Source organism: Monodelphis domestica, chromosome 7, assembly GCF_027887165.1.
Source record: "Monodelphis domestica isolate mMonDom1 chromosome 7, mMonDom1.pri, whole genome shotgun sequence".
NCBI classification, from domain to species: domain Eukaryota; kingdom Metazoa; phylum Chordata; class Mammalia; order Didelphimorphia; family Didelphidae; genus Monodelphis; species Monodelphis domestica.
This window is the reverse complement of record NC_077233.1, coordinates 87,928,441-88,137,566: the sequence shown is the minus strand read 5'-3', so window position 1 is coordinate 88,137,566 and position 209,126 is coordinate 87,928,441. Positions and strand designations below refer to the sequence as shown.

The 209,126-nt window shown below is 37.7% G+C and overlaps 1 protein-coding gene across 8 annotated transcripts; it reads left to right on the top strand.

Annotated features, from left to right (window-relative positions):
- The first annotated feature begins 2,178 nt into the window (after positions 1-2,178).
- Positions 2,179-205,076, top strand: RAD54L2 (RAD54 like 2). Of its 8 annotated transcripts, none has more exons than XM_056804998.1 (24): positions 2,179-2,403; positions 39,306-39,545; positions 92,734-92,940; positions 160,935-161,133; positions 162,661-162,821; positions 164,796-164,930; positions 165,206-165,438; positions 166,996-167,178; positions 171,179-171,312; positions 173,655-173,851; positions 175,331-175,673; positions 177,009-177,186; positions 178,473-178,727; positions 179,375-179,493; positions 181,309-181,427; positions 183,243-183,342; positions 184,018-184,223; positions 184,540-184,715; positions 185,679-185,875; positions 189,688-189,884; positions 190,603-190,692; positions 198,274-198,366; positions 198,823-199,712; positions 199,973-205,076. In XM_056804998.1, the coding sequence occupies exons 3-24, from the start codon at positions 92,790-92,792 to the stop codon at positions 200,177-200,179; spliced, it is 4,563 nt and encodes a 1,520-aa protein (XP_056660976.1). In that variant the 5' UTR covers positions 2,179-2,403; positions 39,306-39,545; positions 92,734-92,789; the 3' UTR covers positions 200,180-205,076. The 8 variants fall into 8 exon arrangements, with proteins under 8 accessions (XP_056660976.1, XP_016280094.2, XP_007500594.2 ...); XM_016424612.2 differs by lacking the exons at positions 2,179-2,403; positions 39,306-39,545 and adding an exon at positions 19,916-20,187 and having other exon boundaries at positions 198,823-199,270; positions 199,973-200,121; positions 200,462-205,076; XM_016424609.2 differs by lacking the exons at positions 2,179-2,403; positions 39,306-39,545 and adding an exon at positions 19,916-20,187 and having other exon boundaries at positions 199,973-200,121; positions 200,462-205,076.
- Positions 205,077-209,126: the final 4,050 nt, after the last annotated feature.

Sequence of the window (209,126 nt, the reverse complement as noted above, 5' to 3'; positions counted from 1 at the left end):
GCTAAGAGCTATGTTTTCTAGGCAATACAGCTACTTCCTTTTAAAAATTTTTATTTAATTGATTAAGAAAATTTTTCCCATGGTTACATGATTCATGTTCTTTCCCTCCCCTCCTTCCACCCCACTCCTATAGCCAACAAGCAATTCCACTGGGTTTTACTTGTGTCATTGATCAATATCTATTTCCATATTATTGATATTTGCACTAGGGTGAGCATTTAGAGTCTACATCCCCAATCATATCCCCATCAACTCATGTGATCAAACAGTTGTTTTTCTTCTGTTTCTACTCCCACAGTTCTTTCTCTGTATGTGGATAGCATTCTTTCTCATAAATCTCTCAGAATTGTCCTGATTATTGCTGCTCATAGTCCATTACATTTGATTGTGCCACAGTGTAGCAGTCTCTGTTTACAATGTTTTCCTGGTTCTGCTCCTCTCACTCTGCATCAATTCCTGGAGGTCATTCCAGTTCACATGGAATTCCTCCAGTTCATCGTTCCTTTCAGCACAATAGTATTCCATCACCAACATATACCACAATTTGTTCAGCCATTCCCCAATTGAAGGGCATCCCCTCATTTTCCAATTTGTTGCCGCCACAAAGAGTGTGGCTATAAATATTTTTGTACAACTCTTTTCCTTTATTATTTCCTTGGGGTATAAACCCAGCAATGGTATGGCTAGATCAAAGGGAAGGCAGTGTTTTAGAGCCCTTTGGGCATAGTTCCAAATTGCCATTCAGAATGATTGGATCAATTTACAACTCCACCGGCAATGCATTAATGTCCCAATTTTGCCACATCCCCTCCAACATTTATTATTTTCCTTTGCTAATACAGTTGTTTCTTGCCTAAGGGCATCTCTTGGGGTTGGGTTGGTAGCTGCTGAAGTCCATGCTTCATAAAGACTTTAGGAAGGAGATATTACCCATGCCTAAATTTTGATAGGTCTCCATCCTTTTTTCTTTGTTTGTTTTTTGTTTGTTTGTTTGATGCAGAGTACTCCTGACTTTGTTCTTACCCTATCCCAAGTAGTTAGATAAGAAACTCTCCAGAGCCCAAGATGAGCAGTTCTTGCCTTTCTGCCATTATCCCTTGGCTGCTGCCCCTCTTAAGTCATCTTGGTCCTCTTGAGGAACTGCTTTACTATTGTCACTGCCTTTCCATATTTCTACATCTCTGTATCTGGGGTTGAATGTTTTCCTATGTGGCTATGCAGATTCAGAGACTTCCCAATCCACTTCACAGGTAGACAGACTCCTTCTCTTGACTCAAGTCCACTGTGGGTGGAGCTGCTCTCTTGGCTCTGACCTGGATGATTTGTAGACAGCTCCTTCCCTGTCAACTCTGACCCTCCTCTGGTCTCTTTTAAAGCCTAGGTCCAAGGATGCAGTGCACCCTTGCTAAGTGCATCCTAGCTAAGACTTAAACAATCATCCTTAGTGTTGAATTAATGAGTGGGCCAACTACCTGGTGCTGGGTACCCATTCTTTTCCCCTTAACTGGCTCAAAATCCCAAGTAAGACAAGAAAGATATCCATATACTTTTAGTGGAGAGAGACCTTCAAAGTCTGATTGAAGTCTTCATGCTTCCATTTATTATGTCTGTCAGGCCACCCATAGGCACATCCCCTAATAATGTTCCAAAATAGACTGAGGTCATCAGTTCAGGGAGGGGGGATGGAAAAGGGGAGGGGAAGAACATGAATCATGGAACCATGGAAAAATAATTCTAAATAAATAAATTAATTAGTTAATAAAAATAAAAAAGTAAAAAAAATAGACAGAAGTGAGTATAAAAAATAAAATCAAAACAAAATGCTTTGAGAAATCTGAGGTGAGAAAGATCACTTTCAAGCTAACAGATTGGGAAAAGCTTCATGGAGTCTGTGATATTCAAGTTAAGACTTGGAGAAAGGGACTAGACTAAGAAGGTCCCTAAGGACTCTTCTAACCCTCATATTCTAAGATTATACAATCCCTAAAGAAGCAACTATGGGTAAAGGAGAAGTCACAAAGGGCAAGAAACACCAGGAAGGGTATGCAAAGTAGGTAACGTTGTTGTTGCTAGGATGCTAGTCAGAGTTCTACCCCTGTTGCCTTGGAGAATGTAGAAGGAGGGGAATTCCATGCCCATTATATATATGAGTGTGTTTTAGCTCATAGGTGATGGCATTGCTTCATTCATTCTTCCCCAAGTCACTGTGAAGATTCTGGTCCCTGAAATAATGTTGAAAGGTCCAAGAGTTTGCACTATTGGCCTGTATCCTGAAGACAGTTCTGCCCATATTCTTTATTGTTGAATCCTTTGGTCATCTTTAGGGTGCTCTGACCCATCTGTTATCTCAAGAGTGCCTAGGAAAGGATCTTGAAGGGTGACAGAATCCTTCTTTCTCTGATGGTGAGTGAGAAAGTAAGGGTCAACATCCCAAACCTTCCAAAATCCCTGGAATGGGGTTTGAGTTTTTCATTCCCAAAGGAGGAGACTTAGAAATGCAAATAGTCCTGGGAGGGATAACCTAATGATTGAAACTCTTTTTAAGATCTAAATTTTTTTATCTCAAATTCCTTCAGAGATGATTTGGGCTAGGGAAAAGAATTAGAGATGTGAAATTTCTGGGCAGTTTGAGACCATGCAAAGAATGGGAAACTTTTTTTTTAAAACTGGAAGTAGATACATGGGCCCACAGGCCCATTCCACAAAGGGATTCTGCTCTTCTTGGGGGGGACCTGATGCCTGAATGAAAGGACTGTTAATTTAGAGCTGTAAGGGCCCTTAGAAAGCATCTCAACCAATCAATTCGTTTTGTAGATGAGTAAACTGAGGCACAAAGTCACATAGCTATTAAGTGTCAGAGGTGGGATTTGAACCAAGGTCTTCTTAGCATACTTCCATATCTACTACACCATGCTGCCTTGAAGTCTAATCCCTCAATTTTATAGAACAAGAAATTAAGATCCAGAGAAGAGAAGGGCCCCGATGTCCGGAGGCAAGATAGGAACCCAAAACATGACTAAAATAAAGCACCACACTTTTGATATCTCTTTAGGAGGGCAGAGGTCCAAGAGCACTTCATACAGGTTCCAGACTCACAAGGAAGTACAGGCTTATGGCCTGAGACTCTAGATTCAGGTGGACATTTGTGCTTAGAATTCCTAGGCAAGGGGGCATCAGAGGAAAGGGTGAAAGACCAGGCTGATAAAGGTTGTACTATTCTACCCCAGGGAAGCATTTGGGGTTATAGCTAAGCTACCTTCCAGTGGCACCAGGCCAAAGGTCTAGGATAGACTTGCTAAGACCCTTTGTGGGGCCAGTGAGTGGAAGGACAAGTGGCCATCTCTTAAACAAAATTTAGGTATGGTTAATATTTAAGGTCTCCTTTAAATAGGGTTAGTAAGGTTCCCTCTAGAAAAAATACAGTTTGGATATCAGGAATAGGATAGGTATTTTTTCCAAAGGAAAATCTTATAAGAGAATATTGACAAATAATTTAAATTGTTATTATTGAGTTGTATTTTGACTCTTTCTTTTTTTTTAAACCTTCTATCTTAGAATCAATACTGTATATCACTTCCAAGGCAGAAGAGCAGTAAGGGCTAGGCAATGGGGGTTAAGTGACTTGCCATGGGTCACACAGCTAGGAAGTGTCAGAGGCCAGATTTGAGCCCAGCACCTCCCTTCTCTAAGCCTGGCTCTTAATCCATTGAGCCACCCAATTGCCCCCATGTATCTTGACTCTTCATCACCCCATTTGGGATTTTTTTGGCAAAGATGCTGGAGTGGTTTGCCATTTCATTTTACAGCTGAGGAAACTGAGGCCAATGGGGTTAAGTGACTTGCCCAGGGATGCATAGCTAGTAAATGTCTCAGACCAGATTTGAATTCAGGAAGACAGAATCTTCCTATCTCTAGGCCTGGAATTCTATCTACTTTCTGAATAATTTAGGCATGGAACAGTAACACATCGATCCTCCTATGCTCTCTTGGATGGCAAATACAACTTTGTCTGACTTATAATCAGGTACTTCACATTTATCTGGGATCTATAATGTGTAAGCAACTGAAAAGTCCAGATATGCTGGCCAGCTAGGCATGGCCTGGCTTTCTTGGCCCTTTCATAATTGTAGTATCTTCTTAGTGATAATCAACTCCTCCAAGAAGTTATTCAATTCACTTCTGACAGGGCCACCAACTCTCAATCCCTTAAAGTCATAAGTCAGCTGCCAAGGCTAAGATTTCTCAGGTATTTCTCAGGTAAGCTGTTCTGTGACTTGTCCTAGGGAAAGAATCACCAAGGAAAAGTGACAATTAGGACTTGAGGTTCCACTGTAGTTTCATGGAGGCAAGCCTATTTTATGTGGTGGTGATTGGCTAAAGGTTCCAGGGCAAAAGAGTGGTAAGGAAACTAGGCAATAGGAATTAAATGACTTGCCCAGGGTCACATAGCTAGGAAGTGTCTGAGACCAGATTTGAACCCAGGACTTCCCATCTCTAAGCCTGACTCTCCATCAATTGAGACACCTAGTTGACCCCTTGACAGTCGTTTTTGACATGGTCTTAAGTTACTAGGATTCATGAGGATTAACCAAAGATGTTGATGGGTCACACACATCCTTTAGCAAGGAACCAGAACACAGTAGGCTCCACTGGGTGCCCTCTTCTAAATATGCCATATATGTGTGTGTGTATGTGTATATGTATATACACATATGAATACACACATACTATTTAGATATTTATAATCATAGTTGGCTCAAGAAACAAAAAAAGGAGTTATATATACCTATTGATTCATATGTAGGATAGAATGTTAGCATTATAAGGGACCTTAGAAATAATCCATTCCAATCCCTTAATTTTATAGATAGGGAAAATGAGACCCTAGTAGGAAGGGACTTGCCTAACAAGGAGCACTGCCATGATTGGGACAAATATCTTCTGATTCAAAATCCAGGGCTCTTTCTACCATATTCCATACATTTCTTTTGGGATGTTATATTTAGAGATGTGAAGATCACGCAGAAAACTGTGGAGGGTAAGAGATGGGGTGGGAATGTGTTTTTCTTTTTTTTCTTTTTAGGGAAAAATCAAAGAAATTCTCAGAATATGCAGATTTTCTTTCCAGGTCCTCTTTGGATCCCAACTTAATTTGGGACATTTTCTATTGGCTTATACTTGATAGTTAAAGATAAAAAGTTTGAACTAATTGCTTTAGCCTGGGAGAAATAGGAAATCAATGAATCAGGAGTCTCTTGTCACTTCAGTAACTGTGTTTTACTTTTGATGTGAATATGAGCATTTACATAGCACTTTAAGATCTTGGAACACTTTCTGAGGTCAATTTTTTTTGGATATGTGGTGCAAATATTGCCATGCTTTTCATTGATAAAGATATGGAAGCTCAGAGGGCATAAATGACTTGCCCCAAATCACCCAGCTGAGTGTCTGAGTCAGAAGTTAGAGCCTCATGAGACCTCTACTTCCAAGACCTATGTTCTCACCACTATATCACAAGTCCTTTCACATGTCTGCCTCCTTTTGACTATGCTCAACTCCTAGAAAAAGTCTATATCAGAGGTGTGAAACCCATAGCCAAGGAATGCATTGTGGCTGGTAAGACTCTCCAAGTAGGCTAAATGAAATTAAAATGTTATTGTAAAATGTTTAATAAATAAAAATACAGTAAAACATAGGTAATATTAATTTGTAGTTTTCTAAGTCAGAATCCTTAAGAATGCTTATGTATAGTTTAGTAGCCTTGGTTTCTGTTAGAATTTGACACCAGTGTCTACACCCAATGCTCCATTTCCTTACTAATTATTCCTCAGTCTCTGTCTTCTGTCTTCATCAATCTAATTGAAAATGAAACTACACTTTTAAAAAATGCCAGTCGCCTTTTAGTTGCTAAATCTGATGAACATTTCTTAGTCCTCATCATCTTTGATTTTTCTGCAACTTTTGAAACTATGGACCACCCTCCTATGATCTTCTTTCTGGTCATGCCCTTGATTTCATCTCTTGTCTCTTTTGAGAGATTGCCCCATTGATCATTCTCTAATGTTGGTTCCATTCATATCTACAAATATATTCAGGTCTCCTTTATCCTTAAATAGGTAATCCAGTGGATTGAGAGCCAGGATTAGAGAGAGGAGGTTTTAGGTTCAACTTTGACTTTAGAAACTTCCTAGTTGTGTGACTGTAGGCAAGTCACTTAACCCCCATTGCCTAATCCTTACTGTTATTCTGCCTTGAAGCCAATACACAGTATAGATTCTAAGACAGAAGGTAAGAGTTTTTAAAAACCTAAGCAAATTAAAAAAAAATTCCCTTGACAGTTATAGCCTCTCAAGTTTATCACAGGCTTTAGATTTAGAATTAGAATGGATCATTCAACTAATCCAACTATCTCATTTTAGGAAAGCAAAACTAAGGTCCTGAGAGAAACAGTGCCTTGGGCCACACAGTTAATAAATATAGCTGAGATAGGAACCTAGCTCCTGATTCCAATTTCAACATGATTTTTCCTGACATCAAAAGGAGGAATAATCTTAAATTGAATTTTGAAGTAAACTAGGGATTTTCTAGGTCAGCAAGGTGGTGGAATGGAAAGAATGTACAGCCTGAAGTTTAGGAAAACCTGAATTAAAACTTATTAGCTATCTGACCCTGGACAAGTCATTCAACTCTCTTTGCCTCAGTTTCCTCATCTGTAAAATGAGCTGGAGAAGGAAATGGAAAACCACTACAGTATCTTTACCAAGAAAATTCCAAATGGGGTCATAAAGGGTTGGACATTACTGAAATGAATGAACAACAAAAAGTGATTCCAAAGATGCAGGTGAGGTGAGACTCCAGACTTGGCATTCTTTCAGGACCCAAGATGGAATGAGCTTTATAGGGAACAACCACTATTATAATAGCTTCCTAATTGGTTTCACTATATTAAATCTTTCCTCTCCAATCTATTCTCCTCACAACTGTCATTATAACATTTTTAAGGCTCAGTACTGACCAGATTATTCCATTGCTCAAAAAAATTGGCTGGCTTGCTATTGCCACTAAGATAAAATATAGTCTCTTTAACTTGTCATTTAATGCTTCCCACAACATGGCTCCAACCTTCCCTTCCCTCTCCCACTCCCCCTCTCCTTTATTCCACATTCTGCCCTTTCCCTTTCTGTTACTTGACATTCCAGCCAACTTGTACTGTTAGCTGTTGACTAAACTTGACATGTTATCTCCTGCTGTCACTTGGGCCATTCCTTCATGTCTGGAATGCATCCTTTCCTTATCTCCACCTTTCTGGAATCTTGCCTTTCTTTCAAGAGTTGGTTTACTTGTGACCTAAATTGTGCAGAATTTCTTGAATCTCAGCTAATTTTTTTCTTTCCCTTCGCAGTTTTTCCTAGATCACTTTATCTAGATTTCTCATTTGATGCTCCCCCACCCATTACTCCTTCATTACATGATTACACATTTTAAACTTATTTGTTTATATATTGTATCATCCCTAATAGAATGTCAACTCCTTGAGGGAAGAAACTGTTATTTTGTATCTTTCTATATCCACCACACCTTACCTCATGTTTATTGAATTGAATTGGAAAGTCCCCAGCTTTTGCATTTGCATGTAAATCTTTACTTTCTCTTCTAAAAAGGAATGATTATGCAAACGTTGGTGGCTTATACAAATCAGCTTTTATTACTATTTGTTTGTTGTTACTATACTTTCAAATACATACTTCTTTAAACAAACTAAAACAAATAAAAACAAACTCTTGCTAAAATATTTTTTAAAGAAATAATGAAATCTAATGGAAGAGACTGTTAGCTAATTTTAATAGAGCACAAATCTGTTTAATAGAACACTTAAAGCATTGTCAGTGACAATTAAGGGATAGGTATCAGATGGACAGTAACCAAGGAAACTATGGCAAGTATATATTGATGAAGCAATATGACAGGACAAAAGATGTTCCCAAAAGTCTAAGTGCAGTTTTAAGATTGAACAACTACAGAACTATATAATGGGTAACTAGGTGGCCCAGTGGATAGATTATCAGACCTGGAGTCAGGAAGACTAGGTTCAAATTTAGCCTCAGACACATGTCTGAGCTGTGTAACCCTGGGCAAGTTCCTTAACCCCTTTTTACCTAGACCTTGCCTTAGTTACTGAGACAGAAGGTAAGGGTTATTGTTTTTTTTTTTAAACCAACTATATAAATGCAATATTTATAAAAAGCAACATTTAAAAGCTTAATTGTTTAAAATATTGATACATTCCTTTTTAAAGTATAAGAACTATTAATTTATGCCATACATTGCTCTAGTCATTTTTCAAACTTTTGTAAAATTATTAGTTGCTGCTTAGTGACTGAGATTGTATCTATAATCCTAGCCTTAAGATCATCCAAAGTATGAGGTATTTTTTAAACTCTTACTTTGTCTTAGAATCAATACTATGTATTGTTTCCAAGGCAGAAGAGCATTAAAGGCTAGATAATTAGGGTTAAGTGACTAACCCAGGGTCACACAGCTAGGAATTGTCTGATGTTAGATTTGAACCCAGGTCCTCATGACTCCAAGTCTGGCTTTCTTCACTGAATCACCTAGCTGCCTCCAAACAATGAGGACTTAATACATACATGACAGTTTTGATGTGACACCCTCCCCCCTCCCATCAAGAAAAAGTCTAATGGAGATAGGTCTAGATTGCATGACTGAGGTGGACACACAGAAGACCTCTTCCATCTATCTAGCAGTTTGAGAAACTGTCCTCCAAATACTGATGACACACAAGTATGTGTATATGTCAGGGGAGAAGGAGCACCCCACTCTGTTAAAATGAAAATGAAAAAATATTATTCAAAATATTCAGAGCCAAATAAATATAAACGAAATGCAAACAACTAAAGTTTCAAATGATGTTTTTTGGAAATTTGTGGCATTTGGATTTTTGAAGTTACTAAAGCTTAAAGTTGAACTAAGCCTTTTGGATGCATCATAGAAATACACATTAGCTTCTGCTGCTGCTATTTCATTCTAGAATGACTGTGATTATAAGAAATCCTGGTCTCTGTTATGTCCCTGGCTTTACTTCCATGATTAAAGACTCAAATTTCTTTATTCACTTAGAAGTGGGCTGGAACCAACTCAAAATGTTTTTTGAGAGCTGGTTGTTGACTTTTTATAGTGAGCATTTGCACCTCCAAAACTGGCAAATGCTGCAAATCCGGGCTTGATGTATTTTTTTTTCTTCATTATCTAGACTTAAGAAAGCAATAGAGAAAATGTTAATGATGTAGATTAAACTTGAAAGTATGTCATGGGTACTTTTTTTTTCCCCTGGGGAGCCAATTGCTAAATACTTACCAGCATACCCCTGCCTCTCTCCCTTGATAATTTCCTGTGCCATTATTTCTGCTCTGGTTTGACTTTCACCCCCTTGCAAGTCTTGATCCTTTATTTGCCCAGTTCAACTCTATATTATCCTCTACTCTTAAATCTATTATTCCCTTGTCTTGACACACTCCTTGCCAAACCTCAACCGTGGATTATAATCTCCCATCATCTTTCTCCTCCTGTGTTGCTGAACCCAGCTAGAGAAAGTCATATAACTACTGTCTGGGTATTCTCAAATTTATATTCTCTACCTTCAATTGCAAACTCATTGCAACAAGGTTATTTTACTTTTTTCTAATTCTCTACTACACTTTACAGAGAAGTTATTTAAACTTGTCTCTTGCCTTCAGATTCCCTTAATATCTTCAACCCCCATCCCCCCATAACGATTTCACCTCAGACTTTCCTGAGAAAACAGAGACCTTTTTCTATGAGTGTTCTTTCTCTTTTCATTTAACAACCCTTTGACATTGTCCTTCTTCTCTTTTTAAAATTAATTTATTTTTTAGTTACATGTAGAAACAATTTTTGACATTTATTTTCTGACATTTTAGGTTTTGGTTTTTCTCCTTCCCTTCCTTCCCTTGCCCCTTCCAGAGGTGGCAAATAGTCTGATATAATTTATATCAGTACTTTCATGCAATGCATATTACCACATTGTGACATAAGACACGAATCACATACAACAGAAATCTCATGAAGGAGTTAAAAATGGAAGATGGTAGGCTTTGATCTGTCTCAGACTCCAACAGTTCCTTATTTGGCTGTGAATAGCATTTTCTTTTTGTATATTGTTTATTAAAATATCTATAATTTAAAAAGCCCTTACCTTCTGTCTTAGAATCAATACCAAGTATTGGTTCCAAGGCAAAAGTTGTAAGGGCTAGGAAAATGGGATTAAGTGGCTTGCCCAGAGTCACAGACCTAGGAAGTATCTGAGGCCAGATATGAACCCAGGACCTCTCATCTCCAGGCAGGCTTTCTTTTGTGGATAGTATTTTCATCATGAGTCCCTTGTGAGTATCTTGAAAGCTTTATTGATAATGGTTTAGTTCTATGTCATTGATCATTTTATAATATTCCTGTTACTGTATACATCGTTCTGCTTACTTCACTTTGTATCAATTCATATAAATCTTTCCAGGTTTTTTTGAACTCATTCTGTTTGTCATTTCTTATGGCACAATAGTATTCCATTATGACCACATATTACAATTTGTTCATCCATTCTCCAGGCAATGAACAATCCCTTAGTTACCAATTCTTTGCCATTAAAAAAAGAGCTGCTAAAAATATTTTAGTAAAGATAGGCCCTTTCCCCTATCTCTTTGGGATACAGACCCAGTAGTGTTATTCCAGCATCAAAGAGTATGCACAGTTTTATGGGCCATTGATCCTGGTTCCTTATGTTCTCCAGAATGGTTGTATTAGTTTACAATGCTACCAATAGTGTATTAGTTTCCCAATTTTCCCATATCCCCTTCAACATTTGTCATTTCTAATCTGATAGGGGTGAGGTGGTATCTTAAAGCTGTTTTAATTTGCATTTCTCTAATCAATAGTAATTTGGAGCATTTTTTTCATATAATTATTGATACTTTTAATTTCTTCCTCTGAGAGCTATCTGTTCATGTCCTTCGGCCATTTTTATATTGGAGAATGCATTATATTCTTATAAATTTGACTGTTCTCTCTATTTGGAGAAATGAAGCTTTTGTCAGAGACACTTGCTATAAATTGCTTCCCCAAATTTGTTGATACCCTTCTTTTTTTTTTAACCTTTACCTTCTGTCTTGGAATCAATACTGTGTATTGGTTCCAACACAGAAATGGGGGTCAAGTGACTTGCCCAGGGTCACACAGGTGGGAAGTGTCTGAGGTCAGATTTGAACCTAGGACCTCCTGTCTCTAGGCCTGACTCTTAATCCATTGCCCCCTGTTGATAACCTTCTAATCTTGATTTGTACAAAATATTTTTAACATAACATAATCAAAATTATACATCCAATTTTTCATAATATTCTCTATGTATTCTTTGGTCATAAATTCTTCCCTTATCCATAAGTCTGAGAGGTGATTTTTTCCATGTTTCCCTAATTTGTTTATAGTGCTACCCTTTATTTCTAGATCAGGTATTCATCCTGACTTCATCCTGGTATATAGTGTGAGATGTTGGTTTCTGCCTGGTTTCTGCCATATTTTTCCCCCTCAGTTTTCCCAGCAGTTTTTGCCAAACACTGAGTTCATTTCCCCAAAGTTTGGATCTTTGGGTTTATTGAACACTAAATTACAATGGATGTTAAATGTCATGTTTTAATCTATTCCACTAATCCACTACTCTATTTCTTAGCCAGTACTAGATTGTTTTGATGATTACTCCTGTATAGTATAGTTTGGGGATCTGGTATGGCTAGGTCTCCTTCCTTCATATTAAAAAAAATTCTCTTGATATTTTTGACTTTTTGTTTATCCAGGTAATTTGGTTACTTGTAGTTTAATTGTTATGGAACTAAATAGGTAAATTAATTTAGGTAAGATTGTCCTTTTTATTATATTGACTCATCCTATCCATTAGCAATTAATTTTTTTCAATTGTTTATCTCATTTTATTTGTATTGTTGCATATTCTAAGCACAGGAATGCAAATAAGATAAACAAAGTCTTCAAGCCATAAAAAATAGGCTTATTGGGAGATGGTCAGTCTCACAATAAAGCTGGACTTTTGGTCAAGACCAAAAGACCCTAAGCCTTGTGAGAGGACTTTTTTTATGCCCCAGCAACCATTGGTAGAAGAAGTCACTTGATAGACAAGGGAGGAGTGGGGGAGCCTGAACCCTACTTTCTAAGCCTAATGATGTCAAGGATGATGTATACTAAGGTGACCAGGGTAAGGAGGAGGTGGCAGGCCACAAAGTGGGACAAAAGCCTCATGATGTATAAACTAGGCTGTATACAAATGTGAAGGGGGTGTCACTAAGTTTCTAACAGAGGCAAAAGCCTCTATGCTAATGAAGACCCAGTCACAAGTTCAAGACCCTAATTGCTAAGGGTGCATGATATAGCAATTTAAAGGCTAAGGCTGAAACTAAGGCCTATGCTAACAATGGTTAGCTATGTTAAAATTTTGAAACCTTAGAACTTATACTAAAATAATCACAAAAGGCCTACTAAAATCATTACTTATGCTAACATTTAACTATCCTAAAATTACAATTATGATAGACTCAATAGTACTGTTAACATTAAAATCTAATCCTCTTATAAAGGGGATAGGGGATTTTTCACTCACTATGAAGTGTTTTGTAATTGTGTTTATATAGTTGCTGGGTTTGTTTTGGTAGCTGTACTCTCAGGTATTTTAAACTGTCTTGAGGTTTTTTTTTTAACTTGTAAAGATCTTTTATTTTACTAATTATATGAAATTTAACAAATTTCTATAGAAGTTTTCTGAAGTTATATGATCCAAATTGTCTCCCCCATCGAGAGCAATTGGATCTGGGTTATACATATATTATCATGCAAAACACATTTCCTTGTTGCTCATTTTTTGTTAAGAGAAAAATCATATAAAACCAAAACCCCCAAATAAAAACTTAAACTGAAATGAAAAGTAGTATGCTTTGTCCTGTATTCTTATTCCAATGGTTCTGGACGGTATTCCTTGTCATAAGTCCCTTAGAACTGCCCTAGATCATTGTATTGATGAGAGTAGCTGTCTTGAGTTATTTCAAATGGAATTTCCTCTTCTGTCTCTTGCTATTGGACTTTGTTGGTGGTAAATAGAAATGCTGGTGATGTATCCTGTGACTTTGCTAATGTTGTTCATGATTTCTCATAGTTTTTTGATTGATTCTCTAGTTAAGCCATCATATCATCTGCAAGGAGTGATAACTTTTGTTTCTTCATTGCTTATTCTAATTTCTTTTTCTGTTAGTTCTCCCTTACTTCTGTAGAGGTGAGATTTTTTTTTTTATTTGATTCAGGAAAAAGTGTCTAGTTCTCAAGTTCCAGTTCTATATTACTGCCTAGTAGACATTTTGAACTGGCTATTAGGCATCTCAAACTCAATATATCCAGAACAGACATTATTTCTCCTCAAGGACATCATCATCCTTTTTTTTTTTAACCCTTATCTTCTGTCTTAGAACTGACAGTATTAGTTCCAAGGTAGAAGAAAGGTAAGAGCTAGGTAACTGGGTTTAAGTGATTTGTCCAATGTCACACAGCTAGACATGTCTGAGGTCAGATTTGATTCCAGGACCTCCTGACTCCAGACCTGGCACTCTAGCCATTGTGTTTACCTAACTGCCCTTGGGTACCATCATCCTTCCAATTAAGGAGGTATGTAACTTTGTGTTTCTTCTTAACTTCACTTATTCCACCCACACCATTCATTTGCCAAATCTTCTCACTTCTTTCTCAAGAACTTTTACATCTGTCATTTCATGACTTTCACTGCCCCTACTTTAATTTAGATCCTTATCATTGCATTGTTCAGTCATTTCAGACATGTCTGATTCTTCGTGACTTCTTTTGGGGTTTTCTGTTTATTTTATGAATGAGGGCTAAGTGACTTGCCTAGGGTCACTCAGTGAGTGTCAAAGGCCAGATATGATCTCAGGAAGATGGGGCTTCCTGACTCCAGGCCTAGTGGTCTATCTATTATTCCACCTTCTCATTTTTAGCCTAGACTACTAGAATATTCTAATTGGTTTCTCCATCTCTAGCCTCACCCCACTCTATCTTTCACCCAGTTGCTAAAATGATTTTCCTAAAGTTTAGATCTGACCATTTCACTCATCTACTCAATAAACAGTACTAGCTCACTATTATTTCTTCCTTCCTCCTTCCTCCTCCTTCTCAATTACTTTCTTTCTTAGTAACAATTCTAAGACTGAAGGGCAAGGGCTAAGCAAACATGGTTAAGTGACTTGCCCAGGGTCACACAGCAAGGAAGTATGTAAAGTGAGTTTTTAATCTGGGTTATCCTAACTCCAGGCCTGGTACTCTATCCATTGTGCCATTTGGCTGCCCAATTTAAGATTACTTTTAAGATTAAATACTTTGTTTGGCATTAAAAATCCTTGACTATCTGACTCTCACATACTTTGCAAATCTTATTACACAATACCCTTCTTCATGAATACTGTCCTCCAGTCAAAGTGACTTTGTTTTTCCTTAAACACAAGGAGCATTTCCAGCTGGGCAACAAGCACATGATTCAAGTATTTGAATCACATAGAGTTTGGGAATATCCATCTCTCAAGATTGCTTTTTGACTATCACCTGTGCCCAGGGAAAGAAGCAGAGCAGAAAAGGCATCCAGGGACTTGAGATCTGGTTTCATGATCACCTTAACAAACACATGTTCTCATTTTCATGTCTGGGTAGCTGTCATATCTGCTATGGGGAGATGAGACATCCCTTCTCCCTATTGGGAAATCCAAGAGAAAGCTGTTGGAGTCCCAGGCCACACATTCTTTAAGGAAGGAAGAAAGATAGAAACAGAGACTTTGACTTTTCCTGCTGAGTGGTGGCTTTTCTTGACCGGGTCACCAATCCTCTTTGTCATAACCCCATCTCACAGGGATCAAGTAACCAAGCTCTGGTAGAAAGTTGACTACATGTGTCAGCCTTATCACCCCTGTTACAGTTATTAACATGTATACCCCAGCTAGAAGCCTCAAGAGCAAGGAACTGGTTTTTGTTTTTGTCTTTGTATCTCTAACATCTAAAATAATGTAGAGGGCCTCAGAGTAGGTGCTTAGGAAATTATTTTTAATTGAATATATTTATTTATTTAATTAGAATCTAGAGGCCATGAAAGAGCTAGAAGAAATGCTGAGTCTAAATCTTATTTCAGTTCCTTTCAGGCCCCCTTTTCCCACTGGCGAATTCCTCCTGGAACCTCCCACTTTATTTATTTATTTTCTTTATTTTATTCCAGTAATAAGTTTCCACATAAGTTTTCCAAGGTTACATGACTCATGTTGTTTTACTCCCCTCTTTCCTTCTCCTTCCTGGAGTTGACAAGCAATTCCATATTATATATATAATATATTGTACATATGTTATCACTCAAAACCTATTTCCATATTATTCATTTTTATAAGAAAGCAATCTTATAAAACCCAAACCTAAATCATATATCCAAATAAACAAGTGATAAATCATGTTTTCTTCTGCATTTCTACTCCAACATGTGGATATATATAGATAGCATTCTTTTTCACATGTCCCTCAGAATTGTCCTGGATCATTGTATTGCTGTAGTAGTTAAGTCTAATACATTTGGTTGTCCCATAATGTTTCAGTTATTCTGTATAATGTTCTCCTAGTTCTGCTTATTTCACTCTCCATCAGTTCTTGCAGTTCTCTCCATTTTTTCCAAAATCATCCAGTTCCTCTTTCCTTATAGCACAATAGTATTCTACCACCCTCATATATCACAATTTCTTCAGCCATTCCCCAATCAAGGAATATCCCCTCATTTTCTAATTTTTTGTCACCACAAAAAGCTCAACTATAAATATTTTTGTACACACAGGTCCATTCCCATTTTTCTTTTTTCTTTTTTCCAATTTAAACATTATTTTATTTGGTCATTTTCAAACAATATTCCTTGGAAACAAAGATCCTTTTCTTTCCCTCCCCCCTTCTACCACCCCTCCCCTAGCCAAAGCACGATTCCACTGGGTATCACATGTGTCCTTGATTCAAACCCATTTCTATGTTTGGTATTTGTATTAGAGTCTCTCCTCATTCATGTCCCTTCTACCCCTGTAGTCAAGCAGTTGCTTATCTTCAGTGTTTTTACTCCCACCGTTTGTCCTTTGCTTGTGGATAGTGTTTTTTTTCTCCTGGATCCCTGCAAAATGTTCAGGGATGTTGTATTGACACTAATGGAGAAGTCCATTATGTTCGATTGTACCACAGTGTATCAGTCTCTGTGTACACCATTCCCATTTTTCAAAAATCTCTTTGGGATATAGATCTGGTAGTGGTATTTCTGGATCAAAAGATATGCATTTTAAAAGCCCTTTGTGCATAATTCCAAATTGCCTTCCAGAATGGTTGGATCAATTCACTACTCCACCAGCAATTTCAGCCTTCCAGTGAATTTCTAGTTTCCCCTACTTTTCTCTCACTGCAATCCAGAACAGAAAAGTTAAAAAAAAAATATGTGAGTGATTTCTTCACTTTCTTTTATAGACCATCATAGAAAGTCAGTTTCTTCAGTAAGGATCTGTCCTCTCCAGAGTTCTAGTCAATGTGCTCATCTTAGGCAACCCTAGTCTCTGAAACTTAAATAGGAGATTTCTTCTTATTTTCTCAACCAGGTTCCATGAGCATGCCTACACTCTTCACTAGGAAATGAACATAGGATGCCTCAGAGGCATACCACTTTGTAAGCTAATTAAATTGATTAGAGAACCCCCCAGGCTATTTGCGAAGACATAGTTGTGGGCAACTAGGTACCTCAGGAGATAGAGAGCCATGCCTGGAGATGAGAGGTCTTGGGTTCAAATATGACTTCAGACATGTCCTAGCTGTGTGACCTTGGGCAAGTCACTTAATCCCAATTGCCTGGCTCTTACTATTCTGTCTTGGAGCTGATTTCATATATTGATTCTAAGACAGAAAGTAAGGGATTTTTAAAAGAGAGAGAGAAAGGAAGAAGAAATATTTGAATGAAACCTTTAATCAGAATGGTGATGAAACATCAAAGCACTTTCATATAATAGCACTCAGTATAATATTCATTCAGTTCTTCCAGCTTTCAAGTTTATAAGTGACAGGCAGGGCAAATTTCCAGCAACTAGATGTTATTCTCAATCACTCTCTCTTGCTTAGTCCAATGGAGGAAGCTCAATCAATTGCCAAATCTTGTAATTTCTTTATAATGTCTCTTGCATGTATCCCCTTCTCTCTACTCACCTACGTACTACCCTAGTTAAAAACTTTTTTGGCAACTGCCTTCTCTGTCTCAAGCCTTCTCACCACTCCAATCCATCCTTCTACTCTGGAGGCAAAGTAATTTAGGCCTGACTTTATCAATTCAATTTAATCAACTGCAGCAGGTCCCTATTGTCCAGGATCAAATATAAAGTCCTTTGGCATCGAAAGCTCTTTTAGGACTGGTCCCTTTCTGTATTTCCATGTTTAGAAGTTCTTCCAAACACTCTATATTCCAGTCATATTAACTTGAAGCTGTTCATTCACATCATTTCAAACCCTGTGTGCCTGAAATACATCCCTGTATTCTTTTTAAAATTTGTTCAAGTACCATTTCCTCCAGGAGTTCTCCCTCCCTTTCTGAGGTTACTTACTATCTATCCTGTATGCTCTGATCTATACATGTTGCTTTTCCTATTAGAATGTAAACTCCTTAAGGAAGGGACAGTTCATACTTTTTCTTTTTATTCCCAGAATTTAGCACAGTGTCTTGCACAGTAAGCATCAAATCCATGCTTGGTGATTGGTTCATTTCCTGCGGTTCAATAATATGCCATTACATCCATGTATTACAATTTCTTCAGCCTTTCCTCCAACTGATAGACATCCACTTTGTTTCTAATTCTTTGCTACTTCAGTAATTTCTATTATTCATATTTTGGTATACAGGAGACCTTTTTTTCTCCACTAGGAATATACCTAATCGTGACATTTTTTTTTTCAGTCAAAAGATATTACCAGTTTAATGACTTTATTCCCAAAACTCCAAAAGTTTTCTGGAAAAGTTGGAGACATGTATACCTCCACCAAGAGAATATTAGAATAGCCATCTTCTCATAAGTCCTCCAATATATACTGTTTCCATTTTTCACTATATTTGCTAGTTCCCTGTGGAAGGGACCCCTGAGTGATATTTTAATTTGTATGTATCCTTAAATTGTGATTTGGAACTTATTTTCATGTAGTGGTTAATAGATTGCCATTATTCTCTTGAAAACTTCATATCCATTGATCATTTATTGGTGGAAAACTCTTGGTATATATTCACACACACACACACACACACACACACACACACACACATATATGGTTATATAAGTCCAAGAGTTTTTGCCAATAAGTGATTAGAGGTTATTATGGACAAACACTTGTGTACATATACACATAAAACACACATACACAACCATGCATGTGTGTATACATACACAAATATTTTGCTAAGTCTCTTTCCCTCTATGTGTACATATGTAAATATGTGTTGAGCCTTAGTTTCTCATTTGTATGCATGTGTTTGTGTGTATATACGCATATATACATAGCCTCAGTTTCCTGTGTGTATACATATACACACATATAAAAATACACTGCTGAGCCTGTTTTCTCTGTATATATATTTAATAAATATATATGAATTATGTATGTACAGTCTCAATTTCCTGTGTACATATATACAGATATGTGAATACATAAACATAGAGAGACACATGACTCAGTTTCTTGTGTGTATATTTATAACTGAGACTGTTTCCTCTCTCTGCATATATATGTGTATCAAGAAGAGTCTGTTACCTCTTTATATTTTGTGTATATATAGACATATATACAGAGATGGTTACCTCTTTGTGTACATACATATGAACACATAAACACATACACACATACATACCGTGCAGAGCTTCAGTTTCTTCTGTATGTATATACACACATGTATATGTGAATCCTGAATGGATATCTATATATACACAAACCACCTGTTTCCTGTGTGCATACACACATACATATGCCTATGTATGTATCCTTCATACATACACATACATACACGGGAACCTCCGTTTCCTCTGCATATATGCACATGTATAATCCACATGTACATAGATCTATGTGTGTATCCTATCTAGACACATTAATAGTTAAACCTGGAGCCTGTTTCCTCTGTGTGTGTGTGTATAATCTGTTTGAATCCTGTATAGACTATGCATATATACTCGGAACTTCCATTTCTTCTGCATAAATACACACATACATACATATATCTGTGTATAATGTATAGACATATACAGAATTATACGTGAAGCTTGTTTCCTCTGTGTGCATTTATTTTAATAAATATACATGTATAGACACACAAGAGCGGGGCCTCCGGAGGTTCCTGGGCGGTGAGGTGGGTCTGGGGGAGCCCCCGGGTCCCCCAAGTCCAGCAATGCGGGCTATTGTTAGTGCTGCCGCCTCCTCCACCGAGGCCAGCCCGAGCCTGGATCGCCGCGCTGGGCGCCGGGGAATAGGCTCGAGGCGCCGCTCTGAGGCCCGCGTGGGGAGGCCGCCCCCCGGAGCCGGACTACGCTGCTGCGCCTCCCCGGCCTGGCTGCTCCCTGAAGCCCTTGGAGCCCCCTCCTCCTCCCGTTCTCTGTGGGCCTCCCCCTCCCTTTCCTCCCCTTTTCTCCCCTGGCGGGGGAACGTTGAGTTTTCTCAGCGGAACCTTCCTGTCGGAGGTTCCTGTTTCCCGCCCGGGGGGCCCTGGCGGTCACGCCGGCCGGGAGGGGGAAGCTTTCTGGCGCGGACCCCGAGCGGAGGCTGTGAGTGCCGCCGACTGAGGAGAGGCGCCGCGCGGCCGGAGGGAGCTAGCCAGCAGCGCCCGGGCCCGGCGGGCCTCCTCCTGCCGCTGCCGCCGTCCGTAGCCGCCCTCCTCGGCCTGAGCAGCTCCGCGCGGTGCGGCCCGGCTCGGCCCCGCTAGACCCGGCCCGGCCCAGCCAAGCCCGGCTTACCCGTCCCGGCCTGGTCCTTCGCGGCCCAGCCTGGCCGGGGACAGCTCAGCCCCGGCGCGGGGAGGTGAGATGGGGTCCGGACCACCCGGGCGAGGGGCGGGGGGCTCCGCTGCGAGTCACCAGAGGCTGCAGACGCCGGACACCTCAGGGGTTCTACCCTGGGCGGGGGTTCTTCCCGGGGCTGGGGTCCTCGGGACGCCTCCGGATCCCGGGGTCCAGGCGGGGAAATCAGGGGAGTGGGAGCTGTGTCTGGGCTGCGCTGGCGGGTGGAGATTGGAGAGATATGGCCAGGGCGCGGGGACCCCAGCGAGAAGGGGGCTTGGTTTCCTGGGACCCTGTGGACTTGAGACCTGGGGGTGGAGGGAAACGGAGAGGCAGGAATGAAGGCCACCGTGAATCCGTTATGGAGAGAAAGGACTGAGCTGGAACCCAGAGAATGGTGGGTCCCAGAGCAAAGTTCTTGGGGGCTCCCCTGGGTCAAAGGAAAGTCAAGTTGGCTTGAAGTGGTTCGGAGAGCGGGTAGGTATGGAAGCTGTGAAGGGAGACCATAGCCATCCTGCCAGGGAAAATAGGAATGGGGGAATAGTGAAGTTGTTTTTGTTTTGGGAGGTAGGGTGGGGAGGGCCATGCTAAGGCAGGTTGTGGAGGTTGGGGGTAGTCTGGGCGATGGCCCAAGACCTAAACAGGAGGAAATTTGCAGAATTGGCAACTTGATATACTGAACTGACCTCAAAGTGAAGTAGATAATTCCAAACCTGTTGGAGTCACCGAAGCTCCGAAAACCACTTGGAGAGAAATCTATTGATGGATTGTTAGGGAAATGAATACTGAGGAACTGTAGATTGAAGTGTTACAGTCTTGACGAGATATAAAAGTAGAATAAATTGCTTATCATAAATTGGAGGATGAACTTGGGCTGAAAACAGGATGCTCTCCATTTAACTTTATGCCTCAAATTAAAGGTATTGATATGTGTTTTCGGAACTCATTTCTCTCACGGATTCGAAAGCCTCTTTCTGAGGATGGTATTTGGCTGTTTTCTTTCCTCCTTTGTTCTGGAGTTGAATGACTCATAATTTCTGTTCACTGATGCAGCCATTGTTTGTTATTGAAGGATGACGATCAAAACTGGCCACTGTGTATCCATGAATTCCAGGGAGTTCAGTCTCTATATGAATTTGTTTGATTCTTAAGAATCTAAACTTTAATTTTAAATCCTATCTTCACATAGCTGGGTGTCATTGTTAAGTTTTTCTAGTCCTAGACTGGAGACAATCATTGTAAAAAAATTCTTTGCAGGCAGAAGTACATGAAACTTCATTTTCCCATCAGTCATCTCTGAGATGGCAACTTTGAATCATACTGATGATCATTTTATTTCCACAGGGTAACTCTTTCACAGTAGGTTGTCAACACCAGAAATATTAGATGTTTTTATATAATACAGTTGGTTTGTCTGATACTTTGTCCTTTTAGAGAATATTTCACAAGAAATAGTTTGCAAATTCCAAATTTGATTTTTCTACATTTGTTCCAAAGTAGCTGTACTACTTACTCTGAGACACTATCTCATCAGAATTTCTGGCCTAAGCAATTTAAAGTGTAGTTCTATGTGTGGATTTGTACTCAAAGGGAAACTCCTGAAGAAAGGGGAAGGGAAGTAGAAAGGAATAAGCATTCACAGAGTTCCTGCTGTATGTCATACAGTGTATTAAGAACTTTATAAATGTTATTTCACTTGATCCTCACAACAGTGTGAGGTAGGTACTCTTTTATCTGTTCTACTTTTGATGAAACTAAGTTGGAGAGGGGTTAAGTCACTTGCCCAGGTGAGACAGCCAGTAAATGTCTTGAGGCTGGATTTAAACTCAGATCTTCCTGAAAAAAGTAATGTTTTATGAGTTCAGTTGGCTTCTTTGTATCTTCTAAATTAATTCTGGGTCAGTATTACCTAGAATGTGGGTTATTGTTTAATGGGAATTGTGAATATATTATCATCTGAAATAAGATCATTTCTGGTCATTTAGGGGGACAACAGATCTGTTGAGGTACTGAGAAAAAAACATTTAGTAAGCACCTATTGTTGCTGGGCACTATGCTAAGCTTTTTACAAATTATCATTTCATTTGATTATGCCTACAATCCTGGGATGTAGATGCTTTTTTAAAATTCCCCCTTTGTAAGATACAGTTAAGGAAACTGAGACAGTTTAATTACTTGTTCAGAGTTATTCAGCTAGCTGATTGCAACTCAGATCTCAACTTTAGTCTCAGTGTTCTATACTTTTTTGATATATAAACTGCCTCTGTTGATCTAATGCTTTGATATAAGTACAACTATTTTAGCTATGTTATTTTTCCTGACTTCAAAAAGCAGTTCTCATCTTATTTCACTTTTTTTTTTAAAACCCTTAATTTCTGTCTTGGAATCAATACTGTATATTGGTTTCAAGGCAGAAGAGTGCTAAGAGCTAGGCAATGGGGAGGGGGGGGGGACCAAGTGACTTGCCCAGGGTCACACAGTTATGAAGTGTCTTAGGCCAGATTTGAACATAGAACCTCCCATCTCTAGGCCTGGTTTTCAATCCAGTGAGCCACCCAGCTGCCTCCTTATTTCACTTTTCTAAATTGCTGGTCATTGATCAGTGAAGTGATTCTGGTAGTGGACTTTTTTAAAGAAATAGATTTTGAAATCTATTGAAAGTAGGAAATTTTGTCATTGTAGTAGACTATTAGTTTGATTAGTTAAAATTGTTTATCCATTTAAAATCATCTGTGTATGAAATATGTAGTCAACTCCCTGCTTATGTGAACACATTATTGTCTTTGCACTGTTGTAATTCACACTATTTGTTTTAATATATAATCTCATATGCATACTAATACCTTAAAAGACACTAATTGCAGTTTGTATACATGTCTCTGAGCAGTGGTTTACAGTGTTCACAGGCTCTGTTAGTAAATTTTAATGCTATCTTTTCCTTAAGATTTTGAAGGTACAACTGTTGCCTTTGTTGCTTTCTTTTACCAATGTGACTCCAAAATACTCTTGGTCACTTTGAATAGTTATTTTTAAATGATGGGGAGTAAAACTAGATTTTTTAAAGATCATTTGCCTTTTAATTCATTGTATTATATATAATGTAAACCGGAATCTTTTGTAGTTGTATCAACTGACCAATATTCTGATAGAGTACAATGAAATTCTAATTTTTTTTATTTTAGAAATTTTATTTAGTCAATTTAGAACATTTTTTTTCCTTGGATACAAGAATCATATTCTTTCCCTTCCTCCCCTCCCCCCACCCCTTCCCATAGCCGATGCAATCCCACTAGGTTTTTACATGTGTCCTTGATCAGAACCTATTTCCATGTTGTTGATGTTTGCACTAGGATGATCATTTAGAGTCTACATCCCCAGTCATATCTCCCTTGACCCATGTAATCAAGCAGTTGTTTTTCTTCTGTGTTTCTACTCCCACAGTTTTTCCTCTGAATGTGGATAGTGTTCTTTCTCTAAATCCCTCCTTGTTCAGGATCACTGCATTACCACTAATAGAGAAGTCCATTACGTTAGATTGTGCCACAGTGTATCAGTATCTGTGTACAATGTTCTCCTGGTTCTGCTCCTTTCACTTTGCATCAATTCCTGGAGGTCATTCCAGTTCGAATGGAATTCCTCCAGTTTATTATTCCTTTGAGCACAATAGTATTCCATCATCAACAGATACCACAAATTGTTCAGCCATTCCCCAATTGAAGGGTATCCCTGAAATTCTACTTTTTGACTGTATATAGTTATTACAATTGAAGAAATTGAAAAATCTCTGTTTGCGGGCCATAAGTTGTTTAAAACATCTTTCATTTTCCATCTGGAATGTTCATTCTCTCTGAAAAGTTCCAAATGTTGGTTCATTTGTTGCATTATTATCTGGGAAAATTGCCTTGCTGAAAGAAAGGCTTTGGTGGAATGGATTAAAAAGCTTCAATATCCTTGTTAGAAAAAATGTTTGTGCTTTTAAAATTGTGTTGAAATTAATAAAAAAAATAATGGTATAATATTTATGATTTAATGGTAATCAAATATGCAAGTATGAGGAGGTAACTGATTAAAACATATTTTTTATAGTAGAGCTGCCTAATTCTGGATTATTGTTAATGTTCAATTATATCTGGCTTTGGGGTTTTCTTGGAAAAAATACCATTTCCTTCCTCAGCTCATTTTCCAGATGAGGAAACTGAGGCAAATAGGGCTAAGTGACACGCCCAGGGTAAACCCAACTATTTAGTGTCTGTGGCCAGGCTTGAACTCAGGAAGATGAATCCTCCTGACTCCAGGCCTGCCACTCTATCCACAGTGCCACTTAAGCTGCCTTAATTCTGGAGTAGGGCACATAAAAAATATCAACCATCTGATTGGCAAGAGGATTATTTTTAGTGCCGCCTTCCAATTCTTATACAGCAAGGTGGGTAGTGGAGAGCACTGGTCCTGGAGTCATGAAGAACCTGAGTTTAAATTTGGCCTCAGATACTTACTAGTTGCATGATCCTGGGCAAGTCACTTAACCCTGTTTGTTTCAATTCCTCATCCGGAAAATGAGCTAGAGAAGGAAATGGCAAACCATTGCATTATTTTTGCCAAGAAATACCAAATAGGGTCACAGAGTCTGAAAATGACTGAATAACAATCTAATTCTTGGTGGGCAATAATCCACCTGGAAATATCTTTTTTCATTCTTGGTACTTGTAGATCTTTTATTGATAGTTTTTGTGGATAAGTCAGCAATTGAATGCCATGTAGATTCTGTTTAGGAGAAGTGGGCATCCCTACTGGCAGATCATCACTTAAGTGTCATGCAGCAGCATGTTCCGTATAGCCCTTTTTTCTAAAACTTCTACAACTTAGCTCTGTTGGTAAATGTTCTAATTTTCATCTTGTTTGGAAAAGCTCAGTATTGGGCAGATTTTCCATCCTCCTTATGTGCTAATTTGATTCTTCACCTTGTTCTTTGATGGATAGATAGTACATGTATGGAGAACAACATGCACATACTTTATCAGAGAATTAATACTTTCATAAAATAAAGAATTGTCCACACTAGGGATATCAGTAGCATTAGAAATGAAAATGTTACATGAGTAAGATCTGAGATGGTTCTCAAGGAATCATCCTAATTCTTAGATCTAAATCAGAGTTGCTCTCTGATGAACTTTAATATGTGAAATGAATAACTCATTTATATAATGCTTTAAGTTTTATAAATAACATTGTGAAAAAGTAGTATAAACATTATCTCCATTTTGCAGATTAGAAAGCTGAATCTCAGATGAAGTAATTTGCTCACATTTACACAGCTTGTAAATGTTGGACCTAGGATTTGAATTTATGTCTCCTGATTTCAAGCCTAGTACTCTTTCCACTAAACCACAATGCCTTAAAACATGAAAGGAAACTTACATTTAAGATATTATGACATAAAAATAGGTCATTCTTGAAATTATTGCCATTTCTGGAATCCCAATTTAGTCACAAATGGCATTCGTGCCCTTTTTTTCCCAGGTGGGTTAGACTACTACATCCTTATTGTCACAGTGAAAATGCTATTATCATGGTTGACTCACATGTTCTTAGTGTCAGTGAGGTCAGGAAAGTTGGGTGGGTTTATAGAGGGTTGTAAATGCCAAATTGAGGATTTTGTGTTTCATACTAAAGACATTAAGGAGCCACCGAAAATTTTGAAGAGGGTAATGACATGGACTGACTTATGACTTAAGATTGTTTCATTTTAAACATCTTAACAGTACTTTAAAAAAAATCACATTTCCCTGTTTCTGCCCCTGCCCTGTCTTGTACAAACAAAACAAATGAATGCATTGGCTATATCTAAAAATATAAGCTTCATTCTGTATCTACAAAACTCTCCAACCTTTTTTTCTTTCTTAGTTTTTTTTTTAAACTTTGATGATTCTCTTTTAGAATCATATATTTTTATAACCCTTTCTTTCTTTCTTTCTTTCTTTCTTTCTTTCTTTCTTTCTTTCTTTCTTTCTTTCTTTCTTTCTTTCTTTCTTTCTTTCTTTCTTTCTTTCTTTCTTTCTTTCTTTCTTTCTTTCTTTCTTTCTTTCTTTCTTTCTTTCTTTCTTTCTTTCTTTCTTTCTTTCTTTCTTTCTTTCTTTCTTTCTTTCTTTTCTTCCTTCAATCAATACTGTGTATTTGTTCCAAGAATATTAAGAGCTAGGCAATGAGAATTGAGTGTGACTTGCCCAGGGTCATACTGGTAGGAAGTCTTTGAGGTCAAATTTGAACCCAGGACCTCCCATTTCCAGGCCTGGCTCTTTATCCACTGAGCCACCTAGTTGCTCCTTGTTTGTGCATTTATGGCCTATCACAGTGACAAACACTTGGTAGGCACTAAAAATGTTTGTCAGTTGATTATGCTTCATTATTTTCATAGGTTTGTGGAGGGTAGATTAGAGAGTAAGAGAGACTAGCTGGTATTTTAGACTATAAGCAAAGACCAGTTGCATTGTTCTGTCATTTCAGTCATGTCTGACTCTATGACCCCATTTGCTTTCTTGGCAAAGGCAAAAAAAAAATCACTGGGGTGATTTGCAATTTCCTTCTACAGCTCATTTTTCAGATGAGGAAACTGAGGTAAATAGGGTTAAGCCACTTGTCTGTAGTAACATAGCTGCCAAGTGTCTAAAGCTAGATTTGAACTCAGGAAGATGAGTTTTCCTGAGTCCAGACCCAGTGCTCTATCCACTAAGCCACCTAGCTGCCCAAAGACTAATTAGGATTCTTAAGGGTTCATTATCATCTCCCTCAATCAGATTCTACCTAGCCCTTCCACTGTGTCCTCCGGAATGCCTATTCCATAGGTAACAAACATCCCTTCATTTTAAATGTTTGTCTTCCACTCCTTCCATTTGCTAGCTCTTATAGAAACCTCACTTCCCCCTGATAGTCTGCTTGGCTACTCTTCCTAGCATGGGCTGGACCTTCACTCATTTTCCTCATTTCATTGAACAAAGTAGGAGGAGTTGGAATAAACTTTGTTTCCCATTGCCATTTCTTGGTTCTTCTTCCTCCATCACTAGGTAACCCTTTTTTCTTTTTGAAGTTTATGGTATTCATATCTACCACCTAGTCAAAATCCTGATAGCTATTGTCTTCAGACCTTCAGGTAATTTCTTTTCTTCTCAAATAAGATTGATACCTGGCTTATAATTTTTTTTGTCTCCCCAACTTTTGTTTTCATAGAAGGCTTCAAGCTACATCTCCTTCAAATAGCCTTAACTACTCAGTTCCTTAATCTACTCTGATGAGCTACTCATACTCTCAGTCTTGCCATTATCTACAAAAGTACCACTTCCACAGTCAAGAACTCTGAAATCCCTTTATCTGACTTTACTATATTGGCTTTTGCCTCTCCCTCTGCCTTCCCTTTAAATAGAATAATAGAAATGTTATTTATTTATTATATTATTATAAAATAGAATAATAGAAATGGTAGAATAATAGAAATTGGTATGAGTTTAAGAGAAGTTGAAAGTTGGCTTGCAGAGGCTAGCATGAACACATACTAGGAACTTAGAAGAGAGGATTCTGGAATTCAGGAGAGAGAGGAGGGAGAGTTCTGAAGGTGCAACAGTCAACTTCACTCTCTTCCTGTCCTGAAGCCTGAGAGGAAGGAGCTGCTGCTCACTGCTGAGCTTTTTTATCCAAGCCTGTTTTTGAGTTCATCTTTAGTCAATTTGGAGAAAACTAGTAACAACCAGATATACCAACAAGGGAGGATCCTAGCATCAGGTAGCATAGAGAGGGTTTGGGCATACTAATCCAAAAGCAGGGAGTGAAAGGGAGCATCAAGATCTTGAAGACTCTATCTTGTGATGGACTTAGAGGAAAGAGGGAAGTAATAGAATGTAGATACCAGGGCATCCTTGTTTCTAAATCATCCCTCCATTTTTTTTAATTTGGAAATTTTTATTTAATTAATTAATTCAGAATATTTTTCTGTGGTTACAGGATTCATGTCTTTTCCTCCCCTTCCCCTCCTTCCTCCAGCTAATGTGCAATTCCACATGAGTTTTACATGTTTTACTTTTTTTAACTAATAAATCTGTTACTGTTACACCAAGAAGTTTTAGAAGACTGGTTTGTGCTCTACCCCTAGTGTGGTAAGGCCCAATCTGCCTTACTTTACTAAAGAGGGACTGTGGTATTTATAACCAGTTCCCTTGGTGCATAACAACATCCATCCACCCCAATACTTCACCTTACAAAACTACTCAATCTGAACTATGACCTTGAATCCCTTGACTCCAAAGTTCTCTCCCAGGTCATCTCTCCTTTATGATGCACTTTTCTTCTTCTCCCTGTCTTGTCTCCTTGATGAACTGTCCTTTCTTCAATCTCTGTCTCTCTTTTAATCATATTTCTTAGCCAAGCCTTAGCCTTGGATCACTGCAACCATTCATCACCTTTGCTCTTAGAAATATGCTGCTGAATGAAGGTAGAGAAAATCACACAACTGTTCTAACAGGGTCAACTACAAATTTATGCTGTACAACCTCAATCGGACCCTTAATGCTGCTAGGCAATTCTACTCTAGTTCCCTTGTTAATTCAGTATTCCCATTTTCCAGAGCTCCTCTAAACCACATAATCCCCTAAAAGAAAAAAAATATATATATACATATATATATATATTTCCCTATTATATGTAGAAACAACTTTTGACAATTGTTTTCTGATATTTTAGGATTCAGATTTTCTCCCTTTTTCCTCCCTCCCCCTCCTTGCTCAGGTGGTAAATAGTCTAATATAGGTTATACCAGTGCTTTCATGCAATACATATTTCCATATTGCTTATGTTGTGATAGAAAGCATCACACATACAATACAAAACTCATGAAAGAAACAAAGTGGAAGATGATATGCTTTGATCTGTAATCAGACTCCAACAGATTCTTCTTTGGCTGTGGATAGCATTTTTCATCATGGGTCATTTGTGGACATCTCGGGAACTTAACTCTGCTGATAATAGTTTAGTCCACAGTTGATCATTCTATAATATTTTTATTATTCTATACATTATTCTCCTGGTTCTGCTCACTTCACTCTGCATCAGTTCATATAAGTTTTTCCAGGTTTTTCTGAACTCTTCCTGTTCATTTTTTATGGCATAGTATTCTGACATTATACAAAATGTATTCATCCATTCTTCAAGTGATGAACAGCCTCTCAGTTTTCAATTCTTTGCCATTACAAAAAGAGCTGTTAAAAATATTTTTGTAGAGGTAGGTCATTTTCTCTTATTTCTGATTTCTTTGAGATACAGATCTAGTAGTGGTTTTGCTGGGTTAAAGAGTAGGCATAGTTTTATGTCCATTTGGACATAGTTCCATGTACTCCAAAATGGTTGTCAGTTCACAGTTCCACCAACCATATATTAGTTTCCCAATTTGTATTCTTATAAATTTGATTCAGTTCTCTGGCTCACCTTCCCTCCACTTTCTTAGCAGAGAACTTTGCCTCATATTACAGAAAAAAATTGTGGCCATTTGTGTAAACATCTTCTCCTCCCCTTTTCTTCATCTCCTATCATTTTAGTGCCCTTCTGCCATTCTCTCTTCAACCCATCTCATGATGAAATGATCTTATGCCAAGGCTAACAAACTCCTCTACTTATATAGCAAAGTAGAGTCAAGCTATTTGTTTAAGTGATCCCATTCTATCTGGTCTTCTTTAACCAATGGTCTCTTTTGCCATCCCTTCTTTATCACTTGTTTTTTAAACTCTTCCCATTATTTGACTCCTTTTCTTCCTGGAAATATGCATATGTGTCTCTTCATCCTGAAAAAACACTCAATTGAACCTTCTCCCCTTGCTAATCATCCTGTACATCTTTGGACCTTTTTAGCTAAACTCAAAAAGACTTACAATAGGTGCTTCCACTTTCTCTTCTTCCACTCTTTGCATCTTCTTACAGTTTAGCTTATTATTCCAATGAAACTGCTCTCTTCAAAGTTACTAATAACTCCTTAGGTGGAGAATCCATGGCCTTTTTCACTCATTCTTTTTGACTTCTCTGTATCCTTTGACACTGTTTATTACTCTCTCTTCCTTGATACTCCCTTCTTTTTGGGGAATAGAGGAATATGTGGAGGGTTTTGTTTTTCATTTTTTCTTTATAACCTCCTCCTCCCCTCTTAGAACCTTCCATTGTAACAAAGTATAGTTAAGCAAACTAGTCAACACATTGGGTACGTCTGAAAATGCATACTTCATTTTTAGTAGTTGATAGAATGATAGTCTGTCAGTCCTGAAGTCATGATTTTATCAATAGGTGTTTTTTTTCACAGCCACACTTTTTATTTATTTTTTATTTTTTCACACTTTTTATTTTTATTATTTTTTTCTCAGAGTTTCAGCCTCGGGAAATTCTTCTCTTTTTTTGTTAATAGTTTAAATTTAAATTTAAAAATTTATTCCATGGTTATATGATTCTTGTCTCCCTCCCCTCTTGCCTCCCCCCTCCTGGAGTTGACAAGCAATTTCACTGGGCTATTTATATATATATATATATGTGTATATATATATATATATATATTCACTCAAATCCTATTTCATTATTATTCATTTTTGTAATAGAATAATCTTTTGAAATCAAAACCTCAAATCATATATCCATACAAACAAGTGATAAAATCATATGTTTTTCTTCTGCATTTCTGCTCCCACAGTTCTTTCTCTTGATAAGGATAGTTCTTTCTCATAAGTCCCTCAGATTTATTCTGCATCATTGCATTGCTTTTAGTAGCAAAATCAATTACATTTGATTGTCCCACAATATTTCAGTTACTGTGTATAATGTTCTCCTGGTTCTGCATATTTCACTCCACATCAGTTCATGTAGGTCTTAGAAATTAGAAATTAAGCAGTTTATCATTCCTTATAGCACAATATATTCCATCACTGTCATATACCACAATTTGTCCAGCCATCTCCAGTTGAGGGACATCCCTCATTTTCCAATTTTTTGCCACCATGAAAAGCTCAGCTATAAATATTTTTTGCAAATAGAACCTTCCCCATTAAAAAAAAAATCTCTTTGGGATACAAACAGTAGTGGTAATGTTGGATCAAAGGACATGCATGGCATTCTTTTAAAGCCCTTTGGGCATAATTCCAAATTACCTTCAGAATGATTTGATCAATTCACAACTCCACCAGCAATGCATCAGTGTCCCAATTTTCTCAATAGGTTTTGATGTAATTCACACTAGGATACTTATAGTTTGAGATATTTGGATATGACATTGATTGTTTTCAGAGGCCAAACTGAGTAACATTCTGCCACCTTCTGAAGGGCCTTTTTTTGGTCCAAGCTCATACTAGAAATCCCAACTCAGTGAATGGTTCAGAAAATATAATTCTAGTATAGTACTTCTCAACCAGATATTGAATAAAATAATACACTTGTCTTTAGTATCTGAAAATGATACTTTCTATAAGACATGCTTTTTGAACCTAATATTTTTAGAAGAATTAATAGTATTACACTAATTTACTCATATGCTTTTATCCAGTCCTCCTTTGAGGTTAGGCAACTTGAGAGAATATCTTCCCTATAATAATCATGTTGGAAGTCAGTAAATTGATAATTATTAAATTGAATTAAGAAACATAGAATGGGTTGGATAATTATAATGATAACAAATATAGTGATTTAAAGTTTGTAAAGTGCTTTACATATTTTACCTCATTAAATCTACACAACCACACTTTGAGATAGGTATTCTTACCCATGAAGAAACAGAGGCAGAAAGAGGTTAAGTGATTTGCCCAGAGCTACACGGCTGGTGTTTGAAGCAAAATTTGAACTTGAGTCCTCCTTTCTTATCTACTATGACACCTACCTGCCCTCCAAAATGAAAAGATTGCTATGTGCCAAGTACATAGATAAACTTTTGGAATTTAAATAAAAATGTCAGATGGTACTTGCTGACTAAGAATTCATATTCTAGTTGGGAGAATCAACACATACAGGAAGGTTCAGCTTTAGGGCAGTTAGAAAGGCCCAGTGGCTTTTATTGATAGGGTCCATGGTATGGCCTTGGTGATCTTCCATATTACTGGAAAGACTAATTGGAAATCTTTTTCTCATTGAAGTGCTTTGATTAGAGGGGTTCCGACCAAATGAAAGGGGAGATCATAGTGTAGGGATCTGAATCAGTAGGGGTTGTCCTGAGGCTCTTGGGGAATGGTGTTAAACAGATCATATGGCCATCATCATATTTTAGCAGATTTTGGTATTTCAGGAAATTAGGCTATTATTATTGGAGATAAGAACCCTGTCCTTTATACAACATATTTAATGCAAATGGGATGAGTATGGGTAAAAAAAAGCAGGGGAGAGTAATATTGTATATATTAACATTTTTCTACATAAGAAAAGAAAAGGAAAACCTGACTAGAGATTTGAGGTTGATTTTGCTTCACAGTTACAGCCGTGAAGACCCTCTCTTCATCAGATTTGAGAAGCAGTGAAAACATGTTAAATTTTAGTAGAAGCAGATATACTGTATACTTAATAGTACACTATAGTGTACAGTAATGGTTTTACTATGAACATATATATATATATATATATAAATGTTGATAAATTATGAATAATGAATATAAATGGGGAGGGTGAAATTTGAGGAAGCATTTGGAAGTTTTGTTATTTTAGTCTGAAGGAATTCTCAACATACTATATAGGAAATATACTCTTGATGAGTTAGATCTATATCGTGGAATTTGACTTATTTGCCTCAATAAAACTAGTAGTTTTGTGAAGAGTGTAGCCTTAAAATCTGAAGTTCTTAGTCACATTGCTGAACTGATTCTTAGTTCTTGATTGGATTTCTTTGACTTTTTCTCATTCTTATCAATCAATTAACAAGTATTTAGCACTTGCTAAGTGCTAGTCATATATATATGTATACGTATATATACATATATATGTATATATACTAAGAATGAAACAATCTACTCTGTCAAGGAACTTATATCTTAATGGGTGATGCAACAAATATAAAAATATTTACAGCATAATTATTTAATCAAACACAAGGCATTTATAAGCTTTTGCTATGTGCTAGACACTTTGTTCAATGCTGAGAATAGAAATAAAAAGCAAAAACAGATCCTACCATCAAGAAGCTTACATTCTAATGAAGGAAATAACACATAAATCAAAATATGCAAGATGAACAGAGAATCAATGAATGGTATCCTTAAAATGAATGGTACTAGCATCATGAGGGGACCAGGAAAGGCTCTCTAGAGGAAGTGACTTGTAAGTTTAGTAGTAAGCAGAGGTAGGGATTAGGAGACTATATTAGGACTATACAAAAGTGAAAGTTGGTAGATGTGTAAGTATAAATCTTTTTTTGTTTGTTTTTAAACCCTCACCTTCTGTCTTTGAATCAATACTGTGTATTGGTTCTAAGGCAGAAGAGTGGTAAGGGCTAGACAAGGGGGGTTAAGTGACTTGCCCAGGGTCACAGAGCTGGGAAGTGACTAAGGCCAAATTTGAACCTAGGACCTCCTGTCTCTAGACCTGGGTCTCACTCCACTGAGCTATCCAGCTGCCCCCTTAAGTATAAATCTTATGAAAACTCAGAGCTGTTTTAGAAGACAGAAAAAAATTCTGAACTCACCTGCCTGCAATAATCCTTTTGTTTCCCAAGCCTAAATTATATATATATATATACATATATATATATATATATATATATATATAATGTGTGTGTGTGTGTGTGTGTGTGTACATTTAAAGAAACAAAGGTTTGACTTCTAACTACATGGTTCATCATAGTTTCCTCTTCAGTAGGAATGTTTGGTGTTGAGTGTAATAGTTGTCCTGGCAGAAGGCTTATCACTCATTTCACTCAGATGGTGAATTCTCTGGTATTGCTTAAACTGTGCATTCACACAGAGAATGCCTTCCTGTGTTCTTTACATTCACAAAGTCTTCCCAGTATAAATACTTTGATACCAAGCAAGCATGCCTTTCTGTTAGGAGGCCCTCATACTTTTGTTGCATTCATAGTTTTTTGAATATGAATTCTGTGATGTCAGATAAGCTGTGCACATATATGGAAAGGCTTTCAAATATATACAAAGTTGTTAATTACAAGGTAGTTTGGGAGGGGAGGGCATTAAGCAATTGTAAGGATTATGTCTTAATGGAAGAGATGTACACTATGAGGTAGAATCAAGAAGAGAGTGAATTCCAAGCATATAAGATAGCAGGAGCAAAAAGCATGGAGATGAGAGATAGAGATATTTGAGGAACAGAGAGAAAGCCAGTTTGGCTAGTGAAAGACAGGGAGTAATGTTCACTGAGGCTAGAAAGATAGGTTAAGGTCGGGTTATGGAGTACTTTAAAAAGATAAACAGTTGGGGGCAGCTGGGTAGCTCAGTGGATTGAGAGCCAAGCATAGAGATGGGAGGTCCTAGGTTCAAATCTGACCTCAGACACTTCCCAGCTATGTGACCCTGGGCAAATCACTTAACCCCCATTGCCTAGCCCTTATCACTCTTCTGCCTTGGAACCAATACACAGTATTGATTCCAAGATGGAAGGTAAAGGTTAAAAAAAAAAAAGCTAAACAGGAATTTTTTTTTTTATCCCAAATTCAGTAGGAAGGCACAGGAATTGATTAAGTGGTGGAGTCACATTGTCACATCTTAACTTACCTTAACATGGGTTTAACACTTAAACATGTATTTAAGGTAAATTACTTTGGTGCAGGGTTTAAGATGGTGACTTTTAATATTAAATCATAATAAAATAACTTAATATAATGTTGTTTTGTAATATTTACACTTAAGTTAATTTCAACACAAAATGTTATAGCAACTATTAGATCATTCTTAGTCTTAAGTCTTTAGATCAGTCTTAAGTCATTCTCATTCTTTTTTCCTTTTATGATTGTAGTTACTGTATATTCTGTCCTTAATACTGAAGAGGGAAATATGATGAACCATGTAGTTAGAAGTTGAACCTATCCTTAAACACTTAATCCTTGTTTTCTTCTTTTTTTTTGTCCACCAATGCTTACCTTTTAAATTTTTCTCTTCATTCATATATTTGTACTTTAAAGTTTCTCCACAACTCTATTTGTTTTGTCAGGAATACTTAGAAATTCTCTATTTCATTACAAATCCACCTTTTCCCCTGTAGTATTATTATATTCAGTTTTGCTGGATAAGTTATTTTTGATTGCAAGTCATATCCTTTGCCTTCTGGAATGTCATTCCAAGTTCAACACTCCTTTATAGTAATGGTGGCTGTGAAATTTTGTTTGATATTGATAGCTCCTTGGTATGTGAATTTAATTCTTTCTGGCTTCTTGCACTATTTTGCTTTGACAGAAGCTCTGCTATTTGTTTTGATATTGCTAGGATTTTTCATTTGGGGACTTCTTTAGGGAGTGATTTAGGGAGATTATTTCTCTGTTGCCTCTGGTTCTAAGAGATCTGTGAAGTTTCATTCTATAATTTCTTGAAATATAATGTCTCAGCCAGCATTGGTGAACCCTTTCGAGATCTCATGTCCAAGCAGCGTGTTCATGTTCCCTGTGAGCTCCCTGTGTTACCCCAAAGAGTGGAGGGAGGAAGTGCTTGCATTGGTCTGCTGGGAAGAGGGATGGGGCATGCAAAAAATGTCCCCAGGTGCGGTGGAGAAGGGGCACTGTGCCATGCCTTTGCCAACATGCATCTAGGATGTTTATTGTGATTTTCCAATGATACTTAACATTTTTTCCCCCTGATCTGTTTTCCTGGTCAGTTATTTTTGCTATGCTTACATTTCCCTTCCTTCCTTCCTTCCTTCCTTCCTTCCTTCCTTCCTTCCTTCCTTCCTTCCTTCCTTCCTTCCTTCCTTCCTTCCTTCCTTCCTTCCTTCCTTCCTTCCTTCCTTCCTTCCTTCCTTCCTTCCTTCCTTCCTTCCTTCCTTCCTTCCTTCCTTCCTTCCTTCCTTCCTTCCTTCCTTCCTTCCTTCCTTCCTTCCTTCCTTCCTTCCTTCCTTCCTTCCTTCCTTCCTTCCTTCCTTCCTTCCTTATTTTTGACTTTTAAAAAATATTTCTTGATGTATTTGGAGCCATTGACCTCTCTTTGGTCCATTTGAATTTTCAGGGAGCATATTGTTTAGGCAAGGTTTTGTACTTCTGTCAAGCTATTGCTTTCCTTTCCAGTTGTTTCTTCCAGAATTCTCATTTCTTTTCATTTTTTTTCCCTTGAGGTTTATCATTTCACTTGAAAAACATTGTTTAACTCTTTTTTAAAACTCTTGCTTCATTTCTTCCAGAAATTCTAGTTAAGTTTGTGCCCAAGTTGTTTTTTTTTTCCTGTGAGGCAATGCTTGTAGGTGTTTTGGAGTCATTTTAATGTTTGTGTGTTGAGTTTCCTTGTCACTGTTATATCTTATTATAGGAGGATTTTGTTTGCTTATTGTCCCATCCTGCTTCCTGACTTTGAACTTGATGTTAGGGCTGAGTTCTGCAGCATTTCTGATGGAAAGGTCTGAGTTGGTTCTGTTGCTGCTTTATAGGGGTATTGAGTGTTGTTATTTCAGGATCTAAGGAACAGACTGGGTTCTTGTTAATTTTTAGTGCTTCTATAGCAGTCTGATCCATTGCTGGGCACTATACAACTTCACATACCCTCTCTCCCCCAATGTCCTTTCCTGTGCTCTGCAAATTTCTGATTAGAGTTTAGTTCTGAGCAGCAATAGACAGCTGCTGGACTTACTTCATCAGGTAAAACTTCAAACTTCTTTTGGTTCAAAGAAGCAGAATTTCAGACTCATTTGGGCTGGGATTCTGGCCCTGGTTATTCGTCTGTGGGCTAGGCTAGACTTTGGAAATAAGGCCATGCTTTGCACCTAGCATTTGAACTACATCTATTTATTTATATTTGTTATCTTTAAGTTTATTATATTTCTTTTTTTTTAACCCTTACCTACCTTCCTTAGAATCAATGCTGTGTATTGGTTCCAAGGTAGAAGAGTGTGGTAAAGGTTAGGCAGCGGAGGTTAAACAGCTTGCCCAGGGTCATACAGTTAGGAAGTATCTGTGTCTAAGTTTGAACCTAGAGCCTTCTGCCTCTAGGCCTGTATATCAGCTGAGCCTCCTAGCTGTCCCCTATTACAGTTCTTTTTTATGTCTATAGCTGCTGTGATCATGACTGTGACCTTTAGTGGCCAAAGTCCACTGTAAGGAGCATAGTTGCCTATATCCTATTGTCTTCCTTTTCCTACCACGTCCTTTTTTTTAGGACTTTGCAGGGAGAGAAACTGGAGATTTTAGGAATTCTCCCTTCTACACTTGATGTTTGGCTGATCATTGTGATTTATTTCTTGCTATTCATTTGTTGGGGGAAAACTACAAACTGAATTAATTTTCTTGAGTCCTCCTGATCTGTATTAACTTTTTGTTTGGGCACAGGCATGGGAATAGTAGAAAGTGAGTAACACATGAAGACTTTCTGGCAACATGAAGTGGAAAACAAAGAAATGCTTAAAGACACTAAGACTTTTCCTTTCCCATTTGCTGATGAGCTTCTTGCTATTTTTCCTATCACAAAATATGCCCCCTCCCTCTCCAATTCCCCCCCTTCCTCTGAGAGCAATAATCCAGACATTACTATCTATCATTACTTCTGGAAAGAAGAGGTCATATAACTTCTCAGACCAAAACAACTTTCCCTGGCCACCATTCTTCTTAAGTATCCTCTTCTCAATATAGAATATAAAACTCTCTGAGGTCTACAAAAGTTGTTTAGTTTTTTTGCATTTGTAGCTCCAATGCTTGACACATAGTAAAACATTTAATAAATACTTAATTCATTTATTGAACTAGAATTTCTTTAGGTATGTGGCACAAGAAAACCCTTTGATATTGCATTAAATGAAAGGAAGCATAGCGTAGTGCAGAGATAAAAAAAAAATTAATTTAGAATATTTTTCTGTGCGTACATGATTTATGTTCTTTCCCTCCCCTCTTCCCCCTCCCAGAGCTGACAAGCAATTCCACTGAATTATACATGTATTATTGTTCAAAACCTCTTTTCACATTATTAATATTTTCAGTAGATTGATTATTGAAAGCCAAAATCCCCAATCATGTACCCATTGAACCATGTGATCAATCATGTTTTTCTTCTGCATTTCTACTCCCATAGTCCTTTCTCTGGATGTGAATAGAGTTCTTTCTCCTAGGTCTCTTGGGATTGTCCAGGATCATTGTATTGATACTAGTAAAGAAGTCCATTACATTTGATCTTGCCATAATATTTCACTTTCTGTGTACAATGTTCTCCTTTTCTAGTGCAGAGGTTCTTCACTTTTTCTATAACCCATTTGTTGACTTAGGGAAGTTTATGGATGGCCTCTCACATTAATGTACTTTTAAGAAAATTCATAATTGAAGGAAATGCTAATTTTTTGTTAGCAGTAAGTGAAAATAAAGTGTAATTTTTTTCTCATCAAAATTCACAGAACCCCCTGAAATTTATCCATGGGTCTCTTAGGCATTAGTAGACTCACATTAATAATACCTGGCATAGTAGATAACTAGATTTAAGCCAGAAAGACTTAGGTCCAAGTCCTACCTCTGATGTATATCAGCTATCTAAAAACCCTGAGCAAGTCACTTAACCATATAGTGCTCTAGACTACTCAGTCAACCATCAACAAACATTAAATATCCCCAAAATGTTAACTGGGTAAATTCCAGGATGATTTGCTGATGCTTGAGCAGAATTTCAGAGCAATCATTTATTAAACTTTTATGAGTGTTAGGCAATGTACTAAGAGCTAAAGGATAGATACAAAGAAAGAAAGGCACAGTCCTTGACCTCTGTTTTGTTTTTCAGTCATTTTCAGTTGTGTCTGTCTCTTTATGACCTTTGATGGTTTCTTGGCTAAGATATTGGAGTGGCTTTCTACTTCTTTTTTCAGCTCATTTTCCAGATGAGGAAACTGAGACAAACAGGGTTAGGTGACTTAACGAAGGTCATACAAACTGATAAGTAAATGAGGTCAGATTTGAACTAAGGTCTTATTGACTCCAGGACTGACACTGACCACTGTATCACCTAACTTCCCCTCCTTGACCTCTAGGAACTCACATTTTAATGGAGGAGACAGTATGGGAATAACTAGCTTCATAAGATATATACAGAATAGATGGAAGACAATCTGAAAGAAGACATTAGCATTTAGGATGAGTTGCATTGGGAAAGGCCTCCTGAAGAAGATGGAATTTGAGTTGAGTCTTAAAAGAAGAGAAGAAAATCAAGAGATAGAGATGAGAAGATGGAGTAATCCAGGTGTGGTGAACAACCAGAACAAAGGGTCAAGGTCTGTAGATAATCTGTAGAGTATCTTGTTTGAGATAATGCATATAGGCTATTATTACTATATCATAGATTGTGTAGAAGGGAATAAAGTATAAAAAGACTAGAAAGTAAAAAGGGACCAATACATGATGAGTTTTACATGTCAAATGAAGTTTATTTTTTAATATTTGATTTTTTTGGAAAATTTTATTTAATTCGTCAATTTAGAACATTATTCCTTGGTTACAAGAATCATATTCTTTCCCTCCCTACTCCCACCCCTTCCTGTAGCCGATGGGCAGTTTCCCTGGGTTTTACATATGCCCTTGATCAAAACCTATTTTCATGTTGTTGATGTTTGCACTAGGGTGATTGTTTAGAGTCTACATCCCCAATCATATCCCCATTGACCCATGTGATCAAGCAGTTGTTTTTCTTCTGTGTTTCTACTCCCACAGTTTTTCCTCTGAATGTAGATAGTGTTCTTTCTCATTTAAAGAGTTGTTCAGGATCACTGCATTGCTACTAATGGAGAAAGAAGTCCATTACATTCAATTGTACCACAGTGTATCAGCCTCTGTATGTAATGTTCTCCTGGTTTTGCTTCTCTCATTCTGTATCAATTCCTGGAGGTCATTCCAGTTCACATGGAATTCCTCCAGTCAAATGAAGAGTTTATATTTGGTTCTGGAGGTAATAAAGAACCACTGGAACTCTTGGAAGAAGGGGGTAGGGTTATGATTAGACCTATATTTTAGAAACATCACTTTGGCAGCTGAAGGGAAGGTAGATTGAAATGGGGGAAGAGGCAGGAACATTGACTAGAAGGTTATTGCAATAATCTAGGTGGCTATGTGGGTGAAGAGAAGGGAACCATGAGAGAATTGGCAAGATTTGGTATTGGACTGGATATCCTGTTGAGTAAGAGTTACATAGAGGATGTGATCCTGAGTGACTGGGAAGGATGGTGGGGGCAGAGATTGTAGGGAAAAATAAATTTTGTTTAGGACATGTTAAGTTTTTGAGATGTCCCTCTAATATCTAGTTTGAGAAGTCATGAGAATAGAACTAGACTTTGATGCTTATGAGATGTGTGACCCTGGGCAAGTCACTTACTATCTTTTAACCTCAGTTTCCTCATCTGTAAAACATTATGATTATATTAGCATTTACCTCACAGGGTTGTGAATAACAAGTGAGTAGCATGTAAAATGCTTTACAAATCTTTAAGCATTTATATTGTGTGTATTTCTATTATTATTCACCAGACTGCCAAAAGAATCCATGACATAAAAAAAGTTTAGATCTGGTATAGAGAGAAGACAAGGCCAGCCTTGGGTCCTCCATGATGGTTATGTAATGCTTACAGATAGGCTAAGGGCTAAGTCAATATGGTAAAAATGACTACTTCAAAAATTAAATCATATAGGTGTGTGTATGAATATATATACATATGCATATACATATGTGTATATAAAATGCAGTTAGGGATAGAGACCAGACCTGTGATTTTGGTGGTAAATAGAACTCCTGGGTGAAGAAACTCTTTCCAGTGCAGCTTATTATACCAGTTTTGAATATAAACATTTATAAAATGTTTCCATAAAATCTTATGGAAAAGGGTACTACTGTTACATCATAAAACATGTAGAAGCAATGGAGGTAGGAAAAGGCTAAAGAAAGCTTGGCAAGAGACTCAATTAGTCAACCTAAGGGTAATTAGGGGTGAAATTGGAAGGACAGTAAACTAATAAAAAAAAATTGAAAACATCCATAACGATTTTGATACTCTTTTCACCACAGAGACTGTGGAGCAATCACATTTGTATTCTAGTAACAGAGTCTTGCTTTCACTGTATGAGAAAGTGGAAATGATACTGAAGAAAACAAGAATAAGAAAAACAACTGGACCAGTCCAAGTAGACACAGAGTAGGTCCATGCTGGAGGTCACATGATTTGAATGTTTTGAGGGGTTGATACTCAAGGCAATTGAAAGAGAAGATACCAAAGGTATGGGGAAAAAATCTTAGACTTTGTTATTTAAAAAAGATAATTGAAAGAATGTCAATAACCATTTAATTTAGTTAAATTCAGTAATTTATTAAGTGCCTACTATGTATAAAGCTCTTTGGTAGGTGTTAGGGATACAAAGATAAAAATTAAGCAGTGACCTCAGGGACCTTAAATTTAAATTTTGATACATGGGGGAAAATATGTACACTGATAAATACAAATTATATTTAATATGATAGTAATTTTCAGAGGCTAAATTACTAGTAATTGGGAGGTTAGGAAAGACTGTGTAAGAGGGGGCACTTGAGCTGTGCTTTGAATAACACTGGAGGCTCTAGGCGGCAGAGGTGAGGAGGGAGCACATTCTAGACAAGGAGACCATTTATGCAGTGCCACAGAGGGTAGGAGATGAAATGTTGTGTTGGGAACAGCTGGCCAACCAGATTGACTGAAATGGAGAATGTGTGAAGGGGAGCAATTTGAGATGAATCTGAAAAGGAAGGTGGAAGCTTTAAATGCCATGGTGAAAATTTTGTATTTTAGTCTAGAGATAGTAGAGAAACATAGAGGACTTTAGATATGAAAAGGTCTCAACTGTGTTCTAGGAATATGTTTGGCAGCTTTGTCCTTAGGAAGGATTGAAATTGAGAAGCCACTGGAGGCAGGGAGACTACTTGTTATTTATTTCAGTAATTCAGAGATACGGATCAGGATCATGAAGACCTTGACTAATTTACTGCGAGGAATAAGAGAAGGAATGTGTGAGATACATTTTGAAGGAAACTCTGATAAGGCTTGCTGACTGATCTTGTAAAAGGAAAAGTAAAAACTAGGAATGACTACAGGGTTTCAAGCTTGACAGCTAGGAGAATAAAGGGATTATTTCCAGAGTCATAGAAAGGTGAAGGAAAATCTTTTTTCAGTGTTGGCCTGTATGAAGGGGGGGAGGTATAGTGAGCCTTATATATGATAGAGACGTACGTGTAGGAAAAGAACAATGAGAAGAAATTGTGTATTTATGAGAGAGCAATATAAAGCTAGAGACTTTAGGAGAAAGTTGCCAAGTTTGCCTTGAGGAAGCTAAGACCTGATGCCTTAAAACAGAACCTGAACAGTTTCCTAATTTTGTGGACATAGAAAATTTCTTAAAATTGGTGAAGTTTTTGGAACCATGATAGCATCATCTCCATAAAACAAGACCTTTCTTTTTAACTGCCAACATAATCAATTCTTTAGTTCAATCTAAGTTTTTAAAAAAATTTCCTAAACTATACACATGATATTGTACAAGATAGAAATTATATAATAAATGGTCCTTGCTTTCCACGAGCTTCCCTAAGTAGGAAGAGATAAGAGATAATCAGAAATATATACTGTTAAAGAACATGGGTGATTAGTGCATATGGAACTAAAGTTCTATATGCCCAAAGGGCTTTAAAAGACTGCCTGCTCTTTGATCCAGTCATACCATTGCTGGGTTTATACCCCAAAGGAAAAAAAAACTTACACAAAAATATTTATAGCCACACACTTTATGATGGCAGAAAATTGAGGGGGATGCTCTTCAATTAGGGAATGGCTGAACAAATTGTGGTATCTATTTGTAATGGAATACTATTGTGCTCAAAGGAACAACGAACTGAAGGAATTCCATGTGAACTGGACCTCCAGGAAGTGATGCAAAGTGAAAAGAGCAGAACCAGGAGAACATTGTATACAGAGGCGGATGTATAGTGGCACAATCGAATGTAATGAACTTCTCTACTAGCAAGAATCCAGGACAATTCTGAGGGATTCTTTCAATTCTTTCAATCCTCATATCATAGGAGTTTATCAAGTCTTGTCTGGCCTACACAGCATCTCTTTAATACATCCCCATCTCTCTACTCACATAACCTCTAACTTAGATTTAGCCTTTCTTGCCTCTCACTTGCACTCCTTTTAATTCACCTTCCTGCTTCTTGTTTCATCCCCTTCTGTTTCCTATTTGTGGCTTAAAAAATTTCAGTGGCCTACTACTGAATATAGGACAAAATTTCATTTGGCCTGGCATTTAGATTATTCTTGTAACCTTTCATTCCTACATGCATCCTCTCTTTTAGCCAAACTAGTCTGTTTGTTGTTCTGTCTAGGCCGTATATAACCTTACCTCTTCTAGTTTGCTCAAGTCCAAGGTGTTCTTGTCTAGAACCTACATTGTATTCTTTGCTTGTCCAAGCTCTTCTCTTCTTTCAAGATAGGCTGAAGTCCCAGTTCCTTCATGAAGCCTTCTCTGCCTCAGCCAAACTCTGATCCTCCCTCATCTGTTGCTGCTTCCTCTGAACTCTAACACTTAGTCTTTGTACAACTGCAGCCTGTAAAGTGCTGTTCCAACCAGTATTTGATATCACATAACCAAACTCCACCATAAGAATACCTGTGTCCTGAGCTTTGCTTTGACAAATTTAGGTTAATCATCTGACAACTGTTCTACTTCAATTTCTTTCAGACTCCCCCATTTCCCACTCATGGCTTTCACTTGCTCTGTCCCAAATTGGAAACTTTAAATTATCTCTGCCACAATCCCATGGAACCATTTCTACTCCCTTCCATATGCAAACTGTGTTGTTTCATCTTGGGCAGCTGGCAGCATAGTAAAATGCTGAGTCTAGAATTAGGAAGACAAGTTCAATCTTGCCCCTGTGGTGGGACCCTGGGCAAGTTGCTTAACTAACTTGTTTATCCTGGTTTCCTTAACTGTAAAATGGGATAATAACAACACCTACCTTCCAAGGTTGTTTTGAGGATCAAATGAGGTATTTTTAAAAGTGCTTAAAGACACAGTGCCTGGCACATAGTAGGTAAGGCTTAGTCCTTTCCTCTTGTTCTCTGACTGTCAGGCAAACTATATCTTTTTCTCCTCCTCCTCCCCCTCCCCCTCGTCCCCCTTTTCCCCCCCCTCCTCCGACTGGGAATCAGGAGACTAGAATTTGAATCCTGATTCCCTCTGACAAGTTATGTGACTGTAATTTCTTTGAAGTCATCCATAAATTAGGGCTTCAAATGTTACATATTCCAGGTTGTTGAGAGTATCAAATAAGGAAATATATGGGAAAGATTGTGTTAAATACTATAATAAAGTTCAGATGTTATTTAATATTGATAGTATTAGTGTTACAACCACCCTTGTGCTGTTTATCATTTTTATATATAACTTAAATGCTTAGCCAGATTGTCTGAGTCCCTTTGGGGCGTGAACTCTCTACATTTCTTTGATTGTCATATCATTTTGAGTTCCTAGGGTCTGGAAGAGTGCCTTACCTGTAGTAAATATTCAAGAAATATTTGTTGACAATGACCCTCCTCTTGAATGAGATTGGAGGGAAAACTGCTGAATAGTTTGCCCTTGAACCTGCTCACTATGCTGTCTACCCCCTTGGACATCTCTCTTAGTACCTGCTCCCTGTCCCATTTTCTTAACTTTGGACTCTATTCTTGGAACAATGGCTTTTGATAGGTGAATTTTCACCTCATGTTGCTGGGACCCGGGCTTTCTGTGTCCTACTTCCTGGCCATCTATCTCCACATCATGCATCCTGGGGTACAAGTCTCCTTTCCCATTTTCCAGTTTCTTTTTATTGCAATGTAAGCTCCTTTGGGGCATGGTCTCTCTTGCTTGTATTTGTTATTGTTATATACTGTACTGTGTCTGGCACATAATAATCACTTAATAAGTGCGCTCTCTCTCTCTCTCTCTCTCTCTCTCTCTCTCTCTTTCTCACACACACACACACACAAACACATTCTCTTTTTCTCTCTCTCACACACACACTCTCACTCACTGCTTAACTTGAATTATGTATCTAGGTTTTACTGCAAGTAAGAGCAATCACTCTTTGAAAAATGTATTCTGAAAGGAAAGTTGAATCTGGATAGATGGTCATGCTTACTGATGACTTGACATTTTAGCTGTCTTTTTAATGAACAACTTGAATAGTAGAAAATTGTCTTTAAAATCCTAGGGTTTCTGACAGTATCTATCTTATGCTGTTGGCAACGTTACTTTTCTAAAAGGACAAAGGATTCTTTGGCAATGTTTGAAATACTGGTAGATTTTGCTAGAAGCACCATAGATCAGGCTAGCAATACCTGGTTTGGGTAAGACAGAGTTCACAAACTAAATAACACTGTTAGCATCAATTAATCCTCTAGAAACATTGGGGCTTGATGACATCTGTCAGAAGACAGAAGACATGTCTTGTTTTTGAACAATTGATTATGTTTCAGATTTCTCTGAAATAGTTGTTTAATTTGGATGTTTGCAAGGAGTTTTGATTGTTTTTCTATGATAACCATGTGCCTTTGGCAGCATCTTAAAGAGCAGCCAGTTACTCTTTAAGGGCATCTTGGCAGCTTTTCCTGTCTAGGAGTATTGTCTCATTTTACTGTGACTATAATCAGAGGTTACAAAAAAGTGTCAAGTACATTCTTTATAAATAATGAAACTAACCTAACTACTGGAACAAAAATTTTGAAACTAAGTTGTTGAAAGTAGTAAGAACGAGGCACTATGTTTCAGGGGGTTACACAGATTTCCTTATTTTTCCAAATATAGTAATTCCTAGGACCCTAGTTTCTCATTTGAGAGTGCTTTAGAACTCATTGCTTTTGTTTGAGAAGCACTGGAAAAATAGGGGTAATATGGTCTCAGTGAGGCAAGATAGAGCATGTTTTTTAAAACCTTACCTGTCGTCTTAGAATCATACCGAAAAACAAATGTACCTCTAAAAGGAGATACTTTTAGAGGTAGAATAGGGAATAGGGAATAGAATAGGGAAGAACCTAGATTTATTGGTGATGAATAGGGAATAGAATAGGGAAGAACCTAGATTGATTGGTGATGAAAAACCCACGTAGGGACCTTACCAGGGCCAGTGAAGTGCAAACCTCTTGAGACTATATGAAAACACAAGTTTATTTTGCTTATTAAAGTTAGAGATAGGTAAGATCCAAAGGGTCCCTGTCTCTACAAAGCTCAATCTCCACCCACTTCCTACCTTCCTCTCGCAAGGAAGCCCTTCTGATCTTCTTAAGCCCTTCTTATCAGCTCCCTGATCTTTCTAAACCCCAAAACCATCTGACTATTCTAGGAATTCTAGATTTTTAATCAACTAACCTTAATTGTCTCTAAAGGGTCTAGTGAGAATGGACTTACAAAATGGATTGAGTCTTTTCCTAAGCCTGGAGTTGGCTTTTTAGGTAAAAAACCCAAAGTCCCAGATGTTAAACCCTTTGGTTTACCTTAGCCAAATTGTCCACAGCACTGCAGGGAAACTGCCTATGTATCTTCCAAGCCCAAACCCTCAAAGTTTCCTCATGAAACTAGTCAGGTTACAGGAGTTATTGGATCATCCATTCTTCCTGCTAGCTCAGAGACAGGACAGTTGTATAATGGCAGTTAACTCTGCAATGCCTTCTCCTTCTAGAATCTTTTCCCAGGTTCATGGCTAAATTCTCCTCTTTCCTTTTTAGAGACAACTTTTGCATTTTCCCTTATCCCTCTATCCTATATTAAAAGATTCTATGGCAAGATAGAGCAAGTTTTTAAAAAACTTACCAGTTATCTTAGAATCAGTACTATGGATTGCTTCCAAAGCAGAAGAACAATAAAGTGTAGGCAGTTGAGATTAAATGACTTACCCAGAGTCACACAGGTAGGGAGTGTCAGAGACTGGACTTGAACCCAGGATCTCCCATCTCTAGGCTTAGTTCTTAATCCACAGAGCCTTCTAGCTGCTCCCCAATAGAGCATTTTTTGGAGACTCTATTATGTACCAAGTACCATACTAAGCCCTGGGAATAGTAGTACAAGCAAAAAGATAGTTATGCATAGTGTGGAGATGACCAGGAATGGACTTAGAATGGGTCCTAGAAGCATCATCTATCAGAGACAGGTGTTCTGGAGTAGAATTCAAGGTTGAGTTCTATTGTCAAACGAATTTGTAGCAGATTTAATTCCTGTGCTCAAACTATAGTTCCAGCAGCCTGCATCTGAATGAGAGAGAGTCGAAGCCTAGATGGGTAGCACCTACTCTCCCTTCAACTCCCCTGAGAGAGACTTTTGTCAATTGCTGTACTGATATATTGAGGTTCCCTGAGGGAAAGGGGGTGGTGGAGAGTTGATGATAGGTTTCCTCTACCAAATAAACTCAAGGACAACCTCAGTTTCTCTGGCACAGAGAGGATTTGGAGACAAGCTTCTGAGACTGAGGCTTTGCCTCAGTGAGGGATGGTCTTGGTGCCTCTCTGTTGAAGTTGATTCAGATATCTCCTCAAATAGAAACCAAAAGCTGGACAAATCTGACTATGGTTTGTAAAGTTTAATAATGATACTGTATATCAAATTGGGAGATGGAAAATGGGGATTGGTTACCCCAATGTTTCCTAATCGGTTTTTCACCTGGGCAGCCTAATTTTGCAGACTGAGGTTTCTCTGTCCTATACCCCAACTAAATAACCCCACAATTTAATATGTATTATATCTCTTTCTATCTGGCCTAGAGAATCTATAAATAGATAGGTGCAAGAGGGATGGAAGGGCAAGGGAGCTGGGCTTTCTCTTCCATGAGTCCACAGCCCCCCTTGGGGATTTGAGGGATCTTTCCCTCAGTTGAGAGGTAGTCGAAGATATAGGCATGTATCTATGGAAGAACTCTTGTGGCTCTCAGTGAAATCCTCCAACTAGGAAACACATCCTGCCAGGTCAAGGACTCAGCTGAAACGCCAAGAATTCCATCTAGATCTTTCTCAGGTCAGTATCCTTTCCCAGCATGCCTCACTCTCCAACTGACTCTTTCTGTCACTCACTCACCCCTGATGCCAAGATTCCAAAATCCTCTCTTGTACTGATCATTACAGTTTAATGCAATTTATGTAGTGGAATTAAATATTTTTTTGTTTTTGTTTTTATTGTTGTATCTATTGTTTTTTTTAAACATTATTTTATTTGGTCATTTCCAAACATTATTCATTGGAAACAAAAATAATTTTCTTCTCCTCCTCCACCTCTCCCACCCTCTCCCCCTCTCACCACCTCTCCCATAGCTGGCGCATGATTCTAGTGGAATTAAATATTAATGAGTATTACCAGATTTCCAGCAGTAGGAAGGGAAGAAAATGGGTTGCAGATCTCCAAATCAGGGGTAAAACTTTAATATTAATGATAGTAATAATATTATCTTCTTTGTAAAACTGGAAAGCAGGAGGGCTGAGTAAGTTCTCTAATTTTTGACTTAAAATACTTCACTGTAGTTTATGAATTACTCACAGATCATGTTTATGAGTTTCCTCTCGGACATAAGTTTTTAATATCTCAGGATGAGGATACCAGTGACTCTCTGAACATAGTCCAGTTACATGTTTATGTATTTTGTATTTAAAACATTTACAATTTTTATTACTAAAAGTCTGTAAACACATAAAAACTTATGCATTGCTGAGGAGCCAAAGGGATGTGCCAGAAAGTTCTAGGAAGTATAAAAGGTCTAATTATTATCCATTTGATAATTATTGAAAAGCCCCATTATGTTTATACTGTCTTGGTTGATTAGCATGAAGCCTTTGATTCAGTTCAGCACTTAATGAGTTATTTATATTATATATAATATAAATATCTATCTATCTATCTATCTATCTATCTATCTATCTATCTATCTATCTATCTATCTATCTATCATCTATCTATCTATGCCCAAAGTATAGTGAGAACACTAGGGTATTTAATGTTTACATTGTTGAAAAAAATTGATATACTGTACATCTTAATCAAGAAACAATATTTACTTAAATCATCACAAATTGAGCATCAAGACATTTTTAATGGGGAGAGAGAAAGAGAGATACAAATTGACATCATTCTCTCATTCTCGCTGACATATCTCTAACCTAAGAATTGAGGTTAACATTTATAGAAAATTTGAATAGGGAAAAGATAATATATTAAAATAAAGTTAAATTTCTTTTAAAATTCCAAAATATTTTTTTTCTAATTACATATTCAGTTTTTGAATATATTTTTTAAAGTTTTGAGTTCTAAATTTTCTCCCTCCCAGGGGCAGCTGGGTGGCTCAGTGGATTGAGAGCCAGGCCTAGAGACAGGAAGTCCTAAGTTCAAATCTGGCCTCAGATACTTCCCAGCTTTGTGACCCTGGGCAAGTCATTTGACCCCCATTGCCTAGCCCATACCACTCTTCTGCCAATACACAATATTGACTCTCAGATGGAAGGTAAGGTTTTTCATAAAAATAAGTAAACAAATAAATAAATAAATTTTCTCCCTCCCCTCCTTGAGACGGCAAGCACTTTGATGTAGATTATACATGTGCAGTCATACAAAACATATTTCCATATTAGTTATGCAGTGAAAGAAAACATCCTCTTTTCAAAAAAACCCTCAAGAAAAATAAAGTAAAAAATAGAAGGCTCAATACACATTCAGCCTCCATCTGTTCTTCCTCTGGAGGTGGATAGCATTTTTTTTTATAAGTCCCTCAGAATTGTCATAGATCATTGTATTGTTGAGAATAGTTAAGTTATTCACAGTAGATCATCATGAAGTTCATGTAGGTCTTTTCAGTTTTGTTTTGTTTTTTAATTCTTACCTTCTGTTTTAGAATTGATACTTTGTATTCCAAAGCAGAAGAATGGCAAGGGCTAGGCAATGGGGGTAAGTTACTTGCCCAGGGTCACTCAGCTAGAAAGTATATGAGGTCAGATTTGAACCCAGGACCTCCCATCTCTGGGCTTGACTCAATCCACTGAGCCACTCAGCTTCCCATCTTTTCAGTTTTTTCTGAAACCATCCTGTTCATCATTTTATATCGCACAATAGTATTCCATCACAATCATATAGCCAATTTGTCCCTAATTGATGGATATCTCTTCAATTTCCAGTTCTTTCTCACCACAAACAGATGCTATAAATATTTTTATACATAGGTCTTTTTCCTTTTCCTTGGAAGGGTAGTAGGGGTATAATTGCTGGGTCAAAGGGTATGGGCAGTTTTACAGCCTTTTGAGTTCTTTACATTGCTCTTCAGAATGGTTGGGTCAGTTTATAACTCAACCAACAGTGGATTAGTGTCCCAGTTTTTCCATATTCCCTCCAATATTCGTTAATTTTGTTTTTAGTCATTTTAACCAATATTATAGGCATGAAGTAGTATTTCAGAGTTGCCTTAATTTAGTGATTTAGAACTTTTTTCCTTATGAATCTAAATAGCTTTGATTTCTTCTGAAAACTGACTGTTTATATCCTTTGACCATTTATGAATCAGGGAATGACTGTTTTTTTATAACTATATTTGATAAATAGGCCTTTATCAGAGAAATTTTCTATAAATATTTCCCCCTAGTTTTCTAGGAGGATTTCCTTCTGTATAGGTTTTGTTTTTACAAAAAATTTGTAATTTAGTGTAATCAAAATTATCCATTTCATATCCTACAATGTTCTCTCTCTCTCTTGTTTGGTCATAAATTCTTCCCTCATCCATAGATCAAAATCAGATAAACTATTCAATGCTTCCCTAATTTGGTTATGATATCATCCTTCATTTCTAAGTATGTTCCCATTTTTATCATGATATATAGTAAGATGTTGATTTATACCTAATTTCTGCCAAATTGCTTTCCAGGTTTCCCTAGCTATTTTTGTCATATGGTGAATTCTCTCAAAACTTGGGTCTTTGTGTTTATCAAACAATAGATTACTATTGTTATTTACTGCTGGGTATTATGTACTTAGTCTATTCCACTGACCCACCACTCTATTTCTTAGCAGTACCAGGTTGTTTTGATGATTACTGCTTTGCAGCACAGTTTGAGATATAGTACTGCTAGACCATTTTTCTTTAAAGTTTTTTTTAATTGATCCCTTGATATTCGTTTCCTTTTGTTCTTCAAGATGAGTTTTGTTAGTTTTTTTTTTTTCTAGCTCTATAAAACAATTTTCTGGGTAGTTTGGTTGGTATAGGCACTGAATGAGTCAATTTAGATAGAATTGTCATTTTTATTACATTCATTTGGCATACCCATGAGCAATTAATATTATTCCATTTGTATAGACCTGACTTTATTTGTGTGAAAAATGTTTTGTAATTGTGTTCATATAGTTCCTGGATCTGTTTTGACAGGTGAGACTGAAGTATTTCATTTTTTCTATAGTTATTTTAAAAACAATTTCTCTTTCTCTTCTTGCTGGATTTTGTTAGGAGTATATCGAAATCCTGATTATTTTTGTAGGATTATTTTATGTCTTGTAACTTTGTTGAAATTATTTAATTCAACTAATTTTTTAGTTGATTCTCTAGGAGTCTTAAGTATTGTTTTCAGAGTGATAATTTTATTTCTTAGTTGCCTATTCTTTCAATTTCATTTTTTCTCTTATTACTACAGCTAACTTTTTAGTATAATATTGAGTAATTATGGTGATAATGGGCCTTTTTGCTTCACCCTTGATTTTATTAGGAAGGCTTCTAGCTTATCCCCATTACAGTTAATGATTGCTGATGGTTTATTTAGATATGACATCATTTTAAGCTTTCTAAGTGTTTTAGAATGAATGTTGCAGTTTGTCAAAAGCTTTTTCCTGTTTCTACTGAGATAATCATATGATTTTTGTTGTTTTTGTTATTAAGATGGCCATTTATGCTGATAGTTTTCTTCATATTAGACCTTTCTTCCATTCCTGGTGTAAATTCCACCTGGTCATTATGTATGATCCTTGTGATTAGTTAGTAGTAGTCTCTCGGTAACCGAGGATGACGATTGTCTTTGTGCATTTTTGTGCACAAAGACACTTGTGTGTGAAGATATAAGTGGAAAAGTCGATGCACAGAGACAGTCCCACTCTCTCGGCATTGGAAGCCTGGGTCCATTGGCACAAAAAGTCTTTACACCTGGAGACTTCCTCAGCTGCGTTGGATGGCCGTGTTGTCTTTTGTGCTCCAACATGCCCTGAGCACTCCACAATGCTTTGCTGTGTTGCCATCTCAGCCATTGAACCTTCTTGTTGGTTTCTTCAGTGTGTTTGGCCGAAGCAGTCTTCACATGCTGGTGAGCAAAGCCCTAGTTCACCAGGGGTCTATGACCCGATGGCTACCCTCTCAAGGTTTGGCCAGCCTGTCGAAGCCGTTGCCCGGGGTGTGGCCTCTGCGGCATGCTAGCAGCTACTGGGAGCTACAAGTGAGAGCTGGGTGTCAGGTGGGGGTCAGAGGCTGACACATAGTAGATACTATATAAATACCTTTTCTCTTCCTTTCCTTATGTCAGTGACTCCTATGTCTGCTGGATTCCTATCTTTCCCCCAAAACACACTCCTCTCCTGGACTTCTCTATTTCTGTAAAAGGTACCACTATTTTTCCACAATCTCAGGTTTGTAACCTTGATGTTATCCTCAACTCCTCACTCTCCCTCATCTCACATAGTCATTTAGTTGCCAAAACTTGTCATTTGCACCCCTATAATATCCCTGGCATCTATCCCCTTCTCTAAACTCACATGGCTACAGTCCTAGTTCGACCCCTTACTATCTCTTGTCCAGAATACTACAACAGCCTCCTTACTGAACATCTTGCCTCAAGTTTCTCCCAATAGTAGTCCATCTTCCACAAGGTGATTTTCCTCAAGCTCAGGTCAGTCCAGGTCTTTTCCCTATTCAATTAATTCTGGTGGCTTCCCTAAGGCCTCTAGCCTACAATATAAACTCCTGTTTGGCATACAAGCCCTTCACAACCTGACCCCAACCTCCTTTGTCAGCCTTACTGTCCATTACTTGCCTTCACACTCCCCTTGCTCCAGCTGAGTTGGCCTTCTTACTGTTCCTCATTCCTAGCCCTGCATTTCTCATCTCTGGCCCCTAGAATGCGCCCTCCTCTTCACCTTTATCTCTTAGAATTCATTTCTCCTTCAAGATCTAACTCAAATGTCACCTTCTACATGAGGCCTCTCATGAGCCCCCACCAACCAATTAATCTTATCTATATTTATAAGAATATGCATATACACACAAATGAATATGTTGTTCCCCTCCATACAGGAAAGTTATTTTTGTATTCCCTAACATCCAGGAGAGTACCTGGCATACAGTAAGCATTTAACAAGTGCTGGTTGGCTTTTTTCATTGGTTCATCTTCCTCTATCTTTCTCTATACCTCAAAATTGTTAGTATTCCTCAAGCTTATTCTTAAGCTTCTCTTACCACACTCTAGAAGAATTCATTCCCATGTGTTAAATTATCATTTCTATGCAGATGACTCTCAAATTTTCATCTCCTGTCCCTGTGCCATATCTCAAGTTTTTGTATATATCTATCTCAAATTCAACATTTCTAAAACTCAATTTGTCATCTTTCTTTCTAAAGTTTTTTTATAGGAGAAAAACATTCATCAATTATTTCAGGCTTATTAAGATCATGGGATCTCTGTATTATATTCAAGACTTCTGATTGTCATTCCATTCATTAGGATTATAAGAGCAAGGATTTGGAAGCTGGAAGGATCCTTACAGGTTGAATCCAAACCCTTCATTTTACAGATGAGGAAACAAGGCCTAAAGAGAGTAAAGTGACTTGCCCAGAGTCACAGCAAACAAGGATCTGAAGAAGGATCTGAATCCACATTTTCCTGATTCTGCATCCAGGAATCTATGCTGCTCAGTCAAATACAGATCATATCCACATATAAGCTTTTTTTTTTCCACTTATAGAATATTTATTTCCATACTCCAAAACAGATATTTAGTTTTCCTATATCTTCATCTACCCAGATGCTAATCTTCTCTCTCTTTTTTTTTAAACATTATTTATTTGGTCGTTTTCATACATTATTCACTGGAAACAAAGATCGTTTTCTTCCCCCCCCCCCCCCACCCCCCCGCCGCCTTTCCCTCTCCCATAGCCAACGCATGATTCCACTGGTTATCTCATGTGTTCTTGACTCGAACCCATTTCCCTGTTGTTGGAATTTGCATTATAGTGTTCATTTAGAGTCTCTCCTCAGTCTTATCTCCTCCAACCCTGTAGTCAAGCAGTTGCTTTTCATCGGTGTTTTTACTCCCACAGTTTATCCTCTGCTTGTGGGTAGTATTTTTTTTTAAGATCCCTGCAGATTGTTCAGGGAAATTGCATTGATACTAATGGAGAAGCCCATCACCTTCGATTGTACCACAATGTATCAGTCTCTGTGTATAATGTTTTCCTGGTTCTGCTCCTTTCGCTCTGCATCACTTCCTGGAGGTTGTTCCAGTCTCCATGGAATTCCTCCACTTTATTATTCCTTTTAGCACAATAGTATTCCATCACCAACATATACCACAATTTGTTCAGCCATTCCCCAATTGAAGGGCATCCCCTCATTTTCCAATTTTTGGCTACCACAAAGAGCGCAGCTATGAATATTCTTGTACAAGTCTTTTTGTCCATTATCTCTTTGGGGTACAAGCCCAGCAGTGCTATGGCTGGATCAAAGGGCCCACATATACTCTTAAAAACCATGACACAGAGAAATGCTACAACCAACATTCTGCAACAACATGCCAAGAAACAACACCTCCTTTGTTTTTCTTCTCATCTATCTATAGGCTGAAACTTTTGGACTTTAGTAGGAAGGGCAAAATAATCATGAAAATAAAAATTGAATTAATAATGCCCCATCTGTAAGGGAGCATTAAATAAAATTATTTCTGTCATCAGGATATGGCCTAGCTCCAACTTAACCACTATATCCTAATCTGTCTACCCTTCCCATTTTAACAATATAGGATCTTGGAGTCAGGAGAATTCTTAGCTATTTATCATGGCAGAGTAAGTGGAGTATGGGACCTGAAGTCAAGAAGACCGAAATTCAAATCTAGCCTTGAACACTTAATAACAAGTCATAACCTCTCTCTGTCTCAATTTCTTCATCTGTAGAATGGGAATATCATCTACCTCCCAGATCCTTGTGATATATTGCTGTAAACTCTTTATTGGTACTTAAAAAATTTTTTTTTGCATCAATATTCATCAGTGAAATTGGTTTATAGTTTCCTATCTCTGTTTTTGCCCTTCTTGGATTAGTTTTGTGTTATAAAAGGAATTTGATAAGATTCTTTCTTTGCCCATTTTCCCAAATAATTTATATAGTATTGGAATTAATTGTTCATTAAGTGTTTGATAGAGGCAACTGGGTGGCTCAGTGGGTTGAGTGCCAGGCCTAGAGACAGGAGGTCCTAGGTCTGTGATGGTGAATCCATGGCACGGGTGAATCTAAGGCACACAGAGCACTCTCTATGGGCACATCCCACCTTCAGTCTCATGAGTTCATTACTAGAAAGGAAGGGGGATACAAGGGGAGTTGTTCTGTTCCCTCTCTCCACAGTGCATTTTTCATATCATCTGCCCAGCAGCCCAGTGGGAGGGCACAGGGGATAAGGTGGGCAATTTACAGGTGGCAGAGCTGGAGGGGAGCTGAGCACTTGGGCCATTCCCCTCCCCCTCTCCACACATGCTGAGGATATTCCTCATTTCACCCACCCCTCTTCCTAGCAGTACAGTGGGAGAGCTTTCTCTCAACCCTGTGTGGGACAAGGGAGTGGGATAGGGTGCATGCCACTAGGTCTCGAGACCGGGAGATCAGGGCATAGCACTTGGTCTGGGGGGGGGGGGGTGGGGGGGGAGCAGGGGGGAAAGGGGATAAGGCACCTCACAATGTTTCTAAAAGTTTCATCATCACTGCTAGGTTCAAATCTAGCCTCAGATACTTCCTTGCTATGTTACCCTGGGCAAGTCACTTAACCCCTATTGCTTAGCCCTTACCACTCTTCTGCCTTGGAACAAATACACAGTATTGCTTCTAAGATGGAAGGTAAGAGTTAAAAAAAAAAGTGTTTGATAGAATTTACTTAGGAATCTGTATTGTTTTGGTGATTTTTTCTTAGGGAATTCCTTGATGGCTCATTCAATTTAATTATCAAAGATATAATTATTCAAATATTCTATTTCCTCTTCTGTTAATCTGGAAAATTTATATTTTTATAAATATTCATCTATTTCATTTAGATTGTTAGATTTATTAGCAGATAATTGTATAAAAGAGCGCATGATGGTTTTTAAATTTTCTTTTCCTTGGTGGTAAATTCATCCTATTCATTTTTTATATTGGCAATTTGATTTTTTTTTCTTTTTTGTTTTTCTAAACCTAATGTCTGAAAGAAGTATCACTTCTAAGGTAAAAGTGCAGTAAGGGCTAGGTATTGGGATTAATTGACTTCCCCGGTGTCCCATAGATAGGATGTGTTTGAGGTCAGATTGGAACCAGGTCCTCTATTCTCCAGGCCTGGCTCTGTATCCAGTGTATCACCTAGATGTCTGAAAGGGAATTTTTGTTGTTCATGGTCCTGTCCTTGAGATTTTTTTGGCAAAGATACTAAAGTGGTTTGCCATTTTCTTTTCCGGTGGCAAATGGGTTAAGTAACTTACCCACAATCACAACAGCAAGGAAGTTTTTGAAACTGGATTTAAATTCAGGTCTTCCTGAGTCCATGCCTAGCATATTCTATCCATTGTGATCCCTTAGCTGCCCTGGAAAGAACTTTACTTGACTGTTATCCAGACCAGTGGTGTCAAACTCACAGCTCAAGGCAGAACAATTACATATTAAAATATAATTGGAAAATGTTTGAAAAACTACAAATACAACATAAAAATAGAAATTTGTGGTTTTCTGAGACAATATATTGACTTCAGGGATCCTTTTCTATTTGAGTTGGATACCAATGATCAAGACCAGCTTTGGTCCAGTAACTTGCATATGGTATATACAGAGCTGGCACTAGAACCCAGTAGCTTTCATTCTGGTGCCGTGTTCTTTACTATCCATAGATAAATATCTAGAGTAGCATGGAATGCCCAGAGTTGCTGTCTTGGTCTGTTTTATTGAGCTAAATTTGGTGTTGGAGAAATTTCTTTTGTCCTTTACAAATTAGGGATAGAATATTATTCATTGAGCCCCAGTGAGTAGTGCAAAGATTAGTGGCCTAGGACAATGTGATGGAGACTTAAGCCCTTTTAGATAAAGAACTCAAATTCAAGGGTAAAGTAGAGATGTGACCACATTATTGGAAATCAGCTGTGCTACAGAAAAATTATGTTTAAAAGATTGATATTGTGTGCATTAGACTGGGAAAAAAAGCCTAGTACTTTGCTTTTCCTTCTGTATACAGGGTATTAAGTTAATTCTTCTTATTCTGAGTTTGAAGAAAAGGCCTAATGTAAATATATAGCAATTAGAGACTTTGCTAACTAGTCTGAAACCAATCATGATTCCTTTCTATTCACTTAGTGTGAGATGCTCCCAGATGATTTCTCGAACTCAGTATTATTTCCAGATTATTGTAAAGTCATCTATTTCCTGTCATGCACATATAGTCCTGAGTGGTTTGACTTTTGGAAAATGAAATAATTGAATCAAAAACTAGTTTTATGGTGCCGTTTATAAGTCTGATATCTCCAACTGTCATACTCCTTATTTTCCTATCACAGATTTCTCCAGGTGTAAATTATGAAGATAAATCCATGTGAGGTATTTGAGGTTGCTGAGAAGTGCCAGGGTATTAATGTCTGGTTTTAGAAGTCCTACAAGTCTGTGGACAAGAATAGCTTCAAAAGTATTTAAACCATTTCAGCATTACATAAGGAAATAGTTAACACAGCACTTTGTTTTCATGTAGATAGAGTTTATTAGTATTAAATTTCTTGGTTAGATGTAACGAAAAATTGAAGATTTGTTACCCTTGATTATTTTTTTTTGGAAATTTTATTTAGTCAATTTGAAACATTTTTCCTTGGTTACAAGAATCATATTCTTTCCCTCTCCTCCCCCTACCCCTTCCTGTAGCCAACAGGCAATTCCACTGGGTTTTACATGTATCTTTGATCAAAACCCATTTCCTTGTTGTTAATGTTTGCACTAGGATGATCAATTAGAGTCTACATCCTCAATCATATCCACATCGACTCATGTAATCAAGCAGTTGTTTTTCTTCTGTGTTTCTACTGCCACAGTTTTTCCTCTGAATGTGGATAGTGTTCTTCCTCATAAATCCCTCTTGAGTTGTTCTGGATCACTGCATTGCCACTAATGGAGAAGTCCATTACATTCCATTTCTGTATGTAATGTTCTCCTGGTTCTGCTCCTCTCACTCTGCATCAATTCCTGGAGGTCATTCCAGTTCACATGGAATTCCTTCAGTTCATTATTCCTTTGAGCACAGTAGTATTCCATCACCAACAGATAGCACAATACCATTCCCCAATTGGAGGGTATCCCCTCATTTCCCAACTTTTTGCCACCACAAAGAGCGTAGCTATGAATATTCTTTTACATGTCTTTTTTCCTTATTATCTTTTTGGTATACAAACCCAGCAGTGCTATGGCTGGATCAAAGGGCAGTCTTTTATCACTCTTTGGACATAGTTCCAAATTGTCCTCCAGAATGATTGGATCAATTCACAGCTCCACCAGCAATACATTAATGTCCTAACTTTGCCACATCCCCTCCAGCATTCATTACTCTTCCTTTGCTGTCATGTTAGCCAATCTGCTAGGTGTCAGGTGGTACCTCAGAGTTGTTTTGATTGGCATCTCTCTAATTATAAGAGATTTAGAACACTTTTTCATGTGCTTATTAATATTTTGATTTCTTTATCTGAAAATTGCCTATTTATGTCCCTTGCCCATTTATCAATTGGAGAATGACTTGATTTTTTTGTACAATTGATTTAGCTCTTTGTAAATTTGAGTAATTAGACTTTTGACAGAGGTTTTTGTCATGAAGATTTTTTCCCCCAATTTGTTGCTTCCCTTCTAATTTTGGTTGCATTGGTTTTGTTTGTACAAAACTTTTTTAATTTAATGTAATCAAAATGATTTATTTTACATCTTGTAATTTTTTTCTAACTCTTGCTTGGTCTTAAAATCTTTCTTTTCCCAAAGATATAAGAAGTATACTATTCTGTGTTCACCTAATTTACTTATAGTTTCCTTCTTTATATTCAAGTCATTCACCCATTCTGAGTTTATCTTGGTGTAGGGTGTGAGATGTTGATCCAAACCTAATCTCTCCCATACTGTCTTCCAACTTTCCCAGCAGTTTTTATCAAATAGTTGATTTTTATCCCCAAAGCTGGGATCCTTGGGTTTATCATAGATTCTCTTGCTGAAGTCACTTACCCAAGTCTATTCCACTGATCCTCCTTTCTGTCTCTTAGCCAGTATCATATTGTTTTCATGACCACTGATTTATAGTATAGTTTGAGATCTGGTACTGGTAGGCCCTTTCCTTCCCATTTTTTTTTCATTATTTCCCTGAATATCCTTGATCTTTTGTTTTTCCAAATGAACTTTGTTATTTTTTTTCCTAATTCAGTAATTTGGTAGTTCGATGGGTATGGCACTAAATAAGTAAATTAGCTTGGGTAGGATTGTCATTTTTATTATGTTAGCTTGTTCTACCCATGAGGAATTAATGTTTTTCCAATTATTTAGATCTAGTTTTAATTGTGGGGAAAGTGTTTTGTAGTTGTGCTCATAATAGTTCTGTGTTTGTCTTGGCAGATAGATTCCTAAGTATTTTATATTGTCTAGGGTGATTTTAAATGGAATTTCTCTTTCTAATTCTTTTTCTTTTCTTTTCTTTTTTTAACCTTTACTTTCTATCTTGGAATCTGTCTTGGAATCAATACTTAGTGCAGAAGAATGGTAAGGGCAAGACAATGGGGGTTAAGTAACTTGCCCAGGGTCACACAGTTGGGAAGTGTCTGAAGCCAAGTTTGAACCTAGGACCTCACATCTCTAGGCCTGGCTCTCAATCCACTGAGGTATCCAGCTGCCCCCTCTCTTTCTAATTCTTGCTGCTAAGATGTGTTGGAAATACATAGAAATGCTGATGACTTATGTGGGTTTATTTTGTATTCTGCAACTTTGCTAAAGTTGTTCGTTATTTCTACTAGCTTTTTAGTTGATTCTCTAGATTTCTTTAAGTAGACCATCATATCATCTTCAAAGAGTGATAGCTTGGTCTCCTCATTGCCTATTTTAACACCTTCAATTTTTTCTTCTTCTCTAATTGCTATTGTTAGTATTTCTAGTACAATGTAAAATAATAGAGGTGATAATGGGCATCCTTGTTTCACTCCTGATCTTACTGGGAAGGCTTCTAGTTTATCCCCTTTGCAGATGATGTTTGCTGATGGTTTTAGATACATACTGTTTATTATTTTTAGGAAAGGTCCTTATCTTCCTATAATTTCTAGTGTTTTCAGTAGAAATGAGTGTTATATTTTGTCAAAGGCTTTTTCTGCATCTATTGAGATAATCGTGTGATTTTTGTTGGTTTGCTTGTTGATATGGTCAATTATGTTGATGGTTTTCTTAATATTGAACCATGCTTGCATTTCTGGTATAAATCCCTCCTGATCATAATGAATAACCCTTGTGATTACTTGCTGTAGTCTTTTTTGTTTTCTATTTAAGGTTCTTGCATCTGTTTATTGAGGAGATTGGTCTTCCCCTGATTTTTTAATCCAAAAATAAATACCTTTCTAGAGGATTAAACAGTAGGACCCCAAGTTAAGATTCAGGCATAGAGGGAATGTAGAACTAATGTTATATGTGAAACTTTTCTGATGTGACTCAGCTTTTCTCACTCTTTTTTGGGGGGGTCTATGAAGAAAAGGCAGTTTGATCACCATAGCATTATGGGGGCACCCTGAAACACTAAATTTATTGAATAAAACAGAATGTAGTGAGCTAAAAATAATAGCCAGGTTTTATCTTAATAGAAAAGAAGATAAATGAGGCAATTACTAGCTTACTTTGAGTTTCTGTGTTGTGATATTGATTTACATTTACTTTTCACATCAAGCTAGGCAGCTAAGGTAACAGAGTTGATGGAGTACTGGAACTGAAGCCAAGAAGACACAAATTTAAGTTCAGCTTTAGATACTAGCTTACATGACCCTGGGTAAGTTATTTAACCTCTGACTCAGTTTTACCTCTATAAAATAGGGGAAAATAATAGTATCCATCTCCTTGGTTTATTAGTGAGTATAAATTGGGGATAATATTTGTAAAGTGCCTGTTAGTCCTTAAAATTAGATGATTTCTTTGGGAAAATATAAATGATTTCTTTCGGAATGGTATTCTCCCTGCAGCCATATGGAACAGGCAGTCCCTGCGTCTCATCCTCCTCACTCTCTACCATTTACTCTTGCCAAGGCATTCAAAGACACTGGAAGGGACCTATGAAGTCTGAAGTGGCCATTCACCAGATTTGAATTACCCTCACTCGCCAGAACATTAAATCCCTCAAAAAGATGTGTGCTGACCCAATTAGAGGAACCTAAGAAAAGAATTTAAAATGTAGGGACCTATTCTAATGACCACTAAGATACTTCAGATCACAACTAAGAAAACTCCTTGCAATGAAGGTTCAAAGACTTGGGAATGGTTTCAAATGAGAATCCACAAATGCCTCATTGATTTTGCATAGTCCTTCTGAAATTGTTAAGCAGATTAATTCTATCAGCATTGATCCAGGTGTAGAAGTTGAAGTCAACATTGCAGATGCCTAATTAGTCATCTCCCAATCTCTGAGATAGGTTTAAATAATTTCTAGCCATGTGAATAAGTAGAAGTCAATCAAGGATCAAGCTAAGAATATAGAACCAAAGTAACCTTTGCATTTTCATTCTCCTATCTTCATCTTGTTACCAAGCCTGCAGGTGCTTTGCAGAACATAGTATGAGTCATCAGGATTTCTTGCTTAATGAAGATATGTATTTTTAAAGAACAGCATTCATTTTTCTTAGTGAAAGGTAGTTTGTTTTGAATAGTTTTTAATCACAAAAGAATCCTGTTCATATTCTCTCCTTTTGTTTTTTGGTAGTTATTGGCATATTTTGTGTTGATTTCTTCAGTCTTTCTATATCTGGTTTAAGAAAGATAGGTTTTGAATAATTTAATAAATGCTGATAACTTTCCCCTCCCCTCAGAATTTAACCTGGTTTGCCATGTAGCGTAATTACTATGAAGCAATTCCTACTGTTCTTCATTTAGCCCCTCAGCCAGTTTCCTTAGTGAGTCTAGATGACTTCCTAAGTTTCTTAAAGCTCTAAATTTATGAATCTAAACCTTCCATACTTCAAAGTCTCTCTATAAATATATTTATATACCTATATATGTAATACAGGAGTTCATTCGGTGTAGATGCCTTTCCTTTTGTTAGAAGGAAACTTGTTTTGTTAGAAGGTTGGGTTTTCCTCTAAGCCTTGTTCTTTTTGGTGGAAGCCTATACTATGATCCCATACCTATCACAGGGGTTATGTTCCAGAGACTCCCACAATAGGTGAAAATCCAGAAGTAGCAGCATTATATTTATTTTACTATATATATATATTTTAAGACTTTATAAACCCTTCTCTCTCTCCTATAAACCTTTTCCAAACTCTTACTAACCTACAGTAACTGAGCAAATCAGTGCCCAGGATACAGAACATAGCACTGTGGTTGTTTGACTTTCATTTCATCAGCCTACTGGCTGTGTGTGCTGTGATAAGTGTAACTCCTCAATACAGAATTAGATATATATTTAAAATTCACTGCAATAAGTGAACCAGGATACAGCAAGGGGACCCTATGTGTGAAGGTGATATGGGAATTCTTTCTGTTGGCCTCCTTTTCTTATGACTATCATTAAGTTTAGAATTACTTTTGTAAGTATAGATTTCAAAGCCTTTCATTATAATTGTAGAAGCAGTGGGAAAATCCTTAATGATAACATAACAAATCCTTGTGCACACTAGTGCTTTTTATTATAAATGTATTTTAAGTGGTACTAGTAGCTATGGGGGGAATTACGAATTTGTGTGACTAATTCTTATCTTATGTGAGTTGCATATTCTCAAAGCACATACAATTTTCAAAATGCAATTCTTTCAATGATTCATGTATCTGGGGGCAGCTGGGTGGATTAGTGGATTGAGAGCCAGGCCCAGAGATGGGAGGTCCTGGGCTCAAATCTGGCCTCTGACACTTCTTAGCTGTGTGACCCTGGGCAAGTCATTTAACCCCCATTGCCTACCCCTTAGAACCAATTGATTCAAAGATGGAAGGTAAGGGTTTAAAAGAAAATAATGCATGCATCTGATTAATTGTAAAAATAAAGCTTTATCATACCCTTAATTAGATTTCAGCTTTTTTGTTATATGCCATCTAAATAAGAGTCAAATAATATCTGCATGAACTCAACTAAAAGTTGACACTTAAAAATCTGTGGTAGTGAATGTTGCTAGAACCTATTGGAATTGTTTGTCATGGGTTTTCTTTTGTCCCTAAGCCTTTGTTAAACGGTGATGTGAGGAAGTAGACTAAATATTGAATAAGTGCTATGGAGTGTTCAGATGTTGAGGAATTAATAAGGATGAGCTCTTGCTGCCAGTCCTTGATGCATAATTATCTGCAGGTGTTTCCACTATGCAAGTTTCTTTTGTTCATCTTCGCAGTGTGAGAGTGGATTCTTAACCATTGAATTGAGCTCACCTTTTCTGTATTGTCTAGTTAGCATAAGAATTACCCCCCCCTTTTTTTTTTCTATCACTTATCTCTTTCTTTTTTTTTGGATAGATATATTGTGTATTTAGCCCTAGGGAAAATATTTGCTTGAGAATGGGTCAAGGTGCTTAATAAATATTTATTGACTGATCAAAATATTTGAATCTTATTTATTCTCCTATAAATGCCTGTCCAGATTTGAATTTTCTTTGAGATTGTTATTTATATTGGGATGTTCTAGTTTATGCTATTCATTTTCATAACTCTTAGTAAACAAAGCTGTCTTGGCAGCATAGTCAGAAACACTGTAAGTTGACTTATCTTGCAAGGTAATCTTTAGAATCTCCTAATGAAGGGTTAAATGGAAGTGGTTCAGTTTCCTGGCATGGGATTGGTAGATTGTACAGTTTCATAGGCATATGACAATGAAATCTGCACAATAGCTATGTAAACCTTTAGTCTGAGAGGCAGTCTACTCTTCTCTCCCACTTTCCTTTGGAGATTCCCAAACACTGAGCTAGCTCTGACAACGTGTGCTTCAGTCTCATCCTCTGTGTTCATCCTTGGAAAGAATAATGCCAAGATAAATGAACTTTCCACTCATAGAACTGAAAATTTCTCCATTTGCTGTAATTGATTTTTTTAAATGTATGGATTGTGTGATGCTGGTTGGTGGTGAACTTCTGTTTTTGTTTTTTGTATATTAATTGTCAGGCTAAAATTAGCCTAAGTGACAGAGAATCAATCCATGCTCTTAGTCTCAGAGACTGCATTGAGTGCACAATTACCTTTAAACAAAAAGTTACACACTAATTCTCCTTCCGCTTTAATATTGGTTTATAGCCTTTTAAAATTAAATGATTAACTGTTAGTACAATAGTTGACCTTGATGCCATTTTCATTCTTGTTCAAGGCATCTAAAAACATGAGAGCAATCACATAGCCCTGCTTCACTCCTATGGTGATTGGGAAAACTCGGGATCATCATCCATTATCCAGGACCCATACAAAACAGTGTCATGGAGATGTTGTACAATACTGATGAACTTCTCCAGTTAGCGAAATTTTACCAGGATCTTCCACAAGTCCTCTTGACTAATGGTAGCAAAGGCCTCGGTCAGATTGACAAATGTTGTATAAAGACCTTTATTCTGCTCCTGGGAGTTATCCTGGAGTTGTCAGGCAGTAAACACCATATCAACTATTCTTCAACCTTTTCTGAAGCAACATTAGCTCTCAGGTGAAGTTTAAAGAGGAATTGGGCAAGAATCTTGTTGACAGTGTTTAAGAGAAAACCCTCTCTTTCCCTCATCTCCCATGATTGTCACAGGACAACCTATTTCCTTTTCCTTTATAGAGATGGACAACAGAAGCATCTCTGACCTCCTGGAGGATAACCTCTTTTTGTCATGTAATCTGGAAGATATCAGTCAACTTTTGTATGAGCAATGGACCCTGTGCCTTATAAATCTCTGTTGGAATGGAATTAGCACCAGATACTTTGCTACACAAGAAGAGCTTATTGGCATTCAAAACCTCTTCTTCAGTTGGAAGTTAGACTAGAGAAGTATATACTTCAATATGAGGTATATGGTCAGTGGCTTTAGCACTGGTTAATATTAGTCTGTTGAAAACACTATGCTAGTTAACTCTAGAAACCTGCTCACTCCCATGTGGCAGAAAGAGTGACTGAAGCAGTAGATTCCAGAGCAGGGGACCTGCCCAGCTCAAGACACTTGGCAGTGGCAGGGAAGCAACAGAGTAGGGATCAGCCCAGCTTAAGAAACAAGAGGGGAACTGGCAAACAGATACATACCTATTCAGAGAAAGTCATCCCCTTGACAGGCACATTGGAAACAAAGGCAGCTGGGCCTACCCCAAGTACCAGCTCTGTAAGCTTGGAGTAGTGTTTCCTCTTCTGCAGGAACAAAGAAGAACCTCAGAAACTAACTGGGATGGGGTGGGAGTGGGGGAGAAATAACCTAGAAAAATGAGCAAGAGACCAAAAAAGCTCAACCTAAGAAAGTTACTTTAATGTCAGGGACCACAAAATATGAACTTAAAAGAAGACAACAATACCAAATAGGAGACATGTGAAACCTCAAAGGAAAGTGTGAAAGGATGTCAGGCCACAAAAGAACCTTTGCAATAACCTAAAATGAAAACCAAATAAGAGAATTGACAGAAAAACTCAACACCTGTGGAAAATTCACTGAAGAAATTAACCTCCTAAAGACTAGCATAGGACAAAAGGAACTGGAGGAATAAAAATACAATGATGAAAACAACTTCCTAAAGAAAAGAATGTATCAAGTGGAAATGGAAGCCAAAAAACAAACAAACAAACAAACAAACAAACCCAAAACAAAAAAACAAAACAAACCCCCCAAAAATCCACTGAAGAAAACAACCCTTTAAAGAGTGGGATTGGCTAAATGGAAAGGGAAACACAAAAACTTAATGAAGGAAATAAATTCCTAAAAATTAAAATTGTTCAAATAAAAACACCAGGAAATAATAAGACAAAATTTAAAAAATAAAAAAAAATAGAAGAAAATCTAACTCACTGGATAAATAATTGACCCAGAAAATAGAACTAGGAGAGATAATCTGAAAGCCATGATAAAATAAAAAAAGAGCCTGGACATTTTCAAGGAAGATTGCCCGGATATCCTTGAACTAGAAGGGAAAATAGACATTGAGACAATCCTCCAACCACCTCCTGAAAAAGACTCCAAAATAAAAGACCCCAAAATAAAATAGCCAAATTCCTAAACTCCCAGGCCTAGGAAAAAGTACTACAAGCATTCAGAAGAAAATAATTCAAATATTGTGGAGCCACAGTCAAGATTATGCAGAACTAGCAGCTTCTACATTAAAGGACCAGAAGGCATGGAATATGATATTCTGAAAGGCAATAATCCAGGACCGCAACTAAGAATTACATACAGGAAAACTGAGTAAAATCTTCTGGAGGTGGGGAGGATTGCTGTTTAATGAATTAGGGAAATTTTAGATTTTACTGAACAAAAAAAATCAGAGCTGAAAATAAAATTTGTTGAGCAAATTTGGCACTCAAGAAGCATAAGAAGGTAAAATGAAAACTCAAGGAAGATGATAATTGAAATAATTAAGATATCTATTATACTTTACATTTAAAGTATTTACTATATGCAAGAAACTTAAGAATTTTATCATAGAGTAGTGAAGAGAAGCATACAGAGAAAGAAGGAAGGAAGCTAAATAAGATGGGCTTATATCCACCCTTTCCATCCTCATCCCCTACCAAATACAAAGTATGAGAAAGAACACATGGGGAGAAGAGAAAAAGAGAGCTAGAAGGAAGTAATCTATCTCTCATAAAGAGGCACATAAGAGGGAAATACAGTGGAGGAGAAGATTAGGGGTGGGTGGGATATGCTTGAATCTTACTCTCATCAGAATTAGCTCAAAAAGAATGGATAAAAATGGGTGAATTGGGGGGGATGGCCATCAAAAACAAAACATCTGTGAACAGGGAAGGGCTAAAAGGAGAAAGAGTAAGTGGGGAGGATAAGGTTGAGGGAAAACACAATTCGTAATCATAACTATGAATGTGAATGGGATGAACTCACCTATAAAACAGAAAAGGAGACTGCAGAATGAATTAAAATCTTGAATCCCGTAATATGATGTCTAACAAGAAACACATTTAAAGGGGGCAGCTGGGTAGCTCAGTGGATTGAGAGCCAGGCCTAGAGACGGGAGGTCCTAGGTTCAAATCTGGCCTCAGCCACTTCCTAGCTGTGTGACCCTGGGCAAGTCACTTGACCCCCATTGCCTAGCCCTTACCACTCTTCTGCCTTGGAGCCAATACACAGTATTGACTCCAAGACGGAAGGTAAGGGTTTAAAAAAAAAAAAAGAAACACATTTAAAGCAGGAGGACACATACAGAGGAAAAGTAAGGGGCTGAAGCAGAATCTACTATGCCTTAGCTAAAATTAAAAAGAGCAAGGGTAGAAATCATGATCTCAGATGAATCAAAAGTAAAAATCAATCTAATTAAATGAGACAAGGATAGAAATTTCATCAGGATAAAAGGTACCAGAGACAGTGAAACAATATTAATACAAACATATATGTACCAAATGGATTTATAGAAGGAAATAGATAGTAAAATATTACTAGTGGGTGACTTTATTTTCCCTCTCAGAAGTAGATAAATCCAAACAAGAAATAAAAAAGAAGTCAAGGAGATAAATAGAATTTTTGAAATTTGATATGATTAGACCTCTGGAGAAAACTGAATGGGAATAGAAGGAAATATACCTTTCTCTCAATAGTATATAGCACCTTCACAAAAGTTGACCATTTAATAGGGCATAAAACCCTCACAACTGAGTATAGAAAAGCAGAAATATTAAATGCATGCTTTTCAGACCATAGTGCCATAAAAATTACACTCACCAAAAGGCAGCAGAAAGACTAAAAAGTTAATTGGAAACTAAATAATCTTATCCTAAAGAACAAAGTGGTCAAAGAACAAATCAAAAAAGTGATTAACAATTTCATTAAAGAAAATGATAATGAGACAACATCAAAATTTATGGGATCCAGCCAAACTGGTACATAGGGGGAAATTTATATCTATAAATGATTACATCAGTAAAATAGAGAGATAGCATGCAACTAAAAAACAAATAGAAAAAGGACAAACTTAAAATTGTCAATTAAATACCAAATTGGAAATCCTGAAGATAAAGGAAGAAATTAATAATTGAAAGAAAATCATTGAACTAATAAGACAGGGAGTTGGTTTTGTGACAAAATAAAATAAGTACACTATTGGTTAACTTAATTAAAAATAAGAAAACCAAATTACCAGTATCACAAATCAAAAAAGGCAAAATCACAACTGATGAAGAAAATAAAGCAATTATTGGATGTTATTTTGCCTAATTATATGCCAATAAATGTAATGCTATGTGAAATACATGAATACTTACAAAAATAGGAACTACTTAAATTAACAAAAGGAAATAAAATACTTAGACAACTTCTTCACAGAAAAAGAAATTGAACAGCATCAAAGAATTCCCTAAGAAAAAGGCCCAGAGACAGATGGAATCATAAGTGAATTCTACCAAACATTCCAAATATAATGAACTCCCTAACTACATAAATTTTTTTGAGAAATAGAAGAGGGAACCCTTCCAAACTCTTTATGATACAAATATGATGCTGCTATCTAAACCAAGAATTGTTTAAGCAGAGAAAGAAACCTTCCTAATCAACATTGATACAGAAATTTTAAATAAAATATTAAGAAGAGATTAAAACATTATATCACAAGATGCATACACCAAAAGAGGCAGCTGGGTGGCTCCCTGGATTAAGAGCCAGGCCTAGAGAAGGAAGGTCCTAGGTTCAAATATGGCCTCAGACACCTCCCAGCTATGTGACCTTGAGTAAGTAACTTAACCCCCATTGCCTAGCCCTTACCACTTCTCTGCCTTGAAACCAATATACATCTTGATTTTAAGATGGAAGGTAAGGGTTTAAAAAATATCATACACCATTATCAGGAAGGTTTGAAGCCAGAAATACAGAGGTGGTTGATTATTAGGACAACTGTCAGCACAGTTAACCATTATCAATAACAAAACCAACAGAAACTATGATTATTTCAATAGATGCAGAAAAAGCATTTGACAGATCACAATACGCATTCCTTATAAAAATGTTAAAGAATATTGGAATAAATAGAACCTTCCTTAAAGTGATAAATAACATCTCTCTAAAACCAGCAGCAAACTTTTTCTCTAATGGGATAAAGTAAAACCCTTCCCAATAAGATCAGCAGTAAAGCAAGGATGCCCATAATCACCACTATTATTTCATATTGTACTAGAAATGCTAGCTATAGCAATAAAAGTAGGAAAAAAATCAAATGAATTAAGAAGCATTTGATACTATGGTTGTAGTAGTCTCTCGGTAACCGAGGATGATGATTGTGCGTTTTTGTGCACAAAGACACTTGTGCCTGAAGATATAAGTGGAAAAGTTGATGCACAAAGGCAGTCCCACTCTCTCAGCATTGGAAGCCTGGGTCCAGAGGCACGAAATGTCGTTACACCTGGAGGCTTCCTCAGCTGCATTGGATGGCCGTGTTGTCTTTTGTGCTCCAACACGCCCTGAGCACTCCACAGTGCTTTGCTGTGTTGCCATCTCAGCCATTGAACCTTCTTGTTGGTTTCTTCAGTGTGTTTGGCCGAAGCAGTCTTCACATGCTGGTGAGCAAAGCCCTAGTTCACCAGGGGTCGATGACCCGATGGCTACCCTCTCAAGGTTTAGCCGGCCTGTCGAAGCCGTTGCCCGGGGTGTGGCCTCTGCCGCCTGCTAGCAGCTACTGGGAGCCACAAGTGAGAGCTGGGTGTCAGGTGGGGGTAAGAGGCTGGAGAGCTGCCCTAGGAGGGCACGACAAGCCCTCCAAAGCAGAGATACTACCCCACCCTGAGCACCCCATACACCCATACACAGTTCAGAGTACAGGGACTGATAAAGATCTAGGTTATCTGACTCATCTGGGTTTCTGATAGTAGGGATATAGCCACATTTATCCACATTTCCCAGCTATGATTAAGATCAATTCTTATCACATTGGAATCTTAGAAAATTAACCAAAAAAACTGATAGAAATAATGAACAATCTTAACAAAGTCACCAGATAAAATAAAGCCACATAAATCATCATTTCATTTACAACCACCAAAGTTCAACATCAAGAGACTGAAGAGGAAATTCTGTTCAAAAATTACTCGACATAAAATACCTGGGAGTATACCTACTAAAACAAAGCCAGCAAATTATATGAACACAATAATAAAATACTTCACAGAAAGTCAGGTCTAAGCAACTGGGAAAAAATTCATTTGTCAAGGACAGGCTGAGCCAATATAATAAAAATGACAATCCTAACTAAATTAATTTACTCATTCAGCACCAAATCAATCAAAACAGGCCAAAAATTATTTCGTAGAACTAGAAAAAAAATTCATCTGGAAAGATGAAAGGCCAAGAATATAAAAAGAATTAATGAAAACAAAATGTGAAAGAAAGAGAATTAACCAAGCCAGACCTCAAACTGTGTTCTAAAGCAACAAACATCAAAACAATCTGGTTGTGGCTAAGAAATAGAGTATTGGGATTAATGGAATAGATTAGATAATCAACACTAGCAGTTAATGTCCTTAGCAATTTCATGTTTGATAAATCCAAGATCCAAGTTTTTTGGGAAAAAACTCACTATTTAAGAACACTACCTAAGTGTTCAGCACATCTTTTCAAATAATTTCCTTACCATTGATCAGTGTGTCTGCATCAGAATTTGAGGTGTTGAGATGCACCACAGCCCTTTGGCCTGTAAGTAGCCTTCAGGGCATTATAGAAGTGTAAAATTGAAATTCATCTGCCTTCTTACTGCTCCAAGAATCTGGCATCTCTCTAAGCTTTGTCTCTAAGCTTTGCTTATTTACTTTTTTGATGGGGTTAAACACTGCCTTCTGAGAGATAGATGAACTGTCTTGCTGGTAAATGCCATTGAGTTCTCATTTTTCTTTTAGTAGCTTCAAAATTTTCTTATCATTTTCATCAAACCAATCCTGATGTTTTCGAGTGTTCTGGCCCAGATAAGTAAATATGATACTGTACACCAAATCTCTGAAAGCTGCTTATTCCTTTTCTATCCATTTAGAATATTGCTAACTGTCTGTTGGTTTGGCTTTCCCTTCAAGTCAACAACAATCTATTAATGCATGGTAAAGTCCTCTAATCTATTGACATTAATTCTTCAGGGAGTTGTCTTGCCTGTCCCTTCCCTCCCTTTTGTTGTATATAAATTTACACGAAGGATAAGTCTATGATTGATCCTACACCCAGCACCACACATCTGTCACATCTTGTATATCTCTTTTACTTACAATATCATTCATCTATTAACATCCAGTGTTTGCTGCCTCTGCACAATTTTTTAATTTTTTTTCATCTAGGTAAGCGGAAGACAGTGTTAATGATAAGATGGTTATGAGACAACAGGTCTTCATTAGTAAGTGACCATTGCCGTTTCTGACTCCATTCCTCCCAAGGACTCCCCGTTATGTCTGATACTCTGCCTACTCTGGCATTCAAGTCACCCATGATTTTTTAGCTTATCCTTTTTTGTCATATTGATGATGAGGTTTTCCAAGTCTTCTGTTGTGAGCATAAGCACATGGTGGTGACATGATACTTTCCTGCAAGTGGTAATCCCATTGTCATGAACCTGTTGTTCACTCCTTTTAGGAGACATTTGTCCGTCCGTCCCTCCCTCCCTCCCTCCCTCCCTCCCTCCCTCCCTCCCTCCCTCCCTCCCTCCCTCCCTTCCTTCCTTCCTTCCTTCCTTCCTTCCTTCCTTCCTTCCTTCCTTCCTTCCTTCCTTCCTTCCTTCCTTCCTTCCTTCCTTCCTTCCTTCCTTCCTTCCTTCCTTCCTTCCTTCCTTCCTTCCTTCCTTCCTTCCTTCCTTCCTTCCTTCTTTCCTTCGTAAGGGGTAGGCAATTGTAGTTAAATAACACGGCAATTGTAGTTAAATTACACAACTAGGACATATCCGAGGCTAGGTTTGAACCCAGGTCCTTCCAACTCCCAATTCTGATGCTCAATTCTCTGTGCTACCTACTGCCCCTTATGAAAACTTTTTAAAAATTCTTATTTTAAACTCTTGTTTTGTCTCTTCCAGGAATTCAAGTTTAGTTTTTACCCATACTATTTTTCTCTGAATTTTTGCTTGTATTTGTTTTGGTGTCATACTTTTCTTTTGGATTTGTGTGTTGAAATTCCCTCAACAATGGTAGGGTTATTTATTATTTGTTCATTCTTTCAGTCTTATTCTTAACTTGGGAATTGATATTAACTCCAGGCTCTGTGCACTTCTGTAGGGAAGATCTAGGCTGGGCCTATTGTTATTTTCTTGGGACCATGAGTGATGTGTTATTCCAGAATTTCAGGGTAGGGACCTACAAGCTTTTAATGATCCCCATGCTTCAGGGCAAAGTCTGATTGCTGTTCCCTTTGTCTGAGCTCTGCAATTTCCTGACCTGGGTTTGGGTATGAGCTACAGCTAGACTCAGCTGTTATTAGTGAGGTAGGAAGTTCTGGTGGTTCTGAATGACAACTTCAACTTCTCATTGTTCTGAGATTCTCGTCCTGATTATTCCTCTCTAGGCTTCAGGCTTGGTTAATAGGTAGAACTTAGACCCTATTCTTATTTTGGGATCTGAGCCATACCACACTGATGATTGCTTCTAAAACTTCTGCTCCTGTGAGATGAAACAAAATGAGTGAGTGGGGGTTTTCTTAAAAGTCCACCCTTGACCTCAGTAGTGGACCATAATGGACTTTTGAGTTTTCACCTATCCTGATCATAGTTCTTCTTTATGGGTCTTGAGGTGCCCCGGTATAGGTCTGGACCTTCTGTCCTGCTACACAGCTTCTCCTTGCACAAGATGTACTCATTGCCTTCCTATATTCCAACTATCCTTAGACCTCTCTTATCTGTATTTCTGTACTGAATGAGGCTGGCAGAATGCCTCATTGTATCTTTTTATAAATGAAACTGCTTTCTCTGTGGTTATCAAAGATTTCTTAATTGTCAGATCTGATGGCCTTTTTCCAGTCCTCTTTCTTCATGATTTCTCTGCAAGTTAATCATCCTCTTCTTTGATTATTCTCTCCTATAAGCTTTTGTGACTTTTGGCTCACCTCCTTCTCAGAGTTCTCCCCCCTATATAAACACATTCACACACTCACATTTTTCCTTTACTGCCAATGAATGTAATGATCTCTGTCCTGTTGACTATCAGATTTCTAGATCTATCTCTAATCGCTACCTCAAGCTGTAGGCCAGTATCACTAAGTGGCTTTTTGGATATCTTGAATTGCATCTCAAATTAAAGATGACAAGGAAAAAATCCTCCTCCATTCTTTTCCTCTCTTCTGAACTTCCCTGTTTCCATTGCAAGCGCCACATTTCCAGTCTCACACAGGTTAGCAACCTTGGAATTATCCTTGACTTTTGACCCTCCTTTAACCCTTCACATAATCAGTTAATTGCCACATTATGTCAATTCTTCCACAGAATTCCGCATGTCACCCTTTCCCTTCACTCAACCCCATTTTATCGCTTCTTGACTGGATTATTGAAACAATCTCTATACAGGTCTTCTTTCCTCTGGTCTCTCTCCTTTCCACATAGCTGTCAAAGTGATCTTTCCTAAAGCACAGATTGCCTCTCATTTCTCTACTCAGTAAATTCTGTTGGCTTCCTATTAATTCTAGGATCAAATATAAATTCTGCTTGCCTCTCAGAGCTCTTTTCAACCTAGCCTCAAACTGCCTTACCAACTTGATTATCCATATATTACTCTATGTATCACATTCTGTGATCTAGCCAAATTGGCCCTCTAGCAGATACAGATGACACTGTTTCCTGTCTTTTTGCTTTTGTGCTGCCTGACCCTAATTCCTAGAATGTACTCTGTTCTTATCTCTACCTCTAGAATCCTTAGAGCTTCTGCACCAGTTTTTACATAGATGCTTTCTTGACCCCTCCAACTGCTAGTACCTTCATTCCACTAAATTACCTTGCATTTATTTTGCATATATTATCCCACATATATAGACTTTCTTACTCTAGAATGTCCTTGAAAGCACAGATTGTTCACTTTTTTTTCTTTCTATCTTCATTGCCTAGCATAGTGCCTGGCTTATAGTAGATGCTGAGAAGCACATGCTGATTGATTGAATTTTAGAGCTTTTACAAATGAAAGGAACCTTAGTGATAATCACCCAGCCACCCTATTTTATCATTTTAGTTCATACTTTACTGTGTTGACTTTTAGTAAATTCTCATTCTCTTTCCTAGTTCTATTAGTTTATATTCATGCCACTTTTATAAAATAAATAATTGAGATGTGTTCAGCTTGAGTCTCATATACAGTCTCTGTAGGGTGGTTGTATGTTTTTATAGATATGGCTTGGATAGTTTATATAACTTCCCTTGATAGAATGTTTAAATTTGGGTTAGAGCTCCATGAGGAAGCTGAGCAGGCTAGTTCATGTGTCTTTATTTTCTGTCATTGATCTCAGCCTCACCAATGAGATATGAATCCCATCCAGTAGGAGCACAAATGAAACTTAGTCAACAAAGACTATTCTAGGAAACTCCAGGGAAGGGAAAGAAAACCAGCTATAACCCCAATTACAGAATTGTATTATGCATCATTTCTCTGTATGTAGTCCTAGGGGCTCAATCAACCCTCTTCATGGTTTAACTTTATGCTATTGTTTCTAACTGAATGCAGAGGTTACGAAATTATTTGCTACTAATTAACTGTGGAGCTATTTAGTAATTACTTTTTTTTGATATAAAACTTCTTATTCATTCTTTGAGATGCTTTTTGTTGGGGATTTATTCTTGGTATATTGATGGCCAGGAGGGTTTGTTGTCATACCCTTCAACCATAACTATTTTACAATTTTGACCTAAGCCTAGACCTCATAAGTGCTGACATTTTCCTTTTCTCTTCTGTTGACCTCTTTGAGGCAGCTAGGAGGCATCACAGTCACAGTGCACAGAACTCTGAAGACCTGAGTTTAAATCCAGCTTTAGACACTTACTCTGGGCAATTCATTTTACCGTTCCCTACCTTGGTTTTTTAATCTGAAATGGGGATCATATATTCTAGAGCTGTTGGGAGGATCAAGTGAGATATTTAAAAAGCTTTTAGCAAAATACCTGGCATATAACAATAAATGCCTATTTCCTTCCCTTTCTCCCTGCTCCTTTGACTTCTTAATTTGTCTGTGGGTGATCAATAGAATCCCTTAATTATAGTTCTTTCCAGTTAATAGCAGCTGTTAATAGAATATGTAACCTGAGGAATTGAGTCAAAGGAGAAGCAGGTATAGGTGTTTAACATAAGTTATTTTTATGAGGTCAGAATCAATGCTTATTTTGAGGTGCTTAGCCCACTAATAATCATCACTGGTCCTGTTTGTTTGTTTTTTGCAATTCATATTATCAGCAGCTACTAAGATGTAGCCCTTCCCCACTTCAAAATCCTAATATCTAAAATAAGTTCTGAAAACCTGAGATTCTTTTTTTTGTGTGAATAAAAAAATGCTACATGGCTCTCTGTTTTGAGCCTTCAAAGCATAATCAATTGCAAAAGTGCATTTAATTGTTTAAAGATTGGTTTAAGCTGTTGCTTTAAAGTAAATAGCAGGCACTCTTTGTGGTGGCAAAAATTTGGAAAATGAGGGGATGCCCTTCAATTGGGGAATGGCTGAACAAATAGTGGTGTATGTTGGTGATGGAATACTATTGTGCTAAAAGGAATAATAAAGTGGAGGAATTCCATGTGAACTGGAGTGACCTCCAGGAAGTGATGCAGAGGCAAAGGAGCAGAACCAGAACATTGTGCACAGAAACTGATACACTGTGGCACAATTGAATGCAATGGATTTCTCTATTAGCAGCAATGCAATGATCCTGGACAATTCATGCACATACAGGTGGCCTACGTATTTTACAGTTATGTACTGATTTGAGAACACTTAATGTAGGAATATCCAAATTTATAGATCAGAAAATTAAGAGTTACTTAATTGTATTGTAAAACATTTATATGTTATAAAAAGAAAGTGTCCTCTTTACTGGAAAACTGTTCTTAATGAGAGTGGTATAAAACTTTAGGGGTGGGTTGAGGAGAAACCACTAATTTCATAGATTGCAGGCTGTGATGATTTGGAATATTTATGTTTTTAAGTATGAGTTTTCAAAAATACATTTTTTATCAAGAGGTATACATATATCAACTCTAGGTAGTTCACTATCATTGTTTTTGTTCATGCTAATGGGGCTACTGTAATACTTCTATGTATATATGATTCACTGGTTTCTGTACTCCCTCTATAGAAGGGATTCTTAATCTCTTTTGTGTCATAGACCCCCTCTGCAATGTGGTAAAACTTATGGACCCCTTCCAAGAATGTTTTCAAATGCACAAAATACATATTATAAAAGAAACATGATTAAAATACAGTTATCAAAATATTAAAAAGAAAAAGTAAATGGAGCTTAGGTTAAAAACCTCAGTGTTACAAGGTCAAATCACAAACCTATCTTATCTCATTATGCTCTGCAGTTATTGTTCAGGTCTTTTTGAAAATATTTTTATTACAAACTTTTGTCTCAAAAAAGTATAGGTAGACATCATAATTGTTTTCATTTTGATAAAAATAAGTTAATTTGAACAAATTAAAAGTAATGCCTATATTTCTTCTAATCTCATTTATGTATACTATAACATTTTGCTATTATTGTTTTTACATAATTATAACTAGTGTTTTCTGTTTTAATTTTCTTTGCATCATTTCATATAAACCATTTCATATTTCTTTGTGCTCTATTTTTTCACAGTTCAATAATATCTTATTATATTTGATATACCATAATTTATTCAGTCTTTTCCCTATTATTGGACCTATTGACTGAGGTCAGGTTTTCTGATTAGAAATAAAACTACTTTTTTAGTGGTTACAAAGAACTGGAAACAAAGTATATGCCTATTGATTTGAAGAATGGTTTTAACAAAATGTGATACATGAATATAAAGGAATATTACTGTCTTAAAAGGAAAGAAAACATGAATAATGAATTCAGAGGAGCAAGGAAAACTTTTATGAACTGATGTGAACTGATATGAACACAATGATGACAAAAATTAAATGGAAGTACCTATAACTCAAAGACAATTGAAAATGAATGTTGTAAAATTAGAAAGAACAAGCATGACTTCAAAGTAGAGATGCAAGATAACCTTTTATTCCTGTGCAGAGGTCTACTGGTGTGGAATATTGAAAATGTTTGCTGATTTTACTCTCTTTTTCTCTTTAAAAAATCCTTCATTATATGGTATAGCTTTGGGAAGTGGGATGTGAGAGTATAGAAGGCAATTAAAGTAATGTAAACAAAGGCTACTGATAAAAAATTTAAAAATTATAAAGAAGCTTTGTATAATTTTGCCTATTTTAGGATTATAGATTTGTGCCCTCTTCTCTTCTCCCTTTACACTGTCTTGCTTTGGGATCTCATTAGCTCCCATGAGTTCTATGTAGATGAGTTTTATGTCCTTTTTTCTGGCCCTAAGCTCTCTTCAGTCTTCCATCATTAACTGCCTATTGAATACTTAGAACTGAAAATTACTTTAAAAACCCATGGAACTCAGTGTACTATAGACATCTCAAATTCATTATTTGTAACCCCAAACCTGTTCCCTTGTTCTAAACTTTACTATTTTTTTCAAGGGCATAACAATCCTTCCAATTGCCCAAGTTTAAAATCTGTCTCCTTGGCTTTTTAGAATTCAAACCATGCATAATTCTGTTGCCAAATTTTTCCCTTTTCTGTCTTTACAACATTTGTCATATGCCCCATTTTCCACTCACACAATTGCCATTCTGGTTTAAGACAGTGATCACCTCACCTCTTTATTTAATGCAATTGACTGCCATTTGGTTTTTTGTTTTTGGTCCCAACCCTCTCCCCATTCTAATCTATACTTCATTCAGCCACCAAAACCCAACTTTGAACATGTTCCACCTTTTCCCCTCCCTATCCACCCATACAATCAACAAATTCTAATGGTTCCTTATTATCCCTGGGGTTAAATATAAAAAATCTTTTTTAGCATTTACAATCCTTCAGAATCTACTATGATTATTTTGGTGTATTTGTGATCTTTCTTTTTTTCTTTGACCTCTTTAGGGTATGTCTGGGAGTAAAGCCTTTCCATCAAAAGATATGGACATTTTTATAACTTTTTCTAAAGCACAATTCTAAATTGCTTTCCTGGATGGTTGAACCAGTTTGCAACTGTTTCATCTGTATATTGGCATACCTTTTTGCAGTTCTTCCAACATTTATTTTTCCATTTTTTGTCTTTGATAATTTTCAAGGTGTGAGGTAAAACCTTATATAACTTTTAATTTTTATTTATCTAATCAAAGATTCAAAAAATATTTCATAGTAACTTACAGTTCTTTTGAGAATTATTTTTTCATATCCTTGTACCACTCAACCATTAGAAAATAGCTCTTAGTTTTAATATATTTTACCCTTATACATACATATCTTGACTATCACACCCTCAGTGATATTGATGCAAATATTTTTTTGAAGGTAGGGAACATGAATAAATAAGCAAATAAATAAATAAAAGAAAGTAGAGTATATCACTTTATCTTATGTTGATTTTGTTCTTTCAAAAAACCTTGTTCATTTTATGTAGGAAATAATCTTTCATGATCTCTTATATCCATTATTTTTATTAAGAATAAACACTGTACAGAGTTATAGTTGTTGAAGATACTTGATCTCACTCCCTTCTAATTTTTTTTTTATGGCTTTACCTAATATTTTTAGGTAAAATATCCATTTTAGAATTTTTTATTATTTTGAATTTGAAAAACAAGCAAGTGGAAAAATTTTTATACATAGAATAGGAAAAGAATATGTGTATGATACCATTACATATATATACATATATAAGAGTACTGTACATGAAATTTACATATATAATTTTTAAGGATATTTTAATTTCATTGGGTAGAATCAATATTGCTCAACTTATCTAGGTTCCCTTCTGAACTTTTCTGTATTCTTTATATATTAACCTGTTTCTTTAATAGTTTTCCCGCCTATGTATCATTACCCCACTGCATCTTTTGCATTTCATACTGCAGAATAATCCCTTATATCTTTATGCCATGATGTATCCAGTTATTTATCCCTTGTTAATATATTCTTTTTTTTTTTAACCCTTACCTTCCATCTTAGAACCAATGGTACACAGGTATTGGTACCAAGGCAGGAAAATGGTAAGGGCTAGGCAATGGGGGTTAAGTGACTTACCCGGTCACACAATTAGGAAGTGTCTGAGGCTAGATATTTACCTAGGAACTTCTATCTCTAGGCCTAGTTCTCAATCCACTGAGCTACCCAGCTACCCCAATATTCATTAAATCTTTTTTTTAAATTGATGGGTTTTTTTCTTGTAACATCCCAAATTTCTTCAAGTTCTCTCCTGCCTCCAGAGAGCCACCCTATATAACAAATTGGATTTTTTTAAAGACAAAGAAGAAAAATAGGTAAAACTGATTAATATATGCAAATATAGATTGAAGTACATTGAATTACATTTGTGACCATTCCATTTCTGCAAAGAGGTGGATAGGGTGTCCTCTCATATTTCTTCTTTGGAGCCATGTTTGTTCTTCATCATTTTTCATTGTTCACTTCTGATTTTTTTTCTGTTGGTTTTTTCCATTTGTATTGTAGTCAATTTACTTTTATCCTTTGTAAATGGAATAGTATTATCCATAAGAGGCAATAATTTTTAGGAAATTCACAGAAATAAAGGAAGGCTAGTATGAACTGATTCAGTCAAACAGAACCCAGTAAACACACTCTTAACTACAGCAGTATAAATGAAACAAAAAATAAAGCTAAATGGAATGTTGCATTACTATAATGATCAATCTAGGTTCCTTGAAAAGAGCTAAAGAAATGTACTTGATTTCCTTGGAGAGGTAGGGAATTATAGGTGTAGAATGATGCATGTTTTATCTATTGATTGATTTATATGATTTTTTTTTGTTCATTCTATTACAAAAGATTATATTTAAAGGAATCAATAAAATGTTAACATTTGGGAAATTGAGAAAAAATTAATTTCAGCTTACACAATGTTCATAATAGATTTTGGTAAAAGATAATGGGGAACAACTAGATTGGACAGTAGATAAAGTGGTAGGCCTAGGGTCAGGATCACCTGGGTTCTAATCTGGCCTTGCATGTCCAAACCATGTGACCCCGGGCGAGTCACTTAACCTCAGTTGCCTAATTTTTATCATTCTTCTGCCTTAGAATTGAAAGTATCTATTCTAAGAGAAAAGATAAGAGTTTAAAAATAAAAAAAAAGTAATTGTGGTCCTTATACATTTTTCAAAAAGATTTGACTTAAGCTTTCTTTAAATGATAGGGAAGTCAGAACCAAGATAGTGGATTAGAGGCAGCAGTCCAACTGAATTCACTCAACATTTTTCTCCAAACATATTTTTACTGCTGAAATCAGATTTTGACTTGCAGAGTCAATAAAAGGTCAGAGTGAAACATTTTTCTGACCTAAGTAAATTCAGTAGATTGTCAAGAGAGGCCTGTCCAGAGTATACACACATGGGTGGCAGCAGCAACAGAGCTTCAGGAACTCTCGGCCTAAAGACTGTAAGGGTTGGATAATTGGTTAGAAAGAGATTTCAGGGCAGATACATAGCACAATCCTAACTATTTTTCCCTGGGCAAGTCACTTAATTCCAATTTGTCTAGCCCTTATTGCTCTTCTGCCTTAGAAGTGATATCTATTCTACGACAAAAGTTAAGAATATAAAAAGAGAATAAGGAAGAAAGAAAAAGAGAGAGAGATATCAGGGGACCCTTTGCTGGCACTGGGTATAGCTGATGCTGCTTTGCAACTTAATTGCCTATACATAGTTCTGGGTGGCAGTTCCAGGGCAATAAGGAGTACTAATGATCTGTCATAAGGAAGCAGAGTCTCAGTTCAAGACAGAGAGGAATACAGGAAAGCAGATGTAAGAATTTAAATTTAAGTTTTTATGCAAATATGAAAGTTCTAAAGTAATATTGTGGTCATTGATTTAAAAAAGTAACTCTTAAGTCATGAGTCTATTAGCCACTCTTAACAGTTTAGTTTAATATTGATATAGTAAAAGAGAATTGTAGGAAGGAAATAGAAAGTGTTTCCTAGCTAGATATCTTATAATTTCTGTCCAGCTCAACACCCGGAAAGGGCTCTTATGTCTTGTTTTCCGCGTGGAGTTGTGGTAGTCTCTTAAACCAGGAGGCTCAGTGTTATCAGCAAGGGTTCCACCATCACAGCTTCTGCCAGGAAAGGAAGGCCAACTACTCATCCAGGAAGCCAACTCAGGATCCAGGGAAAGAGTCTCCTCCTTCAGTCTAGCTCCGATGCAGAATCTCTAAAGATGAACTCTAAAGGAGAAGAAGTTCCAAGGAGAAGTCCAAAGAAGTCTTCTGGACAGGAAGTTCAGGACTTTTAATAGCCCATTTCCCATGTCACTTCCTGTCTCTTCCCCACTTTACAGGAACCAATCATAGTCTTTCAATTTACCTAGCACTGCCCAAGTGGGGGTGGCAATAGCCTTTTGAAGTGTGTGCTTACTCTAGTAAGTAACTATTGAATTCTCTTACTTATTGTTAAGTACTTTAAGTTCTTGAATTGATTAGCTAAAAATAGGCAAGTGGAGAATTAATCCTATCTTCACACAGGGGACCTGGTCACAAATATACGGCCAAGAAGAGTTATAGGTGCTCTTGGATGCAGGGAAGCAAAGGCCTTTCCCGGGTAAAAACCAAAGCACCGACCAGGAAAGCAATGACTACATCTTTCTCCATAGCAGTCATTATTTTGGAGGCAATGAAAACTTGCAGACTCCCAGAACTAGCTCTGAAAAATAGAAGAAATTGCAAAACTTGAGACAGTAGAGCTCAACTTTCACATAAAGTTCAAAGTGAAGAAATAAAGTGTAAAAATGAGCAGAAAACAAAGTTAATGAGCAGAGAACAAATCAAGAACTTGGCTATCAAAAGCTATTACCATGTTCCTTGCCATGGTAAAAAGTCCAAGACATTAAACCTAGAACAAGATTATAATATGGAATGGTAGAAGAACAATTGGTAACAGAAAAGAGTGATGGAAGAAAATTATGAAAAGAGAATTAACAGCTTTATAAAAGACATACAAAAAATACTGAAGTAAATAACACTAAAAAACAGAATTGACCTAGTGGTAAGAGAACCACAAAAATTCACTGAAGAAAAGAATTATTTACAAAGTAAATTTGGGTAAATGAGAATAGAGGTACAGAAACTCACTGAAGAAATAATTTCTTAAAAATTGAAATTGTCAAGTGGAAACTAATGACTCCATGATATAGAAAAAAACAATAAAACACAAAAGATTTTTTTTTAAATAGCAGAAAATGTGATTTCATTGGGGAAAAAAAAACTGACCTGGAAAATAGATGAAGGAGAAATAATTTGAGAATTGTTAGGTTACCAGAAAGCCTAGATATTTTTCAAGAAATTGTCAAAACTGTCCTGATATCTTAGATCCAGAGAAGTAGAATAGAAATTGAAAGAATCCACTAATCATTTCCTCAGTGGGACCCCAAAATAAAAACTTCCAGCAATATTATAGCTGGATTCCAATTTTCTGATCAAGGAGAAAACATTACAAATTGCCAGAAAGAAAGAATTCAAATATGGTGCCACAATCAAGATGACATAAAATTTAGTGGCTTCCACATTAAAGGATCAGATGACTTAGAATATAATTATTTTGGAAGGAAAAAGCTACAATTACAACCAAGAATAAACTACCCAGAGTTTCCTTAAGGGCTGAAAGTAGATATTTCATGAAATAGAGGACTTTCAGACATTTTAGTTGAAAAGAGCTGAATGGAAAATTTGACATTCAAACACAAGACTCAAGAGAAGCATAAAATGGTAAATTCAAAGAGGAATTTCAAGGGACTCAATAAAGTTAAGCTATGTAATTCCTGTGAATATCATTATTAGGGCAGTGTAAAGCAGTGTAAATAGAGAGCAATAGTATGAGACAATTACGCTGGAATTATGTAAAAATGGGTGTGAAGGATGAATGTATGCATTGGGAAAATTGAAATATGATGGTTAGGCTTTTTAAAAAAATTATCATGGTTTCTGGTAAAAGTAGAATGGGGAAATCTCACTAAGAGAGTTGTGCTAGGAAGAACTTTTAAAGTGGAGGGGAACATAGGTAGGTAGGCAATGATTGGAACTGTCACTTTCATTGGAATTAGTTTAAAAGAGGGAAGAATTCTCTGTCTCCCTCTTCCTCCTTCCCCATCCCCTTCTCATTTATAGAAATCTTTCTTACCCAATAGAAAAATAAGAGGAGAAAGAGATAAGAGAAAAAGAGAAAATAGGGGGTTAGGGGTGATAAAAGGAAAGGGAGATTAAAAAAAAAAGGCAGTGGTCAGAAACAAAACAGATTTTGAGGACAGGGATATGATAAAAAAGATCATGAGAAGAAGAAATAGAAGAAAATACACAGTAATCATAACTTTCTGGCTGAATAGCATAAGCTCATCCACAAAAGAGAAGCAGATACCAGAATGGATTAGCAACTAGAATCCAGGAATATATTGTCCAAAAAGGTCTGGAGTACAATCTGATATGCTTCAGCTGAAGTAAAAAAGACAAGGGTAGCAATCATGATCTCAGATAAAGCAAATGCAAAAATAAACCTAATTAAAAGAGATAATCAGGGAAACTAGATTTTGCTAAAAGGTACTATAGAAAATGTAGTAGAATCAGAGTTTTGCATGTCAAGTTTCTCAGGTTAGTAGCCTTATTTCTTAAGTATATAGGGAAATAAGTCAAATTTATAAAATGAGAGCCATTCCCTAAATGATAAATGGTCAAAAGAATATGAACAGGCACTTTTCAAAAGAAGAATTCAAGTAGTCAAATGAAAATGCTCTAGATCACTTTTAATTAAAAAATGCAAGTAAAAATAATTCTGAGGTACCATCTTACACCTATCAGAAATGACACATGTTGTTGGAGATGAGGGAAAATAGGAACATTATTCAACTGTTGGTGTAGTAGTGAAATAGTCCAGTCTTTTTTTTTTTTAAAGACCCTCACCTTCTGTCTAAGAATCAATATTGTATATTGGTTCTAAGATAGAAATGCTGCAAAGGCAAACCACTGCCGATTAAGTGACTTACCCAGGGTCACATAACCAGGATGATTCTGAGGGTCCATTTCAACTCAGGACCTCCCATCTTTAGGCCTGAACCACTGATTTGCCCTCAAGTCCAACCATTTTTGAGAACAATTTGGAACTGTTCCCAAAGGACTATCGAGAACAGTGCATACTCTTTGCTGCAGAAATACCAACAGATGCCAAAGAGCTCAAAGGGAAAGGAAAAGGAAAACTGTTACATACAAAAATATTTCTAGCAGCTCTCATTGTGGTGGCAAAGAATTGGAAATTGAGATGCTCATCAATTGAAGGATAGCTGAACAAACTGTGGCATATGATTGTGATGGAATACAATTGTGCTGGAAGAAATGATGAAGGGGTTGTTGTTTCAGAAAAAAAAAAACCATCGCAAGACCTATGTGAACTGATAAAAATTGATGTAAGAAGTACAGTAACAGGAATATTGCAATGATGAACTGTTAAAGAGTTGGCTAATTTGATTGATACAGTGATCCAAGACAATTCCAAAGGACTCATGATGAATAAATGCTATCCACCTTCAGAAAGAGAACTGTGAATCGAAGTGTAACCTTTCTCACTTTATTTTTCTAGCTTTGTTTATTTATTGCAATATAGCTAATGTGGAGATATACCTTGCATGATGATTTCATATCTATAATTGATAGTATATCATTGCTTTTTCAGGAGAAAAGAAGTTGGAACTCAATTTTAAAAGAAAGGAATGTTAAAAATAAGTGAAAAATAAAATGAAGGAATCTAAAAATAAAAACATCAAACAGTACAATATTTATAAAGCACTTTACACAGTGTGACATATATTAGATGCTTAATAGTTGGTTATTTCCATCCTTCCGAAACAAAATCCCAAGAAACCCAGACATTAACAGGACAGAAGATTGGAATGCTCGGCTAAAATAAAGCTATGGATTATCATCTCTAAATCAATCAATTGATTAATTAGTTTGTTTGTCATCGATCAAGACCTATTTCCATATTATTAGTATTTGTTTCTATTCCCACAATTCTTTCTCTGGATGTAGATAGGGTTTTTTCTCATAAGAGAAAGTCCCTCAGAATTGTCCTGGGTCATTGTATTGCTGCTAGTAGAGAAGACTATTATATTTGATTGTGCCACAGTGTATCAGTCTCTATGTACAGAGTCCTTCTGGTTCTGCTCCTTTTGCCCTGCATCAGTTCCTGGAGGTTGTTCCAGTTCCCATGGAATTCCTCCAGATCATTATTCCTTTCAGCATAATAGTATTCTATCACCAACAGATACAAGTAGTTCAGCCATTCTCCAATCGAAGGGCATTCCCTCATCTTCCAATTTTTTGCCACCACAAAGCATAACTTTAAATATTTTAGTACAAGTCTTTTTCCTCATTATCTCTGAGGTTTAAGCCCAGCAGTGGTATGACTGGATCAAAGGACAGGCAGTCTTTTAATGCTCTTTGGGCATAGTTCCAAATAAACTGCTTTCCAGAATACCTGAAATAATTTTTTTTTTTAAATGAGAGGCAACATGGTGTAGTGAAACAAAGATCCAGCCTCAGAGCCAAGAACCCTTATGTTTAAGTTCTTCTCCTGACAAATACTTGTTATATAACTCTGGTCAAGTGACTTCACTCTTTAGTTCTCTTAAATTGCAGAGAAGAGACCATTCTATACTAGTAGAAGTTCCTCACCAGAAGCTGTGCATATGAATGGAATTACAGGTTTAGTCCCTATTTCCTTTCTTAATTTTAAAAAACTAAGTTTTATTTTAAAATTTTTAGTTTTTCCATTTTCCCCTACAGATTGAGATATGTTTAACTAGCAACCTCTCATAGTGCATTTGATCTTATGAATTCACATAATTTTGTTGAGAAACAAGTGGGGTTTTTTTTAGCATATATTTTTAAAGTGAGGTTTATCCATGATCACTTTTACAATTTTTTAAGTTGAAGGGATATCTCTAAAAGAGAGTTGGATCTATTTGGCATGTGCTAGTGGAAATTTAATTTTTTTTGCCATGTGAGAGTTAGAGGAGGAATAGTTCTGCCTTTTTGGATATAATTGGCTAGATCTAAGGAACCAGGCTCTAATTTTTTAAAACTTTTTTTTTAATGGAGGTGGTACTAAATGGTATTTTGTTTATATTATTATTAATTTAAAGAGGCATCTAGAGGTAGAACTCTGGGTCTGAAGTAAAGGAAGACCACAGTCAAATATGACCTCAGATATTTAGTAAATATATGTCTGGGCAAGTTACTTAACCTCCATTTGGTTTGGTTTCTTTAGGAATAAAATGGGGTTAATAATAGCACCTTGAAAATGAAAACGAGGATCAAATGAGACATTTTTAAAATGTGCTTCGTATCATATTTGGCATATACTAGTCTTTATATAAATGCTTCTTTCCTTTCCCCTTTTCCATAAATCCCATTTTCATATTTTTTAGGTATCTTGGAGAGCAGCATCTACAAACTCCAGCTTTTCTAACATGTGATCTAGGGAGAACAATTTTAGTTGAATGTAAAAGTAGTAAGGTACAGAAGGAAATGATGGAATGAATTTAAAGGTCCTAATGGTTTGGATATTTCCACTGTTTTCAGAAAAAAACTAGCTTTCTCTTTGTGAGTATTGATAGCTGAAAAGCTGTGAGTCATTTTGTTTTTTAGGCTGTGTCATATGTTCTAGATAATCAAATGTTTACTAATGTGAAAAAATTATTTGCATCTGTCTAAAAGGGGTCTTGGGCTTGGAGTTTTGAAACACATTTTGTCATTTGTGGAGTATGTAGAAATCTTGGTCTTCTTGGTTCATAAGATTTAAAGCTGGTAGGGATCTGCAACATTATCTAATTCAAGTATAAGGGGTAAATTTAGGGTTTTTTTTTTTTTTTTACTAATATATTATCCTTATGGTCACCAGGGATTCATTCAAATCCCAATAAAAATACTCAAGTCAGTTTGAGAATTTTATGGTGGTTTAATTAATATAGAGGGAAGGAATTAAGAAGAAGAGAGAGGGAAATGGGTATAAGATTTCTCTGGCCTAGCCTGAGCTAAGAGGAGTTCAGATACCTTCCAGCCACGAGGCCTCCTCTGAGATGAGGGGCCTCCTAGGAGGATGGCATTTTTAGGAAAGATAAAGGAAAAAAAGGAATCAGCCTAAACTCCAAGAGAGCTCAAGGAAGACGCCTCACCTGACCCATGATATTGAGCTTCTCCCAGTCACCACACTAAGGATGCTCACTGCCAATTTGAGACAATAGCTGCAACCACGCCAAGATGCCTCCGCCCCTCAACGAGAGCCAGAGCCATCTCTCCGTGAAAAGGGGTCGGAGAGAGGAAGGGTTGTGAAATATATAGACCGATTTTTACATTACTTCCTGTGTTTCAAATGTATCAATGGTAGCTTAAGCTTGACTTAAGAAAGCCCAGAGGGTCTGTCAGTTGCTTCTGATTTGTCATTTGTTAGCACATGTCTGTCATAGGCCATCCTTCTCAACACTTAGTCCTTAAGTAGAGGTGTAGACATTTCTGTTTGTTAGACTAAGCAGGGTGGAGTAAACCTAAAATTCACACAAATTTCCTTTCTCTTTCATGCTTTTCTGCATTTGTTTAGAATGTTTTTATGACCTAGTGCATGGCCAATCTTTGTGAATATACCATGTGCTTCTGAAAAGAAGGTATATTCCTTTTGTCTCTATTTTTCTCCATATATCTATTAACTCTAATTTTTCTAGGATTTCATTCACATCTCATCTCTTTCTTATTTATTTTTTTATTTGATTTATCTAAATTTGATAGTGGTAGGTTCAGGTCTCCCACTAGTATAGTTTTACTATCTATTTCCTCTTTCAATTCAACTTCAATGATTCTCCTTTAGAAATTTGGATGCTATACCATTTGGTGCATACATGTTGATTACTGATATTTCCTCATTGTCTATACTCCCTTTTATCAGGATGTATTTACCTTCCTATCCCTTTTAATCAGAACTATTTTTACTTTCACTTTGTCAGATATCATGATTGCAACTCCTGCCTCTTTCTATCAGTTGAGGCCCAATAGGTTTTGCTCCAACCTTTAATTCTAACCTTGTGAATATCTACCTGCCTCAGGTATGTTTCTTGTAGAAAACATATGGTAAGGTTTTGGATTCTAAACCACTCTCCTATTTGTTTTCATTTTATGGGTCCCCTTAATCCCCTCCCTTAATATGCTTCCCTTTCTGGCCCCTCCCTTTTTGTTCCCTTCTTGTATTTTTTAGGGTCTGTTAAGTTCCCTCTGCCCTCTCTTTCCCTCCCTTTTGGTATTCCCTACCCCCCCCCTTAGTTTTCTCTTTTCCCTTACCCTGTAGGATAAGATAGAATTCAAGACCCCAGTGGATCTAGATGCTCTTCCCTCTCAGAATTGATTTCACTGAGAGTAAGGTTTAAGTATTATGTATTAGCACTCTCTTCCTCTCCTTCTTATAAGAGTATTCTTCCCTTCCCCTTCCCATGGGTATCTTTGTGTGATAAAGATTATCCAATTTATTTTATTTCTTCAAGTATCTCTTGGTGCCATCTTCGATCCCCCCTTCCCTTTTCTTTTTTTTTTTTTAAATATCATCTTATAGCCCTTAATGCCCCAATCTCTTCCTGTGAATGATTCTTCTAATTACTATAATGGTGAATATAATTTTTGAGAGTTACAAATAACATTTAACCTATATATTACTATATATAATTTGATTTAATTGTAGCCCTTAAAGAAGAGACTTTGAATAAAATACATTTTTTCCCTTTTCCCTCTCTTGATCTTTGTGTTTGGTTATCAAAATTTCCACTTAGTTCTGGTCTTTTCTTTACAAATACTTGGAAATCTTCTATTTTGTTGAATGCCCATACTTTCCCCTGGAAGTATTTAGTCAGTTTTGATGGATAGATGATCTTTGTTTGAAGACCCAATTCTCTTGCCTTGCTGAATATCATGTTCCAGGCCTTTCAGTCTCTTAGTGTGGAAGCTGGCAGGTCTTCTGTGATCCTGATTGGTGCTACTTGGTATCTAAATTGTCTCTTTTTGGCTTCTTGTCGAATTTTCTCCTTAGCTTGAAAGCTCTGGAATTTGGCAATTACATACCTGGAAGTTGTCTTTTTAAGATTTAGTGTAGAGAGTGTTCTATGAACTCTTTCAATGTCTATTTTGCCCCCTTGTTCAAGAACATCAGGGCAGTTTTCTTGGATGATTTCTTGTAGTATGATGTTAAGATTTCTGTTTTATTTCTAGCTTTTCAGGTAGACCAATGATTCTCAAATTGTCTCTGTGCTCTGTTTTCCTGATCTGTCAACTTCTCAGTGAGGTATTTTATGTTTTATTCTATTTTGTCAGTGTTTTGACTTTGCTTTATTAATTCTTGCTGTTTTGCAAGATCATTGTCTTCCAGTTGCCTAATTCTGGTCTTTAAAGACTGCTTTTCCTTTTCAGTTTGGTCTATCCTGCTTTTTATGTCTTTCAGCTGTTTCTCCAATTGGAGTTCTTGTCCTTTAAACTGTTATTTTCTCTTTGAACTATTTCCCACTTTTTTTTTGCCAGAAGGCTTCCATCTTTTTGATAAGCTCCAATTTAAATTAAATACTTCCAGAGCTTGTGGACAATTTCCATTTTGGAGGGAAGGTTTTGGTCCATTTATTTGAATTTCCTCTGTAGCCTGGGTTTTTCCTTTGTAAAAATTTTCCAGGGTCAGCCCTTTCTTCTTGTTTTTCTTGCCAGAGGGAGGTTGTTGTTCCTAGGCACTATTTGCCATCACTGTGGAGGCTTTTCCTTCCCTTTTTAGTCAGAAATATGAGTGAGATGGGCAGACTCTCTGTGTATGGAGTTAAGGAGGAAGGATTTTGCCTGAGGCAAGCTCTTGAATCTCCGCAGCTTCTGCTGTGTGTTGCTCTTCTCTGTGCTATCTTCCTGCGAGCACTCATAGTCTGTGCTCTTCAGCTTGCTGGGGTTTCAGGTGTAGCTGCTCTCAGGGGTAGGTCTTTGGTTGTCTTAGTTGGCTGCCAAGGACAGAGATGTGCCCCTCACTCACTCTAGAGGTGCCCCTCGCTCACTCACTGATTCTTGCACGTGCTGGCTCTGACTCTGGGCTCCGTAGGTGGGGTGGGGGAATGTAGATCAGCTCGTGTTTTGGTAGGAGCTTTTTCTCCCCCTTATAATGTGGCAATGCCCAGATCTCATGTACCTTCAATGCTAAGCCCTACTGTAGAGTCCCTTCGTTCATATGAATTTGGGGTTTTTGGTCTTTTAAGGTAGCCTATATCGGTAGGTGCTGAGGAGAGGAAGAGTCCCACGTCTAGATTGCTGCCATGTTTACCTGGAAGTCTCCTTTCTCTTTCAAATGAAACCGAGACCCAGGAAAAGAGAAGCTAAAGGATATAGCCCTTTCAGGGCAACAAAATGTCTCCTTCAATTTTATCATTATTTAGATTATGTGTATATAAAGGCTAATTAAAATTTTACCTAAAATATAGCCCACAATCATCTGTTCCACAATTAACCAACTCAGTCATTCTGAAAGCAAAATATTTATTCTTTCTTGGAGCAATTGCTGATAAAACATAGCAATTCATTTTGTTCCAAACACGCATCAGTTTATAGAAAATTCTTATCATACAAATATTGTAGAAGCTAATTCCTTATCCAAATTGGTTAATATTTAATTGATATTTTCTTTTCAGAACAGCCACAAATGCATCTAAAAACACATGATAGAATCCATGCCAAGAGGCTTAAAATCTGTTTTTTAGCTCTGGAAATAATGGGACATTAATTTATATTTATGGATGAGTCTTTCATCTCTTTGACTAAATGCGTTTTACAGATGTTTTATGGAAGTAATTATTATTATATTTTATTACCAAATCTTCACAGATGTTCTTTGCCTACTCCTCTTTAAAAAGTAAATAAGTGATCTTTCTGGCCAAACAATTCAATCTTATAATTGTAATTATTATGTTATTTTTATCTTTATCTTAGAGGTCTTAAACTTATCTTTATTTTTCCTAAAGTAATTATGTAACTCAAAAGTGATGCATCTAATTTCTCCATTTTTTCCTAAGGAAACCCAAAAGCTCTGTTTCAAATTTAATCTGAGCCTGAAATATTTGTTGTGATAGGAAGTGATACCCTAATAAAAGATTGCATACCTCAGCAGCTTTTTGCCTGGAAAAAATAACTTCAATAAAAGTAAAGGGTAATAAAATAGGGGGAAGAAAAAGGAAAGGAAGTCTGTATAATTAGGCAACTAGCTGTGATTTGAATACCAAGTAATTTTAGTATGTTTTTAATTTCCTGGCTTACCATAGTAATTTTTGTAGGCTTCTTTGAAGATGCTAGAAAACTGTAGATCATTTTTTTTAAACCCTTACCCTCTGTCTTAGAATAAATACTATGTATTAGGTCAAAGGTAGAAGACTGGTAAAGGCTAGGCAGTGGGGGTTAAGTGACTTGCCCAGGGTCCCACAGCTGAGAAGTGTCTGAGACCAGATTTGAACCTAGGACCTTCCATCTCTGAGCCTGGCTCTCAATCCCCTGAGCTACCCAGTTGCCCCATGGAATGGGAATTCTGAGCTCTTTCTTGCTTTCTTTTCTTCCCCCATAGGTCTGTCCCACTGTATACCATGAGTAGGTAATGCACAGTGACAACTATTGGGAGCCATGTCAGACGAGTCAATCTCAGGGAGTGATCCAGACTTGGACCCAGACTTGGAGCAGGAGGATATGGAAGAGGAGGAGGAGGAGGAGGAGGAGGAGGCAATGGAGGAGGGCAATGATGGAGATGATGAGGAAGATTTGCTTGATGAGAATGGTAAGTAGTTGGGATTTCTGATACTATTCGATCCATCGGTGTTCTTTCAAAAATGATTTTGTGAGAGTAGAGGAGTTCCCTTATTGAATTTTTAAAAAGTAATCTATTCCCAGATAGTTCTTGATATTTTATTTCTTGTTCTTTTTCTTTTAAAAGTCACAATGAGGGATCACAACAAAATATTTTAATTATACAAATACAGGGGTACAATTAAAGAGGCCTTATGCTGCCAGAGCCTCCTGATCAAATGATACGTAGTGATATAGTCAGAAAATACTATCATCACTTCAGTAACCATAAAGGCATTGTTGGAAGAGAATTTCTCTCTCCTTTATGATGCTTTGTTAACGTCATCTCTCAATGACCTGTAGGTCAAAGACCACTGAGTAATTCAGGTATTGACAGTACCTCACAGAAAGGAAGTTAAAGAACCAAGTAACCAAGGAGACAGGAAACTGATTCCACAGGCACTGCCTCTTGGGGGAGGTCCACGTAAATTAAGAAACTATGGTTGGTTCCTGAGATGTTATGAGTGAGAGCTAATGAGTGGATAAAACTGGTTATAAGAAAAGACCCAGTAGCCTGCCAGGGGTCTTCTGGCTAGAGTGTGGAACCTGGAGGGATTCTTATTGGTGCTCAGCTTTGAGGCTAATAGATTAAGGAGCTAAGTATTTCTTTACCTCTTCTCTAACTTTCCCTCTCTGTACTACTACTACTTTGATTTAATAAAGTTATTAAAGGTACTAGCAGCCTCATAATTTAATTTTAATTATTACAGCTTCCTGGTGTAATGGTAAGAACTCCTATTTTATTAGGAATTAGAAGATTTAGTTATTAATCTTAGTTTTGCTACTAACTTGATTTGTGGCCCTGGACAAATCCCTTCCCCACCTTGGGCTTCAGTTTCCTCATCTATTAAATGAAGTGCTTAGATTAAATATTTTCCCAAGGTATCTTCTACCTTCAGAAGTCTGATTTCTCTAGATCTTAACCAGTTGGACCTCATTTGGGCATTTTTTTCTTGTAATTTTACTCTCATTGTTTCAATTCTTGAAGCTCATCTATGAGGGGACTAGTCCAAGTGACCTTTTATTTATCTCCATTTCCTTCATTACCCTTTCTGATGATCTTAATATTTGATGTTCAGCTGTTTAGAATCTTTTTTTCAGCCTAGCGATAGACCTTGAATTCTATCTTTTCATAAAGTCATTGATTGTAGGCGATGACTAATAGGATTGCATAGCAATCATGTCTTCAAAGAGTCCTGGAACTCACTCTACATCTTAGAAGCATTCTATGAGTGGAAGTTGCAGAGAAGCTAATTTCAGAAAAGGATTTCTCACTATCACTTGAGACAATTGATTCTATTTTTGAACAAATTCTTTAGGAAATGTTTATTCTCACTAGAGGTCTTCAATCAGAGGAAGGATGACTGCTTATAAGAATGTTGAAAAATTAATTCCTATTCAGGTATAGGTTGGACTTGATGACGATAATATTTAGACTCTTTCTAAATATTGCGATTTTGTGACTTTTTCAATTCATCCATGTATTTATTGCAATTTCAAGCAAAACATTTTCACTCAGTCATAATGGAACATTCTAGTAGGCCTGGATATTTTTTTACTCTATACTTCAGGTGTTGGTTAGAGCAGTGCCCATGAAAAAAACCTTGAGGTTAGAGGAACATCTCTTCACTCTTCAAATTAGCGGGGACAATGAAGTCTTTTGAAAAGTGAAAAAAGTACTTCAGCTGTAAAAATGAATAAGCTGAAAGATCAAAGAAGCAGTACGGGCATTATAATCTGTGTGGAAGAATATCACCTAGAGAAAGGAAAGAAGGACCATTGGACATTTGGTACTCAAAAGTCACCTTTTACATAAAAGTTAAAGATTTCTGGATCCTCCTTTCCTTGCCTTCTCCACTCTTTATCATTTGGTATATTCCTTCTGAAAATTACTTCCTATTTGTTTTGTATATAGTCTGTTTGTATATTATTTAATTTCTTCCTCCCAAAATCTTGCAAGGGAATTTATTGGCCTTGGAATTGATACTTGGTGTCAATTCTGAGACAGAAAGCAAGGGTTTAAAACAATGATGAAAGCCTAGTCTTGGAGGGATGTGGTATTAAGTAGAGAGAAGGGGATGAGTGGTATGATATTTGGAGGTGGAATTAATAAGACTATCTGATTCAATGTGGTGGGCAAGGGAAATAAAAGAATTATGGATGACTCCTCATTTATCAACCTGGGTGACTGGTAAGATGGTCAGTTTTTGACAGAATTTTCAATAGAATTTCAACAGAAATAAAAACATTGGAAGGATTGTTTAGGTTTAGGAAGAAAGATGAGTTCTGTTTTGGGCATGTTGAGTTTGAAATGTCCTTTAGGAGCTCAGGAGAATTATGAAGTCTGTATATATAGCTTTGTGAGTCATCTACATAGATTTGATGAATTAATAAGACCTGAAGAGATCACCAAAAGAGAGAGGAATTGGTCAATAAGAATTTACTTATTATTATGTACCAGGCACTGTGTTAAATACTGGGATTCAAAGAAAGTCAAAAGCAATGCTTACTCTCATGGAGCTTACATTCCAATAGGGAAAATATCATGTAAATCACTGTGTGCAGAGAAGATAGAAACCTTCTTGGAAATAATCTCAGAGGGAAGGCATTAACATTAAGGAGAATTAAGAATAATTTTATGTAAAAGATAGACTCTTAACAGAAACTTGACAGAAGCCAGTGAAGCCAAGAGACAAAGGTAAGGAGGAAGAGAAGTCCAAACATGGATGACAGCCAGTAAAAATACATGGAGAGAAAGTGGATTTTCTTGTGGGAGAAATCTCAAGGAGGCTAGTTTTATGAGATCTTGAAATTCATAGAGCTTAATTATAGGATTGGAAGAGGTGAAATCAAATGATGAGGAGCTTTCAACACCAAACAATAGATTTTCTATTTGATCCTGGGGCAGTAGAAAGCCACTGGAATTTATTGAAAAAAGGAAAAGTGGTGGGATATATGTGGAGAATGGGCAAAATGGGAGAGACATGAGGCAGGGAGAAAAACCAGAAGACTCTTTCAATAGCCCTGAGTTACGAGCATTAGCATTTGATGGGTCTTAGATGATGGACAGGCACAAAAATAGGAAAAGAATAGTCATATAGATAGGAAAGGTGCCTAAAAAGCAGTCTTCAAAACCTAGGGAAGGAGCCATTAACAGTATCAAATGTTTCAGAAGGATCAAGAAAAATGAGAACTGAGAAAAAAGGCCATTGGATCTAGTAATAAATCTTTGATGACCTTGGAGTGGGCTGTTTTTGTGGGGGTGAGGGGGAGACATGGAGGATATGTAGCAGTTTTCTGTGAAAGGGAGTAGCAATGTAGGATGATACATCGAAGGGATGTTAGAGTCAAGGGAATTTTTTTTTTTTAAGGATTGGGGAGATCTGGGCATGTTCTTAAATAACAGTGAAGAAGCCAGTTGATAAGGAAAGTTGAAAAATTTGGAGGGGAAGGATGGAATGAATAGTCTACTAGTGTAAGTGGGGGAGTATGACATCAAAAGTACCAGCAGTGGAGTTGTTATGGGCAAGGAGAAAAAACCACCTCATCTTCCTAGACTAAAACAAAGAAAGAGAGTTTAAGGAATGGTTCGGGATTAAGTTAAAATATGATTTGGGGGTACAGAAGAAACTCTTGACAGATGGCCTAAATTTTGAGAAGTAAGAATTATTCTATAGAAGTTTGAGAATAAGTAAGTTTGAAACTGTTTGGGAATGGAATAGTTGATTAGAAGATGGTATATAAGAAGGGGATTTAAATTTCTTGATCAGAGTCCATCTATAGTAATGACTGACTCCTGGTTATAGATAAACTTATACCTAACAAAGACAAGTAAAAATGTATTTGGAGTATTGCGGATATAATCAAAAGGACTTTTAACTGAGAAGGAAGGAGTTGTATGTATACATCCAGTTTAGGAAAATAAGACCCCCCAAAATACACAAGATGTAAAATGCAAAAAAGGCAACAATAATAAAACCACTTGCTTCATTTGTCTATATGCAAAAACATATAGGATGAGTTAACAAGCAAGATGAATTGGAGTCTGTAAGTCAAAGAAGGAAATTCTAACTCCTAAATATTACTGCTATGGTGGGATGAAATCCATGGCTGGAATATGTCTTTGAAAGGTTATACTTCATTCAGAAGAAGCAGGATAAATAAAAGGTAGAAAATGTTAATAAGTTATACTTAGATGAGGCAATCCAGGAATCTGAGCAGGGAAACATGGCACAGAACATTTGGGAAAAGATCATTAAAGGCAGAAATATGTTTTATTGTCATCAAAAGTTATACTAATGACTACCTAAGTAGAAGAAAGAAATAGGTTATGGAGTTCAGGAAAAAGGTCTTGCAATCAGGTACTGAGGCATATGGTTTTGACAGGAAACTTAAATTATTTAGACATCTGGAGCTCTCTCAAATAATCTGCTAATAGCTATTTAATATCTACTATGTGCCAGGCAATGAGCTAAGTATGGGGCATACAACATCACTCCTTGGCCCCAAACCTTATAATCTAATGGAAAAGATAATATGCAAATAAATATATACAAAGGAAATTATATACAAGGATAATAAAATAATAGAATTAGATTTGGGAAAGTTTTCATGTAAAAGATAAGATTTTAGTTCAGACTAAAATCTAGAATGCTAAGATGAGAGCTTTCTAGCCATAGCGGAAGGTCAAGAAAATGCCAGGGCCAGGAAATGGAATCTCTTGTTTATGAAACAATTCATTTCCTTTGGACAACTGTTCATTTAGTTATCATGCCATCTTCTTGATACTACAGAGATCTTGTAAAGTATGGGTTTATGGTGTATGAACAAGACTACTCAGGTGCTCTTAGAGACAAACTGAAAAAATGCTCACCCAATCTGTTACTGACTCATAAGTATTTGATCTCACTGGCTCAATAGACATTCTAGTGCTGTGATAGTGAACCTATGGCTTGTGTGCCAAAGATGGCTCACAGAGGCCTTTCTCTCTGGCTAGGTCCCTGGCTTGGCTTGCTGGGAGGCTGGCCCCACCCCCAGATGCAGGGTTTGGGGCATTCTAGCCTCTTGCTACTGTTGCAGGAGCTGAGTTCAGTCCCAGGTATGGCCCCTCCCCTCTGCCCCATTCCCTACCCCACTCCCCAGGTTCTTGGGAGCTGAACAGTAGAGGTGGCTACTCCCCTTAAGTTGGCCTATCATCCTGAAAAAGTTACTAAGTCTTTGTGTACCCTTACTTGGTGAATAGAACTAGTAACAGTCCTGCTTTTGTAAGCAGAGACTTGATTGGGTCCAGTCCCTCCTGATTGCACTGACCCCAATTAAAATAACTCCCTGAATAAATCTAGGGCTAAGCCCCATTCACCAATCCCTAAGGGAATATGCTAATCAGATCCTCCCTAATCCTTCAATCACACAACTAGCCTAAAGGATTAGAAACACCTGTCACCTTGATGGGAGGGTCTCCATCAAGACATCCTATCCACCCCCACTACTATAAAACTGGAAAGACAGAATACATGGACTCATGTCTCTCCCAATAAACCCTTTATATTTTGAATTATGTACACCCAGGGCAGAGAATTCCTGAATTCAATTAGCAGTAGCTAAAGTGGGTCCTTCAAAGTGAAAAAAATTCCAATCCCAGGTCTCCATGCCTTCAAGGTCTACCAAATGTGTGAGGCTTCCAGGATATTTTCATCTACTCCAGTTCTAGTGGCAGTCTTTCACTTTGACTATCTCCACACCCATCAGAATAAGTGCTTTGATAAGGGTTCATCACTCATCCTTTTCCTTTTAATATGATTTTGTAGAAATTGCCCTGGGGGGGGGGTAGCTGGGTAGTTCAGTGGATTGAGAGCTAGGCCTAGAGACGGGAGGTCCTAGGTTCAAATCTGGCCTCAGACACTTCCCAGCTGTGTGACCCTGGGCAAGTCACTTGACCCCCCCCTCCCCCCCCTTTACCACTCTTCTGCATTGGAGCCAATATACAGTATTGACTCCAAGATGGAAGGTAAGGGTTTTTAAAAAATAAAAAGAAAAGAAATTGCCCTGGGAACCCTGTTACCTCCAGAAATGATGATGTATTCCTCTAATTGTACATACTAGTGTCCTCAGGGGCCATACCTCCCCTTCACTGAGTCAGGGGGTGGGGCATGTCAAGAAATGTGGGGCAGGCACTAGCATGCAATCTGGGGTTGGTGCGTGGGGCATGGCATGGGGTTCCTAAAAGGATCTCAAAAGTTCTCAAAGATTCCCCATCACTGTTCTAATGGATGTGTTTTTGAATTACTCAGTAAAGGCCTAGTCATAAAAATTAGTCTCTAATAGGTTTTAGCTTTCCCCTTTATATATAAAATTGGGGTAACCTCAAACTATTTTCTCAGTCTCAGACCCTAAAATTTTGGACTTAGCCAGACATCACCATCACTAACCATACAGTTTGTTAATAGTAACAAATAATAAGGAAACATAAACATTAAACTGTATCAGTTCTAATGAGGCATGCTGTCAAAATCACCTCTATCAAAGGAGAAAGAAGGTGCTAATTGGCTTTCTTATCAACTGGTTTCTACACTAATGATTTCAGTCACAGTGACTGTTTCTAGGCAAAATCTATTCCTTCCAAAAAGCTCTCTCATTTCTTCTTACGATATTGTTTTGTCCAATTCCAATGGACTCATGATAAAAATACCACTTCCAGAGAGAGAATTACTGAACTTTGAGTACAGATTAAAGCATTCTTTTTATTTCAATTTCCTTATTTTTCTTTCTTTTTAAATGTGACTAATTTGGAACTATCTTATACATGAGTTCACATATGTAATTGATATCATATTTCTTGCCTTCTCAATAGACAAGGAGGGAGAATTTGGAACTAAAATTTAAAAAAAAATCCAAAATAAATAAATAATGAGAATAATATTGTTCTCTCAGAGTACCTTGTAGACTGATTCACCAATGGTAGTTAACTTTATTTTCCACAATTATCCCTCCTCTCTAATGAAAGTCCTTTAAGTTCTCTTTGAGGAGATAAAGGGCACCATTCGATCATGCCATTCTGATCTCCTGCCTGACATCCAACTCCTGGTTAAGAAGAGAAGCAGATACCATTCCATTGTGCTATATATTTTATCTGGTCTCTGGCCTCCTATAAGAAGAGAAATGCTATTCCAATGAATCAGAAGAGGAACCATTCCATCAGATCTATACTGGTTTCCTGCTTTTGGGGAAAGGAAAGCAACACAGTGTCCTTGGTTTAAATTACTTGCTCCCTTGCATGAGTTGCCTAAGTTCTGAAAAGATGCCACCCTGATGTCAAAACCTGTGCACATTGAAAATCTATCTAAAGTAAACTGCTAGGTGATGTCAGCAACAACATAGCAGACTAGACATTTTCTCCAATTCCCATGACCTTTGAAACCTCTCCAGAACAGAAATGATGTGCCAAATACAAAGCAACTTTAGCTGTTGAACACCTAGAGCCCAAAAGAAGGTTTAAAAAAATCCAGGAACTGACACTCACTGACCCTGTGTTAGGGTTAATTATTTATTAATTAATTTGTATAGCAATAATTAGACTACAGAGAGATAGATACCAGAGAAAGAATTCTTTCCTTGTCCCCTGTTATGAGTGGTCTGAGAAAAATCATGGTGATCATTTTAAGGACAATTAGCATGCTGGGAAGACTGTTGGGGAATTCCGGGCACTCTCTGGAAACTGACTGTCTGGAGAGGTTAGGGCTAACTTTTCTCTAATTAATATCAGTTAGAGACTTTGGCTAAATGTAACTTTGGAACCTTACAAAAATATCTGAAGGTGGGAAGAGTTTTTGTTGACTGTCAGCTGCCAAGTAGAGGGCTCTATTTACTCTCACTGGAGGTGGAGTCAAGATGGCTGCTTAGAGGCAGTGAAAATTCAGGCCTCTGAAAACCCTTCCTTACCGATTAAAAACCAAATGCTCCTAGGGGACTGAAAACCAAGCCTAACAACAGGACAGAGGTAAGGAACCCTCCTGCTGGACTCCACTTAAAAGGCACCCCCCCCCCCCCAAAAGCCTGAATTCTAGAACACTCAGGATTAAGGGGAAGGAAGAAGGAAGGTCCCAGGATCCCTTCCCTACCTACTGTACTGAGCCTCCATCAGTGGCTGTAATCTCTCGGTGTGCAAGGGTGCTAGTCTGGAGGGAGTACCTTGTGGGCAAAGCTGTGCCCAACACAGGGCTTTGAACACAGGCGGTGGGGAAGCAGTTGGAGAAGAAGCACAGAGTAGGCAGCCTTGTCACAATATGGAGTGGAGACACTCCATATTCTCACCCACCCCTTCCCGAAGTTTTGGCCTCAGGCACATCCAGCTCTGCAAGTTCTACTCTGCTGGGCTTAATCTTATCAATCCTTCAGAGGGAAGGGAAGCTGAAGCTTCAACACCCCTTCTCACAGACTGCTCTGAGAGCCTTCACCTCCAACGGTGAAGGTTGACAGAAAAGCCCAAACCCACAGATCCAACACATAATGAGAGGAACAAGACTGCAGGCAACTAAGGGGGGATGGGGGCGAATATGAGCAAAGAACAGAAAAAGAAAAAAATTACAATTGACAGCTTCTATTCATGCAATGAACAAAGAACAAATTGAGCAGAGGAGGATCAAGGAACACCAAGCAAAAACACAGAAACTCCAGTGAATTGGACACAGGCTTTGGAAGAACTCAAAATACAATTCAAAACACAATTAAGAGATGCTGAAGACAACTGGGAAAAGGAACTAAAAAAAGCAAGATAAGTCATTTGAAACCAGAAAATAGTGTCTTGAAAGCCAAAATTAATCAGCTTGAAAATGAGGCAAAGTAGATGAAAGAGGAGTCAAAGAAGATGAAAGATGACTTCCAAAGAAAATCAGACCAGAAGGAGAAGGAAGACCAAGAACCCAAGGATGAAATTCAACCTTTGAAAACCAGAATACAACTAGAATTAAGTGACCTCACAAGGCAGCATGACTCTATTAAAAAAAACCAAAAGAATGAAAAAATTGAGGAAAATATGAAGCATCTCATTCACAAAAAAAAAGATTTAGAAAAATGTTCCAGGAGAGACAACTTAAGAATCATTGGTCTACCACAAGATCATGACAAAATAAAAAGCCTGGACATCATCCTACAAGAAATTATCCAAGAAAACTGCCCCAACATTCTAGAACAAGAGGGAAAAGTGGAGATTGAAAGTATGTACAGGACACCTCCTGTACTTAATCCCCAACTGACAACACCCAGGAATGTTATAGCCAAATTCAAGAAATATCTATTCAATCTCACTGACTCAGCATGAATTCTGTCTCTAAGCTGAGAAGAGTCAGAGGAAGGCATTTTGATTTCTAACTGTCACATTAGTTATTTTTGGAAGATAATTTGTCACTTTTGTTTTAGATTCTAAGGAGGATAAGAATATTGAATTTTACATATCGGAATATGGTTAAATAGATAGATTTGGGTTTTAGGAACTGTTGAAACAGAGACTGAAAAATGTGAAGTACAGATTTTAATGAGTGAAGTAAAAGCTAAATAATTTATATTTTCTGAACCAGAATTAATAACTCCTATTATTCTGGTTCACTGTCCTCCAAATAGTACAGAACCTTATGTCACACTAATGATTGGCAGTGCAACATATGACTGTTTGTTAGACACTGGGACATCTAGATCAGTATTAATTCATTCACCAGATGCAGAATGCATTTCTTTTTTTTTTTTTTTAAATTTTAATATTATTTTATTTGGTCGTTTTCATACATTATTCACTGGAAACAAAGATCGTTTTCTTTTCCTCCCCTCCCCCCCCCCCCCCCCCCCGCCTTTCCCTCTCCCATAGCCGACGCATGATTCCACTGGTTATCACATGTGTTCTTGACTCGAACCCATTTCCCTGTTGTTGGAGTTTGCATTATAGTGTTCATTTAGAGTCTCTCCTCAGTCTTATCTCCTCCAACCCTGTGGTCGAGCAGTTGCTTTTCAGCGGTGTTTTTACTCCCACAGTTTATCCTCTGCTTGTGGGTAGTATTTTTTTTTAGATCCCTGCAGATTGTTCAGGGAAATTGCATTGATACTTATGGAGAAGTCCATCACCTTCGATTGTACCACAATGTATCAGTCTCTGTGTATAATGTTTTCCTGGTTCTGCTCCTTTCGCTCTGCATCACTTCCTGGAGGTTGTTCCAGTTCACATGGAATTCCTCCACTTTATTATTCCTTTTAGCACAATAATATTCCATCACCAACATATACCACAATTTGTTTAGCCATTCCCCAATTGAGGGGCATCCCCTCATTTTCCAATTTTTGGCCACCACAAAGAGCGCAGCTATGAATATTTTTGTACAAGTCTTTTTGTCCATTATCTCTTTGGGGTACAAGCCCAGCAGTGCTATGGCTGGATCAAAGGGCAGACAGTCTTTTATCGCCCTTTGGGCATAGTTCCAAATTGCCCTCCAGAATGGTTGGATCAATTCACAACTCCACCAGCAATGAATTAATGTCCCCACTTTGCCACATCCCCTCCAGCAATCATTACTTTGCATAGCTGTCATGTTAGCCAATCTGCTAGGTGTGAGATGATACCTCAGAGTTGTTTTGATTTGCATCTCTCTGATTATAAGAGATGTAGAGCACTTTTTCATGTGCTTATTAATAGTTTTGATTTCTTTGGCTGAGAATTGCCTGTTCATGTCCCTTGCCCATTTGTCAATTGGAGAATGGCTTGATTTTTTGTACAATTGATTTAGTTCTTTATAAATTTTAGTAATTAAACCCTTGTCAGAGGTTTTTATGAAGATTGTTTCCCAATTTGTTGCTACCCTTCTGATTTTGGTTACATTGGTTTTGTTTGTACAAAAACTTTTTAATTTGATGTAATCCAGATTATTTATTTTGCATTTTGTAATTCTTTCTAATTCTTGCTTGGTTTTGAAGTATTTCCCTTCCCAAAGGTCTGACATGTATACTATTCTGTGTTCGCCTAATTTTCTTATAGTTTCCTTCTTTATGTTCAAGTCATTCATCCATTTTGAATTTATCTTGGTGTAGGGTGTGAGGTGTTGATCTAAGCCTAATCTTTCCCACACTGTCCTCCAATTTTCCCAACAGTTTTTATGAAATAGTGGATTTTTGTCCCAAAAGCTGGGATCTTTGGGTTTGTCATATACTGTCTTGCTGAGGTTGCTTGCCCCCAGTCTATTCCACTGATCCTCCTTTCTGTCTCTTAGCCAGTACCAAATTGTTTTGATGACCGCTGCTTTATAATATAGTCTGAGATCTGGGACTGCAAGACCCCCTTCCTTTGTATTTTTTTTCATTAATTCCCTGGGTATCCTTGATCTTTTGTTTTTCCAAATGAACTTTGTTATGTTTTTTTCTAAATCAGTAAAAAAAATTTTTGGGAGTTCCATGGGTATGGCACTAAATAGATAGATGAGTTTGGGTAGGATGGTCATTTTTATTATATTGGCTCGTCCTACCCATGAGCAGTTAATGTTTTTCCAATTGTTCAAGTCTAGTTTTAGTTGTGTGGAAAGTGTTTTGTAGTTGTGTTCATATAGATCCTGTGTTTGTCTCGGGAGATAGATTCCTAAGTATTTTATTTTGTCTTGGGTAATTTTGAATGGGATTTCTCTTTCTAGTTCTTGCTGCTGAGCTGTGTTGGAATTATATAGAAATGCTGATGACTTATGTGGGTTTATTTTGTATCCTGCAACTTTGCTAAAGTTGTTGATTATTTCAATTAGCTTTTTGGTTGAATCTCTAGGATTCTTTAAGTAGACCATCATGTCATCTGCAAAGAGTGATAATTTGGTCTCCTCCTTGCCTATTTTGATGCCTTCAATTTCTTTTTCTTCTCTAATTGCTACTGCTAGTGTTTCTAATACAATGTCAAATAATAGAGGTGATAATGGGCATCCTTGTTTCACTCCTGATCTTAATGGGAATGGATTTAGTTTATCCCCATTGCAGATGATATTAGCTGATGGTTTTAGATATATACTGTTTATTATTTTTAGGAATGACCCTTCTATTCCTATGCTTTCTATTGTTTTTAGTAGGAATGGGTGTTGTATTTTATCAAAGGCTTTTTCTGCATCTATTGAGATAATCATGTGATTCTTGTTGGTTTGCTTGTTGATGTGGTCAATTATGTGGATAGTTTTCCTAATGTTGAACCAGCCCTGCATCCCTGGTATGAATCCTACTTGATCATGGTGGATGACCCTTCTAATCACTTGCTGGAGTCTTTTTGCTAGTATCCTATTTAAGATTTTTGCATCTATATTCATTAGGGAGATTGGCCTATAGTTTTCTTTCTCTGTTTTTGGCCTGCCTGGCTTTGGAATTAGTACCATGCTTGTGTCATAAAAGGAGTTTGGTAGGACTCCCTCTTTGCTTATTATGTCGAATAGTTTGTATAATATTGGGGTTAACTGTTCTCTGAATGTTTGATAGAATTCACTGGTGAATCCATCAGGCCCTGGGGATTTTTTCTTAGGCAGTTCTTTGATGGCTTGATGGATTTCAATTTCTGATATGGGATTATTTAAGAAAACTATTTCTTCTTCTGTTAGTCTAGGCAATTTATATTTTTGTAAATATTCATCCATATCACCTAGATTGGTAAATTTATTGCCATATAGTTGGGCAAAGTAGTTTTTAATGATTGCCTTAATTTCCTCTTCATTTGAGGTGAGATCCCCCTTTTCATCCTTGATGCTATTAATTTGCCTTTCTTCTTTCCTTTTTTTAATTAAATTAACCAGTACTTTGTCTATTTTGTCTGTTTTTTCAAAGTACCAGCTTCTAGTCTTGTTTATTAGCTCAATAGTTCTGTCACTTTCTATTTTATTAATTTCTCCCTTAATTTTTAGGATCTCTAGTATGGTTTTCTTCTGGGGGTTTTTAATTTGTTCATTCTCAAGTTTTTTGATTTGCATTTCCAATTCCTTGGTCTCTGTCCTCCCTAATTTGTTAATATATGCACTCAGGGATATGAATTTTCCTCTAAGTACTGCCTTGGCTGCATCCCATAAGGTTTGAAAGGATGTTTCGCCGTTGTCATTTTCTTCAACGAAATTGTTAATTGTTTCTATGATTTCTTCTCTAACTATCCGATTTTGGAGTATCATGTTATTTAATTTCCAATTAATTTTTGATTTGGGTCTCCATGTACCCTTGCCGATCAATATTTTAATTGCCTTGTGATCTGAAAAGGCTGCAGTTAATATTTCTGCTTTTCTGCATTTAAGTGCCATGTTTCTATGACCTAGTGTATGATCTATTTTTGTGAATGTGCCATGTGGTGCTGAAAAGAAGGTGTATTCTTTTTTGTCCCTATTTATTTTTCTCCATATGTCTATTAATTCTAATTTTTCTAAGATTTCATTCACCTCTTTTACCTCTTTCTTATTTATTTTTTGATTTGATTTATCTAAATTTGATAGTGGTTGGTTCAAGTCTCCCACTAATATGGTTTTACTGTCTAATTCCTCCTTCAATTCTCCTAGTTTTTCTATTAAAAATTTGGATGCTATACCATTTGGTGCATACATGTTGATTAGTGATATTTCCTCATTGTCTATACTTCCTTTTAGCAGAATATATTTACCTTCCCTGTCCCTTTTGATCAGGTCTATTTGTACTTTGGCTTTGTCAGATATCATGATTGCAACTCCTGCCTTCTTTCTATCGGTTGAGGCCCAAAAGGTCTTACTCCAACCTTTAATTCTAACCTTGTGAGTGTCAACCCGTCTCATATATGTTTCTTGAAGACAACATATGGTAGGGTTTTGTGTTCTAATCCAATCTGCTATTTGTCTGCGTTTTATGGGTGAGTTCATCCCATTCACGTTCAAAGTTATGATTGTTATTTGTGGATTCGCTGGCATTTTGATGTCTTCCCCTAGTTCTGACCTTTCTTCTTTAGCTTTCTCCTTTTGAACCAGTGATTTACTTTAGGTCAGTCCCCCTAGTCCCCTCCCTTGAGATGCTTCCCTTTCTAGCCCCTCCCTTTTTATGCTCCCTTCCCCTCCCCCCTCTCCTTCCCTCCCTTTTTGTGCTCCCTCCCCCCTCCCCCTCCTTAATTTTCCTTTCTTTCTTGCCCTAATGGATAAGATAGAATTCAGGATCCCACTGGATCTAGATGTTCTTCCCTCTCAGATTTGATTTCACTGAGAGTAAGGTTTAAGTACTTCCACTTCACGCTCTCTTCCTCTCCTTCTCATATGAGAGTTCTTCCCCTCCCCTTCCCATGTGTATCTTTATATGGGAAAGTTTATTCTATTGATTCCCCCCCTATTTCTTGAAGTTAATCTTAGTATTATCACGGTTCCCCCCTCCCTTTTCCTTTTTTTGCCCCAACTTTCCCCAAATCTTCTTGATTCCCCAATCTTTCCCTATGCATGTTTCTTCTAACTACTCTTATGATGATACAATTTATGAGAGTTGCACAAAACATTTTCCCCACATATTAATATATATAATTAGATGTAAATGTAGTCCTTATAGAAGAGAGTTTGACTTAAAGAGAAAGATAAGATTTATCTCCTTTTCCCTTTCTTTCATATTTACCTTTTCATGTTTCTCTTGCTTTCTGTGCTTGGATATCGAACTTTCCACAGAGCTCTGGTCTTTTCTTAGCAAATGCTTGGAAATCTTCTATTTTGCTGAATGCCCATACTTTCCCCTGGAAGTATATAGTCAGTTTTGCTGGGTAGTTGATTCTTGGTTGGAGACCCAGCTCTCTTGCCTTTCTAAATATCGTGTTCCATGCTTTGCGGTCTCTTAGTGTGTTAGCCGCTAAGTCATGTGTGATCCTTATGGGAGCCCCCTTATATCTGAAGCTCTTCTTCTTGGCTTCTTGTAGGATTTTCTCCTTTACTTGGAAGCTCTTGAATTTGGCAATTACATTCCTAGGCGTTGTCTTTTGGGGATTTAGTATAGAAGGTGTTCTATGAATCCTTTCTATTTCTATTTTGCCCCCTTGCTCCAGAACGTGGGGGCAATTTTCTTTTATAATCTCCTCTAGAATAAAATCCAATTTGTTGTTTACCTCTGGTTTTTCTGGGAGACCGATGATACGGAGATTTTCTCGTCTTCCTCTGTTCTCCAGGTCCGTGACCTTCTCAGTGAGGTATTTTCTGTTTTCTTCCAATTCATTAATTGTTTGGGTTTGCTTTATTGATTCTTGCTGTTTTATCATCTCACTTTCTTCGAGGTCCTTAATTCTGGTCATTAGGGACTGGATTTGCTTTTCAGCCTTGTCTGCCCTTGTATTGGCTGCTTCGAGTTCTTTTTCCAATTGAGCAGTCTTATCTGTCAGACAGCTGAACTCTTTCTCCCATTTTTCTTTCCAGAAGGTTTCCATCTTTTGGATAAGTTCCAGTTTGAGATCTTCCAGAGCTTGTTGATAGTTTCCATTTTGGGAGGCGTGTTCTGAATTTTTTTGGATTTCCTCTTCATTCTCCTCTTTCCCTTGGGTACTTCCACCATAAAAGTTTTCAATAGTCACTTTTTTCCCTTTCTTCCTGGAGGCTTGATTTTGGGCCATGTGAGCCATCCCTTTGGTGGTTTTATTTCCCTTTCCTTTTTGGTCTGGGGTCTGGGTTATAAGAGTGGTTTTTCTGTGAATTTAGGTTGCTTCAGACTAGTTCTTCCCAGCCTCCGAGCCCAGGTATTCAGCTCCGCCCAGATAATCCGTGCGCCTTGTTCAGCGCAGCCCGCCCGAAGTCCGCTGGCTTCTCCAGTGAAAGCGCCCTGAGACGTTTTTTCCTGGCAGTCCCCAGATCCCAAGGACCCTGGAGTGCCCCCCCAGACAGAGACGCTCCCCACTCACTCGCTGTCCCGGTGAGCGCTCAGGTAGCTCACTCTGGTTTAGTGGGGGAGGTGGGGTGGGGGAAGGGCGGCTCAGTTCACTTTTCTGTGCAAGCTTTTCCTTCTTATTTTAGTGTGGAAATGTTCAAGCCCCACGTACCTTTGCCTCTGTGGGGTACTGGGGAGTCCTTCTGTTCCTCCAAAGGTGATTTTATGCTCCTTTGATGTAGTCTATTTCGTTCGGTGCTGGGGAGAGGAAACGTGCCGCGTCTAGATTGCAGCCATGATTACCCGGAAGTCCAGAATGCATTTCTTAGGATCTATGAAAGTAGTTGGAATTTCAGGGACTCCTTTTCAAGTGAAAAAACTGCCATCTAGAATGGTTTCAGTGGGGCATTATCTGTAGAGCACTTATTTTTATTAATGCCAAACTCCACTATGAATCTACTAGGGACAGATTTGTTGTGTAACTTAATGGCAACTATAGCATGTACCCTTGATGGTCAGATTTCTCTGGAGCTGCCAGAAGAATCCTTAAATTTATTCCCAATGCTATTTTTAGAAAGTGAAGATGTAAAAAAGACTCAAATCTACACTATTCCTAGAGACATCCCAGATGATATTTAGGCAGCATCTTCCACAGCTGTGGGTTTACTAAAATCAGCAGTCTTTGTCAAGATTACAACTGGATGTCATTCAGCTCCATTTATACAACAATATCCACTATAAAAAGATGTGATCGAAGGAATTACCCCAGTGGTAGAGTCCTTGTTAAAGCAAAAGATTATTATCCCTTGCAAGTCTGGATATGATACACCAAAAGTAAAAAAAAAGCCAAAATTAGATGAAAATGGAAAACCATTATACAAGTTTATCCAAGATTTAAGAACATTTAACAACTATGTAATCAAGAGACATCCTGTAGTCCCTTCCTTGTCCCTCTACGATAATTTCTTCTATCCCAAGTAATTCCAAATATTTCACTATTGTATATCTCTGCTCTGCATTCTTTTCTATCACCATACATAAACTCAGAAAAGACCTTTCATTTATATGGAAAAGAATAAAATACACATGGTGCTATTTGCTACAAGGCTTTATAGAAAGTCCTACGTTGTTCTCCCAAGTTTTGACAGAATACCTAGCAAATATTGAATTTAGGAAGAGCTGACTGATCCACTTTGGTGATTACTTGCTGTTAGCATCACCCATGGCTGAAGATAGATACCAAGCACCTTCTGATGGAATTATTTAAAAGAGGACAGAAAATCTCTTAATTTAAAAGTATAATGGTGTCTTCCTAAAGTAGAATATCTCAGATTTGTGCTAGCAGAAGGGTCATGTTACATCTCTCAGAAACAAATTGCAAATATCCAAAAATTTGGATCAATCAATCAATCAAAAACAAAGAAGTAACTCAGGGCAGTTTTAGACAACTGGGTTCTATAGGCAAACCATGCCCATGTTATGGGGAAATCACCAACCCCCTGACAGAGTTAGCTAAAGATATAGTTAAGGAACCTTTGAAACTCAGTAAAGAATATTTAGCAGCCATTGTAAAGTTGAAACAGGCAATCCTGTCAGCTGCTGCATTAGGAATCCCTAATTACAAGCCTTTCACATTACATATACATGTGAGGAAAGGCTTAGCTTCTGGAGTACTTACTCAAGCTTTAGGTTCACTGCAAAGACCAATTGCCTATTTTTCTGCACATCTAGATGCAATTGTTGCAGGTGCTCCTCCATGGTTCCGGGGAATAGCTGCAACAGCACTGTTACAAAAGCTGCAGATTTGGTGTTGTGATGTCCACTGACTATATTGTGCCCACATGAACTAGAAGCTTTGCTTTTAAGACATAGAACACAAGCATTCTCAGATCAAAGACTGACTAGATATGAAATTACTTTGCTAAGCAAAGAGAATATCACATTGAAGAGATGCAATATGCTTAATTCAGCTATACATTTACCTGATCTACCAACCAATGGAGAACCTCTAAATGACCAACCTCTACATGATTGTGAAAAAAGTTGTGAACATTACAGAAAAGCCCTGTGACAATTTGTTTGATACTACATTGGAGAATGCTGTTATGGTACTGTTTATGAGTGGGTCATCTTATATGAGTAATGGAATTAGGTACACTAGTGCTGCTGTGAGGACAAAATTTGAAACTTTGTTCTGCATCACTTCAATCAAACCTGAGTGCTCAAGCTGCTGAGTTAATAGCATTGAAGCAAGCATGTCTTATAGAAAGGGATAAAAAAAAAAACCCCAACCTATCATCTATATAGATTCTAAATATGCTTTGGGCTTTTGCCATGCTGTAGGAAGTCTGTGGTTACAGCGTTGGTTTTTAACATCATCTGGGAAGACAATAGCAAATGCAAGGATTTTAAATGAACTCTTAATTGCTCTACAGTTGCCAAAAATGTTAGCAGTAGTTCACTGTTCGGCTCACACTGGTGGCAATGATTTTGTATCAGAGAAAATCACAGAGTAGATATAACAGCAAGAAGAGCAGCTATGGAAGGTCCTGAGTTAATTTTAAATCTATCAATCGTATATCAAACTGATTTGACAAAGGCATATAATGAAAACAAAGTCAAGAAATGGATACAGAATTTTAAAGCACAGGTAATGTATGGTGTTTGGATTGTATCTCACAAAAAGCCAATATTCCCCAGAACTTTTTACAACCTAAGTTGTCAAACTATACACAGGAATGGTGACTTTGGCACATAAGGCATAGTTGATTCAGTAAAGAAAACATGGATAACCCCATGGATTATAAACATAGCATTTAAAGTTTTTGTAGCTTGTGGAACATGTCAGTCATACAACTGACATGTGTTCAAATAAAAGGCATTCAGTGGGAGACCTCTTGCTTACATCCTGTCAGAAAACTTGCAAATAGATTTTATTTCAATGCCAAAATCTGGGAGCTATTTATTTTGCTTAGTGATTGTAGATCAACTGATTAGATGTCCATAAGTATTTCCATCAAACAAGAATACAGTAAATTTTGTGGCAAAACTATTGTTAAGAGAGATCATATCCAGATTTGGTTTACCATCAAGGATAGATTAAAATCGATCCTCACATTTCACCAATACACTATTGTAACAAATATATATATGTAACCCTTACATTTCATGTGCTTTACCATTCACAAAGTTCTGGGTAAGTGGAATGATTGTATAGAGAGATCAAGATCATAATTGGGAAACTGTGTACAAAGACACACCTAAAATGTCCTGATATGTTGCCACTCACTTTGTTTTACATAAGAACCAGCCAGACCAAGAGGAGACCTACATATATCTCCATATGAAATGTTATTTGGACATCCACCTTTACAATCAAAGACATTTAACCCTGTGTGTTGTTCTATGTTAGCTGGAGATACCACAACTGCTGAGTATATTAGAGACTTACAAACAAGAATCAAAGAACTTCAATAATTAGGAGCAATCATACAGGCAGGACCTATGGACTTACATATCAAGTGCTGCTGACTATACCAATAGCAATGAAAATAGCAGCGAAGACAGCATGGATTCCTTGCTCCCATGTGAAGTAGGTACCATCAGTTGAAGATGATAATCAAGACTAAGAAGACAAACATCAATGCAACAACAGCAGTACTACAACAAGGAAGACTACAAAATGAGAACAGGACAAGGACAACCACAATGACAATGTGATAATGACTACTACGGAACAATAGGAAGAAAGACAACATAATTGCTATGGACGGGTTTCAAAGGACAATGAAGGGGGCAGCTGGGTACCTCAGTGGATTGAGAGTCTGGCCCAGAGATGGGAGGTCCTAGGTTCAAATCTAACCTCAGACACTTCCCCTGCTGTGTGACCCTGGGCAAGTCAATTAACCTCCATTGCCTTGCCCTTATTACTCTTCTGCCTTGGAACCAATACACAATATTAATTCCATGACAGAAGGTAAGGGTTTAAAAAAAATTTTTTTTAAAGACAGTGGACTCTTTTAAGGACACAGTGAAGTATAAAGATTTTTCCATGGACACTGAAACTATTATCAAAAGATGATTTGTAAAGACACTACAAGAAACTATACTTATGAAGACAGTCAACTGGATTTCTAAAGATCCTGAACTTAGAATTGAATGACAGGTTTGGATTTTTGTACAATAGAGATTTATGGTAAGTATAAAATTTAGGGTTTAAAATAGTTCTTATTAATATAATACATTGTATATTAAATATATTAACAATTGTATAACTAGTTACTAAATATAATTACTATATAAATAATATATAACTTAAATTTAAATATTAAAATATTGATAAAAACTTGTTAAATAAATTTTAATAAAATATATTAGAATATAAAAATTAAATATTATAGTGAATACCTTATTTCAGAGGGATTTTATATCCTCCTTAAAGAGAATCTTAAAGAGGGGATTCTGCCTACCTCAGGGGGGATTTTATATCTTCCTAAAAGGTAACTTCAAGGGAAATTGTTATGAATATTTTGTATAATAATTTTTTTTACAACATTTTGTTTTCATAGTGTTGTAAGTTGCTTTTGAATTTTCATCTTTAGGCAGATTTTTTTTCTGTTATATTATAGGTTAATGTGTGTTATTTTGTTATTGGAAATGTTTGCATTTGAATTATCTGTAACTGTAATGTTCCTTTTGCATTTTGCAAGATTTTTCTTTACTTTCTCTTATTCTTTCTTTGACTCTCTCTGTCTTAGTTTTAGAATAAGATTAGTTAGGTGCATTGCTTAATTTTAGAAAGGATAATCTTTTCAATGAAGCAGAGGGGAGAATTGTTAGGTTTATTTGGTTATTAATTAAGTTATATTGCAGTAATTAGAATACAGAGAGATAGATTCCAAAGAAAGGATTCTTTCCCTGTCCCCTGTTATGCATGGCCAGAGAGAAATCACAGTGGTCATTTTAAGGACCATTAAAGACCAATAAGGATTATTAGCATACTGGGAAGACTGTTGGGGAATTCTGGGCACTGACTGTCTGGAGAGGTGGTGGCTAACTTTTCTCTGATTAATATCAATTAGAGACTTTTGCTAAACATAACTTTGAAACCTTACAAAAACATCTGTGACAGTGGGAAGAGTTTTTATTGGCAGTCAGCTGCCAAGGAGAGGGCTCTATTTGCTCTCACTGAATCAGCATGAGCTCTGACTCTAAGCTGAGAAGAGTCAGAGGAAGGCATTTCTCTTTCTGTCACATTGGTCAGTTAGAGAAGACAATTTGTTACTTTTGTTTTAGATTTTAAGGAGGATAAGAATATTGAAGCTTACATATTGGAATAAGGTTGGATAGATAGATTTGGGTTTTAGGTAGAAAGTGGTAGAATGGGTTTTAAGGAGGTTCACCTTTGGTGAATAAGAAGAAAATCCTTGTGGATTATTTGGTGGGATATATTTAGTAAATCTTAAATTTAGATTAAGAGTTTTCCTATTTTATCTTTACCTACTTTTCCTTCCCCTGCCTCTCCTGATAGTAAATAATAAATAGGTGTTGTTCAGCAGCTTTATACACCATCTACCACCAAGTGACTAAGCTCAAGTCTCTAATCAGCTGTCTATCATTAATAACAAATAACAAGATCAAAATCATCTACAACACCTGAATAATATCTCCATCTCCCACACTATCAGCAATGAGGCCACACTAGCAGAACCAAGACCACAACATAGGCTTTCATCAAAATTCACTTCATACCCTGTTTTCTCCCATTTTTCTTTCCATTGCTTTAGAGATTCTGGCTCCAAGTTGTGAAATTTTGTGTTAAGTTTTGACAGTCAGCTTGAGCACAGCCTTTTAAGAACAAAAGTTTACCAAGTACTACAACCTGGAAGTACCAGTGCTGCAACACTCTGAATTTCCAGTATTGGAGTATTAGCTACTTAATAGTAGAGGAAATAACTCCTGAATTCCTGTTGCCAGCAAACTCTAAATTGCTGATACCAGGTCACAGAACTGAAGAACAGATGTGTAGGTCACCCGGACAGAAGAGGTTGTTTTAGGACCTGTGCAGCATTCCACCTAGCTTGAGGGAAAGAGCACAAATCCTAGCTGGGGCCAAAGTAAGTTAGGGCAGGGACCTAAGCTGGTGAACTCTGAATTTCTCAGTGTGAGAGGGACTGAGAAACTTTTAGATCCATTCCCTCAAGTAAACCACAATCAGAGGGGAGACAGTAAGGAAGTAGATGATAAGGAAAAGAAGAGGAGTTGGAAAATAAAAGTATCAAAGATTTCAGGAAGATGAAATCTCAAAAGATTTTGAACAGATAAATCAGTTGGAAAAACAGTAACAGAAGGAAATCTAATAAACAGTAAAATCTGATAAATCTAAATCTAATAAAAAGATTCATGCACTATGTAGTGTAAAATGAAGGAAAATAATCCAACACTTGAAGAGACAGGAGAAAACCTTTGGGGATATGAAAACAAGGTTTTAAAGAGAATTTAGAAATAGAAGAACAAAATTTATGTCCTCCTCAGCAAAAATAATGAGCAGAATAGAAAAACTTGAATCTGCAATGGTAAACTTCACCAGAGAAACAAAACAGAGCAATAGTTTGGGAGTGCAAATACTAAGAAATGAAGGGCAACCTAAAAGGAGAGGCCCAAAATAGGAAAATTAAAAGAAAATATGGTTACTCTATAAGCACAACATTGTGGATCTTGAAGATAGGGGGCATATAAACAATTGAAGGATCATAGGTCTCCTAGAAGAACTGGACAGGACAAAAAACCCTAAAACCACTGAAAGTATTAATAGAGAAATGCTCAGAACTTCTCAGTTTTTTTTTTTTTACTGTGTATTGGCTCCAAGGCAGAAGACTGGTAAGGGCTAAGCAATGGGGGTCAAGTGACTTGCCCAGGGTCACACAACTAAGAAGTGTCTAAGGTCAGATTTGAACTCAGGACCTCCCATCTCTAGGCCTGGTCCGCTACCCAGCTGCCCCCAAGAACTTCTCAGTTTAGAAAATGAAAATGGAAAGAATTCACAAATTGCTACCAGGTTAAAAAACAACAACAAACAAACCAACCAATCTAAGGCTACAAACTCTTAAGACTTATAGTGGTTAAATTTACAATTCAGCTCAGAAACCACAGTTCAGCAAGCCTTCATGGGGGAGGGGGGGATTATATTCAAATAAATCAAGGCTGTTCTGCACTCACAAGGTAAAGGGTGTGGGTGGGGAAGGGAATGGAATAATGGAATATTGTGTTCCAAAGAGTATTGGAGTTCCCCATGAAGCTCAAGGTGGCCCATCCTGCAAATCTGAGCTTAAGCATATAGGGAAAAAAAGATGGATGTTCCATAATAAAGAAGAGTTTGAAGCATTTTAGAAAGAAATAGAACAGAAGGGAATATTTGCTTCTGGAACACCCCAAACAAGAGAATTTCAAGAGAAATAAATGTAGACAACAATAGCAACAGGGTAAAAATAGGACCAGAAAGAGACTTCTTTCTAAAGGTACAAAAAGAGACAGAAGTGAAGGGAATAATAGTGAAGATACACACAGAGGACAACATTATGGATAGACTCTGCCTATGGGTAAAAGCTTCTTTTGTAGGTGTATATTACAACATTATAGGGTAAAGGAAGGAGGCCAAGTGATTTAGAAAGGAGTGAGTCATCTGCCAGTGTCAAATCAAAAGCAATGAGGAGAAATTAATTTCTTTGGCTTTCAAAAAAGAAGAGCCTGCAAGAGAGTCTATGAGGAGGAAGAAAGATTTTTAAGACAGGGAAAGGAAGAAGGCCTTATGAATGAAGGGAATGGCAAACTTATATTAGATGAGATTTGCTGGGTAGGTTCCTGAAAAGTCAACTTGTTATGGGACGTAGGGAGGTAAAACCCTTCAGGGAAACCAATCACTAGAGGAATGGTCATGGATGTAGTGAAAAATATACAGAGGGAGAGGGTGTGGGTGGGTGGGGGGTGTTTGTGGGTCTGTGTCTGTGTGGTTGTAACTGTCAATAAAAGAGTTTGCAGATCAGTGATTGGTGAAGGGAGAGGAATTACTCTTGGCTAGTTTTTTTTTACCCACAATAATTGGCATCAAGAGTGAAGCAGAAAAGAAAAGGGGAATTCATGGGATAAATAAATCCTATAGGGCTATGGTAGAAAGTACTCAGAAGGGGCAGCTAGGTTGTTCAGTGGATAGAGCTCTAGTCCTGGAATTAGGAGGACCTGAGTTCAAATATGGCCTCAGTCACTTCCTAGCTTTGTGACTTTGGGCAAGTCATTTAACTCCAGTTGCCTAGCCCTTGGGGAGAAGAGAGAAGTTGGAATGAAGGGGGGTGAGGGAATGAGGGAATGAACAAATGAGTACACCTAGAGGGCAAAGCCTAGAATGCATACCTTGGAAACTTTCCTTGTATAAAGAATACAGAGAAGAAAGACAAGAAGATTATTTAGGTCATGAATCAGAATGAGAGTCTATAGTAAACTGAAAGAGAAGAAGGAAAGTGAAGAGAGTGAGAGAAATCCTTTTTGGACAGAAGCAGAAAAATATGAAATTTAAAACTTATGAATAGTGCTAATTGAAGGGAGGGAAGAGGGAATCCAGGTGAGAGGAGAAAAAACGGGGAAGAAATATGTAACCAAGTAAAAGCAGGAAAAAGGAACAAATAAACAAAACCATAAATGGAAATGGGTAAAAAATGAGAAGAGAGAATCAGGGTAGAGGGGAAAAGAGCCAGTTGGAACAAGTCCACTTTAAAAAAAGATTTAAGTAAAATATTTGAAGAAATGCTGTGTTTACATCAGAAAAGGAGGAAAGTCATAACTTAAAAAATTTTTAGAGGCAGATGGAGGAAAATATAAACCTCATAACTTTAAATGTGAATGGGTTAAATAATCCAATAAAGCAAAAAAGAATTAACTTGGATAATGAAACAAAACCTTATAAAACCCTGCTGCTTAAAGACATGCACAAAATAAAACTAAGAGGATAGAAAAGACATCTATTCAATTGAATCCCACCTCCATCCCCAATGAGGAATTTCAATCATGTTGCCAGACCAAAAAAACCAACAAAACATTCAAAAAATAAAAAGGGACAAACAAGAAAACTATATTAAGCTGAAAGAAACAAAGACAACAAACCAAAATCAATAATAAATGTATATGATTCAAATGTCTTCGCATCTAGATTCATGAAGAAAACTTTCTGAGTTTCAAGAAGACAGGTAATAATAACACAATAGTTAGTGGAGTCTTCAACATAACTCTAACAGAAAGATAATGAAATGGAAAAAATATGTGGAGCAGCTAGGTGGCTCAGTGAATTGAGAGCCAGGCCTAGCGATGGGAAGTCCTAGGTTAAAATCTAGCCTCATACACTTCATAGCTGTGCAACACTGGGGAAGTCACTTAACCCCCATTGCCTAGCTTTTACCACACTTCTGCCTCGGAACCAATACATAGTATTGATTCTAAGGCAGAAGGTAAGAATTAAAAAAACAAAAATATGAACAAAAATCTGGAGTAACTAGATTAAAAACTAATAGAGGACAGCTAGTTAGCACAATAGAGTATGAGGCCTGGAGTTAGGAGGATCTGGGTTCAAATTTAGCCTTAGATACTTAATTCCTACATTTATCTGAGCAAATCACTTAACCCTGATTACCTAGCTTTTGCTGCTTTTCTGTCTTAGAATTGATACTAAGACAAAAAATAAAAGTTTGAAAAACAACAAGCCTAAATGAGACAGCAAAGTAAATATTCATGTTTCTCTGTACCACATGGGACTTTTACAAAAAAACAAATTTTTTTTTTTTACAAAAACCACATAGAGATATTGCAAATGTGTTAAAATGCAGGAATAGCCTTTGCGTGAGTGATAATACATGTATAACCCAGTGGAATTGCTTTTCAGTTCTGAGAGTAGAGAGGGAAAAGGGGAGGGAGAGAACATGAATCATGTTATAGATCATAATACAATAAAATAAAAATTGGATGAGGTTCTACAAACTAAAGACAGAACCAATTGGAGGATTAATAATGAAAGATTAAATAGTTGGTTGGTTGTTGTTCTTTATACTTGAAGACTAAAATGACATAATTGGTGATGTCTTTTGACTTGCACATAAATTGTTTTAAATAATCCAGAGTTGCACAAAGTCATCAGCTTCACATTCTCTTCCAGAGGCATCAAAATCCAGCAAAAAGACAAAAGTCAAGAAAACTGGTTATGCCTCAGGATTCAATGAATGATCTTGGGTTCTTTGATGTCTAAACAAGCTCTAAGTACTCCACAGTGCCTACTTCTGCCACCTTTATGTCCTTTGGAACAAATTGTTCTCATTTGCCTCTTCCAGGGAAAGTCTTCATGTGCCTAGGGTAGATACTGCTCTGATGGGTTGGAGGCCTATTGATTACACTCAACCTGGTTTAGCCTACCTGCCAAAACAGTTTACTATTTGTATGGCAGCTGCACACGCTATAGCTTCTTGGATCCACTAGCGAGAGCTGAGTATGAAGTGGACCCCAAAGGAGGAAGGTGACCTAAAAGCCCTATGCAAGACCCCATTACAGAGATACTAGTCTTCCCTGAACACTCTGAACATTTTGTACCCATTTCATCCATTTGGAGTAAAATCTTAAATAATCAGTAAAGAACAAATCACATAAACAATAACTTATGTAAAAGCGAATGAGAATGATATATACCAAACTTTCTGTGATGCAACTAAAGCAGTCCTTAGCAGGAAAATCATATCCTTATCATCATATATTAACAGAATTATTAAATAGAGCATTAATGAACTCTATGGATTTTTAAAAATTAGAAAATCACTGTTAAACCCAAAATAAGCACAAAAGAGATATTAAAAATAAGAAGGGGAATAGATACATTGGATACCAAAAACTATAGACAATGATAAAACTAAAACTTGGTTCTTTGAAAAGACTAATAAAATTAATAAGCCCATAGCTAATTTGATTTAAAAAGAAGAGAACATAAAATCAATAAAACAGCAAATGTGCAAGGAGAAGTCACAGCAAAACTAGAAGAAATTAAAAAAAAATTTAACATTATACACAATTATATGCTAACAAAACTGAAAGCACAAAAGAAATAGAGAAATCTTCAAAGACTTCTGGACCTGATTAAGTCAGAGAAGAATTCTATCAGACTTTTAAAGAACAGTTAGTACTCATACTTTACAAATTATTTTCAGAAAATTGAGAAAGAAAATACCCTACAGGAATCCTTTTATGAGACAAATGAGACAATTTAATATAAACTGAAGTAAGATAAAGAATGGAAGCAAAACTACAGGTCAATATCATTACTGAACATTGATTCAAAATTTTTTTATTTAAACCCTTACAATACTGTGTATTGGTTCCAAGGCAGAAGAATGGTAAGGGCTAGGCAATGGGGGTTAAGTGACTTGCCCAGGGTCACACAGCTGGGAAATGTCTGAGGCCAGATTTGAACCTAGAATCTTCCATCTCTAGGCCTGGCTCTTAATGCACTGAGCTACCCACCTGCCCCCGATTCAAAATTTTTAAACAAAATTCTATCAAGTGGCATACAGTGATTTATTCAAGAAAGCATTCATCATGATCAAGTGGGATTCCTGCCATAGATGAAAGAATGGTTTAACATTTAAAAAACTATGAACATAGTCCTATTAAAAACAAATATATCCTGATATCATATGATTATCTTAATAGATAAGGGGAAAGCCTTTGACAAAGTTCAGTACTTGTTTATACAGAAAATTCTAGAAAATATTGCAGAGAGGGAATTTTTTAAATATAAAAAGCATCTGTAATACAAGACAAGAAACACTATATGTAATGAAGATGCACTACAACCTATTTCAGCAAATATGGGAGGGAATCACTTTCTCAATTATATTTTGTTATAGTTGTGGAAATGCTAACAATATGAATATGACAAGAGAATGGAATTAAATGAATAATGATAGAGAAGATAAAACTCCTTCACTGATGGTGTGATGGTTTTTATGGGAAATCCTACATAATCAGCAAAGATACTAATTGAAACATTAGTTTCAAAAATTGCATGCTATAAAATAAATGCTCAAAACCCAACAATATTTCTAAATTACAATACAAAAATACAAGAAGCAGTAATAAGAAAACCCCATTACAAATAATTACAAAATACATAAAATTTATGTAGAATTTTTCTCCTGAAGCACACAAAAGACTTATATAGATTAAATCATGAAGTGCTCCTTAAAAAAATAAAGGACAATTTAAATAGCTTGAGGAGTATTCATTGCTTATGACTAGGCTATGCCAATATAATAAAAATGACCAACCCTTAAAAACTTACACTTTTAATGCTATGACAGTCAAATTACCAAAGGGCTACTTGATAACTTGAGCTTGATAAAATTATAATAATTCATTTGGAAAAACAACAGACTTAGAATACCAAGGGAAAGAAATATGAAAAAAATTAAGGACAAAGAGAGAACAGTACTTTCATCTCTCAAGACGATATTACAAAGCAGCAGCCAGCAAAACCACCTAGTTGGTGTTCGTTAAAGAATAAATTCATGGAACCACCTAGTCTAAGAAGATTCAGAAACAATAACCCAGGGGAAAACTCCATATTTGATACAAACTGCTCTAAACTTCATGAGAAAACTTCAAAACAATCTGATAGGAATTAAGCTTACACCAATACCTCACACTACACACAAAAAGATAGTCTAAATGGACCTTAAAATTAAAGATCATACAGTAAAAACGATAGAAGAGAAACAGATGTTTTACCTTTCAGCTATACATGAGATGTATTCTTAACCAAATAAAAGATAGAGGCAATTACTAAAGATAAAATAGGTAACTTAGTTCATTTGAAACTGAAAAGCTTCCGCACAAACAACATAAATGCATGTAGGATAAGAAAAAAAGTATTCTATTGGGGTAAAAATATATGTATTAAATTTTTCTGATAAGGGTTTGGTATCTAAGACAGGCACGCAGGCACGTAACACACACATTCCTGAATTTCTAATGGTCAAAGGATATAAACAGACAGTTCTTAAAAGAACTGCAAAGTGTTTACAATCACATGAAAGAATGTTCCAAGTCATTAATTATAAATGAATGCAGGGTCAGAGTCAAGATGGAGGTGTAGAGGCAGCAAAAGTTCAGATCTCTGAAAACCTTTTCTTCCTTACCAATTACAAACTAAATGCTCCTAGGGGACTGAAAATCAAACCTAACAACAAGACAGAGCCAAGGAACCCTCCTGCTGGACTCAATTCAAAAAGTATGCCCCCAAAAGCCAGAATTTGAGAACACTCGGGTTTAATCGGAAGGAAGAAGAAAGGTCCCAGGGACCTTAGAATTAAGAAATAAAGAAATACAAAATAAGAAAAGCACGTGTAACCTACTCAGTACATTTTGCCTGACTGGTAGAGAGACACATGAGCCTAGAAGAAGAAGCAGACAGAGCAAGTAGGCGGTACGGTCAGTTTAAATACCCATTTTGTTCTTAATCCAAGTGGGTATCTCTGGTGACATTTTAGGGAATTCTGGGAACTGCCAAGGACTTCTGGTGATTGTTGGGTTCTAATTTCCATTTTTACAAGCGGGAACCTCTGGGCGGGCAAAGGCACTGGTCTGGAGGGAGTACCTTGCGGGCAAGGAACTAAGATAAGTCATCTGGAAACAAAAAATAGTGTCTTGAAAGCCAAAATCAACCAGCTTGAAAATGAGGCAAAGGAAATGAAACATGAGGTGGAGATGAAAGATGAGGCAAAGGAGATGAAAGATGAGGTAAAGAGGATGAAAGATGAGGCAAAGGAGATGAGAGATGAGGTAAAGAGAATGAAAGATGACCTCCAAAGAAAATCAGACCAGAAGTAGAAGGATGACCAAAAAGCCAGGGGTGGGATTCAGTCTTCTAGAACCAGAATACAACAAATAGAATTAATTGACCTCAGAAGGCAGCAGGACACTATAAAATAAAACCGAAAAATTTGAGGGAAATGTGGAACATCTCATTCACAAAATCAAAGATTTAGAAAAACGTTCCAGGAGAGAAAACTTAAGAATCATTGGTCTACCAGAAGATCATGACAAAAGAAAAATCCTGGACGTCATCCTACAGGAAGTTATCCAAGAAAACTGCCCCAATATTCTAGAACAAGAGGAAAAAGTGGAGATTGACAGATCACCTCCTGTACTTAATCCCCAACTGACAACACCCAGGAATGTTATAGCTAGATTCAAGAATTATCAGGCCAAGGAAAAAATATTACAAGCTGCCAAGAAGTCATTCAGATACCATGGAACCACAGTGAGGATAACACAGGATCTGACTGCATCTACACTGAAGGAACAAAAGGCATTTAATATGATATTCTGGAAAACAAGGGAACTAGGTCTACAACCAAGAATCAACTACCCAGCAAAACTGACTATATTATTACAGGGGAAAGTATGGACATTCAACAAAATAGAAGAATTCCAAGCATTTGTAAAGAAAAGACCACACCTGAACAAGCACAGAACTCAAGAGAATCATCAAATGGTAATTTTAAAAGAGGGAAAAACAAAACAAAACAAAACAAAAAAAATCCTTTTTTAAAAGAGACCCAGTAAGTTAAAATGATATGTATCCCTATAAGAAAAGAGGTCATTTGTAACTCTTAACAATTATTATTATTACTTGGGCAGCTAGAAGAATTACACTTAGAGGGAACAGTGACAAACTATAGGATGAAATGACAAGCCATAAATATGTATATAGATATATGTATGCATAAATGCATATACATGTATATATATATATATATATATATACACACACACACAACTAGAGCTAAAAAAAAGTAATACTAAAAGAAATGGGAAAAGAAAGAAAAGGGGGTAAATTTATGTCACAAAGAAGCTCATGGCAGGAAGGGGGAGAACATCAATACACTGGAAGGGTAAAGAGATTGGAGATAGGAAATACTCAACTCTTCCGTGCATTTAAAAGACTTCAAAGAAAATAAGGGGGGGGGGATAAGAAGGGATAGGGGTAGAAAGGGAAGTAAAATAAGGGTGGGAACTAGGGGAACTGATTAAAAACAAACATTGGTGTAGAAGGAAATAGTGAAAGAAGAAAAGGTAGGACTAGGAGTAGAAATCAAAATGCTGGGAAATACACAACTTGTAATCATAACTCTGAATGTGAATAGGAGAGTGGATTAGAATCCAAAACCGTACCATATGCTGTCTACAAGAAAAACACATGAGGAAGGTAGACAAGCATAGGGTGAAAGTAAGAGGATGGAGCCAAGTCTATTGGGCATCAGCTGATAAAAAGAAGGCAGGAGTTGGAATCATGATATCTGACAAAGCCAGAGTAAAAATAAATCTAGTTAAAAGAGATTGTAATATTTATTGGGAAAGGAAATAGGATTGGGAAAAATGGGGATAAATGGGGGTTAATGGGAGGTTTGTATAGGGGTAAGGAGGAGTTAAAGGGAGAGAGGGAATATTGCTTGGTGAGGCAAGGGAGGGAGATGCCCCCTGCTGAGAGGAAACAGCAGGGGTCCAATAAGGAAGGTTTGTCTTTGAATGACTGAAACTGAAGTTCAGCTCCCTCTATGACCAGAAAAGATAGTCCACTTATCTGAATGCGAATTCAAATAACATAAAGTTTAACAACTAGTTGGGATTGGAGTTTTTCTCAGTTTCAGACCTGAGGCCAGGCCCCAGAGGCTGGCGGAGAGTTTGTCCCACTCCCGTCTACTCTTGTTGTTCTAATTCAGAATCTTAGCAGTACACAGAAAGCAAACAAGAACAAATCTGACCTTCAGAGGCCTGTGTCTTCCAGCTGAACCAAGAAGAGCATGCCACTACAGACTGGGCTGACCACACTCCTCTCTCCTCCAACCCCCGGAAGCCCATCCCACCTGGCAGGACACAAGTGCTAGTCACAAGACCCAATTGCCACTCCCAGTTGGGCCCTTCCCCCACAAACTGTCAGTCTTGTTTCCTTTCCACAAGATAGGGAAGGTAATTACATCCTGATAAAAGGCAGTATAGACAGTGAGGAAATATCAGTACCAATATGTATGTACCAAATGGCATAGCATCCAAATTTCTAAAGGAGAAACTAGTGAAGCTTAAGAATGAAATAGATAGAAAAAACTATACTAGTGGGAGACCTGAACCTTCCTCTATCCAAACTAGATAAATCAAACCAAAAAATAAATAAGAAAGAGGTAATAGAATTGAATGAAATCTTAGAAAAATTAGAGTTAATAGATATGTGGAGAAAAATAAATAGGGACAAAAGGGAATATACCTTCTTTTCAGTATCACATGGTACATTCACAAAAATTGACCATGTATTAGGGCATAAAATCATTGCAAAAAAGTGCAAAAGGACAGAAATAATAAATTCAACCTTCTCAGATCACAATGTAGTGAAAATAATAATTAGTAAGGGTACATGGAGAGGTTAATCAAAAATTAATTGGAAATTAAACAATATGATTCTCCAGAAACGGTTAGTTAAAGAACAAATTATAGAAATAATTAATAATTACATTGAAGAAAATTACAATGATGAGACATCCTTTCAAAACCTTTGGGATGCAAGCAAAGCAGTACTCGGGGAAATTTATATCCTTGAGTTCATATATTAACAAACTAGAGAGGGCAGAGATCAATGAATTGGGCATGCAACTTAAAAAACTAGAAAGTGAACAAATTAAAAATCCTCAGATGAAGACTAAATTAGAGATCCTAAAACTCAAAGGAGAAATTAATACAATTGAAAGTCAAAGAACTATTGATTTAATAAATAAGACTAGAAGCTGGTACTTTGAAAAAACAAATAAAATAGACAAAGTACTGGTCAATCGAATTAAAAAAAGGAAAGAAGAAAACCAAATTGACAGTATTCAATATGAAAAGGGAGACCTCACCTCTAATGAAGAGGAAATTAAGGCAATCATTAAAAACTATTATGCCCAACTATATGGCAACAAATATGGAAATCTAGGTGATATGGATGAATATTTACAAAAATATAAATTGCCTAGACTAACAGAGGAAGAAGTAGATTACCTAAACAACTGTATATCAGAAAAAGAACTCCCTAAGAAAAATCCACAGGTCCAGATGGATTCACAAATGAATTCTATCAAACATTCAAAGAACAACTAATTCCAATATTAGAATAACCAAAGGAGTTCTACCAAATTCCTTTTAAGACACAAATATGGTACTGATTCCAAAGCCAGGCAGGTCAAAAACAGATTTGCAGATGATATGATGGTCCACTTAAACTAGAGAATCAACCAAAAAGCTAGTTGAAATAACAACTTTAGCAAAGTTGCAGGATACAAAATAAACCCACATAAGTCATCAGCATTTCTATATATCTCTAACTTATCTCAGCAGCAAGAATTAGAAAAAGAAATTCCATTTAAAATCACCCTAGGCAATATAAAATACTTAGGAATCTTTCTTCCAAGACAAACACAGGAACTATATGAACATAACTATAAAACACTCCCCACACAATTAAAACTAGATCTAAACAATTGGAAAAACATTGCTCATGGTTAGGATGAGCTAATATAAAAATGACAATCCTACCCAAATCCATTTACCAATTCAGTGCCGTACCCATTGAACTACCAAAAAACTTTTACTGAATTAGAAAAAACCATAACAAAGTTCATTTGGAAGAACAAAAGAGAAATCATGACAAAAAATGTGAAGGAAGGAGGCCTTGCAGTCCCAGAACTCAAAACTATACTATAAAGCAGGGGTCATCAAAACAATTTGGTACTGGCTAAGAGACAGAAAGGATGATCAGTGGAATAGACTTGGAGTAAATGATCTCAGCAAGACAGTCTATGATAAGCCCAAGGATCCCAGCTTTGGGCACCAAAACCCACTATTTGATAAACTGCTGGGAAAATTGCAAGACAATATGGGAGAGACTAGGTTTGAATCAACATCTCACACCCTACACCAAGATAAACTCAGAATGGGTGAATGACTTGAATATAAAGAAGGAAACTATAAGCAAATTAGGTGAACACAGAATGGTATAAATGTCAGATCTTTGGGAAAGGAAAGACTTTAAAACCAATCAAGAGCTAGAAAAAAAAATCACAAAATGTAAAATCAATAGTTGTGATTACATCAAATTCAAAAGTTTTTGTACAAAGAAAACTAATGCTTCCAAAATTAGAAGGGAAGCAACAAATTGGGAAACAATCTTCATAATAAAAACCTCTGACAAAGGTCTAATTACTCAAACTTTATAAAGAACTAATCTAATTGTACAAAAAATCAAGCCATCCAATTGATAAATGGGCAAGGGACATGAATAGGCAATTTTCAGTTAAGGAAATGAAAACTATGAATAAGCACATGAAAAAGTGTTCTAAATCTCTTATAATCAGAGGAATGCAAATCAAAACAACTCTGAGGTATCACCTCACACCTAGCAGATTGGCTAACATGACAACAAAGGAAAGTAATGAATGCTGGAGGGGATTTGACAAAGTCAGGACATTAATGCATTGCTGGTGGAGTTGTGAATTGATCCAACCATTCTGGAGGACAATTTGGAACTATGCCCAAAGGGAGCTAAAAGACTGTCTGCCCTTGGATCCAGCCATAGCACTCCTAGATTTGTCCCCCCAAAGAAATAATAAGGAAGAAGACATGTACAAAAATATTTATAGCTGCGTTCTTTGTGGTGGCAAAAAATTGGAAAATGAGGGGATGCCCCGCAATTGAGGAAAGGCTGAACAAATTGTGGCATATGTTGGTGATGGAATACTATTGTGCTCAAAGGAATAATAAAGTGTAGGAATTCCATGGGAACTGGAACAACCTCCAGGAATTGATGCAGAGTGAGAGGAGCAGAACCAGGAGAACATTATACACAGAGACTGATACATTGTGGTACTATCAAGTGTAATGGACTTTTCCATTAATGGCAATGCAGTGATCCTGAAGAACTTGGAGAAATCTATGAGAAAAAGCACTATCCACATTCAGAGGAAAAACTGTGGTGTAGTAAAAACACCAAAGAAAAACAACTGCTTGAATACATGGGTCGAGGGGATATGGTTGTGGATTTAGACTCTAAATGAGCATCCTAATTGCAAACACCAGGAACATGGAAATAGATTCTGATCAAGGACACAAGTAATAGCATAGGCTGTGGGTAGGGTAGGTGGAGGGGAGGGAGGGAAATAATGTGATTCTTGTAACCAAGGAATAATGTTCTAAATTGACTAAATAAATTCAAATAAAAAAAAATAAATGAATGCAAATTAAACCCCTGAAATTTTACCTGAAATCCTGCAAATTTGCAAAAATGCCAAAAATAGAAATAGTCAATGTTATAGAGGTTTTAGAGGAATACTGATTCATTGTTGGTGGAGGTATGAAGTGATGCAACCATTTTGGAAAGCAATTTGGAATTATGCAAATACAATGACTAAACTGTTTATATCCTTTGAACAGGAGATTTCATTACTGGTCTATACCTGAAGGAAGCCATTGATATGAAAACTCCATATACGCTAATGCATGGATGAGAACAATTTGTTCCAAAGGCCACAAAAACTACTGAAGCAGGTCTAGGCAGGTGCTTAGAAATTTGTCAGTCATCAAAGGTCATCCACTGTATCCTAGGCCATCTCCAGATGTCCTGACTTTTGTCCTCAACTGGATTTTGATGACTCTGAAAGAGTGAAGATAACTTTGTGCAGTTCTGCTTCAGTTAAATCTAATAAGTCAAGACATCATTCTGTGATGTCATTAGTCCTCTTCAAAACAAAGGACAAACTACACCCGTTTAACTATAATAGGATTCTCTTAACTTTGGATTCATATAACGCACATTTTCTCTGTCTTATTCACAAGGACATTTAAAAAAAATTTTTCCCCCCAAATAAATTGTTGTTTAGAAGTCTTCCCAACAATTTTCTTTGGATTACAAGTTAGTTAAAAGACTGCTAATTGATATCAACTCATAAATAGACTTCATGCTTCAAAGGGAACAAATGGCAGATAATCATCAGGCAGGAATAGAGCAAAGAAAGGCTGGGGCAGTGTTCAGGGAATTGTGGAACTTCAATTGTGATGACAGGTATCAGTGCCCTAGCATGTGTGAGGGCATGACATAAGGATCAAGGTATCTTGGGTAAGGAAAGGGATAGATATTAGACTGGGTAGAATTTTACAGAAAGAGTATAATGGCGATATAAAAGGATTAACAAGCCAGAGAGTCATAGAGAACCAGAGAAACTCCAAAGTGGCTATATTAAGGAAGGATCCAGACTGGCAGAGTATTTCACTATGTGAATCATATATTTTCGTGAGAATTCAGCTAACCATGTTCAGGGTTTCATTCTTAGCCTAGAGTAAGGATAGAATTTCATACTTTCTCTGGAGCTTTTTAATCTTCTAGCAACTTCCCTCCCACCTCACCTCCTTCCACTCCCACAACAAATTGCATAGAACCTTGCTCTTTAGCCTATGGTACATAAACTACTTTCTTCCCAATTGTTCTCAGTCAACACAAATTAGAATTTATGGTATTGACTTCCTTTTTAGGATTGAATTAGGAAGTCTGGTGCAAGTTGCAAGTCTGGATCATGGCTCTTTTAGTGATGATGTTCAGAAAATGCAAAAATAGGAAGAAGTTTGGTTATGTGAAGGAACAGTATTATTTTGTTTAGGAAAGGTAAGTTGTCTTACAAATCTTCATTAGGCAGGCATAAGAAAACTGATTTAATCTTTCCAAAATCGTTTTTGTTATTATTCCATTGTTGCCTTTTGATTTTGCACCAAACATTTCCAGATATACCACCCCCACACCTATCCCCAACCTCCAGCCCAGTGAGCTTTTCCTACTAATTGTTTAGAAAAACCTTTGAACATAGTTCTTATCAGAAAATACTTTTAGGGGCAGCTGGGTGACTCAGTGGATTGAGAGCTAGGCCCAGAGAAGGGAGATCCTGGGTTCAAATATGACCTCAGACACTTCTCAACTGTGTGACTCTGGGAAAGTCACTTTACTCCCATTGCCTAGCCCTTACCACTCTTCTGCCTTAGAACCTATATATAATATTGATTCTAAGACGGAAGGTAAGGGTGAATTTTAGAAAGAAAGAAAGAAAGAAAGAAAGAAAGAAAGAAAGAAAGAAAGAAAGAAAGAAAGAAAGAAAGAAAGAAAGAAAGAAAGAAAGAAAGAAGGAAGGAAGGAAGGAAGGAAGGAAGGAAGGAAGGAAGGAAGGAAGGAAGGAAGGAAGGAAGGAAGGAAGGAAGGAAGGAAGGAAGGAAGAAAATACTTGCAACATTCTGTAGTATCCTTTTCCCAAAAAAAAGGTGGAAAGTACATTTTCTCATTTTTTTTTCTCTTGGGCCAAGAAGGGTCATTTTATTTGCCCACAAATTGAATACAATAAATAAATGCTAATAATTGAATGGAATGGAATGAAAAGGCCCCAGGATGAAAAAGTATAAATCAGAACCCCATACTTAACATATTTTCCCAATAAATAGAAACCTTCTCAATAAACACATTAGAGCAAGCCTTCCTTCCCTTCATTATTAGTTGACAAATTTTTTAAAAAATGTTAGTGTTTAAAATAAGAGAAAAAAAGCTTAAATATTGAGAAAGAACTGATAACATTCTGCCTCTTTGCCAATGACATGATTGCTTACTTTAAAATGCCAAACAATCATCAAATAAACCAATTGAAATTATTAATAGCTTCAGTAAAGCAGCAAGATACAAAATAAATGCATAAAATTTGTCAGTATTTTCATGTGAAAATAACAAAACTTCCAGACAGTAGTGAAATCCCATTTAAAATAGGGCAAAAAGGCATAAAATATTTGGTATTCAACATACTGACACACTCAAGGCATAATATCAATTAATTTTAAAAGAATTCTTTGTAGCAGGATTTTTGTGTCATGTATCCCTTTGGTTGTTTTGTGAAGCTTCTAGACTTTTTCTCAGAATAATGTTTTAAAATAAAATTAGTAGTAGTCTCTCGGTAACCGAAGATGAGTGTGCACAAAAACACTTGTGCGTGAAGGAGATTTAAGTGGAAAAGTCGATGCACAGAGACAGTCCCACTCTCTGGGCGTTGGAAGCCTGGGTCCAGTGGCACAAAAAGTCGTTACACCTGGAGGCTTCCTCAACTGCATTGGATGGCCGTTTTGTCTTTTGTGCTCCAACACGCCCTGAGCACTCCACAGTGCTTTGCTGTGTCGCCCTCTCAGCCATTGAACCTTCTTATTGGTTTCTTCAGTGTGTTCAGCCGAAGCAGTCTTCATGTGCTGGGTGAGCAAAGCCCTGGTTCACCAGGGGTCGATGACCCGATGGCTACCCTCACAAGGTTTGGCCGGCCTGTCGCCTTTGCCCGGAGTGTGGCTGCTGTCGCATGCTAGCAGCTACTGGGAGCCACAAGTGAGAGCTGGGTGTCAGGTGAGGGTCAGAGGCTGGAGAGCTGCCCTAGGAGGGCACGACAAGCCCTCCATACCAGAGATACTACTCCTCCCTGAGCACCCCATATACCTAGAATTATAATGAAAATGTATGATTTTAAAATAAGTTGTTAAAGCGTTCTTTAAAGTTTACTGGTTAAGATCTTCTACTTTATAAAAATGAATGATAATTTAAATAATTGAAAGAATATTCATTATTCATGCTTGGGCTATGCCAATATAATAAAAAGTGATCCTACAATAGAAATTACAGATTTGCTATCTTACCAATCAAAGTATCCAGGAATTACTTCGTAGAAGTTGGGAAAACAATAATAATTCATCTTGAGTAAGAACAGTTAAGAATCTTGCAGATAATGAAAAAAGCAGGAATTAAATGTTCTAGTGCCAGATCTCAATAGCTACAAACCTCTAATCATCAAAACTATAGCAAAAAGGGGGGCAGCTGGGTAGCTCAGTGGATTGAGAGCCAGGCCTAGAGATGGGAGGTCCTAGGATCAAATTTGGCCTCAGACACTTCCCAGTTGTGTGACCCTGGGCAAGTCACTTGACCCCCATTGCCTAGCCCTTACCACTCTTGTGCCTTAGAACCAATACACAGTATTGATTCCAAGATGGAAGGTAAGGGTTTACTAAAAAAAAAAACTGTAGCAAAAAAATTAAGTTATGAGGGGAACAGTTGGTGGAAAAAAACCTTAACACCAGATTTCTCTGATAAAGGCCTAATACCTAAGTTATGTGAAGAATTAATGAGTATATAAAGCATGATCCTTTCCTTGATAAATAAATGGTTACAAGATGTGAATGAAAAGATAGTTTTCAAATTAATAAATACAAGCTATCATATAACCATATAAAATGTTCTAAAACACTAATTACAGAAATTAAAACTAAAGCAACTCTGAAGTTCTACCTAACACCCATTAGATTGGGAAAGATGACAACACGTGAAGAAAATAGGTGTTGTAAGGTTTATTTGAAAACAGCCACATGAATGAACTTGATGAAGCTATGCATTGGTTCAACTATTTGGGGTTTTATTCAAAAAGCTACTAAATTTTATATACTTTTTGACCCCTTTGCCAGCTATCAGGTATATACTATCATGAGATAAAGGACAAAAGAAAAGGACCTGTGTATATAAAAATATTTCTCACTGCCCTTCTTTTTTGGTAGCAAATAACTGGAAACAAAATAGATGGTTGTCAGTTGGTGAATAGATGAATAAACTATATGAATGTAATTACATCCTAAGAAATGAGAAATATGATGCATGCAAAGAAACATGGGAAGAATTGATGCAGACTGAAGTGAATAGAACCAGAACAATTATACAATTATTACTAATGATGTGAGGGAAAACAACTTTGAAAGACTTTAGAATTCTAATCAAAAGTAGGAACCAATTGTAATTTGAAAACACTGTTTAGCATATCTCCCACTTTCTGACTGATTAATGATCATCTAGAGGTGCTGGATGAGACATGAATTCTCAGTTATGGTCAATGTATTTATTTGCTTTGATTATATTTGTCAGAAAAGAAGACTTATCAGGGTAGAGGGAACAACTAAGAGTCTTTAGATATGCAAAAAAGAGCATCTATATACACATATATTTAATGCCAAAAAAATTGAGCACTAAAAGCTTTTAAAAAAATACATACAAATAACCAGAGCATGATATCATTAAGTCACAAGAGACTAACTCTCTCCATATATAAAATTAAGTAGATTTGCTAAACTGATAGGCCAGTACCAGTAATTTAGCAAAGCAATTTGTTAAGATTCTCATTCCATTTTTATGGAATAGTTGGAGAAGCAGGAAGATAATAAGCATTTGTAATCACAACTCAGCTCTTCATGACTTGCGGTCCTAAGCTCTGTCCATTGCACTTTGCACTATCTCATAGCTACCTAGTGATTAAATGATGTGGGATAGATTAATGGATTTTAAATGAGTTGAATGACCAGTCCCAAAAAATAGTTGTTAATGATTCCATGTCTATTTGGAAGGTCTATATTATGGTGCCTAGGAAATGTATACTGGATCTTGTTGTTTTTCTTTATTTTATTCCAATAACAAATTTACACATATGTTTTCCAAGATTACATGATTTGTGTTGTCTCCCTTCCTTCTTCTCTCCCCCTTCCTGGAGCTGACAAGCAATTCCACTGGATTATACATGTATTTTGATCCTATCATTTTGACCAATGGTTTACATCTCTGTGGCTTATCAAATTTGCAGATGATGAAAAGTTGAGCCTATAGCTTCTATACTTAGAGATGATGGTCAGGATTCAAAATGTCTTGACAGAATAGAATAAAATAGAATTTAATAAAAATATGTAAAGTTTTAACACTTGGATTCATATAATCAACTTAAATGAATACGGAATTAGGAGACATGACTAGAGAACAGGTTTTTCAAGAAAAGATTTGTAGGTTTTAGTGAATTACAAACTCAATACCAGACATTTGTGTAATATGGTAGAAAGAAATGTAATGCATTTAGTCTTTGGCTGCTTTGAGAGACTTAGCAACTGGGACTAGGGAAGCGATTGTCTTTCTTTGCCTTATCAGACCACTTCTGGAGTATTTTATTCAGTCCCAAGCATTGAATGCTAGGGAGGACATTGATAATCAAGTAACATTTCTAGCATTATGCATTTCTGATGTGTAGGGAACCAGACTAGATGCTAATATAGACACAGACACAAGAGAGCTTCTATGCTATAGGAGAGGTAATATGTACATTGATTTCCTAAAAATCCATTTAAATAATTAATTCAGAATGCTTTTCCATGGTTGCATGATTCATGTTCTTTCTCTCCCTTCCTCCCTCCCCTGCCTGTAGCCCATGCACAATTCCATTGGATTTTACATGTGTCATTGATCAAGACCTATTTTCATATGATTAATGTTTGCATTGGGGTGATCGCTTAGAGTCTACATCCCTAATCATATCCTCATTGACCCATGTGATCAAACATTTGTAATGGACTTCTCTACTAGCAGTAGGATCCAGGACAATTCTGAGGTAATTATGAGAAAGAACACTCCACATCCAGAGAAAGAACTGTGGGAGTAGAAACACAATATGTATATTAAATATGCAAGTAAATAATTATAAAATTAATGAAGCAATTTGAAGGAGGAGGCACTAGGCCCTGGCAGAAGTAGGATTTAAGCTGACCATTGAAGGAAACTAAGGATTCTAAAAGGTGGTGGAAAGGATGGAGTGTATTTCAAACATTAAGAATAAGCAGTCATTAATATACAGAGATAGAAAATGGAGTGTTGCATGTGAACAAGCACAAGGCTAGTCAGCCAACAAGCATTTATTATGTGTCTATCAACCAAGCACTGTGCTAAGTGCTGGGGATACAAAGAAAGTCAAAAGACAGTCCCTGCCCTCAAAGATCTCAGTTTAATGGGGGAGACATTATGCATACAATTCTGTGCAAAACAGGCTATATACAAGATAAATTGAAGATAAGCAACAGAAGGAAGTGATTAGCATTAAGAGGGTAGGGAAAGGCTTCTTATAAAAGGTAGGATTTGGGGATTTTAGCTGAGTCATGAAGTAAAATAGGGAAGTCTTGAGACAGATGAAGGAGATAATTCGAGGCATAAGAGGAAGCAGTGAAAGTGCAGAATTGGGACATGGCATATTTTGTGAGAGAAATAGTGAGGATGCTAATATTACTCATAGTACATGACAGTGGGTTGGGAATAGAGTGTAATGACTGATAAGGATGAAGGGGGCTAGGCTATGAAGTGATTTAAATTCCAAACAAAGAATATTATATTTGATCTTGGAAGTAATAGGGAGTCACTTGAAATTATTGAATAAGGTAATTATAATGTCAGATCTGGGTTTAGAAGATCAGTAGAAGTAAGTTTGGAACATGGATGGGTTTGAGGGGAAAGGCAATGAGTTCCATTGTATATATGTTAGGTTTGACACTGTGGGAGTAAAAACACCTGCTTGAATACATGGGTCAAAGGGATATGGTTGGGGATGTAGACTCTAAATGAACATTCTAGTGCAAAAATCAACATGGAAATAGGTTCTGATCAAGGACACAAGTAATACCCAATGAAATTGTGCCTTGGCTTCGGGAAGGGTGGGAAGGGTGAGTGGAGGGGAGGGAGGGAAATAATGTGATTATTGTAACCAAGGAATAATGTTCTAAATTGACTAAATAAACTAATTCAAATGGGGGGGAAAAGATATGTTAGGTTTGAGATGCCTTTAGGACATCTAGTTTTCTGTGTATATTTGACATTCAATGATGTGTGAAATTGGAACCCAGGAGAGAAATTAGTGCAGGATATGAGTTCTTAGAGTCATCTATAGAAAAATTATAATTAGGATAACAATGTATAATAAAGTGAGGAAAGTAAGGTGGAGCTAGGCTATGAAATACTTTAGAAGCCAAATAGAACAGTTTGTATTTAATTCTCAAGGTATTAGAGAACCCCAAGAGTTCAAGTCGAAGGTCATATAGTCTTGTAGTCTTGTCATATAGACTTGTGCCTTAAGAATATTAATTTGACAACTGAGTAGAGGATGTTTTTGAAAAAGAAAGGGACATATCAATTAGATTCTTTCAGTAGCTGAGTTGATGAGTGAAGATGGGTTGAACCATATTAGTTGAGAGTAAAAGTTATATAAATATCAGCATCCCAAAAAATAATAGAGAGCCTCAAAATTCATACCATAAGAAGATTAGATGAGGACAATGAGTTTAACCTGGTGAAAAGAAGACTGAGGGAACACCTGATCCTTGTCTTGAAGTATTTGAAGATCTGTCATGTAGAAGGGGGTCAAGACTTGGTCGTCCCAAAAGCTATGGCTTGAATTCTTGAAGAGGGCAGATTTAGACTTGATGATAAGAAAAACTTCCATTAAATTCCTAATAATTCCAAAAGAATCCAAAGAAATGAACTTCCAGGGAAAATGTGAGCTCCCTCTCACACTGGCTATTTTGAAGCAAAGACAGGTTAGATTTGTTGTAGGAGGGATTCTTATTCAAGCATGGATTCAATTCTATTGGTCCCTCCCACCTGATTTTTCTGTCTGTTTAGTCATAATTTACATTTCTTTTCTTTGTGGTAGAAGATGCAATAAAGGTACTTTATAGAATGTTCACCTCAGAGGATAAGGTAGGAGAAATAATAGTTATTTTCAACTCTTTTTGCTTCCACATTTTCCTCTACCACTGTAACAGTAGGCCTGTGTCTCTCTTCTTGTAGCTTCCCCTGGCATGGGTCTCAATAGAGTTTGAGTAGTTTTCTGTTATATTCTAGATCTCGACCACTAAGTGAATTGGATTGCAGGCTGGGTAAATGGGATCTGATCTGAATGCCATTCTGCTACTTAAACTTAAGCAATGAGAAAAAGTGAGATGATGGATCTTTCCCCATCATCCACATGTTCATTACTTTGCCTTTTAAATTAATTCCTTCTGCTGGGGGACCCTTGACATTATCCCGCTTATGGGACCATCAGTTAACAAGTATAAACAGGGCTGCTTTGGTTTCCCCAGGTGTCTTACACTGTACTGCTTACTTGAGCCTATAAGCAGGGCAGGGAAAGTGAGAGCAGACTGACACCATTATTTTTAAGTCTTCTAGCTGAGAACCACGCAGATGAATTTAACCAGTTACATAACAGTGATCCTGCTCTTGACAGAATGGAGCAAGTTCTGGTATAGCTTTATTCCTCTTGGTATTGAATACCAGGTGGGGAAAATACAATCTCAACTAGCATTTCTGAACCTTTCCAGGAATATTTGACATTTGGATTTAGTGCCAGTTTTGTTTTTCCTCTTCTACTGAACAACCATAGAGAAAAATTGCCAATAAGTTATTTCTTTTTCTCCTAGAAATACCTACCTACAGCTGATCCCAGTCTTTAGCTTTGTTTACAGAATCAACATATCTTGACTGTAAGTTTGAAAGTAATCCAGGAGGATTGCTCCTGTGAAAAGAGATGTGGAACTCAGTTTAACCCTTTCTGTCAGAGTATATAGATAGTTTCTTCTCTGTGTCAGATAGAACTAGTTTCAATGAGTTATGTGCTCCAGTATGTTACTTTGGATGCTTTGTAGAGGTTTACAGACAGGACTTAGCCTTCTTGGGTCTTAAAGATGATGTTTTTAGCAAATGGGGAGAAGGTGAAAGTAGGAACAATGTCATTTAGATGGGGGTAGGTAAGAATAGTTATTTAGCATTCAAGTTCAATATCAGAAGTTTGGAAACTATGGTTGTCTACAAATTAACTTGGACAAAATAAAATAATTTAATTTTTTGACATAAAATAAACCTGCAGTTACTTATTTTATACAGTTTTGCATTGAGTTCACAGTATTTTTACATTATCATATTATATATTTTAATAGATTTTATTGATATCTTTTATTGTTACATATTGCCTGAATTCCCTGTTTATCCTTTCCTCTGTCCTCTCTCAGAGAGCTATTGCACTGGACACTAAGCATACCTTTGATGAATAGCCAATTTAAAAAATCTTAGCCTTGATTATTGCCCATAGGATTTCAATGGGATTTAGATTGTGTAAGTACCCAGACCATTGAAGCATATGGTTTTTTCCCCATTTTTTGGATAAATTCCCCAACCTTTTATAAAGTTTGACATATGAATACAAGGCTATATTGAAGTTTTCTATCTTTAGGAATTACTTTAATCCTATGACAACTTGATTTCTCTATTCCTTTAATAGAGATAAGAATTCCAGGCTCACTGTAAGTACAAAATGACTCAGTCATTTTTGAGGGTGAATGTTGTAGAGTCTGATGAAGTTATCCAGATTTCAAAGACTCATCTGGACTTTCAGCAACTAGCTTCATCTAGTTTCTTTTGGTCAGGGTCAGATATGTTAGGCTAGTAAGGCAATAGGAGCGCATATGCATAACCATTACTGTTCCCAACTGAAACCAAACCAGAATTATTGTTTGTCCAAAGTAATTCTCACACCATGTTGCAGAAGTCAATGAATCCTTTCTCATTAGTTGTGCAATTCTGAAGCTTGGTGTCACATGAGCCTCTAGTGGTTTTGCAGTGAGAAGGCAAACAAATTGTTTAATGTGATTTTCACTGTTATTTTTTGGTTTTGAGACTTGATCTTTATTTGTACTTTGGAATACAAAGAATTCTGAGATGCTGCTGCTATCTATAAGGGACTTAAAAAGTCAGGGATTAACTTGAGAAATTTTGTTACTTTTCAAATATCCAATTTCTGTTTAACTCTTGGTAATCATCATCCATTATTTAAATATATTATCATAACTGGAGATAGGCAAGACCAAGATAATAATCTCAATTATTATCCTCATTTTGCAGGCCTAAGGAGGGAAATTTACTTTCCTGGCTTCAGTTTAAGAGGATGACTTTTTGTACTGATTCTAAAACAAATAATTCTTATCAAAATGAGGATGAAAAATGAAGCTGTTTTTCAGTTTTCTCATATAAATCATAGAGTGGAAAAATTATTTGAATGTTTGAATTATACAGTATACATTTTACATCTATAATTCCTTTTCATTTAAATGAATATCTTCTCAAGTAACAAAATGAAATCATAGTACTTGGTTTAGCAGCCTAGCCAGTATACCCTTCTGTTAAAGAGAAGCTACTTGGATTTTTTTTTCCCCAATGGGGTTCCTTACTTGAGCATTTTATTCTGTTTTGATATTCTTGCATATTGTGAAGATTGGATTTAGCTATCTCCTGATTTTACAATCAGGAGATTGTACAATTGTACAATTATACAAAGAATTTTAAAAATTTCGCCTCTTGGAGATGGAGAAAAGCTTTGGTATTCAAAAATAATTCTCTCTTGTACCTACCAACTATTTTTTATAAAGTTAGAAATGAGTGTTAAAGGAAGACTCCCTTCATTATCCCTTAATCTACTGTTGAAATACTTTGTTTTAAATTCTCTTTTTCAAGAAATTGTGCCTTTCCCATAGTCAAATGCTGCACTGTTCATTTTTAACCAATATGACAGCTAACTGTTCAGAGAAGTTCCTTTGTCTGACATAGTAGTTTCCTTGTAAGCTGATCCCCCAAATAAAATTAGACTTTTTTTTTTTTTGCAAAAAAACAAACAAACAAACAATGAAGATACTTAGTCAAACAAAATCAGGCATGTCTATACCCATACTTAAGGATTAAGTATTTAAGAGGATGGCCTTAAACAGACATGTGCAGAAACAGCTGGCAGACCCCTGGGCTGTCCTAAGTCAAGCTTAAGCTACCATTGGTACAGATGAGACTCAAGAGAGGGATGTAAAACCGTCTATATAGGGTGCGTCACTTCCTCTCTTTGGGCTCTTTCTATGGAGAAGTGGCTCTGGCTGGTCATTTCCTGCAGGCCTGGGCGCCAATTCGATCCTGGAGCTCAAGCCTGGAGGAGCTCCCTCAGAGAGCTTCCTTGAGATGGTCACATGGTGACTGACTCCCTTTTCCCTTGGCTCTCCAAGGCCTTTGTTTCCCTTGGCTCTCAGGGGAGGCCCCCTTGCCCAAGGCCTTGAACTCCTGCCTGGCTCAGCCTGAGCTGGAGCAGTTTAAATTAACTCTTTCCTCTCTCTCTCTCTCTCTCTCTCTCTCTCTCTCTCTCTCTCTCTCTCTCTCTTTCTCTCTCTCTCTCTTAATTTCTTTCCTCTATATTAATTATAATCACCATAAATTTCCAGCTGACTTGGGTATTTTATTTGGGATATCCCCTGGCAACCAATAATTAATTTAGTTTAGGTCACAATCCTAAAATTATCCTTACAATATTAAACTTTTTTTTTAAGCATAGGCATTTTTTATGCATACTATCCAAAGTGGAGAAGGCCAGCAAAGTCAGGAGATAGCTGTTCTCTTAGGAGGGGCAGTAGGGTACAGGGGAAAGCAACTGCACTTGAAGTCAGGGAACCTGGGTTCATATCCTGGTTCTACTGCTTGACATCATATGGTCTTGATCAAGCCACTTCTTGTTACTTTGCTGGGACTCAGGTTCTTCACTTTTTTTTCCTTAAACCCATACTTCCCTCTTAGAATCAATACTATGTATTGGTTCCAAGGCAGAAAAGAAGCAAGGCCAGGCAATGGATGTTAAATGTGTGAAGAGTGAATGAAACTCTTTTTGTCTATCAATCAGTGACTTTTAAGTTAATAAAAAACTTAAGTACCCCTACTTAGTACCTTACCAGTCACTAAGTATGAGAGTTCACAAGTCACTTGCTAGAATGGGTGACAACTCCAGAGGCAAATTGAAAGACTGCAGTTTGTTCCCATAAAGTGGAGGAGAGACAGGAAATGGTGTCAAGAAACTGCTTTAAAAAGGCCAACCTGAAAACTGATGGAGTCTCTCTGGGTCGTGAGCGGGCCTGGAGGAGGAGATGCTTCCCTTGCATCCTGTGGTGGTGAGTGGAGTGATTCCTTCCTTGGTTCTTCAGTGAGGAGACCCGTTCTGCTCACTGGCCCTCCTGTGGGACACTCCCTTCAGCGTGACTTCTGATGATATTCAGTCTTTGCCTCCTGTGAACTGAAGGTTCTCAGAGGATTCCTTAGCTCTCCTGGCTCTTTGGATTTCTTTGAATTAAATACCACCACAATAATGATGTTTATGGCAGTAGAAATGTATATTTTTATAATGTTTTTTTTTTAAACCCCTTACCTTCCGTCTTGGAGTCAATATAGTGTATTGGCTCCAAGGCAGAAGAGTGGTAGGGGCTAGGCAATGGGGGTCAAGTGACTTGCCCAGGGTCACACAGCTAGGAAGTGGCTGAGGCTGGATTTGAACCTAGGACCTCCCATCTCTAGGCCTGGTTCTCAATCCACTGAGCTGCCCCCTTTTATAATGTTTTTAAGATTTACTAGGCATATATCTCATAGCAACCATGGGAAATAGGTAATACAGGTAGTATCTTCCTAATCAGATCAGGAAAATATAGACTCAAGGAAATTTAATAATTAATCTAAAGTCATCAGCCAGTAAGTATCAGAAATAAAACTTAAATTTACATCTAATGACTCCAAATCCAGTGCTCTTAATTCTACACAGATTTATTTTTCTTTTACTCACTTAAATGCTTGCTTTCATTCACATTTAATTCCCTCAATTTTTACTGAAGTTTTAATTACTCTCACTACTAAAATACTTTCAATTTATCTGCTTCTAGGAACTATGTTAAGCTATTCGGTTATACTGCTGTTTGGTTAAAATTAAGTGGAACAAGATAAGCTATGTTTGTATTGCTGAAAACTGTATTGGTCCTTTTTGTTATTAGATTATGTTACAAAGTCATTTACATTTCACTATCCTGCTTTGGTATTCCTGCTTTCTAAGTTTCATTTTCCCTGTTTGAATTAACAATTAGGAGTTTTTATTTCTCCAAATAGATCATTATGTATTTTTGAAGCTGAGTCTTATTTAATTGTTGTTTGTTTTTAGCTTTCACTAATTTTCTAGCCCATCAGATTTGTTGCTATTATTTCTGGATCTTGAAATGTTGATTACATCAAGAAAAACCTTGTTTGCTGTTTGGTTAATATGCTCTGGAGGATGTTTAATAAATGTGTTAATTAAGAACCATTTATTAAGTATCTACAGTATGTTAGGATGTTAGATAAAAAAAAAAATGAAGCATTCCTTACTCTCAAAGTCAGATTTAACACCAGATTTTATAGTATCATTTTATGTTATTCTCTATCTCTCCTGCTAATCATCATTACTGATGTTTTGGCTAAATAGATTTGCCTGTACCTTTTTACATTTGTTTATGCTTTTAATACAAACTTATTTCAACAAGTTTCAAAAGTTTTGATAGAGCCCTTCAGGAATTCCCTACATTTGGCAGCCATCAAAGGTAGCTATTAAATTGATCATTTACCTAAATCCTCAGTTTTGAATGGGCCGTTGGTTTCAATTAGTCATTTAGCTCCCATTTAATTTTTTTTAAAAAAAGGTTGACCTTTTATTATACCAATGTAACTTCCTAATGTAACTATTTCAGCAATAATAACCAAAAAAGTAAGCAAAATGAGGTTTTTTAAAAGCCCATTACATCAACAGCATTCTAATTTTGTGGTACCCTTCCTCTTTATTGAGAATATTGAGGAATGAATTTCATCATCTATTTTCAAGAACCAAGAATTGTTATTGAAATTGATCTGAGTTTGCCTGCCATTTAATATTTTTACATTATTGTAACCATTTTGTTGCTGCTTACATAACTCTTCCCAATATACTATATTTCTCCAAAATCCTCATTATCAAAAAAATAATATTTTGTCACATTAATATATCACAATCCTCCTTTCCCCAACTTCTTAATTGATAACTACCCACTTCATTTTTTTTTTGTCCTAACAAAAAAGTGCTACCATAAATAAGCAATTTAGTATATATAAGGTATTTCTTTCTATCTTTGACCTCTTTGAGATATATACTGAATAGAAGAATTTCTGAATCAAAGGTAGGAAAAATTTAGTGGCTTACATAATGACAAATTATTTTCTAGACTAATTAGGCCACTTTATTGTTTCACCAAGAGTATATTAGTGTGCCCTGAGTACTTTTGCTCCTACTTTTCCCAAGTGTCTGATATCATTAGAGATATAGAATGTTTTACAAGACTCGTGGCCAAGTTAATCCTAGTAATATTAAGGCTGGATCATTGTCACATTTTCTTGTTTTTCATGTGTCAGATATTTCCCACATTTAAAAGTTTTTTCTTTCTCATTGTGAATCACTTTCATTTCCTACTTCTGAGAAAACATTTCCATTTTAATCACTTTAAAAAACCTTTCCTAAAGTCATTACTTTATGGATCCGAATGTGATAATATACAATAAATACTTTAAAATCTTTAAAACATCATATTGAGTCATTGCAACTATTGTTATAATCATTTTTTAATTAGCAGGAGTTGTTTGTGGATCATATTATTTAGAGTTAGATGAGGCTTTTAGAAGTTATTCATTCTAACCTCTCTCATTTTATAAAAGAAGATACTCTATGTAGTCCAAAAATAGAAAGTAACTTGCCTGTATTTCATTCTCTTTAATGCTTAATAATAACTAATCTATTCCTTTTTACTAATAATTTTGCTTGGTACTAAATGTGTTATTGTCATGTACAGCTGTTTTGTATATTTGGCAAGTCCTTTTTGACTTAGAATCATCATATTCTCTAGCATCTAATTAGGATATCAACAATAAGACCAACAAAAATCTCATTATCTCAATAGATGCAGAAAAAGCCTTTGACAAAATGCAACACCTATTCCTATTGAAAACACTAGAAAGCACAGGAATAGAAGGGCCTTTCCTAAAAATAATAAACCATCAGTCAACATCATCTGCAATGGGGATAAACTAGAGGCTTTCCCAATAAGATCAGGAGTGAAACAAGGATGCCCATTATCACTTCTATTATTTAACATTGTACTAGAATAATCAGAGAGATGCAAATCAAAACAACTCTGAGGTATCACCTCACACCTAGCAGATTGGCTAACATAACAGCAAAGGAAAGTAATGAATGCTGGAGGGGATGTGGCAAAGTAGGGACATTATTTCATTGCTGGTGGAGCTGTGAACTGATCCAACCATTCTGGAGGGCAATTTGGAACTATGCCCAAAGGGCAACAAAAGAATATCTACCCTTTGACCCAGCCATAGCACTGCTGGGTCTGTACCCCAAAGAGATAATGGACACAAAGACTTGTACAAGAATATTCATAGCAGCACTCTTTGTGGTGGCCCAAAACTGGAAAACGAGGGGATGCCCATCAGTTGGGGAATGGCTGAACAAACTGTGGTATATGTTGGTGATGGAATACTATTGTGCTAAAAGGAATAATAAAGTGGAGAAGTTCCATGGAGACTGGAACAACCTCCAGGAAGTGATGCAGAGCGAGAGGAGCAGAACTAGGAGAACATTGTACACAGAGACTAATACACTGTGGTATAATCGAACGTAATGGACTTCTCCATTAGTGGCGGTGTTATGTCCCTGAACAACTTGCAGTGATCCAGGAGAAAAAAACACCATTCATAAGCAAAGGATAAACTATGGGAGTGGAAACACCGAGAAAAAGCAACTGCCTGAATAAAGTGGTTGAGGGGACATGACAGAGGATAGACTCTAAATGCACACTCTAATGCAAATACTATCAACAAAGCAATGGGTTCAAATCAAGAAAACATCTAATGCCCAGTGGACTTACGCGTCGGCTATGGGGGGTGGGGGTGGGGAGGAAAAGAAAATGATCTATGTCTTTAACGAATAATGCTTGGAAATGATCAAATAAAATATATGCACTAGCATAAACACTAGCAGTAGCAATTAGAGAAGAAAAAGAAATTGAAGGTATTAAAATTGGCAATGAGGAGACCAAGCTATCACTCATTGCAGATGATATGATGGGCTACTTAAAGAATCCTAGAGAATCAACTAAAAAGCTAATAGAAATAATCAACAACTTTAGCAGAATTACAGGATACAAAATAAACCCATATAAGTCATCAGCATTTCTATATATTTCCAACACATCTCAGCAGCAAGAATTAGAAAGAGAAATTCCATTTAAAATCACCCTGGACAATATAAAATACTTAGGAATCTATCTGCCAAGACAAACACAGGAACTATATGAACACAACTACAAAACACTCTCCACACAAATAAAACTAAATCTAAACAATTGGAAAAACATCAATTGCTCATGGGTAGGATGAGCTAACATAATTAAAAATGATAATACCACCCAAATTAATTTACTTATTTAGTGCCATACCCATTGAACTACCAAAAAACTTTTTTAGTTATTTAGGATAGGAGGCAGATGTTATTGTTAGTAGTATACTGCATAAAATCATTATTTTTTAAGAGCTAGAAAGGCCTTGAGGTCATTTTGCCCAACTTCTCTTTTAGATGAGGAAAGTGAGAAGTGAGGTGACTTGCCAGTGACCTATCCAGAACTGGATCAAGAATGAAAATATATTGACTCTTCTAGGGATCTTTCTACTACTCCAATAGGTAAAATAAATGTAGATGATTATTAAGAAATCCAAGGAGAAACTAGAAAAGGGGGCTCATCAGAGAAGCAAGTGTTTATACTCAGGAAAACAAGCCGAAGTCTTCAAATGAGACTAGAGATGAGCCATATTTGCTTGTAGCCAGCAAGTCTTCATATCTGGAATCAACAATAATAGAGGGCTGCCCCCAGAAAGCGCTAGGATGGGTCTGAGACTCACAGCAGGAACCTTAATGTCCCGGAATAGAAGAAAAGAAGAAACCAGTATAGTTGCAGCATTGCACTACATTCACACCACCTAAGGCCCACAAGCTTTCTGAGGTTCCCAGCCCTCTGTCCTGAGATGCCATATAGGGCCCTGACAATCCAACATTATGAACTTCAGAAGGCCGGAGGAGAGGATCCTTAGAAACAGTTAAGAAATCTACCTAAGGTACCTAAGACCAAGACCTAGTAGGGCTAACCATCTCAGAGCAGCAAGAGGCATAGCCTAGTCCTGGAATAAATTGTCATTTAAAGAAATTAAGACTGGAGTGATGAGTAAACACAAGGTGATTCAGGCTGTTATAAAGAACAATAATAATAGATCCAGAGATACTCCAAAATCCAGCTTACAAGAAAAGAGTAATAACTATTAAAACTACAAGCAGAAGAAATCTAAGGGAAAAGTGGTTTTCCCATAAGGACTACATAAATAATTAGAAAAAATGAGTTAAGATTTTAAAAATAATTTTTAAAAACCCTAGAGGAAAGAATAAATAGCTATAAAGATTAAAATTTAGGGGAGACTGAGGCATCTGAAATTAGTTTCTCTCTGTAAGGAGTATTATATTTTTAGAGGTTTATTGAAGATTAAGGATTAAAGAAAAGGATAAGGAAAACGTGCCTAGGCCAGAGAGGCCTAGACAAGACCTCACCTACATTATGGAAAGAGTCACGTCTGCCCCAAAATGGAAGTCCAAAAAAGAGACACAAAAGCCTTTGCAATCAGCTTAAATCCCTTCTTGATCTCCCCCACCTCAGAATTCCGTGAGATTACAAAGCATTCTGGGGAAGTGGAGCAAAGGCTTGTGGGGATTGAAGTCCAGAGTTTGAGTCTTATTTTTTACATAGCTTAGAACATAAAAGTGGTTACCTAAGTAAATAGACTCCTGAAAATTAGACTAGACCAAAGAGAAAACAATTGACTTCATGAGAAAGCAAGAAATTATAAAACAAAAAGATTTTTAAAAGGAAGATAAATAAGATCTGGTATGAAGAATAACTGACCTGGAAAATAGCTCAAAGGAAGATAATGTAAGAATCATTTGGTGACTTTTTAAAAAGCTGTATTTAAAAGAATCACTAGTGGGGGCAGCTGGGTGGCTCAGTGGATTGAGTCAGGCCTAGAAACGGGAGGTCCTGGGTTCAAATATGACCTCAGACACTTCCCAGCTGTGTGACCCTGGACAAGTCACTTGACTTGCCTAGCCCTTACCACTCTTCTGCTTTGGAGCCAATACACAGTATTGATTCCAAGACAGAAGATAAGGGTTTTAATAGAAAAAAAAATTGGAACATGAGTTCTTCTCTTGTGTCCTCCATAAGATAGACATCAGCTGTGGTAAGAACTTAAAAAAAAAAAAGAATCACTAGTAAAAATTCTGCTTAGCACCAAGTGAAAGTATCCCCTTACCACTTTCTGGAGAAAGTCCAAAACGAAAAGTTCCAAGAATGTCATAGGCAATATTCAGAGCTTCCAGGTCAAAGAAACAGTATCAGCACAGAACCAAACAAAAATTCAAGTATTAAGAAACCATGGTCTTCTCTCTACTCTTTCTAGATCATGCAAAACTTGTCAGTTTCTACTTTGAATGAGAAGTTATCTTGGAATATATTATTCTAAGAAGCAAAAGATAAAGGCTTGCAACTAAGAATAACTTACCTTGGACACTTGAACTATCCTCCAACCAGAAAAAATATACCTTTAGTAGAATAGAGTACTTTCTAGTATTCCTGATAAAAGGTTAGAACTTACAAACTATGAAATGTAGGTAAAGTTATTGGTGCAATTGGAAGGGGTTATATGATAATGAAGGTTTCATGTCTTAATAGGGGAGAAAAAACAATTATCCTTTCAGAACCTTAATATCTTCAAAGGATATTGAGTTAACTAAAAAAACAAAACAAAAAAATGAACTCGGGGATAGATTGCTACTTTGCTATGGGTTTTAAGAGATGAAAGTGGTAGAGGGAGGCAAGATAAATATTTGGAAGGGAATAGCCACAAGTAAAATAAGCTTCATACCATAATAGAGATTTTTTTTTAAAGGATGAAAACTAAAAGGGTGCTCATCATTTGATAAATTATAACTAATAGGGAATAAATATGTAATAGATTGCTATTGCATTGTAGGAAATGATGAAAGAGATGCTTTCAAGGGGTCCTAGAAAGTATGAATTGATATGGAGTGAAGTGAGAAGATCCCCAGAACAATTTATATGACAACATTATTTAAAAGTTTTATATGATAACATTTATTTTTAAATTTTAAATTTAAATTTATTTTTTAAAAAAAGCCTGCGGTTTTAGGCTACTAGAGGATATTCTAATTCTCATTGACTTGCCCAGAGATGAAGAATCTCTTTTGGGGGCAGCTGGGTAGCTCAGTGGATTGAGAACCAGGCCTAGAGATGGGAGATCCTAGATTCAAATGTGGCCTCAGCCACGTCCTAGCTGTGTGACCTTAGGCCAAGTCACTGGACCCCCATTGCCTAGCCCTTATCACTCTTCTGCCTTGGAGCCAATACACAGTATTTACTCCACGACTGAAGGTAAGGGTTTAAAAAAAAAATCTCTTTTTTTTTGTACTCTAGAATTCAATCAAAAATGTATCCTCTCTGTCTCCACATCCATCTTAGCATTCATGCCCTAATCATGGTTTCATAGTGGCTTAATGTGTGTTAAAGAGCACAGGACTCTTGGTTTATACTTTCATTCCTTCTCTGATGTTGGCGATTTTAAAAATACCTATTTGTATTTGTAAATGAATCATGACTGTAAAATCTTTTTTCCATTCAAGAAACACTGCTAAAATCTTTAATTATGATCTTCTGTCACATACACTTTCATCAGAAATACAAATCTCTATGCCTCTGTAACAAGACAAAAAGTAACACATCAATTTTTTTAAAAAGCCAACTTTTTGTAATGTTTTCCTCTCTAAAAACATGACAGAAGGAATTGCCTGACAGAATTACAAGGTCCCAGTTCTTTATTACTGTACATAGATGTCTGATAGTATTGGAAGCCAAATGATTTTGCTACCATGAATCTTGTGTCCTAACAGATGAGGGGATGATAAGACCATCATTCTATTGAATTGTGGGATTTCTCTGGTTCCGATTTGAACCTCTTTTGTGGTGGTTGTGGTTTTTGTGGGGTTGGGGTGGGGGTGGGGTTGCTTGTTGTTTGGGTTTGGTTTTTTCTCTTTTTTTGGTTGTGGTTAATTGTTTGCTTGTTCTCAAAATCATGAAACATGAACCACCCATTTGCTGAGACTTGATAATGATTGCTGCGGCGTTGTCCCCTAACCATGCCGAAGCAATTGCTGAAATCACAAGAAGACAATGTGTGCTCCAAAACTGACTGACTGTAAATGCTAACTGAAGAGTTTGTTATCTCTAGTAACTATACTGTGTAAAGTACGTGCTTATTTCCTATAGACACTTCTAGTTAAGCAGAAGGTAAAAAGAACATTAGGCAGGAATAAAACAACTAAGAATTGATTAGTTCTAAGTTATGATGCTGTTAGCCCTTTGTAACTGTAATGAATCATAGCAGTAGTCAGCAGACAATGAGGTGTTAACTGTTCCAATAATGTTTCCTCAACTGCTATCAACAGAATGGATGCTTGGACTTTTTTTTTTTTTCTGCAGAATTATATCGCTGTAGTGCTTGTCTGTGCAAATGTGCATAACAAAACCCATTTTAATATGTTACTTCTATATTGTGGTTTATTTTTTGACCTTTTAATAAAGTATACAAAATTCTGGGAAAAAACTAAACTAAAAAATTCTTAAAGACAACTGTAATCAAAAAAGTGACCAGAGTGATGAATCATGATGAAGTATGTTATCCATCTCGTGACAGAGAATTTGATAGACCCAAAGTGCAGAAAGAGATATATTTTCAGATGTGGCCAGTATATGAATTTGTTTTGCTTGACCATTAATATTTGTTATGATGGTCTTGTTTTTTTTCCTTTCAAGTTGGGGAAGAGTGGAAGTGGGAGAGAGTAGGGCTAGCTAAGGGGTTGCCATTAAAAAGGAGAAGAAAGATTTTTTTAAATGCACAGATGAAAACAAAAGGAAACACAGCCAAGCAGGACAATTTTTGAAAATAACAGGCTGGATTTATCGTGTACTTTAAAAAAAAAAAAAAGCAGTATGGAATAGAGGTTCACACTTTCATATATAGTCTTCTTTTAGGTTCTATCTTGTACATGGAAATGCACTTTTAAGTTCAGAATGAAAAAAAATTATGCTCAAAAGATCTTTTAAAAATCAAAAAGTGTATGGGCACTAGAAATCTTTCCACCTTGTAACCAAAATAAATGGCCTGGAGTTCCCTTTCTGCTATAGCAGACAACTGTTTGCCTCTTGGAGTTTGAGGTATTGGTGTTCATAAGTGCATTCCTGCAGAGGCTTATGTAAGTGCTCTTTAAAGTGTTTATGTAACATGGGTCTCATTAGTCACTAACATGTGTAGCAGTGGGGCCTGGCCAGAGTTAAAGCACATGAGTATTTGGGACCTAAAAGATAATTTTTTGTCTAATCATTGACTTGGAAGAAATATCGTCAGTTACAGCTAACCAAGGATACTCTGATTTTTTTTAAATTATTTTCATTTTTTTTCTTTTCCATGATCAAATCCCCCCCTGCCCCCATTATATTTTAATTTTACCATCTAGAGAAAATATTCTATTTTATCTTTTTGGTTTATTAGCTTTATATAAGCATTTTTGATGACTGAGAAAATAAAAAGCATTAGAATGTTGGGTTTGAGTTTCATATTTGTATTTGTTGGGATGATTTTAGGTATTAGCATTGTAGTAAGTAAAGTGTTGTAAATAACTATTTTGCAATATTTAGCATGTCTAGTTTCACTTGGTGAAAAGTCTGAATTGTAGTATTGTGGTATGCAATATTTTTTAAAAATAGTAATTTTGTAAAGTATGATATAAGTGGTTATTAATAAATGATATAAAGTAATAAAAATTATAAATCACAAGGCCTATATGACTATATCATAAATATATAATCTTCATAAATAAAAAATAAACCCTTTAAAATACATATCTCAAATACTGATAGATTGACAGCGTGTGGAATTATTTCTGTTTCTGTAATCACAGAATTCATCCCTGAAGATTTAGACACTGGAAAAATATATGTCCTTCAATTAAAATTTTTTTAATAAAGGAATTCCCCTTGTTTTCCCAGTAGTAATCTAAGGGAGAATTATTTTGAGCATTTTATGTATTAAGAATTTCAGATACTGTATCCAAATTGTTACAAATTCCAAATGAAGTGAGTTTTTAAAACTATATTTCCCATTGATCAGCATTATTTAGCTGAACAAAATGAGATCTTTTCTTAAATTAGGGACAAACTCTAAAACTTTGAATTCAGGAGAAAGGAAATGTTAGAGAACTCTTACTGCTACCAATGAGCTAAACTCATCAGGCCTAGACAATATACAACACAGAATTCTGGAAGATATGATTACTGAACTGTTTTCAAAGATCTTTGAAATATCCTGGAGTAGAAGAGAGGTGCCTTTGGATCAGAGATGCATATATTGGTCCCAATTTGGGGGAAAAAACAAAGATGAAATATAGTGAACTCCCCACCAAAGGCCCTTCCCCCCCCTCAAAAAAAAAAAAAGCCTGTTCTAAACATATATAGAAAATGCACCAGACCAAATCCTGATAGGGGAATACAAGAAAAAACCAGAGCAAGTCATTTGTCCAGCTCAGTTCAGGATAGAGAGACAAATAAAGAGATCTGTGGCTGGTAGGGAAAGGGTCTCACAATAGTACATCCAAACAGTGCTTTGGGGAAGCTGTGCACAAGACCAAGAAGAGGTCCCAGATTCTTGATGGAACATTGTCATGTACAAGGACAAGGAATTGGTACCATCTGGTACTTTTGTCAGCCACTACTCAGTTCAGAGTCACAGATCAAGGGTGGACTGAGTAACTTATTCCAATGTACCATATTCCATGCTTGGGAACAGTCTTAGGTTGTGAGCAAGTTTAGAAGCAATTGGTAGTGTTGTGGCTCATATCCCAGGAGCAGAGCAAGAGCTAAAACTCTTTGCACAGTCTGAAACTTGCAGAGAAACAATAAGGGCAGGGGTACCAGACCACTGAGGAGCCAAAAATTCTGTCACTCAAAACTTCCCAGCTAACTAATCATGGCTGAATCTAGTAGCAGTATACTCTTGCTCAGATCCCAATTCAGGTCAGGATCTCAGACCAAGCAGCAATAAAACTTTGCCCTGAAATCAGACCACCTGGGGAACACTGTAAGTTTGGAGGTCCTCAGCCTGATTCATTTCTTAGATTCTAGAATTACACATCACTTACTATCCCAAGAAAGTAACATGACCAGCCCAGACCTGCCCTCCAGGGGTGTTGGAAATCCTGCCTCTAATATCAGTTCTAAAGTCAAGAAGATAGCTAGAAGAATGAGCAAATAAACAAACGAACAAAAAATCACATCATTAAGAACTGTTATGGTGATGGGAACACACAAGACACAACCACAGAAAATAATAACTCCAAAATATTTTCAATCAAGAGCCTGATAGAAAAATACAGGTTGGGCATAAGTTTAAGTAGAATTCCAGCAGATATTAATGAAGCAATAGTTTATTGAAGTAAGAGTTTTTTTTTTTTTAATAAATGAATGAGAGCAACAGAGGAAAAAGACCTGAGAAAAGACACGAGAGTTGAAAGACTTGAAAAGGGAATTAATAGCTTGGTATAAGAAGCACAACTCTTGCCTAAGGAACAAACTCCCTAAAAATCAGAAAGAGTCAAATAGAGGCCAATGAAGCCAGGAGCCACAAGAAATATTAAAACTAAGTCAAAAGACTGAAGAAAAAAAAAACCCAGTAGGAAATTTAAGGTATCTCATGGAAAAAACACCTGATCTAGAAAATAGATCAAGGAGAAAAATATTTAGGAATCATTATACTTCTAAAAACTATAATTTTTTTAAAGCCTAGACAACAAATTTCAAGAAATTAAAAAAAAACAACAACTGCCCACAGCTCTTCGAACCAGAGGGTGAAGTGGAAATAAAAAGAATCTACTGGTAACCTCCTAAAAGAAGTCCCCAAATGAAAATTTTCTGAAATGTGTAATATTTATAGGTAAAATGAGTGGATTGAAGAACAGGGGATATGGAAGGTTTTGTAGCAGGGAATGGAGGAGTTGAAGGGAGAGAATACTATGGCTGCCGGTGAGGTAAAAGGAGAAAGATGCTCCCTACCAATAAGCAATTTTTGAAAAATGGGGTCTCTGAGAAATGAGCCACTTATGATAGCCTGAGGGGCTTCTCTATAGAATGATGTTGCAGATACCCCAGAGCAGGTAAGCACGGACCTTCCTGAGGGACAAGCCTCCCCCCGACCAAGGTTACCCAGCAGGGGTCCAATAAGGACAGTTTATAGTTGAATTGCTCTTCTGAGGTTCAACTCCCTCTTTGTCCCCAAAGTGTTAGTCCTCTTATCTGACTGTGGCATTCAAATAAAGATAAAATTTTAATAACAAGTTTGGATTGTGGAAGTATCAGGGAAGAGGGAAGAGGGATGTCCCTAGATGAGTTTTGAGTCTCTCTCAGCTGTTTCTCTCACAGGCTAGTGGAGGGTTTCTGTTATTCCTGTTTATGCTAATCTGTACTCGTTTTCTTAAGTTTAAAGTCTTAGCAGTAGACAACAAGAGGAAGAAAATTCTGACTTTCAGAGCTGGTGGGCCTGTCTCTTCAGGCTGATGCCCCTAAAGACTGACCTTTGTGAATTTTAAAACTCTTCCACCCTAATCAGACCATTCTTTAGAAGATCTGATTTAGCTATTTCCTGATCAATAACAATGGAGATACTTAGAATAACAGAATCAGTTCTTGGAAACTCTACATTCTCCACCCTACTCAGTTTAACAAGATTTTGAAGGTCTACATCAAACTCAAGATTTAATTATCTGAGGAGATGGCCTTCAACAGACATGTGCAAAAAAAAGGACAGACTTCTGGGCTGTCCTAAGTCAAGCTAAGTCCTCATTGGTACAGATGAGATGCAGAAAAGTGATGTAAAAACTTCCATATAAGGCACATCACTTCCTGCCTCTTTCTCTTTCCCTGGAGAGGCAACTCTGGCTGGCAGCGTGCTAGGCGTTCTGACATTTTGAGAATGGTAGACAGTAACTGTATTGTCTGGGTTTTGGCAGTGTGTTTTGTCCTTGACCTGATTCAGGTTCAGGCATCTCAGCTGAGCTCCTTATTGAGTTCAGGTTGATTCCTTCCTCCTTCACACTCCAAACCCATACTTTCTAGACTTCTAATCTTCCTGTCCAGTACCAGCTGGGGGGGGGGGGGAGATAGGGAGGGAGAATTCCTTCTCCCTTCTTCTTAATTTTCTCTGCTATATCAATTAAATCACCATAAAATTTGGCAGCTGACTTGGGTATTTTATTATTAGGGTTTTTCATTAGGATTTTACCTTGGCGATCTAAATTAATTATACATTCAGTCTCAGCCATAATTTCACCTGTTACACGTTACAGTCCAAACTACTTCCCTTAAGTCCTTTTGTCCGATGAACACGATACAGGGATCCAGGTAAGAGCACACAGTTGGAAAAGAAGGAATTAGGGCCACTTCTATCCAGAGACCAGGAGAGAGGCTACTACCAGTTCCAGGGCCAGGAAGGAAGTGTTAGTCATAAGACCAACTGCCCCTCCCAGTTGCCCCTTCCCCCACCAACTGTCATTCTTGTCAATATCTTCTCTCTAACATTCCACCTGCTGTTGGTTCCAACTCAGTGGCAGAAAGTCCAGAACTTGCTTTAGCTTTCCTTTCCACAATCGTCCCCCTTTTTTTTGTTGTGACCTTCCCAAGGTCACTTATTTTTATTATAGTTACCCATCTACTAAATCTAATTTCTAACTACTTCCCCCAAAATAATAAACTTCCCTCAATTACTCAATCACTATTCTATGTTAACTTTATATACTCTAAGGAATTCTATGCAGGAAGGTTTGGGTAAGGGTAGTTTTAGGGTTTTACAATAAATTCAGTACAATAAATGTTTGAACAAAACCATTACAAAGAAATTTGAATCTTACTGCTAATACTACCTATGCTTGCTAAGTTAAAGTAAAACAAACACTTTTCCTATTTTATATATCTATTATTATTTGCATTCTATTTTATCTATATATATTTCCATTGAACTAATTTCAGCGTCAGCTTTACAATAAACAATTAAAAGTTTACTATCTGCAAATGCAGCTTAAGTCTATTCCTAAGTATAACCAACTATCTATGCTATGCTTAACTTAAATTACTCCTAATCTATTACTTATTATAACTATTATCTAAGTCTCTAGTCTAATCTATAACCTAATCTTATGTACAACATATATACATGCTATGCTAAATATTTACAGACTCTATCACTATGTTACTAATCTAATTATAGTATATACATTATTTATAGATTATTTACATATAATACAATTATATACATTGTTCCCTATCCTGATGTTGGTCAAATAGAAATATCTCTTGATCTTTCTATTTGCCTAAGACCTTATGGAACTAACTATATACATATTTACATTTTGCATAAGTACAATTTCAGAGACTTGTTTATTTAAACAAGGTCTCCCAATATGTCACTTTGTGATTTTGTGTTTTGTGTCTAATAGTGCTGTGTTGAATTAATACTTATCAAGTTTCTTCAGATTTCCCCTTCTCATCTTGACTGATGGATCTCTTCTTTCTTCCAAGTTATGTAGTGATGCATGCTATTTCCCTAATATGTGAAATTAATTTTGTTTTATTTTTTCAACACAGTCTTACATATAAGTCTCATTTTCCATCTGTCCTTTTCTTATATAAACAAATTTACAAAGTTCAAAGTCTTAGCTGTCCATTTTTACTTTTCCTCTTTGTTTCTTCTCTCTAGCAGCTTTTCTTGATGCTTTTCCTCTGGGCTGGTTTAAAATCTTTTCCTCTGGGCTGGTTCAAAATCTTTTCCTCTGGGCTGGTTCAAAATCTTTTCCTCAGGGATGCTTTTCCTTTGGGTTGGAAAGTTATCTTCTCACTGTGGGATGCTTGACTACTGAGATCTTGTTGTCTCACACATTATGTGTCACTATTATTTCTTTGTGGTGTACTTTTTGATGTTAATCAGTTTTTGTTTTCATTTCTCAGCACTATCTTTTGTCTAATTATCTCCTATGTCTGTTACAGTGATGTTGAATTTTTCTGGTTTTACATGGGAACAGTGGAACCATGAGTCTTTCCCTGTGGTTTTTATAGGTGTTGGGGTGGTAAGCAATACTTCTTGTGGTCCAGTCCATTTTATGTCTGTAGCCAATTTTCTATTGAAATTTTTTAAGTATACTATATCTCCTGGTTTGATTTTGTACAAATCGTAATCCAGGAGTACTATTTGTTGTATCAAGCCCATTTCATGCAACTCTGTTATTCTTGTTTGTAAAGCTTGTATATATTTTGTTAATTAACAATCTTGTTTGTGAGAAGTTCTAAGCCAGAGAAAGGAAGGTGTAATAGGATCATTATGTTGTTTGCTTCTTCTTCTGTTTGTTTTCTATCAGGTATATAATTTTGTTCTACTTCTAATTCAGTGTCTTCTTCTTCAAACTCATACTTTTCATATGGTTCTTGATAATTCTTGACTCCCAATGCAGCCAGCATTTCTTCTAATGAGTTTGTGTATTCTATGTTCTGAAATAACTCTTCTGACAGGATCTTTTGTTCTTGATTTGAGTTGTTAATGTAATCATCTGTCTCCCACTCTTGTAAAGCTTTGTGATCTTGATTGTAAAATTAGATATATTCATAAGGTTCATGATCTTCCTCACTTTCTGAGTCAAATATCAAACAAATGTTAGAATTAAAATTCAGAGCTTCCAAATCAAAGGAGAATCCTAAAAGCAACCAGAAAGAAAGACTTCAAGGGCGCAGCTGGGTGACTCAGTGGATTGAGAGCCAAGTGTAGGGACGGGAGGTCCTAGGTTCAAATCTGGTCTCAGACACTTCCCAGTTGTGTGACCCTGGGCAAGTCACTTAACTCCCATTACCTAGCCCTTACTGCTCTTCTACCTTGGAACCAATAGGTAAGGGTTTAAAAAAAAAAGAAAAGAAAGACTTCAAGTACCAAGGAACCATAGTTAGGAATCAGTTCAGTAAATAGGAATTTATTCACTACCTTCTATATGTGCCAAGCATTGTGCTAAGTGCTGAGTATATTAATTTTAAAAAATAGTCCTTTCCCTTAATCACACATGATTTAGTAGCCATGGATATGAAGGAACATAATACAATATTCCAGAGGACAAAGGATATTGACCTACAGCCAAGAATAACTTAGCCCAACAAAATTGAATATAATACTTTAGGGGGAGAAATGAAATAGAGGATTTATAACTTCCTGATGAAAAGACCAGAGCTGTAAAGATACTTTGCAGTTAAAATATAGGAGTGAGGAAAAACATAAAAAAAGTAAACAGGAATAAATGAAAAGAGACTAAAGAATAAACTACTCATGTTCATATTTGGAAATGATCCTTATGTGGCCTATGAACCCTGTCATCATAAGGGTTCATAGAGTGGTTCTAATTAGACTGTCAAGCCTTGATGGTGTTCTTTCATGTCTTGATAATCTTTAGAAAAAAATGGGAAGATAATATAATGTAAGTCAGGGGGGGAGTAAAAGAAAGATTAGACAAAATAATCTCATTTATTCAGGGTTCCCAAATATACATTTATACAAATGAGGATGGAATGAGAGAAGTAATTGGTACTCTTCTAAATTAGTAAAAAGGAAGGAAGAACACATATACACAGAATCGTGTACACATATTTAGCTCAATAAGAAAATAGAGAAAGGGGAAATTAGAAGAAGGAGAAATTTAAAGTAGGGATTATTTGTAAGTAAAACATTCTCAAAGAATGTTTCTAGTCCTTTTTGTGGTGTCAATGCATGGAAATTTGAGGGGAGTGTCCTTTAACTGGGGAATAGTTGAACAAATTTTGGAATGTGATAAAATTTTATTGTTTCTAAAGAAATGATGAAAGTATAGCTTTAAATAAGCCTGGGAAGACAGATTGAAGTGAACAGGAAAAGGAGAATAATTTCTACAAAGACGATAGTATGGAAAAATACAAAAACTTTGAATTAGGAACTCTGATAAGTGTAATTGCCAACAAGGATTCCGGACAGGTAATGCTAAAACAAGCTATCACCTCCTCATAGAAAGGTTAAGGATTATATACTGAATGAGATACAAAGTACAGAATAAGACTTTTTAAAAAAATGGCCAGTGTGGAAGTTTGTTTTGCTAGACTATACATTATTTGGAACAGTGACTTTTTCTTTTGTTCTGGCTGGGGAAAGGAACCTTCCCTAAGGTAAGAGAAAGTTCTTAAACAAAGATTAGAGGTAATCAGAAAAAGAGAAAATCGTTTTGATTACATACAATCAAAAGACTATTATGTGAATATGTTTTTCAACTAGGATTAGAAGGCAAGCTTTAAATGGGGAAATAAATCTTGTCATCAAGATCATTTCTGATAATGTTCTAAAGCATATAGGTCCAGTAATCATGCGAATTATGTTACTAATAGCAGGAAAGATTTCTCAATCATTAATGGCAAGAAATATGTAAATTAAAACAACTAAGGTTTTGCCTTACACCTATCAAATTGACAAAAATGACAGAAGGATTTTTAGTGTTGAGGATTCTTTAGCCACTTAACTCTTTTTGCCTAGCCCCTACCACTCTTCTGATTTGGAAATAATGTTGATATATTGATTCTAAAATGAAGGGTAAGGGTTTTCTTTTTCTTTTCTTTTTTTTTTTTTAAGAAAGAAAGGTATAATGGTGGATACAGTTCTGCTCTTGTCAGATGACATGTAGAGTATGATATTGAGTTCTGGGCACCACATTTTATGAAGAACATTGCCAACCTAGCAAAGATGATGAGTGCTCTGGAGACTGTGATGCATGAGTCATTAGAAGAAACTGGAGAGATTTCACTTGGAGAAAATACAATTTTCATGGGATATAATAACTTTCAAGGATTTAAAGAGTCCTCTAGCAGAAAAGGGAGACTTGTTACTTTTGGCCCAATGGAAATTACAGGGTTATGACCAAGCAAGAGGTGGAGGGGGTTCACAATAAGTAAAATGGAAAATTTTATATGAAATTAAGAAGTTTGTATTCAGATAAAACCATGCAGGTAAAAATTAGAAGAAAAGCAGAAAACAGGAAATCTTAGCAGCAAGTTTCACTAATAAAAGGTTTTATTTCTAAACTATAGGGAACTGAGTCAAATTTATGAGAATTTAAAGTTATTCCCCAATTATTCAAAGAATATGAGGCAGTAGGTCAAAGGATATGAATAGGCAGTTTTCTGAGCAAATATTCCAAACTATCAATACCCATATATATAATCTAAATTAGAAATAACTGGAGAAATGCAATTTTGAGGTTAGGATGACAAAATTGGAAAATGACAACTGATGGAGGGAATGGGGGAAAACATGTACACTAACTAATACACTGTTGGTGGAACTTTGAACTAGTCCAACCATTCTGGAAAGCAATTTGGAGCTATGCCCCAAAAGCTGTTAAATGTTAAATGTTAACCTTTTTTTTTTTACTGTTAACCTTTTGACTTAGCAATACAGCTGCTGGGTCTATATCCCAGAGATATCAGAGAAAAAGGGAAAGGACCTATATGTTAAAAAATATTTATTACAGCTCTTTTGTGGTAGCAAAGAATTAGAAATGGAGGCCCATTGATTGGGGAATGATCAAATAAGTTATGGTATGTGAATGTGATGGGATATCATTGTGCTATAAGAAGTGAAGGGAATCGTTTCAGGAAAAAACCTAGGAATATCCGTATGGACTAATCCAAAGTGAAATGGACAGGACTAAGAAAACAATTCATACAATTACAATAGTATCGAAAAGACAATCCACTTAAAAAACTTGGTAACTAATCAATACAGTGACCAACCACAATTCCAAAAGATTCATAATGAAATATGCTATTCACTTCCTAATAGAGAACTGATTAACTTAGTGCATTTTGAAGCATATTTTCTTGTCTTTTTCTTGGGGGGGTGGCATGATTAATGCTAAAATTTGTTTTGCATGACTATATATTTATAATGGATCTTAGTTTTCTTGCCTTCTAAATGAGTGGGAAGTGGAAAATTTGGACCTGGAAATAAAATTGAATTTTAAAACTAAATAGGAATAATCATATTTGGACTACTAACAGGGTTATTGTGAAGATTGAAGATAATACAAAACTTAAAGCAGTCTATCAATTTAAGTTTTTTGAGTACATGATCAAATATTGGATCAATATTGAATGAATAAAAAAGTCATTTATTAAATACTTGCTTTGTGCCAGACAAATAGTGTGGTGAGCACTGGAGATATAAATGTAAAAGCAAAACTATTGAGTTTACATTCAAACAGGGGAAGCATCACATTTGTGTATATAGGGAAATAGTATCTAGGAAAGAATGTTTTGGACGGGGAAGTTACAATGATGAGTAGAGTCCTGTGGAGTCCTGTGGCATATGATTTGGTCTTTCTAGGAATGGTAATATTGATTTGATTACTGTTCCCAAAGCTTGTGGTGGAAAGTGCTGGGGAAGGGGCCTGGAAACCACTATTGTGATGGATTGGTATTGACTAGTTATAGAGAACTCTGACCAGTCCAGATTTTGGTTCAAAGAATGGGAACTGGAGCACCCGGTTGTGGGTATAAGGTAGCATGGCATGAAGATAGTTTCTGAATACCTCCTTCTTGCAAAACACTAAGTGTCTGTGTGTCTTAAGTGCCATTTGAGGTTTAAGACCAAGTATGGATGTGGTTGTGTGAACTTGGGTACATTGAACATATTTTGGTGTTCTAATTCACATATTCTGCCAAATAGAAAAACTTCATTGTCAGAGTTTGAAATAAACTTGTTTTATTTGAATGGTGCTTATCTCTCAGGAGAAACTCCAAGTTCAATGATGATTCTTACAATCTGTTTAGGTATAGAGGGTTTGGAACTACACAGAGACTTCTACGCCAGAACTGTACCCTCTAGCTTCCACTACCTTCCTGAACTAGAATAGCCTAAGAGACGTTATAATTGGTCCAAAACATCTGTTCTCTTTGCTCTCTTTTTAGACCAGTCCAGAGAAGGCGTGTATGGCACTGAACATACCCAGTCTGAAGAAGATGGGGAATGGCAGCACTCTACTTCAACTACCTCATCTCAGAGCAAAAGGGCAGAGCGCCTTGGTCAGAACCAGCGCAAGAACCTGACCTCTGAGGACACCAAAAAAAAGAGGGCTCAGAAACCTTACCACATGAGGAGAAACATAAGGTGAGTAATATAAGATATTAGGGAGCATTATACAATAAACACCTGTTCTTCCTTCACCCAGACTTCCCTATCCCCAGCACAAGTAGGAAATTCATTTCTATGACTGATGATGCTGGTAATATTAATATTGAGTTTATTAGCAGGGCAAATATTTCCCAAACTGCTGAAAAAGAAGATTCTGGACAGTATTTTCAATCTGGATCCTAGTTGATAGTTCAAGTGATTCCCAGGACATGTGTTCAATCCTTGGGTCTTGATGGCCAACAGATTCCAATGTGATAAGAATTGATCTTAATCATTGCTGGGAAATGTGGATAAATGTGGCTATATCCCTACTATCAGAAACCCAGATACCTAGATCTTTATCAGTCCCTGTACTTTGAACTGTGTATGGGTGTATGGGGTGCTCAGGGAGGGGTAGTATCTCTGCTTTGGAGGGCTTGTCGTGCCCTCCTAGGGCAGCTCTCCAGCCTCTTACCCCCACCTGACACCCAGCTCTCACTTGTGGCTCCCAGTAGCTGCTAGCATGCAGCAGAGGCCACACCCCGGGCAACGGCTTCGACAGGCCGGCTAAACCTTGTGAGGGTAGCCATTAGATCGTCGACCCCTGGTGAACCAGGGCTTTGCTCACCCAGCATGTGAAGACTGCTTCGGCCGAACACACTGAAGAAACCAATAAGAAGGTTCAGTGGCTGAGATGGCAACGCAGCAAAGCACTGTGGAGTGCTCAGGGCATGTTGGAGCACAAAAGACAACACGGCCATCCAATGCAACTGAGGAAGTCTCCAGGTGTAATGACTTTTCGTGCCACTGGACCCAGGCTTCCAACGCCGAGAGTGGGACTGTCTCTGCATCGACTTTTCCACTTATATCTTCATGCACAAGTATCTTTGTGCACAAAAACGCACAAAGACAGTCGTCATCCTCGGTTACTGAGAGACTACTACTACTACTACTACTACTACTACTACTACTACTACTACTACTACTACGAACCCTTTACAGTTGAGCAAGGCATACCAGAATTTAGACTGTGTTTACCTGGATTTTAGAACAGGATTATTAACCTCCATACATTGATTGGGGCTTTAAGAACAGATGGCAAGACTTTTTATTTTTTTGCACTGAGCCTCAAAAAAAAAAAATTCTAGAACTCTAAGAGGGCCATTCTGTTAGACCTCCAAAGTGATCAAAATGATAGCCTTGACCATTATGAAGTATGTTGTCTTTCTTGTCTGATGAGGCTTGAGGTTTGGGCTTCTCTAGTGACTATGAAATAAAACAACAAGTACAGCGAGCTAAGGGTTTCCCTAAGATTACTAAGTTTTATTTCTTGACCTCCTAATTACAGGTTAAGTGGGAAAAATACATGCTTTCTTTAAACTAAAATGAATGCAATTAATCTCTTCTTTTCCTTGCTTTTCACTTACCTGGTCATTTCCTACTTTGGATTTTGCCATAAAGTCATTTTAGTTGGATTCCACCAGTATAACCGAAATGATTTCCTTTCTTTATCTGAATGCTTAGAAAGCTGCTACGAGAGGATCAATTGGAGGCAGTCACCAAAGCAGCTCAACAAGAAGAGTTGGAAAGAAGAAAACGGCTGGAACAGCAGAGGAAGGACTATCCTGCCCCTATCCCTACTGTACCACTAGAGTACCTCCCAGGTAAAAAGATATGGCATGGTGGTAAGTATGTCTAAACCAAGGGTTCTTTACCTTTTTGTGTCATGGAAGTCTTTGGCAAACTAGTGAAGCTGATGTTCTCCTTCTTAGAATCCTGTTTTTAAATGCTAAAAATAAGATATATAGGATTATGTAGGAAACCAGTTATAGTGAAATACATTTATGAAAGCATTCTTTAAAAAGTTTATTTAGGGGGTGTCCATCAATTGGGGAATGACTGAACAAGTTGTGGTATATGGCTGTAACGGAATACTATTGTGCCATAAGGAAGGATGAATTCAGAATAATCTGGAAAAAATTATATGAAGTGATGCAAAGTGAAGTGAGCAGAACCAAAAGAACAGTACATATAGTAACAGAAATATTGTATGAAGGATTAAACTATTATCAGCAAAACAGAGTTTCAAGATAACCCCATGGAACTCATGATGAAAAATGTTATCCACAGCCAAAGAAGGAAGTTGGAGTCTGATTACAGATCAAAGCACACCATCTTTCATTTTATTTCCTTCATGAGTTTTTTATTGCATGTGTGATATGTGTCTTCAGTCACAGAGTGAAGACTATGAAAATATGTACTGCATGAAAGCATTGATATAACCTTTATCAGACTATTTTACTGCCTTGGGAAGGGATGGAGAAAATGTGAATCACAAAATGTCAGAAAATAATTGCCAAAAATTTTTCCTACCTGTAATTGTAAAAAATGTTAAAAAAACAAAACAAGCTAAGTTTATGGATCCAGGTTAGGAGCCCCTGGTCTAAACTCAAAATCTAAGGCGCCAATTTGATGGTAGAGATCTGAGATAAGCTTATATTCTTAGAGGGAGATTATATGTGGTCACAGGTGCTGTTGTCCACCTGAGTTCTTTACTAAAAAGGCAGAGGGACTTGGGCAGTGCTGCTCCCCTCCCCCTCTCCACCACCCTAATGACATTTTTTCACATCACCCACCCCTCTGCCCAATAGCCCAATGGGAGAGCTTCCTCCCTCCCCTGTCTGGGGTAAGGGACCAGGCCAGTAGATGAAGTGGGGCAGGTGGGGCGTGACATTCATTATCTGGGGTGGGAGCAGGCATTCCATCTCTAAAAGGTACGCCATCACTGTTGTAGGATAAACATAAGGATAGACAGATCATTTACTTACTTATAAACCCTTCCCTTCTATCTTAGAATCGTTTGACAGTAGAACATTAAGAGCTAGGGAGTGGGGGTTAAGTGACTTGCCTAGGATCACACCACTTAAAAAGTATCTGAGGCCAGGTTTTAACCCAGATCCTCCTGACTCCTGGCCTGTTACTCTGTCCACTGTGCTGCCTCTAGACAAACCATTTATTAAATACTTACTATGTGCCAGGCACTGTGCTTGCTCAAAATAGTGGGGATACAGATATAAGTGAACAAATCAATTCCTACTCTCAAGGCATTTATATTTTATTGAGGGAAGATGACAACCCTTAAAAGAGTGTTGGAAGGAGAAGGCGAGGAAGAGGTCTAAGTCAAAGAAGAGGGGATTATGTAGTTTATAGTAATCTAGAGAATAAGATTCAGATATAAAAGAGACTTCAAAGCACTTCATGATGAATCAATTTTTAAAAAAAATTATTTGAAATTGTAACCTTTAGAATTTTAGCTAGGAAGACAATTTGAAATATATCTTCCCAGTTGAGGTTTTCCTTAATTTTCCCTCTACTTTTGGGTCCTAAGACCTGATTTCTCCCATGGGAATATTATTACCAGTTCTCCTGGGGAGCTGAATATCAACAATCATGAACCTATTCAGAGATAGAGATTAAAAATAGAATGAAAATATCTGACCAAGTTATTGCTATTAGGTGATGATAACTTCCTGACATGATAGGAATGAAACTATAGTAGAAGGGAACAAAAACAAGGTCATTGTGTCTCAGGGAAATATTTTTTAATTGACCTGTGTCTATGACAATCCTCCCCAACTACTGATCTGTTTTTTCCACAGAAGAAATTGTTTTACGAGCAGGCGATGCTTCCCAGCTCCCCCCTCAGGTTTTAGCCCAAGAAGTTATTTGTTTGGATAGCACCAGCAGTGGGAGTGAGGAGGAAACAAAGGGAATACTGCATGGCATTAAAGATGGTAAGAAGCGTTTTGTTCTTAGTCTTGTATTACTGTGCGTCCTTAGCAGCATCTATAAATAAAAAAGCTTCCTATCTCCCTCTCCTACAATTTGGGGCTTACTATATAATAAATATATATATGTATATATATATTTTTTTCATTACTTCCACTTGAAGTTCGAAAAGGGAAATGCTTAAACTTCCAGGGATGATAACAAATAGAGTAAAATTTGCACTCTGTTGTGTTTTGAAAATGACCAGTGAAATCCCCTTGAATCTTTCCTGATATCTCAGAAGTGATCGAACTTAGCTCCGGAGAGGATGAGGCCCTTCAAATTGTGGACAGTAGCGATTCTGCCAATGAAGGGGATGGTGATGCCACAGAGGAGAGCAGTGGCTCCCATGTGAATGATGCCTTAAATCAGTCAGATGCTCTGGGGCAAGTCATTGTCAACATCAACCACCCACCTAATGAGGAAAATATCTTCCTAGCCCCACAGTTGGCACGTGCAGTGAAACCTCATCAGGTATTAGAAGTCTTGAGACTCTTCTTCTTTCCTTCCATTGCTCATTACTTATTATTGTCTTAATAAATTGTGATTTTCCTAAGCATTTGTGAGTTGTATAGAAAATTTGATCTTTAATTCCTTAGCTACTGGTTTTCCAAGATTTCATCTGATCATGAGTTGAGAAGTATTAGGAACAAATAGGGGAAAGGGAGGAAGGGGACTGTATTTCAGCCATTCCTTAGTTGTTTTCCTAATTTTATTGCTAAACAGATTTGAGTGAGATTACTACAAGATACAAAAGCTTGAATTTAAGTTCTTCCCTGAGAAAAGTAGAAAATTTGCTTTGCATTAATGGTTCCTTAAAGTAACACAACTAAGTCTTTAAAAATACTTAAAGTTGGGCAGCTAAGTTGTTCAGTGGATAGAGCATCAGGCCTGGAGATGAGAGGTTCTGGGTTCAAATCTTGCCTCAGACACTTCCTAATTATGTGATTCTCGGCAAATCACATAATCCCAGTTGCCTAGCCTTCTGCCTGGGAACTGATACTTCTAAGACAGAAAATAAAAGGTTGTTTTTTTTTTTTTTAAATACTTAATAGGCTCACCTTTATAGGAAAGAGTAGACTTTTTTTTTTTTAATGTCTCTCCACTAGAATCAGAATGTAAGAATTATGGGAAGGCAGGCTTTGGTTAAAAAGAGGAAAAGAGCTTCTAACTGGAACTGTCTTGACAATGAATGGGGTTACCCAGTGAATTAGTGAAGTACTATGTTACTGGAAATACTGATAATTGAATTTTTAAATTGAATTAATAACCATGCTAGGAATTCTTTAGAAGGGGTTCCTCCTTTGGGTTGGAGGGTGAAATTTGTGACCTCAATGGTCCCTTCCAACACTTAGGATGTCATATTTAGGATTAGGAGATACAGAGTATAGAATAGGAAGAGACATTGAAAATCATTTAATCCAACCTCCTTATTTCACAGATAAGGAAACCCAGATGACTAATGAAGAGTCACAAGGGGTAGTTAGTATTCAGCAGAGCCAGGGTTCAAACCAGATCATTTGACTCCAAATTAAGTTATTCAGTTCCACCACACCTTCTGGTGTAATATATTAGTGAATGTTGCCCTCTCACATATACAGTCACTGAGAACTCCATTCTGGTGTTATTCTCAGAGACCTCACCTGTAAACCATTATCAGCAATAATAAAAACTTATACTTTTTGTACCCACATTTTCTCCTTGGATTCTCACAATAACCTTGTGGTATTTAGCAGAACTGTTATTATCCCCATTTTACAGAGGAGGAGATTGAGACCTGCAGAGGTCAATGATATGGCCAGTGTCAGACAACTAATAAAGGTCTGACCTAGAACTTGAACTTAAGTCTCTCCCTTTCTGTTGTTCAGCAGTAGTCTGCTTTAAGGTGATATGAAACATCAATTACAGGCATGAAGTGTCCATTCCACTACTTACTGACTTACTGATTTTACTATTGTCCGAGAAAAAAGGACGTTGCAAACTCTGTCATTCATGTTGTCATTTCATGTTCTCATGACTTTTCAACTATAGATAGGTGGAATCCGATTCCTGTATGACAACCTGGTCGAGTCCCTTGAGAGATTTAAAACCAGCAGTGGATTTGGCTGTATTCTGGCTCACAGTATGGGTCTGGGGAAAACTCTACAAGTGATCTCCTTCCTAGATGTCCTTTTCCGACACACAGAAGCCAAGACTGTTCTTGCTATTGTACCGGTAAGGAGCCTTTTGGATCTAGGCCAACTCTACCATGTTTGGTATTCTATAACCCAGCATCAAAATGTGTTCCTTCTAATCTGCTGTCTTTCCATAGCTCTTATAGATTTTTTCCACCTTGTTTAAACTGGTGTTTTAATTGCTTATGTTACACCTAAATGTGCTGATCTCATCGTATAATTTTTAAAAACTGTTTAATATCTCTTCATTATAGAAATGACTACTACTAGGCAGGTTGAAAATCCTGGACTGGGGGCAACTAAGTAGCACAGGAGAGTGCCAGAACTACATATGGGAGGCCCTGGTTTCAAATCTGTCTTCAGACACTTCCTAGCTATGTGACCTTGGGCAAGTTACTTAACCCTACTTGTCCAGCCCTTACTGCTCTTCTGCCAAAGATTTTTTAAAATATATATATTTATTTTTATTGGTATTATAAAGAACTAAAGACAATCTTCCAGGTTATTGTGAATATTCTCCATTGAAAAAGATTGTGCAAAGACATAAATAGTAATTACAAAGGGTATTATGTCATTTTGTGATGGACATACATGAAGGACTACTCATGGACACCCATACCTGCATGACTGAAACCACAGATTCAATGAAGTATGGAGGTAGTTTTGTATCTTTATACATGTAAGGAAACTTCATTGTTCACTTACATATATAAGTTAATTGATTTGGAGTCCTTAGGAAACCATAACAGAACATTTTTTAAAAGTTTCCATATATTTTTATTGTCATGCAAAACACACTTCCATATTGGTCATTTTTGTAAGAACACCCTCATATATAATCAAAACCCCCAAATAAAACCAAAGATATACTGATGCAAAAGACAACTCCATCAGTTCTTTCTCTAGAGATAGATAGCATTCCCAGTCATAAGTTTTTCATTATTGTTTGTACAAAAACATTTATAGTTGTGCTTTTTGTGGTGGCAAAAAAAAATTGGAAAATGAGGGGATATCCCTTGATTGGGGAATGGGTGAACAAATTGTGATATATGATAGTGGTAGAATACTATTGTGCTATAAGCAAAGATGAACCAGTTGATATCTTTAAGAACTGGAAAGACCAGGGGGCAGCTAGGTGGCTCAATGTATTGAGAGCCAGGCCTAGAGACAGAAAATCCTAGATTAAAATCTGGCCTTGGGTACTTCCTAGCTGGGTGACCCTAGGCAAGTCACTTAACCCCCATTGCCTAGTTCTTACTGCTCTTTTACCTTGGAACCAATTCATAGTATTGATTCTTAGATGGAAGGTAAGAGTTTAAAAAAAAAAAGAACTGGAAAGATCTACATGAACTGATGCGAAATGAAATAAGCAGAACCAGGAGAACATTCATTTACACAGTAACTGAAATATTGTGGGGTGATCAAATGTGATAGACTGCTACTGATAGCAATGCGATGATCCAGGACAATTCTGAGAGACTTATGAGAAAGAATGTTATCCATATCTAAAGAAAGAATCCAATAGGAGTAAAAATGCAGAACAAAACATGTGACATCACTTGTTTATATGGGTATATGATGTGGGGTTTTGTTGTTAAAAGATTATTATAAAAATGAATAATATGAAAATAGGTTTTAAGTGATATGTATAACTCAGTGGAATTGCTTGTCAACTTGGCGGGGGGGCAGGTGAGAGAAATAGGATGTAGACAGCATGAATCATATAACCATGGGAAAAATTTTTTTTAAATTTAAAAAAAAAACACCATCTTTTAGGATTTTCCCAGGTAATTGTACTGGTGAGAGTAACCCAGTGTTTACAGATAATCTTTGTCCAGTATTTGTTATTGTGTACAATGTCCTCCCAGTTCTGCTTATTTCTTTCTGCATCAGTTCCTGCAGATCTTTCCAGCTTTTTCTGAAATCATCTTGCTTATCATTTCTTTTAGCACAATAGTATTACATAATCAACATGTACAACAGTTTGTTTAGCTATTCCCCAATTGATGGATATTCCCTCAATTTTCAACTTTTTGCCACCACAAAAAGAGCAGCTATAAATATTTTTGTACAAGAAAGTACTTTACCCTTTTTTTCTTTTTTTTCTACTTTACCCTTTTTTAATATCTCTTTGGGATACAGACCTAGCATTACTGGGTCAAGGGGTATGCACAGTTTTATAGCCCTCCAGAATAGTTGGATCAATTCACAACTCCACCAACGCTGCATTAATGTCCCAATTTTGCCATATCCCCTACAACATTTACCACTTTCCTTTACTGCCATATTGGTCAGTCTAATAGGTATAAGGTAGTATCCCAGTGTTGTTTTATTTTGCATTTCTCTAATCAAGAGTAATTTAGAACACTTTTTCATATGGTTATTAATTACTTTTATTTCTTCATCTGAAAATTGCTTGTTCATATCCTTTATTGTCAATTGGGAAATGACTTATATTCTTTTAAATTTGACTTAATACCTTATAATTTCTAATACAATATTAAATAATAGAGATGATAATGAGTATCCTTGTTTCACTTCTGATCTTATTGGGAAGGTTTCCAACTTATCCTCAGTGCAAATGATACTTGTTGAAGATTTTAGGTATATACTAAAAATAAAAGTATTGGTTAATTTGATTTATAAAAAAGGAAAGAAGAAAATAGAATAAGTATCACAAATGAAAAAGCTGAACTTACCACCAATGAAGAGGAAATTAAAGCAATCTTTAGGAGCCCAATTGTATATCAGTAAATCTGGTAATCTAGGTCAGGAGTTCCAAAACTACGGCCAGCAGGCCACATCTGGCCCCCTGAGATCAATTATCCAGCCCCCACCGCACTTCTGGAAGGGGCACCTCTTTCATTGGTGGTCAGTGAACAGGATACATTTGCATCTTGTGCTCCTGGAGTACTGTATGTGGCAGTAACACAAAGCACACATTGCTTGCATACAATACTACTTCCGGTGACATAATCCTTTGTATGGTGCCTTGTTCTGAGAAAAACTGAACAAGAAAGAGGCACACAAAGAATTATGTGGCTGCACAATGGAAAGCATCAGCATGGTAAGTGGTGATCTGGGGGAGGGGATTCCGCACTGTGTAAACTGCTGCCCAGTATAGTGGTGGCGGTGATGGGCCTGTGCAAGGTGTGACAGGCCCATCCCAGCTAGCACTGCAGCCTCCGCTATCCCAGACAGTGTATACAGATTTGTTCATAGTTTTTTTTTTTTTATAGTCCGGCTCTCCAGTGGCCTGAGAGACAATGAACTGGCCTCCTGTGTAAAAAGTTTGGGGACCCCTGATCTAGGTGAAATGGATGAATATTTACAACAATACAAATTGCCCAGATTAGCAAAAGAGGAAATAAAATCCTTAACCATCAGAAAAAATCTGAACAAGCCATCAATGAATTCCCTAAGAAAAAATACCCAGGGCCAGATGGATTCACAAATGAATTCTATCCAACATTTAAAGAGCAACTAATCCCAATACTACATGAAGTATTTGGGGAAATAGGCAGAGAAGGAATCCTACCAAAGTCTTTTTATGAAATGAATATAGTACTGCTACCTAAGCCAGGAAGAACAAAAACAATGAAAATTAAAGACCAATTTTATTAATGAATATAGATGCAAAAATTTTAAATAAGATACTAGCAAAGAAAATATAGCAGCAGTATGTCACAAGGATCATTCACTATGACCAGGTGGAATTTACACTAGGAATAGAGCGCTGGTTTAATATTAGGAAAACTATAAGTATAAATGACCATATCAATAGCCAAACTAACAGAAAACACATGATTATCTCAATAGATGCAGAAAAAGCCTTTGACAAATACAACACCCATTCCTGTTAAAAATACTAGAAATCATAAGAATAAATGGATCATAGCAAATATTAAGGTCTTCTTCACATAGGCCATATGCTTTCTATTCTTTAGTGTTGGTTAGTACTTATAGCAAATGAAATGGTTTCTGGGTTTGTTCCTTAAATATTCTCCCTTCTCTAACTCTTGTTGTTTTACTTTTGACAGGTGAACACTCTTCAGAATTGGCTGGCAGAGTTCAACATGTGGCTCCCAGCACCTGAAGCTCTACCTGCTGACTACAAACCTGAAGAGGTTCAGCCACGCTTCTTTAAAGTTCACATTCTGAATGATGAACACAAGTAGGTCTCTTACTTTTTCCCTCTTGATTTCCTTCTTTTATTTGCTCAACATACTTTTATTTTAAATTTAATTCAACCAGCATTTTATCTTTCAGGCACCATGAAAGCCTGAAACATCTGTTGGCATTCTGATGCTTACCAGTGTTTTGTTCATATATGCTCCATCCTTCCTGATTGCCAATTTTGTCTTCTGTATTTTAGTTATCTTTTCTTAAAATGAATTCTGTTCTGTCCCTTGACTTAGTAAAGTCTAAGCCGTAAACCTGTCATATAGTTTTATCTTCTGTATCAGCTTTCTTTTGTTTATTTTTTCATCTACTTTTCATTGCTATTTGTGCTTTAAATGTTTTTCATTTTGTTGTTGTCCTTCTCTAATCTGGTCTCTACAGAGCTTCCAAAGCGATATTCCTCAAGCACAGGTATTATCTTTTCCCTGATTGGTTAAGTTTAAATGTCTCCATAACAATTTAGATTTCCTCTGTTTAAGTCCTTCTTTCAGCCTTATTACAACCTACCTCATTTACTGTTTGGTGCAGCAGCAGGAGCAGAAAATGGACTTTCTTGTAGTTCCTTACACACAACATTCTAGTTTCAGTCTCAGTGCAGTTTGTGAAGATCGGACATGATAAATATGTCTACAGCTTAACTATAGAGACAAAATGAGGTAGTATTTGTAAAGTGTTTGGCACATCATAGGCACTATATAGATGCTTGTTTCTCTTCCATAATTTTTTTTGGAAATTCAACTCTTTCACTTCTCAATCTATTAATCTGGGGTGATAAAACTTATAGAATTTGGATTGTATTCTTTCTGCTCATGAAACTAGCCAACTGTTTTCTGTTAGGTTCTCTAAACTGCCTTTCCAAACATCCAATTTTCTTTTGATGGAGTTATATGTAGGCAGTTAGGAAATCAGAGTGTGATAGAAATTCCCTACACAATTACATTAAGTCTTCTATTGACCGGCCACTAATATGAAACCTGTTTTACCTCAGTTTTGCTCTGTAAGATACTGTGTAGTATGCAGTTAATGAGATGTAATCAACTTTCATTAGCTTTAATGCTAATATGGAAGGCAGCATGATAGAGTGGTTCAGTGGACAGAGAACTGGTTTGGAGTCAGAGGACTTGAGTTCAAAAGCTAGCTTTTGCCATGTTTGTTTGTGTGACCATGGGCAAGACTTAACTTTCTTCACTGGTAAAATTACATGGTTGAACTAAATGATCTCTAAAGACCCTCCTGGGCCCAAGTTTATGATCCTAAGGGTCTGCTTCTCCTCCCTTTCTCTTTTGGTCACTTTTCTTCCTTAGAAGATGTAGCAATTAAAGGAAAAAAATGGGGGGAGGTAAAATTCTAGGAATTTACTATTTTCTCTTTGGAAAAGGAAGAATGCAGAGACTATAATCAAATTGTGTCATGTTCTATCTGTCATTTACCTTTGTCTTCCTTTCCTTCCATTGGTTAAAATAATTTCCTTTTCAGATATTCAATAGATGCAGTTCTTCTTTGCAAATGGTTTTATTTTTATTGGTATTAGTTTAAATCCTGGTCTTAGTTAAAGTATGATTTCCCAATAAATATATGATTACTGTTTTAGAGGTAGATTGGGGAAGGAACAGCCAAGGGAATCAGTGCTACTAAAATTTAGGTTAGAAGGGAGTTGTTAGAACTCTTCTTTTCACTAGTAGTACTAAAGAATCTGCTTTACTCTGCTGGAATAACTATTAAACCTTGGAGTTTAATAAGTCTCCACCTTTCAGATGCCCTGGGTGGGTCAATACCTCTTAGCCAAAGTCTGTTTTTTGAAGCAAGGTTTCATTTTATAATGGGAACTTTGATTTGGTTTTGTTCACTGTGTTCTTTCAGATCACCATCCCTGCTATTAATGTCAGGTACTTGTTATGTTACAGGGATGCATATATTTGGAATTATCTTACTATTTACTTACAGACCTTTGCTGGATGCTTTTTCCTTCTTTTCTACCTTATATACTGTATTTCTTACAAGCATAACATTTTTATTTTTAAGTACCTATCTAGGGAATCTTATACTTTAGAATGGGATTTTCTGTGACTGATCTCCTTGATGTGTAATATGTCTTTGAGCCTATTGATTAACATTTTTTCATGACCTGACCTACTCCCAGTAACAGTCTTTTCTTGAGGAATGAGGGAGAGTTTTGAGCAATTGTCCACTTATATACAGTATTAGCTAATGTTTGAAGTCATTGCCATTCTAGAGTCACAGATAAATAACTGTTGTTCTATAGTTATCTGTTTTCATGAATGCTGCTAGGGAATATGAAAAAGCAGTAGTCATTTCTGTCTGTTCATTTTTTAGGACAACGGCTGCTCGTGCTAAAGTGGTGACTGATTGGGTGTCGGAGGGCGGGGTGCTGCTGATGGGGTATGAAATGTACCGACTCCTCTCCCTGAAGAAATCCTTTGCTACAGGTAGGAAGAAGAAAACCAAGAAAACTGCTTGTCCCGTAATCATCGACCTGGATGAGGAGGACCGACAACAAGAACTCATGAAAGGTGGGTGGCCTCCCCCTACTTGTATAATAAGTAAGTGCTAGTGCTATTCTCCCAAATTGTGACAGTGTGTGTGCAGCCTGGTGGGAAGAACCCTGGCTGAGGATTCCTGACCCTACTAGCTATATAGTTTGTCTTCTTACCAAGAGTGCAGAGTTTGGGGGACAGAGAAAAATCCCTGAGAAAAACTTATAAAACACACAAAGAAGCATTAAAGTGGTGTCGACATTTTCCTGATTGTTAATTAAAAGGGGAAATTTAGCACTTTATAGATGTTTTATAGACTTTATAGATTTTTTTAGATGCAAAGCTAATTTCCCTATATCTGCTAGTTCTGTCCCTTCTCTTGGAGGCTCTTTTTGTGGTCAGGAAGGACCTTCTTTATAACCCATTAAACTCTTATCAGTTTCTTGGATCTGTTCATGTGTTAAGACTTTTGAGCCCAGGGGTCTAGCTAGGTGGCTTTAAAAGTCAGGTCCAAATCTGGCCTCAGGTACTTTCTAGCTATGTAATTCTGAGCAAGTCTGCTCTTCTGCCTTGGAACCAATACATAATATTGATTCCAAGATGGAAGTGAAGGTTTTTTTTAAAAAGACATTCAAACCCAATGATAGAGTTAGAAGTCTTTTCTAATAGAACTAAGATGAGCACAACAAGGGCTGCTAAACAGCCATTGTTTTTCTGGTGCCCACTGATTTGTCCTAGATTGTCCTAGAACCAGAAGCCTAGAGGGGCAAAGTGCACTGCACTTCTCTCTGCATTTATTGTACAAGTAGAGTATCATCAGAACCCATTTTTAATCCTAGGATCAACATAAGCATACCATGAATCTGTCTTTGCCATCTAATCACTGCATTTCAAGAAAACAAATGTATTATAGCCTATGAAAATTTGTTAAGAGAGCATATTATGGGGCAGTTAGGTAGCACTGTGGATAAAGTGCCAGGCCTGGAGTCAGGACATCCTGCATTCAAATCTGGCCTCAGACACTTCCTAGTTATATCACCCTGGGTGGACCACTTAACCATGATTGCCTAGCCCTTGCTGTTCTTATATCTTAGAATTGATACTAAGACAGATGGTAAAAGTTTAAGAAAAAATAAAAGAAATTATATTGCACATGAAAATACTATAGTGGACAGTCTGGAAAACCAAACATAGAAGTCAACAACAAGAAGTCAGTAAGGATTTATTAGACATTTACCTTGAACCAGGCATGGTGTTAACCTCTAGGCATACAAAAAGAAGATATAAAGTGAACCCCAGTCCTCAAAGAGCTTACATTCTAATGGGGGCAGCTAGCACATCAAAGAAGCTAGAAAGCTGGTGGTAAAGTAAAGAGCTTTGTGTTGCCTGCTTTCCATAATTAATGTGGGTTGGCTATATTATTTTCTACTTTTTCACTTTCCTTTCAAAGTAATTTAACCTCCAGAGTGATAAAACCAGGAATAACCTTTGATTTTGGGGTTTCTTCTTCTCTAGGCATTGAGAAGGCCCTTTCCCGTCCTGGCCCTGATGTGGTGATTTGTGATGAGGGGCATCGAATCAAGAATTGCCATGCCAGTACATCCCAGGCACTAAAAAATATTCGGTCTCGTCGTCGGGTGGTGTTGACTGGGTACCCCCTCCAGAACAACCTCATTGAGTATTGGTGTATGGTGGACTTTGTACGCCCTGATTTCCTAGGCACCCGGCAGGAGTTCAGCAATATGTTTGAGCGCCCCATTCTCAATGGGCAGTGTATTGACAGCACTCCTCAGGATGTTCGACTCATGCGGTACCGAAGCCATGTTCTTCATAGCCTCCTGGAAGGATTTGTACAGAGGTGAGTCTTTCTGAGAGTTCCCAAAGGTAATGCTTCTAGAAACTGAGGTTGCTTTATGAAAGAATTTGTGACCATTCCTTTTGGAGGCTTCCTAGTATGATCCATGAAATATTATTATGAATGTGGAAAACTCTCATAAAGGTGGGAAGATTTAAACCAGTCTTACAAATAGACTGTCTCTGTCCTGGGACCAGTACTAGTTCCTCAAAGGACAGGAATATCAGATTTCACCTCTGTGTCCAACTTCAAGGGAGGATAAGCTGACTGAATAATATGAAGTACTAAATGGGACCCCCTCCCCAAGCACATTATTATTATATTAATTATATATGTTTAATTATTTTAATAATGTAATTATTATATATTGAAAGAGATCTGGCAATCTTGGGACATATTTGATCCTCATTGCACTTAATTGGTATAGAACATTTTTTATGCCATGTTACTAGGGATGATCACATCCTCAGTTCTAACCTGTTTGTCATTGGAGTTTATGAAAGTCTAAAGGGAGCTCCAGGGATTTTTTGTTTGTTTGTTTGTTTTTTTAAACCCTCACCTTCCATCATGGAGTCAATACTGTGTATTGGCTCCAAGGCAGAAGAGTGGTAAGGGCTAGGCAATGGAGGTCAAGTGACTTGCCCAGGGTCACACAGCTGGGAAGTGTCAGAATCCAGATTTGAACCTAGGACCTCCCATCTCTAGGTCTGACTCTCAAACCATTGAGCCACCCAGTTTCCCCCTTCCAGAGTTTTTCCTACCATCCTGATGTCATCTTCATTGTCATCATCAAACATTAATTGAGTGCTTACTTGAATGCTAGTTACTCTGAATTCAAAGAGGTATAACATATACTTGGCCAGCCTTTAAAGAATGTCTGGACTATGAATAGATGGGAAAGGGAGAGGAAGCATTATCTAATAAAAAAGAAAGAAGGGTTATAGGCTTTGGAATAGGAAAGTTCATGTTGTGTATCGTGGATGTTGAGAAAAGCAGCTTAGAGAAGAGGCCATATTTCATATCTCAACTTTGCAGCTGGATCTTTGAGGGGCTCTGAACAGTTAATGCAGTCTCTTTACCTTAGATCCTTGCAAAAAAGCTAAGCTCCTTGTATATAAGGATTGTTTCATTATTTGCATCCCCTGCACTTGGCATAGCACAGTTGTCTAATAGGTGTTATCACTTGTTAAAGTTTGATGACTAAAAACTCATTAATGAATAATAACAATAAGTCATAAAGGTCCCTAAAAGGGATCTAACTATGGATATTTATCTTGCCTCAACCCATGACCTTTTACCTATTGCCTCCTCACTTTCTTGTTTGTATTACTTCTATAGGCGAGGCCACAGTGTGCTGAAGATACAGCTTCCATACAAAGAAGAGCATGTAATCCTAGTGAGACTCTCCAAAATCCAACGGGCTTTGTACACCGAATTTATGAATCGTTTCCGTGATGCTGGCAACAGTGGCTGGCTGGGGCTCAACCCTCTCAAGGCTTTCTGTGTGTGTTGCAAGGTAGGTAGGAGCAATAAGAGAGATGGAATCCTTCAGGAAGATGTAGCTGAAATTGGTGTTGACCACTCTACCAGTCAGTATCTGTCTTCTCGGTGGGAAAGTAAAAAAAGGGCACAGCTGCCTTAGTGACCATGCAAACCTGGAGGATTTGGGGGCTTTGAGGCCCAGTCTCCTATTACTAAACTGCTTTGACCCCAGGAAGATCATTTCTCCTTTGATGTGGTTTTGCCTGTATAAAATGAGTATGGCAGAAGTGGGACTGCCAGTCAGCTTTTACTGTCTGTAGTAAATGAGGTTTAGAGAAGTCCATAGTTTAGAAATACTCTTCAGTGTAACTTTCATTCATCTTTGCATTTAGCTGGATTGGAATTTCCTTCAGGCTGATTCTACTTTCAAGAATTTGGGGACATGAAAGGCCAAAGTATCCTTTTCCAGAAACCCTATAAACAAGTAGAAAGCCCCTCTGGTTTCTCTTTTTAACAATTAGGCAAAAAACTTAAGAAGTTCTTTTTAAGAGCAACACAGTGGTGTCTTCCGGAAGGGATACTTTTTTTATTCTAACCAATATCAGCAGTTGAGCTGTTCCATTGTTTCTTATTTCCCATGGAAAGTTACCTTATCCCAACCAGAAAGTTGCTTTAGCCAAGTCAGAAAGATAGGAGAATATGAGGTTTTGAAGTATTGCCCTGCAGTCTTCACAGTCTTGTTTTGGTGACAGAAAAGTACAGTTCTCATTAATTTAGTAGTGATATTTTCACTACCCTCACACCAAAGAATTCTGTACCCCTGCCAGGGATTTCATATATATATTAGGTTTTCAAACATCCCCAGAACAGTTATCCATTACTCATTTGTACCATGTTTGTCAAAGATGGGTCTTGTTTTACATTTAGAGACTCTTAGTCATTGAGTATCTAACTTCCCAAGGCCACAGAGTGAAACAAACAGAAACAAAATTTTAGCTGTTCACTCAGGCTTCTAACTATGGATTAAATAAAACAACAAATCCCTTGGGAGCCAGGGTCTTATTTAATTATTTTTAATATATTTTGTTTTATATCTCTAAAATTTCTCTGAATATTCCTCCATATCTCTCATTTCTATGAATTACATTGTGGCAACTAGAACTACTTAATTAATCTAAAGGAGTTTCCAGTTTCTCTGAGAGAGTGAGTGTGAGTGAGTAAGTGTTAGTTAAGTAGGACCTACGAATAGAGGGGAGGAGGAATGGGAAGAGGTGGAACTTGCTTATTTTCTGTTGCTTATCCCTTTTCTATGGGCCTCAGATCTGGAATCATCCTGATGTGCTACATGAAGCTCTTCAGAAGGAGAACCTTGCCAATGAGCAGGACTTGGATGTAGATGACCTCAGCACAGCTGGGACCAATGCCCGCTGCCAGACCCAGGGAATCAAGGTCAAAACTGAGGGTAGCACTTTGGCACCCTCAGGGGGAGAGGCAACGAACAGCAAATTCCTTCAAGGGGTAGGAGGCTTCAACCCCTTTCAGGAGCGAGCCAACCAGGTTGTCACTTACGAATGGGTAAGTTCAAAGAAAACTTCTCTTACTGACCTGTATGCTAGCTCCTTAAGGATAAAAGGCCCTTGTTTTACTTGTATTTATTAAGCATCTATGAGATGCTAGGTAATGGGAAAGGCTCTGGGGATATCAAAATAAATGCAAAACAGTTTTTGTCCTCAAAGAGCTTAACTTCTGATGGGGCAAAATGGGAGGAATATAGGAAATAGATTTTAATGTAAATAATAATAAGCAATTTCTGAAACCATTCCTAATAGGGTCAAGACTGGGAAGAAAAGAATGTGAAACTAGGGCTAGAATGATGGCTAGAGATTAGAGAGCACTGATAGGTAAAAAGACTAGAAGTCACAGGGAGTACAAGAAAGAGGGAAAGAAGGAGTGCAACATGGTCCTTCTGCCTTCCATATAATTAGTACTTCATAAGTGTATGTGGGCTGTATGTTGAACATTGACTAGGAATCAGTTGAGAGATGGTGGTATAGTGTATATTCTGGAAGGAAAAGCTCATATTAGACTGGTGAACACTTTTGTCTTTTGCCAAATACTAGTAAGAGTGTAATAAATTATAAATTATCTTGAGGTAATGGTGGATGTTGCTTCTAATGAACTAGCTTTAGAATAACTCTGAGTGACTGATTCTTCTGTTTTAGGCCAAGGACATCCTATGTGATTATCAGACTGGAGTCTTGGAGAACTCACCCAAAATGGTGCTGCTCTTCCACTTAATTGAAGAAAGTGTGAAACTTGGGGACAAGATCCTTGTATTCAGGTAAAAGTATACACTGTTCCCTGAGAACACTTGTGAGATTTCACATCATATTTCCAAAGGAAATGGATCAGAGGAATGAGACAGATGTTTTTTCCTTTTGACCACTCCATAATATTAGACTCTTCCTTTCCTGTTTTATTTTTTCCTTTTTGCTCCTTTGTTTTTGTGTTTTTTTTTTAATAAATGTTTATTCATATCTTTTGGGTTTTTATTAGTCACTTATGTTTCCTCCAGTATTCCTTCCCTTTTGTGTACACTGAGAGTCATCTCTTATAACAAAGAATCTTTTAAAAGGAGGAAGAGTTTAAAATAAATAAAAAACATTGGAAACATATTGAAAAAATTCTGACATTATATGCAATATTCTTTACCTATGGACTTCCCTATATCAATGGAAAGGAGCAACAGGTGGTGTCTTTTTTTTTTTTAATTTTTAATTTCAAACATTGTTCCTTGGTTACAAAAATCATTTTCTTTTCCTCCCTCCCCTTCCCCCACCCCTCCCATAGCCGACGTGCAGTTTGACTGGGTATTGCATTTGTTCTTGATCAGAAACTCTTTCCATGTTGTTGGTATTTGCAATAGGATGTTCATTTAGAGTCTATTTCCCCATTTATATCCCCTTCAACCCATGTCATTAAGCAGTAATTTTTCTTTAGTGTTTTTACTCTCACAGTTTTTCCTCTGGATGTGGATAGTGTTTTTTCTCCTATAACCCTCTGGGTTGTTTAGGATCAATGCATTACCACCAATGGAGGAGTCCATTACATTTGATTGTAAGGTGGTGTCTTCTTATATCTCCTCTTTAGAGCTAATCTCTGTCATTGTAATTCTTCTCTATTGGGATGAAATTTCATCCTGGAAGAAATTGAGGAACTTTTCCAATGTTCCAGCCATTTGTATCTTCCTCCATAGGTGCCTTTTTCTCTTAAAGAAATTTTATTTAAAAGGTAGTAGTCCCATTTCTTCACCTATAACAAGACTTATGGATATGAGGGCTCTGCTGACCCTTAGAGGAGCTAACTTAACTGCTTTTTTTTAACAGCTTTTAAATGAAGTTTTCATCTTTTGAAATACCTCATTACCATCCAGGAAGGAATTTGAGGAAGAGTTTAAGATGTTAAAATCTGGGGTGAACTTTATTTTCCCATTGCACCATATCATACCTTGGTATATTTTATTGGAGAATTCAGTAATAGAATCAGACAACAGCAGCTATTTGAATGTAACTGAACACTATCAGCTTGGTTTGTCCTTCCTAATCTGGAATAGTCACTTCCATGCCAGAAAAGTGAATAATTGGAATAGCATTCTTTTTCAAAATATTTGTGGTCATCTTTTTGCAGATTGCAAGGTTAAAGAAGACATTTTCCTTATTCAGGACAGTAAGACATGTGTTTCCCCTGGAAGGATTTGTGAGGTTTCTTATAGTACCACAGTGTGTTTTGTTTTGCTAGAGCACTTGTCTATCAATCATTGTACTCAATTGCAGAATTCTTAAACTAATGATGCATGAATAAAAGGAGAGATAGGAACAATGATGGAGATTTTTTGATTTGGGGGTTATAAGTTTGGAGATGATACTTTTATATAAACCTGGAATGAAGAAAATATCTTTTTATGTCTTGAATGTGATCTGTTCTCATGGGTTCTTGAATGAGAAGCAACCTCAGAGGTCTGTTTATGTTAGTGTTTTGGGATGGTACTTTTTGTTTTAAGGGCAAGGAATATTTATAAAAACCTCAAGGAACTTTTTGCTTTTGGACAAAATGCTCTCAATCAGATTGTATTGAGATAACCTGTTATTCTTTGCAGCCAGAGTCTTTCCACCTTGTCTGTTATTGAGGAGTTCCTGGCCAAGAGACTAATGCCCTGCCTGCCTAGCTCAGATGGGCAAAGAGATCAGAATTGGGTTCGAAACTTCAGCTATTACCGTGAGTTCATTTCTGTTGATTCAACAGAACATTGTGGGGAATGTCTGTTAGAGTGGTCTTTTCCTTTTCCTTTCCTTAGTTCTCTACATTCTCATTTGAGCATCCATAATATAATCAATCAATTGATATTTATTTGGAACAATACATAGTACAGAGTACTCTAGGCTATGGGGACAAATCTGAAGAAATATAAAACAATAGTGCTAACTCTCAGGGAGTTTATAATCTGGTTGGGATAAAGAGAAATGTGAGCATGAACAATTAATAATAGAAGGCATTACATTTTAAGTATCATATGAGTGGTATAGACAATAATTACTCTAGGTATTGAGAAAAGGGAGAGTTTGGGCAGTCAGAGAAACGTTCATCAAAATGGATGAACTATATATATACATGTGACTATGAAAGATGGAAGAGAGCATAGTTCAGTTGAAATACCCTTAGATTTGAATCAAAAGGTCTGAATTTAAATCACATTTCTGCCACTGCCTGTATTACTTTAGGAAAGTATCTTTTAAATTCTCTGGGCCTCCATAAAATGAAGGAATCTGACTAAATAGTTTCTGAATTTCATTCTGGCTCTAAATCTATGGTTCTATGAAGGAAGATCACTTAAGACAGGGATAAATAGCATGAACAAGTGAGGAAATTATTTTGGTAAAGCTTTCCTCTCTTTATCCTTCCCTCCTCCCTCCTTTTTCTCCTTTTTTCTCTCCATCCTATTCAGCCTAAAATACAGACTTTTCAAAGGCATCTGCTACTGATCAACAGTTTTTACCTGCTTTATTTCTAACCTGGATCATTTCACCCTTCCTTAGGCTACCCAACATTCCTTACTTTATCATAGTAATGCTGAGCTCATTGAGGGACACTCATTTGACACAGAACACTGCAGCTCAGAACTTTTGAGTTCAAGAGATTTACCAGTCTGTTTCCCTAGTAACTGGGACTATAAGAGTACACTAGCACACCCAGTAAGCATTTCTTTTAGGAAATCATAGAGAAAAGAGCACAAAAGATGGGTTGGAAACGAATTATGGAGAGCCTTCAATGTTAAACTTGGGCTCTTCCATTTTTAGAAGTATCTTCTTGCATGACTATGGTATACTTTGTTGGTCTGTGACTAATTTTCCTTCAATGTCCTGTACAAAAGTAATCCTATTTCACTGCAGAATGCTTCATAGTTATGGTGGTAGTAATTCATCAGCCCAACTGAAATTCTTTTATCCATCTTACTAAGAGAAAAAACTTGACCAATGTGACACTTTTAACTAATGAATTACAGCCCATGGCTCTCTGGATCCTAGTCTATTATTAGAACCAATGCCAAAGGTGACTCTTAACTGATTGCTGTGTATTCATTCTAGGATATAAATATGAATACATACTAATTTCCTTTCCTTTTCTTGGGTGCCTTGACCTAGTGCTCTGTATTGAATACCTTGTGCCAACTTTTAAAATGTTCTTGACTTGGCCACATTTTCTTTTATTTGGAGACAGCCAAGGCATTTTCAGAAAACCAGTGGGAGTCTGTGCCTTAATGTTAGGGTTGAGGAGAGGAACCTTCCATTGAGTACTTCTAGGTCTTCAGGGCACTGCATTTTTTTTCTTGGATAGGTGAGTTTTGTTCTGAACAAAACTTTCTTGTTAGCTTTTCATTCTTGATTCTTAAAAGAGCATGAGGAAAACTTTTTCCTGTCCTTTTCCTGGCAGATGTATCTATCTGCCACCTGAAGTCCTGTTACATAGGAAAGTGCTCAAAATAATTTCTGTGTATTTGTGACAGCTCAGAGTCCTTGCCATTTCCCTTTCCAGGACTAGATGGTAGCACCTCGGCTTCTGAAAGGGAGCGTCTCATTAACCAATTCAATGATCCCAACAACAGCTCTGTTTGGCTCTTCCTCCTTTCTACACGGTGAGTGGAGGCTTGGGGTGTGGGGGTTGGAGGGAATTTAATACTGGATAGAGACATTTTTAAAATTATTTTCTCACATATCTTCACTTGAAAAAGCGTCACTGTTAGGACATCTGTGACAGTAGCTGCCTTGCACTTAGCCCTCAATTCAGGGAAAGAACAGAAGTTAAAGTTCTATCTTGTTGGAGGGTCAAGATTTGCCTTAGAGATTGTGGTAGAGGGAGAGAACAATTGCTTGTGATGATGCCCTATTTGTGAGAATTCTAGCAGAAGTATTTTAAGTCTTAAATTCCAGAGGAAGCTTCCTAAAGGATGAACACCATACCTGCCTTCCTGGCCTTACAACAACAAATGAAGTAATGGATAGAAAAGTATTTTTCAGGGAGTAATGTGATGCTTTTCCATATCCCTGAGCTCAAAGGATCTCTCTTTGGCTGTTAATGAGGAGTAGGGAGCTGTCTAGGTTCTAATAACCATGTCCAAGATGGCTGTTCTCTGAGGCTCAGCAGCAACAGAAACAGCTCTAGGATATTGTGGCACTGGAACAGGAATAGTTAATTCTGTTTTAAGGGTTATAGGTGACAGTAACAAAATGAAAACTGATTTTCAAATTTCCTTTATAAGTCAGTACTCTTCTGTAAATGAGTCTGGTGCTTGTTGACTTATATTTTAAAGAGCTGGATGCTTGGGTGTGAATCTGATTGGTGCCAACCGAGTTGTGGTGTTTGATGCCTCCTGGAATCCTTGTCATGATGCTCAGGCAGTGTGTCGTGTGTACCGCTATGGCCAGAAGAAGCCTTGTCATATCTACCGTCTGGTGTCTGACTACACTCTGGAGAAGAAAATCTATGACCGGCAGATTTCCAAACAAGGAATGTCAGGTGAGTCACCTCTCACTTTCCCTAAGACACCCATAGCATGCTGTCCAGGAGACAAAGTGCAGATGGAAATCACAGAGGAAAGGAGGATATGGGAATCTTGGCTTTGAAGTCTGTAGTCTTTTTTACCTTATTACCTCCTTTTCTACCTTAAAGGGCCTAAGTAAGCTCCTGTGGAATGCTTTGACTTTAATTTGTTAATGGCTAAATTGATTCTATATAAAACTTTTTTTTTCTTTCTCCAATTTTGTAATTTTTCATTTCTAGTTAATTTCTTAACTGGCTTCCCTGATGCTCCCTATGTCATTACCCTTTTCAGATCGGGTAGTAGATGATTTAAATCCAGTGCTAAACTTCACCCGGAGGGAGGTGGAAAACCTGTTGCATTTTGTAGAAGAGGAGCCAGACCCTGCCCAGCTGGCACTAAATATGAATAAAATCAAGGATTCTGTCTTACAACTTGCCTGTCTCAAGTACCCTCACCTCATCACCAAGGTATGTACTCCATCCTATTTGGTATACTTTACTCACCTGAAAGGTAATAGTACTCCTAAAAGGAGGTGGTTTTCTCAGTCTAAATTTATACCTTTACTGCCCAAAGAATGCCTGCTCCATCAGACTATTATTAAACAATGACTTATATAGGGCACTGGGCTTGACATTAGGGATGCAAAGATAGGATACACAGATCTTCCTCTCTCAGGAACTTGTAACTTACTGTTGCTTTTCTCATGTTGATAGTTTATGTAGTAGGGAAGAAGATTGGTCAACTTTTTGTGACACTTTTCTCCTTTCCTCATTTACCTATGTCCCAGGAGTATGGGTCATGGTGGCAGGGAATAGCCATTTTTTTTTCTTAGTCAGAATTACAAGGTATATAATGGCTAGCATAAAGCAAAATTGTATTTATTTCTGTTTTGAAGCAATTTTTGATTATTACCTCTGGAAGAACATCCTTGCTTAACTCCCATTTTTTTAAAACCTTTTCTTTTATCTTCTGTTTTTATATCACCTTCATCTCCAACTGTGTTCCTCCACTATCCGTTACCCTGCAGATCATTTGAAAAAGGCAAAAAAAAAAAGCACCTCAACAAAACTTACCACCACAGATTTTGTGCATGTGCAATGAATGTATCATGCTTTTAGACCCATGCCTCTAATGGGCATGAAAATGTCCCTTTTCACCATTTTTCTGCTGCCAAGCTTGACTACAATTCAGTTTCAGTGTTTTGTTCCTTCCATTCACTTTTTGATTGTTGGGTTGTATATTTCTGGGGCTTTCTTTACTCTGCATCAGTTCATCTAAGTCTTCCTGTGCTTCTTTGGATCCTTTCTGTTTGTTACTCCTCCTGGTGCAATAATGCTGTGTTGCCCTCAGGAGAAGCTCAACTGCTCATTGGAGGTCAGCTGAGTCAGTATGTAGAGGAAGAAATGTCTAACCCTCCCTGTTTCCAACAGGAGCCTTTCCAGCATGAGTCATTGCTCCTGGATCGCAAGGAGCACAAGTTGACTAAGGCAGAGAAAAAAGCAGCAAAGAAAAGCTATGAAGAAGAGAAGCGTGCATCTGTCCCTTACACACGTCCGTCCTATGCTCAGTATTATCCTGCCAGTGACCAGAGCCTGACCAGTATCCCTGCCTTCAGCCAGAGAAACTGGTGAGTGTCTAAATATAAGAGGCTTCCAGAAGCTAGAGCCAACATTTAATTTATTCTTTCTTTGAATATTAAGACAAAACAAAGCAACTTGTATTTATTTTTAAACAAAAAACTACACACACTGTTAAAACAATCTGTGTATTTAGCAGCATTGTTTGAGCAGCTTGTGCTTATATTACTGCAAGGAGAAGGGTGGGTTTGCTGAATATCGGACTCTAGGTGTCCTTAGAGACAGAGATTTCTGTGCTCCTGAATTTTTTGGAAATGAGAAGCCTGAAACTGAAAAATAACTTTCTTTCACATGTGGTATCCTTACTATCCTGATGTAACTAAGCCATTTATATCACTGGTGAGGTTTCCCTTGTTCTGGTATGAGTAATTTGCCTTCTTCTCAGTGGCAGTTTGGTTGCTAGAGGAGGACAAGTCTTTCAGGAGCTATGCTGTGAACCTGGGTTTTGGATAGAAGGCCTTTCTCAGTTTTTCACTCTTGGTTGCTAATGAGGTTTCAGCAAGTGGCTGAACTCTTAAGTATGTATGTATAATCTACTTGGACACCACAACTGTTCTGGCTCCAGAAAGAGGCAAAAACAGCTGTTGATAAGCTCTTTAGAATAAATCATAGTGCAGTTTTCTCTGTTTAATTTCCTTTCTCATTTTCAGACAATATATTTCCCAACTTTTACCTTCCTATTCAATAACCATGTCAGCTGCCCACTTTTACTGTTTGGTATATTATACTGATACATTTGGGATAATGTCTTTTTTTGTACATTTTGTACGTTTTTGTTGCTATTTTTAAGTGTCTTACATGAAAAATGTCAAATTAACATCTAGGATAAAGTAAATGGAACCACGTTCATTATATTTTTTAATTGTAGAAAAAGAATTTGGGATTTAAAAAATAGATTAATTTTGATGTAATTTTTGGTTCCATTTTTTCCAAGCAGATGAGCATCTTGTAATAATATTAAGGTTTTTCAGGGGGTGTCCCTTGGTGTATCACTTCATTGTGTTTTGGCTCATGTATTTTTATGCCCTTTAAATATTTTGAAATGAGTAATTCTTAAATATCTAGAAGCATAAATTGCTTGCATTTCCACATTTGGCTTGAAGTTTGCAGGTAGTGGGTGGCATTGTGTAACAAGATGGGACAGATTTAAAGCAGTGTCCGTTCCTTGTCTCCTTTGAGAGGGTGGCTTTTTTTGTTTTTGTCCTTTTTAAAAATATTCAGTGGTTTTGAAGATTAGGGCATATTTTTCTAACTACTTGGTTTCAGTTTATTTTTGAGTTTAAGTGATCATAGAATCTTAGTGTTGAGATATGGGAAGAGACTGTAAGGATTATCTAGTCTTAACTATATTATTTTACAGTCTACAAACCTGAGGGCCAAAGAAAGGAAAAAACTTGCCCTCGTCTAGGTGGAAATTTATCCCATACCTACTCCCTGACTTTATATTCAGGTTCTTCTCACTACTCCATGCTGCATTCCATAGGATAGCCCTTGTCTTTAGTCTTATGTTCCTGTTCATTAAGGAGATCTATTATTTAAAACAAATCCTGTGAAGGAGAAATAGTCAAAACAGTATGATTGCTGGGAATGTGTATGGGATGTGTATTTACAATAATAGCTAACATTTATAGAGTATTTATTATGTGCCAGGCACCATACTAAACGCTTTGATCCTTACCACAACCCTGGGAAATAACTGCTATTATTATCCCCATTTTGCAGATGGGACAGTTGAGGTAGACAGAGGTTAAGTGACTTACCCAGGGTGATAATGGCTAGTAAGTATCTGAGTCCAGATTTGAACTTAGGTCTTCCTGACTCCACACCCATCCCACTATCCACTATGCTAGGCTAATTCATGGGATCACAGATCTAAAGATGGAAGGGATTTCAGAAGCCATTTCGTCTGATCCCCTCATTTTAACACATAAGGTTAAAAGATGGGTACATAAGAGGAAACTCATCACAGAGGTGGGATTTGAACCCAAAGTCTCTGCTAGATGGCTCTCTCTTTGAGCACTGCTGCTCAGTTTAAATCACTGAAACAGAGGCTAGTGATTGTGTGCAAATGTTCTCCTTTAGCTAAAGATACTCCTACTGTTTTTAATATTTGGCATACCCAGCAGTGACTTCATAAGATCAGTTAGTAACATAAATTTTTGCTACTTTAACATTCAATGGAAATTTCCATTTAATTTCTCTTGTGACTTATCAAGGCAGTATCAACATTCAAATAACTTGAAAGGTGCTCACCTGACCATCTGTGTTTGGTAACATGAAAACCCTTCCAGGAATAAAGTTCTATAAGAATGTGAAAAGGCTCTTTTGAATCAAACCAGTAATTTATCCAATCTAGTATTCTGTGTCTGAGCAAAATCCCTGTATAGTCTATAGAAGCAGTTTTCCAGTACATTAAACTCAAGAAGTTACAGGTATTTCCTTAACCTCATCTAACATGGTTAGAGTAGTTTATTTCCAGGGTTCCTCCTAGATCTAACATTCCATAATTCCTAACTTCCTTTAATAAAAGCTGTTTTTATATATATATCTCAAGTCTCAATACTTGGGGGACCTAGAGAGAGCCATAAGAGCAAATTTTTTAAAAGTTATTTTCACATATTCCCCATGCAATACTCTTGCATATCGCCTGGTCTATGGAGGAATTCTTCACATTTGGTGTGGTTTGAATAGCTTCTAACTTCTGTGTCGTGCCTTATACTTTTTCCTGAGTGTCCTCTGGGGAATTACTCCTTGATCCAGACAAAGAACTAGTTTCTTCATAAAAATCCTAGGGAATTTGAAGGATTTTAAAATCATCATCAGGCATCTCTCCCTCTGCCCCTGCTCGTAGAAAAAGCATTCCTTGAAGCAGCATCTAGTTCTTAGTGCTTAAACTGATTCTGAAAGTTTCTTTCTCTTTCTCTCTTCCCTTTCTACTCCCTCTTTTCCTGTGTTCTACCCTTCTCTCCTTTTCCCTTTTGGATTGGCCAGGCACTGCAAGTCCCTCCTAATGATTGAACTCTGGGATATGGCTGGTAACTGAATTGAAACCTATGTTGAAAATTAAACAGTGTTCTCAATTGTTCAATATATATAGTTTAACACCTGCCATTGGCCGGCCTTGTGATCTAGTCATGCTGCAGGAAGGGAGGGGTAACAGAGAGATAGGAGGAAGATGATGATTGATGAAGGGGTCTTGGTAGATGAAGTAAAAAAAAATGACTGAACACCTGGGACAATTGTTCTCCTGCCTCAAAGAGAGGGTGGCTAAGGAAGCATTTTCTTTTGCTCATGAGACATTACTAAAGACTGAAAATCCTTGTGGAAGAACAAGCTAGAAGCTTTAATGAAAAATTTTTCTTCATCTTTTCTTAATCCCTGGTGTTAGAGGGAGCATGCCCCTAGCCAGGTACACCATAATCAGGAACTTAATTAGGGAATAGCAAAGTACCTTGTATTTGTATAACATTTTTTTGCAGTTTTCAAGGTGCTTTTCATATTAATTCAAATGGATAATCATAATACTGCTGTGAAGTAGGAAAGCAAGGATTATAATTTTTTGTTGAGGAATCTGAAGACTCAAATAAGCTAAATGACTTCAAGCCCCACTCCTAGCTAATGCAAGAGCCAGGCATAGACTCATGTCTTCTGGTTCTTGATCTGATGTTTTCACTAACAAAAACTGTCCTCCAAGTAAGCTAGAACCTCCCATTAGAAGGGACCCTCAAAACGCAACAGGCCAGAGTAAGTAAATGAGACCTCTTACGTTGACCACTTCTTGATCTTCATCTCCCTCTCTCAGGAGGCCAGCCCTGAAAGGTGACGACAAGCCTGTGGCCAGTGTCCGCCCTGTGCAGTCAACCCCCATCCCTATGATGCCCCGGCATGTCCCACTGGGCAGCTCAGTCCCTGCCTCAGCATCCAACCCAGCAGTTAATTTCCCCATCAACTACTTACAACGTGCAGGGGTTCTTGTACAGAAGATAGTTACAACAACAGGTCAGTGACTGAATTGGGCACAACTCTTTAAGTGCCACTTTTGTTCTTTTTTTTTTAAACCCCTACCTTCCATCATGGTATTGTGTATTGGCTCCAAGGCAGAAGAGTGATAAGGGCTAGGCAATGGGGGTCAAGTGACTTGCCCAGGGTCACACAGCTAGGAAGTGCCTGAGGTCAGATTTGAACCCAGAACCTCCTGTCTCTAGGCCTGACTCTCAATCCACTGAGCCACCCAGATGCCCTCGCCACTTTTGTTCTTAATTCATATTGTCATTCCACAAGCATTTAAGTATTTTTTATGTACTCAGATTTATGTTAGACATTATAATGGATGTAAGAGGAAGACAGAAAAATAGTCTCCATCTTAACTCGTGTCCTACTTTGAGACCTATGAAATAAATTTTAAAAAAATACAAGATGGTATAGAATTAAGTATCTATTTGTATGGTACATATTCTATACATGCTATTAGAATTTATAAAATTAAAAATATTGTTGTGGCATGGGATTTGTCGAGGTGGCCTTCTTGGAAATAATGAGTTTTAATATCACCTTGATTGTGGTGTAAATTTTTTGTGGTGTAAACATTTGCTGGGTGTAAATCTATGGCAGTGCTCTTCTTCCCTCAAGAATTTTAGCAAAATGGCTTTCCAAACACATCATCAGTACGAATGGACCCAGATCCCTTGATAACTTCAGGTATCTCTTTCTCCACTAGATATTGTCATTCCTGGCACAAACAGCTCCACAGATGTGCAGGCAAGGATCAGTGCTGGCGAGAGCATCCATATCATCCGCGGCACAAAGGGTGAGATGCTAGCGTCTAGGCGGATGGCCTGTTCCTTGAACTGTTGTCATTCCTAGACCAGAGGAGGGTGTAATACATGAGCCAGGTGTCATGCATGGGGAATTATGGAAATAAAATTAAGTTGGTCTCAAGAAAATCATAAAGCATGCCTCAAAAAGATATTGAGTAGATCTGCGGTTGGAGGAGGAGAGATTGAAATAAAAATGATTGAGACCAGGTAGGTGAGTTCAGTTAGTTTGTACCCTTGAAAATTAGTTCCCCTGTTGGGGTAGAAATGCAGGTAAAAACATATGATTTATCATTTGTTTATTTGGGTATATGTTTTGGGGTTTGGGTTCTATAAGTTCATTTGCTTACAAAAATGAATAATATGGAAATATGTTTTGTATGATAATACATGTATAATGTAGATTGAATTTCTTGTCAGCTCTGTGAAGGGGGAAGGAAGAAGGAAGGGGGACAATATGGACCATATGACTTTGGAAAACTTATTTGCAAATTTGTTATTAAGATAAAAAATTTAATTTTAAAAAAGAAAAGAAAATTGGTTCCCCAGGTTGAAGCCTCTTCTTCCAGACTTTTCCCAGTGTTGACCTTGGGTGTGTGTGAAATGGAATTAAATTGTGTGATTCTCAGAGTATAATATTGGCTTGCTTCCTCACCCTCACTCCAATATTCCCAGGCCAAAAGATGCCCAGTCGACTTTCCCAGGGGAAAGCTTTTAACATGTTTCAATCTAAAATTTCCCAGGACAAATCAACCTGAGAAGTACAGAAAGGTTTCTAAATTCAAGGTTGGTGATTTATAACAGGACAGAAAGCCTGGAAAAAAAATGCAGAGGCTTCTGAATTGAAGCCTCAGAAAAATAGAGAGACTTCTAAGGAGTGACACAGCTCTGCTTCTTATCTTGTGGGAATATTGGAGGGGGATAAAACTCTTGTTGGGGATATGTAATCGTTTTGTGTATTGAAGATCATAAGCTCAAAGACTATAGCATCATTGGAAGGAATCTTGCATCACTGGGGGGAATTTTGCATTAGGAATACTATAAAAAGTTCTGTTTTACATGAAGAAGCTGCAGATTGTCTCTAGGGCCATCTGCCACCCTTTCTGGACAGAGAATAAAAACTGGGCCCCATTTAATTTCATCCCACTCAATTTGGGGGCTCGTCCGGGATTCCAGAACACAAGAGGGTTCTGAATTCCCTTTTTTGGGAAGCAAGATTGGTCAGCCAGTGTTTTGGGCTGCCTCTCATAAGAAGGAGGTCTCTGAGACTTTCTGCCAGCTTCCACCCCAGGAGGAAGGGTAAGAGTGTGAAAGTGAAGTCACAGTGAGATTCAGAGCACAGAAAACTGAAGTACGGAAGAGAGTATGTTATGTACAAAGGAAAGGTCCAAGGTGTGGGGGAAGTTTGATTCTGACTCTGAAAAGTTCCTTGGATGTGCATTATTACAGTTGTGGAGCCTCAGATTATGTGTTTTCAGTGTTCTGTGAGGGGCCAGTCCAGAAACAAAGCAAAGCAATTGTTGTGTGTGTGTGTGTGTGTGTGTGTGTGTGTGTGTGTGTGTGTGTGTGTGTGCAAGAGATCCAGGGAATGGGGCAGAGTGGGAGGTGGTTTCTAAGTCTGTTGAGAATTTGCAAGGTTGAACAAACTGGCTAGCTTTGTAAGATATTTTGGATGGGAAAGTTCAGAGTTGAGGCAAACTAGGTGTTTTTCTGAGTTGCAAGACATCTCAGGCAAAACAGGTTGCACTGGTCTGAGAGTGAGCAGGCCAGATTGGCCAGTTTTCAGAATATGTTTGGATTGATGAAGCCATAATAAGAAAACTGGTGGAATTCTGCTGGCAAAGATTTTTACAGTTTCCAGACATTTGATTCTAAGGTAGACAAACAATGAATGTCAGAATGGGGCAAGGAAGTTCAAGAAGAAAGAATAGCAAGAAAGAAAAAAAGTTTATATGAAATCCCCCAGAAGCAACCCTTTAGGGGTTAAATTACAAGCCTGGGATAGTTTACCCCAATATAAACATATGGAATAAAGGAAAATGATAAAATGTTGTTGTTTCCATTGGGAGGCCTTCCCCTTGGTAAAGGTGCCTTGGTAGGTTTGGTTCTAAGGAGGAGTGGTCTTGTGAATGATTAAATGTTAAGCTTAAAACAGCCTAGAAATGAGAAAGAGTGTGTGTCTGTTGACTTCTGGCTGCCAAATATGGAAACATTTGTTTTGAAAGGAAAAGGAGGTATTAGAATTACATTACCAAAAGGAGGATTTAGAATTGTGTAGGGAGAATAAAAAGTTATGGGATCCACTCTTCCTCCTCCATATCCACCAGCTCCAGATCTCCTTCCTTCACATCTTTCTCTTCTCCACCACTATCTCCTATTCCCCAGGCACCACTCCCCCCCCCCCAAGAATTTAGCTTCTCTATCTGCTCCTCATGGACCCCTGTGTCGAAAACTTATACAGCTATAGGAGAATCAGAAAAATTTCCCTCTGGAGGAGAGGGGGAAGATCCACTGGGATAGGGGATTGGATTTGTTAATGCTCCTGAGTGGTTCTGAAATGTATCCTGTTCTCTCAGAGGAAGAGCAGGGCCAGATCAGGCAAGCTGCTATGAGGGTCTGGGATAATGAGCATCCTTATAGCACAAGGTGGACCAAAGAGTGAACAGAAATTTCCTCTCCAAGATCATTCAGATCACAATAATCCAGCCCATCAGGATAATATGAGAGATTTTAGGATAATTATTATTCTGGGCATGAGAGCAGCTATGCCCTAGAATCTGAATGAGATATCTGAAGCCAAACAGGAGAAAGATGAAATCCCCAAGGATTTTTTGAACTCTGGCCTGGATGTGACTAATTCTTGGCCAAATATTAGTAGGAAGCTCCAGAAAGTGGAATATTGGGCAAATGAGCCATTGAATAACCTCCTACTACAAGTCCAAAAGGCATTTGTGACTGTGAAAGAAGAGCTACAGCAAGAAGGACAGATTAGGAATGGAACATTCTTTTGGAAAGGCCCCCAGAGACCATATGTATCCCTCGTATGTGCTATAGCTGTGGAAAGACTGGTCACTTGGAAAAGGATTGTCTGGAGAGACAGAGAGCAGAAGATTTTCTCTCACAGAGACTGAAGACTCAAAGAGTTAGGGGCTCTTTGATGACTCCCACATTCTCACCCAGAGCCCTTGATAACATTGAGGGTGGAGATCAATCAGAAAGTGGAGATTAACTTCCTGATAGACACAGGGGTTGCTAGGTCATCTCTTATTGTACTGCCCTCAGGGGCTAAGCTTAGTGACAGGAAACTTATTGTGCCTGGGGTAAAAGGATAAAATGTTCTTGTCCCCATCACCCAAGCAATAGTAGTGAACTATGAGCAAGAGAAAATATCTGGACAATTACAATTTGCAAAGAAAGAATCTCCAGACCCCATTAGGTGGGACTTAGAGAAGAGAAATCCTCAGAAGTGAAGAGGGCTTTACTGTCAACACCTGTGTTAGCCTTGTCTTTTTTCAAATAGACTTTTCCACCTGTTCTAGAATGTATATAAGGGTGTGGTCCTGGGAATTCTCTCACAGACTTGGGGAAGACAAAAGAGATCAGTAGCTTTTCTATCTAAAACAAATGTTCCAAGTTTGCTTTCTATGATGATAATGAGAAGTAAACTTATAGTAACTGCTGACTGTTTAATGAAGTGCAATAGTATAAAAATTTAGTACCAGCTTTTTAGAAGAAAAAGGTGATGAAGCACTAAGATTTTTATGCTCACTGTCAGATCTGACTGATGGGGGATCCAACCTGAGGCAAATGAGACAGAGTTAAGTAATGCAACAAGGCTTTATTGTGGGAAAGGAGATGGGGGAAGAGGAAAGGAGAGTGGGAGGGGGCCCACAACTTGAAGATGGCTCTCTACCAGGATGGAGAAGGGGGAAATCTTTTATAGGGTGATGATCTAGGATGAAATAACCTAGGTTGCCTCTAATTAGTCAAAGTTGGGGTGTGAAGCTCATTGGATAGTCCTGAGGGGATGTGGAACCTTAATCTCTGTGGGTGGGAAGTTCTCAGGCATGATAGTCATTGATGCAGGAGGTCATTTGTCTAGGCCTGACAGCAAAGTCCTGATATTCTCCTTGTTTTTACTGGACCTGGAAAGTGCTCTGAAAAAGGAGGAAAGGGAGGGGGCTTTGGCCCCCGTCAGTCAGATCTGACACTCACAAGTGAAAATGCTATGAGCATTGGGAAAGAAAAAGTTTCATATCTGTAAATGTGAAATGGAACATGTATCAGTAGTTTGGAAACTGTTAAATGATTTCTAAAATATGGCTAAGTGTTGTATATGGGCTGCTGCCAAAATTTGTACTTTTGTAAAAAATGATTTCATTGTTTGAATGTAATTTTTGTTTAATCATAAATTATTTATGAATGTGTATTGTTAACTAAATGAATGTCTTAGTTGAATTGGATAAGACAATGTGCTAAGATATGTAAATGATGCAATCTTTAAGAAGAATGAAAATTACTAATTAGCAGATAAATATAATGCCTAGTGGAGTGAAGTTTATTTGACTAATTAATGGTGAAAAGCAAGTAAAAGAAGGTGAGAATGATGGATTAGAATATTAAGGGATTTTAATCAGAGTATGGAGCTTTTAGGTGAAGTCCTGGAAGAGTTATCATATGTAAAGTTTCAGATATGTAGGTATGTGAGGTATAAGAAGGCAAAACAGAAAGTGCTTTTGTGCTTTGAGCAGACGCTTTTTGGAGGGGAAAAGAATGAATGTTTTGAGACTATCAAATTTAAGCAGTTAACTCAGTTAAAACTATAGAGTAAGAAGAGTGTAAGGACTAAAATAGTCAAAGAAAGTATAAAGAAAATACAGAATTGATATTTACTGTATGGGAAAGATAAAGGAAAAAAAACATTTTATCTGTAAACTTATAGGGCTTTAAGAAGCCATTAGAGTAGGCAGAAAGCCTACAAAACTAATACAAAAAGCTCATTTGGGTTATGGGATTTCAGAATAATGGAATTGGACTACTGGGGTAAGCTTCTCAGGGCTGTAATGGGTAGAATTTGCTGTTTAAGGTAAAAGGCTCTTGGAATTTCAACTGATTATTGTGAGCTTGGAATTCTGGTATGGCTGAATTCAGGATCTATCAATCCACCATTCAAGAGAAGAAAGACAAGGCACTCAGAGGACAAATGAAAATTCTTATAAGGAGTTGGGAGAGGATAATCTTAGCCTGAAGCTAGGATGGGATTCTTCTGACTTGGTGAGGCCCACTGGATTCTGATGGTCCCTGAGTGAAACAGTCATGCCATGAGCCTTTGATAGCTCTGGCCTTTACTTGAAGTTAGTGTTAAGTCACCTTATGTCCTCTTAAGCCATAGATCTAAAGGAACCAGTGAGGACAGTTACATTCTTTTCCTTTTATGACAAATTCCTATGATCAGCACAGAAGGCAGATTGTAAAGTGAAAGTTTCCATTTCCCAAACAACCAAGTAGATCAGTAGTTGGTTAGAATTTATCAAGTGCTAGCTAAGTGAGGTTTTTTTAATAATATGTATTCACTGTCAAGGTGCTGTAGAAACAGAAAAGGGGACCTCCAGTTTTTATTGATCTGCAAAAGTGTTACTTACATGTTCATAAATATTGTTGAAATCTGCCTTGCAAAAGAGGAGCATCTCAAGGATCACTGTAAGTAACTTGGAGCAAAGGGAGCAAGTTTCCTGAAAAGACTCATCCCTGGTCTGTCAGAAGATGATTTCTGAAGACAAGTTTGTTGGCTATGGGAACATTACCCAAGTGCAAGGAAATCTAGTGTTTAATCAGTTTTGTTGCTATTGTACTGATTTTCTCTATCAGAAACTTTGTTGAAAATATGTAGATAATAGTACTGAGAACGATGATTTTGAGGAAGCGGAAGGTTCAAGATTTAGAAATGATTAATGAAGATTTTGATTTGGAAACTGAAATTCTTCAACACAGTTAGCAAAAAGAGGGAAATTGAGGCATTTGAGAATAACATTTCTGAAATAAGAAAAGGAGGGAATTGTGTGAGATGGAATTAAATTGTGTGATTCTCAGAGTATAATATTTGGTTTGCCTCCCTATTCCCACCCTCACCCCAATATTCCCAGGCTAAAAGACACCCAGGGGAAAGCTTTTAGCATGTTTCAATAATGTTAAATTCACACAGAACATTTGTTGCTTATCTAAAATTTCCCAGAATAACTCAGCCTGAAAAGTAGAGAGATTTCTAAACTCAAGGTTGGTGATTGATAAAAGGACATCAAGCCTGGAAGAAAATGCAGAGGCTTCTGAATTGAAGCCTGAGAAAAAGAGAGACTTCTCACAAATGACATAGCTCAGTTTCTTATCTTGTGGGAACATTGGAGGGGGGATACAACTCTTGTTGGGGATATGTAATCCTTTTGTGTATTGAAAATCACAAGCTCAAAGACTGTAACATCACCCGGGGGGAGGGGGGGGTTCTTGCTTCAGGAATACTATAAAAAAGTCTGTTTTACATGTCACTAGGGCAATTGGCCACCCTTTCTGGACAGAGAATAAAACTGTCTTTTTATCACTTCTACTCTCTCTAATCCAATTTATTGTAGGTGGGAGATTTTCAAGTCCTATTTAATCTCATCCTACTCAGTTGGAAAGACAAGAGATGACATGTGTGTGACTTTTTTCTTTATAATATAGGCTGCCCTTTTCTTGATTTAAAATTTTTAAATTGATAAGATGTATACTGGTAAAAGCTACATTTTAGAGAGGAGAAAGGAGTCCATTCCTATTTTATTGTCCTAACAGAATTTGGCAGCCTGATGACTTTAAACCTATAGCCTACTTCTAGTCTCTTCAGATAGAATGATCTTTTTGATATGAAGGAGGCATGAATATGATTATTCTCTGGGCTTGGAGAATATTTCTGGCTAGGTCCATTAAATGTCTAAAGAGTTTTTGGATATTCTACTTCAGTTAATTCCTGATGTTGCCAGTAGGGGGACACACAATTGCCACCAAAATATGCTGATGGCACAGTACAAAGGTGGTGCCTTCTCCATTTGGTACAGCTCTCTTGAGAATTTAGCCCAAGTCCCCAAAACCAAAGGGGTTTGATCCCTTTGGCAAATGGAGCCCAGGCTTTAGTGTTCCTCTCTGACAGGAAGTAGGAAGACAGAGTTGGGTGAAGGCAGGCAAAGCCTTAGGAACATGGCCTGGACCTGGAATGAATGTAGAGAACAACCCAACTGAGGAAACCCCTCTACCAGTTCCAGTTGGTGCAGAGTTTGAGTGACTCCCTCTTACCAGTTGTTGATAGAGGCAGGGTTTGGACTTCCCTCTCCATAGCCCTGGGCTGCTTATTGCTGCAGACCTTTAGGAGCCAGGCTTTGGCTGATGAAGCCAATTTCTCATTTCTGTACACCCTTGAACCCTTCATAGGTTTGGAGGGGAGGAATGAGAACAAGCATTTGTGTGACGGGCACTGTGCTGATAAGTGCTTTACAAACATCTCATGGATCTATCATGGCAGTTTTCTCTAGTCTTCTTGTCCATTTCAGGGACATATATCCGGACCAGTGATGGGCGGATTTTTGCCATCAGGACAACTGGAAAACCAAAGGCTGATGATGATCGCCGGACAGCTGCCTCAGGTGCCTGTGTGACTCTCTTACCTCTAACTAGTTGACCAAATCGCACTTTGACCTCTCTTTTCTCTTCATCTTCCTTCACAAGGAGAAATATGCCTGGTCTGAGTCTAACCTAATCTTTTAGGCCCCTAGTGGCAGTGTTCAATTATTATATAAAAAACTTTTATCCTAGTCTTAGGGCACAGTGCCTTGCCCCTAGTGGATACTCTATGTTATTGGACTTTTAGAAGAATTGAGACCAGGGAGCTGAGTTCAGTTTGTTCCCTTACAAATTTGATCCCCCAAATTGCAACCTCTTCGTGGTGTTGACCCTGGGTTTATAAGCATGGCTAGGTCAAGAGCCGTTTCCCTCGATTCCAGGGTGGGTCTTATGATCTCCTTGTGCCTGAGCACTCCACTAAGTAGTCAGTTTCTCCTTGACCTTGCTAACTCCCAGATATATATATGTTTTGCTCTCAGGATCCCAGGGTCCGTCTCTAGAGTCCACAAGCAATGGCAGACATAGTGCCTCATCGCCCAAACCCCCCAACACAGAGGATCTGGCCAGACCTATTTCCCCTGACAGCCCTGAGATCATCAGTGAATTGCAGCAGTATGCAGAGGCTGCAGCTGCTCGAGAGACCCATCACATCTCGCCTAGCACCAACCCTGTCTCCTCGGGTCCCCCAGTCCGGCCTCCAGACAATAATGCAGTCCCTGGGACAGCTCGAGGGCCTGAGCCTCGCTTAGGGAGCCATTGCCTGGCTCTTTCCCTCCCGGCCACCAGCCAGCCCAGTGATGGGCACCCAGTACTGGACTTACGGGGCAACAAACGCAAGTCGGCCTCGCCACCTGCCACAGAGGAGCCAGCCCGCCGGCCGCCCAAAAAGTGCCAGCTGCCAGCCCCCGTGCAGCCGTATGAACACGGGTACCCAGTTTCCAGTGGATTTGCCATGCCTCCAGTCTCTTTAAACCACAACCTCACCCATCCCTTTACCCCCCAGGCGGGGAACTCCTTCTACATGGGCACTGGCTCCTCCTATTACCAGCTGCCCAATCTGCTGGCAGACTCTCCCCTGGTATTCCCAGTGACTACTGACCCCCTCCTGCCAGCTGGCCCAGTCAGCTCTTCTTCTGCTGCTACCTCAGCCACTGCCAGTGTCCCTTCCTTCATGCTAAACCCCTCTGTGACGGGGATGTTGCCCAGCTACTCACTCCCCTTCACACAGTCTCTCCTGCCCGAGCCCAGGATGTTTGCACCCTTCCCCTCCACCATTCTGCCCGGCAGCCTTGCCCGGGGCATGTCAGTCTATCCAGGCTATATGTCCCCCCACTCGGGGTACCCAGCTGGCAGTCTTCTACGGTCCCAGGTGCCTCATTTTGACTCCCACGAGGTCTCGGAGGTGGGGTGCAGTTCCAATGAGGATGAGGACAAGGACGATGATGTGATAGAGATCACGGGGAAATAGCTGGGGAGCCCCCACCACCTTACTCTGGTCCCACAATGGGCTTCCCACTGGGATTGGAGGGCAAAGATTAGAGCTCTGAAGATAGGGCCCAGAGAGGGAGAATAGTAGGTGGGACAGGGGCTGTCTATCATTCTTAAATATCAGGGGTCTGTGCTGTTTAGCAAAGAAGGAGAAAATTCAGACTGCTACAGAAGAGGAAGATTGAGGACTGGGGACCAGGAGAGAACATCCTGCCTTCTTCCCAACCTGTGCTGTCTGCCTGCCTGCCTGAATGGAAGATTACATGTAAAGCTTGGTTCTTCTGGCTTAAGTATGGAGACTTCCATCCAACTTCTGGCTTTTGGGAGCTGCCTTACTGGGTGACTTAGCCTGACCTGGGGAGGCCAGGGGGAGAGTGGAGAGGAAAGGCAAAGGGAGAAGGGAAGGTAGACTCAGATCCCATTTGAAGTGGTGATATTTCTTGGGGATGAAGCAAGAATTTAGCTAGAAGTCGTGTGTGTGTGTGTGTGTGTGTGTGTGTGTGTGTGTGTGTGTGTGTGTGTGTGTGTGACACAGCATAGTAGGAGGGAAGGAAGGGTTCTGGGGGATAGGGGCTGGGGAGAACTTGAAATTTTCTTAATTGAAATTAAAATGTAGTGGTTTCTTTCCAGCTTGAACAGTGGGTAAACAGAAGAGACTTGGCTCAGGGTTGGGAGAGTTGCCTTTTCACAATTCCACCTAGAAATGGGATGACTGAGAAGACCTGGTTGGACCCACTGTCTGAGATGCAGGTTCTCAGTGCTGCATTTGCTTTAGGATTTGAAGAAAAATACAAAGATTATACATTGCCAGGTTGTGTTTCTCCTTGCCATGTCTGTGTCTCTGGGCAGCTTTTGCTTTCCCTCTTGAAGGGAAGCTGTATGTGTATCCTGTGAGGGGGTGGGTGGTGGGGTGGGGAAGGTTCACTGCCATGTATGGAGAGTTTCTTGGTGGTGGGATCAGCTGGAACTCAAAGAGTTTATAAGACTGAACCCCAGTGACCTGGCCTAATGGTATGTCTTTGTTCCCTCCTCCATTAGAAATCTCCATGTTAATTTATTTCATGAAGGCAATTATTTATTATTGGGGGTTTTCATTTCATTTTTCATTTACCTTAGAGGGAGGGGTTTGGGAGGGAAAAGGGGTGGGAGAAAGGAAGCAAATGGGTATGGGGAGTTTTATGGTCTCCCTCACCCTGTGGTTGTAAGAAAATCTATATGGACAGGGAATCAGTCTTGGCTGGAAATTAGAGGATTTGACCAAAGTGTAGACTGTAGTTAGGACCAATGCATTTTTAGGTGGTGATTTCCTAGGATTAGTGTGGAAGCCATGGAATTGGCTGCAAAGTGAGAAGGGAGGAAACAAAGTGTCCTGGTTTGGGACCTTCAGTGGATTTCATTCCTGGAATGGGGAAGTGGCCTATGGCTTTGGAGCATTGGCTGCCTTTTCAGTTCCTTGGAGCTTGTCTGTTGATGATAGATTTGGAAGGAGGGAAACACAAACTTGGTTTCAGGATAAGGAACATTCTAACTCCTAAAGTATATCCTTTGATGAATATGCTGAATTTGGCCATTTTTTCCAATGGGAAGGAATTGTGTTAGCATCATTCCTCCCCTCTCCTGAATCTTGGGTTTGACTTCCATTTTCAGAAGCAAACTAGTCATTCTGGGCTCAACTTTTTCTTGGTGACAGTGTCTAGGATAGTCCATTCTTTAAGCATAAATACTGCCCATTTTAGGATTGGCATTGGGTTTTTGAGTTGCTAGGGTTTTATTATTGGCTGAGGTGAGAAGGATGAGCCAGACAAATAGCCTTTGCCTGACAAGCTTTCCGAAGGTGAGAGCTGTAGCTGATGACCATGTCTCCTCAGGCTGGGAGGTTGCAGCAAGTTCCTTTGGTGGGTCATTTCTGTTTCCTCCCAGCCCTATGAGGAGAGCATGACCAGACTGACCCTAGGAGTAAGAGCTTTTGTGAATTTTCTGTCCAAACACTGTTTCCATTGTTCAAAGGACTAGGTGTACTGAGTTGTCATCCCCAAGAAGGGGGACAAAGAGAAGATGGATAATAGGGGTGTGTGCACAATACAAGTGCACATGTATGTACTGTTGTCTAAAAATGCCAAAAGTGGAACCTTAGAGCTTACTTTCTCTCTGTTTTCATAGGCATTCTGTCAGACATACCTAACTCTGCTACTCATAGAAGCCTTAGATCTACAGTTTAGCTATGCAAATTATTTTTGATTAATTTAAGAATAGCAGTTCAAACCAGTGTTTTCTCTTTCAGACACTTCCCACGAGTTGACAGTAAAGGGGCTCCACTGGCACAGGCTCAGGTTTAAACTGGCACAGTAGAAGGGAACCAATCTGAACCCACTGGGTTCATTCACTACCTGACTTGTGCTGGTGGCTCCAAAGACCCAATACCAGGAAGGGTCTTTAGTTATGTGTTGGGGGGAGGGAGGCTATGCCTTTCCTGCTGCCATTTTACACACCCACCTCTTAGAAATCACTGACACTGATTGTATCATCACTTTGTCACTAGAGTTGGTGGGCAGGCTAATGAGGTGGAACTGGCACCAGGACCAGGATCACAGATCCCTAAGCAGGATAGTGAACAGTGAAAGACCCCTTGGTGTTTGCCAGGTCATGAATGGTCTCACAGGGTTGGCTGTAATGAGGGCATGTACCTGCCTTCTTTTCTTTCACATGTGGTACCAGGGGTTACTTCCCACAGTCACAAACACCTGCTCCATCTTTGAAGGCCAAAGCTTTGGGAGGCTGGTCTTGCTGAAGAAGGCCTTCTTTGATGATCGGGGTTGTAGATTTTGTGGGAAAGTGGGATGGTTGGGGGATCTGAGTTTCTGAGGGTTTTATAATGAATTTTAGAAAAACAAAACCCTGTCTTTACTGCTGCCTTTCTGTGTATGTCTGTCATGTATGTTTGTGTACACACGTGTGTGTGGGCTTTATGTATGTGAGGGAAGCAGATGGTGTCATGGAGGCCATGAGAATCATATTCTTCTTGCCTGCCTTCACTGAGGGAGGGACAAATGGCAGTGGCTTTCACTGTCCAGATTATGTATGGTAAAGATGGAATAAGGAGGAGGGTAGTGTATCCAAGGTAATTCTTGGACTGGTGACATCTCTGGGTTTGGGTTTTTTTTTAAACCGTATACATCTGGTTTATTATAGATTTGCTGCTTATACATTTTGCTCTTAGTCATAAGGGCACAGTACAATTATGATACAGAAACAGCTGTAGTGAAGCTAACTTTGGATTTGAACTACACTCTTCCATTTTTTTAAATGTCTTTGTGGTCTTGAATTGGTGCAGATGTTATCAATATTTATGATTCATGTATAAGTTGGAAAAGGAATAAACTCTGTGTCCTAGAGCAGTTTCATCCAGTCCAAATACACATCCGAGACTGACTTTACTTGACTTCTATGCTCCTTAAACTAGGAGTATCGATTCCTATAACATCTTAGCCAGAAACAACTCCCAATCAGACACTGCTTTATAGCTAAAAATTCAAGGTGATTTCTGCACACCCCTAATTCACATCTACATCCATTATCTACCCAAATTTCCTCATCCAGAAGTCTGAATGAAAGAGAAATGAGCCATTTCAAAATTTCAATTTTGCTGCCTGGTTGAAAAAGTGAACCAAACTAGCAGTCTTTCTTGGTGAGAATCTTTACTAGATCTTACCCAAAAAGTGGCATCAGCAGAATAGGGCCTTTTCAGTCATTGCCAAGAGCCCATGTTCTTTTGTTTGATCCTATTTATATCAAATGTAAGATGCACTATTTGAGCACGAGTCATCTTGTCAATGTCTTTTAACTGAATACGTGATATGTACCTGACATTCCTCTCTTCTCTTTGTCAAGAGAAGAGCCCATTCCTCACTTGACACGGCTATGACCTCCCTAAATCCTACCAATTTCTCTTAGTGAAATAACACCCAGCTTCTCCCTTCTCATTCAGTCATACCTACAAAGAAAACTGACCCCTTTCAGTCACCAGCTTGAAATATTCTGAAAACAGGTGCCTGGCCCAAGCAATCATGCGCTCAGTCTCTTCAGAGATCAGAGGAGAAGCTTCCTTACTTGGCTGTAATCTGTTCCTGGTTCAGAGCGGAGGCTTAGCCTTCGGTCTGGTTCTAAGTGTGTTCTTCTGGAAGATTACCCTTTATCTTTCTTCTTCGCTGTCTCAGGTCTTTCTGCCTAAGGTTGTAGCGCTGGATGTGCCTACTCCTTATTGCCTGATCCATTTCATTCCTCTGTCCTAGACCATACGGACAACCGAGTCTTAAAACTTCTAAATTCTTGGCCAAGCAGATTGTAACTTCTCTACCTACCATGAACCCTCAAACCAAAATTAGGGCACTCAGTCATGAGAGAACATGAGATCCACTGGCCTTGGTCCAGTGCCTTTGTGTAAATCTGCCTTTTTAAAAAGAGGTCCTGTAACTAAGTAATTTGTCATTTTAGGAAGGGGCAGACTACTCTTTATAGCAGCTGAAGTGACGTGTTTTCTCTCCTGGGCATCTCTGTAAGGATGGTGTTTTAAGTATATTGCTCAGGACCTCATACTGTGATGTAACCCAGGACTAGGTGGCAGCATGAGCATAGCCTGAACTTGGAAGATTGTTTCCAATCTGGATGTGTTCATTAAAACTGCTCTTAGGAGGGTCTTAAGAACATCGTGGGGGAAAGGGAGACTAGAGGAATCCCCAACCCCATCCCAGGACTGACTTTTTTCCTATAACTTGAATTGATGAGCACCATCTACTGAGGGTGGGTGGGGTAGGATTGATCAGTGGACCAGGTTCAAGGGAGGCCAAGAGGGGAGTTGCACTGGATGAGCACTAAGGCCACACTGCTGATAGGAATGGGGAGGCACTTGGGACCCAGTAACTGGCTTTGGTTTTCAGTTTTCTTTTCCTTTGGATGCCATTTGAGTCTGGGGTCTGCCTTTGGGGATTGAAAAGAAGAGATTCTGTATCAGGGCCGGCTGGCCCGCACGAATGATCATGTGCTTCCCTCTTCTCTCTGTGAGGCAGGATGTCTCCTGCCCCAGGGACTGGACAACTGGTCGTTTCTATGACGTATTTATTTTTACTTGTGTTTCATGTCACTTTTTTTAAAAAAGCAAACAGAACAATTGTAAGTCAGTATAACTGCCTATCGGTTTTCTTTCTCTCTTTTTGTAAAATAAAATTTAAAATAAAAAAAAAAAGAGGCAGCTCTCTGGACTCAGTTTTATCTAGACAGACACTGTCCCCCCTATCCATAGTATTTTAAATGGCTTAGGAGATGGGACAACAGGAGGTGGCACTACATGGTGGTTAGAGGGGCCGGCTGCCTAGCTCCAGAGAAGGCCTCTGCTGCTCCAGAGCTTATGAAGGAAACATCTCTGGCCTTAAGGAGAACAGTGTGCCCCAAAGGGCACTCTCTGGGCCTGGAAGGACATCAGACAGGGGAGTTTGGGGTGGGAGAAGCATATGGAAGTGAAGTTAGAGATATGTTGACTCCCATCTACCAGTCCAAAGAGATTGGGAGACTTGGAGTGAGGCCCAAATGCAAGAAGCATATCCCAGAAGGGGGCCTCTTAATGAAACAATTTCAGTCTGAAGGCTGTGAGCAGCAGCTCCTGGAATATTAGAACTGAGAGAACCTAGAATCCACTAAGAATCCTCCCTTGTTTTCTAGGTGAGGAAACTGGCCTGGCTAGGGACCACACTTTGCCTGCAGTCCAAAAGGGCTCTTGACTGCTCACTTAGTGCTCTTGTTCCTGTGCTTGATCCTGATGTCCAGGGATCTGGGCCTAAGAACTCTACTTGGGTTTGGGCTAGAAGCAGGTGAGACCAAAGTGCATTTGGAAAACTCAGTTCTGGAAGCCCTGGCTGCCCTCTAGTGGTTTTCAAGGGCCGATGCTACTATCTGGGATGCCCACGTGGTAAGACTGAACCCTCCCAAAGGAGGGAAGAGTGAAGACAGCATCACTGCAAGATGACCCTGAGCTCATGGCGATTAGCACACCCGAACCTCCTTTCCCAGCATAAGCCCTGGCTCCTCTTGACAGAGTTCTTGGTGCCAGCGGGAAAGGTAGAGCGCCAGTAGTTTTGAAGGTTCAAAGTGATTCCACTGGGAACTTTGGATTACCTTCCTCTTTGTACTAATCTGAAAGAGGAGACTCATACAGGGTGAGACACACTCTAGTCTCTGCAGGCTAGGCACAGACTAGGCACTTTGGTTTGACTTAAGGGTTGCCCTACTGACAGCTGGTCTCCATATTTTCTGGAAGATGTTATTGACCCCTGGGAAGCAGGGGCACTGAACTTCCACATTTCTTGCTAGGATTGTCTAAACAATACCGAGGGGTCAGATGACACAAAGATGGCCTAATCCACAGCTTCTTTCTACCCTCTCAACAGCACCTAGAAGGAACCATCACTCCTTCCTTCATGCATTTTATTCAGTATACATTTATTATTTCCTGTGTTATAGGCACTAAGGATACAATGATTTTTTTTTGATGGTACAGTCCCTGCCCTTCAGTTCTTAGCTTCTACAGGGGAAATAGGGCATGTATGTAGATGAATATGATCCAGGGTAGGAAATGGTGGCAAAAGAGGGTTCCACTCAACATGTTCTAGGAAAACATGAGAAAAAATGGAGAGATGGGGACGGAGTAGAATGAGGAAGTCTCTTAGGGAGGAAATGGCAGCTGATCAGGCGATCATCATCACAAATTCATCGGAGTGGGAGATGATATGTTGAGTTTGGAAACCAGTTGGTCCATTTGGCTTGCATACTAGGGGGTTGTCAAAGTGTCAAAAGTTGTCCAACGAAGTTGAGGTTTGAGAAAACAAGGAGAAATTAAAAGATCATTTGAGGCTATTTGAAAAAATATTTCCAGTAGAGATGTGGAATGGGAAGCCATATTGCTAGGATTAAGGTGATGAAGCAACTAGTGTGTAAGACTCAAATAGGGAAGGAGCCGGTAGATGAGGAACGACTGAAGAGGGAATAATTGATTTAGAAACAAGCTCCAGAAGATGAGAGAAGATCAAGAGCTCAAATATAGCAAATAAAAGGGGCAACTGTGGCTCAGTAAGGAAGAGCACTAGGCCTAGAGTCAAAGACCCAAGTTCAAATTCAGTATCAGACACTAGCTGTGTTATCTTGGGCAAATCACTTGATCTCTTATAGATTGCCTGACAAAAGGATCCACTGGATCCCTGGGAAAAGGAAATGACAAAACCACTCCAGGATCCTTGCCGGGAGAACACCAAGGATATAACTGGTCCATAGAGTCACAGGAGGCTGACATGATTAGGGACTGAGCTACAACAAAAGAAAAGGGAAGAGAGAAAGAGAGGACCTCATCTTCTTGGGCTAAGATGAGCCAATGAGTATAAAGGACAGGATTTTGAAATGTGAAGAAGGAAAATGACCATTCCTTGATAGTCTCAGGAAAGTAAAAGGCCATCTGCTGCAATTGGTAAGATGGAGGAGCTCAGGAACAGCTGCTCTTGGAGGCGAAAATGGACCATCAGAGGAGAGTCAAAAGATGGCTATGCAGCAGTGAGGACCCAGCTAAATATGTCATGGGCAAAGTCAACATGAGCTTGGGACTTCCTCTAGCAGCCTTCATCGGCTTTAGAATAGGTACTGGGGAGGCAGAGAGTGGGGGATGAATAATCAAGAGAAAGTGCCTTGTTGAAGGGTTTAATATAGTCTGTAGAAGGAGGAAAATGAGGATAGAATAGACAAGCAAGCAGGGAAAGAGATAGTTAATAAGAATAGCTACTGCTTCAAGGTTTTCAAACCCCTTTACCAATGTTTGCTTCTCGCCCCCTGTGAGGTAGGTCCTATATTACTTTTCTTTTACAGATGAGGCTAACCAAAGTTAAGTGACTTCCCCAGGTGTTACATGGCTAGTGAGTGTGTAATGCAGGATACAACTCCCTTCTGCCTGATCTAAGAATAGAGCTCTATTTACTAAATTTCCTGACTGTCTAAATGTGCCTAGGATGGGGCTTGAACCCATGACCCTGAGAACCATTCTCTACTGACTGAAACTAGCCAGATTTAGGAAAAATAACGATAGTGAGAAAAGTCCAAAGGACTGGAGCCAATGGTCAACAAAGAGAATTTCAGAATTCCCTCTCTGAGATCTAGAACTCAAAAATACTTGACAAGGTCCCATTCACAAGGCCAGAGTGGCTGAACACCTGTCAAACTGCTCCTTGGATTCATTTTTTTCTCCCTAGTGTGTGAAATCAGGTTAAGATAAACATTAAGGAAACTGAGGGCTTCTGTATGAAAGGAGAAAGGGGGCCCCCAATGCCTGCCTTGCTAATGGGGGGGGGGGGAATCACACTAGGTTATAGGTGTAAAAGCCAATCATTTTTCCCACAACCTTCCTTCCATCAGCAGCTTCCCTGTTGGATGTACTCGGCTCTGTGAAGGCCTAGCCTTGCTGATGGGCCTCATAGTCTCCCTTCTTCTGTCTTCTAGTCCTAGAAGAATGCAACTTGGCAGAGAAGGGAAAAGAAACAAGCTCCAGGCTAGCTCCTTCTGAAGCAGAGGGGTCTGGTCTGCAGAGATAGGCAGGGCCTCTCCAGTTCCTTTCTGTTCCCTCCGAGAGAAGGCAGCTCGGGCCCTAGCAGAGAGCTCAGTGGTTAGCCCCTCTGTGGAGAGCTCGGCCCCAGCTGGGCCCAGCTTTGCCCAGGGAGGCCTTCAATACTCCATCATTGGACTTGGCAGCTCTGAGATGGTCCTCCCTCCTCCCCGGGTTTCTCCGCCTCTTCCCTCTCCTAATTTTCTCCCCTGGGGGGCTTTCTCTTGCTTTCTCCTTGCCGCCTTCTCTTTTCTCTCACTCCTATTCCCCCGGCCTGCCTGCTTTCTGCTAAAACGGGGCCTAGGCTGCGACCCTGGCCGGAGGGCTGACCCAGCCGGCGGAGAACTCGGCCCTGCCTTTCCCCCAGCCCTCGGGCTCCTCCATCCGGGCCTCACACAGAGAGCCCGAGGCAGCCGGGAGATGAGCGGGCAGCCAGTGGTTTGAGTGTCCGGGCCCACAGGAGGGGTGCAGGGAACAAAAGCTGGCCGGAGCCTACGGGGGCCCGAGGAGGAGAACGAGGGAGCCGAGCCAGTGTCCCTGGGAGGCAGGGGCAGGGGACTCAGGGGAGCGCCCTCCCCAAGCCTGCTCTTCCTCGCCATGTCGCATGCCCGCTGGCTCCGGGAGGAGCTGGACGGAGGGGGACGCGGGCCTCTCGAGGGACCCCGG

Bases quoted from the DNA above. Each gene is read 5' to 3' on its own strand.
- RAD54L2 (XM_016424608.2), top strand. From the start codon at position 92,790: ATGTCAGACGAGTCAATCTCAGGGAGTGATCCAGACTTGGACCCAGAC. The intron at 173,852-175,330 runs GTGGGTGGCCTC...CTTCTTCTCTAG, and splicing joins ACAACAAGAACTCATGAAAG to GCATTGAGAAGGCCCTTTCC. The intron at 184,224-184,539 runs GTGAGTCACCTC...TACCCTTTTCAG, and splicing joins TTCCAAACAAGGAATGTCAG to ATCGGGTAGTAGATGATTTA.